Source organism: Pan troglodytes, chromosome 11 (genome assembly GCF_028858775.2).
Source record: "Pan troglodytes isolate AG18354 chromosome 11, NHGRI_mPanTro3-v2.0_pri, whole genome shotgun sequence".
Classification (NCBI taxonomy): domain Eukaryota; kingdom Metazoa; phylum Chordata; class Mammalia; order Primates; family Hominidae; genus Pan; species Pan troglodytes.
In genome coordinates, this window is record NC_072409.2 from 76,987,859 (window position 1) to 77,276,216 (window position 288,358).

At 39.1% G+C, this 288,358-nt stretch overlaps 1 protein-coding gene and 1 pseudogene across 15 annotated transcripts; one reads left to right on the top strand and one right to left on the bottom strand.

The window, feature by feature from the left end:
- Positions 1-1,058: 1,058 nt before the first annotated feature.
- On the top strand, positions 1,059-238,318 carry CNTNAP3 (contactin associated protein-like 3). 15 transcript variants are annotated; one of them, XM_054658840.2, is made up of 26 exons: positions 1,059-1,625; positions 25,828-25,938; positions 53,530-53,723; positions 114,178-114,325; positions 129,056-129,259; positions 129,913-130,097; positions 131,317-131,460; positions 135,803-136,064; positions 141,370-141,513; positions 157,483-157,654; positions 163,144-163,250; positions 166,890-167,009; positions 174,384-174,587; positions 189,240-189,396; positions 198,151-198,278; positions 200,822-200,944; positions 203,514-203,684; positions 204,712-204,930; positions 207,310-207,549; positions 218,791-219,015; positions 220,589-220,722; positions 221,621-221,708; positions 228,547-228,777; positions 229,013-229,084; positions 229,434-229,607; positions 233,770-235,014. In XM_054658840.2, the coding sequence occupies exons 1-25, from the start codon at positions 1,541-1,543 to the stop codon at positions 229,562-229,564; spliced, it is 3,999 nt and encodes a 1,332-aa protein (XP_054514815.1). In that variant the 5' UTR covers positions 1,059-1,540; the 3' UTR covers positions 229,565-229,607; positions 233,770-235,014. The 15 variants fall into 15 exon arrangements, with proteins under 15 accessions (XP_054514815.1, XP_063643911.1, XP_054514816.1 ...); XM_063787841.1 differs by having other exon boundaries at positions 189,240-189,258; XM_054658841.2 differs by having other exon boundaries at positions 174,387-174,587.
- On the bottom strand, positions 141,398-153,380 carry LOC129136037 (splicing factor 45-like; annotated as a pseudogene).
- Positions 238,319-288,358: the final 50,040 nt, after the last annotated feature.

The following is a 288,358-nucleotide window of genomic DNA, read 5'->3' on the forward strand; positions in this document are numbered from 1 at the left end:
ACTCCATCTGATGCCTGACAAATTGGTATAATAATAGATTGACATTTGTTGTTTTACTCTAGGTCCAATTTAGAAAATGATTTCCATTTTCTCTCTTTCTGTCTCACTGTAGGCAACTGATCTGTCAATCAAAACTTTAGATTTATAATTTTTTCTGTAATAAAAGACGTGCTATTTACAGAGTTCTTGTGCAAAAGTAGTTTCAGTGAACCCAATTAATAATTCAAGAATGACTTTGTAAGATTCTTCATCTATTAGTATTACATTTGAATTCATTTTAATGAAAAAGCCTTTCAAAGTTGTCTTTCCAAAGGGAAGATTAATACACTATTTCTTAGAGATACCATCTAAAAAAGTTACTATCTTTCTTTTTTCTTTTTTGGAAACTCGCGGTGGTGGTAATGTGAGTGAGTTTGTCAATCTTTGCCCCTACTGTGAATTTGAGAAGCAGAGGAAGAGAAAAAGAGAAAGACCCCCCCGCCCCCTGCCTCCCGCCTCCGCCCCTCCCTCTAGCACACAGCAGGCGCGCAAGGAGTGCAGTGTTAGCTGCTGCTGGACTGAGCTCCTCATCCTACACTTGCAGGGGTTGCTCTTTTGGACAGAAAGCTGGAATAAAACGTAAATTTTAGACTTCCGCCAAGGCCAGGACTAGGGTGAAGGGACTAACGCACTAGTCTCAGGAGCAACTGTTAAGTAACGCTAATCCTGAATGAATGAAATAGTTTTAAAATTGAATGTAATCGCAAAGAAAAAAAAAAACCCATGATAGACAAAATATTAAAACTTTAAATAAAGGCTTGCACTCGCACAACCCAGGCTCACCGGCCTCTCCCTGCTCCTGGCCCGGTTTCCCAGCTTGGTTCTCTACAAGTCAGAATTCCTAGCAAAATCAAAGTGTGCGCGCGTCTGCCCGAGTACACGCCGCAGAGTTATTTCTGCCCCATCTTCCCTATTTGAACTCAAACAGGACAGGATTTTCCTGGGTGCAGCCCCTGCGTTGGGTGAACAGCGGAGTGATAAAGCCTGGCGTTCTCCACCTGCAGGCGGAGGCTGACGGCGCGGTCTTTGGCGCGAGTCCGTGCACCGCGGCCGCCCCGCCCCGGTGGGAGGGAGGGACGGAGGAAGCTGCCGGTATAACGGGAGGAGAGCGCCAGGCGGAGCTGGGGCGTCCCTCCCGCTCGCTTCTTGACTCGCGTTGCTGCCGGCCGCCTCCCGCGCCTAGTGTCCGGGACGCGCCTGAACCTGCCGCCTCCGTGCCTGGGGCGGCGCCGCGCGGCCCCGAGCGCTCCAGAAAGCTGCGGCGCGAGTCCGCGGGGCCGACCTCGGAGACGCCGCTGGGGCCGGGGGCGGCTTGGCGGGAGGGTCTGCAGCGCCGAGGGAGGCTGCCAGTGCGTGAGGAAGAGAGCGAGAGACTGGACAGGGGAGACAGAGCAGCGTCGGAGCCGCGCAGGGGACGGGAGTGAGAGCGGGAGTGAGAGCAGGAGCGACGCAGAGCGGCCGTCGCCGTGCCCGGGTCTCAGGGCGCCTGGCTGAAGTGAGCATGGCTTCGGTGGCCTGGGCCGTCCTCAAGGTGCTGCTGCTTCTCCTCACTCAGACTTGGAGCCCCGTGGGAGCAGGAAATCCACGTAAGTACAGCAAATGGTTTAAAACTTGCGCTAGGCTGTCTGGAAAACTTTGTATTTTTTTATTATCGGTAATATTTGGAAGTGGAATTGCAGAACATGCTCCTGAACATGAAGAACCTTAAAAAAATATTTGGAATTGCAACCCGAAAAAGACGATTTTGTTTACAATAGACTTTCCTCTTGTGGGGGAGTCTAAGATATACCATGCATGTTTTGACTTTTTCATCGATGTACTTGAATATTCATTGAGAAAGTGGACGTTTCTGTAAAACCTGAAAAGAGCATCTTAATAAGAGATTAGCCTGCAAATGCTGTCATTTATTCCTTTTTAGGATTGTAATATTTTGTAGGAATTAAGTCTAACAGGGAAAAAACTGGCAGACATTACATCATACTGCATCAACTTAGATGTTAGCAGCTTACAGTTTTGCCGACCTTGGCAGCTTCAGAGTTAAAATGCTAATTAACTTCCATGCAGTGTAGGGACAGAGCGCCTGTAGGCGAAACTAAATTAATAACCTGCCGTAACTACTAAGGGAATAACACTTGAACACCCCTGTCGGGGGCTTCGTTTCTCATAGTAGAAAGTTCTTGCTTAAAGACAAAACTCAGCCAGTCATTTAGGTGATCTTGAAAATGATTCCTCTCTGGATGCTAATATTTTACATTATTTAATTTGCCATCGGGTTCCCTGTTTTTTATTTTCCTTAATTTGGTAAACACCTAGGAAGCCTTTATTTCTAGAATGGGCTATGATTCTAATGTAATGATGATATTCCAGACAGATGAGCAAAACATAATGTACCCATATTTTATCACACATAAAAATGTTTACACAACATTGCACTTTTTTTTCGGCTTGGAGTAAATCTCTATCAGAGAGTTGTCTTTCTTTCTTGATTAATCAAACCATGAGATTAGAATTTTTAAAATGTCTTCCTCTTCCTTCTCAAATCACTTTTATTTTTCTTTCAGTGGCATCTCCCCGCTGTCAGCCTCAGCCCTCTCCTACCAAAATCTCTTTCGAAATAAGTTCCAATAAACGCTAGTGGCCATGTTTGGAAATTTAGATTATTGCAGGATAACCAAGGGTAGCTTTCAGCAGTTCTCCTAAGCTGTCATGAAAAGTTTGCCGTAGCTCAGTGCTGTTCTGCCCGCGGGCTCAAGGGTGGGTTGGTTCTTCACACACAGGGCACGCACATGGGTTCATGAACTCACTGTGCATCGTGATTCAGTTGCGCCTCAGTTAATCCTACACTTGGTGTGCCCTTCCAAAAAACAAGCTCCGGATTCCTTTGGTCAGATGCTGTACCGTGTTTCAGATTCAACTTTAATCTGCTTTTGTGAGAAGGCTTTGTGAATAAAACGTTGTTACTTAAATCAAAATCCTTGGGTCTTGTAATGGAAACTGCTGTTTGGCTTAAACAAACACATAAATGAGTTACTTATAGAAAGGCATGCTAGAGTAATTGACCAATCAACTGGCAAAATACAACAACAAAATAAGTCACTAGAGGTCACTCTTACTATTGAATAAACAGGGCTTCAAAAAGACCTTCCTGGAGAAAAGCAAAGCAATGAAATCTGAGTGAGACCCTGCCACCACCTTTCCTGTTTTTGTTGCATAGTTGTGATTACTTTTTATTCTCAGGATTAGTTGTATTGATAGTTATTTTGCTTGGAATCCAGTGGAAGGATTACAAAGCCCATAGAAATTAAGCTCTTCTCGTTTATAGTGAACAATCTTTTTGGAGGAGGGGAGGGCAGGGACAGATATTCCAAATGGACTCAGCACCAGACGGGACTCTCGCGAGTTGCTGAGTGACACGTAAAATTTCAATACTACTACTGTGGGTGTTTTCAGTCTTCTTTCGTTGATGAAACTTAGTATCCTCATATCTAATAAATTTTACTAATTTTAAATTACCTTTTAGATCAAGTAATTCTTCCAGATAAAACTATGTAACTGTAATAATTATACCACCTTCAATACCAAGAAGAAAGTCAATATGGACATCTAAAAGTTTCCTTCTCATGTAGACACCATGAGTTGCTCACGTTATTCACAGCTGGTTTTCGAGAAGCACATTGGCCACCCACGAAGGCAGCCTGTTGATGATGGCATGAAATGGCTCTTCATGGGAAGAGCTCTATAGGCCGGGCACAGTGGCTCGCGTCTGTAATCCCAGCACTTTGGGAGGCCGAGGTGGGTGGATCACCTGAGGTCAGGAGGTCGAGACCAGCTTGGCCACCATGGTGAAACCCTGTCTCTACTAAAAATACAAAAATTAGCCGGGCGTGGTGGCAGGCATCTGTAATCCCAGCTGCTCGGGAGGCTGAGGCAGGAGAATCGCTTGAACCTGGGAGATGGAGGTTGCAGTGAGCCGAGATCCCACCATAGCACTCCAGCCTGGGCAACAAGAGCAAAACACAAAACTCCGTCTCAAAAAAAAAAAAAAAAAAAAAAGCTCTCTAAACATTTGGCATTTTGGGGATTATGTGCAGTTTATCTGAATGTTATTTGACCCGACAAATACATGGAAAGCTTTGTTAGGAAGATTCTGCATGAAGGGAAATATTTTCCTAACTTCAGTGCCCATAGACTTGCAGTGAGTGAAAGGTCACTTACTGCTCTCATTGAGTCCCTGAAAACAGCAGGAAGCATCAAGAGAAAGATTGAACTCTGGGCACTGATCCCAGGGATACACAAACAAATGGCTGGGCAGATTTTGCAGAAATTCCTGTAACTGGTAAAATGCTGAGTAATAGCCTTTGATGTAACTTTTCAGTGGGTTAATTTATTCATTACTTAGCCTAAAACACTTTTAATTTTAATTGCCTCAATTTTTTCCCCTAAATGGTTATGTTTTGCAAGTTCGCCAGCCAGCCTGGGGAAAGAAGGGTAAGCCTACTATAGAGTGTGTGTGGGTTAGTTAGGAAACTCACTTAGATGTGAAATGTGTCAGGAAAGAGATCTCACAGAGTGTAGGAATAATTATTTTTACAGATGTTTCATTTTGGACCTTTTAGTAATACCATTTAAAGAGAGATTCTGCAGATGAGTAACAGACTCTTAATTTTAGTGTCAAATGGTACTCTATAAAAAATGGAGTTCAGGCCGGGCGCGGTGGCTCACACCTGTAATCCCAGCACTTAGGGAGGGTGAGGTGGGTGGATCACTTGAGGTCGGGAGTTCGAAACCAGCCTGGACAACACGGTGCAACCCCGTCTCTACTAAAAATATGAAAAAATTTCAGGGCATGGTGGCAGGTGCCTGTGAGGAGGCAGTGAGCTGAGATCGTGCCACTGCACTCCAGCCTGGGTGACAGAGTGAGACTCTGTCTCAAAAAAATAACAAAAAAACCCCCCAAAAATGTAGTTCAGTTGCCTTTATTCATTTTCACCAAACTCTATACAAACAGTACGGAGCATAAGTAGCCCATGGAAATGATAATCAATTCCAAGACATGGGTTTGATCATGAAAAAAGAAAAATCAAATTACTTGGCATTCTTCTTCCTCTTCCTCTCCCCTTCTCTTTTTGAACAATTCAGTCCAAGGTCATTCAGTTCAGCTTAGGCATCCATGCTGGGTAGTGGGGAGGCCCAGGACCATGGCAGAGCATTCAGAAACCAGCAGGGTAAGGAAAGCATCCACAGTGTAGCAAGGGTGGGGACCTGGAGAGACAGGAGACAGCACTGGTGGTGACCTATAGCAAGTTGTCAGAGGTTGAGTGGAGTGAGGAAGGAGGCATTGGAATGATTGACAGAGGCTAAGAAAACAAGGCAACTAAATACTATTCTGCATTAAATGCTTATGTTATAAAGGACATGATTGGAAATTGGTGAAACTTGAACAAGATTGGGGATTAAATATTGGAACTTTATCCATGATGAGTGTGACGATCATATTATGGTTATATAGGAGAACATCTTTGTTGTAGAAAATGTACATTGAAGTATTCAGGGGTGATACAGCATATTAGCATAGTTCTTCCATGTTTTCTGTAAATTGGTTTCAAAATCAAATGGTTACTTTAAAAAACCATTCAAAATTGTGTTTAAAGGAAACATGGACCAATAGAAAAACTCAGAATAAGTAAATGTAGTTAAATTGATGCATTTTACCTAAGAGATGTAGATTAAAAATAAAGAGGCTGAAAAAAAAAACAATTATGAGAAATAACAGTTCGTTTATGTATGTCTCTAAATCAAATTAGCCTGGATTTCTGAATGACAAAGATGTAATTGGCACTGGGATTGTTCATCATTCTTTTTGGGAAGTTTATTGCCTAGGACATCTGTATCAGTCTTCGAAGTACTTTTTAAAGCTTGAATATCTGAATGAACCCGTCAGACTGACTGTTATCTGGTCTTCTGTAATGGGCTTCCGCACCTTTGACGAGACTCTTAGCTGAAAGGTTGCTTGTCTCTAGGCCCGGTTGCTCCACGTTGTAAGAGCATTTGCAAACGCTTGGTTGTACATGATTGTGCACATGTCAAGTCTGCTCTGTCACTGTAGAAAAAATATTCCTTTTCCACTTGACATATAAAGCATGGAATTGTTTGTTTTAAATGTCTTTTGTCAAGGATTTCATATATCTGCTTGACGTGTTGTGGTACTGTATAAAAGACAAGTGTGAAATTCATTGCTTACTATGATAGCCTTAACACGACTACAGTAAATCTAGTTTTCTAAAAAACGGAGTATATGCTTAGCTTGGTTAAAATTTTATAATGAAATGACTACTCTGGTAATAAATATTAAAAAATATCATAAAGTGGGGGCTAAAAAATGATACTGCATGTGTTCCAGTTAATGAACATTTTTGTTGTAATAATACGAAGAGTGATTGAAATCTAAAAACATTTGAGATTTTAAAATAGTTTTAACCTTGTAACTACAGGATTGTAATTTAAGTAGCATACCTACTTAATAAGGCAGCAATTAACATTATTGCTAAGAATTAAATTACCAAGAAGACATGGTCTAGTATGTATTGCCTGGGCTGTGGTTTGAATTACTTTTGATTAAGTATAATCACATTTTTTGAGAGTATAAAAACAGAGGATATTACTTGCTTCTAATTCACAGATGTGTTTATGAACCATTGGCAATTAAAGCATTTGCAATTGAGGTCCTAAGAAAATTTTAGGTTAAAATAACATGTTGAGTTATGCCTTATAACTCAGTATATGCTTATACTTTATATGCTTTACGGAGTTTTGAATATATAATATATATGTATAATAGTATATTTTTCCAGGATATATATAACTTGTAGTTCCTTGACTTATTTTGTAAGTAAATCCCATGGAAAAAAGTTTATTGAATGTCATTGTTTCTCAGGCAAATGTAGAGTTAGGAAAATGATATATATATACATATTGGGAATCTTTTAGAAGGCTTGGACTTGGTAGCTCAAATCTTCTACAACCTTGAGCTTCAACTTTCTGGCCGGTTCAAGAGATCTCTTCACTGTCCTTTTCATGTAAAGTCAATGTTTATGGAACACTAGACCAAAATGGAAGGATTCCTTTGGAAGCTGAACAAACAGTTGAATTAGTCTTTGACTTGATGGAGTGATTTGATCTAAAATATTACCTAACCGTTTTAGATATCTGTTCAATCAGAGCTGCCTCCATATACGCAAATGATAATTTGTCTTGGATTTTTAGATATCTTAGCCCTCAGACAAGCTAATAGAGTTTAAATTGAACCTGGTGTTTTAGGGACAGTTGAATTGTTGGGATGCCCAGGAAAACAGTCACATTTTTCTACAAGTATGTGTTTATTTGGCTGGAATGTGGGTGAGGAAGAAGTTATATGTGAATTAAAAGAAACATTGTCTCAATGTCACATGTTAAATTAAATTAAATTACAGGCAGAACTAAGCGAGTTTACGATTGCTGCCGCTGGGAGCAGAGACTATTTTCAGCTTACATTTATAACAGAAGGAGGGATTTAAAATATAGTATTATGCCTACCCTGATACAGCTAACCTCCTCCACCTGCCCCTCCACACACATACAGCTACATGCTTACCCTTGAACTATGAAAGAAGGGTGTCTCTCAGACATCCTATATTTAACCCAGCTTTGGACACGTCCCTGGAGTCTAGTCTTTTTGAACACAGCAGTGAAGATAAGGAATGGGGAGGGGGCTTTGATTTCAAGACCACTAGATATAGTAGATTCCTAATTTAATTTCAAAGACAAATCAATTATTAACACAAATACAAAGAGAACAGTATTGTAAGCAAAGCTTCTGTTGTGGCAGATAACCTTTTAAGGTGTCTCCCAGTTAGGTTTCTATTTTAGATGACTTTGAAGAATATATCTCTGTAATAGAAATATGTTTGATGATTCTCATCTTTAAGAACTTCACATTTGCTATAATTAAGATATTTATGAATTTATTGTAAGAAGATTGGTAGAAAAAGTAATGCAACATCAAATGGGAAAATAAATATATAATATTATATAGCTGTTCAAATATAGGGTTTATGATTCTTGAGCTAATTTGAACTGCTGTACAACACCAGGAGAAAAGTCCACAGCTGTGTTAAGAAAGCTCTTATAAGCTTATGAAATTTTATAGCACAGGCTGTCACAGAACCTACAATTTACAAACATTTGTAAAAGTTAGGAAAGTTTTGGGTTCCTCAATAGAAAATGATGTTGCTTAGCTTTAAGAAAGTAACTAATTTATCTCTTTTTATTCTTGTCCACTAACAAAGGAACCCAAATAAATGGTCTTTTAAAATTATAATAAAACTAAGCTAGTAAAATATCACATAGATTTTGAGATACTGTGAATAACCATAGAAAATAACAATTTGTTATTCTTCATGTATAAAAATAAGCTTAACATGCTTATCAATACATCTTGAACTATAAGAGATTTATTTCAGCAGTGTTGCCAAAGGGCAAGCAATGCCTGCTGCCCATAGAAAACTTTGAATTCCCTAAGCTCAGGGCTCCTCACTTGTCATGTAACCCACTGCGTGTGCACACATCCATCTGTGCCCATCCATATTCCCCCAGAGGACTTGGAGGCAAGGAAATTGATGCAAATATGCTGATGCTTATATTGTTTGCTATGCTGTAAGTAATACAGTCCTTTGCTTTGACCCAGGAGTCTTCTGCCGCAACCATGAAACAAACTGGCAGACTCATTTGTTAGCTTGCAAGTAGGGTAAAATCTCTCCTCACGGTTCTTCACAGTGTACTTGTCTGTGCAATGGTCATCTTCATGAATATAATTATAACATGATATAAGAAATAGTGAGATCTTACCTATAGATAAGCAAACATTGCAATATGAAAATAGCATATGTCATTTCATAAATCACAGTTGACACATTCTAGAGAAGAGATTGGGCAGCCTTCCTTTTTTGGATGTCACAGTTGATTCTACTGTCCTCATTTCTTCTTCTCTTTTCTGGGATATGAGGAAGAATTGCTGTGACAAAGCTCATCTCCTGGGTGGCCAGGGTTGATTGTCAATTTGTTTTGTTTTTGGCAGGCTAGGCAGATGTCCTCTACCTCCTTCTTTATGCCATGTGACATTCATCCCTTTGATTTTCCTATTGCATTTTATTTAGTATTTTAGAATACTGCCCACATTCCATTCTGGAAAGTCCACTCTCCCAGCCAGAGTTTTCTTAGACAGCTGAGCCTGTGATGGGCGTTTGTGCAGGTAGCCTCTTTTAGAAAGTGAGCTCATAAAAGAGGGAAGAATGGAATAGAGAAGAAAAATCCACCAAAAGGGGGTGTCATTGAGCTGGTCACTTCTGTGAGCAACTGGGGCATGAACTCCCTGGGAAGCTCTCAGGAAGCCGGTAGAATGTGTTTCACAGCTGTGCCTCTGAGAGACAGCAGGGGGAATGCATTTATCCCGAGTCCTGTCCAGGGATTCAGCACTGCCCTTGGGGCGCTAACTCCTGGCTCTAAGGAGAGGAATATGAATGAATGGGTTGCGACTGGGTTTCTGCAGGCATCGCAGAGGCCAAGAGACAGAGAACTCGAACACTGAACTTTTTAATTTATTATTATTATACTTTAAGTTATAGGGTACATGTGCACAACGTGCAGGTTTGTTACATATGTATACATGTGCCATGTTGGTGTGCTGCACCCATTAACTCGTCATTTAGCATTAGGTATATCTCCTAATGCTATCCCTCCCCTGTCCCCCCACCCCACGACAGTCCCCGTTGTGTAATGTTCCCCTTCCTGTGTCCATGTGTTCTCATTGTTCAGTTCCCACCTATGAGTGAGAACATGTGGTGTTTGGTTTTTTGTCCTTGCGATAGTTTGCTGAGAATGATGGTTTCCAGCTTCATCCATGTCCCTACAAAGGACATGAACTCATCATTTTTTATGGCTGCATAGTATTCCATGGTGTATATGTGCCACATTTTCTTAATCCAGTCCATCATTGATTGACATTTGGGTTGGTTCCAAGTCTTGCTATTGTGAATAGTGCAGCAATAAACATAACGTGTGCATGTGTCTTTATAGCAGCATGATTTATAATCCTTTGGGTATATACCCAGTAATGGGATGGCTGGGTCAAATGGTATTTCTAGTTCTAGATCCCTGAGGAATTGCCACACCGACTTCCACAATGGTTGTACTAGTTTACAGTCCCACCAACAGTGTAAAAGTGTTCCTATTTCTCCACATCCTCTCCAGCACCTGTTGTTTCCTGACTTTTTAATGATCGTCATTCTAACTGGTGTGAGATGGTATCTCATTGTGGTTTTTGATTTGCATTTGATTGCCAGTGGTGATGAGCATTTTTTGATGTGTTTTTTGGCTGCATAAATGTCTTCTTTTGAGAAGTGTCTGTTCATATCCTTTGCCCACTTTTTGATGGGATCGTTGGTTTTTTTCTTGTAAATTTGTTTGAGTTCATTGTAGATTCTGGATATTAGCCCTTTGTCAGATGAGTAGGTTGCAAAAATTTCCTCCCATTCTGTAGGTTGCCTGTTCACTCTGATTGTAGTTTCTTTTGCTCTGTAGAAGCTCTTTAGTTTAATTAGATCCCATTTGTCAATTTTGGCTTTTGTTGCCATTGCTTTTGGTGTTTTAGACATGAAGTCCTTGCCCATGACTGTGTCCTGAATGGTATTGCCTAGGTTTTCTTCTAGGGTTTTTATGGTTTTAGGTCTAATATTTAAGTCTTTAATCCATCTTGAATTAATTTTTGTATAAGGTGTAAGGAAGGAATCCAGTTTCAGCTTTCTACTTATGGCTAGCCAGTTTTCCCAGCAGCATTTATTAAATAGGGAATCCTTTCCCCATTGCTTATTTTTGTCAGGTTTCTCAAAGATCAGATAGTTGTAGATATGCGGCATTATTTCTGAGGGCTCTGTTCTGTTCTGTTGTTCTATATCTCTGTTTTGGTACCAGTACCATGCTGTTTTGGTTACTGTAGCCTTGTAGTATAGTTTGAAGTCAGGTAGTGTGATGCCTCCAGGTTTGTTCTTTTGGCTTAGGATTGACTTGGCAATGTGGGTTCTTTTTTGGTTCCATATGAACTTTAAAGTAGTTTTTTCCAATTCTGTGAAGAAAGTCATTGGTAGCTTGATGGGGATGGCATTGAGTCTATAAATTACCTTGGGCAGTATGGCCATTTTCATGATACTGATTCTTCCTACCCATGAGCATGGAATGTTCTTTCGTTTGTTTGTATCCTCTTTTATTTCCTTGAGCAGTGGTTTGTAGTTCTCCTTGAAGAGGTCCTTCACATCCCTTGTAAGTTGGATTCCTAGGTATTTTATCCTCTTTGAAGCAATTGTGAATGGGAGTTCACTCATGATTTGGCTCTCTGTTTGTCTGCTATTGGTGTATAAGAATGCTTGTGATTTTTGCACATTGATTTTGTATCAAATCAAGATACAAAATCTTGAATTTGAGACTTTGCTGAAGTTGCTTATCAGCTTAAGGAGATTTTGGGCTGAGACGATGGGGTTTTCTAGATATACAATCATGTCATCTGCAAACAGGGACAATTTGACTTCCTCTGTTCCTAATTGAATGCCCTTTATTTCCTTCTCCTGCCTTATTGCCCTGGCCAGAACTTCCAACACTATGTTGAATAGGAGTGGTGAGAGAGGGCATCCTGTCTTGTGCCAGTTTTCAAAGGGAATGCTTCCAGTTTTTCTCCATTCAGTATGATATTGGCTGTGGGTTTGTCATAGATAGCTCTTATTATTTTGAGATAGGTGCCATCAATACCTAATTTGTTGAGAGTTTTTAGCATGAAGCGTCTTTGAATTTTGTCAAAGGCCTTTTCTGCATCTATTGAGATAATCATGAGGTTTTTGTCTTTGGTTCTGTGTATATGCTGGATTACGTTTATTGATTTTCGTATGTTGAACCAGCCTTGCGTCCCAGGGCTGAAGCCCACTTGATCATGGTGGATAAGCTTTTTGATGTGTTGCTGCATTCGGTTTGCCAGTATTTTATTGAGGATTTTTGCATCAATGTTCATCAAGGATATTGGTCTAAAATTCTCTTTTTTGGTTTTGTCTCTGCCAGGCTTTGGTATCAGGATGATGCTGGCCTCATAAAATGAGTTAGGGAGGATTCCCTCTTTTTCTGTTGATTGGAATAGTTTCAGAAGGAATGGTACCAGTTCCTCCTTGTACCTCTGGTAGAATTGGGCTGTGAATCCATCTGGTCCTGGACTTTTTTTGGTTGGTAAGCTATTACTTATTGCCTCAATTTCAGAGCCTGTTATTGGTCTATTCAGAGATTCATCTTCTTCCTGGTTTAGTCTTGGGAGGATGTATGTGTCGAGGAATTTATCCATTTCTTCTAGATTTTCTAGTTTATTTGCGTAGAGGTGTTTATAGTATTCTCTGATGGTAGTTCGTATTTCTGTGGGATTGGTGGTGATATCCCCTTTGTCATTTTTTATTGCATCTATTCGATTCTTCTCTCTTTTCTTCTTTATTAGTCTTGCTAGGGGTCTATCAATTTTGTTGATCTTTTCAAAAAACCAGCTCTTGGATTGATTGATTTTTTGAAGGGTTTTTTTGTGTCTCTATTTCCTTCAGTTCTGCTCTGATCTTAGTTATTTCTTGCCTTCTGCTAGCTTTTGAATGCGTTTGCTCTTGCTTCTCTGGTTCTTTTAATTGTGATGTTAGGGTGTCAATTTTAGATCTTTCCTGCTTTCTCTTGTGGGCATTTAGTGCTATAAATTTCCCTCTCCACACTGCTTTAAATGTGTCCCAGAGATTCTGGTATGTTGTGTGTTTGTTCTCGTTGGTTTCAAAGAACATCTTTATTTCTGCCTTCAGTTCTCAATGTACCCAGTAGTCATTCAGGAGCAGGTTGTTCAGTTTCCGTGTAGTCGAGCGATTTTGAGTGAGTTTCTTAATCCTGAGTTCTAGTTTGATTGCACTGTGGTCTGAGAGACAGTTTGTTATAATTTCTGTTCTTTTACATTTGCCGAGGAGTGCTTTACTTCCAACTATGTGGTCAATTTTGGAGTAAGTGTGATGTGGTGCTGAGAAGAATATATATTCTGTTGATTTGGGGTGGAGAGTTCTGTAGATGTCTATTACGTCTGCTTGGTGCAGAGCTGAGTTCAATTCCTGGATATCCTTTTTAACTTTCTGTCTCGTTGATCTGTCTGTTGTTGACAGTGGTGTGTTAAAGTCTCCCATTATTATTGTGTGGAAGTCTAAGTCTGTTTGTACGTCTCTAAGGACTTGCTTTATGAGTCTGGGTGCTCCTGTACTGGGTGCGTATATATTTAGGATATTTAACTCTTCTTGTTGAATTGATCCCTTTACCATTATGTAATGGCCTTCTTTGTCTCTTTTGATCTTTGTTGGTTTAAAGTCTGTTTTATCAGAGACTAGGATTCCAACCCCTGCTTTTTTTTTGTTTTCCCTTTGCTTGGCAGACCTTCCTCCATACCTTTATTTTGAGCCTATGTGTGTCTCTGCAGGTGAGCGGGGTCTGCTGAATACAGCACACTGATGGGTCTTGACTCTTTATCCAATTTGCCACTCTGTGTCTTTTAATTGGAGGATTTAGCCTATTTACATTTAAGGTTAATATTGTTATGTGTGAATTTGATCCTGTCATTATGATGTTAGCTGGTTATTTTGCTCATTAGTTGATGCAGTTTCTTCCTAGCCTTGATAGTCTTTACAATTTGGCATGTTTTTGCAGTGGCTGGTACTGGTTGTTCCTTTCCATGTTTAGTGCTTCCTTCAGGAGCTCTTGTAAGGCAGGCCTGGTGGTGACAAAATCTCTCAGCATTTGCTTGTCTGTAAAGGATTTTATTTCTCCTTCAGTTATGAAGCTTAGTTTGGCTGGATATGAAACTGGGTTGAAAATTCTTTTCTTTAAGAATGTTGAATATTGGCCCCCACTCTCTTCTGGCTTGTAGAGTTTCTGCCAAGAGATCCGCTGTTAGTCTGATGGGCTTCCCTTTGTGAGTAACCCGACCTTTCTCTCTGGCTGCCCTTAACATTTTTTCCTTCATTTCAACTTTGGGGAATCTGACAATTATGTGTCTTGGAGTTGGTCTTCTCGAGGAGTATCTTTGTGGCATTCTCTGTATTTCCTGAATTTGAATGTTGGCCTGCCTTGCTAGGTTGGGGAAGTTCTCCTGGATAATATCCTGCAGAGTGTTTTCCAACTTGGTTCCTTTCTCCCTGTCACTTTCAGGTACACCAATCAGACGTAGATTTGGTCTTTTCACAGTCACATATTTCTTGGAGGCTTTTTTCGTTTCTTTTTACTCTTTTTTCTCTAAACTTCTTTTCTCGCTTCATTTCATTCATTTGATCTTCAATCACTGATACCCTTTCTTCCAGCTGATCGAATTGGCTACTGAAGCTTGTGCATGCGTCATGTAGTTCTCGTGGTTTTCAGCTCCATCAGGTCATTTAAGGTCTTCTCTACACTGTTTATTCTAGTTAGCCATTCGTCTAATCCTTTTTCAAGGTTTTTAGCTTCTTTGCGACGGGTTCGAACATCCTCCTTTAGCTCGGAGAAGTTTGTTATTACCGATCATCTGAAACCTTCTTCTCTCAACTCGTCAAAGTCATTCTCCATCCAGCTTTGTTCCGTTGCTGGCGAGGAGTTGCGTTCCTTTGGAGGAGAAGAGGCGCTCTGATGTTTAGAATTTTCAGCTTTTCTGCTCTGGTTTCTCCCCATCTTTGTGGTTTTATGTACCTTTGGTCTTTGATGGTGGTGACGTACAGATGGGGTTTTGTGTGGTTGTCCTTTCTGTTTGTTAGTTTTCCTTCTAAGAGTCAGGACCCTCAGCTGTAGGTCTGTTGGAGTTTGCTGGAGGTCCAGTCCAGACCCTGTTTGCCTGGGTATCACCAGCGGAGGCTGCAGAACAGCAAATATTGCAGAATGGCAAATGTTACTGTCTGATTCTTCCTCTGGAAGCTTCGTCTCAGAGGGGCACCTGGCTGTATGCGGTGTCAGTCAGCCCCTACTGGGAGGTGTCTCCCAGTTAGGCTACTCAGGGGTCAGGGACCCACTTAAGGAGGCAGTCTTTCCGTTCTCAGATCTCAAACTCCATGCTGGGAGAACCACTACTGTCACCAAAGCTCAGTCGGAAATTCAGAAATCACCTGTCTTCTGCGTCGTTCATGCTGGGAGCTGTAGACTGGAGCTGTTCCTATTCGACCATCTTGGATCCGGACCTGTCTATTTTCTTAGCCTTATGAGCTTTGTCAAAAGAGTGCAGCTTCTTCTGGTTTTTCTTACGAGTATACAAAAAATCTCTTTGATTGCGTTTAGCAATGTTTGAAAGTCTTAATGTGTTCTGGGCTTTAACTCACTTTGCTTTATATTGCCTCCTTTTAATGTTCCTTTTCATTGTAAGTATTTCTTTTTTTTTTTTTCCGATATGGAGTCTTGCTCTGTCACCTAGGCTGGAGAGCAGTGGCACAATCTTGGCTCACTGCAACCTCCGCCTCCCGGGTTCCAGTGATTCTCCTGCCTCAGCCTCCCGAGTAGCTGGGATTGCAAGTTCCTGCTACCATGCCCAGCTAATTTTTGTATTTTTACTAGAGATGGAGTTTCACCATGTTGGCCAGGCTCGTCTCAAACTCCTGACCTTGTGATCCACCCATCTTGGCCACTGCGCCCAGCCTCACTGTAAATATTCTTTCCTTGGTTACTTTGCCCATTTCTCTCTTCTTCAGTGGAACATGTTTTTTCTGGGTTTCATTTGGGTAGCTTTTCACATTTGATGAACGATGTTGTCCTCAATCATAACAACAGTGTCTCTTTGTATAGTGGTTGCTCGGAGGTCTACAAGGTAGTATTATGTAACATTTCCCATTGTGTTCTAAATACTCTTATCTTTTTAAGTTAAAAAATTGAAGTCAAAGCTGCCTCTAAAGTCACACACATAGCTTGAAATAATAGAGTTGAAATTTGGACATAAAACATATTGCCATGGGATAATGCCTGTTGTTTTCCTAAAGTTTTAAAATTGTCTTTTTGATATCTCAAATAAACATTTGTCTATTGACAGGGCTCCTTCCTTGGGCACAATAAATTCTAAGATGTTCTGGTTATTATTTTCTCAAGGATTCTGACACTGCCACCTTACTAATCATATTAGAGCCAAGTACGGAGTAGTGAACAAGTTCTGATAATTTGCAGGTTTATTACTTTGGGCTGAAAAAAATCTAGCTGATGTCATTGGTCTTGTTGGGATCTGTCTTCAGAATGCAATTGGAGTGCATCTCTTAACCCTTACTTAAGTATCACTGAAGTTCTCTTTCTTCAGCTCCCAGATGCTCCGTAGCCTGCTGTGGCCTGTGAGGTCATGAGGTCCCTTTAAGATGTTATAAGTTGAACACAGTCTTCTTTCCATCCCTCTGTAACATGTCTTGGGAAGAAGCCATATCCTTCTCATGCCTTATATTCTCATTCAGACCCTAATTCTGTCAACTCTCAGAGGTGCATAGAAAGAATTATTATTATTTTTAATTTTTTTAGTTTTTAATTTTGTGGTTACATAGTAGGTGTATATATCGATGGGCTACATGAGGTGTTTTGATACAGGCATGCAATGTGAAATAAGTGCATCAAGAAAATTGGAGTATCCATCCCCTCAAGCAATTATCCTTTGAGTTGCAAACAATCCAATTACACTCTTTAAGTTATTTTAAAATGTACAATTAAGTAATTATTGACTATAGTCACCTCTTGTGTTATCAAATACTGGGTGTTATTCATTTTTTCTATTTTTTTGTACCCGTGGAAAGATCATTTATTGCCCTTTATTAACAATTCATCTTTATCAGTTATATTCCCACAGCTGTGGATACATTCGTAATAACAATTATTAGTGATGACATCGCCACATGATTTTCTTTTTAAATTATATGCACCTGTGTTGTTGTATTTTTACCTGTGTCGTGTCTGATGTCTTTCTGCAGGACTTAATTTTGTTATTTGGTTGCCTCTCTTTCTACTCAGCAGTAAGTCTCAAAAAATAGGTTCGTCTTATTCTCATATTATATACTTTAGCCAAAAATCTATAGTTTAAAAACAGGTATTGAATTTATCACAGAAGTATAATTTAACTACATAGCAAGAAATTTAGAAATAAAAGGAAAGAGAACAAGATCATCTATCCAGCTTCCTCAGGGAAAAGGAGCTGATCTATGTTGAATCCCTTCTGTGTTTCCAGAGCTGTGTTTGTTGGATTTAACACCCATTATCTCATCTCAATCCAGCAGATCTCTTTGTCCATTATCTTCTCATATGCAGATTTTCCCATCCCATCTCCTTCATCTCTCCACATGTTTAAATAGTTCTTATATTTATTGTTGTAATGACTGTAGAGTAGATCATCAAATTAAGATGCTTAAATTTATGTAAACTTGACCGGGCATGGTGGCTCACGCCTGTAATCCCAGCACTTTGGGAGGCTGAGGCAGGCGAATCACGAGGTCAGGAGATCGATACCATCCTGGCTAACATGGTGAAACCCCGTGTCTACTAAAAATACAAAAAAAAAAAATTAGCCTGGGCGACAGGGCGAGGCTCCGTCTCACAAAAAAAAAAAAAAAAAAAAAAAAAACTATGTAAACTTTCCTCCAGGTCTTCATTTGTGTTGTGTCTTTTGTAGTTCTCATAGAATAAAGTCCTTGGTCCTGGTATGTTAAAATTGGTATGCTGTTGTTATAACTTTATATTTGTAGTGCCGTAAGTCATTTGAAAACACCAACGTCAGGAGGTATTCAATGTTCCTATGCTAGGTTTTCTTTAACAAGTCAAAATGTCATCTGGAAGGAGAGACAACGTGTAACCCCTATCTCCTACCCCCTGTAAATTCTAATTTATAGAATTTAAACCTGTTTCTATGTGTCTTCTTCCAAGCCTCATCTGTTCCCACAGGTAGACTGTAGGAATTGTCTGTCATGTCCCGGGAACCAGACACTCATCAGCTGGTCATGCCAGTCTCTCTTCCTCACCCCAGAATCATCAGTCAGCAGGCAAGGCTCCTTTCTCGGGAGTGAGGTTCTCCTGTTCCCTCTCATCCCCATCTGCCGCCGCACGTGGCTGCTGTGTGGCTCCCCGTGAGTGAGGTGCTGCTCCTTCTCCAGAGGTGTAATTCATTTTCCATGAGACAGACCTCAGTATTTCAGAAGAGTAAGCCTTACTGGGGCCTTCATGTGAGAAGACTTCAGAGCAGAGACAAAACTTGAGTTGAGCCCTGAAGATAATAAGTGATGGGAACTCTCAGACAGGAGGGGCTGCAATGTCATCGGGTGAGCGGTCAAGGAGCGTTGGTGCATGCATCCCACATTCAGGAAACAGTGAGAAGACCACTCCGATTAAAGGAGGAAGCGCATCTGAGAAATGTGTAGGGGATTCGGCTGTAGTGCAGAGAGTGACAGGAAACAGGTGATGGAAGGAATTGAATGCCAGGACCTGAAATTTGAATTTCAGGACAGGTGCGGTGGGGATCCATTGGAGCTGGTTGATATGGCTGTTTGTGTGACTTGCACTCAGCAGTAGTTTAAAACCGTTTCTGCTCTGGTGATATGTAAGGTGTGTGTGTGGCTGGGGACAGTCAATAAGGAAACATTGGCTGTAAGGATTAGTTAGGTCGTTAACATGAGGACCTACAGTGAGATGATGATCATGATAATGGAAAAGCTGCCATATACACACAAAAAGTACATAATCCTTGGCAATTTATTGGCTGTAGAGGGAAGATAAGGGTGGGGGCTCAGGACAGTGTACTTACTGAGCATTTTTCAGTTTCAGGTGACCAAAATCTAAGATCAAATAGGCTTGAACAATAAAGGGAACCAAAGTGTCTTGATTGAAGCCAGGCTGAATTTAGGTAATCAGATTCTTTCATCAGCAGTCTGCCTCTTTCCTTCTTGCAGTTTTATTTTCGTCTACAACTGGCCTCATTCTTGGGCAGCTCTGTCTATGCCGTAGCTTCAGGCATACCGTTTACCAGCTTAGAAGCGTGACTGTTTTCCTTTATTTCTGTTCTTAGCAATGTTGAGTTCTACAGATATTATGCCTTTATTTGTTTATTCTACTCAGTAGGATAAGCTTCACAGGAGCAGAGACTTTTTCTGTTGTTTATGGTTATATCCCCAGAACATAGGGGAACACCTGGCACAGTATAGATTTTCAACAAATATTTGTTGAATGAATGAATGGGTATTTCTCCCAAGAGTCCAAGCCGAAAGTACCAGGTTCTACTCTTATTCATTCGAAAGTCCCAGGTTCTGTTCCCATTCATTCAGCATGGGCTTCCTGACCATCTGGAACCAGTCCTTTCCAGTAGGACAGGCATGGCGTTCAGTTGCCAGGCCTGAGTTGTGTCTCCGTGCTGGCCCCAGGTGGTAGGGTGTGCCCCCTTCAGACCCCATGGAGTGAGATGTAGGGAAGACAGTGACTGAAGATAATCGAATGGAGATCAAGACCATGTAAAACAGAAGTTTTTATATGGAAAAAAGTAGATTTTTACATTGACCATCACTGCTTATGTTCACTATGAGTAAAATGTGCTTTTTCCGAAGCATTCCCTCTAGATAGCAATGCACAGATCAATTCAGATTCATAACAAGATGAACTTTCGGTACCTTCTAAATAAAAGCTTTATTTAACCTCTCATTAAGATAATGTTAAGGTACATTAAGAACTGAAAAGACAGGTGATGAAATGGGAAGAATGGAATAGCGCCGTATCCAGATGAACATCCAGACGTGGCCTGAAGAAGGTATGGGCACCCCCTTCCCTGTTTGTGATTCGATTCCTGAGGCCGTGCTCCCTACTGACTCAATATGTGGAACCAGAGAGAAGCCTGCTGTGTAGTTAGTGAATTTGGCCTAATCGAGACAGTCTGAGAAAGGACAGGAATCTTTTTTTTTCTTTTTTTTTAGAACAAAGAGGTTTTCTATACATCTGTGATAACACAGTAACCATCTGTTGAACTCTTTAATAGTAGGCTTTGTGTTTTTCTGATAATTCGAAGCTGGTTAAGGTGCCGTCCCCTCATATGAGCAGTTCGGTGGCCCCTTCCCCTCTCCTTCCATCCTCAGGTTCCGCCGACACAGTGGTTAGCTCCTTTCACAGTGAGGAGCAAGTGCAGCCGCAAGCATGGGGAGAGCCACAGCCTGGCAGAGTGGCTTAGCATCACGAAGCCCTTCTCAGAAGGAATTGAGTATCTGTGTGATTCAAAGGGATGTTAATCGTATTTTCAGTGGAACTCTCCTGCATTTCCCCTAAAATATCCAATATGTAATTCCATATAAACAGTGTGTTCATTTCCTATGGCCCTTGTGAGAAATGACCATAAACTGGCTGACTTAAAGCAAAAGAATTTATTCTGTCATAGTCTGGAGACCAGAAGTTCCGCATCAGTATCGCTAGTCCAAAATCAAGATGGGCCACACTCCCTACGGAGGCTCTAGGGGGACATCCATTCTTCGTTTCTTCCGGCTTCCTGTGGTTGCCCGTGTGCCTCACCTTGTGGGTGCTTCACTCCATTTTCACACCCTCTTCTCTTTTGTGTGGGGCTCTGTTCATCCTCACCTTTATCTCTCTTACAAGGGCAGTTCTGATGGTATTTAAGACCCAGCCAGATAATTCAAGATAATTTTCTCGTCTCAGGGTCTTTGATCACATCTGGAGAACCTTACCTTCTGAAGTAACCTTCACAGGGTCCCGGGATTGGGGCATAGACATATCTTTGGGAGCCACTGTCAGCCTGTCCTAACACATGTAAGATTCATCTCTGATAAAGGCATTCAACCACAAGTGCAGTGTGGTTTGGTCTTTTAATAAAATCCTTTAAGTAATACTGTAATGAATTCGGAGCTCCATCCAGAGATGCCAGGAGGTGTCCTCATTTGAATGTAAAGCTCCTCCCCATAGCATCAGTTGTCGCCCCTCCTTTTGGCTTTTCCCATTTCCTCTGCAGATACGGACAAAATCTGTCCGTGTATTATACATGCATTCTTTTTTTTTTTCATTCTTATTATCAGATCCCAGAATAATGAATTGCTGTTTGAAAATGCATGGTTTATGTTTATCTTTTCCAGAAGCACTTTTATACGCATCTCTCCCTAGTAGTGTTTGCTCTTTCAGAGGCTGGTTTTGTTCCTAAGCAATTAAGATGCTTCCCTGTGTTTTGGAATAAATAGTAGTATCTAAATATTTTGCTCTTCTGTTTATTTCCTATAACAGATATTTACACATCTCCCTCCCATGTTAGATTCTGGACTTCTTGAACCTAGAACCATGTCTCTCTTTATGCCCCATAATGCTTTGCACATGGTAGGTGCTCAATACACTTTTATTAAATAAGTGCAAGAATTAACATACTCAAATGAAATGCTGTTTTGAAAAGTATATCATCTCTGTCTTAGGTAAGGGCAATTCCTCAAATTGATTTTTTAATCATTTCATATTCATGTGGTAAAAATTGTCGTAAACTAGCACATCTGTGAATGCAATGTTGATTTGTATACAGGAAGCCCTTAGGCTAATTTTAATCTTCTGCTGTCTTTCATGAACATAATACTAAGAAATGGTTTCTGTCCCAAACCCTTCATAGGCACCATGCTGGGAATCACAAAGCATGCTGGGAATACTTGTCAAGGAGAAGTGGGAAGCTAAGAGTGATGCCAGGCAGGGGTCAGGGGACAAATCAAGACCCTAGAGTGGGGAGAGAGGAACCTAGGCAGAGCTAATCGCCGAGACTAAATCAACAAGCCTAGGGAAGTGCAGCAAGCCAAAAACCCTCTGGTCTAGCGTGCATCTTCAAAGTTGTCACTTGAGGTGGCTGCATGGAAGGTGGCAGGTGGGATCCCCTATGGGTTTATCTCTACTTCTCTCTCAACCATTGTTGAGCCTTCAGCTAAGTCACCAACCCATACTGTGTTTATTCTCTGCATTTTCCAAATACTTCTCTTCTTCAAACCTGCAAGTTTTAATATGAATCCAGCTGTTACCCAGTTCAGCACAGGTGATTTTTAAGGAAGTCCACCATTTTTGAACAGATATAAAATAACCCTGAATAAAACATTTTATATCATTTTCAACCATGATCTTCTAGGAGAACAATAATATAAAATACACCTATGTAGCAATGAATCTCTGCCTTTAGATGGTGAGAATAAATATGAAATAATCAATACTTGTAACATTAAGACCCTAGAACGCTCTATATTGAGCCAAGCACATGGAAATATAGTGAATCTTAACCAGATTTCCAAATAAGCTGAGGAAGAGGGAGATCCAGCCCCTGTAACACTTGTGGGGTGCCCACTGTATTTTCCCCTCTGACTCAGTAGTGTACAATTCTTTCTAGAAAGAAAGTGTTCACAGAATTCAAAATGATAGGGAAAAAACAATAAACTTAGGTACCAGATATGTTCTTATGTTCTTTTATTTTATAAAATTTAGTGCCTTTCTTTCTTTCTTTCTTTTGTTTTTTAAGACGGAGTCTTTCCCTGTCGCCCAGCCTGGAGTGTACTGGCACCATCTGGGCTCACTGCAACCTCCGCCTCCCAGGTTCAAGCGATTCTCCTGCTTCAGCCTCCTGGGTAGCTGGGACTACGGGCACGTGCCACCATGCCCAGCTAATTTTTTGTATTTTTAGTAGAGACGGGGTTTCACCGTATTAGCCAGGATGGTCTCGATCTCCTGACCTCATGATCCACCCGCCTTGGTCTCCCAAAGTGTTGGGATTACAGGTGTGAGCCACCGCACCTGAATTTATTGCCTTTCTGAAGGGCAAGATTTATTCAAGCCTGTGCCAGAAATTTTCTTCATTACAAGGTGACTCTTTGGCAGACAGATACTATTGACTCTTGAATTTTCCAAAGGCGAAATGGAAAATTTCAGCAATTTTGTTTCCAGCTGTCTTTACAGATTTATATTTGGACCTTAATCCTATTGGAAATCATGTGAAACTCGTGAAACACACAATTGGAAAGTTAATTAGGGAGAAACCAAGGGAAAGAATAACAATATTATCTATTACACCTATTTAGAACCTTCTCTTGAGATCTGGTTATTATTTTTATTAGAGATGTGAGTCTGATACCTCTAGGCCTCTTGTGTTTGAACTTTAATAAATTGTACTCTGCTAACTTAGGAAGACTAAGTTTAATTAAATGTATTGGTTAATGATAATTCTCTTTTACGTATTTAGTAAGTATTCAGTTGAAGTTTATTGAGCATGTGCTATCTTTCAGATTCTGCGCTAGGTATAGAGCACACGAAGTTGGGAAAGACTTTTATTGTGCCTTCAAGAGCTCATGATTCCACAGAGAGAGTTAGACATGTCAGCCAGGAATCCCAGGGACACGTGAAATGCCCAGTGCTGTTTCATGTATTGCATGATACTGCAGGAATCCAGGGACACGTGAAACGCCCAGTGCTGTTTTATGTATTGCATGATACTGCAGGACAGAGGCATCATGAGAACAGCTATCATGCTTTTCTAATGTAGGAAGAGATTTTATCCAAAAAATGTCAGTGCTACTTTAGATGTCCTTGGATTTGTTTTATTCTTTCCCAGAAAATAGAGAGAAAATAACATCAGGCAGACAGGCTTAGGAGGCACTATTACCTGGATGATGTCCTTCCTTCTTGGATCCTGCTGTGACCACTCGTGGGCCATGTGGGACTTGTCTATAGATGGAGCAGAGCCTTAGTTGCCTTCTTGTACTTTAGCTTCTTCACAGTTTTAAAATGCCTTTTTAGAAAATGTAAGTAAAGTTCGTAGCCAGTTGGATTCGTATTTATCTATTTTTCTTAGCCCACTCTGTAGCATATTTGCTGACATCTGAGAATCCTGACTGCACAGTGTTATCCAGAGAGCATGTGTGCTGGGGAAATCAAGAAAGCCTCTCTTGTGGCATAAACATTGAGGGGGACATTTAAGGAAAGCGTAGAGAAAGCAAACCTTTCTTAACAGCTCTGCACATTTCAATGGATTCTTGCTGTGTAAAAATATTGGGTGCTCTTCATGCTAAAGATGTTAAATGCAATTTCTTAGCTAGATTGTGCTGCTCTTTGTATGTAAAAAATCACAAATTCCAGTGTCTGACTCACCTGTATAAATGTGACATTGTCACTTATGGGGAATATATAGAAAAATGTTCCTATATCAAATACTCTGAATGTTTTACCAAGCAATGAGATACTGTTCTCCCTATTGTAGAATAGATGCTTCACAATGAGTTACTGAGTTTTTCTTTTGTCATGTCTTAAAGACATGTTGCTGTCTTAATGGCAATGCATGCTTTTAGAAAAGCAGATATAATTCCAGTATTTCTTTATGAAATGATATTCACTCAGGCAAATTATGTGCACTGAATTTTCTTTCTGTTGTTGCAGTATCATGTACTCAACCAAACAAATCAGGAGAGACCCTGAATTACCTCTTATCTATCTCACTGAACATAGTTGACATTTTGCTAAGTCGTAGCAATCTAGTTAATTCTGGTTGCCCTCTTTCTGTGACTTAACAAGTTGCTCACAAAGAAAAAAAGTGTATACAAAATATGCAGTTCAGAATCATCTAATGATATATTCAAGGTGTAACATTCCTCTTTCACAGAAATATCTTAATGTGTGACAGAAAACTTATGTCTGACATTATTAGATCAATAACCATGCTGGAAGAGGTACCCTTTTTATGAGAAAATATATGACATGCCTGAAAGTACGGTGATTACAGGATTGGACTGCGGGACTCAGAGGTAACCTCTGGGTTGCTTCTGTTACCCATGGCTACGCATAGGAAAAGAGCTACCCAAGGTGGGAATGGTCCCGGGGCTCCTCAAGTTTGACGGTGGGGAACACCAGGAGCAAGAAGGCTCTGAGGGTCCTTATGGTCTTAGGACAAATAAGATGATCTGGGTCAAACACTACTTAACCCCCAGCAATTCTTTTAGACCAGAGCTGAAGCAATAGAGAGTCACCCTGAGGTGAGGGTGACATGCAGGGGTCCTTGGGTTGGAAAGGCAGAGCAAGTTCCTGCAATGCTCAAGTTATCAGGCAAAAAGGAGGAGCCTCCATCTCCTGTAGGCAAGTAGCCCGCAGTGATTCCCTCTGGAGGGGTCTACAGAGTGGGCTTTTTCCAGTTGATCACTACAGGTGTTTCCTTTCATGGGTCCTGGCTTCACGCAGGTAACTCTGACCTGAACACCTGGTGCATTTCACTTTTCCCATCCCCCACAGGTTCTGTGCTGGGGCACTGTGAGAATTTCTAGCCGCTATTGAGGTTTGGGCACAGAATTCACACTACCTCTGTGTGTGTGTACCTAAAGAACCTAAGCATCAAATTGAGTTTAAAGTAGTGTTGGATGGGTGATGTACCCAGACATCTTGCAGAATTGAGAAAATGTGGGACATTAGGGAACTTTGAGGGCTAATGGACCTGTTTTATGTCTTCATTATGGTGGAGGTTACAAGGCTGAATGCATTTGTCAAAATGAATAGAGCTGTACACTTTAAAAACATCAAATAAATTCTCTGGAATTTTACTCTCTGTAAATTATACTGCAATGTAAATTTTAAAAATTGTAAAGAATTAAAAAAGGAGTGATGATTGCCATACATCCTAGAATATATTCATATATATTTTTGGACTATTATTTCTCCCAAGCTGCAATCTGAGTGTTAACCATATCACGGTATTTTTCCCGGCAGCTGACTGTGATGCCCCACTGGCCTCTGCCTTGCCTAGGTCATCCTTCAGCAGCTCCTCAGAGCTGTCCAGCAGCCACGGCCCGGGGTTTTCAAGGCTTAATCGAAGAGATGGTGAGTCTGCCTTTTTCCTTGTATTGCTCCTTGGTGACTCTCATTGGATTTTCATTTAACAAAATAATTATAATTGATTAATACGTTGCAGAAGGAAGTAAAATTCAGAATAAGCATATTTGTTCACATTTGAAACTCCAAGAATGTATTTGACAGGAATAAGTTGATCACTTCAGCTTTCTGGTCCTGCTGGGTTTCCCTTGGTACGATCTTTGTGTGCCTTGAACAAGTCACACCTGACTTTGACAGTGTTTGAACTCTTTGTATACCCCTTGCAATATCTGAGTATTATTTATCGAAGACCTTAGATTCTGTCATGTCCTTTTTTTTACCTTGGATTCTTTTGTTCTGCCACAGTATACATTTTGTTGTCCCAGATTATTTAATTATCCCTATTTGGATGAGAAAATTGGCAAAGTAAAGAAGCGTCTAAAAAGATTTTTATTATGTTTTAACTACAACTCTTAGTTTATTTCTTATTATGGCGAAATTCTCTCTTTAGCATCCACTGTAGAGAAATAACCATGTAAAATGGTTTATTCATGCTCCACTGTGACTATTCCATTTATATTTGTAAACATATCCCATGAGGAGTGTGTTTCTTTTACATATGCTTAAGCAGAAGTGTAGAAAATTGAATGTTGTCTTGCTGTGTAAATTAGAGGGAACTTTAAACACCAAATACATTGTGACAAGGAATCATCCTGGCATTTTCTGAGCACAAACTCAGATAGAACTTCTTTGAATAAATTCTCAGAGGAAATTAAATTTACACTATTAATAAAATGTATTTGCAGGCATATATTAAAAAGATTCAAAAGTGTCTACTATATTTTATATAATTATGCTTTCCTATTTTCTTATTGCCCTTGTTCTTTTTTTTTTTTTTTTTTTTTTTGAGACAGAGTCTCGCTCTGTCACCCAGGCTGGAGTGCGGTGGTGCAATCTCAGCTCACCGCAAGCTGTGCCTCCTGGGTTCACGCCATTCTCCTGCCTCAGCCTCCCAAGTAGCTGGGACTACAGGCACCCGCCACCAGGCCCGACTAATTTTTCGTATTTTTTTTTTTTTTTTTTTTTTAGTAGATACGGGGTTTCACCATGTTAGCCAAGGTGGTCTGGATCTCCTCACCTCCTGATCCATCCACCTCGGCCTCCTGAAGTGATAGGATTATAGGCGTGAGCCTGTAACCGCGCCCAGCCTTTTTTTTTTTTTAACTCCGTGTTGCATTTCTTGGTGTTTTCTGTATTTGAGCACATTTAATGCATTGCACATTGGACCAAATAAATATGTTCTGGCATTTGTTATAGGCAGTATGGCTATGAAACATGAACAACTCAACTTTTTATTTTTCTGTTTATTTTTCTTAAGTCTGTGATTTCATTTGTTGCAGAGATATGGGCTCTGTTTTGTTACTTTAGATTCTATTGCTGCGGAGCCTCAGTGGATGGTCATTATCACTGAAACAGTGACTAAGCCTGGGCACAGGGGGTAAAGGAAAACAAGAGCAATCTCAAGCCATAGCTCTTCTTGATGTCAAATCATATTTTGTACTAAAGTACATGATTATGAGGATTCTTTATCATAGGGATCATTTTTATTCTTAGTTCATGTTCCTGTAACTCCTCGTGCAAAAAAGCATGATATCAATCTTAATAAAATTTATTTTCATGTGAATGAAGTTAGAAAAACAGGCTTACTTTAGTTAGCTATCAACTGAGTTTATTACAAATTCATTGTTGTTGCTTTTTTTAATTGGTTTTGACTTTTTTCTTCTCCCTCATGGTAGCCTGGAGTATTCATCAAAGGAGTTCCAAATTAGGAGTGATTTATTGAAGGCTATAGATTATCTCTAGTGTTTTAATATCCTTTATTAGATTCAGAATGGTCTATGGAAGAGTGACTGAACAAATGTTCTGATCATAAATAATTAAACTAACAAATAATGACCCCCTGTCTCAGATATTAAAGCCTTTCTCCAGTGGAGTGTAAAGATCTCAGAGCTAAAAATTAACAGGCAGAAAACAAGTAGTTTCCCTGTTGTGCAGCCCAGTGCCTTGTACCCATGTGATGGGAAGACGCCATGGAAACAGCTGTGATAGTTACTCAAGCCTTAGCCTGAGGGGTGAGAGGGGAACAAGGTAGCTATGCATCCCGTCTGTCCCAGTGTAAAGAATCAAAATGGACTTTTTGGAGGTGTCTTTCTTCATGCCTCTTGGATACCACAAGTAAACTAGTTCTTCCATGCCACTAAATTATGAACCCATGGGCCAAACAAGCTAATGTACTTTTATAAGCAACTTATTTAATTCCCTTTAATGGGGAAGACTCAGTTTTTCCACCAAAGGTTTCATAAGTTATGAAGCATAATCCAGAATTACTTTCAACTTGTAAAAATTGTATTATCATGAATATTGCACAGATTGGATTATAACTAATTAAATATGTTTTTGCTTTCTACATCTTCATAGTTAGAATTTCAGTATAACCTCTAACATGGTATTGGCTAATTTGAGGATAAAGTGACCTGTTGTAAATTTATTTATTTATTTATTTATTTATTTATTTATTTATCGAGATGGAATCTTGCTGTGTTGCCAGGCTGGAGTGCAGTGGTGCAATCTCAGCTCACTGCAAGCTCCGCCTCCTGGGCTCAAGTGATTCACCTGCCTCAGCCTCCCGAGTAGCTGGGACTGCAGGTGCCCGCCACCACACCAGGCTAATTTTTGTATTTTTAGTAGAGAAGGGGTTTCACCATGCTGGCCCAGATGGTCTCAATCTCCTGACCTCGTGGTCTGCCCGCCTCGGCCTCCGAAAGGCGTGAGCCACCGCGCCTGGCCGACCTGTTGTAAATTTAAGAGGCTAAGGGTCAGTGTGCATTTCTACACCTTTCACATTGCATCACTTGAAGCTAAGAAGAACTCTGTGGTATATTACATGTAAAAATAAGACTGAAATAAGCTGACAAAGACTTAGGGCAAAAAAATAAGGTTTTAAGTAGAATTGAAGAAAACATTTTGATAATAATATCAAAGAAATTCCGAGATACCATTGAAACCATTTAATTATTTAAACATGTTTGTTATTCCTTTTTCTGTAACTTCTTCTGACACTAATTGAAAATTTCAGAAAATTAACCTATAGTTTAAAATGTTTAAAATATGAGAATTCAAACGATACACTGGCACATAGTAAATTCTTAACATTTCAAAATAAATAATGAATGATCTGTATTAGGAAATGAAATCTTTATATGATACACACATACAGTTGTAAAACTTGGTTTTATCCATAATCAATAATTGGCTTTCAGAGGCAAATTAATTATGCAATGGTTGTCCTTAGTTTTATTATACTTTATAATAAATGGATCGATGCTTTGTTTAGTTGACAAATACAGACATAGGTGAATTAATTTTACCTTTTTCCTTAGGCCTGTCTTCTCATGTGCTTATAGCTGTGTCTGTGTCAAATGAATTTGTGAAAATATAATCTCTTATTTTAGACAATTTCAACAATTAATACACACTGTGAAGTTGTTATTCCATGACTGTTTGAGATGGAAAACCAGCCATTTTGGGTATCATTCACATACTGGCTAAAGACATACATTTATTTATGCATTTGCTGCCCTGTGTCTCCTCTGCATTTATTATATTAGCAGTTTCAGTTTAAAGTTTATTTTTCTGTAATTCAGATTCCTTGCTTCTTATGCTGGTTGTCATATGAATATGCCTTTCTAAGATTAGGATAAAACACTCTTCTTGGTGTTTTCTTTCAGTCCTATCTTGAGTTATTTTTAATCAAAATGCTAGGCTGAGGTCAACTGATTGTAATTTGTTTATAAGGAAAAAATGGAAGGTGACCTGAAGAATTTTCTCTCCTCCCTTTACCCAAAAGTATTTATTCTTATTTTGAAATGAGAAATTCCTTCAGAATTTCCCAAGATCAAAGAGGGCTATCTCACTGACAGCTAAGACCCTGTTGTCTTCATCTGTAACTTGGCTAGTCTTGTCCAAAAGAGGCCTCTTCTGGGTTGGAATTGCATTTAGTTTTAAATAAACAATTATGCAGAAAGTGCTTCTTCCATCTTATTAAAATTTCAGAGTTAGAAGAAAAGGCATCTGAAGTTTCCAAGTAGAACTATAACAGACCTAGTGTTTTTAGTATCCCCATAAGTAAGCATTCTAGCATAAGGGAGGGTTTGCTGGTTGCTCACTGAATGTTGTCTTGGCCACTCACAGACCAACACATGATTAGTGTAAGATAAACTCTTTGGTCTAAAGAGAGAAAACATAAGAGTCTGCAGCTGTAACATGTCTGCTGACCCAAGCTGGAATGCTTTAGTGTATTGTGTCACTTAGTGAGTTTTAGGATTTCCCTCCCCACTTATGAGTTTTCCACCTCAGGTTAAAGGAATGTGGGATATTAAGGAGAATTATTAAGAGAGAAAGGGCAAGCATTTGGAAAGGCAAAACCTAGACAAGATGGAGATGATTTACTGGAGTCAGAGAGGAATTAATAGCATATTAATATCAACATCATTATGGCCCACACGCATCTATCATGCTCTCTAGTATTGTGTCCAAGGTCCATAGATGGTCACTGTCTTATTATATCCCTGATCATACTAGCTTCACCAGACTTTCAGGTCACCCAGGGGCTACATCTCTTAGACAGCAGAATATTAAGATAATGGAAAACAATAATAAGTTATGACAGTGTGTGAAAAACATGAAAAAGATTTTATATTCTCTCATGATAGATGTGATTCAGGATGCTACTGCAATAAATTAAACAATATATATGCCTTTTTGCAAGGATAACCCATGTGTTTTCATGGTCTAACGAAGTTAGACAGCATTGTTATTTGTGGCTTGACACCTCTGCAATTGCTCCTTTTTAAAGTCACAAAATGAATGTACAATAACTAACCATGCGTTAGACCGAAGGAGAGTTTGAGAATTTTTTCAAGGGGCCTTCACTAATGAAGCAAGCTGTCTTATTTGGGGATCTATAAGCAGCAAAGATAAACATTGCCTAAGACATTTCTGTTGAAATGGCGTAAAACACATGGATTACTTACTTCTTCAGGGATTTTAAATACTTGGAAACAATGCAGTGAACACAGATATTACTGTGAAGAACATTTCAGCAAATGAGTTTACAAAATGGATGAAACCGAAGAAGCGTCTTATGTTTATAGCTTCTCACCTGAAGAGATTAACTATATGGGTGGACCTCATCAACATTCGAAACTTTCTTTCCAAGAGGTTTTTCCTGTAGAATTTTAGGACTTTCTGGGAAGATGCATGACAGATGCATGCCATTGTTGATGGTGTGGGTCACTGTGGAAACTGCCCTAATGAGGCCATTATGCTGCCTATTTGTGATATTTGGTTATGAGTTGATGACAATATTGTAGAGAAAATAGACAAGCTGTTGAAAAATTTTACAGGTTGACATCAATTATCACTTAGAACTTTTTTTCTCAATTTTCTGAGTGAATGAGGATTGTGTTTAAAAAGATACTTTCTGCCTCATTTCTTCTCCAGTTATTTTGAAAAAGCTCAGGTACTGATTTCTTAGGAAAAGAGGAAAGCAGGGAAACTAGAGGCAGGAATTTGTGCTGCACGCAACCTAGCCACGACTCTGGGTGCACCAGCCCTTCGGATCTGGGCAGGTAAGCATTTGCCCAGGTATCAGGCTGCCTGTGTGGCTCCACAGAACAAAGATGGGGAAGCAGAGGCATCAGCTTTTCTTATAGCACAGCACACAGCCTTCCAGGAGTGGATACACACTTTCTTTCTATTATTAGCCCAAACAATTATCTCAACTCAATAGAAAAAATAGCAATCTGTACCTGATTGTCCTGAAAATGTTTCATTAATTTACTTGTATTCAGTGAATATAAAACCATAGTTGGTGGTTTTTCAGTAAGTACAGAAAACATATTTGGTGGGTTGTTTTCCATGCAGAGTGTAAATATTGTAGGGCCAAAGTCTTAGTTATCTGTTTTTTTTGCTGTTGGTTGTTTTTTTTTTTTTTTTTTTTTTTTTTTGAGACAAAGTCTCACTCTGTCACCCAGGCTGGAGTGCAGTGGCGCGATCTCTGCTCACTGCAAGCGCCACCTCCCAGGTTCACGCCATTCTCCTGCCTCAGCCTCCCAAGAAGCTGAGACTACAGGCACCCACCACCACGCCCGGCTAATTTTTTTTTTTTTTTTTGTATTTTTAGTAGAGACGGGGTTTCACCATGTTAGCCAGGATGGTCTCAATCTCCTGACCTCGTGATCCACCTTTCTCGGCCTCCCAGAGTGCTGGGATTACAGGCGTGAGCCACCACGCCCAGCCTAGTTATCTTTTTGATGGAATAAAACTACAGAGGATAGATTCCAGTGTCAGTAAGACAAAGAGTTTCTGCTTCTCTGAGGAAGTAAGTTTGCTATGTAGACACACACACAGAGAAAATGGTCAAAAGTTGCTTTTATAAACTCCAATAATCAATTTTTTTACATTAGCACCTTACTCCATGAAGATCACAGTATATGAATACAAAATAATATGTATGAACGTTGATTTGTGGAAAAAAATCTTAGAGTTATCACTCCCTCCTTTTTCCAAATTCTGTGTATTGTCTGTTGAAACAGTTCATTCTTATGATTCTAATACATCATTTCCATGGATCTCCCCCTCAGCTTAGTCTCTTCATGTCTCACTTGGATTATTTTGAAAGTCCCATGATCGAACTTCAACTTTTGAAGCTTTCCCTAATTAAATAAATGCTTAGCAAAGTCCTCAGTTAATGTTCTTTAAAGTGCTATTCTCTTCTTGTTCCATGCTCAGTTGATGAATCTCAGACACTAACCCCATAGAGCAGTTCTCAAATTCACAAGCCACCTAATGCCCACTGCCATACGTAAGAAGGTGGTCTAGTAAATTTTGGAGTAAAGGCAATATATATTTCACAAAATCAAAATGTAAGATCAATTACAATTCAGCTAATATTTAATTAGGATATAAGGCATCTCAGTGAATGCATTTTTAGTTTCTGAAGTATGTAATTTTTTTTTTTAAATTTGTACTTAGCTATTCTTACTAAATTTCGGAAAATTCCTGCTTTATGGAAATGAATCAGTGACTCTAAATGGTTCTTTGAGGTATAAAAACAAAGATAGTAACAAATACAAATTTCACAATCTGGACTAGAAAACATTACTAGTGACCACAACTCAAATACAAATATAAAAAGCATCTTTATTAATCTGGGGTAAAAGCTTCTCTGCGTGGGGCAATTTTACCCAGGCAACTGAACAGGCGGTGCGGGATGAATGTTTGAAAATTGGAACTAACTTGGACGCACTCATCCCCATTTTCCATGCCTGCTGTGCACTCCTGCCAGATGGGAACATGATGTCATATTTTCAGTCAGTTTTCAAACAAAACGGGGATAATCTAATATTTTCTGGAATAACCATAGAATAATGTTTTCCAATGTGAACTTGGTGAATTTTATGAATGAAAGAGAAGCAGATATTGGATCCACACAGCCATCATTGAAGGTGGTACACCTAACATCAAAAACTTCTGTGCGGGACCGGGCACGGTGGTTCACGCCTGTAATCCCAGCACTTTGGGAGGCTGAGGCGGTTGGATCACCTTGAGCCCAGGAGTTGGAGACCAGCCTGGGCAACATCAAAACCCTGTCTCTATTAAAAAAAAAAAAAAAAGAAAAAAAGTTTCATGCTGCTGTTACGGACTAGGAATGTCTAAAATCCATCACAAAGTTAGTATTTTGCTTGGAGGGGCAAGTAGAATGAGCTTTTGGAAAGTTTCTTTAACAATTCTTTGATCTAGTAATTCCTGAAAACCTTTGAGGCTGGTGAAAATACTTTTTCATGTAGGGATGAATCATTCTGTGAGTCCTGGCGTAAGTCAGCCAGAAACTCATGATGGGAGCTTTTGATGAGGGGATATGAGGTTTAAAAATGGAAATAAAAACTTTCTTCACGACATTGATAATTCCTATAAAGGCCATTTCTGTGTGGGATGACATGTACAATTAACATAAATGACCCTGCTTCCAAGCTCACTGAATTTTTTCGCCAGTGCCCTCAGACCTCCGTCTTTGCTCCTAACTCAGATTGTCTTGAGTCTTCTGTGTAGAGAAAAGGGGATCATTGCAGAGACTGTGAACCAAGGCATTAATCTTCACTTCTGAAGTCCAAAAGCATCTTTTGGTCTGAGGTAGAAAAAGTTTGAAAGGGAATTGAGCAGGCTAAAGGTGTTTTAATTTTTCTGCTATCTCGCAGACTAGGAACCCTCAGCAGGACTGCATGATAGGATGCATAGAGAGGTGGGGACTGCCCTGAAGCTCTGCTCTCAAGCAGAGCCTTGCCGGTGGTGGCTTAATGGAAGTCTTCACTGAAGTTCAGGGATCTGAGTGGGCACTCTCAAGTGTGTAGTGGAAAGGAGGACGCCAGTCTCCAAGAGCAGCCTGCACGGCATCCTCATTGTGCTGCGGCACATTCAGTGACAGGACTGGACGCCCTGCTGCAGCTCTGGTGGCCGGTGAGGACAGCCCCAGTTATCCAAGGACACCCTGAGGTACCAAAGGCAGGTGAGCAAGACCATGTTCCTGCCAGAGGTCTGGCAGAGGGAGGAGAAAGGGTCACCAAAACGTGGTGGAGAGCACTGTCCCAGCCTGGGATGGGAGGACTTGGCTCCATCGGCAGCAGGTCGCCATCCCTGAGGACAGTGCAGTTCTGACCTCTACTTGGGGCTTGAACACACTCCCCTCCCCGCTTTACCAAGGCAATTAGCAAAGCCAGAAGAGACCAGAGTTAACTCTGGGGATGAAGGGGAAGTAAAAGAACCCCTGAAGGAATTTTCAAGGATCTGCGACCAATACAGACACGAACTGACAGGCTTATCCCTTAACTGGACAGAGACACCTGCTGTGACTACTTCCAGTCTCTGTATCACCCAGAATTCCAGCTCCTACTAGAAAGCTTTCTGGGTTATGGAGAAATGAAGTTACATTTTCCCTCATGAGTTTGTGATTTAAAAATTTATACCTGCAGAATGATTCTGACGGATTTGCTCAAGTGGCTTTTGTCAGGGTTATAGTCAGTATCTTCTCTAGCCTCAAATTAATGTGATGTTGTTGAGGATAACTTAAAATTTTCTTTGAAAGTCTGAAACATGATGCAGAATGCTTGCACCAAAAGAGTTTTACATTTTCCCCACACTTGTACTTACTAGAGCCAAGTACATCAAAGGTGTGGATTAAAACCTGTGATGCAGGGAACTCTGACACTTGTGATAACATGGATGAACCTGGAGGACATTATGTTAAGTGAAATAAACCAGGCACAGAGAGACAAATACTGTATAGTCTCACATGTGGAATTTAAAGACAGTGCTCACAGAAATAGAGAGTAGAATGGTGGTTACCAGAGGCTAGAGGAGAGGGTGGATAGGGAAGGGGGAGATGTTGGTCAGTAGGTACATAGTTTTGGGTAGATAGAAATAATAATTTCTGTTGTTCTTTTGCACAGCATAGTGAATATAGGTAATAATAAGTGTTGTCTGTTTTGAAATATATGAGAGGATTTTAACTATTCTCACTGCTAAAAGAATGATGCATATTTGAGGTGACTGATATGCTGATTAGCCTGATTCGATCATTTTACAGTGTATGCATGTATCCAAACATCACATTGCACCTCATAAAAATGTACAATTATTATTCATCAATTAAAAATAAAATTTAAACATGGGAGTTAGCAAACTTTTGCTGTAAAGAGACAGATGGAAAATGATTTTGGTATTGTGGACCGTGTAAGGTCTCTGTTACATTTCTTTTTTTTCTTTTTTCTTTCTCTGTCTTCCCTCCCTCCCTCCCTTCCTCCTCCTTCTCCTTCCTTCCTTCCTTGCTTGTTTCCTTCCCTCTTTTTTTTTTTTCCCCTCTTCCCTCTTTCTCTTTCTTTTTTTGAAATACAGTCTTGCTCTGTTGCCCAGGTTTGGAGTGCAGTGGCAAGATCACAGCTTAGTGTAGCCTCAACGTCCGTGGGCTCAGGTGATCCTCCCACCTCAGCCTCCTGAGTAGCTGGGACCACAGTCACATGTCATAACACCCAGCGAACATTTATATTTTTTGTAAAGATGGGATCTCATTATGTTGCTCAGGCTGGTCTTGAATTCCTGGGCTCAAGCAGTCCAGCCACCTCAGCGTCCCAAAATGTTGGGATTACAGGCCTGAGCCACCATACCCAGCCCCCGCCCTCTTTGTTTTTTTTTAAACGCAACGCTTTACAAATGTAAAACTATTCTTAGTTCTCTGGCTGTATAAAGCAGGTCATAATCTAGATTTTGGCTGCCAGACCTAATCTAGATTTTTACTAAGCCTGCATGCTAAATATGTCTGGCACTTTCCCTTAAAAAGCTCTCAGCATTTATCACATGCCAGTGTGCTTACTAGGTGTTTGTATACTTTTCTTACGCTTTGTGCAATTCTAACTTCCTTGAAGGAAGGGTGCTATCTTATCCTTAGTGATTAGGGATAAGCTTGGAATCATCCAGGCTCTACCCCTTACTAGCTGTGTAACTTTGGACAAATTCCTTTATCTCCCTGAGTTTTTGTTTCCTCAGTTATAAAATGGGATTAGTAAAGTACCTGTAGTTAGGTTATGTTACACCAATGTTCAGAGCAGGTGTATCCACAAGAGCCAAAAGAGAAACAACCCAAATTTCCACTGATGGATAAATGGAGAAGCCTAGTGCAGTGTAGGAAGAAAATTCTGGCCTGTACTGTAACACAGATGAACTTTCAAGACATTATGCTAAGGAAAGTAAGCCAGACACAAAAGGACAACTACTACATTATTCCATTTATATGAGGTACCTAGAGTAGTCAAATTCATAGGGACAAGAAATAGAATAGTGGTTGCCAGGGGCTGGTAATGGAGGTTATTGTTAGTGGGTTCAGAGTTTTCATTTGGGAAGATGAAAGAGCTCTAGAGATGGATGGTAGTGATGGTTGCACAACGTGAATGTACTTAATGCTACTGAACTTTACATATAAAACAGTTCAAATGGTAAATTTCATGTGATGTGTATTACCATAATTAAAAAATTAGTATATGATCTGATCCAAAGTAGCTAAAATCTACTGAGTGCTGCTGAAGCAAAAATTATAATTAGTAGATTTTTTTTTTATTTGTTTTGTTTTGTTTTGGTTTTTGAGATGGAGCCTCGCCCTGTCACCCAGGCTGGAGTGCAGTGGCATGATCTCGGCTCACTGCAACCTCCGCTTCCTGGGTTCAAGCGATTCTCCTGCCTCAGCCTTCTGAGTAACTGGGATTACAGGTGCATGCCACCACGCCTGGCTAATTTTTTGTATTTTTAGTAGAGACGGGGTTTCACCATGTTGGCCAGGCTCAACTCCTGACCTCATGATCCGCCTCGGCCTCCCAAAGTGCTGGGATTACAGGCCTGAGCCACCGCGCCCAGCAATTAGTAGTATCAACAGTGGGAGTAAAAGTGGCAGTTAAGCACATTGTTTCACAACATCTAGCTCAGAGCCATGACAAAGCAAACATTAAATAATATGTATAGATGGAATTAAACTTAAGCTTCCGTAGTAGAATAATTCAGAATAAAACATGAAATAATGCCAGGTAATGTCAGTTGTTACCAAAGAAATGTCCAAACTCTGAAAGAGCTTGTTAAATTAGGTTATGGCAGCCCACGGTGCAGGGGAGGGGACCGTCAGGTGATGTTTAAGTAGTTTACATGGACTGAATGAATCCCCTATGGTTCCATTTAAATTGGCCACCGCACTGCCAGGCATATGACATCGGCAACTTAAACTCGACAGAGAAACCTCTAAGAATAAGATTAATGCATTTCTCATTCTCTCTGTCACAATTATTCAATTTAAAAAAACAGGAAAATATCAAAAATCTTTTTATGAAATGGCTGTACTAGTTTTACCTTCTATAGTATAAATGCAATATGGCTTTTGGTGCATTTAAATTAATTTTATAAGGAGTCCCAATCAGCTGATGAGTAATTTTAGAATTGTTCCTATAATTGTCAACCTGGAGAGCTCTTCACTATTTTATTCATACGTCACTGAAAATTAAAGTTCAATTTTATGCCTAATTTTATACATAACGTGTTGTAAAACATCACCATTTGGGTGATGTGTGTGTATGTGTATTTTCCTTCCAATAGGATATATATGTGTATTTTCTATTTATAACGAGCTGACACAGGACCATTCTCATAATCCCATTTGATTTTTTTATTTGTCAGTAGATATAACAATCTCCCTTTGGTTCAGATTGAAAAAATGGAAAATGATGATGATGATGATGATGATGATTGTTGACTGTGCTGATAATTTTGTATACCATTATTTTAGCTTTAAACTATTTTAAGTGTGGTCCAGTACAAAAGCTGCTTAAGTCAGATACCCCAGTCTCTATGATGTGATTATTATGTATTACATGCCTGTATCAAAATATCTCATGTACCCTATAAATACATACACCTACTACATACCCACAAAAATTAAAAATTAAAAAGGAAAATAAACCAGAAAAAAGTCAGATTTTTAAAAAATTTTACATTTCATTATATTTAGAAAACTTAGCTTTATGGTTTTTTAGAGAACATGGTTTTTCTTCCATGTACCTTCCTATTTATTTTTTATGATGCTCAAAGTTGCTAAGTTTCCACATATTTTAGTAAGAATTAGCAATGCCCTGAATTCCATAGCTTTCATAAAGAATTACCTGTGTACCATCTCATCACCACCTCTTTCCTATTACAGGAAAGCAATAAGAAGATATTCTGTAGTTAATTTAGATTGCTTGCCAAAATAGTTTTAAACTGATTTGTAATTTTTCCTAAACCAGAATGAGGAATTGTATAGTTTAAAGTATTAATATATATGAAATTGTCACACTATGTTTCAGATGCTTAGGAAATGTAGAGAAATTATTGTAAAATACATTTTAGAAAAGATGTTGCAACAAGACGAGGACAGAAGTCTGTGAAGTGTTGTGAGGAGGGCCCAGGGAAGCAGGAGGAAGGTGGGGAGACCACAGGATGACCTGGAGCCAAAGAAGAAGGGCCCAGGTCCCAGGGTCTCTACAGCACTGCCGGCCTTCCAGCCACAGTTTTTCTCAATCTTCCTGTCATATCCCTCAAGGAAGTAAGTGGACATTGTAAAGAGCGAGTAATTATAGCACAACAAAAATCAAAAGTCATGATTCTGGAAAGCATTATCAGTAAAAAATGGAGAAATAGTTGACATCTCTTCATGTTTCCTCTGGAAATTTCTGATTATGTATGTATACTCTTCCACTCTGATATCCAAACAACTCTCTTACTTCTTTATGCAAAGAAACATGAAAGAATGAAAAGGTTAATCACAAGTGTATGATTAATTTTATATATATAATTTTGCAAATTAATAGATTTTAATGTGTTCAATAAATGTACATAAATACACAACACATATGTATATATCTGTGTGTGTGTATGTACTATGTACTAAATATATACTATATGTGTGTGTGTATATATATATATATTTAGAGAAAGTCAGTGTGTACTTAATAGTCAAATCCAAATTTCAAGAACTTTATATTTTATATAATGGCACCAGTTTTCCTGAAGCTGAATGTATGTGTGTGTGTGTGTGTGTGTGTGTATGTATATTCAGTTGCAGGAATATATACATATATACGGTCAGTGTGAGTGTGTGTGTATATATATGTATATACACACACATATGTCAGTACATACATGGTCAGTGTGTGTGCATATAAACACATATATATGTCAGTACATACACACATATACATATATGTCAGTATATACTAACTGTATACTGATTATATATAGTCATAGTCATATATACTGACTATAGTCATAGTCATATACTGACTATATATGTCAGTATATACATACATATATATTTCAGTATATATATGTATGTATACTGACATATAGGTATAGTCAGATTGTGTATATTCAGCTGCAGGAAAATTGGTGCCATTATATAAAATATGAAATTCTTGAAATTTGGATTTGACTATTAAACCTGACTTTGTTGTCATTAAGTTTACATTGATATTTCCTGGAATTGCACATTGCTAAATTTTTCTGCAAAACCAAGATTTCTAAAATATGATGGGGCATTTGATACAAGAAAAGGCAAATAAAGAAAAAGTAGAGCTCCATTTGTCATTCTTCTTAAGTGTCTCCTTAAGAAAACTATGCGATCCAAAGTTATTTAGACAAAAGCTTAAGAAATAAAACACTTAGTAACTCATGCTAGTACTTGATTATTCTTTTGCTTATCAAGTTTTCTTCTTTTTATGATTATTATACCTTTAATTGCGAACATTCATTGGATTGGCTCAGTAGCATTTTATGTGAAACAACTTTCCATTTTAATAAGTACATGTTCTCCGTTAATGTGAAATAGAAGTGCAGGAGTAGGGATGAAATGGATAATTTTGCTAGAAGCAAATTGAAACTGGCTAGGCAAAAGCGTATATGTATTTTGCCCTCTTTTTCTGTTTTTAGAAAGTGCTTGCGTTAACTCTCATTCTCAGCCAGAAGCGTTAATGATTCAAACGGGCTTTATATATTGAAAACCATGAACTCTAATGTGCAGAGTACAATCAGGGAGCAAGCCCGTGGGTTTGAATGGAAATTAACGTTGGTGTATGGGAATGAATTTCATAGACAAGGATAATTTAGAAACCTGTGTGATAAACTGCAAACACAGAGCAAATGGAAACATACTGGATCTTTTCCCTCCCCTCCTCGAATTTCTCCACTATTCAGATGTCCTTCCATGTGATCATGCTTTCTTGGCACACTGACTAGGTTCAGTGATTAAGAGGCAGAGAAAATAATTACTGAATATTTTTAATACAAAATGAATAGCTCAGGATATTTGTAAGGGCTTTTCAATATCAAGATATTTATTTCCCACATTAGAAATTATAACTCCTAATGAAAACTTAGCACCATAGTTTAAAATCATATTAATAAATAAAAGCAAAATTCTTACATTGGGGAAATGACCCACAAATGGTTTGTTATAGTATGCGATCTTTAACTACTTGGAATTTCCGCTATTCTGCACAGTGCAATATCCCAAAACAGAATAGGATGTGAGATTTCATTGTTTTGTATGAGGAATCTAGAGGAAAGAAATTGATAAAAATGTATGCAATAATTTAAAAATATAAAGAGTATCAATCTCTGATAGAATAATGTAAATGTAGCAAATATTTAAGATAACTAATCTAATAAGAATTAAATTCCCCTACATTTTTCTTCTCCCCTCCCCTCCCTTTTCCCCTTCTTTCCCCTTCTTTCTCCTTTCCCCCTTTCACCCTTTTCCCCTTTTCCCCTTTTTCCCTTTCCCTTTCCCTGAATAGCTGGGATTACCCTTGTCCCAAGTAGCTGAGATTACAAGCACCCACCACCAGGCCTGGTTGATTTTTATATCTTCTGGTACAAATGGGGTTTCACCATGTTTACCAGGCTGGTCTCCAACTCCTGGCCTCAGGGGATTCGCCCACCTTGGCCTTCCAAAGTGCTGGGATTACAGGTGTGAGCCACCACACCTGGTCCTCATTTTTCATAAAATCAAAATTCTTGCATATTCCCCTCCTTAGTTTATAGGTCAGAAGCTACACTAAGCTTCCCAATGTGCCTAGGTGTTAGATGTGCCAATTTACATATACAACAAAGGACCTGAAAAGTAGAACATTAATACAACAGAAAATATTTTGCCTGAGGATATTGTTTACTAAATTTTTTATCTGTGCCTTTTAATAGTTCTTAGAACTAGTAAGTCCAATGGCATTCTATTTTTATGCTTTTTTCCCTTCAGATTTGTAGCATATGACAATGTGAATATGTTACAAATGTTGAATGATTTAGCTGACTACAGGCCAAACAAAATAGCATCAAGTTATCTATAACAAAATGTGTTTTGGTTGAAGAAATATGTAGATTTTAAAGAAATTAATCTTATTTACTTACGCAAAGAGTATGCTTCAGCAGCATATGTAACTTTAATTAAAATTCATCTAAAATAGGTTGTTAGTGCTATGACAGGAAGTGGCATTCAAACAAACAGAATATTCATAATGATGTTAATATAGATTAGACATGAGAACAAATATTTGGCTGGTCTGATTCTCTTGGGTCACTTTAAAAATTATTTTAAAAATTTTTGAAATCGAGGCATAACTTAAAATACAATTAAATGCATAAAGTGTGCCATTTGGTTAATATTTACAGATGTATATGCCTGTATTACCAGACCCCAGATCAAGTTACAGATAATTTCATCACCCCCTTACCATTTGTTAATACTTTTTATTGATTATCTAGGCACCTCCTACCTATCACTGTTCTACTTTCTGTCATATTATTTAGGTTGGCTTGTGCTTTTGAACTTACAAAAAGTCATACAGTACCAGAATCATACAGAAGCTTTTGTATCCAACTCCCTTTAGTGAGCATAAGGTTTCTGAGATCCATCCATGTTGTTGCGTGGATTTGTGGCACATTTCCTTCTATTGCTGAGTAGATTTCAATTGTGCTGTTTGTTTATCCATTCTTTTTAAAATGGACACTTGTGGCTTGTTTCCAGTATGGATCTATTATGAATAAATTTCTACAAACATTCTTTTACATCGCTTTTGGGAGTGGAATTTCAGTATGTGAAACTCTAAAGAAACTGTCAAACTATTTTCAAAAGCCCTTGAACATGTTATACTCCCATTGGCAATGTGTGTCAATTCCAGTTGCTTCTTATCCTGGTCAACATTTGGTATTAAAATCATTAACCATTGGAGAAATATAAGTTAATATCATAGAGAGATAATATGTTCTCTAGGATGGCTAAAATTAAAGAATGACAACACCTGTGAACTATATTACTCATGGCACCACAAACAACAACATGAGTTTCAGCATATTTGTATCTGTCTCCTTTGCCCCTGAGGCCCACAGGGGCAATGCAATAGGGCACGTATGAATATTACACTCATAGCAGACTTGTATTGCAGCTGAGAAATAATGAGCTTGGGGAATCTACTGCAGTTATAGCAAGTAGTAAGTGAGAAAGCTCTTTGTGTGGAAGAAAATGTAACCTCACCTCTCAAGGTTACCAGCTGCATAAACAACCATGAAAAAAGGGTCCATAAAAGAGTTTTTAGGCCTTTGTAGTCTTAGCAGACCTAACAAAACATGTAGGAGTGCAAGCTGCTTAAAGTGGACTGTCTCTCCATACATTATGGTGTATGGATAACATGATCCTATATGGAGATCTTCTAAGAAATCTAGAAATCTAAAAGACACCAACTAATAAGTGAATTTTAGCAAGTTAACAGGATACAAGGTTAATATAGAAAAATCAATTCTTTTTTATGTGGTAGTAACAATCTGATTATCAAATTAAGAAAAGAATTTCATTCACAATAGCATTAAAAAATAAAATACTTAAATGTAGATCTTACGAAAGGTGTGCAGGACCTGTTCATGGAACACTATAAAACATAGCTATTAGAAAATAAAGAAGACTCAAATAAATTGAGAGACACACTATGTTTATAGATTGGAAGAAACTGGAATTGTCCTAATTGTAATAATCCTAATTGTCATACTTTGTTGGTGGGAATGTAAATGGTGCCACCACCTTGGAGAATAGTTTGGCAGTTTCTTAAAAAGTAAAAGCATGTACTTACCATATAACCCAGCAATTCCACTCCAAAAAATGTATGTCCACTCTAAGACTTAAATGTTCATAGCGGCTGGGCACAGTGGCTCACACCTGTAATGCCGCCAGTTTGAGAGGGCGAGGCGGGTGGATTATTTGAGGTCAGGAGTTCAAGACCAGCCTGGCCAACATGGCGAAACCCCGTGTCCACTAAAAATATAAAAATTAGCTGGACGTGGTGGTGCACGCCAGGAATCCCAGCTACTCGGGTAGCTGAGGCAGGAGAATCGCTTGAACCTGGGAGGTGGAGGTTGCAGTGAGCTGAGATTGCATTGAATCTTGGCCTGGGCAACAGAGCGAGACTCCGCCTGTAGTAAAATGTAAAAAAAAAAAAAAGTAAAAAAAAAAAAGTAAATGCAAAAATGTAAAAAATGTAAAAAAAAAATTATATATATATATATATATATTCATAGCAACATTATTCATAGTAGATGATATGGTTTGGCTGTGTCCCCACTCAGATCTCATCTTGAATTGTAGCTCTCGTAATTCCTAGGTGTTGTGGGAGGGACCCAGTGGGAGATAACTGAATCATGGGGGCGGTTTCCCCCATACTGTTCTCGTAGTTGAGAATCAATCTCACAAGGTCTGATGGTTTTATAAGGGGGAACCCCTTTTGCTTGATAGTCATTCTGTCTTGTTTGCTGCCACGTAAAATATGCTTTTCGCCTTCTGCCATGATTGTGAGGCCTCCTCAGCCACATGGAAATGTGAATCCATTAAACCTTTTTTCTTTATGAATTACACAGTCTCAGATATGTCTTCATCAGCAGTGTGAAAATGGACTAATACAGTAGACAAAAACTGGAAACAACTCAAATGTCCATCAACCACTGAATGGATAACCACAATGTGGCATATTCATTGAACTGGTTGCTATTTAGTAATAAAATTAAAGCTACCGATAGGCCATGATTTCTTTATGTACTTAATTGTTCCTTAATGTTACCAATTACTCTTAATGAAGAATGCCGTCCCACTCCTCTCTAGGATTTTCGCATCACTCTCTTACAGTTTGCATTCTTCCTTCTAAAAATGTTGTCCTTTCACTTTTTTCCTGTTCAAAAAAATCCAGTGATACATGTGACAGCTCAACTGTCATGCAGTTCTTGGCAAGAAAGGTGAGGTTGAATAGGAAACTTCCTATTTACCAGAGGCAACTGGAATCACTCAAGAATAAAGGGACACTGTATTCACCATCATATTGCCAGCTTCTGCTCCGGAGAGATGAAGTACATGTCTTTAATATATTCTTCCTGATAAGTACATTTTAAAAGGCACTTTATATATAAAATAAACATAAGAATGAAAAAATGTAGGGAAGACAGACCATCTAGGAACCTGAGGAATTGAGGAAATTATAGAGATAGAAAACAAATTAGTGGTTGCTATGTATAACTGTAAAGGGTACCAATGAGGAGGATTGTTGTGGTAGTGAAGTCGTTCTCTTTCTTGATTGTGGTGGGGGTTACGGACCCTAAACGTGTCATACAACTACATAGACACATCGTTTCCTGGTTTTGATATTGTACTGTAATTTTATAAGATGTAACCATTGGTAGAAACTAAGTGAAGAGTACACATCACTTCTCTGTACTATCTTTGCCAATTGATGTGAAGCTATATTTCAAAATAATTTTTTTCTTAAATAACATTTAATTTCTGACTGGCAGTTTAATTTGTGCTTCAAAACTGATTCAAAAGGACTATGACCAATGATGAAAACGGTAAATTACAACAGTTGGTCCTATAACCAACTCTCCTACATTAGTTATTAAAGTCAGTGTTAAGGGAGGCATTCCAGAACTTCTGTAGGACATGGTGCAGATTCACCTATTTTCTTTCACATTAATTTTTGCCAACTGGATTTTTTTAGGTTGTCATATTTTTTCCAAAGAATTCAGTGGGACAAACTTTAGCAGAATTCTGATGCCCCACATTGTACCTGATGTGTGCTTGCCTCTAAAAAAATTTCTCTGTTAATAGCAACTTAAAATAAACATTATTGTAATGTTTAGAGGACATTCCTTTTGCATCATATTTTGATAGTGTCCTATTACATGCAATAATAAATGCATGTCTCTTTTCATACGAGGCTTTCACAGCAATTTCATAAACTATAATTAGTTTAACTACATAATAACCTTAGGAAAAATGTAAATATTACCATCTCTTTTTTTTTTAGGGGGTGGGCTAGGGGATTTTGGTTGACTGAGCAATCAATCACATACAGATGGATAATTTGGTATTCACTAAAATATTCACTTCTCAGCATTTCACTCTCGTGTTTCCTTGCATGATATCAATTGTCATTTAATAAGAAAGACAAATACACGTGTTTAATCACTCCCTGAAGAAAGTAAACACCCTATCTGTGGGAAATGGAACACAATGAGAGGCGTGCAGTCAGCCTCAGGGTGCCCTGACTCCATTCCAGCCCTCTCCTCATATGCCCCGTTTGCACATCACCCATCATATTTGCCTAATTGTTTCTACTCACCAAGTGAAGATAATGGCTTCTTTGCCTGCTCAAGTGATAATTTGAGATTATATGTCTCATCAGATAATTTATTGGATGTATGAAAAAATGCACAATGATGGTTTTATTGAATTATGCAGTTAGTTGCCAAGATGAATGGAACTACACCTACCCAAAAATCAAGATGTGGTGGAGATAACGGAGGTTATAGGTTGAGTCATTTAACTTTTAGGGCTCTTTCTGATATTTTCTGTGAGGGCCAAATAGAGTTCTCAGTGGAGTGCATGTGAGTTTCTGCCAATGGCCAGTGGAGCAAGTGCCTGCAAGAGGGAACACTCCCCCAACTTCTGGGGTGATAAAGGATTTCTCACTCTCCCACCAGCCTGCACAGTAGGGTTCACCATTTTGTTAACTATTCCAGCTGAACTTTTCTTACTGACCTCTGGTTTCATCTATCTAAGGTGAGATCCTGCTCACATCTCTCCCTGTGAGGTTCATATCTCTTTAGATTTTAGGCTAGGTGGTGGTTCTGCAAGCTCAACTCTCCAATGCATTTGTAAAAGGTCATGAACTTGAAGTTTGTTGTAAGGGTGGAAATGAGGCTCCTTATAGCTTTCTACTTCCTGGGGCAGAAGCCAGAAGTTCCAGCCCATAGATTTTGATAAGTTGTATTTTCATTTTCATTCAGCTTGAAATACTTGCTAATTTCCCTTTTAGTTTCTTCTTTGATTCATTGATTATGAAGTATGTGTTATTAGTTTCCTAATATTCCTGGATTTTTCAGAGAAGTTGCTATTGTTGATTTCTTATTTTAATCTATTGTATATCACAAAGATATACTTTACATGACTTAAATGATTTTAACTTTGTTGAAACTTGTTTAATGACTCATTTAATGGTCTATTTTGGTAAAAGTTCCAAATGAACTTGAAAAAGAATACATGTTCTTCTGTTAGGTGAAACATTCCATAAATATCAATGAATCATATAGGTTGATAGTGATAATTAATACTTCTGAATCCCTATTTTCTGTCTTCTTGTGCAATCAGTTACCGAGACGGGGTGCTAGAATCTCCTATTGTCATTGTGGATTTATCTGTTTCATTCAGTTTTACTAGGTTTCATTTCATGTATTTTGAAGCTCTGTTATTAAGTGTTTGCATGTTTAGGATTATGTCCTATGATGAAAGAACATCTTAATCATTACGAAATAATTTTCTTTACCTTTTATAATAATTTTTGCACTGAAATCTACTTTAATATAGCCAATCCAGCTTTTTAAAAAACTATTATTAGCATAATATATATTTTTCCATGTGTTTACACTTAGGCTATTTGAGCCTTTTTTATTTAAAGTGTGTTTCTTGTAGGCAACATATAGTTGGATCTTGCTTTCTCATCTAATCTGACCATCATTGCCATTTAATAGGAGTGTTTGTACTACTTGCCTTTAATATGATTATATGATTAATTTGAAGTCTAACATCTACTATTTCTTTTTTGTTTATTCTTTGTCCATTTTCAAAGCTACTAGGGAGTGTAGATGCATTTTGTAAGAGAATACATTTTATAAATTGTTATATACACTCTGAGATTTTAACCATAATTGCAGTACTTTTTTATGAACACATTTTTAGTAGGCTGAATATTCTTTCTGCTTCAACCTGCTAAGATTGAAGGAAATACTGCTGAAATAGAACATGTACACAAAGACAGATTCTGAGGGAGGGTTTCTGTATTTTTTACTTTAAAACAGCATAGTTGAAAAAGACTGTAGTACCTGATTCTATATCTGTGTAGTTAGCCCTTTTTTTTTTCTAAATGAAATTAGATCTCAGGTAAATGTTTAAATTACCCTCAGCAAAAAGGCAGACCTACTGACAAAAAGCATGGCTGTTTAAAGCCTATAAATCTCAGAAGTGGAATGAGGGAGTTTATTTAAAGCCAGCTTCACTCCTCTTCCCTATAAATTACATATAATCACACTGGAGTGTAGGAGCTGTGACAGTCCCTACCTCACATCTCACTTCCCACCTCCTGCTCACCCCAGGTAATACCTGAAATTTTTAATGTGAATTAAAATGCAATTAGATGAGGAAAGAAACAAACAAATATATCTGGATAAAATCACATTTGAAACAATTTGTTATCTTAGTGGGAAGTGTCTCGTGGGGACAAGGTTGACTTAACTGTGTGTTTGCTTGGTATATAGAAGTCCCTAATAGTGGCTGGCTTTGAACATTTACTTTGTTTACTTATATTTTGTGCCCTCAACATCAAATTTAGTTAAGGAAGGTATAAGATTATGGTGATATGATGATAATCGTAATGATGATGATGATGATTTACCTGTGCATTATTTCCCCTGTAAACAAAGTCAATACATACTCTGTGACAGTGCTGTCACTTATGACTAGATACTATAGTCATGGGAAGTTTTATTGTTGTTAGTCAGAAACAATTAAGGCTCCAGCTGTAGGGTTTCTGCTTTTCTTTCACAGAGCCCCCTGCCCCAGATAGTGAAATGTAACTTTGACCTGATGTAAATGCAGAATTATAACAAACAGATATAACTGTACAAAATAGAGACATAATCATGCCAGATTATTCATAACCAAAAAGTACTAAGTGATTGACAAATCATGTGAATATATTCATGGACAGGGATAAAAATGAAACATAAGCTGATTTTAAAAATAATATCTTTCCATGTGTTTTAATTAGTGATTTTATTTTCTCATCTGTAAGGTAGATACGATAAAGACAACCCACTGAATGCTTTTAGAAATAAAAAATGATAATATGCTTGAAAATATCTGGTCGAATTCTCAGCATACAATATATGCTTCAGAGTTTCTCACTTCCCCCTTTTCCCTTGTTTTCCATTACAAAATAAGTGGCAAAACTTTAATAATTTCCTCAGAACTTGAAAACTTAAAAGTGGATAAAATGGTACATAAGATAAATCCTATGTTGTGTGAACATTTAGGGACAAAACAGTTTGTGCAGCTCAGCATCTTCACTGTGGTACCAATATCAACCTTTATAAAAACGAATTACCTTTTAAAAAATAACATCTGCTATTCCTCAAGCCATATAAAGTGTAAGAGAAAGTTTCAGTTGCTCAGCATATTTTAATCTCATTCCAGTAATGGAACATGTGTTTCAGAACATATATTATGAATGGAGGGGATGAGTTTTCGTAATTCATAGGATCTGTGGGGTAGAATTGTGACACTTTATTTAACTCAGGTGCAATGTCTTGTCAGAGGCAGGGGGAGGAGGGTGAAGTGGAGAAGAAACATTTGTTATGGGGGAGAGGCTGAGCTTAGAGGACATAACTGCTTCCCCTGTTTTGTGTACAAAGTTTTGTTGACCATAGACTAGAAGGGACTATGAAAAGACACTTCCAGGTTGAAAAGTAGTCAGCACATGTATAATCTTGACTTAACAAATAGAAGACTTTCATTTGTTTTCATTTAAAGACAACAAAAATTGAGTATAACATCACATTTGAATAATAATTTAGTTACAAAGTGCTGTAGTTTCAGTTATCCCATTGTCTTCCTTTACAGTCTTGTGACGTGATTTATATGACTGTTAATCCCCCCACTCCCAACTTTTATGCTTTTCTTTTTTAAACAAAGGACAACATTTTTGTCTCAGAGAGGCTGAGTGACTGGACAATTACTACACTCTAGTTGGGGGTGGAGTCAGCCAACCTCCTTTCTCTTTCTGTTACCCATAGTGGCCTTCTATACCAACCATCAAAGCTGCCTTTAACAAAGGCACACAGACTAGTGCTATCCAGCAGTGCACAGGTCAGTCAAGCTGTGTTTCCCACCATTTCCACTCAGCGTTTAATTAAATTGTGTGCACAGCAGCTTACCCTTAAAACGCATCTGGGATTGCAGATTTCCTGAGGCTACAACATCCTGATGAAATTCTTTGGTAATGCCAGAATTTCATTACTTTATCAGTAATGGCTGAAAATATAGCTTATTTGCATTTGAGTACTACTTCATCAAAGGTAAAATGAAGTCACTGAAATGTGTCATCTGTTACCAGGAGTGCAACCATGAACACCAACAAACTAACAAACTGTGAGGGATGCCGAGAAGAGGGATGCCGAGAAGAGGGATGGCCAGCGGCTCCCTCTTCATCTGATGAAAACACACCACCCCAGGGTAGCACACCAGAGCCGTGTCAACTCATTTTCCTCCTTGTGCTTCTCCACATGTGTTCTCATAGTAATTACTTTTCTAAACCTGGAATGAGAGGGAGTGAAAACACCAAAGAAAGGTTATGAAATACAAGCTGAAGGGGATGCCCTTAACCAAGATGAGGGGAAGAATCAAAAATATTGAATAGTTCCTCAGAAGTTTCAGCTCTGTGTATAAAATTCCCAATGTACAACATCCAGCCTAAGATGATGGGTTGGCTGTTAGCATCTCCTTCACCTTCTCCCAACTCTTTTAAAACAGCCATAAAATAGGCTGGGCCCAGTGGCTCATGCCTGTAATCCCAGCACTTTGGGAGGCCGAGATGGGCAAATCACTAGGTCAGGAGACCGAGACCATCCTGGCCAACATGGTGAAACCCCGTCTCTACTAAAAATACAAAAATTAGCTGGGCGTGGTGGCACGTACCTGTAATCCCGGCTACTTGGGTGGCTGAGGCAGGAGAATTGCTTGAACCAGGGAGTTGGAGGTTGCAGTGAGCAGAGATCTCGCCACTGCACTCCAGGCTGGTGACAGAGTGAGACTCCATCTCAAAAAAAACAAAAACAAAACAAAACAAAAAAAACCCCATAAAATAGTAATAAGAAAAAACAGAAAAGGATACACAGTTTCAGTAGTGTTGTACCTAGGACTATTGGTTGCTAGTTAGACCAACCCCAAAAGGATCTCCCACCAGTTAAAGTTTACATAGGCTTAGGAGAGAAGAGTAGATCTGGTGGAGTCAACAGGAAGGGCCAGTAGAGAAAACCCCATTGGCACTGCACTCTCAGCTTTCCGAAACCCAGGCCTTGCCTGACCAGGAGTAGGAGAGGTTGCCCTGCTGCATGGGGGCTGCTGCCTTAGGTAGCCAGACCTGCTCACTCCCAAACGTCTTTACATCTTTGTTACATTTATTTGAGAAACACCACATCCCATGATTATCATCAAAATAATATAATAGAAATATTTAATTGCACAGGTTCTGGATCCAAAGCTCGTGGGCCCCTTGCTAGATGCGTAAACATAGGTGAGCTGCCCACCATCCATATGGAGGGTAGTAATGAGGCCTTGTCTTTTAAAGGTATGTTAGGAATTAAATGCAAAATTTATTTCAAGGGAACTCTTTGCCTGACCTAGAGTTCTCAAATGCTCGATAAGTGTTCATTGTTAAATTGAGTGATTATGGAAGTGGGTAGGTGGAATTCTGTTACATCCTGAAAAGTTAAGTTGGAAGGAGGAATGAGCAGAGAGAAGAAACTGTGGAAGTAGTTCTTACTGAGGGCTAAAGAAATCTGTGCACTGTCTCTGGCAGGGGCTCACATAAATATTGCTGTAAATCATCCAAGAATAAATCTTGCCCGATCTAGGAAACCATGTTGCATGAGTGGAGGATGCCCCTGGTCTATAGCAGAACATTTAACTTTGAACAAGAGCTGTGTCCACCTCCTAGCTGTCTGGATTAAGAAAATAAATGGAGTATTTTAGTGTCAATCAGATGCACAGTGTTGGTTACCAATAATTTTCCATCTTGTCTACTAGATCAAATTCCTGACTCTTCAATTCAAAACATGGAACAATAAAAAGCAAAACAAACAAAAATTATATATATGTCTGTGTACATACTATATATATAATATAAACTTTAGAGGTGCTTATTGTACATTCAGAGGAAAAAAATTTTTGAACAAAGATTCACTACAAAAATATCTTAGAATCTGACTTCTAAGAATCTGTAAACTTGGGAATCATAAGGAAACAGTAGTTAAGTGTGGTCATCAATTCAAATAGGTGCCTAATATTTATATTTATTATTTAAATATGAATTGTTATTATTTAAATATAAATATTTATATTTCTCAACACTTCCCCATAATAACTTATATTAAAGTATAATGTCCTCACTTATTCGTTTTTACACCTAGCTATATTCTAATAATATCAAACTTTTTTGGACATGTAGTGAAGTACTAAAGACTTTACAAATGAGGACATAATGATAAACCCCTAATAATAAAATACACAGTATAAGTCAATGAATAATAATGAACTGTCTAGAACTTCAGACTTTCTATCAGAGCCTTCAGGTAAGTGGCAGCACCAGGGAATAATAAAAGCGTTCTGACTCCTCGGCTTGGGAATTGTTTATAGAGTACTCTCTTTTTCTAGACATTGATTATTAAAGAAGCTGTGGTTTTCGAGTGTCCCCTAATTCTATTAGACTAGAAAAATAACAAACATCAATAAAACATCAGCGGACATGCCTATGTTTTTGTTTCAGATTTGGCATTGGTCAGAGCAAAAAGCAAATTTTCTGCTCTGCACGCATCTTCTTCAATACCCGACAGTCTCCTTTTCCTTGTCCAAGGTGGATGAGCACTGTGTGAGACTTGCCCCAGTTTCCCTGCAGTACTGCCAGAGAGAGCAGAGTGCACCAGAACCTGCTTAAGACTCACCTTGACCATTTGCTACTCCATACCTTTTTGTATTTTTTTACCAATATCTCCTCCACACCCCAGTTCCTCGTAACCATCACTCTCCTCTGTACTTCTGTGAATTCAACTTTTTAGAATTCCACATGTAAGTGGGATTGCCTCACAAAGCACTCTATGTTTTAACTCTTCTTTTACATCCATTTCTCCTATGAGACTGTAAGCACTTTGAGTGCAAGGTCAATATATTAACCGTCTTTGTTTTATCAGTGCTTAATGCTGTACTTCCTACTACTGGAATTTAGTCTCTTATGTTGGCAAAGGGCAAATCTTGCACAAGGGCTATGAAATAACACTAGTTCCAAAAGTTGACAGGAATGCTCTAGTGGCCACCTGCATTAAACAAACACTTTCTGCAGTCAGTAGGACACCTGCCTTCTAGAATGTCAGGGGTCATCTAGCTAAATGTGAACACAATTTAGGGTTCATCCAGTCACATGTAATTCTTCTATTTTTTCTATTGTAAATCGATGATTTTCTTAATATATATTCATAATTTTATAGTTTTCTAATCTAGTAACAGCTATGTTAAATAACTTCCTCCTCTACCATTTTTATACTTTTTCTGTTTCAATAAAGGAGCTGGTGGCTGGACTCCACTTGTGTCAAATAAATACCAATGGCTGCAAATTGACCTTGGAGAGAGAATGGAGGTCACTGCTGTCGCCACCCAAGGAGGATATGGGAGCTCTGACTGGGTGACCAGCTACCTCCTGATGTTCAGTGATGGTGGGAGAAACTGGAAGCAGTATCGCCGAGAAGAAAGCATCTGGGTATGTTTCTAATAATAATAATTGCTACCTATTGCTGCAAACCTATTAGAAAAACAGAATTTTAAGAATTACTTTGAAAAAAATGTTCTAAGTGAAAGTAAGATACCTATTTCATTGAAAGCATTGAAAGACAATCTTATATTATACCATTAAATAGTGTGGAAGTTAAAAAATAATACAAATCATATATAATTTATTTTTTCTTGGTTTGCTTAATAAAGTAATTTAACATTGCCTCTGCATTATTTTAGAGTGGTAGATTGAATTCATTTATTTTCTCTGATTTGATCTGACGTTTTTGAAAGACACTGAAATTTCAAAATGTAATAAATGAGCAGTTTCTGTGTGTATGACAAGTACAGGAACACAGACTTTGAACTTGAAGAATTGTGTGTCCTTTATTAAGCAGCCAGATTTAGTTTTTCTTGTTTTTTTTTGTTTTTTTTTTTTTTTAGAGACAGAGTTTCGCTGTTATCACCCAGGCTAGAGTGCAGTGGCACGATCTTGGCTCACTGCAGCCTCTGCCTCCCAGGTTCAAGCAATTCTTCTGCGTCAGCCTCCTTAGTAGCTGGGACTACAGGCTTGTGCCACCACACTTCCTAATTTTTTTTTTTTTTTGTATTTTTAGTAGAGACAGGGTTTCGCCATTTTGGCCAGGCTGGTCTCGAACTCCTCACCTCAGGTCATCCACCCATCTTGGCCTCCCAAAGTGCTGGGATTACAGGAGTGAGCCACCGCGCCTGGCCAGATCTAGTTTTTCATAGACTACAGATCTCTGTGACATTCTCTGAATCTGTAAATATCCTCATAACAGTGACATTATTTCTGTTTCTGATTATATGTCAATGCCTCTTTGCCGGGGTAATCACTTTTTGTTTGACTTTTGCAGCTACTTGGGAGGCTGAGGTAGGAGAATCACTTGAACCCGGGAGGCAGAGATTGCAGTGAGCGGAGATCGCACCATTGCACTCCAGCCTGGGCAAAAAAGAGAGAAACTCTGTCTCAATAATAATAATAATAATAATAATAATAATAAGTATTTATTACATAGTGTTTGAAAGTAACCTGTATCTGTTTAAAATCTTGCTCTGCATTGATTAATAATGTTTAAAATGTTGTGGACAGTTTCCCTATAAAAGAGATGCTGTAAGAGAAGACTCATATAGAGTCTGCATCGTATTTGTAATTTGGCTCTTTCTTCCTCCTAAAAAAAAATACATCAATGACAGAGGTACCGTCAGCATTTTTGTTATCAAGTTAAGCAGTTCAGAGGGAAACCATAGCCAAGGCAATGCCATTTGCCAATTTTGCTTACTCTGAAAGGTTACTAGCCTGCAGGGAAAGAGCGTAAAGGTTAAGGTTCTTACTAATCCAGAACACTTAAAATGACAGATGTCAACTCTCATGATCTTACCTCGTGTAGGAACGTGTTGAGCTTCACTGGAACAAGTGATTTACTTTCCTGGTGCCCGCTCACAGTGTGAGCTTCCTTTCAGTCACTGTGCCTGCCTTTCATCCCTGCATCTCTATTCTGGGTTGACTTGTGGTTTCCCAAAAACATATGTTGGAATCCTAACTCCCAGTACCTCAGAATGTGACCTTAATTGGATATAAGGTTTTTACAGAGTTAATCAAGTTAAAATGTAGTCAGGAGGGTTGACCCTAATCTGATATGACTGGTGTCCTCATCAAGAAGGACCTTTGGACCCAGAGACAGTTGTACACACAGGGAACACAGTGCAAGGACACATAGGGAAGCAGCCCTGTGAGGAGGGAGGGTTGGGATAATGCATGGACAAGCCACAGAACACTGGAGGCACCAGCAGCTAGGAGATGGGCATGGAACAGATCCCTCCCTAGAGCCTCCGGAGGCAGCATGGCCGGCAGACACCTTGATCTTGGACGTATGGCCTCCATCACTTTAGCTACCTAGTTTGTGGCACTTTGTTACAGCAGTTCTGGAAAACTAACTCAGCCTCTAAAGCCTAACTGTGCCTAACAGGACTAGGACATCAGGAAATGTTTCCTGAATGAATGAGGGAAATTCATCCTCTCCCAGGATGCCTTTTTTGAACAACCACACTGAAAATGATCCTTCCTGGCTCTGCAGGTCTCTAGGACTTGTTTTGGACTAAAACAATGAAATGTAGTGCTATGAGGGTTCAGGACTCAGCCTTCCAGCGTTTTGAGCTAAAAGGTTTTCGGGGATAGGGCTTTATCTTTGCATCTCCTTCATCCTCCATCACTGTGACTGGCAAATTGTAACCATTTAATAGCTTCATTTCCTACTCTATGACCAACTATACAGAATTTGCATGGTGAAAAAAATGTTAATGCTACTGAAGAGAGAACCCACAAAACAAACCAGAGATGGTTCTTGTGAGTGTTCAGTTATAAGACACAGACTCGAAGAGACTTGAGAATGGCAGGCCTTGGAGAAAGCGTTACCTCGTGGGTTGTTGGAAAACAATTCAGGAGGATATTTCAGAAAGCAAAAGTAATGCAAACAAAACCATGGATAATGGATGAGATACACAAAAAACAGTGAGCTGTAAGATGTGAAATGGCTGTTCAGACTGAGATGGAGAGAATATGGGGAATTTGCTGGAAGTTGTAAAATTGCAAAGAGAGAGGCTGTCAAGTTTGGATTATAAAATACCTATGTAGATATTTGAGTTTCTTTTTTTAAAAAAAACTTTTAACTTTTTGTGAGTGCATAGCAGGTGTACACATTTATGGGATTCATGAGATACTTTGATACAGGCATGCAGTGCCTAATAATCACATCATATAAAATGGGATATCCATCCCAAGTATTTATCCTTTGTGTTACAGACAATCCAATTATACACTTTTAGTTACTTTAAAATGTACAATTAAATTATTATTGACTATAGTCACCTTGTTGTGCTATCAAATACTAGGTCTTATTCATTCTTACTATTTTTTTGTGCCCAATAACTATCCCCATCTCCTCCCCAGCCCCCCACGCCCCTTCCCTGCCACTGGTAACCATCTTGATTCGCGTTTCTTGAACTGCTACATCAACATCTCAGGGACATATTCTCCATTTGTTTATTCATTAATCCATTCTTTTAGTAAATAAGCAAATAATTATGGTAAAGGTTAGTAATATACTCTTGGGAAATGTGAGCTGAGTCATAATTATCATATTCTTCACTAGGCATGTCCCTTGTGTCTAGTATTTTTCCTATCAAAGCTACTTCTGTAGAAATAAAGTTCACTGACTGTCTCCTATTTATCATTTTCTTAAAAAGATGGGCTGATATTGGCTGTCCTCCAGTCTTATCATTGCTGCCTTAACAATAAATTACATCTCTTATTAGAGTTTCTGCCCTTTACCAAGGCATTAATTTTAGATATGAATGGATGATATTAAAATAACTTAAGATTTATTTTTGGTACCTAAAATATTAACACTCTTGATTAATGAAAATTATGTTTTTATAGGCTTATTATCTTTCCGAGCACATTATTATCTTTATTATTATCTTTTCCTGACCACAGCTACATCCCCTGCCCTCAGGGTCATCGTATTAACCTTCCTGTACCAGGAGAACAGAATGCATTTCCAGCTCTTTCCTAGGGATCCTGCTGCCTCTACTTTTATGTTAAGGACACATTAAAAATGCATTCTCCAGTCTTATATATTTCTTGTATGCCCTCCCTCTGTCTTTTTATGGCTTTGTTTTTTTTGGTCTGGTTTTACCCATTACCTATGCTAATGTTTTCTATTATTAAAGATCCACAGTTGCTTATCTGCAATTTTTAATTCTAAAAGCAGAATTATTAAAATGGTGAACCCTAAGCAGACCCAAATTTATTTAGCAGCAAAATCTGAATGTACTGACTTTGGGGCTGTTTGCATTTTTTAGTTACTCTGCTTAATGTGAATATTCATATTTTATTGCAAAAATAGTAACATATGTGATTACCACCTAGTCACTCATATTTGGTGTATACAAAGTGTGACCTTTCTAATATATGAAATGAATCTGAATCTAAAGCAAATCTGATACCAAGGCTTTAGATAAGAGATTGTACAGCTGTCATATCAATCACTGACATTTGATTATCTGAATGGATTAATATATCAATCCACATTCTTACTAATTACATGCTTCACATTGACGCTTCAAGGGCTAGACTGAGTTTGTGTTGAGAAATACCCAAGAAAACTAGATGTAACTGCCAGATTTATGGAATCTTCAGAGTAGTAAAAGCTCTGTTCAAAAGAGAGAATCCCTGTTACTTACAACAGGAATACATGAATCTTTTCTGAGTAACAGAACAAGCTTCATTATGTATTATACTTTCAGTTAACAAAATGTGTTTCAGGACACAGACTCAATTGAGGTGAATAATCTCTTCATCTGCTACATCATTTTAAAAGGTGCCATTACTCAAACAAGGTCAAAAGAATAAACAACAGAAGAGGGAAGATAAAAGATAATTTTCTGGGAGAACCATATGTGTGTGTGTGTATATATATATATAGTAGTAGTAATAGGAATGGCCTTAAAAAACCACCTGGCCTAATAAGAACAAATGTTCTGAATCAGAAAGAGAGAAAAGATATTTAGAAATCCACCTAACCATGTCCTGGAATCATGCTGAGAGATTATACCATAACATTATATTATCTATTAACCATAGTCCCAGATTAGCAATCACTGACAAGCCATTTTCCCTCATGTCTATTTTTCACTTATTTCTGAAAGAATAAAGAATTAAATCTGCAAGGAAATACAGAACTTTTTAATTCATTGTGAAATTTTCTTCTGGTTGGGATTAGATATATTCAGGTTATTATCCATCCCTGACATATGTTTCAAGTTCCCCTCTGAGCACCAGACTCCATTTCCTTTCGGATGTCAAATAGTCACATCCAAAACTAAGTTTATTATCTCCATATCCTTCCCATCACCAAACCTATTACCCCTGGGCTTCCACCTCTCAGTAAATATCACAGCATTTACCAATTGTTGGCTTGAGCCAATATGCGTGGAGTTACCAATGACTTCCATTCCTTCACACTCCACGATCAATCCATAGGCATATCCTGTCAACTCAGTCGTTAGATCATGTCAGTCACAGCTTCAGAGTATATGTGGAGTCTGACAACTTTTCCTCACCTCTGTTATTACCATGACAGCCCAGTTGCCCACCATCTCTTACCTGGACCATTGCCACAGCTTCACATCCCATCTTGCTTCTGCCTTTGCAACTGGCTTCCAATTTAAATCTATAGAACTTTATTTTCTTTAATTCTTGCTGTAAATTGCCACATATTTTATGCACCATATGAATGTAGTCATTTTCAATAAAGAACTGACCTTATTTAGATAAAAAGAAATAAGCAACTTCGACCGTATTCTCTGCTTATCTGTGGCTTCAAATATTTTGTGCTATGTTGTTCTTCTAGCTGCTCTTTATTTTTATTTATTTATTTATTTATTTATTTATTTTATTTTATTTTTTTTTTTTTTTGAGACGGAGTCTCGCTCTGTCGCCCAGGCTGGAGTGCAGTGGCGCGATCTCGGCTCACTGCAAGCTCCGCCTCCCGGGTTCACACCATTCTCCTGCCTCAGCCTCCCGAGTAGCTGGGACTACAGGCGCCCGCTACCACGCCCGGCTAATTTTTTGTATTTTTAGTAGAGACGGGGTTTCACCGTGTTAGCCAGGATGGTCTCGATCTCCTGACCTCGTGATCCGCCCGCCTCGGCCTCCCAAAGTGCTGGGATTACAGGCGTGAGCCACCGCGCCCGGCTCTAGCTGCTCTTTAAAAATGTCAAGCAAGATCCATCCTTTGTACTAGCTATTCAGTATCTCTGAAATTTTCCCCTATAGCATAGATAGCTTCCTCAGTTCGTTTCTTGGGTAAATTATCTCTTCCTGATAGAATTCTTCTAGATAACCTAACCCCTAATGTGCACAGAACACACACACGCAGACACGCACTCACACAGCTCCCACTGCCCTCCCCACCCCACCCGCCTCCAGCCTGTCTTCCCTGGTTTTATGTTTCCTTATGGAAGTCATTATTTCTTGTTCCCATGTATGGAATTTTGTTTTTTCCCTGTCTGTCTCTTCTCACTAAGAAGATTTTATGCAAAGAAAGAAAATGTTCTCTGAATAATATTGTTGGACTTTGTTTTTTAAAACTTTCTGACAAAGAGCATACAATTTGCTATAACTGAATTCTTGTTTCACTGGTCTTTATCAGTGTTGAGAATTTTTGAGATCCAAAATGTAGAACCGTTCTAACTGGGAAATCTAAAAAAGTGTCCACCAGCTGTCATGGGACGTTTTTGGGGCAGTGGACAAAGTGCATTAGTAGATCTTCCATGGCCTGTGTGTATTTGTTCCTAATTGTTATCTTTATTTTCCGGGCCTGACTGGAGCAAATGTGAGTGGAACTAACGGAGGAGGCAGAAGGAAGGTCAGAGGTTGGAGATCTGCCGATCAGCACTGAGCCCAGAGGCAGCAGCTGTCTGGACTGACTCGGTACCTGCTATGAGAGAGCAGGAAAGGATGGCAGACACTGCAGTTAGCACAGAGACAGAAACATTCTCAGTCTGAGTGTGTGTTACATGCCAGACACACTGTTGGTCGACAGTAGGGAAAAGGGAGGCTGAGGGTGTGGCTGGGTAGCTACCAAGCCATGAGCCAGTGATGGGCAGCGACACAGTGAGTCAGAGGAAGAGCAGGTCTGCAGGACACGTCAGCCCTGCTGCCAGGTGTGGTGTCAGCCCAAACAGCTGCACCTGTGGGTCCAGAGGTGGTCAGCGGATATCTAGTTTCAGTCGGCCTTCATTCTGCCTCTGGCTGTCATGGCCACTGGGTTACTGAAATCATGGCTTGTTTCCTTCTGTATCTCTCCATCTTCATGTACAGCTTCCCTTTATCCAACACGAAGTCAGGCAGATTGTCCTTGTAAGGCAAACTAAACATTAGCAGAGGCAAGTACACACACACAACACTCAGGAAGTTAGAGAACATTCTTTAGTTGCTTGAAGCAAAAGGGCTTTTCCTGGCTAGGAAGCAAAAAGAAAACATTGTTTCTAAACTTGAAGCTAATGCCATCTACCATTTATGAAGAGCTCTTTGTGCATAAGGCTGTGTGCTCTGGGTTTCCAGCACTCCCACATTTAATTTTTGCACAATTCCTGTAAGGGTTACAGTTTCCAAGAAGGTAAAGAAACAGTCTCTGGCTGTGAAAGGGCTCTTTTTCACCTTGTTTCCTAACTCCATTTCTACAATAGCAAAGGAATGAGAGACTTAGTGGTGTATTTGTCCTTATGAAACATTCTCACTTAATTCTAATATATATATATATATATATATATATATATATATATATACACACACACACACACACACACACACAAATGATCCTCCTGCAAAGCAAAATATATGTATATATGTATACACATAATATAGATAAAGATGTATAGATAAAAATCCATCTGAAAAGCAAAGTGTAGAGAAAAAAGAAGAACACAAAATCCTGCTAGGATGTGGTGCCAATTGAATAGGAGACATTTCTTCATGTGGACTTAGAGTTGAGCAGAGTAGCCCAAGCTTTAGAAGTTTGTTTGAGATGGATCTGTGCTAGCAAGGAATGTCACATCAAGTGACACCTCTACAAACGGATCTTTCTAATACTTGTGGGCCTTCTTCACAAATTAAGGGTCAGCATGGTGTGTTGCCAACTTCACAAATTATTCAGAAGATTTGAGTTTCAGCTGTAGGATGAAACGAGTTCAGGGGCTGGATGCAGGTGGTGGTTGAACAACAATGTGAATATATTTAATGCCACTGAACTGTACACTTAAAATGGTTAAAATGGTAGATTTTATGGGATATATATTTTACCACAATAAAAATTATTTTAAAAGGCATCCTATGAGTTAAATAGTCAATGGGCTATATTAGTAGTGCATGAGCTACACAGCCTTGTGTTACTTTTTTTCTCTCTGATTTTAATTGGGTCTGATTATTGGTAATATTGGTAATATTTGGTAATATTTGAGCAACTTGCTTCTAACTGTAGGGTTTTGAAAAAAACCATTTTTTGTGGATTCTTAAATATTGTAGTAAATGGAAATGCCCTTTTTATGGGAGCCTGTGCTGGGGCTTCACAGTCACACAGAGTTGCCTTTGAGAACAAGAATCAGTTATAAACTGTGTAAAGTTGGGTAATCTAACTTCTCAAAGTTCTAGCTTTCTCATTTGTAAAATTTTAATTGGGTCTGAGTTTTAATAATAAAACCTTTATTCTGAAGGTTTTATTATATTTTTCAGAATAATAAGACTCCTAAGGTTAATGTTTTTAGTCTGATGTTATTGATTCAGTCCCATTAGTGTGAGGGAGAAGCCTTCTGTGGTATGATGCCACTAGGAACACAGAGGTACCACCTGTCAAGAAGGATTTAAGCCATTGTTGCGGTGACTGAGTGAGATGCCAGTACTCTAAGTTCCATGGGCAAACACATGACCTTGAGAAATAGCAGAAAAGATTTTAACACATATTTATGTTAGATTAAATGGGTAACTGCCTGGGAATTTTATGGAGTATCCAAAATAGCAACTGTGGGTGAGTGTTATCAAATGATTAAGCATGGAAGTGAAGTACGATAACCATACTCTTTAAGGAGAAGCCCTTCCAGCTCTCTTCCCCACTTTGTGCCCTAATCTGGTGACAACATCTTAGAAAGCACTTGTGATGATATGAAGAATAATGGGGCTGATCCAGAATCTAACTGATTTATTCCACAGTAATGGTTCTGTTTTGTCAGGGATTCTGTCGTTTTGTCAAATTTAAAATCAATATAGCACTTCAGTATCATTTTGTTGTTGTAATAGTGAAAATCCTCAGTGATTTCTTTAAGCTGCTCTGTCTTTTAAGAGAACCTCTACCACAGCCCCAAAGGGGACCCTGTCAGTGAAAGTCTGGTTTACCAGCCAAATCCTCAGATATCTCTCTAGTTCCCCATTGGCTGTGAGTCATTTGACCTTCTGAAACAGCTGCCCTAGAATTGTACAGATATCTTAAAAGGTATTAACTTTCATTTTTAAATCAGTGACATTGACAAATCAGAGAAGTGTGCTGGTCTAAGCAGTTTTGTTTCAAGCAGTATCCTCTGTTTTACTTCTATCCCAGATACTGATGAGCAGGGGTGTTTTTCTACACTGAAACTTTGGCTATAGTGATAAATTATCTCAATAGGAAGTATAACCCTCTATATAATTAGTGAAAGTTTTACTTAAACAAAAGTGAATATTCTAGTTTCTGATGAACATTCACTAGATAATGGTTTTCTTGTTTAGAGAGTGTATCTTTGTATGCCTCTGTAGAAAATTCCTGTGAGCTGCTTTTTTTTCCTCTTTCATTGTGATCAGTTTTTTTAACAGGTTATTCTATTTTAGGTAATATTTGAGCAACTTTCTTTTAACTGTAGGCTTTTGAAAAATCAGTTTTTGTGGATTTTTAAATATTACAGTAAATGGAAATGCCCTTTTTTTGGGAGCCTGTGCTGGGGCTTCACAGTCACGCAGAGTTGCCTTTGAGAACAAGAATCAGTTATAAACTATGTAAAGTTGGGTGATTTAACTTCTCAAAGTTCTAGCTTTCTCATTTATAAAATGAGCATAATTGTGTGAGGAAAAATAAGATTATCCACTTAATGAGCTTAACTCTGCACCTGGCAGATAATAAGCTCCCATAAGACCTTTGTTGTTATATTTTTCTTCTTATCTCTGTTGCAGCACTTTGCTATTATTTAAAACTTTTTCTAACAAGCAGTATGGTCTGTTATTCTTTCATATAGTTTTGTTCACTTATAGCATACTATGTCAATTTTCGTAAACAAGATTGTATCTATATAGATACATGTAATAGAACATGAATATGTGTATCAAACACTGTAAAATTTAAATTTATACATATATAAGGATGCTTATAAAATGACTCATATTGACTATATTTCTTCAAATTGATGAGTTTCTAGAAGGCAAAATAAAAATAACTAGTAGGGAAAGCAAATAGAAAATTTTGTTTGACTCCGTCTTAGGAGTTCAAGGAGAGAGGCCTGACTAAAATTTCTATTCAGAGATACAAAAATGTTTTAATACTTACACGTTACAGTATATTATCAATGCAACACCTCATAATCTCTTTTCCTCTTTCCCTCTTAATGGTGCTATGATATTCTCAAATTCTATGTATGACTTTTTTTATAATTTGGTCTCAGAGAGTCTGAGTTTAGAGTTTCCTTTATTTTGTGGCAATAAAGATTTATTTATTCCTTCATTCCTGTAACCCTGAAAAAGAATTTTAGGCCCTTCTCACTAGGGTCTATCCTTATTTTCCTATGATACAAAGAGTATTTCAATTAGAGAAGAGACTAAACAAGAGGCATAAAAAATAGGAACCAAGTAAAAATTATTATTATTTGATCCTTGAAAACGCACATAAGAAAATCACCTAGGCCGGCGTGGTGCCTCATGCCTGTAATCCCAGCACTTTGGGAGGTTGATCACCTTGATGTCAGGAGTTCGAGACCAGCCTGGCCAACATGCTGAAACCCCATCTCTACTAAAAATACAAAAAAATTAGCCAGATGTGGTGGCGGGCGCCTGTAATCCCAGCTACTCGGAAGGCTGAGTCAGGAGAATCACTTGAACCCGGGAGGCAGAGGTTGTGGTGAGCCGAGATCATGCCACTGCTCTCTAGCCTGGGCAACAAGAGTGAAACTCTGTCTCAAAAAAAAAAAAAAAAAAAAAAAAGGATTCAACAGCTCACAGTTTTTAATACTTTTTTTTGGAAATTAATTTAATAATCAGAAATACCTCCCTTTGTATAAGTTATCAGTTAAAATGAAAAGAAGCAAATACTGTTTATAATAGATTTATAAGGCATAAAATACCACTGGCAGGCAGGAGAGAGGTAAGAAATGTACAAGCTACACGGGAAAAGAAAAGGTTAAAACATTACTATGAGGTATATAAAGAGATCTGCGTAAATTCTCATTTATGGATATGAAGACTCAGTAATGTAAAGATGTTAATCCTCTGTAATTTAACCCATAATAAAATGATGTAATTCAAAATTTTACTTTGAAGAATGTTCATTCAAGAATAAACAAGGCAAGTGTACAGATGCCAGAAAGATGGTGAAATAGGACATTCGTCTGCAGAATCATCTATTTGAACCACTGTTGACATCTGAAAATACCACCGAAAGAGCTAAGTGAACTTAAAGAAAATAGAAAAATAATTCAAAATAGCCAGAGCAATCCAAAGCAAAAAGAACAAAGCCAGAGGTATCACATTACCCAACTTCAAACTAAAAGGTTACAGTAACCTCAACATTCTGGTACTGGTATTAAAACAGACACATAGAACAATGGAACAGAATAGAGAACCCAGAAATAAAGCTGCATACCTACAGCCATCTAATCTTTGACAAAGTCAACAAACATAAGCAATGGGGAAAGGACTATCTATTCAATAAATAGTGTTAAGATCACTGGTGAGCCATATGCAGAAGAATGAAGCTAGAACCCTACATTTTACCATATATGAAACTGAACTCAAGGTGGATCAAATATTTAAATGTAAGACCTCAAACTGTAAGAATCCTAGAAGAAAACCTATGGAACACCATTCTGGACATTGGCCTTGGGAAAGGATTTATAAGTCCTAAAAGCAATTGCAGCAAAAACAAAAATTGACAAGTGGGATCCGGTTAGACTAAAAAGCCTTCTGCACAGCAAAAGAAACTATCAACAAAGTAAACAGACAGCGTACAGAAAGGGAGAAAATATTTGCAAACTATGCATCCAACAAAGGTTTAATATTCAAAATTTATGAGGAACTTAAGCAATTAGGCTAGCAAAAAGCAAACAACCCCACTTAAAAATGTACAAAATATATGAACAAACATTTCTCAAAAGAAGGCATAAACATGGCCAATAAACATATGCAAAAGTGTTCCACATCACTTATCATCAGATCAATGCAAATTAAACCCACAGTAAGATACCATCTCATACCAGTCAGAATGGCTATTACTAAAAAGTCAAAAAACAACAAATGCTGGTGAGGCTGTGGAGAAAAGGGAACACTTACGTACTGTTGGTGGGAATGTAAATTAGTTCAGCAGCTGTGGAAAAAAATTTGGAGATTTCTCAAAGAACTTAAAAGAGAACTACCATTCAACCTAGCAATCCCATTACTGGGTAGATATCCAAAAGAAATCTAATCATTCTACCAAAAAGACACATGCACTTGTGTGTTCATCATGGCAGTATTCACAATAGCAAAGACATGGAATCAACCTTGGTGCTTATCAGTAGTGGATTGAATAAAGAAAATATGGTATATATATACACACACCATGGAATACTATGCAGCCATAAAAAATAATGAAATCATGTCCTTTGTAGCACCATGGATGCAGTTGGAGGCCATTATCCCAAGTGAATTAACACAGGAACAGAAAATCAAATACTGCATGTTTGCACTTGTAAGTAGAAGCCAAACATTGATAACTCATGGATATAAGGATGGCAACAATAGACACTAGAGACTGCTGGAGGGGAAAAGGAGGGAGTGGGACAGTGGTTGAAAAACTAACTGCTTGGTTAGTACCTGGGTGAAGGGATCATTCATACCCCAAACCTCAGCATTACACAATATACCGAGGTAACAAACCTGCGTCTGTACCTCCTGAATCTAAAATAAATGTTGGAAAAAACTAGAGATCTGGAACTGGGACTGCTCTGGTTTGAATGTGTCCCTCAAAATTTATGTTATGAGGGAGTGGGTTTCTTATAAAAGGACCCTACTTTTGCCTCTCTGTCACCCATGTGATGCCTTCTGCCTTGTTATGACACAGCAATAAGGCCTTCACAGATGCCACCACCTTGATCTTGAGCATCCCAGTCTCCAGAACTGTTACAAATAAATTTCTGTTTATCTAAAAAAGGAAAAATAATTCAAAAATTAGTAAGTCATTAAATGAATAAAATGAGAAAATTAAAGATTGAAATTATACAAAATAACAAATTCTGGAGCTGAGAAATGCATGAATGAAATGAAAATTGCAATGGAGAATGTCAACAGCAGAATCAATGAAGCAGAAGAAAGGCTATGAACTCAAAGACAGTTTAGTGAAATTATACAATTGGAGAAAAAAGAATATAAAGTAATGAAGAACGCTTATGGAACTTACAGGAAAGCATCAAAAGAACAAAACTTAAAAGTATGGACACTGAAAAAGGAGAATAGAGGGACAAAGGTCTAGAAAGTTTAGTTAAAGAATCAATAGGCTGGGTGTCGTGGCTCATACCTATAATGTCAGCGCTTTGGGAGGCCGAGGTGGGAGAGTCGCTTGAGCCCAGGAGTTTGAGGTTGCAGTGAGCTATGATCATGCTATTGCACTCCAGCCTGGCTAATAGAGCAAGTTTTTATTGTAAAGAAAGATATAGAGAGATAGAGAGAGAGAGAGAGGAAACAGTAGCAGAAACAAGGAAGGAGGGAGGGAGCAAAGAAGAAAGGAAGACAGGAAGGAAGGAAAAAAGGCAGGCAGGAAGGCAGGCAGAAAAAGTTTTATCAATCTGGGGGAAAATTTACATTTTCATACACAGGAAGGTCAAAGGTCTCTAATCAGATTGAATCCAAGCAAGACTACACCAAGACATATTATTATCAAACTTTGAAAATTCAAGGACAAAAAGAGTATTCTGCAGCAAAAGAGCATCAAGACAAAAGAAGCATGTCACATATAAGGGAATTCCATTAATACTAGAAGCAGATATCACAGCAGAAACCTTACAGGCCAGGGGAGAGCGGGATGATATATTCAAGTGCTGAAAGGAAAAAAACAAAACATAACAAAAACTGTCAACCAAGAATACACAGCAAAGCTCTTCTACAGAAAGAAAAGAGAAAAGGACTTTTGCAGAGACACACACACACAAAGTCAAGAGTTCATTACTCTCAGAAGTGTCTTACAAGAAATGCTAAAGGAAGTTCTTCGGGCTGAAAGAAAAGGATGTTAATTAGTAACACAGAAATATAAGAAAGTTTGAAACTCACTAGTAAAAGTAAGTACAAAAAGTTTAAGTCAAAAGTAAGTACAAAAGTAAGTCAAATTTTAAAACTGTGGTGGTAGTGTTTAAGTAACATTTATTACAGTGGTTAAAACAAACTATTAAAAATAGTTAAAGCTGCAATAATTCATTAAGGGTTACACAATATAAAAAGCATCAAAAACAAAGTGTGGGTGGGTAAAAATGTTGAATTTTTGTGTGTGATCACGGTTAAGTTGTATTCAAGTTAAAAAAACTTGCTGCAACTATAAGATATTTTATGTCAGCCTCCTGGTAACCACAAAGCAAAAACCTGTACTAGATATACAGAAGATACAAAGTAAGGAATCAAAGCATGCCACTATAGAAAATTGCCTAATCACAAAGGAAGACGGAAAGAGAAGGAAGGAACAAAGGAAAACAAAGCTAGAAAGAATGAACTAAAGGGCTGTAGTCAGGAAACAAAGCCAGAAAAGAATGAACTAAATGACTGTAGTCAGTTTTTACCTGGCAACAATTACCTTAAATGTAAATAAATTAAACTATTCTATCAGAAGACATAGTGTGACTTAAGGGATTATAAAAACCAGACCCAGCTCTGTGCTACACACAGGGAACTCACTTCACTTATAAGGACACACATAGACTGAAAGCAAAGGGATGGAAAAAAGATACTCCATGCAAAGGAAACCAATAAAGAGCAGAAGTAGCTGTACTTATACCAGATAAAATAGATTTTAAGTCCAAAATTGCCACAAGAGACAAAGTCAGTATGTAATGCTAAAGGGGGCTGGGCGCAGTGGCTCACACCTGTAATCCCAGCACTTTGAGAGGCCGAGGTGGGTGGATCATGAGGTCAGGAGTTCAAGACCAGCCTGACCAACATGGTGAAACCCCATCTCTACTAAAAAAATACAAAAAAATTAGTTGGGCATGGTGGCACGCACCTGTAATCCCAGCTACTCAGGAGGCTGAGTCAAGAGAATCACTTGAACCCAGGAGGTGGAGGTTGCAGTGAGCTGAGATTGCACCACTGCACTCCAGCCTGGGCCACAGAGCAAGACTCCGTCTCATAAAAAAAAAAAAAAAAAAAAAAAAGAAGGATAACGGGGTCAGTTAACCCAGAGAATGTAACAGTTGTAAATATGTGTGCACCAAATGATGGAATATCTGAATATATAAGGCAAATACTAACAGATCCGAAGGGAGGGGGACTTAATAGGAGGGAAATTCTATATCCTATTTTCAGCAATAGACAGCTCATCCAGACAGAAAATCAGTAAGGAAAAATTAGATTTAAACTATATGTTAGACCAAATGGACCTACCAGACATAAACTGAACATTGCATCCAACAGCAGCAGAAGACACCTTTTTCAAAAGCACACAGAGAACATTCTCCAGGATAGATCATATGTTAGGCCACAAAACAAGTCTTAATAAATTTAAGGAGATTGAAATCGTATCAGTTATACTTTCTGACCACAATGTATGATTCTAGAAATCAGTAACTGATGGAATTTCAGAAAATTTGGCTGGGCGCGGTGGCTCACGCCTGTAATCCCAGCACTTTGGGAGGCCAAGGTGGGCAGATCACGAGATCAGGAGATCGAGACCATTCTGGACAACATGATGAAACCCCATCTCTTCTAAAATACAAAAATTAGCTGGATGTGGTGCATGCCTGCAGTCCCAGCTACTTGGGAGGCTGAGGTAGGGGAATTGCTTGAGCCCAGGAGGTAGAGATTGCAGTGAGCCAAGCTTGTGCCACTGCACTGCAGCCTGGTGACAGAGCGAGAATGTCTCAAAAAAAAAAAAAAAAAAAAAAATTCAGAAATACATGGAAATGAAACAACATGCTCCTGAACAACCAGTGGGTCAAAGAAGAAATTTAAAGGGAAATTTTAAAATGTCTTTAGACAAACAAAAATTGACCCATGCCATATCAAGACACATGGGATACAGCAAAAGCAATTCTAAGTTTATAGCAATAATGGCCTACATCAGCAAGGAAGAATGATATCAAATAAACAACCAAACATTACACCCCAAGGAACTAGAATAACAAGAACAAACGAAGCTCAAAGTTAAAGAAGGAAAGAAATAATAAAGATCAGAGCAGAAACAAATAAAATACAGACTAGAAAAACAATAAAAAAAATCCATAAAACTAAAAGTCAGGTTTTAAAAAAATATAAATATATATATAAATATAACATATAAACAAAATAGACAAATCTTTAAGAAAAAAGAAGTCTCAAAATCAGAAATGAAAGAGGCAACATTACAACCAATATTACAGAAATACAAAGGATCTTAACAGACTACTATGAATAAGTATACCTCAACAAATTGGACAACCTAAAAGTGGATAAATTTCTGGACATATACAACCTGCCAAAACTGAACCATAAAAAAAAAGAAAATCTGAGCAAACCAATAATAAGCAATAAAATTGAATCAGTAGTAAAAAGCTCTAATTAAATAAAGACCCTAGGCCCTGATGGCTTCACTGCTGAATTTTACCAGGCATTTAAAGAACTAATACTAATTATTCTCAAACACTTCCAAAAAATGGAAGAGAAGGGAATACTTTCAAACTCATTTTATAAAACCAGCATTACCCTGATACCAAACTCAGAAAGTACACTACAAAAAAAGACAATTATAGGCCAATATCCTCATGAGCATAAATGCAAAAACTCTATGAAATTTTAGCAAACCAAATTCAACAGCATATTAGAAAGATCATTCATGATAATCAAGTGAGATTATCTGTGGGATGAATTAATGGTCCAATATAGGCAAATCTATAAATGTAACGTATCATGTTAATAGAACAAAGGACAAAAAACATATGATTATCTCAATGGACACAGCAGAAGCATTTGACAAAATCTCTAACAACCTTTTATTCTAAAATCTCTCAACATATTGGGTGTAAAGAGGACAATATAGCTCGACAAAATAAAGGTCACATATGACAAACCCTCAGCTAACATCTTATTCAGTGGTGAAAAGTTGAAAACTCTTCCTCTGAGATCCAAACAAGACAAGGATGCCCACTATCACCACTTCTTTCAACACAGTACTGAAAGTTCTATCCAGAGCAATTAGACAAGAAAAAGAAGGAAAAAACATCCAAATTTGAAGAAAACAGAAGTTAAATTGTCCCTCTTTGCAGATGACATGATCTTATATATAGAAAGCCCTAAAGACTTCAACAAAAAATTATTAGAACTAATGAATAAATTTCAGGCCAGGCATGATGGCTTATGCTTGTAATCTCAGCACTTTGGGAGGCCAAAGTAGGAAGATCACTTGACTCCAGTCGTTTGAGACCTGGACAACATGGCAAGACCCCCATTTCTACAAAAAAATAAACAACGAGCTGGGCATGGTGGCATGTGCCTGTGGTCCCAGATACTCAGGAGGCTGAGGTGGGAGGATCACTTGAGCCCAGGAGGTTCAGGCGGCAGTGAGCTGTGATAGTGCCACTGCACTCCAGCCTGGATGACAGAACAAGACTCTCAAAAGAAAATAACCCCAAATAACTAATAAATAAATTCAATAAAGTTACAGTACAACATCAACAGAAAAATCAGTTATGTGTCTATATACTAATAATGAAGTGTCTGAAAAAGAAACCAAGAAAATAATCCAATAAGATACTTATGAATAAATTTAACCAAGGTGGTGAAAGAGTTGTACACTGAGGTTTACAGAATTTTATAGTAGACTATAAAATATTGATGAAAGAACTTAAAGATGACAGGAATCGAAAGATATCCCCATGTTCATGGATTGGAAGAATTAATATTAAAATATTCATAATACCTAAGGTGATCTACAGATTCAGTGCATTACCTATGAGAATTCTAATGACATTTTCCACATAAATAGAGAAAATGATCCTAAAGTTTGTGTGTAACCACAAAAGACCTCCAATAACCAAAGCAATCTTGAGCGTAAAGAACGAAGCTGGAGGTGTCACACTATCTGACATCAAAATGTACTACAAAGCTGTAGCAATCAAAACAGCATGGTACTGACATAAAAACAGACATACATAGACCAATGGAACACAATAGAGAGCCCAGAACTAAATCCAGGCATTTATTGTCCGTTGATTTTTGACAGAGGTGCTAAGAATACACAATGAAGAAAGTTTAGTTTCTTCAATAAATGGTATTGGGTAAATGGGATATGCAAGCACAACAGAATGAAATTAGACCCTTATCTCACACTATATGCAAAAATCAACACAAAATGGATTAAAGAGTTAAACTTATGACCCATAACTGTGAAACTACTAAGAGAAAACACAGGGGAAAAGCTCCATGATATTGGTCTAGGAAATCATTTTCTGGATACAACCCCAAAAGCATTGGCAATAAAAGCAAAATTAGACAGATGAGGTTATTTCAAACTAATTTTCTGCACCACATAGGAAACAATCAGCAGAGTAAAAAGACAACCTATGGGATCGGAGGAAATATTTTCAAACAATACATCTGATAAGGGGTTAATATTTAAAATACATAGGCAACTCAAACATCTCAATAGCAAGAAAACAAATAACTGTGCTTTTTAAAAATGGGCAAAAGACCTGAAAGACATTTCTCAAGAAAGATATATGCGTGGCCAACAGGTATATGAAAAAATGCTCAATATCACAAATCATCAGGGAAATGCAAGTTAGAACCACAATGAGATATCACCTCGTACTTGTTAGAATGGTTATTATCAAAAAGACAAAGATAACAAGTGTTGATGAAGATGTGAAGAAAAGAGGATCCCTGTATACTGTTGGTGGCAATGTAAATTTGTATATCCATTATGGAAAGCAGTAGGGAGGTTCCTCAAAAAATCGAAAATAGAATTACCAAATGATTCAGCAATCCCACTATTGTGTATGTATCCAAAGGAAATTAAATCAGTATGTCTTTTAGATATCTGTACAACCATGTTCATTGCAGTATTATTCATAATAGCCAAGATTTGGAATCAACTGAAGTGTCCATCTGTGGATGAATGGATAAAGAAAATGTGGTGTACATACACAATGGAATGCTATTTGGCCATAAAATAAAAGAAATCCTATTTATTTGTGAGAACATAGATGAACCTGGAGGACATTATGTTCAGTGTAATAAGTCAGGCACAGAAAGACCAATACTACAGGATCCAGCTTATATGTGGAGTCTAAAAATGTTGAGCCCATAGAAGCAGAAGGTGGAATAGTTGTTACCAGGGACTAGCAGGACAACAAAATGTCATGGGTCATCAGTCCTTGACCATCACGTGATGTGGTGCAGACAGCACCCGGCTAAGAGTAACTAACTGAGTGCTGTTTCTAAAATAGCCCCTAACAAACACCTGGCCAAGTACAAGGTGCTCAACACCTGTGAGCTTCCTCCCTTCGATTACAAAATGCAGGGTGGATGTGGAATCCAGTCACGCACTATAAGGCTGAACCCTGTGAATGTGCTGATATCTAAGTATCTTGACCTACAAAAACAGCAATTTCGTATGATCAAGCTAATAAATATGCTTTGACTTTCAGGTTTAAAATCACCCATTTCTGCAGCAAAACTGTAAAGGGAGGGCAACACCAGTTTTCCACAGGGGCAGCTGCAGTTGAGACTAACAAGTTCCTATCTAAGCTCTCCTCATTTTTAAATTCACATGGTGTAACTATTTCTCATGCTAAGATTTCATGAGTGTGTGCAAACACACACACACACACGCACAGAAGTGCTGCAACAAGCTACAATGAAGAAATCCCAAAGTAGACGGAACAATGGGTAATCTACAATAAGGAAGCAGAATGATGTAAAGCTTAATATTTTATTGTGCTCTAAAGTAGTATTGAAGTTCAAAGTAAGTTAGCTTTGCTCAGTCCTCCACTTTCTCATCAACCTTTGTGTTGATAGACTCCCAGAGTTCTCACAGGGGATCCATTTGGAAGGGGAAAATGCATCAATACAAGTCTGCCATGGTTTGGGTGGGTGTGCTGGGTAAACCTTGTGAAGAAAGGCAGCGCATCGCTGTCTCAAAATATATGGCTTTGCTGTTGGAGCAGCCCGCTCTGTCTGCGACTTTAACCCGGCTTTCTTCTAGAATGGCTTCCTTTTTGCATTTCAGCTGCTGACTCGGTTTCTAAGTTGCTGCTACTAGTCAGTCACTAGAGTTTTGCATCTTTACTCTCATGACCATTTCTCCAGTTCTTGCTTTCCTTTGGTGTCAGGTATCACCCCCAAACGTTTGTCATCTCATCACCTCTGAATTAGGTCCTTTGACCAAGAGTAAAGCCATGTTTGCCAACTGGTCTCCACCTCAGAAATATTTACTAATTTCTCTTCTGTCATGTAAACGACTTCTGAGATGGCCCCATTTCCAGATGTCTTTCTGAATTACCATGAGCTGCAATGGCTTGCCTACTCTTTGCCTGCCAGTATTTAAAACTCAGTTATTTTCCATTCTATCTTACAATTATTCTATGCTGGCCTTTCCCCCAAATTATACGTATGACATCAATTCATGACAAATCTAATTTTATATGCCACTGGCTAAAACATGTCATTTAGGCTATCTTTACATTCAGAATATTACTGCTCATTTCAGATTGTGAATTCCTAATATATGAGTCCCTTTATCAGAAGCGTTTGAACCATCTTGCATAGGGGCTGGGAATACTGAGACTGAGACCTGTTGGGCTCCATTCCTAGGAGGTTAAGGTATTCTTAGTCACAGGATGAGACAGGAGATCGGCACAAGATACAGGTCACAAATACCTTGCTGATAAAACAGGATACGGTAAAGAAGCTGGCCAAATCCCACCAAAACCAAGAAGGCTATGAGAGTGACCTCTGGTCATCCTTATTGCTCAGTATAAGTTAATTATGATTCATTAGCATGCTAGAAGACACTTCCACCAGCGCCATGACAGTTTACAAGCGCCATGACAGTTTACAAATGCCATGGCAACGTCCAGAAGTTATGCTATGTGGTCTAAAGTGGGGAGGAACCCTCAGTTCTGGGAATTGCCTGCCCCTTTCTTGGAACACTCATGAATAATCCACCCCTTGTTTAGCATATAATAAAGAAATAACTATATTTATTTGAGCAGCCCATGCTGCTGCTCTGCCTCTGGAGTAGCCATTCTTTCATTCCTTTACTTTCTTAATAAACTTGCTTTCACTTTCTGGACTTGTCCCAATTTGTTTCTTGCACAAGGTCCAAGAACCCTTTTTTGGGATCTGAATCGGGACCCCTTTCAGGTAACACTTTGTTTTATTTCCTCATATGGATAGATTCTTAAATCATCTCCACAATGAATATTTTCCTAATACTTTAAAAAATAATATGGATAAGAATAAATATTAATAATGCTATATTCTTAATGACTCTCTTTTTGATTAAAACGTAATATTATATCTCGTTCCGTCACTGCTGGATTACCTTACAGAGGTTTCTGCTTATAAAGAGACACGCGTTTCTCAAGGAAAACTCACCCTCATAAATAGCAGGACCTGAACAACATGGCTTCTCTCCCATCCCCGTTTCCATTTCCTGTCTAAATAGGCTTTGCATAAAATCCTTTGTTTATTGCGTTAGAAACATATTCTTCCTTTCGCAGATGTCCTTGTGGAATAACCTTTGGTTCTGTGGAAAAGATTCAAGTGTCAAGACACTAGTTCTGAAGTAGCCGATTGGTGTCAAGCATGAGAATAAAAGATGGGCATTAAAAACATTAGCACTTAACCTCAGTCAGGATTTTGTCTGTGAAACAGAAAAAATAGAAGAGAAGTCAGATTTGATCTGCATTCTGAAAATGAGAATTTTTTTTATATTTAAACTCCTCTTATTTTGTATTCCTTAATGTCCTTGTTAATCATTCATATCAAATGGCTTGTCTTTCTTTCAGAGCCTTGAACATTTTAAAGACACCATGTCATTCTTTTTACAAGAGAGAGAAAAAATTACGCAGTTGAAAGAGTTCCCAAGGGAGCTATTGTGCTACACTCTGGCAAAAGTTTTATTAGCTAAACTTCTGACTGAAAGGAAAAATAAATTCAGGTTTAGGAACGGCTTCTATTTATTGTAAGGAAGTTTGCAAAAATTACTGAAAAATATCCCAAGAACACAATGTAAATTTACTCTGGTGGTATTTTTTCCATCCTTGCTTCTCCAAAATAATAAAAAAAGTTAAACGGCCAATAAATTTACATTAACAGTCAATTGTCTACCCTTAAATCAGAATGAATTCATTACTTCGGTAATTAATTAAGCAAGCTCAAATGAAAACTAGGTTCTCCTGAAGAGCTTGCATGTCAGTATTGTCAAGTCACGGTTAAAACATCTCTAAACAGAGAAATTAGCCCTATCACATCTCATTAATTTGTACTATGGGTTTCTTTTATTGTTCTATTTAGAATCTTAATACTAAGATTTTTTTTCTTCATCGGAGCTAAATTCCTTAAGCTATGACACAAAATCTTTTGCGAAAATTATTTCTGAAAGGAAACTGCATTTGTGTGCTGTGACCGGGCAGAGTAAGCTGTAGCTACCACTGAGTTCAGGTTCAGGAATATGCATTTCTTATCCTTCCCAAATCTTTTTTCATGTTACCTGCTTTGGGCATTGTTTGGAGCTTCTGGTTGCCAGAGGTCCTGTAGGATCACATCTTAGATCAAGGCAGGCCTACCTTCCAGAGCTGCAGAACACTGGGTACTGAGCTGGTCATCCTCACCCTTTCTCCTCTTCTCTTCTCTTCTCTTCTCTTCTCTTCTCTTCTCTTCTCTTCTCTCCTTTCCTCTCCTTCCTCTCATCTTCTCTATCCCTTCCCCTCTGTGGATCCTTACCCTCCAGCTCCTTGGGTTGTGGCACCAAAAACGTGGCTGGATCTGGTACCCAAGCTAATGTGGTAGAGGAAAATAATTAGTGAAAACCATCAGCACACTCCCTCTGTTCTGGCTTCTTTGTGCATTTTAACAGTGGAGTCTGGAAATAATAGTCCCACTTCAGCTATTTAACCCAAGACTGACTTGAATGCTAGGAATGTCAAATCAGGTAGGGCAGAGTTTTGTCATCAGAGCAAGCAAATGTCAGGTGAACTGGAAGACAAAGCAGGACGTAGGTAAGAATGCAGATTCTGAGTCAAATCAGTTGGGTTCAAATACTGGGTTCACTATTTGCTAGCTGTATGAACTTGGGCTAGCTGATTAACCACTTTGTACCTTGTTTCTTCATCTATATAATAGGTGTTATTATAGAACATATGTTATAGGATTATTGTGAAAATGAAAACAAAATAATCTATAAATTAGTGATAGATCCGAGGTCTTCAGTAAATTGATGAATGGATAAGAGTAGATGCCTGATTGCAGAGCACTGAGGAGAGGAAATGAGTTAATCAAAAGGAGAGAGCAAATGATGAATACTTTCTGTAGAAGTCGGGATGCTTAGAAAAAGAGAGTGGGACAGCAGTAGCAAGAGGGACATACACGGGCAGGAGACAGTGTGAAGTGGAAGCTAGAGCGACTAGAGCCTGGTCACTGCCAGGGATGCTGGTGGAACTCCCATGCCCATCAACAGCTTGGAGACAGAAGAAACTCACAGAGTAGCTGAGGGGCAACGTCCCAGAGGGATGGCAGGGAAAAGGATCCAGAACACAGAAGACACTGAAAAACAATGATGTTTTCTGAAACAGGAGGAAAATAGCTAATTATATACGCTTTATTTTAAATTTCTGAAAGGGAGTTTATGGCTGTTTCTTATCTACTTGATGTTCAGAAGATTCAAGCTCTGTGATATGAGTGATGAAGGATCAGGTGCTGTGGCTCATACCTGTAATCCCAACACTTTGGTAGGCTGAGCCAGGCAGATCCCTTGAGTGCAGGAGTCTGAGACCAGCCTGGGCAACACAGTGAGACCCCTGTCTCTACAAAAAAATACAAAAATTACCTAGTTGTAGTGGTGTGTGCCTGTAGTCCCAACTACTCGGAAAACTAAGGAAGATTGCTTGAGTCTGGAAGATCGAGGCTGCAATGAGCTGTGATCGAGCCAGTGCACTCCAGCCTGGGTGACAAAGCAAGAGCCTGTCTCAAAAACAAACAAACAAACAAACAAAAAAGTGATAAGGGAAAAGTGGAATTAAGGTAGGAAATGTTTATGTGTGTGTAGTAGAGGATGTGGAATGGAAAAAGATTTTGACAGGGAACAACAAGAGTCCCTAGTAATAGTACATTTCTACACTGGAAACACCTGCCCAGACCACTGCCCAGACCACTTAAATCCGAACCTCAAGAGAGTAGGAACTAAGCAGTATGTTAAAGAATCCACCTGATGATTCCCATATTCATTCAAGGTTAAGGACCATTGTCCTCGTAGCATAGAGACCCCAGGATGGATACCATGAATAGGGACCCCACCCGCACAGCTGGGGGGTTTTCCCCAGCAATAGTCAGCTGTTTGCAGAACCTGAGAAGGCAACTGAGAAGACTGACCTAGAATTAGCATCTGCAGGTATGATGACATTGAGGATTTGGCTACATAAATGCTAACACATTGGCAAAAGAGTCTGGAAAAAAAGGTACCATGCTGTTTGGGCAGTGTGGAGAGGACAATTAGATCAAGAGAGGCTGATAACGAAAATCAGAAAGAGTCAGCATGTCAAAGAAGCTATAGTGTGGGAGTGAGAGATCTGGGACTATCTAGAGGTATACAGTCAACACAGAGTTTAAATAAGATTTCAAAGATGGTGCCCCCGTCCCAGGTGGTGATGAGGTTGGCCGTGGGAATGAGGCTGAAGTGAAGCAGCTGGAGCTCATTTGCATCAGGGAACTTGAAGTCAAAGGATCTTATTGGTATTCCTCAAGGATGTTCATATTGTGGCTTTGGGATAGAGGAGATGGTGATAAGTGTAAGGGAATGACTCGGAGTTTAGAAAATGAATTACAATGGCCAGGAAGGGTAGAGGGAGCTATAGTCAAATGATATTTAAGAGAAGACATAACTTTCTCATTGTGTTAGTTCAGTTACTTTTGTGAGGAAGTGCAATGTTATGAAATCAAAGGAGATTGGTGAAAATGTGTCCAGACCCCACCACAAATAAGATGAGGGGAAATGAGGAAACTGCATTCCTGAGTGTTACAAGGGCAGGGGTGTCCAAAAGAAAGACCTGAGTTTTAATCAAGGTGTAGATCAGTGTCTGACACCCAATATCACTGAGTATTTATTGTGTACCAGGTGAGATTTTTAGAATTTTAGCTGCATTCTATTATTTACTTTTTCATCATTAACTTGGGATGAAGAAATACAACTTTAGAGAGGCTCAGTAATGAGCTCATGTCACACAAGCAGAGCCTGTACCAGAAACCTTGGGCTGCCCACCTGGGGAGCCAGTCTCAATTTCTAGGCTACACCAGAATATTCTCAGATAAGATTAAAGTAGTCTTTTTTCTTCCTTCTTTCCTCCCCTCAACCTCATCCCCCTTCCCTCTCTTCTTTTTCCCTTCCCTCTCTTCCCTTCCCCTCCCCTCCTTTTCCCTTCCCTTCTTTATGAGGGTCAAAGAGTGCACAGAAAAAAAACTGTGGGGAAGGAAGAAGAGTAGTGGGGAGTGCATGGGCGGATGGGAGTGTAGAGAGCCCGGAAAAGGACAGATTGACCTGAGGATCAACGGCATAGGATTTGAGGACATGTCCGGGGATGATAGGGATGAGAGGCCTGGGGGAATGGCTGCTCTCGGGTCTCTGATTGGAATTCTGGAGTGATGTGGTTTTGCTGCCATCCCAGCCCAGAACGTGTCTCTCTTCAGGGTTCCACACAGAAACATTAATCCCAAACTGTTTGGCATGCTGTGGATTCTATGGATTCTGTCTCCCTGGTGGGAGTGAGGGCGATGATCAGGCGCAGCTGTTCCCCCTCAGGTTTGGAATTTATCAGTGAGGACGAGTTTAGTGCTGGGCAAAATGCATTTCCTGCCTTTTAAAGGAATATGGATTTGCTCAGCTGAGGACTCCAGGGCACTTTCATGCAGAAGGGGCAGGAGACTTAGTTCCAGGCCGAAGTTCTTCTCCCTCTGAGTCATAGGAACCCCCTGCTCCTTTCTAGTCCCTCTGTCATTTTGTCCTCTAAAGAAATCTGAACCCAAGTGGTTGGTCCTAAAACACTATCACAAACAGAGAACCAACCGAGAGAGGGAGAAAGGATGAAAAGGAGATGCAGGCGAGAGGGGCGAGGGGCAGGGTGCTGGTGCAGTTCACACCAGAAGGAAGGAAGGAAGGGAGGAAGGGGCAGAAGGGGGGAGGGGGGAAGGGGGAGGGAGAAGGGAGGAGTAGGAGAGGGGAGTGGGGGAGGGAGGGAGGGAAGGAAGGAAGTCTGAATGTTTTCATCTCACCCCACCCTTCTCCAGGCTGGAGGCTGCAGAACTCGACTAGACTCATTTCTTTCTATTTGTAATTTGCTATGTCATTTTAAAATTTAATTTTTAATTTATTTTCCCATTTAAACTTGCTTTGGGATTGAATTTGCTTTGGTTTTGCTTTCTGCTTTTTTCCTCCTGATTTTAGCTTTAGTAACCACTTACTTCTTATTATTGACATTTTACTTTGTATGCTGAAGGCTAATTTTCTACCTTCATTCAAAGTCTGAACCCTGCAGTGATGCCAAATAATACAGAGAAGTCTGATTGTCCTTTATAAAAACAGCAAAATTTTATAAGTTAAATCACATTCACCTTGAAAGAAATCATGTGCTCAATAAACCCTGAGAACTGCGGCCCCAGGGACTCACCGTGCCCACATTTTAGTTGTACTTTCACATGCAGATTAATGAATGTGACTAACATCTCATAACTCGTATTTTAAAATGTAATACAGTATTTAATATACATTGCACAATAAAATATCAGGAAGACTGAACCGTGGCTTACGTTGATGAGTACTGTGAGAAGCAAATTCTACATTGGGGTGAAAATGAATAAAATTAGAAGCTGGGACTGAGAAGTACTGCAAGCTGCTGTGAGCAAGTGAACAGGAAACTGACCCTCTGCAGACTTGAGTAGGACCAGACACAACTCTTCTAGAAAGACAGAGTAGGAAAACATCTTCCGTTTTCACAGTGTATGTAGTTAGAGCCTCCCACCCAATGCGTTTTCTTCCATTATTACCTATTTTTTAATATGCTATTTTTCAATCTAATTTCCCTTTTCCAGAGTGGAAAAACAACATTTAACTCTGGGAGAGTTTTAGTGTAATTTTGAAATCTGTTAAGCTTGCTGAAAGTTAAAAAGAAAGGAACATATTTTAAAATTTACATTTTGCTGTGTGGTTTCTGTGGTATGTGTAGGCCTGTTGGCTATGAAACACCCAGCTGCTATCACCTTTCAAACTCCTTTGTGAATTTATTAGAGCAAGACCCAAGAAACAAAAACAAAACCTTGTCTTCCTTATTTTCTTTCAACCTTGCTTCATCCCAAAGTGTACTTGAAGTGGAAATCATTTGAATTTTCCACAGTGCATTATGTTTACTGATATCTATACATCTTCCCTCAGATAAGATCCTAGGAGTAATCACCATTACCTCCATTTTGCAAATGAAGATGGGAAATTCAAGGGGGATGAGTGATTTACATCATACTTGGAATTGTGACAGGTCTTGAACTCTGGTTTATTTAGATCTTCCAAGTTAAAAACCCTTCCCCCCAACCCTGCCTCACCACAGAATCCAGCACTGCCTCCCTCAGTTTATAAGTAGGTGACATGTGGACAGAAAGATTCTGGAAAGTCCTGGTTTCTCAGGGTGGCAGCATTTTCTACTGGAAGTTTCTCACAGGCCGGTCCTTGTGTGGTTTGCAAAGTGAGCCCACAGCACTGACTGTGGGGAGGAAGACGGGGACAACAGCTCTGTGGGAAATGAAAGCAGCAGAGAATTCTGACTGTCCTCCATCTACCCCATGGCTGTCCTGCAGCTGCAGGACTCTGTTGGACAGTTCCAGTGGCCCCTGTTGTTCTCCCAGTTGCTCCAACTTGGAAGACGGAATCCCAGAGGACAGGTTGCTATTGGGCCTCTAAGCTCCTCACAGCACTGAGGACCTACAGAAAGTTCAGTGACAGGAAAGTCTGAGCCCCACCGAGATGATATTAAAGATGCAGATTGCTATTCTGTGTTTAACTGAATCTTCAAGGTGTGAATGTCAAGCTGAAAATGACATGCCAATATTAAGACATTAGACCAACTCAGTTTGTGATTTTAAAAATTATACCATATTTTGTTTATCCATTCCACCCATCAGTGGACATTTGGGTTATTTCCACATCTTGGCTGTTGTGGATAATGCTGCAGTGAACATAGGAGAGCCAATATTTCTTTAACATCTTCATTTTATATTGGGGGGTGTATATACCCGAAAGTAAGATTGCTGGATCATATGATAGTTCTATTTTTAATCTTTTGAGGATTTGCCATAATGTGTTCCATTGCAGCTGCACCATTTACAAGGGAATCACCAATGGTGCAAAAGGGGTTCCTTTTTTTCACATCCTTGCCAACACTTGCTATCTCTTTTGGCATAAATTTCAGTTAAGCAAGTTCTAGCGATCTGCTGTACAAAACTGTGCCTATAGTTAATGGTACTGTATTGTTTAAGATGATAGATTTCATGTTAAGTTTCTTACCACAATAAAAATAACTATGCCATAAAATATGCATAAGACTTTTTCAATGAATGTAATACTCAAAATCTGCAACGGAAATGCTTCTGAGCAACAAGGGACCAATAGGAGGATTATATCCTTTCATTCTTCAGCTATACTTAAAGTGAGTATTTAGAGTTGAAAAATAATCAGTGTATTTTCACTGTTTTTATTTGGAGTCACTACACAAACAGCTATAAAATTTTGAAGAAAAATAGGCTTATGCAGAAGTATAGAGAGGAAAGATTACATACACCCACAGACCTGACTCCTAGCAAGCGCAACTTGTATGAAACAGCTCATATGTTACGAGTGTAATTATAAATTGGCAAAATGTCCTTTTTATCACACTCCAGTACACTTTTATTGCTTTCAGCTTGCTCAAGGTTTTTTATTGCTCAGGATTTTTCTCTGAAATGTACTTGGAGGAGAGAGCTATACATTGTAAAGCCATACACTATCTTAGAAACCCTTACCTCCTGAACCACTTCTTCTGGCACAGGCTTTATCCTTTTCCTTTTCTTGTTAAGTCCACAGAACCATCTCAGGGCAAAATGGTGAAGTGGGCCGATGTAGTCTTTTCTAGTTCTCTGTGTGGTTCACCCGTTCACCGATCTGAATTTCTTCGGACCCCGTCTGAGTCGGTTGTCCTCAGGAGTTGTGTAAACTCTCTGGGCCCCAGCCTGTGCGCTCCTTGTTTCCTAGTCCAGGGAGTGCCGGTGTTCTGGTTTAATAAACATCCTGGACAAATGAATGAAAAAGGCACTAACTGATAAGAATCCCCATAAAAGGCTATTTAAACTTTAATAATGAACTTTAAAAGGCTTGTAGGCCCAAAACAATGAGTATTTTGATGGTGACACCTCAGATGTGAGAAATGGAGGTGATACTTTGAGAGAAAGTGACTGCAGTAGTCCCCAAATCCCTGGTGGATGCCAGAAACTGCAAACAGTGCTGAACCCTATATGTACTGTGTTTTTTCTTATACATACACACCTGTGATGAAGTTGCTTTTATAAATGAGGCACAGAGATTAACAGCAAGAACCACTAATAAAATAGAAAATTGTAGCAATATGCCAGCTTCACTACTTGTGCACTTTGGAACCGTTATTGATTGAAATAAGAGTGAATTGAACACAAGCACTGTGATACCACCACAACCCACCTGATAACCCAGAGGGCTACTTAAGTGACTAATAGGTGGGTAGCTTATAGGGCGTGGATATGCTGGACAAAGGGATGATTGACGTCCCATGTAGGACAGAGCAGAGTGACATGCGTTTTCATCACATTACTCAGGATAGTGAGCAATTTAAAACTTATGAATTGCTTATTTCTGAAATTTTCTATTTAATATTTTCAGGCTGTGATTAACCACGGGTAATTGAAACTATGGAAAGCGAGCGAAACTGCAGATAAGGGGAGATGACTGTATTTCTGATGTACTTCAAATTATACTTTAAAATTTGTCTATAGAAAATTGTTTGTGTTTATTCTTACAGACCTGTGGAACCAATTTTAAAATCTCCTAGGCAGGCTAAAATAATTGCTTTTGCTATCTCATTTTTTATAAACATTTATTTGTGAGATAAATCTTTACTTTTATCTTACAAATAAAAAAGATAAAGAGATAAAGAATATAATAAAATATATTTGTACTTCTAAAATTTGTATTATTAAGCTTTAAATAAAATACAGGAAAATAGTTCTACTATACTAAACTAAGGAATTTTCTTCTAAAGCCTCAAATCTAAAAATCTATAAACTAATCTGAAAGAAAAGTAATGAAAATCAGGGCCAGGTGCAGTGGCTCATGCCTGTAATCGCAGCACTTTGGGAGGCCAAGGCGGGTGGATCATCTGAACTTAGTAGTTCTAGACCAGCCTGGCCAACATGGTGAAACCCAGTCTCTACTAAAAATACAAAAATTAGCTGGGCGTGGTGGCAGGCATCTATAATCCCAGCTACTCGGGAGGCTAAGGCAGGAGAATCTCTTGAACCCAGGAGGCGGAGGTTGCAGTGAGCTGAGATCCCACCACTGCACTCCAACCTGGGCAAAGAGCGAGACTGTCTCAAAAAAAGAAAAAAAGAAAAAAAAGAAAATATCAATATTTCTATATAAACTTGGGAATCAGTCGTGCATTTCAGACAAATTTGGGTGAAGGTGATTATGGTTGTCATGACAATGAAATACTGACCATCTCTGAGCAAAGGGCTTAAGGAAGTATGTGGGAAGTGCTCAAAAACATAAGCTATGATGATGATGATGATGATTTGAATTTGAGAATATAATCCCATTTCCTTTGGGCTATTCAAAAACTAGCAAAAAGTCAATTAGTTAAAAAAAATTCATTTCAGAAATTAGTTTCTGTGGCCTAGAGGAAAAATACACTGTGTATTCTCATCAATCACTGATTTGAATGGACACTTAAAATACACCTCCATGTGCAGGTAAAAAGAAGTTACTCAATGGTGAGCAACCTTGTGGACTAGAAATACAGTCATCCCTGGATATCTGCGGGAGATTCATTCCAGGAGCCCCCCACCTGCAAAGATACCAACATTCATGGATGCCCAAGTCCCTTATATAAAATGGTGTAGTTTTGTATGGAACCTTTGTACAGCCTCCTGTATACTTAAATCATCTCCAGATTACTAATAATACGATGCAAATGCTGTAAAAATAGTCGTTATACTATATTGTTTAAAGAATAATGACAAGAAAAAAATGGTTGTGCATGTTCAACAAAGTCACAGCCATCCATTTTTTCCCCACTATTTTTAATCACAGTTGGATTCATGAGTGCAGAACCCATGGATATGGAGGGCTGCTGAGTGTACTATATCCCTAGAAAGTTATTCTGAAATAGACATAAATAAGCGTAAATCTTACTCATATTTACTGGGTTGCAGCATTGTTTATAAGAGTGAAGATTGACAACTCTCTAATATCTAGAGGTTTATCTATCTAGAACAGGAAGATCATGTTAAATATATACCATCCAAAACTATGCAGATCTTTTTTTTTTATATACTTTAAGTTCTAGGGTACATGTGTACAACGTGCAGGTTTGTTACATATGTATACATGTGCCATGTTGGTGTGCTGCACCCATTAACTCCTCATTTACATCAGGTATATCTCCTAATGCTATCCCTCCTCCCACCACCCCACGACAGGCCCCAGTGTGTGATGTTCCCCATCCTGTGTCCAAGTGTTCTCATTGTTCAATTCCCACCTGTGAGTGCGAACATGTGGTGTTTGGTTTTCTGTCCTTGTGTTAGTTTGCTCAGAATGATGGTTTCCAGCTTCATCCATGTCCCTACAAAGGACATGAACTCATCATTTTTTATGGCTGCATTGTATTCCATGGTGTATATGTGCCACATTTTCTTAATCCATTCTGTCATTGATGGACATTTGGGTTGGTTCCAAGTCTTTGCTATTGCGAATAGTGTCGCAGTAAACACACGTGCATGTGTCTTTATAGCAGCATGATTTATAATCCTCTGGGTATATACCCAGTAATGGGATGACTGGGTCAAATGGTATTTCTGGTTCTAGATCCTTGAGGAATCGCCACACTGTCTTCCACAATGGTTGAACTAGTTTACAGTCCCACCAACAGTGTAAAAGTGGTCCTATTTCTCCACATCCTCTCCAGCACCTGTTGTTTCCTGACTTTTTAATGATCACCATTCTAACTGGCGTGAGATGGTATCTCATTGTGGTTTTGATTTGCATTTCTCTGATGGCCAGTGATGATGGGCATTTTTTCATGTGTCTGTTGGCTGCATAAATGTCTTCTTTTGAGAAGTGTCTGTTCATATCCTTTGCGCACTTTCTGATGGGGTTGTTTGATTCTTTCTTGTAAATTTGTTTAAATTCTTTGTGGATTCTGGATATTAGCCCTTTGTCAGATGGGTAGATTGCAAAAATTTTCTCCCATTCTGTAGGTTGCCTGTTCACTCTGATGGTAGTTTCTTTCACTATGCAGAAGTTCTTTAGTTTAATTAGATCCCATTTCTCAATTTTGGCTTTAGTTGCCATTGCTTTTGGTGTTTTAGACATGAAGTCCTTGCCCACGCCTATGTCCTGAGTGGTATTGCCTAGGTTTTCTTCTAAGGTTTTTATGGTTTTAGGTCTAACATTTAAGTCTTTAATCCATCTTGCATTAATTTTTATATAAGATATAAAGGAAGGGATCCAGTTTCAGCTTTCTACATATGGCTAGCCAGTTTTCCCAGCACCATTTATTAAATAGGGAATCCTTTCCCCATTTCTTGTTTTTGTCAGGTATGTCAAAGATCAGATGGTTGTAGATATGCGGCATTATTTCTGAGGGCTCTGTTCTGTTCCATTGGTCTATATCTCTGTTTTGGTACCAGTACCATGCTGTTTTGGTTACTGTAGCCTTGTAGTATAGTTTGAAGTCAGGTAGCGTGATGCCTCCAGCTTTGTTCTTTTGGCTTAGTATTGTCTTATCAGTGCGGGCTCTTTTTTGGTTCCAGATGAACTTTAAAGTAGTTTTTTCCAATTCTGTGAAGAAAGTCATTGGTAGCTTGGTGGGGATGGCATTGAATCTGTAAATTACCTTGGGCAGTATGGCCATTTTCACGATATTGATTCTTCTTATCCATGAGCATGGAATGTTCTTCCATTTGTTTGTGTCCTCTTTTATTTGGTTGAGCAGTGGTTTGTAGTTCTCCTTGAAGAGGTCCTTCACATCCCTTGTAAGTTGGATTCCTAGGTATTTTATTCTCTTTGAAGCAATTGTGAATGGGAGTTCACTCATGATTTGGCTCTCTGTTTGTCTGTTATTGGTGTATAAGAATGCTTGTGATTTTTGTACATTGATTTTGTATCCTGAGACTTTGCTGAAGTTGTTTATCAGCTTAAGGAGATTTTGGGCTGAGACAATGGGGTTTTCTAAATATACAATCATGTCATCTGCAAACAGGGACAATTTGACTTCCTCTTTTCCTAACTGAATACTCTTTATTTCTTTCTCCTGCCTGATTGCCCTAGCCAGAACTTCCAACACTATGTTGAATAGGAGTGGTGAGAGAGGGCATCCCTGTCTTATGCCAGTTTTCAAAGGGAATGCTTCCAGTTTTTGCCCATCCAGTATGATATTGGCTGTGTGTTTGTCATAAATAGCTCTTATTATTTTGAGATAGGTCCCATCAATACGTAATTTATTGAGAGTTTTTAGCATGACGGTTGTTGAATTTTGTCAAAGGCCTTTTCTGCATCTATTGAGAGAATCATGAGGTTTTTGTCATTGGTTCTGTTTATATGCTGGATTACGTTTATTGATTTGTGTATGTTGAATCAGCCTTGCATCCCAGGGATGAGGCCCACTTGATCATGGTGTATAAGCTTTTTGATGTGTTGCTGGATTTGGTTTGCCAGTATTTTATTGAGGCTATTTGCAGCGATGTTCATCACGGTTATTGGTCTAAAATTCGCTTTTTTTGTTGTGTCTCTGCCAGGCTTTGGTATCAGGATGATGCTGGCCTCATAAAATGAGTTAGGGAGGATTCCCTCTTTTTCTATTGATTGGAATAGTTTCAGAAGGAATGGTATCAGCTCCTCCTTGTACCTCTGGAAGAATTTGGCTGTGAATCCGTCTGGTCCTGGACTTGTTTTGGTTGGTAGGCTATTAATTATTGCCTCCATTTTAGAGCCTGTTATTGGTCTATTCAGGGATTCAACTTCTTCCTGGTTTAGTCTTGGGAGGATGTATGTGTTGAGGAATTTATCCATTTCTTCTAGATTTTCTAGTTTATTTGCATAGAGGTGTTTATACTATTCTCTGATGGTAGTTTGTATCTCTGTGGGATTGGCGGTGATACCCCCTTTATCATTTTTATTGCATCTATTTGATTCTTCTCTCTTTTCTTCTTTATTAGTTTTGCTACCGGTCTGTCAGTTTTGTTGATCTTTTCAAAAAACCAGCTCTTGGATTCATTGATTTTTTGAAGGATTTTTTTGTGTCTCCATCTCCTTCAGTTCTGCTCTGATCTTAGTTATTTCTTGCCTTCTGCTAGCTTTTGAATGTGTTTGCTCTTGCTTCTCTGGTTGTTTCAATTGTGATGTTAGGGTGTCAATTTTAGATCTTTCCTGCTTCCTTTTGTGGGCATTTAGTGCTATAAATTTCCCTCTCCACACTGCTTTAAATGTGTCCCAGAGATTCTGGCATTTTGTGTCTTTGTTCTCATTGGTGTCAAAGAACATCTTTATTTCTGCCTTCATTTCTCAATGTACCCAGTAGTCATTCAGGAGCAGGTTGTTCAGTTTCCATGCAGTTGAGCGGTTTTCAGTGAGTTTCTTAATCCTGAGTTCTAGTTTGATTGCACTGTGGTCTGAGAGACAGTTTGTTATAATTTCTGTTATTTTACATTTGCTGAGGAGTACTTTACTTCAAACTATCTGGTCAGTTTTGGAATAAGTGCGATGTGGTGCTGAGAACAATATATTCTATTGATTTGGGGTGGAGAGTTCTGTAGATGTCTATTAGGTCTGCTTGGTGCAGAGCTGAGTTCAATTCCTGGATATCCTTTTTAACTTTCTGTCTCGTTGATCTGTCTAATGTTGACAGTGGTGTGTTAAAGTCTCCCATTATTATTGTGTGGGAGTCTAAGTCTCTGTAAGTCTCTAAGGACTTGCTTTATGAATCTGGGTGCTCCTGTATTGGGTGCATATATGTTTAGGATAGTTAGCTGTTCTTGTTGAATTGATCCCTTTACCGTTATGTAATGGCCTTCTTTGTCTCTTTTGATCTTTGTTGGTTTAAAGTCTGTTTTATCCGAGACTAGGATTGCAACCTCTGCTTTTTTTTTTATTTTCCATTGCTTGGCAGATCTTCCTCCATCCCTTTATTTTGAGCCTATGTGTGTCTCTGCAGGTGAGATGGGTTTCCTGAATACAGCACACTGATGGGTCTTGACTCTTTATCCAATTTGCCAGTCTGTGTCTTTTAATTGGAGCATTTAGCCCATTTACATTTAAGGTTAATATTGTTATGTGTGAATTTGATCCTGTCATTATGATGTTAGCTGGTGATTTTGCTCGTTAGTTGATGCAGTTTCTTCCTGGCATCAATGGTCTTAAAAATTTGGCATATTTTTGCAGTGGCTGGTACTGGTTGTTCCTTTCCATGTTTAGTGCTTCCTTCAGGAGCTCTTGTAAGGCAGATCTGGTGGTGACAAAATCTCTCAGCATTTGCTTGTCTGTAAAGGATTTTATTTCTCCCTCACTTATGAAGCTTAGTTTGGCTGGTTATGAAATTCTGGGTTGAAAATTCTTTTCTTTAAGAATGTTGGATATTGGCCCCCACCTCTTCTGGCTTGCAGAGTTTCTGCCGAGAGATCCGCTGTTAGTCTGATGGGCTTCCCTTTGTGAGTAACCCGACCTTTCTCTCTGGCTGCCCTTAATATTTTTTCCTTCATTTCAACTGTGGGGAATCTGACAATTACGTGTCTTGGAGTTGGTCTTCTCGAGGAGTATCTTTGTGGCATTCTCTGTATTTCCTGAATTTGAATGTTGGCCTGCCTTGCTAGGTTGGGGAAGTTCTCCTGGATAATATCCTGCAGAGTGTTTTCCAACTTGGTTCCTTTCTCCCCGTCACTTTCAAGTACACCAATCAGATGTAGATTTGGTCTTTTCACATAGTCCCATATTTCTTGGAGGCTTTGTTCATTTCTTTTTACTCTTTTTTTCTCTAAACTTCTCTTCTCGCTTCATTTCATTCATTTGATCTTCAGTCACTGATACCCTTTCTTCCAGTTGATCAAATCAGCTACTGAAGCTCGTACATGCGTCACGTAGTTCTTTTGCCATGGTTTCAGCTCCATCAGGTCATTTAAGGACTTCTCTACACTGTTTATTCTAGTTAGCCATTCGTGTAATCTTTTTTCAAGGTTTTTAGCTTCTTTGCGGTGGGTTCGAACATCCTCCTTTAGCTCAGAGAAGTTTGTTATTATCGATCGTCTGAAGCCTTCTTTTTTCTTTTCTTTTTTTTTATTATACTTTAAGTTTTAGGGTACATGTGCACAGATCGTCTGAAACTTTCTTCTCTCAACTCATCAAAGTCATTCTCCGTCCCGCTTTGTTCCGTTGCTGACGAGCAGCTGCATTCCTTCGAAGGAGAAGAGGTGCTCTGATTTTTAGAATTTTCAGCCTTTCTGTTCTGGTTTCTCCCCATCTTTGTGGTTTTATCTACCTTTGGTCTTTGATGATGGTGACGTACAGATGGGGTTTTGGTGTGGATGTCCTTTCTGTTTGTTAGTTTTTCTTCTAACAGTCAGGACCCTCAGATGCAGGTCTATTGGAGTTTGCTGGAGGTCCAGTCCAGACCCTGTTTGCCTGGGTATCACCAGCAGAGGCTGCACAACAGCAAATGTTGCAGAACAGCAGATGTTGCTGCCTGGTCGTTCCTTTGGAAGCTTCGTCTCAGAGGGGCACCCTGCCGTATGAGGTGTCAGTCTGCCCCTACTTGGAGGTGCCTCCCACTTAGGCTACTCGGGGGTCAGGGACCCACTTGTGGAGGCAGTCTGTCCATTCTCAGATCACAAATTCCGTGCTGGGAGAACCACTACTCTCTTCAAAGCTGTGAGACAGGGACGTTTAAGTCTGTAGAAGTTTCTGCTGCCTTTTATTCAGCTATGCCCTGCCCCCAGAGGTGGAGTCTACAGAGGCAGGCAGGCCTCCTTGAGCTGTGGTGGGCTCTACCCAGTTTGAGCTTCCTGGCCGCTTTGTTTACCTACTCAAGCCTCAGCAATGGCGGGCGCTCCTCCCCTAGTCTCGCTGCTGCCTTGCGGTTCGATCTTAAAAGTATCAGTGAGACCCAAATTCATAGAAAGACTTCCATGACATATATCATTTAAGTGAAAAAAGAAGTTGGAGAAAACGTGCACTGTGCAAAAATAAAATACGTGTGAATATAATGTTAAAGAACTCAAAGTGCATTCACTGATCTGGTTATTCTAGGGAGGAGGACAGATTGGCAAAAGATGACTTACTCATTTTATTCCATATATTTAGATATTTGAATTTTTACAAGGATGCATTCATGTACATAAATACATAGGCTGTTAGGATTGCTCATGCCTGTAGTCCCATGCTTTCAGAAACCAAAATGGGAGGAGTGCTTGAGGTCAGGAGTTTCATTTGTTTTGTTTTTTGAGACGGAGTCTCCCTGTGATGCCCAGGCTGGAGTGCAGTGGTGCGATCTTGGCTCACCGCAACCTCTGCCTCCCGGGTTCAAGCGATTCTCCTGCCTCAGCCTCCCGAGTAGCTGGGACTACAGGCATGCGCCACCACGCCCAGCTAATTTTTGTATTTTTAGTAGAGATGTGGTTTCACTATATTGGCCAGGCTGGTCTCGAACTCCGAGGTCAGGAGTTTTAGACCAACCAGGGCAACATAGCAAGACCTCATCTCAAGAACAACAACAAAAAATTAAAATTAGCTGGGCATAGTGGCACGCACCTGTAGTCCCAGCTGCTCAGGAGGCTAATGCGGAAGGATAGCTTAAGCCCAGGAGTTCAAAGCTGCACTGAGGTATGATTGTGTTGCTGCATTCCAGCCTGGGTGATAGAATTAAACCCTGTCTCTAAAACAATAAAAAATATGTAAGTAATTAAAAATAATGATAATAAACACTTTGTGTGTACTATGTGTCAGGCACTGTTCCTCACACCATCACTGAAATATATACTATTTTCATAATTTTATGGATGAGGAAACTGAGGCACTGAAGGATTTTTGTCCAAAGTCCCACCTTTAGTGAGTGGTTCCAGAGTCTTTATTATTAACCCCCAGGATCTTCTGAGTGATTTTATCTTAAAATAGTTAGGAACCTGAGGTTAGGCAGATCTGGGTGAGAATCCAGCTCTGTCATTGACAGGCTGCTCAACTCTGAGCAGGCCATACTGAAAGGTGGCGTCTGATCTGAAAATTGAATCATAGGAGAAGTCAGCCTGGTGGAACCTTGGTGAGCTCACTTGCTAATCTGTAAAATGGTAAAGAATAACTGCCTTATGGGATTACTGTGGTGGGAGGAGCTAGCCCGGAGGAGCCTTGGGTAAAGAGGTCCCAAGAACGCTTTGATTCCAAAATCCCAGAATTCCGATTTTTACATCTATTTAGAAACTCAAAAATGTACTCCAGAGTTATAAATAGGACCATGTAAGCATTCTGAGGTATAGGGGAGAAATGTTTAGAAGAGTAAGTTCTGAATCATCCACACACCATCTAGAATTCCAGTTAGATATTCACTGGGTTTACTAAGTAAGCACATCTGGAGACGAAGGTGGAAGATAGCAGCTACAATTTTACGAACCTTAGTTTAATTATATCTTATAACCCACAAGGTACCAGGCATTGTGCTAGGCACTGGGGGTTCAGAGCATACCATGAGAGAAGATAATGGTGAGAGATGGTCCATAAACAACTATTCAACAATTGCAACAGCAATTATAAAAGGAGTCATGATGTAGAGTGAATGGATGGGGGCTTGAAGGGACAGTAATCCTAGGGGGACGGAACAGAGAAGGTCAAACTGAAGAAGTGATACTCAGTCTGAAAATTGAGTGGTAGAAGGAGCCAAACAGAGAAGATCTGGGGGAGGAACATTATGACACAAGAGACAGGAAGAGGAAAGCCTTGGAAACAGGGACCAGCTTGAGAGATTTAGGGGAATAAAAAGGTTCATTGTGACTGGAAGTCAGCAAACACGTGGGAAGGGTGTGGGAGATGGAACCAGAGAGGGAGTGCTCGGAGTTTTGGGGTCTTGTAAACCAAGGGCAGTGGAGACTGAGAACTGAGGAAAAGGGGTCAGGCTTGTTGGAGTGATATTGGTGATCACTGCAACATCAGTATCAGAATTGTGAGGAAAAAAGTCAAATCGTAAAAGGTTTAAAGTTAGTGAGTGTGGGAAAAGCAGAAGCAGTGGCTTTATATTTCTCTTTCCTGGGGAGAGGTGCTGAAGGCATTCAGGAGTACAGGAAAGAAGGGTTGGAAGTTCCACATGGTTCACTCTAAGAAGGAGAGTTATTATGTATAGATGAGAGATAGATAGATAAATACATCTATACATACATACATATAGATAAATAGGTAGATTATGTATACATAGAAAGATAGACAATATATAGAAATAGAAGAAAAAATGCAGGCCAGCTGTTTATGGTTATGTTTCTAACAAATAATAAGATCAGTAGAAATAATCAACCTGCACCATTTTCTGACATGTGTTAGAAAGTTGATATGTGGTGTCACATAACTGAGACCGGCACTGTAGCCAGTTCTTCGGCATTTCATTAAAAACATTATCTCTACCAGGTATCATTGTATATTGGTATTTTTCCATGTATCTATAATTTTTTAAACTACCCCAAAGTAGAGACAGCATCATTTTAGAAGTAAATTTAAAACCTCTTTGCTAGGCATGCTGCTTGGAAAATCGAACATGGTAGGTTAGTCAGCCATGCCGTGGCTGTGATTCAGGCAGCCTGATCATATTTGCAGTGCTGCTCAAACAGGCAGCACTCTCATCCTTCATTTCATGGTGATTCAGACTAAAATTACTCACAACTTATGAGGATCATTGTTAAATGGCTACTGAAGATTCTGATATTTGAAAATAATATCAACTAAAAGATAATATTTCTCAGAACAATTTGGAATTCTTTGTGTAGACTTGAGGATTTAGTAGGTTTTTTCCTAATTTTGATGAGAAGTACATCATAGTGTATACAAATATAAAACACAATTAGCCTCTGTGAAAGTCATGATTGGAGTGAAAATACAGAGTCATGATAGACATGTAATACATATATGTATTTTTCTGGCACATATGTACCAGTAAAATACGTAGGTACCACTTTGATCAGCAAGAGACAGTTTATATTACTTTTCAATTTGTATAAGCTAAATTAGCTTTTCACTTATATTTGTTTGCTTCTAGTTTATTGCTCAAAGATGGATGAGATTTTATCTCAAAATTGCCTTCAGTAAGTCAAATTGGGTAAGATTAGTTTTCAAGAGTATTAACCAACAGTAATGACCATTATTAATGGGAAGGTGATTCTTTTGTAAAGCCTAACTTCAGAAAGTTTGCACTGAGAAACAGATTTTGATATTTGTTTTTATAGACACAGTACTTAGTTTTTGTCTTTTTTGATATTTTTCTCAGAAAAGTCATTCACATGGAGTGCTGTATGGACAGAATTCTGTTCCTCCAGAATTTATATGTTGAAGCCTTAACCCTGAATGTGACTATATCTGAAGACAGGGCCTTTCAGGAAGTAATTAAGGTTAAATAAGGTCATAAGAGTAGGGCCCTAATCCTGTAGGATGGTGGTCTTATAGGAAGAGAGGGGGAGAGAGAGAGAGAGAGCACTGCCATGTGAGGACACAGTGAGAAGGTGGTCGTCCACAAGCCAGGAAGAAAGCCCTCATCTGGCACCCTGGTCTTGGCCTTCCCAGCCTCCAGAGCTGTGCGAGAATAAGTGTCTATTATTTAAACCTCCCAGTCTGCAGTATTTTGTTATGGCAGCCTCAGCAGACTAAGGCGGAGTGCCTGACACCTAGCCAGACAAGTCCACTGTTTTCCACGTTCTTTTGTGCCATATTAATGATTAATAAGCCTCAACACGTAACTTCAAAATAAATATTTGCAGAAAATAGATTCCTTTTGAAATTAATCCACATATGTACCCATAAATTATTCTCTGAACAAAATTTGCTACATTATCTGTATAAACGATTCACCCAAATGCTTCTCTTTGTCTACCATTATCCCCTCCATGTGAGGCCATTTGTTTCTAAACAGTAATATTTCATGTACCTCAGCCATTATCATGGGGAGCTACATTCTCTCTGTGAATTTTAAGTGAAGATGGAACAGAATGCAATCATTAGCTTTTAGAAGGAGCCAGTGTAGGCCGTGGGTTTCAGTCTTAGACCTGCGAGTTCAAAGCTTAAGATACTGAAATAACATATATTTTGGATAAGTGATACAAATAATTATTTTAAAGCTATAGTGTTAAATGGCAGAAAGGTAAACTGTGAAGGCCATAAAATCCCTTTGGAAAGGTGTGTAAGGGGGAATAAATCTACTAAGAGATTTGTAACCAGAAAAAAAGGCGTCATGCAGGCGGGGCTCCTGGGAGATACTAATAAAGGTGGAGCATTTGGGCAGGCCCCGTTCGCACAAACTCACCATCCATCCGACACGGCCGCCTCCGCCTGCTCTCAGACAAGCTTCAGATCCACCTGCAGCTTCCAGACATGATTCTGTTGCTTTACCTAAAATGGCAAAGGAAAATTTTTCTTCAAATTGTATTTGAGTTCAGTGACATTATAGCTCCAAGTCCCATTTTCTGAAAATAATCTTCATCCAGCCAGACTTGGAATGGAAAGAGAATTCACACAGAAAAGGAGAAAAAAGAGAGGAAACGTACTGAGTAAATGCTTACATGTGAAGCACTGTCTGAAATGTTTTACATTTATCACATTTTATTTTCATGAAGACATATGGGAAAATGGAGGCATAGTAGGCAACGTGTGTAAACGTCACTGTTTACTCATACTGACATGGGCTAAATAAAGATAGAATTAATGCCTCTGAGAGTTATTTATGTATATATAAGAGCTAATTACGTATTTTATCCCAAACATACAGCAGCCAGCCACACATTTTGGACTCTGTGGAAGTCACAGTTTTAAAAATTCAGCGCTGTCTTGTTCCATATTTTCATCTTATCATCAAACCCTCTGTCTCAAATTTAGAACAGTAAATTTGGACACAGCTCCTGGCCAAACCTTCTTTTGGCATCTGTGAATGAAAGTGCAGTTATACAGCAAATATCACCGTCAGTGGGAGATCCAGAATTAATGTGGATTGAAGCTGAGTCGAGACGCAGTGGCTTTAATTCAGAACTGCTGCTAATCCAGTGTCCACGGACACTCTCGTAGAGAAAAGAATGCAAAGTACAGGGTGCAGGAGATGATATTAAACAGTCTCCGAATGTAGGTAATGCAAGAAAAGAAGGTGGAGGCAGTTTATAGAGGTGATTTAAAAGTTTTCATATAGTAGAAGCACATCCTGAACCAATCAGGAAGAGTTGGTTTAAAAAAAATCATGAAAAGGATATTTTGGTGATTCTGTACTGAAAGGGGAGAAGATGAGAGAAAAATCGATCAGAAGATTCAAACCTAGAGATAAAGAGACTCAAACCTGGAGAGAGAATTTTGCAAATGAAAGATTGAAGGTAGAGTGAAGAAGTGTCTTCTGAGGGATCCTTGGGCCTTGAAAGAGGCTGAGAACCCTATGTGGTCCCCTTGGTCAGTCCTAATACAGAGCCTAAATCATAGCACACCTCTCTCTCTCTCTCTCTCTCTCTCTCTCTCTCTGTATCTCTGTATCTCTGTATCTCTCTATCTCTCTGTATCTCTTTCTCACTCCCTTCTCCGGGCAGGAGAGACAGCTGCAGGTGGGGGAAGGGTGGTGTCCAGTGAGGGGCCCAGGCCAGCTTTCTCAGGAGTCGCACTGGGCTGGTGAGGATCTTTGCAGCCTGAGGGCACCAACACTGGATGGGATAAGGGCAGACCAGATGGAAGGAACCTGGCACAAGCCATTTAATTAAATGCCCCTGCCCCTCACCCTTAAGTTGGAGAGAACCAGTCTGCAAGCTTCAGATTCCAGAGTAGGAACCCAGGTAAGGAGGGAGGAAGTGCCAGGAGCACACACAGACCCAGAGCCAAAGGGGAAGGTCTGTACAAAGCTGCCCCCATCCTCGGCATCGCTGGTGTGCCTGAGTGTCATGGGAGACAGCGACCACACAACACCCTTGGGGAAATGGGTGAGAGAGCAACACAGCGTGGCTAAAGATGAGCAGGCTATTCTAAAAGAAAATACGGACTAAGAAAAGATGATCACAATTTTCATCTTTTCTTCAAGAGTGGTTACTTTTGGGGTTCAGTGAAAGAGTGGCTATCATTTTTTAGCTTAACTTTTATTTCAGTCTTCTTTTTTTTTCTTTTTCTTTTTTTTTTTGGAGACAGAGTCTCGCTCTGTCGCCCAGGCTGGAGTGCAGTGGCGCAATCTTAGCTCACTGCAAGCTCCGCCTCCCGGGTTCACGCCATTCTCCTGTCTCAGCCTCCCCAGTAGCTGGGACTACAGGCGCCCACCACCACACCCGGCTGATTTTTTGTATTTTTTTAGTAGAGACGGGGTTTCACTGTGTTAGCCAGGATGGTCTTGATCTCCTCGTGACCTCGTGATCCACCCGCCTCAGCCTCCCAAAGGGCTGGGATTACAGGCGTGAGCCACTGCACCTGGCCTTATTTCAATTTTCTAACCAAGAATGTTTATGTGCCTGGTGCGGTGGCTCACACCTGTAATCCCAGAACTTTGGGAGGCCAAGGCGGGCAGATCACGAGGTCAGGAGTTCAAGACCAGCCTGGCCAACATGGTAAAACCGTGTCTCTACTAAAAATACAATAATTAGCTGGGCATAGTGGCACGTGCCTGTAGTCCTAGCTACTCAGGAGGCTGAAGCAGGAGAATCTTTTGAACCCAGGAGGCAGAGGTTGTGGTGAGCCGAGATTGCACCACTGCACTCCAGCCTGGGCAACAGAGCAAGACTCCATCTGAAAAAAAAAAAAAAAAAGAATGTGTATGTGATCATACTTTGTTGGTTTATTAATACATTTATTTTGTATGTCAACAAGGGTTATCTGACTGGTAAGACTGTGAACCATATTTTGTTTTTTGTTGTTCTCTGCTAAAAACAAACAATAAAAGGAAATAAACAGAAGGTCCTCAAAATGTGGACTTATAATTGTGCACTGATGGAAACAAATGAAAAAGCAACATATTTATCTCCGTATAATAAAACACAAACTGACATATTAAAAATGGGAACTTTTTTGTTTAATTACTTAGTCAGGTACATTTTATTTCTATCCCTTTGGGAGTCAGCTGAGCATCTTTCAGGGAATTGACCTCCTGCAGAAAATTAGTCACCCTGAGGTCTCAGCTTTCTGGATTCCTGAGGATGTGCCCTACACCTGACAGGGCAGAAACAAGGACAGAATGCCTCATGCTTACTTCAGTTTGCTTTTCAGATATATATTTATTTTTCTTTTCTCTCCAGCTCAACATTTAACTTTTCATGCATAGTAAGCATTCGTCTTGAATTTATTGTTAATTACGTAGCTCTCGTCATTTTGGTTTAGCAATATTGCCGACTCATTTAAATGCCAAAAAAATTTTTAATTTATTTACTAAAACTTCTAAAAAAGCTTGAAAACAATTTGGTGGAGGTTAGCCATTTGATTTCAACAAATTTCAGATGTATATGGCTGGATTCTATTTAAATTAATTTTTTTTCTGAATGCAAAATTGATATTTCTTGTAAATGCTAAGCATTATTTTATGTAAAAATGCCAAACTTCTGTGATAATCGACATATTTCCCTGATTAACGTAGTCTAAAATATATTTTAAAATTCTAATTTGATGAGAAAATTTTGAATGGGGATGGTTATCATTCACTCTTTCTGGATTGTTTCTCAGCATTGAAATGGACAGTCATCCTCTTAGGAAAAACCCAAACTGAAGTTCTCAAAACTAGGTTTGGGGAGAATAATAACTGATTTGAAATTTGGTTGATAAATGCATCATTCCTGATTGGGAAATGATTAAATTTTCAGCAATTGGCATTTGGGCCAAGTTAAAGTGATTCGAGATAGATTGTTACTGCAGTAATATTACTGGGGAAATGGAGTATTTGCTCAAGACAGGTCTTGTTCTTTTAACCAATTTTCCTTTTTTCTTGTGATCTGAACTTATTTCAAATTAATTAGATGAGACATGGCATATGCTATTCAACCAAAATTTAATGGTCAATGAAGATGTTAACACATTTCCTCGTTCACATTTTTAAGCACATATTAATATTTTCAATCTCAAAAACATTTACAGTCATCTCCCTGCAAGGGATTGGTTCCAGGACCCCCTCGGGTACCAGAATCTGCTCATACTTAAGTCCCACAGTCAGCCTTGTAGAGACTTCCGATACAGAAGGCCAACCATATTTATTGAAAAAAAGGTGACACATTGATTATAATGCGAAAGTGTAAATATGAAGGAAACCGTCTTCCTTTAGTACAAAAGGCATATTTGTGCCAGGTGAAATGACTGAATATAAGAACAATATTTAAAATAAGTTCTGTAGAACACGCATATTACCTAACCTCGTTAAATATGGCTTATTTGCCTCTGGTGTTTCTATTTTTTAGTCCAAGGCATTTTCCCTTTTTTTCTCTCTGATTACTTATCTTTCTTATTTGTCATCAATATTCACAGTATTGAAGCATCCCTTTAATTTCTTAATCTATTTGATTTCCTCTAAAATGTCATTAGCATACTCTTTACATACTCAGACACACGGTACTAATTGATTAAATAAATTCCAAGAAAGACATACAATTAAGCAAATTATTACATTCAGAACGAATGAGAGACATTTAAAGTCAAAAACCCCCACCAAACTTTAAATTTTCAGCAAATAGAAGCTCTGTATGAATATGATTTTGATTAACAGTCACTTCATTTTAAATAATCACATCACTTACAGAGGTATGATGTTAAGAGGCATGGTTTTTGCATAATCGCTGTGGGAAGGTGAGCGCTCACATGAAAAGCACACCCAGCTGAACCCGGAGGATTCATGCAGTGGGGAAACTGAACTTGCGTTCAATGTAGCCTTGCTGAGGAATATTGAAAGACGTGACTAATCATAGGTACTAATGCCCTATTGGGACAACCATAGATCCTGATAAAGAATTCTGAGGAACTTAACATCAGAGCAAGCCTGATACAGAAGTATGTAAAACAGAACATCAGAGTAAGCTCACTGTAATTACTGGTGCAAATTGAACATCTGCTATTTTCTAAAGATAGGATGATGTGTAACAACTGCAACATTAATTTCATATAAATGGAGCTGAATATTCATTACAGCTTTGTAGCCACTTTCTGCCTGTCCACATACATTCAGGTTATTTGTTTTGCCCGATAATAAAATAAACTAATTCTGTATTTGTGAATTGGCATGTTTCTTTGGGTATTGATTTTCCCCCCAACAATTTGGTGATGAAGATGGGATTTCTTGAGTGAGTGCTTCTATTTGTTAATTTGTGGGAAGATTTGTGTCCACCTTCTTAAAAAGTCATTTTATTGTGATAAAACACACTTAACATAAAATGTGGCCTCTTGGATTAGGTAAGAGACCCCGACTGTTTGCTTAAAAGTCTCCCATTATCTACTTTGGCTCAGCAGGATTGGGTTCCTGGGGAAAATTTCAAACCCTTACTACAAATTTGGAGTTATTATTGAGCAAAATGTGTAATACAGGCTCACAGGTCCTATATGATTCAGCATAGGTTTTAATGGCAGAAAAATATGGGAAGTCCAGAATGTTGCTGGCAGGTCTTTCTCTTAGAAGGGTTATTTCACTCTATTATGTTTAGAATGGGTAAACTTCTGAAAATTCTGCTTTGCAATGGCCAGAGAAAGGCTTTTTTTTTTTTTTTTCCCTGAGACGGAGGCTCACTCTGTTGCCCAGGCTGGAGTGCCGTGCCGTGGAGCCATCTGGGCTCACTGCAAGCTCCGCCTCCCGGCTTCATGTCATTCTCCTGCCTCGGCCTCCTGAGTAGCTGGGACTGCAGGTGCCTGCCACCATGCCCTGCGAATTTTTATGTACTTTTAGTAGAGACAGGGTTTCACCGTGTTAGCCAGGATGGTCTCGATCGTGATCTGCCCGCCTCTGCCTCCCAAAGTGCTGGGATTACAGGCATGAGCCACCGTGCCCGGCCGAGAAAGGCTCTTTTGAGGTAGACAAATTAGTGTATGCACGGAGATTTTAAGGAAAAAAAAAATCCCAAATAAACAGATAATTTATATTCCTGAGATGAAGTAGTCAGGAATAAACAAAAGAAAAACCAAAAAGAGTGAATTAAGAAATTGGAAGAATAGAGTAAGAATCTGAAAGCTCTTTTTCTTCCTCCAGCTTCTGATTTCTTCTCTGCTGTCATTCCTTTTGTTTCCTCAGCTTCTCCTCACCCTTCTTTGCTCAATCTGGGATCTCAGAGGAGGGAGGTAATGGTCTCTTGGATGAATTGGAAACCTGGGATGAATTCCCTTTAGAAGGAGCAAATTGTTAGCTTTATTAGAATATCCTGATATTGGATGCCCTAGTTCTGATCCCATCTCTGTGATTCCCTCTAAACTGAATATGCAAAACACAACTAAACATCTATAAATTACTCAGAAGAAAGATCAAAGAGTCAGTGAGAATTTGGGTAAGAGATTGTATCCTAGAATAAAGGTTTTGGGTTGCTGAATGGTTGATTGCCTTAACAACTTAGAAGAAATGGAGGGAGTCAAATTACTATGGCATAACAGGGACTGAAACTACAGTGCCATACAAACCAACTTATTTTTCATTTCTTGATGAAAATCAGCCCTATCCCTTTGCAACTGCAGTGACACAAATGCCAGAATCCATATTGCCTTCCCCCAAGTTGATATACTTCTCTTAAGAGATTTTTTTCTATTGCTCTGGGAAGATTCACACAAATTTGCAGAAGTGCTCTGCAGCATTTTTTCAACGTATAGCTACACACATGAGGATATAAACTGGCTGCTGTGTGATGTGTTGCCTCTGGCTGACTTGCTCAACTAGTGGAACAGGTGTGATAGAGGCCAAATTATAACTCCCTCATCAGGGAGTGCCATGTCAGGAAACCAGCCGTCCACGTCTTTCCGTAACTCAGTGTGAGGGATGGCTGATGGCAGTCCTTGGAGCCTCTCTGCATATGGTGACCTCTAGCAGTGCTACAATAACGCACTCAAGAGGCAGGTGTGTCCCTGTTGCTTTTCATCAGCAGTGCACTGAAGCAGTTTATAAATTTTTGGGGCTCAATCCAAGGGAAGATCAGAATATATCCTTGGTCCTCTACCTTTTAAGCAGGCTTTTTGCCAGGAATTTCCCTGCCAGCAATTGTCAGGAGAAAAAGTAGTTCGATGGCAAGGGCGGACAGTTGGTGCCAGCAATCCATTTTGGGAAAATGTGGGGAAGAACTTAAGACTGCAGTGTTAGCTGCCCAGTTAGAATTATTCACAGATAGGACAGACTTTATTGTGAGCCAACAACAAACAAAAAGGAATGCTCTAATGGAAAGTTGATGTATCACTGATGTAAGAAACCAGGATATTCAGAAAGGGGATGCTGAAGAAATTAAGGAAGACGCAAAGGATTCAACCTGAGTCTGAAGCTTTATTATCTTCTCTAGGAGATTTTTCTCCTGAGAAACTGGATGAGAAATAATTGGCAAACGGTACAAACTAGTGTGCAAAATTGACATAATGCACACTTTGAGTTGGGAAGCAGAGAGCTTTATATGTCTGTTTCTTTTCCTCATCTTAATCTTCTCGTGTTTTTTTGTTTGTTTGTTTGTTTTTGTGTTTTTTTTTTTTTGTGAACCCTGGAGCCATGTATTCTGTAATTTCTTCCGACCTTTTTTTTGTTTTAATGTTTTGGATATCTCCGGACAACCTTCTGTCTGTTCTTGCGGCTCTGAAATTATTCTGCAAATAGATCTCTTGTAAAAGAAACATGCTTTTATCTAGTCTCCTGATGCACCTAACTATTTGTTGGAAAGGGACTCGCTGTGTAAACTAATGCCTCCCACCCATTCTGTATTCTGGGTGAAATGATTTTGGAGCCCTGGGAGTCAAGGCACCTGATGATAAGGTAAAGATTTGCCTTCTGAAACCAATGGGGGCAGTGGTGAGTGGCAATCTCACCTTGCACTGGAATAGATCAATTGACAAGAAGTAGATCCATTTTTCTGAATCCCAGGAACAAATATTTTAGTAAAATGTATCAATCCTATAATTATAGCTTACAACATGGAATAGCCCAATTGTAAGAAATATAATCTATACATTTTTTAATTAGGAAAATGAGCTGTAATAAAGGGCATTCAGTTTGTAATACTTCTACATTACCTGTGAAAAAGGAAGGAAAATATGACAGGGAAGATGGACCTGTTTATAGATTTGTACAGGATCTTATAGAAATAAGTATGTTTCTGATTCTTCTGGTACCTGTGCTTGTGCTACCTGACCTGGCTACTATTTTAATTACAATACCTATGCCAACTAAGTATTTTTCTGCATTAGACTTTTGTTCAGGTTTTTTTCTGTACTTTTACATGAGAAATCAAGGTTCATCCTTACATTTACCTGTGGCAGCTTTCAATATTTGTGGCAATGGGTTCCTCAGGATTTAGAGATTCACCTACTATATTCTCTAGACATTTACTGTTCAAGAGAACTTAAAGTCATTTTCCTCACCTTAGAGTTTCATGCTGATTCAATATGCAGATGAATCATTGATAGCTGCTGACACCTTACAAGTGATAAGAAGAAAATGTAACTTTCTACAAATTTTTAGCTTCCTAAGCATATAAAACAGCCCTAGATAAATAGCAATAGTGTCAAACTGAACTCAAGTATTTGCGACATTTGTGACTGGCCAATAAAAAATAGTCCCATCCTAGAGTCAGCCTATTTTACAAATTAAGCTTGCTTAATTAAAAAAAAACAAGTTTGCCAGTTTTGGGGATTGGTTGGGAATTGCAGTCAGGGGATCCCTGCCTGTTCTGAAAAGGCGAAGCCTCTCACTGAGCTGTTACATCAGACGTCACCAGCACCTTTACTGGGGTCATGTTAGCAGTGGAAGAATCTGTACAGGTCTGCAGCAACCTCAGTTCTTGCTACCTCAGAAGAAGGAATTCAGCCGAGGAGCTTAAGGCAGAGGAAGAGACTGAGGCAGAGACTCGGAGCAGGAGTGAATGTTTATTAAAAAGTTTTAGAGCAGGAACCAAAGAAAGTGAAGTACATTTGGAAGAGGGGCAAGCCGGCAGCCTGAGAGATTCAAGTGCACGGTTTGACCTTTAACTTGGGGTTTTATACACTGGCGTTCCACATGCACAGTGGCCTGTCAGCACTTGGGAGGGGTCATAGGCATAATGTGTTCACTGGAGTTGTATGCATGTTCCTAGAAGAAGGTCATGTACCAGTTAAACTCCACCATTTTGCCTCTTAGTGCGCATGCTTGAGGCCACTCACCCAGCTCCTGAGATCATATTGGGAAGCTTCTGATCACCAGTTACAGGTGTTTCTATCTATTGCGAGACTGCCTTTCCCTGGCACTTGCTACAACCAATTATTTTAGAGAGACAGTGTAACAACTGCCTGACCATCACCTGATGATTGCCTGACATTCCTGGGGTCGGGGGGTCCTCTCCTGTTCTGCTCATGTCTGACTAACTACTATCACAGTCAGAAGAAGCTGAAAAGCCTTTCAAACCCTTTAAGGACCTATTGTCTCCCCACGTGTATTCATAACTCTGGTAAACTATTCTACTTTTTCCATCTGGAGAATAAAGGAGTTGCTAGTGGTGTGCTTACTCAGAACCTAGGCCCTGACTATAGACCTATTGGTTACTTTCCTGTCTTGTTGGATTCTGTTGTTCTGGGTATGCCAGGCTTTCTACAAGCCACAGTAGCTCTTCTGATTGTGTCACTGCCCGATGGGTTCTTCCTGCTCGCTGCAAAAAAACAAAACAAAAAACATGGTATTTGCTCTAAAGAGTTTAAATTAACTCAAGGTCGGCCACACCACATTAGAGATGAAGTTATTGTTCAAGTCAGTCTCATCGAAGGCTCATAGGTTAGGGATTTTTCAAAGGTAGTTTAGGGGAAGGACTGGGAGTGGCTAGGCAACGGGTGCTTGCCGCTGATTGGTTGGGGGTGTAATCATAGGGGTGTGGGAAATGATTCTTCTGCATGCTGAGTTACTTATGGGTGGAGCTACGGGAGCTGTTGGCAGGTCCAGTGGAGCCATCGGTAGTCAAACATGCAAAAAACCTGGATATCTCAAAAGGCTAATCTTAGATTCTACAATACTGATGTTACCTGCTGGAATTCATGAGGAAGTTGCATATCTCATGACCTCTGGACAAATGGCTAGCAATCATTTATGTCTGTATTTTAGCAGAATTTAGGCTCCTCTATTCTCCTAGCCTGGTAGTCTCTCATTAGCTTTAGTTTTGGGGAAGGGCTATTATCATGTAAACTATAAACTAGATGTCTCTCACGGTTGGCTTGCCTAAGCCCAGTAATGATTAAGGGCAACTTGAAGGTCAAGGGCAAGAAGGGGGTTAACTAGATCAGGTCTCCCCATTGCCATAATTTTGTCACTGTTAGAATTTGTGCAAAGGCGGTTTCAGAGCTCAGCTTTGACCCTAGGACATTGAACTTCCATGTGCCTCAAGTTGTTGCTGCTGTTTTACACATTCATAGACAGAAAATTTCTAGCACACTGCCGGATAAGCCACGAGCAAGTCTTATTATCTCATACTAATATTATTCTAGGCAGGTGGCACCTTTTGAGTCTAGTTACTCTGTTTGTAGATCCTAACCAAATAGGAGGATGTGACTGCCTCATAGTCACAGAAAATACTCAACCTAGGCCTGATTCATTCAGTATTCTTATTCCCAATGCTGGCAATATTGTTCATTGATGGATCTGTGTGAGAGACACACAGGAATATACAATTGCATCTTATGCAGTATTTTATAGGTAGAGATGGCTTTTTCTTAGAACATATTATACATGATTACAAGTGTAAAAATATGGTGAAATAATTTTGTTTGCTTTTCAAATGATTTTTTGCTAAAAACTAAAATTAAAAATAGGGAACAAGTATCCTAAATGTTTTTGAAACTATTATCATAGCAATTCTCAGACTATCAAGACTATGAACTATTTTCCATGATAGCACACTAATAGCAATCATAACCATTTGTATGTGCATATCCAATATCTAATATTCAGGGATAAGGTCATATGGATCACCCAGTTTAATGCTCACAGATTCTTATGTGAAAAAATACATATTTGGTCATAGTTAAAATGGACAAAATAAGTGAATCTATCTGATGGTCAGATAGTAAATATGTCTCAAACAAATGATTACAATTTTCAGTTAGAATAACAAAAGCACTTAGATCACTGATTTAATAATAGTGATTCCCTAGCTAATTTTTTCATCTGTGCAGGTTGATTATCAGGGATGAAAAAGTGTGAAAACATTCCAATTAAGTAAATTGCTCTGCAGTTGGTGGGAAGTACTAAGTAATTACTTGTGGTGAGTCCAGAGATGAAGATGGACTGGGCATCTCTGAGTCACCCAGGCAAAGGAAGACAGGTGCTGCTCCTCACAGCAGAACAAGGAGCTGGGTTTAGAGAGACTGGATAGAATATAGGATTAGGAAGATTATCTCTAACAATCAAGTCAATGCACCAGCATTTGCCTGGGACCAACTGTGTGTTAAACACTGGTAAATACTGGGAGGGTTAAAGGTGCAGATCTTGGGGAACCTAGCATAAAATTCAACACAGCAGACATTTATTCTCCTTGAAGAATTCCTGATTTTGCAACAATGCCTATCATGTCCCAGAACGAGGCTGGTTGTTGAAAGTCTCTGAGAAACCAGAGATGGCACCAGCATAATACCCTGAACTTTTATAAAGCACAAAGGTTTATAATTATAATAAGGAAATCTGAGAGCAAGAAGACATGCTGATCGATCTCACACAGGAAATTTGTCCCAGATCCAAGTCAAATGACAAGTTAGATGAATTGCCTGCTTTCTAAAAAGGTATTTTAACATTTAACTAATGTGATCATTTCAAGTCAATAGCAATATCTCAGAAAGAACGCCTGTTAAGTTGTGATATATTTAGTTATATGCACTATACACAGAGAGCTAAGTGGCTAGTTCTGCTCTCTTCATTATCTGAATTATTTTAAAAATTACATTTAAGTTAATCTTGATTCGTATTTTGGATTGCTTTATGTTTCTGAATTATCATTTCCTCAAAGTTATCAGTAGTGAGCAAACACAAGGAAACATTTATTTGTCTTTTTTAAACCTGCACTACACTTTGTTTTTCTCTTTTTGACTTATTCAAATATGGTAAATTAATTCATTTTTATTAAAAAAATGATAGGATGCTCAAGTATCAAACATACAAATGTATTTGCAGTGTTTCATTTTTCAATGATTATGTATATTTAATTAATTAAAGATATGTATAAGTGCATATACACATACATTTTTTTCAATAAGGTACTCTTGCTGTCATTGATTATTCATTTATTTTCTAACATTTCTTTCTTTCTTGACCCGAATATTAACTAACTATTTCAGGCCATGCTCTTTTAGTGCTAGAGAAAACTTTAGATTCCATAGTACTCTTTTTTTTTTTTTTTTTTTTTTGAGATAGAGTCTCCCTCTGTCACCAAGGCTGGAGTGCAGTGGTGCAATCTCGGCTCACTGCAACCTCCACCTCCCAGGTTCAAGTGATTCTCCTGCCTCAGCCTCCTGAGTAGCTGGGACTACAGGGGCACGCCACCATGCTAGGCTAATTTTTTTTTTTTTTGAAGTAGAGATGGGGTTTCACCATATTGGTCAGGCTGGTCTCAAATTCCTGACCTCAGGTGATCCACCTGCCTCAGCCTCCCAAAGTGCTGAGATTACAGGCGTGAGCCACTGTGCCTGGCCCCGTAGTACTTTGTAGCATGCTTTCCAGCTAAACTGAAGCCTCAGGTGACATACCATGGCTCTCACAGCTAATTAATGAAAAAGCTGGAACCATCACCCACATTTCTTAATTCCTACTTCAGTTCATTTAATAATGCTAGAATAAGGCAAAGTCACACTTTTCTCATTTTGTGTTGATAAACATTGTATTCTAATGGTTAGTAAAATATTAATAATGCATTCATGAGCACTTTAAAATAATTAAGTACAACTGTTCACATAGGCAGTTATCGATACTAATTTAAATAAGAAACAGTTTTGCATGTTACACCATTATCTGTAATCTTCTGAAAATAACAGGGACAAAAGCAGTATCATCCTTGCCTAATGTCATCTGCTAGTGAGGGGATGCAGACCTAAGTGATTAAGTTGATTCTGGCTGAGAATCCATAGATTCATCCTTGCTTTCAAAGAGTAGCATTGTGAGAATGAGTAAGAGGAAATATCACTTAGTATTAACAGATGATAATAAGCAGTGTTTCCTACTAATTGATTATTTACCGTATGTTAGTCCTATGCTAAGAGCTTTAGAGATAGTGAGAGTCTTGTGAGTCTGGATCATCATTCTCCCCAGTGTTCAGAGGGGAAGGCTCTGCATGGTTGAGTGTCTTGCCCATAGTCACAGAACCAGTATATGTTGGGACTTGGCCTCAGACCCAGGTCTCTCCAGCTTCGCAGCCTGTGTTCATCATATGATGTATCACTTACAGGAAACTCCAAAACTGAGCTGAAGTCTTTGACAGTCGCAGGAGCCAGCATCCTGCTGGAGCCGTGGCCTCACAGTCCTGTCTGTGTCCTTGGGAGGGCTCTGTGGCAGCCCCAGGTCCCACTTGCCAGGAGTCCCTTCTTCACCCATGGGCATCCTGAGAACAGAGGAGTCCGAGGGGGCAGCAGCAGAGGGTTAACAGCTCTTCAGCAGGCACTGGGTCCACATGCTGGAGCCCTTTTTTGTTGATTTATTGTGTTTAGACATCAGATGCCGAGGTTTCCATGAGTCACCTTCCTCAGTGAGGAATCATGAAGGAATGATCGGTCTGGTCTGCATAAGGCCCTACTCTTGCCTTGGTGTTCATTCATTCATTAATCATATTTTTTTATACATGATTCATATTTCCCCAGTCCAATACATTTTATTTGTACATATTCTTTTAAAAATCATAATTCTTTTGTTCACACATATTTACACTTACATATAATATTGTTTTATATCTTTCATTTTGCTTTTTACTGATTAACTGCATAAATATAATTGTACTAGTCATACTAAGGTGGTAAAGATAATATGCTAATTTTTAATAATCTATAGAAACATTTTAATTGCTTCATAAAATCATCAAGGTATATGTCATGGTAATTTTATTAATGCTATATACTTAGAATTAATACAATTTCTTCATATAACACTTATAATTAACAAAGTGTCTTCATCAAATAATCTTGTTAACAGGCATTACAGGGAGCAGCTTAACAATATCTTTCATTTGTATAGTTCCTTAGAATTTTCAAGTCACCTACAGAAACATCTTCCAACAAGCTATAATTGGGCAGAGCAGTTAGTATTATTCCCATGTTACTCATAAAGAAGCTGAGATTACAAGCACTAAAATTTGTATCCAATATCAGCATAGTCTGGCAATTAAGGAAACAGAATTAGAACTCAGGGACTCACGGGCACTTTCTTACCCCACACACAGACAGCTTAAAATAATAACAGCATATTAAAATAAGAATCTCTCATAGTACATTTCAGTGTTTGGGAAACTAATAATAAACTGAAGCTGCTGAAGAATCTATTTCTTTTAGACAAGCTTTTCTAACATCTTTGTGAGGACTAACTGAATTGATGTGTGAAATTGCATAGGACACTGGTGGCCCTATGCATAGTAGAGATTTAATGCTTATTTTAAAATTCAGAGACTCATTTCAGTATCTCGTAATTTAAATAAAGATTTGATGATAAAAACCCACTAAAACAGAAATGACAAAATGACAAATTTGGAAAAATAACAAATTTCTAACAGTCTTCTTAAAAATAGTTGTTGATGAGTCTTACCCTGACAGATTTTTTTCTGCTTATGGCTGTCAATCTGGGTATTTCATCATACTCAACCACAACTATCCATGCGCTTAACATTTTGCAGACCAGGATATCACATGAGCACCATCACTGACTGTGACTGTTAGATTTAACTAATGTGACCGCTAAAAATCAAAGTAGAGTGTTGGAAATTTTTCAGTAATGTCATTAATTCTTAAATTATTTATGAAACATATTTCCAGCATGTGAGTGGACTCCAAGCCACAGATTTCACTCACTTTCATGTATACCTAAGGAACATGTTATGGAAACTGATCATTTTATCTGAAAATACTCATTTTTGATTACTTAATATAATACTTAGCTAGAATGCCCTCAAAGACAGAGAATCCACATCAAACTTAAGTGACTGTCTTTCAATAAGATGGAGCTTTTATACATGAACACACCACACACACAAATTGCAGAGGAATGCTGTAAAAAATAAATGATTTATAATCTTACAAATACATTATATATATTAACTTGTTTAATTCTTACCAAGATTGCCAGATAGATATAATTTTTTTACTTTACAAAGAAAGATGATGATTTCTCCCAAGGTCACATGCCTGCTAAGACAGAAAAGAATTTGAAGGACTATGGCTTCCGAAAACTATTCTGTATACCCTCACTCTCCACAGAGCTGTGACTTTTGCTATTTATGTCTAAAATGAAGACGTAAGCCTCTGCAGAATTGTTGAAGGCTGCATATTTCTATAAAAGCTGGCTTATCCTTCTAGAAGGTTCGTTTTTCCACCTTAATAAAACAAAGCAGGAATAGGTCTTTGTGTTCGCCATTCTTTTGTCCATAGTGGTCATGTGCTCACGTATGAACTCATGTCTGCTCTGCAAGCTCTCGAAGCAAACTTTGAATATAATGAATAAGAGACTACACTGCATATTTTTAAGACACACATTATTTTACTGTTATAGATAAGGTTATTTCAGTAATAAGCCCTGAATGTTATGACAGTGAAATGCTAGTATAAATCTTTCCTGCCCAAAATGTGTTTTCTTTAATATCTATATCTTTGAAGAACAATGGTTCATTTGGTTGGTATCCCATGAAGCTGGTTATAATTCTATATAAGACAATAATGTGATTTCTGAAATTTCAAATGAATTAATGTGATTATATATATAAACTTTTAAATATATTTTAGTCATATGTAATAAATGTTTGATTTTTTAGTGATATCTCTGAAGTTGCAAAGAGTATGTTTCTCATCTGCCTTATTCACAAACTATTAGGTAATGTCTATTTAAAGTTTCTTAAATGTTAATCTATTTAATTAAGCAAAAATTGACATTACATTTTATTTTGCGACATGATCCTATTATCACATCACTCAGAAGTATATTTTCCAGAGTTTACACTTTGAAACAAATTGAGAAAGAAGTAACATTTGGCAGATAAAGGTGAAAAAATTCTGTTTTGATAGGGTTCCTTTGAAAGGTTTTTTATTGTATTGTTTTTACTGAGGTTTACAAAGTTTATTCAGCTACAAAAAAATATGATTTTAATTCTGCAACTGAATTTTAACATTGGAGTCAAAATGCTCAGAGGATCTGATGTTCCTGTATTAGCTTGGCTGTATGTCTTAGATATTAAACCCAAATTAGAACCAAAATAAAAGGATGGATCAACCATCTCTACCAACCATGCCAACAATGACCAACCTGGGTCACAATCACAGCAGCCACCTCCACGCAGGTGGTGGGCTGATTGATTTCCAGGTGTTATCTCAATTAGTACTCTGGCCCTTCAAGATCAGTTTCACAGATGAAGAAACTGCAGAGAGAGTGGTGGAGCTGGGATATGGCTTCTTTTATATAGGTCAGCCTGGGCTGTCCAGACAGAAGGTTGTGAGTGCAGAGGTTGTGCAAATATTTACCTGAAGTTGGTATAGCGATTGTTAACTCAAAAAATGTCGATGTACATGACCCTTTAGTTGGAACAAGAGTGAAATGATTATCTCTGGCTGGGCATGGTGGCTTAATGACTGTAATCCTAGCATTTTGGGAGGCCCAGGTGGGCAAATTACTTGAGGCTGGGAGTTCGAAACCAGCCTGGCCAACATGGCAAAACCCCGTCTCTACTAAAAATACAAAAATTAGCCAGGTGTGGTGGCATGCTCCTGGAATGCTAGCTACTGGGCAGGCTGAGGCAGGAGAATTGCTTAAATCTGGGAGGCAGAGGTTGCAGTGAGTCTAGATCGCACCACTGCATTCCAGCCTGGAAGACAAAGTGAGACCCTGTCTCAGGAAAAAAAAAAAAAAAAAAAAAAAAAGATGAAATGATTATCTTGGAATTGGCATGAATTAGCAATAGACGAACTGTTACCAAGTCTGACATCAACACTAGCATTTAAAATTGACCACATTCACTAAGGCATTTCCTATATTTTTATTTCCATGTGTTTATACCCAGGGACACCCATTGGTGGTTGGATACGAGGCAGGCTGATCTTTATTCTCTTTGTTTTGTTGTTAAGCCTGGTACATTCTTTTTTTTTTTTTTTTTTTTTTGTGACGGAGTCTACCTCTGTCGCCCAGGCTGGAGTGCAGTGACACGATCTCTGCTCACTGCAAGCTCCACCTCCCGGGTTCACACCATTCTCCTGCCTCAGCCTCCTGAGTAGCTGGGACTACAGGGGCCCACCACCATGCCTGGCTAATTTTTTTGTATTTTTAGTAGAGACGGGGTTTCACCGTGTTAGCCAGGATGATCTGGATCTCCTGAACTCGTGATCTGTCCGACTTGGCCTCCCAAAGTGCTGGGATTATAGGCGTGAGCCAACGCGCTGGCCCTAAGCCTGGTACGTTCTTTAGTAAAGCAAAATAATTAGGCAGGAAACATTTTTCATTCTTGGTTGAACTAACTGCTGGCCTGTTCCATACATAGATATTAACTATGTGCCCCAGTCATGTTAGGTGATAGCACTTCTAGTGCAAAAGAGCATTAACCCTTTCCTTGTTCTCATACATGCAATATTCTTAAAAATCTGAAAACAATGAAAAAATATCTAAAACAACTTTGTTTGCTTTGCACTCTGATCCTTCCCAATGTTCAGATAGCAAGATGGAGTGAAGAGTGAAAGCCCCTTTGCCCTGGAGCAGATAGTGGCAGTGTGCTCCTCTTGACACCCCCGGAAGCAGGCCACAGGTGCATGGAGCTGTGTTCACTGTGAAGTGGATTCAGCCTGATAACATGGAATCAATGATGCCATTGAAATAAAAGCCAGATGTAATCCTGCCCACACTCTATGATAGCTGTCCTACCTCCAGAGTGTCCTTTCTTCTTCCTAGACTGTAGTTTCTCGTTTATAAATTAAGGGTGTGGGGCTGGAATCATGTCTAGGTCCCTTCCAACTCTCTAATTGCAGATTCCAGGATTCTCACTGCAGATCCTTTGCATGTTACCGTGGTGCTTGATTGCCCTGCCATGTGATGTGGCTTTTTGTGAGCATCTTTACCACTTGATTAGGGAGGAATCTGTGGGATAGCATTTTAGAAAAGTGAACTTCATAGAGGTTGCCATGTTTATAGTCATTTTAATGATGTGGATGAAATTTAAACTACCTTGTAAATAAAGAAAACGTAGACAATGGTGACGAATTCAGGGACTGGAGAGGTTGTCACATCCTTGTTAACCATTAGCAGTGTTTCCTTTAAAACAGCAGCTTTTTGCATATTAGCAAAGCGAGCATACATTGCTCATTGCCATGAGAGGTGACGACATGAAGATGGTGCGTCCTGCAGATACATTGATCCCTTTCTCTGTTTTCTCCTAGGGTTTTCCAGGAAACACAAATGCTGACAGTGTGGTGCACTACAGACTCCAGCCTCCCTTTGAAGCCAGGTTCCTGCGCTTTCTCCCTTTAGCCTGGAACCCCAGGGGCAGGATTGGGATGCGGATCGAAGTGTACGGATGTGCATATAGTAAGTGGCCTTTATTCCCTGTGTGAAATCAAGGTCAGCATGAGATTCTGTCAAAGCCAAACTGTAAAAGCCAATGTCGGCATGAAATGTTGAACTTGACTTTTTCTGTCTTTTTATATAGCTGGGCAAGCAGAACTGGTTTTTATTGAAACACTCTAGTGTCTCCCCATGACAATATGGACTTTAGTTACTGTCTTTTATAGTTGAATTTAGTGGTGGACCTGAACTGAAACTTACCTGTCTTTAGATTCCCAGAGTTTAGCAAAGTACTTGCAATATGGTAGGCATCTGATGAAACGAATACAATTCAAACTAACAACAGATGATGCTGTTTTTCTGAAGCTGAGATGACACGCTGTCTGGGAAAACAGGAGCGGTACTGGGGGCAGGGTGTGATTTCTCGCAATCTCTTGGTTCTCTGTGTTTTTCTCTGCTAACGTCCTCTTTTGCACACCGTGCTGTCGCTTCACTTGATCTTCACTTGGTGGGAACCTGTGTTTAGTCAGCCTCTTTTCTCACCTATTCTTTGTTATAAAAGTGGAAAGGATGGGGCCGACATGAATATAACACAAACAAAAAGCCGGCCGTGAAATTATTTGGTGGTACTCAGTGACACAGTTGCCACTTGATGATCTAGAACATACTTGTATTCTTTCTTTACATTATCATAAAAATGTTTTAAATTACTCTCAAAATGGAATAAAATTTAAAAATACTCCTATATAAAACTGGAGAACCAGTCAAAGAGCAGCCTGGATGGAAATGTCTTAAGTGGCTTCAATTTGTGTCCGGCCGGATGTTCATATCACACTATTTACACACAGTCACTCCCATTCTCTGCCTACTCACAGCTTTAGCCCTGCAGAATATTAATTTTCTAAAGCATGATAACAACGTCTGTCATTCATGCAGCATTTAATGTCTCAGATACTATTATTTCCATTTTATTACTTAACCCCTGTGCAACCCAGTTCATTTCCTAACTCTGCTTGTTTTTTAGTGTTTACATTTCTACAGGGCTAAATATAATGATGTTGCTTTACCAACAGTCTTTTTTCTTCCTGTTATTGTTCATCTCCTTCCATCCCTGTGTTTTCTGGGACCTATAACTGTGCTCTCTGTTTCAGTGGCTAAGATGTCTGATATTTAGAATCTCTCTTTGATGCTGTGAAGTTACCTTCTCCTCTCATTACTCTGAAACAACTTCGGGTTTACTGACTTCAAAGTGGAACATGCTCTTTGATGGCGATTTGCCATTAGCTTGATGTTGCTTCATGAAGAAGAGATATTACTCCAGTTCCTTGGGCTGGAGGTTGGTACCAGGAAGATCAAAGCCCCGTGCCTGATTCCAGGAAGGGCCGGTGGGCAGTGCAGCTGCCATGCAATCTGCTGGCACCGTTAACTTCTGTAAACACATGCTGTTGGCTGTAAGGGACGACTAGTGAAAAAACCCAAACATGCAGACAGATAATATGTGACCAGTGCTAACTAGCTAAAAGTAATTCTTTAGAACAAGTGGACATCTACATTGTCTTTTTTTCCTTAGAAGAATAATTGTTCAAGTATGGTGATTTTATTTTTGTTGTTGACAGTAATACAATCCCTTATGACTTATGTTAATAATGGTAGTTTCAGTATTTTCCTTTGTATTTCCACTGCCCTGCTTGTTTTCTAGAACGTTGCTTATAATGACTTATAATATCCCTGCCACGCAGCATCTCTTCCCATTTATTTATTTATGTATTTATCAATTTATCTTTTTTTATTTTAAGAGGCAAGTTCTCATTATGTTGCCCAGGCTGGAGTGCAGTGGCTACAGGCACAATCCCACTGCTGGTCAGCACGGGAGTCTTGACCTGCTTCATTTGGGAGCTGGGCTAGTTCACTCTTCCTTAAGCAACCTGATGGTCCTCCGCTCGGAGAGATCACCATTCGATGCTAAAATTTGTTCAGACACCTGATCATCATAGTGCACCCCTGGGCTCCATCGATCCTCTACCTCAGCCTCCTGAGTAGCTGGGACTGCCCAGCCCTAGTGTTATTAGCTTTTCTACACTTCATTTACAGTAATAGATTCATTATTCCTTTAAACTGTGTGTGTTTTCACAGACTCCTGGCTTACTCTATGCGTTTATTTCTATTTCCACTTCTAGCCTGGGGATAGGTTGTAGGTTCTCCCAGAGTTGCTGCTCAACTGCAGAATAAAGCCATGAGCACAGATGGCCTCGGGCCCTTCTTGACAGCTGTATTCTCCTGGTTTTCCATGCACCTTTGCATGCTACTCTTCTTGCCACTCCTTAAAGGCTAGCATTGTCCACAGATTGGTTCTAGGTCTTTTATCCTGCTCCCAAGCTCTCTCTGAGCCTTTTATCCACTTCATGAGTTTCCAGTAGCATTTACACACTGTGGCCGATAACTTCCAAATACGTATCCACAACCTACTCTGAGGAGTTCCAACCTCTGGTACCAACCTCTCTTCACTGGCCCTGTGAGCACTTAAAACTCAGTTGTCTATCTGCTCATTTTCCTTTGTTTTCCATCTTATAAAACGATACCAACAGCCACCTATTGACTGAAACCTGATTCTATCTCCTAAATGTTTTGAATTTCTTTCTCTCCCTCCGGTTTAGCCTAAATGAGCACCAGCCTCCTAAATCAGCTATTTGTCTTTGGTCTTGATCTTTCCAGTTTTTAGTCCACACAATAATCAGGATGATTCCTGGAAAAACATGCACATTCGATTGTTCAAACTCGATTGTTGAAACATGCTTAAAGCCACACCCAAGACACTAGGATTGTTTCCCAGAGGCCTTAGACAGAAAAATAAATTCCCTATGCTCTACTGCCTGTCCAGGCCTTCGAGGGCATCTCTCAAGAACAAAGGGGAACTCCCAGAATCTTAGGCCAGAACCCTATGAGTCCTTGACGCATCTATCTCTCTTGCCCTCCATGTCCAGTGAGTCACGAAATTCTGTATTCTTCCCTCCAAATTACACCTTGCATGATTTCAGCTCTCTTTAGCTCTACTACCGACTTAATCTAAACTTGGTGTCCCACAGATTATGGAAATTGCCTTCCAAGTTTAGGTCATTCTGTCTCTGTTCATAGCTGACTACATTATATTCTCCACACTGCAACTCAAGTTACCTTTTAAAAATGCAGAACTGATATAATTACGTCCCTGTTTAATACCATCAGTGGCTTTCCATTGTTCCTAAAATAACAGCCAGACTCCCAGCAAGGCCTGAAGGAGCTTGTCCCTGAATAACTCTCCAGTGCCACCTCTTGCTGCCGTCACCTGCTACCTGTCCACTGTCAATTGTGTCCAGCTTTTTACTGACTCAAAGCCTTTACGCCTGCGGTCTCCCCTGCTTGAAATGCTCCTTCCCCATGTTCTCAACTGGCTATTTACTCTTCCTCTTTTGGATCTTAGTTTAAATGATGCTTCCTAGGCCCTCACTCTACATTTGTTTCCTCATTATAAGTTCCCAGGAAGCCTATAGTATGACTTCATGTGCTATAGTCACTTTTTATAATGTATCTGTATCTGTCTTATTAGAGGCCTAATTTCCTTTTTCCTCATTAGACTTCAGGCTACAATAGGGTAAGGTACATTCATTGCTGTAACATCAGCACCTAATACAGATCCAGGAACATACTAAGTGCACCATAGCTTTGCATTGAGTGAATGAATGAATGAAGCAATTCAGAAAAAAAGTCTGACAGATGATAGTAAAATCTGAATAATGAATCTAAATTTCAGATTATTTCTCTCTTATACTAGCCATCCAGGTAAGGCAGGTATCTTGGAGATTATATTGTTATAAAGTATAGTATTAAAAATTGTAATAACTCTAGTAAAAATAGCAAATATAAGATTTTACAGTTATGTTTCCATTCTTCCATCTGATATTTGATGCATCTTTATGTAGTAGAAAGGCAGTTATTAACACCCAGATGTTCCAAGTGCGCAATCTGAGAAGCCACACCAAGGGCCGGCAGTGCAGGAGCTACAAATAGTCACCAGAGACAGGGAGAGGACTCCAGTCCTCTGACTACCAATTCCATGTTCTTGATGGATAATAACTGCTGAGGTTTCATAAAGGATCATTATATTGATACTTGTTTTGATATATTGCTATATTGATTGATGGCAGCAGCTTCTTTTCTACTTTCAGAGAGACAGCATCAAGCTGCATTGTATTGTATATAAACATTTAGTTTTTGATTCTGTGCCTTCCTCCTTTTTATCATGCCAGCTTTAATTATCCTCAATTTCAGAGTTCTTTAAATCACTCCACTTTCTTTGATATTAATGCAAAAAATAGAACAGTCCTCTTCTTGTTGTTTTCTCAAGTGGTTAGTATCCTTTCCATCTCTTTAATTCCCAGTCCGCTAGTGCAGATTTTAAGGGCTTACATTCCACTCCATGCTAGTGTTTTAGTATTTTCATTAGATAACACTCAAACATGGCTTTTGTCTGATTCATGTTTCTGTTAAACTGAGATTGGGCTTCTATTCCTTTGTAAGTCACGGGCAATAATTCATGAAGGAAAAAGAAAATGGTTAGTATTCAAGGTTGACTTCATAAATAACCAAGAAGAGCTTGGTTCGCCACTTTTTTGGTCCCTTAATGGTGGAAAATTTGGTGGGGGAGGGGGTCTGGGAGTGGTGGATTCTTTTTTAAAATTTTAATACTTGGAGCACAGCCCAGATAATTAACAGAATTCTAAAATGTTCTTTTCACGAAGATTTCTTTTATAATGTCCCAAGTGAAAATCATTTTTTATTACTCACAGGTAATTCTTTATTCATGCATTTTCTGTTACATTTTCTTGTAACTTAGTCTTCAAATAGTTTTATGTGTCATTCAGACTCTGTCTTACATAGCTATGCTATTACCAATCAGTCCTTTTCTTATTCATCATTCTAGCTTCACTTATAATTGGTTGAACCATATATTTGCCAGTTTTGTAGATCAAATACAGTTGAATATTAGCAGCTTCATCTGGATTAACTGAGTGCTTTACTGTTTTCCGTAGGAACAACAGACGGCAAGTGGAGGTTTCCGGTAAAACAAAACAAATAGAACAAATAGTGACTGGACAAAAGCAAATTTTATTTTCTCCCTTCCAAAATTTTACCTGTCCTTGATTAGAATTTGAGACATGGGAAATTTTCATAACTCCTGAGATGGTCCAAGTTTGTATTTCTTCATTGGTGTTCTAATGAAGTTAGAACTACCTACCTCTGTAAAGTTCCTTTAATTGTTTTATCACTTTTATATATACACGCTGTGCTAGTTTGCATCACTGGCACCAATTCTGCACCTGTTCCTTGCCAGTGCCTGTGAGTGGTGTATGCTTCCCTGCCCCCTGATTTTTGAGCCAGCCAGTGACTTCCTTTGGCTAATGGTAGGCAGAGTCAACTCTACAGTGTACCTACTGTCCTCCTTTGTGTCTGCCATTAATAAGCATGCCTGAAATATGAATTCCAGTAAAATGAAAAGAGATACATGCTTTACATATTTTGAAGCTGTTTCATTAAATGCATATAGATTGGGAATTGTTTTATCTTCCTTAAAGTTGATTTTTTGTAATTATGAAATATCCTTGTTTATTTCTAATAGTGCCTCCTGCCTGTAAGTCTGCATTCTCTGATGATAGTACTGTATAGCTATGCCGGATTTCTTCTGGTTAGTGTTTTCATGGAATAACTTTTTCCATTCTTTACTTTCAAACTTTTTGTCTTCATATGTAAGGACTCTTTCTTTATTATTTAAACCAAATCTGGAAATCATTGAGTTTTAGTTGGTATATTTAGTCCACTTATATTAAATGTAATTACTGACATATGTGAAATTGTAGCTGACATGTTACTCTCTGTTTTATATTTGGTTCACTTGTTTTATACTCCTTTTTCTCTCCTCTTCTTTTGGGTTAATCAAGTTTAATTTTTCCAGTTTTTCCACTATTGTTTGCTGTTCTAATTTTGTTCTCCTAGGTACTTGAGCTACTACTTTTATCACTTTCCAAACAATACTAGGATTTAAGTACAACTTATGTTAGTTTAGTTAAACTCCTCCCACCATGTGTGCTATGTTGACACATTTTAGTTTCATACATACATGTGTATATGTGTACATATATTTTTAATCACAAAATTTAATATAATTTTTTTTTGCAATTAGTATTCACTTGAATTTACTCACATATTTACTTTCTCTGCATTTTCATGCTCTTTCTGAATCAAATTCTTTCAGCTAGAAAGACTCCTTTTAATATTTGTCTTAGCCCAGTTCTACTGGTAATAAATTGTCATATAGCTTTTGTTTGCTTGAAAATTGTCTTTATTTTATATGAACTTCTGAAGGCTGTTTCAGCTTGCTGGAGAACACGGTCTGTAGTTATTTTCTTTCGGCCTTTTAAAGATGGCATTCTATTGTTTTCATGATGTTTATTAAGAAATCAATAGGTAATTGATTTTTATCCTATAAGGGAAATGTGTATTTTTCTTCTGGTTACTTTTGAGAATTTATTCTTTGTCTTTGATTTTCAGCAGTTTTGCCTTGATGTGGCTATTTTAGTTTTCATTGAATTTGTCCTGTTTGGATTTCACTAAATTTCTTTTTTCTATGCATTGATTATTAGATTGGGTAATTCTTCACTGTTACTTCTTCAAAATATTGCCTCTGTCTCTCATTTCCTTTTCTCCTTTCTGAGACTCCAATTACATCTGTCTGAGATGTTTGTATCTTATTTTCTTTCTTTGTCTCTCTCTTTCTCCCTCCTCCTGCTTCTCTCTCTCCCTCTCCTCTTTCATCTTTTCTTTCTATTTATGCTGCAGTCTAGACATTGTGTACTGCTTTATCTTCTATACTACTAATCAGATCTCCTGCTGTGACCAATCTGTTGTTGAATATGCCAGTGAGCTATTAATTTTAGTTATTGCGATTTTCAGTTTGGGAATTTCTGTTCATGTATCCTAGTGAAACTCCTTATCTTGCTGCCTATTTTCCTGGAAATATTAATTACAGTTATTTTAAAGATTTTTCGTTAACTTCAATATCTGGATTATCTCTTGATCTTTTCCATTGTCTGGTTTTTGTTTCCGTTTTGATGTGTGATAATTTTGGCTGAATTCTGGACATGTTGGACAGAAATTTGTAGAGGCTAGAGAAGACAAAGTGATCCCCCAGTGAATCCCCACCACAGCCTCTGATAGGCTTCTAGATTAGGCACAGATGTTAATTCAAATAAGCATTTAACTGACTCAGTGCAGCGTCTCAGTCCCCATGAGGCCTAGTTGATATCTTATATCTGGAGTACAATGCTTCACTAGTCCCAACTGAGATTTGAAGGCCTTTGCCAAAACATTTTTTTGAAAATCTCTGAATTCTGCCATCTGACTCCTAATTATGATGAGTCTACAGAGACCCCTGCTTCGTGACCCAGCCTCATAGCTGTCCTGTCACTTTCTGCTTGGCCACCTTGTCTCTTGCCCATTGCTCCTTGGGAGTTGACCAGTGCTTCAAGGGTAAAAGCAGAAAGAGTGTTCTGAGCTTGTCTTCTAAGATCTTTACATTCTTGAGTCCTGGCAGTCGTAGTAGATCTTTAAAACTTTCAAGAAGATTATTTAAACTTTACTTGGTACAAATTTTCTACTTGTCCTTGGTAGGAAGTGTAGTCTTCTGAATGTTTGCTTGTCATAACGGAAAATATAACTAACTGCATTTCTTTTAATGCCATGGGAAATGTGTTGAAGAAAACAAAGTGTATATAATTTTTTCATATAATAATGTGTTTATAATACAATCTACTTAATATTTTGGAAAATTATTTTTCTGTAAAACACTGAAGTGCTAATTAAATTTCAACAAATTTTTTAAAAAATAAATAAAGCCGGTCACAGTGGCTCATGCCTGTAATCCCAGGACTTTAGGAGGCCAAGGCAGGCAGATTACTTGATTGCCCAGCCTGGGCAACACAGCAAAACTCCATCTCTACAAAAAATACAAAAATTATCTGGACATGGTGGTGTGTGCCTGTGGTCCCAGCTTCTCAGTAGGCTGAGGTGTGAGGATCGCTTGATCCCAGTGAGGTCAAGGCTGCAGTGAGCCAAGATCATGCCACTGCACTCCAGCCTGAGTGGCAGAGTGAGACCCTGTCTCAAAAAGAAAAAAAAATTTTGTAATAAAAAAGTAAAATGAATAGAAACTCAAAATAAGATGAAAAAGTAAATCCATGTCCATCAGAAATAAGTAAGTTGAAGAATTGGAATGTGAACCTACTCACAGAGGATTCCAGACTCTGTGCAATCAACTATCTTTACCAGGAAATGGGAGAAGGAGAAAAGAGAGAGGAAAGAAAAGAAATAGAGAGGAAAGATCATGCATGAAAATTAAAGAGAGAAATCAAGGCCTTTACTGAGAATGCAGAACCAAGGCCTGTTTTCCCTAAGTTACTCTTATTATGCCCAGAAGGAAAGAAAATATGTGAGTGAATAAAGGCAAATATTTCCTAGGAAAGCTTTGTGTATTCATCGATTGCAGGATTCAGTATTCTTATCATCCTCCCCGAATTGATCTACAGAATCCCAATACATCTATTCTAACTTATTATTATAATAAAATGAATCGTCACTAGTCTTTAGAGAAATAAAATCACAATGAGAAACCACTATACACCTAGCAGAAAGGCTAAAATTAAAAAGGGTGGAAACACCAAGTGTTTGGCAAAGATATGGAATTCTCATACATTGCTGGTGGGAAATGTGAAAATGATACTATCACTTTGGAAAACAATTTGGCATTCTTCTAAGCTAAATATACACTTAATATATAGCTCAGCAATTCTACTCCCATGTATTTACCCAGCAGAAATGAATGCATATGTCAACATAAAGATGTATGTGTGAATGTTCCTAGCAGCTTTATTTATAAGAGTTTAAACCTGGAAACAGTTCAAATGTCTATCAGCAGGTAAATGGATAAACAAGTTGTCAAACAGTTGAATACCCCAAGCAATAAGAAAGAACAGACTGTTGATATATGCAACAGCATGCGTGTATCTCAAAAACGTTACACTTAACAAGGAACGCAGACACGAAAGAACACATACACGATACAATTTTATGAAATTTTGGAACTGACAGAACTAATCTGTAGTTACGGAATGTAGATCATTGGTTTCCTGGGTCTGGGTCTGGGTGACAGTGTTGGGGGTTTGATGCAAATGGCAATTAGTGAGTTGATATGAAATTGCCTACACCTTGATTTTTTGGCAATAACGTAGGTATATATATTTGTTAAAACTCATTGAACTATAACCTTAAATTTATTGAATATAAATTATAACTCTATGAAAATGATATTCATGTTTCCATATTGGAATTGTGGGTTTTGTTGTTGTTTTTTTGAGAGAGAGTCTCTCTCTGTTGCCCAGGCTGGAGTGCAGTGGAGCAATCCTGGCTCACTGCAACCTCTGCCTCCTGGGTTCAAGCTATTCTCCCACCTCAGCCTCCTGAGTAGCTGAGATCACAGGCATGCACCACTACACCCAGCTGATTTTTTTGTATTTTTAGTAGAAATTTTACCATGTTGCCCAGGCTGGTCTTGAACTCCTGACCTCAAATGATCCACCTGCCTTTGCCTCCTAAAGTGCTAGGATTACAGTGTGAGCCACTGTGCCTCACCCCATATTGGAATTAATATTCAATTTATTTAGAGAGTAAACCTCTGTAATTTGCCCATTATCCCTGATAAATCATCCTGAAGCCTTCGTGTCATCACAGCTACCTAGTTAGCTTATTAAATATGCAAACCCCTGGGTCTCAACCACAGAAATCCTGATTCCTGGTCTGGTTGAGGCTCACCTTCTAAAGTCTCCAAGTGATCACTCCTAGTCAATCTGAGTGAAGGTGGTTGATAGAACACTTTAAGAAAATTTCTGTGGAATCGTGTTTTTTTTTTTTCTTTTGTAAGACATCAGTGTTTGCACCCTATGGAATCTTGCTGTTTTCAAGCAATGTTGATGTTTCCCCTGAAAAGGCAGTACAAGGTAGGATGGGGATGAGACATGCCTGTGCTTAGAATGACAGTGAGAAGCAGAAAAGTAGTAATGAGAAGCCAGAGTTAAGAGTACATTCTGGGTGTGAAAAATGTGAAAGTAGGCCAGGCGGGGTGGCTTATGCCTGTAATCCCAGCACTTTGTGAAGCTGTGGCGGGCAGATTGCTTGAGCCCAGGAATTCAAGACCAGCCTTGGCATCATAGTGAGACCCCCCAACTCTAGAAAAAAAGTAAAAAATTAGCCAGGCATTGTAGTGCATGCCTATAATCCCAGCTACTTGGGAGGCTGAGGCTGGAGGATCACTCTAGCCCAGGAGTTCAAGGCTGCAGTGAGCTGTGAAGATACCACTGCACTACAGCATGGGCAACGGAGTGAGTCTCTGTTTCTAATAAAAGTAAAATGTGAAAGTAAAATATGGCTTAAGGAAATAAAGGAAATAGCAACTCAAAATTACTTATGTCTTAGCTTTTCAGAGACGTCATACTTTGCAGGAGTCTAAAGCAGGTAGACTCCTTCCTTATCCTTTCTTAGAAGTCATTCTGGACCAGATGCCTGTTTACAGAAGCATCACTGTGAATGTGGCAGAAATAATCATATTTCAGGATTATATGACCTCTTTTCCATACTGTGGGATCCTTAAAAGTAATTCATTGTCTTCTGCATTTTTATCTTTCACCTGCATATGGAAGGCTTTCAGTGAATATTAGCTGTATGAATGAGGACATAACACATTTTAGCAAAATTACTTCTGACACAGTTCTTCCTTGTATGACAAAGTTCTTTATCTACAAGAATTCGTATTTGGGAACTTTGTGAACACATCTGTCCTTAGCTTTTCCGGTATTCTTTGAGGAAGTGTGACAAAAACATTATAATTGCACCAATAATCTTCAAGTATCATTTAAAAACTCTCGTGGTCCTCTAACACAAGAAAATGAGATAGGTATATTAATACTTCCGAGTAAGATTTAGGTTACCAGTGATTGAAGTGAGTCAGCCCAGGAACAAGCTGGCTGGCAGAGAAGGAGCTGTGTAAGTGTGGATGAATGATTGTAAATCTCTTTTTCCTGGTGGAAACTGAAGATTTCCTAGGTCCTTCAAAAATTAAATCTGCTATCATTTTAAGCTGTCTACTTTCCTATATATCCCCTATGTGCTATTTTAAACTCATTTCCACCTCTTTTTCTGCCCAGTGCCCTGACAATAATAATGAAGCAGTTGTTCACTGAAGGTACCCCATGTACCCAGCACTGTTGTAAAAGTACAAATACTAACTCATTTAACCCTCACAACGACCTTGTGAGAGAGGAGTGTATGTGTTCTCACTTCACTTATGAGTAGACTGAGGCAGAGAGAGGCTATGTAACTTATCCAGGATGGAGTCAGGATTCAAGCCCACGCAGTATATACTCTAGTGTACTAGAAAATGTAGCTCCTGATCTAATGGTGACACACTAACGTGTCAGGGGTCCACATTGCTAATACTGATCGAGATTCAGCAATCAAAACTATAATCTTAATAAAGCTAATAATTATAAACTAAATTCATATAAAATTAGAAAAGCACTTCCTGCTTTAAACCACAAGCTAAGTTTTCTTTATTCATTTTGGATAGCAAGGCTTTCATTCTGAAAACTTTGAGGAACGTTGGATTTTATCGTAAACATAATAAGTGACATTAATTTTCCAGTATCCCACTACATTTCCTATTTATATAATTGAATTTCATACAAAGGATTTTTTCCAACAGGTTTCTGAGAAAAGATTATATTAAATGTGTTACTGGAATTATTTTATTTTAGTGTATTATTCAAATATATATTGTAGGGGAATATTTGCATTGATTATGGCTAGGTAGAACAGTTTTTTTCTTGAAATGGGGTCTTGCTGTGTTGCCCAGGCTGGGGTGCAGTGACACAAGCACTGCTCACTGCAGCCTCCACCTCCCGAGCTCAAACGATCCTCCCACTTCCCCCTTCCAAGTAGCTGGGAATATAAGCAAGTGCGACCAGTCTTGCCATGCTGCCCAGGCCGGTCTCGAACTCTTGGGCCCAAGTGATCTGCCCGCGTCAGCCTCCCAAAGGGCTGGGATTACAAGCATGAGCCACTGCACCTGACCAGCTGGGAGAACTTTTCTTTGCTCTTGCAAGTGTTTTAAAATGCTAAAAGTATGACTTTTGTGGACAAGTGGGAAGAGAGTTTACCTTTTAGCATTACTTCTAAAGACCAAGACTTGAAATTTTGCTTCTCCAGTGGGAGGATCTTATTCAAGAGGGACTACATGGGAGTTGTCCCTCTCCAGTGCTGATCTTGGTGGGCTCATTACTGTTGACTTATTGAACTCAATGCTTTCCATCCCAAACATCATTTTTTGTTTCATATTTTTATGTATTGACTTCATAAATCATAGAATGTTTTATGATTTTTAGAAAGTTTGGATTTGCAATTCATTAATCTGCTTTTATTTTAAAATATGCATAATGAGCTATAAGTATATTCTTAAATTTCTAGATACAAGCACTAGCGATTACAATAAAGAAAAAAGGTATTAGCTAAAGAACAAAAGAGTTTCAAGGTCATTGCTTTATGTCTCTTTTACTTGATAAGTTTTTTACTATTCTATTTGCCTGAGGGAAACATTCCAGGAACTGTACTTCACATGCCTTAGAAGATCAATACTGCTGTTGGAGAGTAATAGTAAACATAGAATGAGAAAAAGAAATGTATAGGTTGCAATAATCCAGAAAAAACCTTTTCGGGAAGAAAACTTTGTTAGTCAACTAAAAAAAAAAAGCTCAAATATTAGCATTTTCTTTAAGCAACAAATAAAGACATGATTATAAGTATTAGGGCAGTGCTAAAAATGTGAAAGTCTGTAGTCAATCTTTTTCAAGTTTCCCTTAGTTCATGGCCAGGGAATAATAATCTTAGATGTCTTCATTTACATTTGACAGAGAGTTTTGTTTTTATCATGAACATATAATAAGTTATGTAACAAGGAATAATTGTTTAATTTACACATATTTTACTCAGAATGTGTTTATTCATCATGCACTTGATACATTAATTCCATGTAAGTACATTAACCCAGTGTGAGAAAATCAAACTTCTAAATTTTAAAATGATACATAAAATGGAGAACTTTTGAAGTGCAGTTTATTATATGTATTTCAGATAATGTGAATGAAATGGATAGCCATGCAAAAAGTACTAGTAATATTTTTGTGAAATTAAATATAATTAAACAATGCCATCTTATTGGCTTGAATGACATCAGCTAGTCAGCTTCAAATAGTTTCATATTTCACTAGGCTTTCATGCATCTTCATTTATTAAATAAATATACTTTTCAAAGGACAATTGCTTATTTTTCTTTTTACTTTTAAAAAGAAGAGATTTTCTGGGTAATATTAATTTCTTCATGTGATTTTGACAAATATTATCAAATATTATTTTATATTACTGATAAAATGAAACAACTTGTTTTTTGATGAGCCGAACATATGTGACATTTATAGTGAATTTATAAGACCCTGACAGAGTGCTGAGAGAGTGTGGCAGCATTGGAGTTCTGACAAGCTACAGCAGGAAGAACCAAAACAGAGGTGTTACGGCCATGCTCTCTCAACAAAACATCCAAGAAAACAAAACCTCTGTGCCTTTGTCAGTCAGGGCTCTCCAGAGAAACAGAACCAATAGGATGTCTGTGTGCCTGTGTGTGTGTGTGTGTGTGTGTGTGTGTATAGAGAGTTTTAAGGAATTGGCTTACCTGATTGTAAGGACTGCCAAGTCCTAGGTAAGAGGTGATATTGCAGCTGGAGTCCAGAGGTTGTCTGGAGGCAAAATTCCTTCTTTCCTAGAGAACTTCAGTTTTCTTTCTTTCTCTTACAGCCTTCAACTGATTGGATGAGGCCCACCCACGTTATAGAGTTTAACCTGCTTTACTCAATGTTTACTGATTTAATATTGATTACCTCTAAAAAATACCTGCACTGCAACATCAAGACTAGTGTTTGACCAAAAGCTGTTTACCATGGCCTAGCCAAGTTGACAGATTGCAGTGCCCATTAGCAGTACCATTAGCCGAGGGTTGAGAAAAATATTACCTGTCAGCTCATTTAAAATCTATTTATTACATGTCTAAAGCAGTATTTAATAAGTATGATACGTGTTTCTGTATCTTTACAGACAAAATCTTTAGTAAAGTAGGTACATGTGTAAGAATCAAGAGAAGCCAAAGCTACTGGGAATGAACAAAGGTATTTAAATTGAGTGACACTGATATTTAATATAAGAATGACCTTAAAATAAATAATTTATGTAGTGAAATACAACTTCTTTCCTGATTGTTTTTAATCAAACAGAATGAGAAGAAATGGGCTGCTCTAAAGATAAGAGCCATTGGGAGTAGATTAATAAAAGCATTTCTAGATGATGAAGTTTGAGAAAATGTTAGAAAAATCTAACAGTGGGTATTACATATATCAACTCATGATGCCACCAGAAAATATATTACTGTCAGTTGTTTCCTTCAATGAATGGCTTAGAAATACAATGTGTGTCTATGTGTGTGTGTTGTGGCATATTGATGCACACATTTTCAATGTGCTACTGTATGGCATATTTATATTTAGGATTGCTTTTTAATATCTTCTTTCCTAGAATCTGAGGTGGTTTATTTTGATGGACAAAGTGCTCTGCTGTATACACTTGATAAAAAACCTTTAAAACCAATAAGAGACGTTATTTCTTTGAAATTTAAAGCCATGCAGAGCAATGGAATTCTACTTCACAGAGAAGGACAACATGGAAATCACATTACTCTGGAATTAATTAAAGGAAAGCTTGTCTTTTTTCTTAATTCAGGTAAAAAAATACTTGAACTTTTATACCAGTAGTTAAAAAAAATCTGTTTACATTTGTTGGTACTCAGTCTTTTCACAGTTAGATAAAATGACCATATAATTCATCATCTAAACCAGAACACCTTTAAGAAATAAAAAATACACAAGTGATAGTTACTCTGGGACCAGTAAGTGCAAAGTAGAACTGCAATGAACAAATGTGTAAATGAAAGTTTAAGAGCATTACTACCAGATGCATGCAATACATATCCTAAGTATGATTTCTGTAAACAGCATATATTTTGACAAACTGTGCAAGATCACCATATGTGTGTATAATATATATGTAATATATGATTATCCATATCATAAAGACAATACATCATTATAAAATTATGAGATAATGCTGATAATGAGGTTCTAAGAAAGAAAATATTTGCAATGTAAATACAAATGTCATGAGTAATAGAAAAACTACTAAGAAAAATTTCAACAAAGTGTAGAATTGAACTTAAAAAAATACAAACAGGGTAAGGTTATTGTGTTCAAGATAGGGAGAAAGTGAGAAAACAACTCTGTAAGATGGAAAGTTGGATGCAAACTGTGATGCTCAACTAAAAAAGGGAAGCCGTGAGTTTGAACAGAAATAATTGTTTTTTTTCCTTCTCCTTTAAGGCAATGCTAAGCTGCCTTCCACTATTGCTCCTGTGACCCTCACCCTGGGCAGCCTGCTGGACGACCAGCACTGGCATTCCGTCCTCATCGAGCTCCTCGACACGCAGGTCAACTTCACCGTGGACAAACACACTCATCATTTCCAAGCGAAGGGAGATTCCAGTTACTTGGATCTTAATTTTGAGGTTATTATAGATATATAGTTTAAATTAAATATAACCTGAAAAATAAGGTAGCTGCATAGAGAAATGCCATTTTATAGTAATTCATAACTAAGTTGACTAATAGTAATAGGTATGTCTGTCCCGGTACTATGAAACTGTTTATGCCTTCTAATAGGTCAGTTTATTATAATAGATCATCTTTTCCACCTTGAAAAGAAGTAAACAGTCAGTGTTAGGTTTAGGAAATCCACAAATGCAGAAATACCAAGGTAGCAAGCATTGTTATTAAATGTACTCATTTGAATATATTTCATTTGAAATTTCATCTGGTATATTATACTTGTTGTTTGACTATGCAGATTCCTGGGGGATTTTTTTTCTTGTCTTGGTGCAATCCTAACCAACATAGCATTATTTAGGATCACTTTGAGAAGTTAACAAGATATACACCAATAGATTTATTAAATAACAAGAAAGTCAGATGCTCACATATAAATAATATCCTGATATTTTTTAAGTCATTAATGTTTTTTGCAACCCATTGCCCATATGTATCTAAGCTACACTGTTAAATAGCATCTATTCTTCCAGTCCTTCACAGGACACCTTAAAGTGTATGAAGGATCATAACAAACCAGAAAAACTGTGATATTTACTGGCGTAAGTGGCTTTGGCATATAATATTAAACTGAAGATCCTAGTCCTATACTGGATTATTCAGTTTTATTACTTTAATTTAACCATGTAATAGCAAAAGATAATATCTAATGCAGAGGTTGGCAAACTATGGGCATCAGGCCAAGTTTGGACATTTTTTAATTAAAAAAATACAAAGCCTGTTTTTGTTCAAAAGAGAAGGTTTTATTGGAACATGTTCTCTTTCTTTATGTATTGTCCGTGGCCACATTGGTACTTCGTGTCAGAGTTGAGTGCTGCAGAAGAGATCATATGAGCCACAAAGGGTAAATTTACTACGTGGCTGAAAATTTCAACGTGGCAGAAAATGTGTGTTGACTTCTTCCTTTTAAGTTTGTTCAAAACTGTGTGGTGCCAGAAATAAAGGTATTAACAGCTGCCATTATGATAGAACACTTCATTTGGAATAAGCAAGCATGCAAATATAAGATAATGGGAATGGATTTGTGACAATTAGTACTAGACCTATTAATTATAAATGCTTTAAACACGTACCATCAGAAAATCACTAAACAATGTTATTTATGTCATTTTTCTTTCTAAGATCAGCTTTGGGGGAATTCCGACACCCGGAAGATCACGGGCATTCACACGTAAAAGCTTTCATGGGTGTTTAGAAAATCTTTATTACAATGGAGTGGATGTTACCGAATTAGCCAAGAAACACAAACCACAGATCCTCATGATGGTAAGGAAGCCTAATGGGAAGGAAAGAAAAAAGGACATTTTATTTTTTGCATTTAAAAATTATTCATGTGAAGTCTCCATTTCATCTAATATTTTAAGAATCAGTTCTTACTTTAACAGCTGCCCATGTAATATAGTAATTTAGTTTTATTTATTTATTTTTTTTTGAGACAGAGTCTCCCTCTTGTCTCCCAGGTTGGAGTGCAGCGGCGCAATCTCAGCTCACTGCAGCTTACACCTCCCAGGTTCAAGCAATTCTCCTGCCTCAGCCTCCTGAGTAGCTGGGATTACAGGTGCCCGCCACCATGCCCAGCTAATTTTTGTACTTTTAGTAGAGACGGGGTTTCGCCATGTTGGCCAGGCTAGTCTCGAATTCCTGACCTCAGGTGATCTGCCTGCCTCGGCCTCCCAAAGTGCTGGGATTACAGGTGTGAGCCACTGGGCCTGGGCCAATTTTTTTTTTTTTTTTTTTTTTTTTGAGACGGAGTCTCACTCTGTCGCCCAGACTGGAGTGCAGTGGCACGATCTTGGCTCACTGCAAGCTCTGCCTCCTGGGTTCACGCCATTCTCCCGCCTCAGCCTCCCGAGTACCTGGGACTACAGGTGCCCACCACCATGCCCGGCTAATTTTTTGTATTTTTAGTAGAGACGGGGTTTCACCATGTTAGCCAGGATGGTCTCGATCTCCCAACCTCATGATCTGCCCACCTCGGCCTCCCAAAGTGCTAGGACCACAGGCGCACTTTTTTTGTTTTTGTTTTTGTTTTTGTTTTGAGATGCAGTCTTGCTTTGTTGCCCAGGCTGGAGTGCAGCGGTACAGTCTTGGCTCACTGCAACCTCTGCCTCCTGGGTTCAAGCCATTCTCCTGCCTCAGCCTTCCAAGTAGCTGGGACTACAGGTGTGTGCCACCACACCCGGCTAATTTTTTTTAGTACAGACAGGGTTTTGCCACATTGGCCAGGCTGGTCTCAAACTCTTGACCTCAGACGATACACTCGCCTCGGCCTCCCAAAATGCTAGGATTACAGGCATGAGCCACCTTACCCAGCCGAATATAGTAATTTTTATTATGCATAAAAAGTTATAAAGTAAATATGCCTCATGGGACATCGTTGTTTCATTTTTATATGAAATAAAATAACTTTCTATTTTTACATGGAAATCAGAATTCATATGTCTCACGTGTTTTTGGTGTTGTTATCCACAGGAGACCAATCATTTTGCAATGGCAATCCCTAATGATCTATTCCCTAATCAACTGGAAATACTTCCAAATCAGTTAATAAACTTCTTTCAATGTTTAAAGTTTGAAATATCCAAGTTGGGGTTAAAGGGAAAGCTCATGTTTAGTTGTCAGTGTATCTCAGCAGCACATCATGGGAATATTTATTTGTATTGTTGGGAACATGTTTTCTTTCCTGTTATGTGCTGGAGGAGTTGGCTCATGGGTTGCAGGACCAAAACCTGAAAATATCTCTGACTGTGTGTCACCAGACCACACAATGAATACATCACTTAGGTTAGCATGAGAAAAAGGGAAAAACAGCTGTGAAGCCCATGAACTTTCCAAGAAGGTAAAGGAGAAAAAAAAAAAAAAGATGGGTTTGAAGTCTAAGTTTTTCTATGAACAGCACCCTGCTGAGATCATAAAAATGAAAAATACCATCAAGATACATGAAAAAGGAAACACCAAAGGGAAGAGTGATAACAAGGCTCCACAGAGTGCAGTTTCCTTTGACAAGATGAAAAAGAAATGAAAAGAGGAAGGAGATAAATGGAACAGCCCTCTACCTAAAGTTTCTGTCCATGGAGAAACTGACATTTAAGTGCTGCTCAACAGGAAAAAGAAAAAAGACCTGGTTATTGAAGTTGGCTTTGTTGGAGATGCGTTACTCAGATACAGATACAAAGATGGGTTTGGCCAATGGGCATCCGTGTCAAGAAGCCTGACCTAACACGTTCTGAATATTAAGCTACCTTTTATCTGCCAGTCCTTGGTGTTCAGAAGAATCCCTCCTCCTCACCCTAACTTCTATGGGGCTGTTTACAAAGACACTGTCATTAAAGTGAGGAAGAGTGAGTTGGGCCTTATGACACAAAGAGACAAGACTATTTGAGGACAATAGACACAGGTTTTCATATACATTCCATGTTATTCTGAATTACTGATGGGTTCACTGATGGAATTATTGAGTATAGCCAATAAGGAGAACCACAATTAAGCTGGTATCTCTGGGTTCTGGATATCATCCTCAAGAAAACTATTTACTAATTACATTGAATGAGGTTATTAAAATGTGTAAGTTTCACACAAAAACAAAAAGACAATTCATTCCAAATTGTGCATATGGATATATAATGTTAATTATGGGAATTCCATTTTAAGAATTACTACAATTCTATGTGTTCTGTATAAAAACAGGAAAATAGTTGTTCCAATATATAAAAGGAAAACATTTAAAAATGTATTTTGTTGGGAAAATCAGTTGCCAGAATTCATTCAGTCAACTAACAAGCACTCCTCTGTGGCAAGAAGCCCTGCCTCTCTGTTGTAGCAGGCAGCTACCCACCTAAATGATGAGGTCAAGAAATATACAGCTGATAAAAAGATAAAAAATATGTAATAGTCCAGTGATTACATGTGTACTATGGATCAGCGCCAATTACTTGTAAGCTTTTGGTATTTAGTTTGTTACAGCAAATGTTTTCTTTTTTAAATTTTCTTCTGCAAATGTTTTCTTGTCATGAAAACTGTTTCCCATTTGGCAGAATTACAAAAATAGTCAAGAAGAAATGTTCTGATTGATGTATACAGTTAGAATGTGTATTAAAGATTATTATAAAATGATAACTGAATTATATCCATTTCTAAAGTATGTTGGGACAGAATTTTTTAAAAATGTGATTCTGTTTTGAAAATTGTTTTACCACTGGATCAGTGTGGTTCTTAAACTTGGCTTTATCTTGGAGTCACCAGAGGAGATTCAAAAGATACCATTACCTGGCTCTACCTTCAGAGATTGGGATTTTAATTGGTCTGTATCTGGATTTTAAGAGACCTTCTGGTGATTCGACTGTTTAGCTAGGTTTGAGAGCCACTACCCTAGATTATCTGTCCTGCTCCAGTAACATTCTTTTTCTAAAATCATTTATAGTATATTAGAAATAAATCTATGGAAATTCCAAGTAAAATCAGAATTACTGGGGTTTTTCTCTGGAACTGAAATTCCTATGTGTGAATAATGCCCAAGAATTGCTTATTCCTTTCACCAGCCAAACAAAGCAAAACAAACAAACAAACAAAAACCATTTAAAAACCTAGTAAGATGTTGACTTACCAGATATTAAAGCATACTAAAAGCTTCTATACTAGAATCAGTATGGTAGTGGATAGGAACAGAGAAGTCAGTAGAACAGTCAAGATCTCAGAAAGATCCCAGTTTATGTGCAAAGTTGTTAGTAACAAGGAATGTGGCTCAATTCAGTGGAACAGGGATGAATTATTTCTGAAATTCTGCCGGAACAAACAAGTGTCCATAAGGCAGAAAATAAGCATGATCACTATCTTATACACACTAAGAATATGTAAATTAAAGAGGATGAGAAACAAACAACAATCTTAAAGAAAATCTATGAGATTGTATGTAGGACCTAGGGTAGTATGAAACTTTCTTAACAAAGATTGGGAACTCAGAAGCTGTAAAATACAATATAGACATAATTGACTATATAAAAACATCAATGTTTTCATGCTAAAAATACTATATGCAGACATTGCATATAACTATTAGATCTGAAAACCATTTGAAAGGCTGTCAAATATAACTTTCCAACAGCTAAAAATATGACCCATACAAATATCAAATAAGCATGTGTCAAAGATTTAGTCAATTCATTAATGAGGGAACCAGTAAAATAGTAAGCTGGTTCAAAAGAGATTTTGAGGATTGTGTAGAGAAGACCAAATGTTGCTCAGGAGAAAGACTGAGTATGAAAATGTCCTGTTATTTGCTGTATCCTCAGGGCTAGCACAGGGCCTGGAAAATAGCTGGCATAGATTAAACTCCTGTTGAACTAAAATTATATTGAGACTCCTTTACTAATGCTGAGAAGTAGAGAAGTGGAGAATTTCTCACACACACACAGAAAGCCACATGGATGTCTGCCCAATTATAATAATACTTATGTTGAAAGAGAAGATAAATGTCATAGATTTCAGCTTTAGCAGGCAGACTAATCCTGGATTGATAAAAAGCCTTGTACGTCTTCGTAAAATCTGGCTTTAATTAGATAGAAGCACCACCTATAAGGCTGCTCAATGTGCTCTTTTGTTTTATTTATAGGGAAATGTGTCCTTCTCATGTCCACAGCCACAGACTGTCCCTGTGACTTTTCTGAGCTCCAGGAGTTATCTGGCTCTGCCAGGCAACTCTGGCGAGGACAAAGTGTCTGTCACTTTTCAATTTCGAACGTGGAACAGAGCAGGACATTTGCTTTTCGGTGAACTTCGACGTGGTTCAGGGAGTTTCGTCCTCTTTCTTAAGGATGGCAAGCTCAAACTGAGTCTCTTCCAGCCGGGACAGTCACCAAGGAATGTCACAGCAGGTAAGAGTTGTATTCCCATAAACCTGACATATCCACACGGAAATCATTTGGTAATTAGTGAGTGAGTGAGGCAGTGAGATGCTCCATGCCCCCACTAGAGGAACAGATTGCTGTTTCCTTTTAGACTGTTCTGTGTGGTACACCCCGCTGCCACTAAAGTGTTCTTTTGACCAAAATGACTATATATGAGAAATATGAAATGCATATTTCTGCAGACATACCTTCCCATATACAAGGAATACCCTTGAGCTCCATTTCCTGACAAACATATACCAGCCTCTATCCCAAAGAACTAGGGTCAGGACCTCATGGAACAGACAATACCTAGAGGCACATTCCTCTCCTGTCCTCCTTCTCCTTTCCCTTCTCCGCCCCGCCGCTCAGGGTCTGTGCACAAATATTCTATACACAGTAGGCAATTGATAACTATCACTTTACAGGGAAAGATGCCCGGCAAATACCAAGAGTTCTTATTCTTTCGTTGATGGCTGATTCGTTTTCTGGGATAGCCGGGCACCCTGGAAGAATCTCAGCTCCTCCACTTACTGCCCTTCTGAAATGTAAATCACGAAGCCTCCTAAGCCTCAGCTGTTTTCACTTGTGAAGTGGTAAACCTCAGATCTCCTTTGCAGGGAGAACAATAGGAAGTCTGATTTTATTAGCACAATGCCCACCCCACACACAGGCCCTCACATCCCCACTCCCCATCGGGGCCTGTTTTTGTTGGGCAAATGCTAGGTTAGGGGCTCAAATCCCATGAAGCCAGACTGAGTTACAATAGATGGGAACTAATCTCACATGCAGTCAGATGTGGGCAAGTTTGTTAACTACAGAGCTGCTGGATTTTGATGATTGGATTTGCAGATGGGAGGAGCACTGGGTCCTAAATTGACATTGTGCCTAAATTGGCATCGGAACTAAATGGGGGCTTTAAAAAAAAAAAAAAAGCGTAATCTGAAAAAGAAAAAGGCACAGACGAAGAGGCTGACTTCTGCTTGAGACCAGGGGGTTATCATACTCAAAAAAAGATTCCTTTTGGCTGTAAGAGGCACACGTGACTATACTGCTATTAAATGTTGTGGTATAAAAGCACGATTTCAAGACTCGTGAAGAAATTCGGAGGGCGGGGCCTTATCTCAGTACTTCTGGAACAATCAGGCAAGTCCTGGGTGTTAGAATCTGTGTCCACCTCACACAGGTGTTTCAGGGGAGATAAAACAGATATTCAGAGGGGACGTATATTTTTTATCTTTTAGAAATGCAAACCTAGTTTCCATTTCCTCACGAATAAGATTTTTTCCAAGAAAGGTTAAAATCGTGACCTACACACAGATACAGAATGAACACATGTCAGAGATTTTCTTTAACTCATTGATGGGAGAACCAGTGTTAGGGAAATAAGTAAAGATAAAATGGCCCACCAACATAGTGAATCAGTTTCACAAGGTAGAAATGAAATAGTCTTATTATGGAATAAGTATTAAGCCAGACTGTGATGTACATTTCAGGCAATCGCTAATGTGATTGCAAAGATAAAGAAATTTCATCCATTTATATAGCCAGGCAGATACAACCCATTACATACATGTTCTAAAGATAAAGGACAGCTTGTCCTCAAGTAAGAGGACTTGACAGCGCCGTTTGCTACACAGCCCATCTTACATTCACCTGGTGATTGGGGAGGCACACTCCTTTATGCAAAGGAAAACTAAACTCCATGTCTCTTTGACAAGTGGGTAGTTGCAACTTGGAGCCAGGCACCTACGTTAAACTCCCACGGAGACAAGGAGATAGGAGCACTGCCTTTCTTGATGTTTACATTTCAAAGAAATGTCTCCAAGGTCCTCAAGAAAAACACTCCTGGAAACAAGAAAGAGGCTAAATAAGATTTTGTTTGTTTGTTTGTTTGTTTTAAGATTTTAAAGATGTACAATTACAAGTTTTCTGAAAGAAATGCTCTAAGGAAAAAAAGTGAATGAAAGTGTGTATCCCTTTTAGCACTAAGAAAGCTTTTGTTTGTTTTGGTTTGTGTTTACCCTTACACCAGTAAGGCCTGTTTAAATAAGTACCACACATTTCTAGTCAGAAAAGAGATGCCGACTAGCTAAATTTGTCAATATCCAAAGGGAAAGGCAAATCCCTTCCCTGTACACACTTTGCATCTCTATGGACAAGCATTATTTGCATTATTATCAATGTTCTGCAAGTTAACTTCTGTCACTACACAGCTGTAAAGTAACCTAGTCCAAGATGATGGTTTACAATCCCGTAATATCAGCTAATCTTTCCATTGAAAAGATATCCAGTAATCTCCTTTGCCCATTTCAAAGACTGCCCTCAATTTTTTTCCTACAGTAGTTTGGTTCAGTTTTACTGCTGATGAGTTGCATATATTCTGGATTCAATGAAGTGCTGAACAAGCACTTCATCCAGTTCTGGGTTGCACAATAACTAGAATTAAATATAATTAAAGTTCTTAAATCTCATCAGGATTTTGCTTTAGCTCATGGCTTTGTGAGTGTGATATTTTGCCTCTGTAGTTAAAATGTTGTAGTTGTTAACAAGAGATCATCTTCATATCAAATGTGTTTAAAATAACATCTATGTTGTGGGCAATTAATTTAGTAACTTCTCATTGAAATATTTATAGCTTCTACTGTATCTGATTTTCTTGTGCATAAACTATGGCCAAAGGCCAAATACAACCTAATAGAAAACAAAAAGAAAACAAATGTGGATGATAGACATGAAAACAATTATACAAAGATCTGCTTTTATTTGTCAAAAGATATTCTTAAAGAGGGCACTTTTTGCAGTTATAAAAAGAACATGTCAAAGATTTTGTTTAACTCATTAGTTTATGAGGGAATCAGTAAGATGTTACTGCTGCAATGATTTTGTGTATAATGTAAAACTGGCTTATTCCATGGGATGGGGTAGAGGAACCAGGAAGAAGTTCAATTGTATTCCTGCCAGACAAAATTCATTTGCATGTCTATGGACAATAATCATTTGCCTGCTTTCAATTTTCTACAATTCACAGGGTGGTAAAAGAATTCAAAGAAGGGGCCAGGTGTGGTGGCTCACGCCTCCCAGCAATTTGGGAGGCCAAGGCATGCAGATCACGAGGTCAGGAGATTGAGACCATCCTGGCTAACACGGTGAAACCCCATCTCTACTAAAAATACAAAAAAATTAGCCAGGCCTGGTGGCGGGTGCCTGTAGTCCTAGCTACTCAGGAGGCTGAGGCAGGAGAATGGCTTGAACCCGGAAGGCGGAGCTTGCAGTGAACCAAGATGGCACCACTACACTCCAGCCTGGGTGACAGAGCGAGACTCCATCTCAAAAAAAAAAAAAAAAAAAAGAAAAATTCAAAGAAGGTAAAAGGCACAGAAACCTGCAGAATCATATAATCCTCCAGATTGTGTTTAGACAATGCCTAGTTTTACATTGAAGACATCCAGAATCTTGGTTGATTTTAAAGAATAATTTATTTCCTTACACTTTATTACTACTTCTGTTTCTGTTTCATACATCACTGAAGGTTAAAAGGAAAAGCTAAAATATTAATGTTAATGTTTAATTTTTAAGAAGTACTACATTTGAAATGGTAATAATATACTAACTTCACATAAATGCATGTTAGGAAGAAAAATAAATGAAGCATAGAGTCATTTTAATAATTTACAGGTTTCCCAAGACTATCAAGTAAAATGTTAACTTTATAGGAAAATTTCTATTAGTCTAAAGTTTATTATGATATATGTAACTTCTGAAATAGTTTCAATCTTGGCCTAATTTTAAACTTCAGTGCAAAGTTAATTTAATAGGCCTCATGAAGCTAATCTTATTTTTAGCCCATTTATTGGCATGTATCTTTGACGTATTATCAGGTAAAAGAAAGCACGGAATACCTCTAGTGATTTTAAATACCTTAACATTTAAATTTACCATCAAAGACAATTCATTTTGTTACCAAATTATTTGACAGGATTAATTTCATAATTACTACTGAGAATCATAAAATAATGTGGATGTGAGTGTAAATATATAAAAATATTGCACATATATAAAGTACAACTCCAGTTCTTTCCTAAGCATTTTTTATCAAATATTAAATAATAGCTTTTATTTTATTTTATTTTATCTTTTTGAGACAGCGTCTCACTCTGTCACCCACACTGGAGTACAGTGGTGTGATCTCAGCACACTGCAACCTCCACCTCCCAGGTTCAAGTGATTCTTGTGCCTCAGCCTCCGAAGTGACTGGGACTATAGGCTAGTGCCACCATGCCCAGCTAATTTTTTGTTTTTTAGTAGAAATGTGGTTTCACCATGTTATCCAGGCTGGTCTCGAACTCCCGACCTCAGGTGATCTGCCCGCCTCAGCATCCCAAACTGCTGGGATTACAGGCATGAGCCACCATGCCCAGCGAATAATAACTTTTAAAAGACAGTATAATTATATCTATAATCATAATTTGTTAATTCAGAAACACACAAATATATGTTAAAGATTTTAACTAATCTATGAAGAAACCAGTAAGATGTTACAATCAGTTCGGAGGATAATTCAAAGTACTACACATACAGGCAGATAAGAAATGCCAAAATGAATTACAGACAGATATGAAATGGTTCAGTAAGCAACTGCACCTCGCCAGGCACAAGTCATTTGTATTTCTATGGGTACAAGTCATTTTGCATTACTATCAGTTTTCTACAATTTACAGGGCTGTAAAATAGCTCAGACAGTGAAAGCAGGGTTTACCTTAATTAATAGGTACAGTAAGCCAGACATCCAGTGATCTTCCATTTCAAATCCTGTCACACCCCATAAGTATGTGCAATTATGTGTCAACTTTTTCTAAAAAAAACTTTTCACAATCATTCTTGACATATTTTTTATCAACTCACTTTCTTGATTCTTGTAAAATGTTTTTGTTAGATTCAGTAAAGCAAGTAAGTTTTGCATTTGAAGATTAAACCAAACTGTGTTGTTTTTATCCCATTGTAAAGGCTCCTACTGTATATATTTGATAATTAAATTCTAGTTACTTTAAGCAAATTACCAGAATTTGTTACAGTGATTCTTCAGAAAGAGTAATATTTTTATTCATGTGTTATTTTCGTAATAAATGAAATTTTTAAATTAAAGATAGGTGGTTAATTTTTTTTTCAGTGATACATGAACATGTAAATACCACTCTTCTCTGACGTATTCAGTGATCTGAATCAAATTGTTTTCAAGTGTTTACAGAGCTCATAATTTAGAGTTGTCTCTGACTGACTGTATTTCCTCCAGGTGCTGGATTAAACGATGGGCAGTGGCACTCTGTGTCCTTCTCTGCCAAGTGGAGCCATATGAATGTGGTGGTGGACGATGACACAGCTGTTCAGCCCCTGGTGGCTGTGCTCATTGATTCAGGTGACACCTATTATTTTGGAGGTAAGAGAAGGCAACTGAATGACACTGGCAGTGGAACCACTTTTTATCTTTATTGCTTTGCATTTTGAGTCTCTAGTCAAATTTAAACCAAGTTGATACTAAGAAATAATTTATCTCTAGCCATGAAATTAATACCTTTTGAGTTTATAAAAAACATGAAACATTTAATCAGTTTTTCTTCCCAATACAAAAATAAGCATCTGCAGAAAGTTTACTTGCTGTTTAAATAACTTCATATTTTCATTTAACATTAAAAGAAAAATATATTTGAGCTACATGTAGTAAATAAGTGGAAACTTTCAAACAATATCATAGTCATATCTCTACAACAGATAAATCCATTTATACTTCTAACAGTTAGCTCATAAAAACAAAACAAATCGTACTGTCTGAAGTCATTGGCTTACATAAAATATTACTTATATATTTAAGTCTACATCTAAATCTATACTATTGAATCATTATTAGTACACAGCTCAGTTTATAGATAGATGGATAAATATTTTTTACATGGCGAAGGCGTAATAGGAAATATCATACTGATTATGAAGTACTTTCAAAACATTGACAATGTAAACAAATATTAATTAATAGGAGACAAACATATTAAATGAATCCAGTATAATTGGTGTTACACTGGTGCAAAGTATTGAATGTTTGCTTCCCCACCCCAGATTCATATGTTGAAATCCTGACCCCACAGTCATGGTGTCAGGAGGCTTTGGAGGGTAATTAAGTCAGGAGGGTGGAGCCCTAATGAATGGAATTAGTGCCCTTATAAAAGAGGCCCAAGAGAACTCCCTTGCCTTTCCTGCCATGTGAAGTTATAAGGCGAACACTGTGGTCTGTGAAGCAGACACTGCATCTGCTTTGCCTCAAACTCAGACTTAGACTTTCCAGCATCCAGACTGAGAGAAATAACTGTTTGTTGTGTAAGCCACTCTGTTCATGGGATTCTGTTAATAGCAGCCCAAACTGACTATGAGAACTCATACAGCTAAAGAAATGGAAACAAGTGGATCTTTTGATTATAAAGGAAGTTTGGATTTTTTTAAATTAAAAGAACCACTAGGAATAACAGCAAAACCCTGCTATGTATTCTAGAATGCTCCTGTGGATCCAAAGATTAAGCTTTTATATCTGGAAACCACAGTTAAGAGAAACAATCATGTGAGAAAACATCACATGGGGGCATGGATGCCTGTACATTACAACATTCTGTTATCATCCCATATCACCACATATATGATAAGAAAACTCACTCTCAAGTAAGAAAGTTTTCAACTAGGTATGAAATTCCATGCTGGACACAGATACAGAGAGCCACTTGCACTGTACCTAAACACTGAAGTATTACTGAGGTAACTTAATTACTTGTAATTCTTACTGGAAAGGTAAATATATTCAGCCTTTCTTAGTAATAAAAATTGTATGTAAACAGAAGTATAGATCTAGTAATAGAAGACTTGTTATATACATGCAGTCCTATACATTGCATTTTACCTCATCAGTATTTGTGGTATTTCGCAAAGAATATATACTTTTCCAAATATACAGCCACAGACATTCAAAGACTTCACTGAGCTGTCCTCTGGCACACAGGTGTATTTAAATTGTTAAAGAAAATTAAAATGGCCTGAGGTATCTCTGACCAGACAAAGCCTTTTAAGTGGCCTTAACTTTGCTTGATTTACCAATATAAGCAAAACTTAACTTGAGCTATTTCTTGTAAATGTCTTTAAAAATAGAAAAAGTCAAACTTAAGGCTAACCAATCAGAAGCCAATTAACTTATATAACTAGAGACTTTCCAGCAGGATCAACCAAATAAGGCAATTGTATAAGTACAACCAGTGAAAAATTTGCTACTATATTTACCTTACAGAAGCTGTCCCTTTTTGTTCCCTTGAAAGGGTCCCTGAACCAGTTCCCATTTGAAGCTGCTTCAACAGTGATTCATGAATCACTGTTAGCTCAAATAAACTTTTGTGCCTCCATTTACCTTTTATTAATGGATACATTTATATCTGTAGTTGGATGCTTTTTTCCTCTAAGCAGACACAAAGTAAACCTGAAGAGCTTAAGATTTTTATTTATTTATTTATTTTTATTTTTTGAGGCGGAGTCTCGCTGTGTCCCCCAGCCTGGAGTGCAGTGGCGCGATCTCGGCTCACTGCAAGCTCTGCCCCCCAGGTTCACGCCATTCTCCTGCCTCAGCCTCCTGAGTAGCTGGGACTACAGGCACCCACCATCACATCTAGCTAATTTTTTGTATTTTTAGTAGAGACAGGGTTTTCACCATATTTACCAGGATGGTCTCGATCTCCTGACCTTGTGATTCGACCGCCTCGGCCTCCCAAAGTTCTGGGATTACAGGCATGAGCCACTGTGCCAGGCCAAGATTTTTAAAATTAGTTAATGCCTTCGTGTATCTTGAGTGGATGATAACATAGGAGTCCTCAGAAAAATGCAGACATGCCCGCCAACCTTTTCAGAAGAGTGAAGTTGGCTTAAGGAATCATCATCGGTCCAAGATTGTTAGTGATCTGAGAAATTTCATGTGCTGAGGATGATGCCAAATTAAGGGTTTCCAAGTATGAGTACCAGGATACCTCCTATACCTGCTGTCAGCCATATGTGGTATCGACAATTGCCTCTAACAAAATTTTTCCAAACCAAGTAGAAAAAAACAGTAAACAGAACAGAGATTTTTTTTTATTAGGATGGGACTGAAATCTGTCCCTCCTTCAGGATGAGGGCTGTAATCTGTGTGACAGAAACAGATGACAGAGTTTGATCCACACTACTTTGTTTTCAGAGCTGCTAGCCCAGATGGAATAGGTCCAGAAAGAAACTAATGAAATAAGCAATAGAAAATCTCAAACATTATAGTCTTTGACAATGTATATTCATATATAATTACTATTTCCTTCAGAAAATACGTGTTGCTTCTCTTTTTTTTTTAAACTTATTTTAGGTTCAGAGGTATACATGTGCAGGTTTGTTATATAGGTAAATTGCATGTAATGGGGGCTTGGGGTACAGATTATTCCATCACCCAGGTAATGAGCATAGTACCTAGTAGGTAGTTTTTTGATCTTCACCCTCCTCCCACCCTCCACCCTCAAGTAGGCTGTGGTGTCTATTGTTCCCTTCTTTGTGTCCATGGGTACTCAATACTAAGCTCCCACTCCTAAGTCAGAATACATGGTATTTGGTTTTCTGTTCCTGTGTTAGTTCACTTTGGATAATGGCCTCCAGCTCCATCCATGTTGCTAGAAAGGACATTATCTCATCTTTTTTTATGGCTACATAGTATTCCATGGTATATATGTACATTTTCTTTACGCTACTGTTGATGGGTATTTAGGTTGATTCTATGTCATTGCTATTGTGAATGAACATGCACGTCTGTGTGTCTTTATGGTAGAAGGATTATTATTCCTTTGGGTGTGTACTCAATGGGGTTGCTGGGTTGAGTGGCAGCTCTGCTTTAAGTTCTTTGAGAAATCACGAAACTGCTTGCTGCAATGGCTGAACTAATGTATAATTCCCCCAGCAGTGTATAAGCACTCCCTTTTCTCCACAGCTTTACCAGCTACCTGTTATTTTTCGCCTTTTAAATAATAGCAATTCTGACTGGTGTGAGATGGTATCTCATTGTGGTTGCGATTTGCATTTATCTCATGACTAGTGATGCCGAGGAGTTTTTCATATGCTTGTTGGCCACATGTATGTCTTCTTTTGAAAAGTGTCTGTTCATGTCCTTTGCCCGTTTTTTAATGGGGTAGGTTTTTTTTCCTTTCTTGTTAAGTTCCTTATAGATTCCAGACATTAGACCTTTGTCAGATGCATAATTTGTGAATATTTTCTTCCAGTAGGTTGTCTGTTTACTCTGTGGATAGTTTCTTTTGCTGTGCAGAAACCCTTTAGTTTAATTAGGCCCCATTTGTCAACTTTTGTTTTTGTTGCAATGTTTTTGGTGTCTTTGTCATGAAATTTTTGCCATGTCCTGTGTCCAAAATGGCATTTCCTATATTTCCTAGGTTATCTTCCAGGATTTTTGTAGTTATAGGCTTTACTTTTTTTTTTTTTTTTTTTGAGACTTTAGAGTCAGTCTCACCTGTTGCCCAGGCTGGAGTGCAATGACACGATACAGCCTCAACCTCCCAGGCTTAAGAGGTTCCCCCGCCTCAGCCTCCTGATTAGCCTGGACTACAGGCACGTGCCACCACATCCAGCTAATTTATTATTATTATTATTATTATTATTATTATTATTATTATTATTGTTTGTAGAGACGAGGTCTCGCTATGTTGCCCAGGCTTGTCTCAAACTCCGAGGCTCAAGCTATCCTCCCACCTCACCCTCCCAAAGTGTTGGGATTATAGGCGTGAGCCACTGCACCTGACACGTTTTACATTTTATTCTTTAATCCATCTTGAGTTGATTTTTGTATATGGTGTAAGGAAGGGGTCTAGGAACTGCTTATGGTTAGCCAGTTATCCCAGCACCATTTATTGAATAGGGAGTCCTTTCCCTACTGCATGTTTTTGTCAACTTTGTTGAAGATCAAATGGTTGTAAGTGTGTGGCATTATTTCTGGGCGCTCTATTCTGTTCCATTGGTCTGTGTGTCTGTTTTTGTACCAGTACTATGCTATTTTGGTTACTATAGCCTTGTAGTAGAGGTTGAAGTTGGCTAACGAAATGCCTCCGGATTTGTTCTTTTTGCCTTGGATTCCCTTGGCTATTCAGGCTCTTTTTTGGTTCTATATTAATTTTAAAGTAGTTTTTACTGGTTCTTTGAAGAATGCCATTGGTGATTTGATAGGAATAGCATTGAATCTATAAATTGCTTTGGGCAGTATGGCCCAATATGGTTAAAAACCATATTTATTATTCCTATCCGTGATTATGGAATGTTTTTCCATTTGTATGTTATCTATGATTTCTTTGAGCAGTGTTTTGTAATTCTTCTTGTAGAGATCATTCATCTCCCTCGTTAGCTGTATTCCTAGGTAGTTTATTCTTTTTGTGGTCATTGTGAATAGGATTGCATTCTTGATTTGGCTCTCAGCTTGCATGTTGTTGGTATATAGGAATGCTACTAATTTTTGTACATTAATTTTGTATCCTGAAACTTTGCTGAGATTATCAGATCGAGAAGCTTTTGGGCAGAGACGATGGGGTTTTGTAGGTACAGAATCATATCATCTGCAAACAGAGGCAGTTTGACCTCTTTTTCTCCTATTTTAGATGCCTTTTATTTCTCTCTCTTGCCTGATTGCTCGGGCGAGGACATCCAGTACTATGTTGGGTAGGAATAATGAGAGAGGGTATCCCTGTCTTGTCCCAGTTTTCAAGGGGAATGCTTCACATCTTTTGCCCATTCAGTATGATGCTGGCTGTGGGTTTGTCATAGGTGGCTCTTACTATGTTGAACTATGTTCCTCCAATGCCTCATTTGTTGAGGGTTTTTAACATGAAGGGATGTTGAGAAAATACCTGATGCTTCTCTAGAGACAAATATATGAAAGCAAACAACATTTCATGAAGGAATGAGGAATATTTTGTGGCAGCAAGAATGAGAATGACTCTCCAAGATGCCCTGGAAACTGAATATGTTACATCACAGAAGGGATTTTGCAGATGTAATTAAGGTTGCAGACCTTAGGAGACGATCGTGATTCATGCAGTGGGCTCCATGTAATCACATGAGCACTTAAGAGATTTAACTCTGGTTGGAGGCAGAAGAGACACAGAAGAGAGGTGTGGGTGAGGGGAAGCCAGAGAAACTAGAAGCAGGAGAATGTCTCTCTGCACCATTGCTGGTTTAGAAAATGAACTGGGCACTATGAAGAGCAATGCAGGCAGCCTGACATTGCTGAGAGGCCCCAACTACCAGCCAGTGATGAATTGGGACCTCACTCCTACAACTACAAGAAGTTGAATTCTGCTCTAACCTGTATGTGCTTGGACACACATTCTGCCCTAGGGCCTTCATAAGGAGCCCAAGAGCACCTTGATTTTGTCCTTGTAAGACTATAAGCAGAGTCATCAGTCCAGCCCTCCCACACTTCTAAAGTGAGAGATAATAAAGAGAATGTTTTAGTGATTTGTTACAGTGATGATTAAAAGCTGATACACATTCCAACCTCCATCAGATCCATTTACAGACATTCCCATTCAGTTCTAAACCCTTGGACAATGGCCAAAAAAAAAAAAAAAAAAAAAAAAAGCTTTCCTCAAACACACCCTGAGAATATACTGAAAAAGATTACATATATATATATATATATCTATATATATCTCCAGGCGTGGTGGCCCACGCCTGTAATCCCAGCACTCTGGGAGGCTGAGGCCGGCGGATCACCTGAGATCAGGAATTGAAGATGAGCCTGGCTAACATGGTGAAACCCTGTATCTACAAAAATACACACACAAAAAAAATTTAGCCGGGCATGATGGCAGGTGCCTGTAATCCCAGCTACTTGGGAGGCTGAGGCAGGATAATCACTTGAATTATATATATATATATATATATATATATATAATGTTTTTAAAATATATATATATAATATTTTTTAAATATATATATGACCAAAGAGAATAGTTTCAACAGAAAGTCAAAATAGCCAACACAGTTTCTGTGTTTTGTTTTGTTTGGATTGTGTATGGCCTTCGAGTGAAGTAACATACATGATCATGAACCATATAGGGACACAGCGACAGAAATGGGAAGGCTGATCCCATGATCATACATGCATACATAGATACACTATGGATTCCAAAGTCCCCTTTGACCTGAAAGTGTGAGAAGAGCCCATAACCCGTTTGAAACAGATAACGCAGCAACCACAACCCAAATTGTATATGCATAAGTAAAGTTGTCCTTATTTCAGAGATGATATTATGGATTGAATTGTTTTCCCTCAAATTCATATGAACTCCAGAATGTGACCTTGTTTGGAGATAAGATCTTTGCAGAGGTAATCAAGTTAAAATGAGGTCATTAAGGTGAGCTCCAATCCAATATGACCAGTGTCCTTATGAAAAATGGAAATGGAGGTGCAGAGACACACAGAGAGGGAAGACGCTGGGACAACATGCAGGAACAACGCCTCAGGAAGACAGAGGCCTAGAGTGTTACACCTGCAAGGCCAGAGCTGTTTACTGGGTTCCTCCCTGACGCCACCTCCCACCTGGGGCTGAACCCGACCCAGACCTTACCACCCACTGCTGCTACACTGCCATAAATCCCTTTTTAAAAAAATTAAAATATTTATTTGACAAATAAAAATTCTGTATATTTAAGGTATACTATGTGACGATTTGATATAGGTATACACTGTGTTCTGATTACCACAGTCAAGTTGATTAACACATCCATCACATCACACATAGTTACCATGTTGATGGCAGAGGGGAGTGAAGTCATTACAAATCTGCTCTCTTACCAAATTCCAGGTAAATAACACAGTATCATTATGTATCACCATGCTGGATCATCATGCTGGATCCCTTTTGTTTCATGGGGTTGTATCACCATGAAACAGTATCACCATGCTGGATCCCTTTTGTTTCATGGGGTTGTTGAAAAAAGACTACAAATTAAGGACTGAAATGCATGTCTTCCAGATAGGCCTAAATAAAAGATCACACTCAGGAACCGATTTTAAATAGACCACCCTTTATGGAGCTTCCCTTCATCATTCTGCCCAACGGAATTGTAACAGTGCGAAATGAGTGCCGTTACCTTTTCCACTGCTTTATGTGCTGGTTTTATTGCACCATACAGGTATCCCCAGAGACTCGGCTCCTCTGGAGCATCTTATTGATTTCCCACTGCGGCATGAAGAAAGGCCATGCTTTGCCCAAAGTGCCTAATAGTTTTACTCAGTCGGTTATTTCAACTTATTTTTATTGCCCAGTAATGATGCAGTGAAACATTTTACCAAGTCAGGGAGCGCATCAGCCTTTCCTAGACAATAATAAACAGAATATTTGCCAGCTCAGTCAATGATTGAGTACAGCCAAGAGACACTGCAGCCTAAGAGAGGGCAGTCAGAGTGGGGAGGTCACAGAAGGGTGCAATAAATCTTCTGCCCAGGGATGTTTACTCAGAAAGTCCTTGGTCATTAGAAATGTCATTTAACTCTGTAAATAATAAGATACATTTGCTAATCAATGCTTGAGGTGCTTCTTGAGAGTATTAGTATAGTTTTGCATTTTACTATTTTTTTTTCCACAATCCTTTTAAAATTATGTTGGAGACAGCACAATATGAAAGTAAAATTCGGCCAGGCACAGTGGCTCACGCCTGTAATCCCAGCACTTTGGGAGGCCTAGGCGGGTGGATCACAAGGTCAGGAGATCGAGACCATCGTGGCTAACATGGTGAAACCCCGTCTCTACTAAAAATACAAAAAAAAAAAAAAATTAGCTGGGCATGGTGGTGGGCGCCTGTAGTCCCAGCTTCTCAGGAGGCTGAGGCAGGAGAATGGCATGAACCTGGGAGGCAGAGCTTATACAGTGAGCTGAGACTGCGCCACTGCACTCCAGCCTGGGTGACAAAGTGAGACTCCGTCTCAAAAAAAAAAGTAAAATTCATCCCTAAAATTGGCTGTCAGCATGGAAATTATAAAACTCATTTTCTAAACTCTAACGGTCCTTCAGACAAACTTTCCACAGAGCAACTGTGAAAACAGACAATGTCAATCTGCAAAGTTTCTGATTGTTTTCTTTCCTCATATTCCGAGGTGTGCATATGTGCCTCAAATTGTATTAAAACATTTGCTATAGATGACAGATTTTATAACAAAAAACAAATAAGCCAATATATCCAAGACCTATCATTTCAAAAGTAAAATATTTAGGAAGCACTAAAAGGGATAAGAATGAAAGTACTATTCATTTTTTTAAGTGATACTAAATAAAGTTGATTACAGAAAATGATTTGTCAAAGTATAAATATAGTATCACCTTTAGGGTTTAAATTCTACAGGTGAGATTTTATAACGTCCTGTTATTCAAGAGCCCATTTCCATAAATATATACATGCTAATGTGAGAAATGCTTTTGTGTTATTTTTATGCATATCATAATTTTATTCATTTTTACTGTGAAATAGATCATATATGTACAGTTTAAAATATTGCTAATTTTTCAAAAGAATGTATATATTGTTACATGAATATACCACATTTTATCAGTTCTACTGTCCCATTTTGCTATTGTTAGGCAATTTTCATTTTTGCTTTTAGATTTGCTTTATAAAATTTAGGGGGGTGGTGTTGCGTTGTTTTGCTTTTTTTTAGACAGGGAGTCACTCTGTTGCCCAGGCTGGAGTGCAATGAAGCAATCACAGCTCACTGCAGCCTCTGCCTCTCCAAGCTCAAGCACTTCTTCCACCTCAGCCTCTGGAGTAGCTGGGACTGCAGGCCTGCACCACCACACCCAGCTAATTTTTGTTGTTGTTGTTTTTCTTCGTATTTTGTAGAGACAGAGTTTTGCCATGTTGTTCAGGTTGGTCTGAGGTGATCCACCCACCTCAGCCTCCCAAAGTGCCAGGATTACAGGCATGAGCCACCATGCCCAGCCTAAAATTTAGTTTTTAAAATATTCTTAACATACCTAGTTTTTCCAGTGAATTTTGCATTCCTTGTGTGTGCTTTTGTAACTTTATTTACCCATCTGTATAGTAAACTTCGGGAAACACCAGCTCTAACCACCATGTTTAACAGCATAAGCTGGTTGTTAAATTTTACTGATGTATATAAACCCAAAATAGATCATTTCTTCACATAGAAACAGCCTTTGGTTCCGCTAGTATTCATTACTCGTTTTAGTAATTTAAAGACCACATGACCCAAATTCTTCTTGAATGCTGTGCAGTGCACTGAAAGAGACTAATAAGCCCTTTTCTGTTTTCTAAGCAAATTTACTTCTTGGGATATTTCTGTTCATATGGTTTCCTATGACACATAGCATCACTAAGAGTCAAATAAGTGAAACTGAAAACATTAAAATTAATCCTGTAATCCAGTTTTAATAATGAGTTCGTTTCATTATGTTTCTTTTTCCTTTCCATTTGTTTTATACTGGCCTGAAGAAAACAGGCTTGATGGATAAAATCCACAGTATTTTCTTCCTAACTAGCTTATATATTTAGAATGGCCTGAATATGTACAGCTGCAGACACTAACTTCATTCCTACAGTATAATATCTACCAATGATTGAAACTAGTCAGCTGCACATTTTATTTATTTATTAAAAAGGATTTGGATTTTTATACAATATTTAAAAACCACAAAATGAAAAGGGATCAATCAACGTATACCTTGGAGGTCCTTCCAAGAGTCTCAGTATCTAACAGCCATGGAGGCTGTGACCTTTTTCCTTCTTTTCTCAGCCTGCTGGTCATTTAAGGGTCACCAGAGATGACTCATGCTCTAGTTCTTAAAATCAAACTTCTTCCACCAAATCCAAGATGCTGAATTTGTACAAATGTAAAAACATCCTCTTGCCACCAAAATACCTTCTATTCAAGTGAACAACAGCTTTAATTGCTGACTCAACTCTCAAATTCTAAAAAGGTCTGTACTGCTTCATCATCAGGGACACCAAGAATTTCACATATCACACGTTTTCCAACTTTGCCATATTTTTCATGGCAAAATTGGGAAATACCATGGACTTTATCCATCAAGCCTGTTTTCTCTGAGCCAATATAAATTGACAATGGAAAAGAAAAAGAAACATAACAGAATGAACTCATTATGAAAGCTAGATTAACTATACTCTTTTCAGTTTCACTTATTTTATCCTTAATGATGCTATGTCTCATAGGAAACCATATCAACTGAAAAATATGTCATCACACATTCTTCTCTGGTTTCAACTTCCAAGTCTTCTTCCACCTCCCCTTCACCAACCATGTTCCTTAGTAGGACCACCTTAGTAGGACTCAAGTATTTCAGTCAGTGGATTTGTACCTGATCTTTCAATGCATCTTTCTCTGCGGCGTCGCCCACGATGATCTTGCCGCCTGATTTGCTAGTCTTCCCCACCGGAAAGGCATCTCGCAGCCCCTGCAGGTGCTCCCCGAGGCCCCGGCCTTCCCAGAAGCCGCGCTTCTGCATGATGTTGTGCGCCACCTTTCCCACCACGTTAGCGAGGAAGGAGCTGCTAGGCCGGTTTGGAGATCTCAGTCTGTCCTGTTCCTCCTTCACTGGGGGAGGAATGGCTACTTTGGAAGACCATGACTGAGGTCTTGAATCCTCTTCATAAGGAAAATCTCGGGGTGACTCTTGGTCTTTCTCTACCAGAGAAGTGGGAAGGGCAATGGCAGCTCCACCCTACTACTTTTCCTCCTCTCTCCCTCCTAATCTTCCCCTTCATCAGAATCTGGATTTGGTCGCCTTGATCAGAACTCCCCTAACTTCTTGCCTGTCTTCAGGCCTCTTTTCCCTTTCTTCTATTTCCTTTCATATTTCTAGCTCCTGCTGTGTCTGTCGTTCCTCTCTGTGGCACTTCACTACTTTCTCATAATCATAAGGAAACATAGGATCATATTCGTCAGCTAAGGGAATCAGAACGTCCCCTGCAAAAACCCACTGGGAGCAGGATCCTTCAGCCCAGCTGCTGCATGCCGTGGTGTGTCCCCAATTTGCAGGTCATCTGAGGAGCCGCCTGGCCTTAGGTCAATGACTGGCAAGAGCTGCACTGTTTCTAACTTTGGCTCTTTCCCTGAGTGAGAGCTGCCTTCCTCACCTGAAGCTGAGACTGCAGAAGTTTGACGTTTTGGAACCAGCCTTCTGCTTTTGAGTCACTGGTCTCCACTCTCAGGCCATCGTATGGGGGCATCTTATTTTTTTTTCTATTTAATGTTGCCCTGCTGACTCTACCCATGGGTAGCCAGGTTAATATGAAGAAATGAAGAAGAAGAAAAACCCACCAATTTCCTGATGCCAGATAAATGGAAAATGTTATTTGCACCAAAGAAACCTTGAGAGACTTGGAACAAATCACTGGTGGATGTGGATTTCTGGATCTCACTAGATTTATTTTAATAGAAAGTTTAGGCCAGACGTGGTGGCTCTCACCTGTAATCCCAGCACTTTGAGAGGCTGAGGGGGGTGGATCATCTGAGGTTAGTAATTCAAGACCAGCCTGGCCAACATGGTGCAACCTTGTCTCTACTAAAAATACAAAGATTAGCTGGGCATGGTGGCGGGAGCCTGTAGTCCCAGCTACTGGGTAGGCTGAGGCAGGAGAATTGCTTGAACCTGGAAGGCAAAGGTTGCAGTGAACCGAGATGGTGCCACTGCACTCCAGCCTGGCAACAGAGCGAGACTCTGTCAAGAAAGAGAGAGAGAAAGAGAAAGTCTAATTCGCAGATGCAGACTTATCTTCTGTACTGTCATTTGTCCATTCTTTTTTTTCTGGTCTGTGATTTCATCTTTTTGAAGTGTTTTTCAAGCAGCACTCTGTACGGTTGCAGGTTGTGCATATAGCCTGCATTTTTTTGCATTCATGCCTGAAATAGAGATTGACTGAAGGTCAAATTCTTTTAAACTTACCTTTATGGAATCTTTCTGCTGTTCAATGCCATGCCTCCTTCCATGATATTGAGAATACAAAATTGACTGTTGTGTCGCCAGTCCTCACATCCTTCTTGTAGGAAGCTGCTAGACTGAGAACTTGTGGCAACACTGCATTGAAGTCTGTCACTGCAATAACACACAGTGACAATTTTCTTGCCAACCTCATATGCTTACACAAGTTAAAATAACCGGGCTAAAATTTTCATGGGTCTTAATATCTTTATTTGTTTGATTTCATATCCATGCAGTACTTTATGATTAGAATTTGTCCTGAAAGTTTCATAACTTTTTGCGGGACACCTGGATTTATTTTAGTTTTTTTTTTCTAACAGAGTTATTGAATTCATTTTCTTTTAAGAATAACCTGGCTGGGCGCTGTGGCTTACGCCTGTAATCCCAGCACTTTGGGAGGCCGAGGCAGGTGGATCACGAGGTCAGGAGATCAAGACCATCCTGGCTAATATGGTGAAACCCCGTCTCTACTGAAAAAAAAATACAAAAAAAAAAAAATTAGCAGGGTGTGGTGGCGCGTGCCTGTAGTCCCAGCCACTCGGGAGGCTGAGGCAGGAGAATGCTGTGAACCTGGGTGGTGGAGCTTGCAGTGAGCAGAGATCACACCACTGCACTGCAGCCTAGGCGACAGCACGAGACTCAGGTCTCAAAAAAAAAAGATAACCTAAGTTATGTGTCAGGAAACACCACATGGTGAAAGAAAGATTAGCAGAACTGTTGATATTCCTATAATTCATTACAGGAAATTATTTATTGAATTAATAATCCTCTTAGTTCTTAATGTGTTTATTTCTTAATGATTAGTGAGATGCAGTAGAATTATACAAAGTTCACTCTCTATCCCATTCTTCAGAAGGTTCTGCTGTACCATTTAAACTTATATTTCTTTTGTAAATATAAAAATATAAAAGATTTTAGTCTTCAAACTTTTAAACAAATATGGTGTTAAATGTTAAACTTCCAAGTGTCTGTAAGGTTATGTATAGTTTCGATAAGCTAAAAAGAAGCCATAAATATGAGGGAGGCTTTTACTTTAGGAATCTAAAGCAGAAAATATTAAAGTTAAAGATATAAAGCTTCAGTTATTAAAATAGAAATCTAAACACAACATTTATTTTTTATGGAACTTTCAGGGAAGAAATAAGAGTACAGGCATTGAGAGGTGCTTCATTTATTCCAGTAAGAGGAATCTTCATTGACTATTTTTTGAAATTGTGCTAGTGATTAACAATATAAGGTCAAAGAGAGGTCAATGAAAAACACATAAGTACAAATTCTATACTTCATTTTTTTCATTTTAATGAACACTGTAAAGAAAACTCAATCCTCTAGTGATAAATATTGATGTATATTTACTATAATCTTTGGAGAAAAGGGTATTTGCATGGACTCAAAGTGTCATGCCAAATATTAGGTTTAATACCTAATATTTGAATGATTGGGAAAAGAAAATAAGAAATTATATCTCACAAGTTTGAAAGAGACAATACTTACAGAATCAACATAAGCAGGCCTCTTTTTTAAAATAAGGCAAAGGATAAAATTTTTAAAAGCTATATAATTTCATAATATACAATTAAATTAATTATTAATTCAATTTCTCTTGTCATTGGCATTACACCATTATGAAATGAGGTGCCTCTTTCATATTTGTATGTTAAAATTAAGTATTCATTTAGATCAGAGGTAGACAAATCACGGTCCATGGCATATTATATAAGCCCAAATGAATAATTGCTTTGTATTTTTATTTTTATTTTTATTTTATTTGAGAAGAAGTCTCGCTCTGTTGCCCAGGCTGGAGTGCAGTGGCGCCATCTCAGCTCACTGCAAGCTCCACCTGCTGGGTTCACGCCATTCTCCTGCCTCAGTTTCCCGAGTAACTGGGACTACAGGCACCCGCCACCACGCCCAGCTAATTTTTTTTTTGTATTTTTAGTAGAGATGGGGTTTCACCGAATTAGCCAGGATGGTCTCGATCTCCTGACCTCATGATCCGCCCGCCTTGGCCTCCCAAAGTGCTGGGTTTACAGGCGTGAGCCACCGCGCCCAGCCCTGCTTTGTATTTTTAAAGGATTATAACAAGAAGGACATGCAAAAGAAACCAGGTGTGACCCACAAAACCAAAAGTGTTTACTATCTGCGTTTTACAGAAAACCTTTGCAGACTCCTGACTTAGACAAATGCCTTATGATTTTATTCTGAATTAATATGACTCTTTCTACAAACAGTTGTCTTTAAATAAAAAGATTTTACAGTTATTGTGTTTTCTTTAACTAGAGTGTGTACTTTCATCCTTTTCCTTACTTTTCAAACTTAGAGTTCCATTATTAGGTTATATATTGTAACTCAGAGGGTGGGAGTAAGTTCAAGACACTACTTTCCTATATGCTTGGACTGGTGTGGAGTAATACTGCTTACGTCAAAGTCAGGCACTCACCACTGCTTCTTATAAGTACTGTTCTTATTTCACAAAACAAGCCCACATAGTAAAGGGAAGTGATGTCATAAGCATTGCCATTTGTAATTTAGGTGAAATTAGCTGACGGTTGTAGTGAAACTTTTAATATTTAACTTCTAATATTGGAAATAATCAAATGTCTATTTTATCTCTTTCTATTCATAGAACATTCTGGACTGCAAATTTTTATCCTTATATACCCTAACAGTGTGTTAGGTCCTGTTACTTTTTGTGTTGTTGTTAACATTAGAATTTAATCTTTAGTTATATATTTGACTTAAGTACCTAATACCAAAGAAAGTGTTACTAGAAAAGCAAATCTAGGTATTTCCACCCAGTCAGTATAAAAAAATATGTTTTTAAATACTCCCAAATATACATACATCGCAACACACAAAAACACCTATAGGGTAGATATTTAACATATTTTAGATAAATGGTAGTACACAATTATATTTTCAGGTAGCATTTTTCACATTTCACAGCATATCCTAAATAAAATTTGGGCTATGATTTCATTTATTTTAATTTAACCTCCACTTTAATTTTTTTCACTTATACTACATAATGCTAAAATGCATGATTATTTCTTAGATGAGATTTCACAAAAGAAGCCAAACCTCTTTTCACTTGGTTGGGAAATAATTCCTGTTACAGGAATTTTAGATCTGAATTTTCCCCCATAATTTCTTATTCTGAATTCCAGGTATTATCTTAAATTTGATCAGTTCTAACCTTGCCCCTTCTCACCTCTCTAATGAATGGTGAAGCTCATCACATCATACCGATGTCCATAAACAAGCGGGAGCAGCAGTCTTCATATAGTAAATACTGTGGAATAGTTTTGTCATAGTTGTTGCTTTTGTCCTATTTTTGTCTTCATATTTAGGCTGCCTGGACAACAGCTCTGGCTCTGGATGTAAAAGCCCCCTGGGAGGGTTTCAGGGCTGCCTAAGGCTCATCACCATTGGTGACAAAGCGGTGGATCACATCTTAGTACAGCAGGGGGCGCTGGGGAGTTTCAGGGACCTCCAGATAGACTCCTGCGGCATCACAGACAGGTAAGGGCCATCCTAGGTCACTTTAGCTTGCCTGTTTTCAAAGTTGAAGAAAGCAAATGTAGACAGCTGGAAAAAGGCATTCCGTTCTCTTTTTTGTTGTTGTTATCTTTCGAGAGGGAATGAAATAGTCATAATTACTATGAGGATTAGAAAACTTCATCTTGGCCGGGCGCGGTGGCTCACACTTGTAATGCGGCTGAGGCGGGCGGATCACGAGATCAGGAGATCAACTTCATCCTGGCTAACATGGTGAAACCCCGTCTCTACTAAAAATACAAAAAAAAAAAAAAAAAAAAAAAAATTAGCCAGGCGTGGTGGCGGCCACCTGTAGTCCCAGCTACTGGGGAGGCTGAGGCAGGAGAATGGCGTGAACTCGGGAGGTGGAGCTTGCAGTGAGCAGAGATCGCGCCACTGCACTCCAGCCTGGGCGACAGAGCGAGACTGCGTCTCAAAAAAAAAACAAAAACAAAAACTGCATCTCTAATGGAATAAATAGCATTTTTTAAATGATAGTATTTTATTAGAAGACATACACCTTATGAATTTTACCTTAATATGATCCCAAGTTGCTCAGCTAATAGTTATCAAACTCGCTTTTGCAACCACACACCCATCAGGTGGATGATGTTTTTCCAGGCAGAGGAATTTGCCAGGTTACTATTCATCAGCCACCCAACCCCACATGTTCTGCAGAGAAAATAAAAAGCAATTTCTGCTAGAAAAGTTTGAATCATAAAGATGGATGAAGATGTGTGCAGAAGGACATACTCAATGAAATATGGAGGTTAGACAAGAAAAACATTTAATTCAAATAAGTATTACAACCACAGTTATGCTAGTTGTGCCATAATTTTACAAAGATTTTGGCTGAGAAGAATCATAGGGTCACACCTGGAAAAATAATATTTTTACATACAATTTGCCCTAGTACATTTGGTATTTACTTTAAGTGAATAAATAAATGCTACAGATTTAAAAATTAAAAAGTGATAATCTGGCCCGGCGCCGTGGCTCACGCCTGTAATCCCAGCACTTTGGGAGGCCGAGGCGGGCAGATCACGAGGTCAGGTGATCGAGACCATCCTGGCTAACATGGTGAAACCCCGTCTCTACTAAAAATGCAAAAAATTAGCCAGGCATGGTGGCGGGCGCCTGTAGTTCCAGCTACTCGGCAGGCTGAGGCAGGAGAATGGCGTGAACCCGGGAGGCGGAGCTTGCAGTGAATGAGATCGTGCCACTGCACTCCAACCTGGGTGACAGAGCCAGACTCTTCTCAAAAAAAAAAAAAAAAAAAAAAAGTTATATCTGCATCTGGTAGAACTTTCAAAACCTGCCTTCTTCATGGAGTAAATTCAGTTAGTCAATTCTGTTTTAAACATTAACTGCAAAATTATCCTCTCTGGCTAAACAGGTTTTAATTTATAACTCATAGTTATTGACATACTAAAAAAACGTAATTACTACTAAATGAAAAGTTCATTCATATGGACTGTATTTATTCAGCATGGAATAATTTCCCCCTGTGAACATTCTGTTGATTTGTAGGAAAAATGAATTAATTCAAAGATGAGGAGTATATGAAGTGCAAGAATTTGTCAAGTACCTCTCATTCTTGACCTTGAGATTTGAATTCTTGGCACACAGCTGGGACTGCATTTACATCTCAACACCAGCTCCAGAACCCCACTCTGTAGTCGTGGGAAGGGTAGTTGGGAAGGTTTCTGGCCATTTGCTCACTTAATATAATCCCAAGTTGCTCAGCTAACTAGCCAGGGAGCTCAGCTCTCTCTGAGTTAAGGGGTAATGTCCCATGGGCCCACACTGTGAGTGACAAGAGCTGTCAGCTCAACTGTGATGCAAGTGTGATTTTCTTCACTTGTATGACATTATTTTGATACCTTGTTAATTACTCACAAAATATGATCCATTTGCAGTGTTTCTGTTATGAGATATATATCGTGAGGCTGCCTCTTTTCAGAGATGATCCATGTTGCCTGCTTTGTGTATGTAGCTCCCAAAGTACAAAACTATTGTTTTTACTGTTATAGGCTGTTTTGTTTTAACCTTAAAGTCCCAAGAGTTACATTGGTGCCTAACTTGGTCTCTAAGATCCCACATTTTAAAAAGGCCTCCAAATTGTACCCCAAAGTTACTTGTAAACATGCTCAACTAAGCATGTATGTGTGAGCCACACTTAAACTTCAGTCATGATGTGTACAATAATCATTGCAGATAAGGGTTTTAAGAAAGCACTTTTAAATTATTTTCAAATAGGGCTACAAATAAAGGCTATTTACTATTTCATTCCCAAAGTCAGTAACGTAGAAGACTAGCTCCTCTGAGATTATTTTGAAAACCTGAATTTTATAAAGCAATAAAATTAGAAAACTTTGGGGACACAAAATGACATTCTACAGAGTTAAAATTAAAGACCTTTGCTGTTCCCTTTACATTAAGTTTTGAAAACCTGAAAATACTGAAAATTCACTTTTAAGTATCCTGAAAACAGGCCTGTAAGCATCTGTCAGCCTTTCTTTGTTGTTGTTAAACAAACAAACAAACAAACAAAAATCTAATTGTATTAGTCTGTTCTCATGCTGCTAATAAAGATATACCCAAGACTGGGTAATTTATAAAGAAAAAAGGCTTAATGGATTCACAGTTCCACATGGCTGGGGAGGCCTCACAATGATAGCAGAAGGTGAAGGAGAATCAAGACACGTCTTACATGGCAGCACGCAAGAGAACCTGTGCAGGGAAACTCCCCTTTATAAAACCATCAGCTCTCGTGAGACTTATTCACTATCATGAGAACAGCATGAGAAAGATCTGCCCGCATGATTCAGTTACCTCCCACAGGTTCCCTCCCATGACACGGTGGGAATTATGAGAACTACAATTCAAGATGAGATTTGGGTGGAGACACAGCCAGACCGTATCACTAATTCACAAAGTAGAAATGTATGTTACTCAAATACCAGACCTAAAAATCCTACTTAGGGACAGATAAGGGGTATGAAGTTATCTTTTTTAGTCAAAATTTTAAGCTACACAAAAAATAGCAATGGGCACTTTGGATGACAGAGTCACAAATAATGGATGTTTATGTTTGGATAGGTGTTTGTTTGTTTGCTTGTTTGTTTTTTTGAGACGGAGTCTCGCTCTGTCGCCCAGGCTGGAGTGCAGTGGCACGATCTTGGCTCACTGCAAGCTCCGCCTCCTGGGTTCATGCCATTCTCGTGCCTCAGCCTCCCGAGTAGCTGGAACTACAGGCGCCCGCCACCACACCTGGCTAATTTTTTGTATTTTTAGTAAAGACGGGGTTTCACCGTGTTAGCCAGGATGGTCTCGATCTCCTGACCTCGTGATCCACCTGCGTCAGCTTCCCAAAGTGCTGGGATTACAGGCGTGAGCCACCACACCTGGCCAGGATAGGTTTTAACTTCTTAATCACCTCTTACATCAGACTGCTGTACTCTTTTAAGGTTTGCCCTGTATACCACATGGCAGAGCTTCCAATGGAGTCCTGTGCTGCATTCCAACTGGGGCTCCCTGAGCAGGGAGGCCTCCGTCACCTCCTCACCTGGCTGTGCTGACCAGGCTGCTGACCCCACTCCTGCCCTCCCTCTGCCATCTTCCCCTCTGTTGGTCTTCTGCATGCTAGCTACTTCCTCTATTATTTGTACTACATGTAAATTTTTCACAATTGATGTTGTGTTTAGTTGAAGAAAAATAGTGTATACTTGTTGGTAGTCTCTAGATCACTTAAATAGTTCTTATTTCCAAGTATTTTGAACTAAAATTATTCTCTCCCTGTTGATATCAAACAGCAGTGGTTTTTAATGTTTTTTAAAATTTGTGGAATCTTCAAGTCAGGTATGATCTTAAGATGCTCCATTATATTAAGAAGGAAGGGGAGGAGGGGGAGAAGGATGTGGGGGAAGAGGAACAGCTGCTCTTTTAAAAATGGTATGAGGGTGGGCCCCCACCCCAGCCACCCTTGCCTGTCACTCCAGCTCCCCCTCTTCTGATCAGTTCACACAGGCTTTTCCATGCCTTGGCCTTTGAAATACTTGAAAAGTTGTGATTCTCATGGCCCCTAACTCTTCTCTGAATGCAGACTAAATGCTCATTAACACTATGTAATTATGGAAGTCTTGGCCCTGAGCTGGTGGTGCAGTGCTGGAGAGCCAGGATAGGGGGCTGGGGGCATGGGGAGAGTAGGGAATGCTGCGGATTCTTCCCAGCCCCTCAGGTTCCCCTCAAAGGATCTCTCCAGAGGCCAAATACAGGCCCCTGGGGCTTTCTGTCAACTTCATACCCCAGTTTTCTGCTGGTCGTCCTTCCACCACAGCCAGGAGGCCTGTCACAACCTCCCAGCCCCTCTTCTGTTACTTCTCTGGGTCCCATGGTGAGGGGCACTTGGGTGCTCCCCGCCTCTGCCGCTCCAGCATGGACTATGATGTCCCTCACGGCCTGAAAGGTCAGTGTCCTTTAGAATCTTCACTCTTTACCAGGTCCTTAGCTGTGTACTCAGCAGTGGGAGACAGCGGCCAGAGGCTGAGATCCAACCCTGCTCAAGGCAGAGGTGGGTCATGGTATTCAGGCCAGGCCTCCAGAAGGTCACACTACCTCTTGGTGACACTCTGTGTCAGGTGCTGGTCAGTTTCCATAGTGTACCCTGCTCCCTGTTCCCCTAACAATCCTGAGAGGCAGGCATGCTAGGCCCCCAATATTATAGTGGGCGGCAGCAGATTCCAAGAATTCTGAAAGTGTGAGACCTCCAACTGTTCTTTTTCAAGATTGTTTTGGCTAGTTCAGGGTCCCTTGAGGTTCCCTATGAATTTTAGGATGGATTTTTGTTTTCTGCAAAAAAAGGCATTGGGATTTTAATAAGAATTGTATTGAATTTGTGGATTGCTTTGGGTCATATTGACATATTACCAGTGTTAAGATTGCTTAAAAAGCAATAACCAACTGCTTATTGCAAATCTAAAAGGTGACAAGATGACCTAAATTAAATGTTCTTCAAAATTTCTGAACCTCTGTCACTATGTGACTGAAGCTGTTCCTGTTTCTTTCTTCTCCCCTCTGTATCTTCCTCCCTGTTTCCCCTTCTTTCTTTTAAAAATGACCACAATATAGTAACGGAGCATGCCATATTTCATAGTTTTATGTATGTAATTGGTTTTGCTAGCCACATGTCAAGTTATTGTGTCACTTGGGACAAAGAAAAAAAGAAATGTGTTGAAAATTCAGCTGTCACAGAAACCTAATAATCAGCTGCATGCTAATGGATATATTTATCTAAAGTTTGTCAATATAATTAGAGAACCTTGATGGCAGACCCAGTAATCACATCATGTGGGGTTATCTTGCATATGCTGCTCTTTCACATTAACCTGTTTTTGGTTAACCTGTTTTTGGTAAGACACTTATTTTTTGATGATTGAAAAAGGGAAACAGCAGTTGTATCTGTTTTCTTTTAGGTGCTTGCCCAGCTACTGTGAGCATGGGGGCGAGTGTTCCCAGTCGTGGGACACCTTCTCCTGTGACTGTCTGGGCACAGGCTATACGGGCGAGACCTGCCATTCCTGTAAGCCTCACGCCTCCCTCTCGTTTCTGTCAGCATCTCTTTGTCATTTCATTTTGATTAGTTGTTTATATGTATCTGCATATTTGCAATCATGCAAACACATCAGAAGAGATATTTCAGCACTCAATTTCTAGTTTACTTTTAATCCACCTTATTTAATACAAGGGTGTTGAGACAGTGCACAGAAATACGTGGTACGCATAGGATTGAAAAAAAGAAACTGGCAAGCAATGGGGAAATAAGTCTAGGAGAATCAGATATAGTAAAAGGTAGAAACTAAATTAAATTAAAAATGCATGATGTAACAGCTTGTTCCATTACTTGAGTTGGACCATACTTTTAATTCTGAGAATCTTCTCAGTCAAAGAAAGGTGGAAAAACAACCCCTTGCCAGGCTGTCAATGTTACATTTAAGGTATTTAAAGATTTTTTAACAATCACTGGGATGATGCAGTCACGGGATTGTACACGGTAAAATTTTTGAAGAGGTAATGGGATATCAGCTAGAAACTAGAGGACCTTTAAGATCTCTTACAATGACTGTGATTTTCTTTGGTGGTGGTGATGATGATTGTAAAGTGAATAAGTGTAAAAGTATTAATGTATTGAGTACTTACGTCAGCCCTCTGCTATTGCTTTGCATATATTAACTCATTTAATCCTAAAGAAGCTCCAGGAAGAAAGTACTCTTATTATCTTCATTGCAGAGTTGAGGACAGAAAGAGGTTAAGTAACTTGGCCCCCAGCTAGTTTGTGGGAAGATGAGGAGTTGAGCTAAGGAGGTTGGCTCCACAGCCTTGGCTCCAGGATGCCTGATTGGTGGTCCATGCACCAGCAGCACCCACAGCCCCTGGGAACCTGTTGCAAGTAAAGACTCTTAGGCCTTACCCAAACCTACTAAATCAGAATCGCTGGAGATGGGGCCCCGAGTCTCTTGTAACCAACCTTCCTCATGCTTCTGGTAGACATTTAAGTGTAAGAACAATGTCTAAGGGATGGCATATTCTAACACTTCTCAACTGCCTCTGCCATATTAAAAATCATCTGTCTTTACTGAAGAATCACCCTCTGTGAATTTCAAAGGCCATGCCATTTTATTGACCTCTAACCTGTTATAATTAGAACGTCACAGAATCTGAAAAGCCTTTTTTTTCCTATTTGTTTTTAACTTTTAAAGTTTTCTTTCTGTATATCTCTACTGACGTTTCTGAGCAACTTCTCCTCAGGAATATTTCGCCCATCCCTGGGTCTTCAAGGAAACAGAGATGCAAAGTCCTCAGTTCCACTTGCTCATCCTGAGTTCCTAATTGAAACTTTTAAGAACTCTTCCGTGAGACATTTGATTTTCACAAAAACCACAGGAGAAAGGCAGGCTGTGGAGTGTTAAAACCACAGTTCATACATGCAATGAGAATTCTGCGCTCCCAGTCCTGAGGTTCTGTAAAGGATCTGGGCAAAAGAGGAGACAGTCCAGGAGTGACTCTCACAGATTGAAGCATGAAGTATGATTTTTGTACTAGAAGGGTCCCTGTTTATAAAGCCGTGACACATTTTCTTTTTTTTTCTTTTTTTTTTTTGAGACGGAGTCTTGCTCTGTCGCCCAGGCTGGAGCCCAGTGGCATGATCTCAGCTCACTGCAAGTTCTGCCTCCCGGGTTCACGCCATTCTCCTGCCTCAGCCTCCCGAGTAGCTGGGACTACAGGAGCCCACCACCACACCTGGCTAATTTTTTGTATTTTTAGTAGAGACGGGGTTTTGCCATGTTAGCCAGGATGGTCTCGATCTCCTGACCTTGTGATCCACCCGCCTTGGACTCCCAAAGTGCTGGGATTACAGGCATGAGCCACCTTGCCCAGCCGCTGTGACACATTTTCTAGGAGTTGAGTGGCCTCTCACACCAGAGGTTGAATGTCTTGATAAGGTCATAGAGTTGGTGCAGGGACCACATCTTTTACTTCTGTGTATCTTTCATCCTCCAGGCATAGTATCTTACCTAAAAGCAGAAGCCTAATCTTGTGTGTTACCTGGCAAATTTATATCCACCACCACACTCAGCATCATCTGATTGCATTTAATGTTGCAATTAATCAATGAGTGATATTAGTCCATGGTTATTCACTGCAATCAAAATATAACTCCAAAAACTTCTGAGGGAAAATATCAGGAGATTGAAAAAGTATTTCAAGTGTCAGTCTCATCTAATAATTGACGGCTATAGGTAGAAATTTGCCAAGCCCACAGTCATTCACTGTGAGACTAGACTGCCACACCTAGTTGAATAGGTTATTGTGTATTTCTAATTGTATAACATGTATCAATTATGTGCAACTAATTAATTGTATATAATTATTAATTGTATATAACTCATTGTATATAATTAATTATACAATTAAAATCAATTGTATTCAATTAATATATACTATACATTAATACATGTGTACATTATCATTTAAAAAGCCAAAAAATTCACGTAAAGCACAAGTTCTAGTCACTTTCCTCAATATTTGTCTCCATTCCAAACCTAGTCTGTGCCCTATATTTAAGTATTGTTATTAATTTGAGTGAATCCTACCAGACATATACAAATATATGTATCTATTTAAATCAATATGCCATAAGTGGCAAAAAAATAAAGATTAGCAATGTCCATCTCCTGCAGATATTAATTCCATACCTTGTAGTTGGTAAAACATTTGCTTGCACAAATGAAAATATTCAATTATGCTAGAGTAAATTTACATTATATAGGGATATCTTTCAAAAAAGTTTCTCTCCTGTTTTGAATTTCAGCTGTCTTGAATTGTCACTTGCAAAATACTTAGGGAAGTTTCTTTTTTAAATCAGCTTTAATTATTTTTTAATGATGAGAAGTTGATAGCTTATAAATTCTATTTATCTCTTTAAAATGCTCATTCATATTGTTTTAAAGGAAGCAAAGGGTATAACTGCCGCATAGCTTAAGAAAAACTTTACAGAATGCTTATGGGAAAATACCAGATTATTTAGGCAGTTTAATGTGCTCAGGTATTCAGTTATTACAGGGTGAATGAGGGTTTCTTCCGTAATTATAGAGTTTAATTCTGAGGTATAGTTGCCATGAGTTTGAAAAGAACCATGTTTCAATAGCACGCAGAATTCAGATTCACAAAGTTTTCCTCTCATATCTCTTCAAGTGTTTTACACTGTGCTTCAGAGTTTGCATGCTTTCTTGCCTAAAAGCAAAAGAAAACATTTATGTAGAGAAAGTACAGTCTCTAGACATTGCCAAAAGATTGTCTATTGAAGATAGTATCGCATTCCCACTGTAAGCACATCTTCATGTTTGAACACCAACACAATCTTTCCTTCTTCCTCAAAATAGAAATACACTGTGACCGAATATTTATTCAGCATCTAACAACATCCAACATTTGAATGTATTTTGACTAGGTAATTTTTTTCTCCTTTGTTAATAAAAATAGATTTAATTTTTTAAATGTCATTTTTCTTGCATCTCATCAAATATACTGTCATACACTATAAAAATGATGTTGGGTCATATGTATCACATGTCTGTAATTCAGAAATGCAAACCTTTGGACACTGACTCAACATCTGGAGATATTTTTTCTGGTTCTTATGGCTGGTGTTCTCCTACAGCTCTCTACGAGCAGTCTTGTGAAGCCCACAAGCACCGAGGGAACCCGTCCGGGCTTTACTATATTGATGCAGATGGAAGTGGCCCCCTGGGACCATTTCTTGTGTACTGCAATATGACAGGTATGTTGATAATCGTTAGATGCATAGATCAGAATAGACCAAGGAGAAATTTACCTAGTTGGCAGCATTATTAAAACATGCAGTTTGATAGTGTGTACTTGCTAAGTAGAAGCATTAAATATATATTTATTAATTTTGTTGTCAACAAAATTTTCTTGTATTTCTTGTTTGCCTGGGTTGGATTATAGGCAAGATTCAATGCTCTGCCAAGGCATCTCTCTAGCTCCTACACTCCTCATAATACATCTGTTCATGTGCATCATGATAAAATACAAACCTCTGATTGGGTGATTTACATGCTTTCTGTATTTAGAAAAAACAGAGGTCTTTAAAAGTGCTAAGAAATAACATAGATATGTTAATGTTCTATGTGCATCTTAAATAATTTAGTGATTTTTATGGCATATAATTTTTTCATAACCAAAGAAACTTGATTATTTCTCGTGCTTTAGATATTAGAAATGAACACTGCTTGGGCTGGGCATGGTGGCTCACGCCTGTAATCTCAGCACTTTGGGAAGCCAAAGCGGGCAGATCACGAGATCGAGAGATCGAGACCATCCTGGCCACTGTGGTGAAACCCCATCTCTACTAAAAATACAAAAATTAGCTGGGCATGGTGGCACCCGCGCCTGTAGTCCCAGCTACTTGGGAGGCTGAGGCAGGAGAATCCCTTGAACCAGGGAGGCAGAGGTTGCAGTGAGCCAAGGTTGCGCCATTGCACTCCAGCCTGGCGACAGAGCAAGACTGCATCTCAAAAAAAAAAAGGAAAAAAAGAAATGAACACAGCTTGATTATAGAAGATTTCACTAGAATGCCTTTTAAATAGTTACATTTTTACAGAAATTTGTTGTCACCTAGCTCTTCCAACTCTCTGCAAAGTGGAAATCTGGAATAAACTGTTCTCATTTATTGTGCTGACAAAAGGTTTCAAAAGTTTCATAAATTTGGACAATAACCAAATGGGTCAGCAAGCGTCAAGGAAAAAGAAACAAATAACTGAAATTACATGGGCATTTAAAGTGCCTTAGCAAAGATTGCCAAAAAATAGTAAAACTTTACAGGGGACGTTCAGAAGATTCAGAGCCACCTGCACAGCAATGTGCTGAAGATAAAGAAACACAGGCGTTCTGCCATAAGATACCAATTACCTCCAAAATCCCCTGAATCAAACAATGAAAGCAAAGTGAGAAATCCCGTAAAAATGGTCTTGGTGGATATCAAAAGACTCAACCACAGTCACAACCAGGAAGGACCTTGGTTGTCATCATTTTAAGATGAGGAAACCAAGGCTCAGAAAAGTTGGTTAGGGAAGTATCTACTGACAAAATCTAGCTAATGATAGGGGAATCACTAAACTCTGGTCTCTTTTCTCCCCTAGAAAATGTCACCTTCTCTTTAGATGCCCCATTGCTCTATAGCCAGTAATAAATTCTCTGGTTGTACAAATCAAGCAATAATGATTATAAAATGTGCAATTTCAAACTACTCTAATAGCTTGAAATGTATATATGGTAATAACCTTCAAAAAGCAGTTGCTTCAGAGCTTGGAAGTCAGCACTCTGTCTTAAGAACAAGTAAAAAGCCAGGCAAACTGAAAAATCAACCAATTTTTTTAGATCCAGCAGAGAAGTGAGGTCACAGAACAAACCAGTGCCCCTCAAAATTGGAGAGACAGGCAGGCTTATATACAGAATGACAATTTTCTTCCACAAGCACTAACCTTTGGGGAAACCATTGTCAAAGTAGGAAAACCTAAACTTAATTGACGAATTGTTGGATGTTCGATGTGGACACATCTGAGAGTTAAAAACTCCAGGAAGACCCAGACAGAGAAGGGTCCCCACACTTCTGTGAGTTTGACACCTAGCTTGACCAGGTTCTCACAGTGAATGTTGGAGAAAAATCTCCTCATGCTTCCAGAAAGGGAAGGTGAAAAGGAACCGTCTTGAAGTACACCAGAGCTTTCTGTTCTTCTTAACAAGGTCTTTCCTCAAGGGCAAGTATTTCACCTAAGCTACTGGTGTTTTGTTTTCTTTTGTTTTGTTTTGTTTTGTTTTGTTTTTTGTTTTCAGAGCCTAACCTGCCTGGAGGAAGGAAATTACCCACCTCTGGCCATCCTGTCCCATGTAAGGGTGGTGATGGGAGGGAGGGCTGAGAAGCTCTTATGAAGGTCACAGCCCAGAGGCACAGGCTCCCTAAAGGACTCAGACCTAATCACAGGACTACAGAACCTTTCGCCTTCCCACACATGTTGCTTATAGTACTGCAGGCCTCTTTACAGCAGTTACAGTTACTTTTACCTGGTACATCACATCTGGTTATCAAGAAAAAATTTCAGCTGGACCTATAATCCTATTACTTTGAGAAGCTGAGGAGGGAAGATAGCCTGAGACCAGTTTTGAGACCAGTCTGGGCAACACAGTGAGACCCCCACCTCTACAACAACAACAACAACAACAAAACAGCATGGTGACAACAACAACAACAACAACAAAACAGCATGGTGACATGTATCTGTAGTCCCAGCTACTTGGGAGGCTGAGGTGGGAGGATCGCTTGAGCCTGGGAGTTGGAGACTGCAGTGAGCCATGGTCACACCACTGCACTCTAGCCTGGGCAACAGAGAAAGACCTTGTCTCCAAAAAAAGAAAAAAAAAAATTCAAGGCAAAAAACACACTTTGAAGAGACAGAGCAAGCATTAAAAACAGACGGTGGTTCACGCCTGTAATCCCAGCACTGTGGGAGGCCGAGGCAGGCGGATCACGAGGTCAGGAGATCGAGACCATCCTGGCTAACACGGTGAAACCCTGTCTCTACTAAAAATACAAAAAAAATTAGCCAGGCGTAGTGGCGGGTGCCTGTAGTCCCAGCTACTCGGGAGGTCGAGGCAGAAGAATGGCATGAATCCGGGAGGCAGAGCTTGCAGTGAGCTGAGATCGTGCCACTGAACTCCAGCCTGGGTGACAGAGCGAGATTTTGTCTCAAAAAAACCAAAAAACAAAACAAAAACCAGAGTCAGATATGGCAGGGACATTGGAATTATCAGACCAGGACTTTAAACAACTATAATTAATATGGAAAAAGCTGTAATGGATAAAGTAGATAGCATGCAAGACCAGATGAACAATGTAAGCAGCAAGATGGAAATTCTAAGAAGCAAAAAGGAGTGCTAGAGATCAAAAACAGCATAACAGAAATGAAGAATGCCTTTGATGGGCTTATTAGTAGACCAGGCACAGCTTTGGAAAGAATCCCTAAGTTTAGAGATACCTCAATAGAAACTTGCAAAACTGAAAAGCAAAGAGAAAAAAAGACTGAACCCCAGCCCCTGTAAAAAGAAAACCCAGAACATAGTATCTGAGTACAGTGGCACAACTACAAAAGGTGTAACATACGTGTAAAGAGAATTCTAGGAGAAGAAAGAAAGAAAGGAACAGAAGCATATTTGAAGAAATAATGACTGAGAATTCCCACAAATTAGTATCAGACACCAAACCACAGATCCAGGAAGTTTAGAGAACACCAAAGAAGGAGAAATGCCCCCAAAACTCTACCAGGCATATATTTTCAAACTATAGAATTCAAAGATAAAAGTAAACTCCTTTTTTTGAGATGGAGTTTTACTCTCATTGCCCAGGCTGGAGTGCAATGGTACGATCTTGGCTCACCACAACTCCGCCTACTGGGTTCAGGTGATTCTCCTGCCTCAGCCTCCTGAGTAGCTGGGATTATGGGCATGTGACACCATGGCTGGCTAATTTTTGTATTTTTAGTACAGACAGGGTTTCTCCATGTTGGTCAGGCTGGTCTTGAACTCCCGAACTCAGGTGATCCACCCACCTCAGCCTCCCAAAGTGCTGGGATTACAGGCATGAGCCACCGTGCCCAGGCCAGGTAAAAGTAAATTCTTAAAAATAATCAGAGGAAGAAAGCACCTTACCTACATAGGAGATAAGTATTACAGCGACTTCTCTTCAGAAATCATGCCAGCAAGAATGGAGTGAGATACTTAAAGTGTGAAAGAGAGAAAACAAAACAAAACAAATCCTTCTCCTTGAAAAGTGAAGAAATAAAGATTTTCTCAGACAAATGAAAGGGTCAGTTCTCTAAAAGAGATAACCTTAATATGTATGCTCCTGACAACAGAACACAGTGGATCTTATTTTCTTTTTTCTTCTGGGACATACAGGAATGGGTATACCAGATGCTGGGGATTTCATATGATATACTGAGTAAATTTTACGTGCAGACAATCCCTGTTTACAATGGTTCTACTTACAATATTGCGACTTCCCTATGTGAAACCATATGCATCCCTATTTCAAGTACCCATACAACTATTATTTTATTATTATTATTATTATTATTATTATTATTTTGAGACAGAGGCTTGCTCTGTCACCCAGGCTGGAGTACAGTGGCACGATCTCGGCTCACTGCAACCTCCACCTCCCGGGTTCAAGCGATTGTTCTGCCTCGGCCTCCCCGGTAGCTGGGACTACAGGCACGTGCCACCACGCCCGGCTAATTTTTTGTATTTCTAGTAGAGATAGGATTTTACCATTGTTAGCCAGGATGGTCTCGATCTCCTGACCTCGTAATCCGCCTGCCTCGGCCTCCCAAAGTGCTGGGATTACAGGCGTGAGCCACCACGCCTGGCCACAACCATTATTATTATTATTTTTTTACTCTCAGTACAGTAGTTAATAAATGACATGAGATATTCAACACTTTATTATAAAATAGGCATTGTGTTAGATGATTTTGCCCAACTGTAGGCTGATTTAAGTGTTCTGAGCACATTTAAGTTAGGCTGGGTTGAGCTAGGTTCAGTAGGTCACATGTATTAAAATGCATTTTTAATTTATAATAAGTTCATCCAGATGCAACTTCATCATAAATTGAGGAACATCTGTACTGTTAATTCCAATCAAAATCATGAAGTTAAATTAGCTTAATTTTCAAAGTCGGATATTATTTGAGCAACAGGAGTGGAACAGGGATCAACGTGTTACAGTTACCCTCTTTCTGGGCTAGTGAGACAGCCTCCAGTGTGTTCTGACTCAGCCACACCTCTGAACCCCTTTCCACATTTAGCCACTGTTATAATTAATCTACTCAGGTCCAATTCACTTGAGCCCAGGAGGTCGAGGCTGCAGTAAACTATGAATGTGCCACTGCACTCCAAGCTGGGCAACAGAGGGAGACCCTATCTCTAATAAAAAAGAAAAAGAAAAATATAAGGGTTATATTAGATGCTCTTTAAGATCCTTTCCAGTTCCAATATGCTTATAATCAATTGAAATAAATTATGAGCAATTAGGGAAACCACAATGGTCTATGTCCTTCTTTGGGTCTTTTACTACTGATATTATAAGGAGAAGCGAGTCAAGTGGAATTTTATAAACACAAATGCATGTCCTATAATGTCCCTGGTTACTATTCTACTCTTCAGAAAAACAAGTTTTACAGATGTATTCTCAACAGTTCCCTTCTCAGTACTGAGGGCATTTCTGTGATCACATCTTAACCATGGGTGACTGCAAATCTATCATACTGCCCACCAGCCTATGTGAACTACTCCGGACCATCATTTCTCTCCCATTGTACAACAAATCATGAACACATGGCCAAAAATGGCATGTGGTTGAGCATCTTCAATGCCCAACTTAGTGTTCCATAGGCTTTTCTATATTTGATTTAGTTGATAGGAAAGCTCTGAAGGTGAGAGTAGGTGATGTGCACAGAGTAACACCAGGTTGTAAAAATTCTAAAATGAGGCCAGGCGTGGTGGCTCACACCTGTAATCCCAGCACTTTGGGAGGCCAAGGCGGGTGGATCACCTGAGGTCGGGAGTTGAAGACCAGCCTGGCCAACATGGTGAAACCCCCGTCTCTACTAAAAAAATACAAAAATTAGCCAGGTGTGGTGGTGTGTGCCTGTAGTCCCAGCTACTTGGGAGGCTGAGACAGGAGAACTGCTTGAACCCAGGAGGCAGAGGCTGCAGTGAGCTGAGATAGCACCACTGCACTCTAGTCTGGGCAACAGAGCGAGACTCTTATCTCAAAAATAAATAAATTAAATAAAAAATCTAAAATAAAAAAATAGAGCAATATTAAAGGAAGAACCCATGGAATTGAAATTACCATAGGCACACTTAGAGCCTCCTTTGGTGAGTACAGTGAGTGGAGTGGTAATTTAATTTAAAATTGCATTCGTTATTTAAATTTGCAGATTTTTTTCTGTACTTGTGGCTCATTTGTGGATATCACACCTTTGCTCTCCATGGGTTCTGTGACTAAAGAGATATTTCAGTAGCATGGCTGGTTTTCTTTTCCTTCTTTCCTCTGATCTCTGTTGTTAGGCGTGTGTAAGTAACAGTAAGGCTGTGAAATTTGTCTTAGGCACAGTTAGCAGCCAAGCCATTAAAAATCCTGAGATGTGAAGGGCTGGGAGGGTGATTTCTCAAGGTAAAATGTATCACATTGTTTTGTTTCGTAGTTCTTAAAAAATCCCCATACGAATGTTTCTTCGTTTCTCCAGTTCGGAAAATTTTTATGTAAAATGTCCATTATTCTAAATACATCTTATTAGAGGTTAAAGGACCAGACAGCACCAGCATAGTAGAATTAAAGTGACTTCAAGTCTGGTGGGAGGTCCATTGTTGGGAACACTAAAGAACTCAAGATGCACTTCTTCCCTTTTGAGATTGTGGAGTCATTTTGTTTTTATTTCATCAAAACAATATAAGTAATCAAGTGACAGAGATACATCAGAAATGATGTCAGCAGGCAGTCAGATGCTCAGGGTCACCGCCTGGAAAGTGCTGTTAGAAGCTCAAGGCCTCTGATTCCTCTGGGCTTGGTCACTGATAGAGAAGCTGACATAATTAAACCACTTTATTTTAATAGAGCTGCTTCCTATCATACCTGTGAGTATGTGCGTCACATCGTCCCAATATGTATCTTTTATAAATTTATTCGATAATGAAAGAAATAGAGGCACATACAGATGAGGAAAATGCAGATGAGTTTAAAAAGATAAAGGTCCAGGTAGTAACAGTTTGGCCCCATGCTTGTGTTGATATAAAAAAATGGTTTTAACAACTAAAAAGTCATTGCTTACATGATACATTTTTAGGCGTGACGTCACAAAAGTTTGGTCATCAGTTCTTCCAATATGCTTTCTCTTAGAGGCTGAGTTCTGGCTCAGTACATTGTTACACAGGTCCAACTCCTCAAATCGCGGCAAACATGCAGTAATGTAAATTTCAATTAAACGTTAATTCACATAAAAGACCGGTCTGCTTTGCCTCTTGCTGCTGGCCTCTGCCGCCCAGTGATGCCTCTCCTTTGCCCGTTTCTGCTCAGCAGACGACGCGTGGACGGTGGTGCGGCACGGTGGCCCCGACGCGGTGACCCTGCGAGGTGCCCCCAGCGGGCACCCGCGCTCGGCTGTGTCCTTCGCGTACGCAGCGGACGCGGGGCAGCTGCGGGCCTCGGTGAACCTGGCGGAGCGCTGCGAGCAGCGGCTGGCTCTGCGCTGCGGGACGGCGCGGCGCCCGGACTCACGAGGTAAGCGCCACTGCTGGAGGCTACAGGGGCTCACGGGGCCGGGGCGCGGCCCTCGGGCTGCGAGATGCATTTGAGGGAGAAAAGGCCAGGGTCCCTCCCGTGGCTCTTAGTTCAAAGCCCTGACCGCTCTCTCCTTCTCTTCCCGCTCTTGGTTGGACCAAAGAGCATTCGAGAGCGCCTTCCTGACCGTTGAGCGACGTTCAGCGCGTTCATATGCAGGACTAGTGACTTGTCCTTTCTTAATCAAGGGAAATTTTGCTAATAACTTATGCCTTAGCTTTCCGTTCACACTGAGGAGATAATGGCTGTAGGGCAGGCTGGGTCTAACAGTTCTTCATGAAGACCAGCGGGAACCGGTAACTCCTTACTCTTCTCAAAGTCCTCCTCTAAATCTACCTGGAACGTTTGTTTCCTCCCTTCAGATTAACTGAATATGCCCTTCCTCAGCCCCGCCACTTTCACTGTGGTCTGAGATGAAATAATGACTAGGGTTATTAAAACCTTTTGTCAGTGGGTGTCTCATTTTTTTGAAATTATATCTTGAGAAATGTATAACTTAATCTTCATATATGGAAGTAATGTTTTGGAAACTCTGCCTGCATCAAAACCGTCTTCTCCTAAGTTAAAGACCAACTTCCCCCTCCTTTCCGGAATCCCCACAGTCCCCTGCAGGACTCACCGCTGCTCTCCAACAGTTTCCATATAGTTTCTTGAAAGCACTTTATTGCTAATTATAGTTAAATACTGAAATTTGCCTTTCTTTTTTTAGTTTTAGCAATCCCAAATAGTATATAGGCGGGAGGATCACTGGAGCCCAGGAAGTCCAGGCTGCAGTGAGCTGTGATTGCTTCACTGCCTCCAGCTTGGGCAGCAGAGCAACACCTTGTCTTAAAAAAACAAGAACAGTATATGTCGGTAGCATAATAAAGCCACTTAAATTAAATTTCACTCTTAAATTTTCAATACAAAATCTTTAAGTTGGAAAGTGGTGTATGACTGTCATCTGAAGGTGGTTTGCGCTGATCCACTAACCCATACCTGCATTGCCTTCCCTAATCCGTCTGGCCAATCAGCCCCTGGAATATGCCAGACCATTTCCTCTGCCTGGATTGGCCTCTCTGTCACCCAGGCTGGAGTGCAGTGGCACGATCTTTGCTCACTGCAACCCCCTCCCCTCCCGGATTCAAGCGATTCTCCTGCCTCAGCCTCCCGAATAGCTGAGAATACAGGCGGGTGCCGCCATGCCCGGCTAATTTTTGTATTTTTAGTAGAGACGGGGTTTCACCATGTTGGTCAGGCTGTTCTTGAACTCCTGACCTCAGGTGATCCGCCCGCCTCAGCCTCCCAAAGTGTTGGGATTACAGGCGTTAGCCACCGCGCCCGGCCCTCACACTCTTAAATCTTACCCACTGTGCTAGACCTGTGCAGTCCGCATCTGGGTCCCTTCCCAGGGTGATCCCTCTCTCCCCTGGATGCCTGCCAGCCAATTTGGTCTAGTAGAAAGAGCAAAGGTCTGGTTGCATTCAAAGTTTGAAGTTCAAGTGCTAAGTCTGTCACTTAGCAGCTGTGGAAATTTAGGCCATTCCTTAATCTTTCTCAGACTTTGTTTCCTCTTTGATGAAATGGACCCTGTAGTACTGATCTCATGGGGTTTCTTTTATAAATGAGATAGCTTACGTAAGTTCAGTAAGTAAGAAACTCTCCTTCCCAGTTCTCCAGTTTTTTAAAGTTGGCATTACAAAACTTAATTATTTGTTAGTTCATTGCTGTTGAATGAAGTGTAGCCTTGGCTTTGGAATTGTTTTAAAAAAAAATCCCCAGGTGATCTTTTGGAAACTACTGGGCTAGGGGCTAAAATAACACAAGAAATGGAATATTCTACTCCCATCAGTGAGAATTTCCCTATTTCTCCTCTTTTGAAAAGATAATTTTAAAAAAAAATTTGAGATAATTGTAGATTTACATACACTTGTGAGAAGTAACAGAGAGAACCCGAGTAGCCGTTAAGCAGTTCCCCCACCCCAAGGTGACATCTTGTAGAAGTATAGTGCAATATCACAGCCGGAATCTTGACATCCATACAGTCAAGATACACAGTATTTCCATCAGCACAAGAATTCCTCCTATTGGCCGGGCACGGTGGCTCATGCCTGTAATCCCAACACTTCGGGAGGCCGAGGCAGGCAGATCACGAGGTCAGGAAATCAGACCATCCTGGCTAACACGATGAAACACTGTCTCTACTAAAAATACAAAAAAGTAGCCAGGCGTGGTGGCGGGTGCCTGTAGTCCTAGCTACTTGGGAGGCTGAGGCAGGAGAATGGCGTGAACCCGGGAGGTGGAGCTTGCAGTGAGCCGAGATGGCGCCACTGCACTCCAGCCTGGGCGACAGAGCAAGACTCCGTTCAGTCTCAAAAAAAAAAAAAAAAAAAGAATTCCTCCTATTGCTCTATTGCTCGTTAATAACCACTAGTATGTTCTCCATTTCTATGGGTTTTTTTAAATTTCAAGAATGTTATGTAAATGAAATTATATAGTATGTACTCTTTGTGGTTGAGTTTTTTTCACTCTGTGTAATCCTCTCTAGGTTCATTTGCATAATTGTGTATATCAGTAATTTGTTCCTTTTCATTGCTGATTAGCAATCGGTGGCATGGATATACCAGAGTTTATTCACTCATTGAAGGGCATCTGGGTTGTTTGTTTACAGTTTGGGGCAATTATGAATAAAGCTTTTATGAACATTGTGTACAGGTTTTGTGTGAACATCAGTTTTCATTTCTCTGGAATTAATGCCCCAAAGTGCAATTGGTGGGTCATATATGGTAATTGCATACTTAGTTTTATAAAAAGCTGCCAAATTGTTTTCTAGAATGGTTGTACCATTCCCACCAACAGTGTATGATTTCATTTCCTCCACATGCTCATCAGCATTTGGTGTTGCGACTATTTTTTATTTTAGCTATTCTGATAACTGTGTAGTAATATCTTTATTGTGGTTTTAATTTGTGTCTCCCTGATGTCTAATAATATTGAGCATGTTTTATATGCTTATTTGCCATCTGTATATCGTTTTCAGTGAGATAGATGTCTGTGAATGTGTTTTTGTTGTTCATTTTCTAATTGGATTGTTTGGATTTTTTTTGTTATTGTTGAATTTTCAGTTCCTTATATATTCTAGATACTAGCCCTTTGTTGGATATGTGATTTGCGAATATTTTTTCCCACTCTGTTGCTTGCCTATTCATCGACTCTTAACTGGAATTTTTTAGAGCAAAAGTTTTAATTTTGATGAGATTCAGTTTATCATATTTTCCTTTTATGGGTTGTACACATCGTGTCAATTCTAAAAATTCTTTACCTAACCCTAAATTCCAATTCCAAAGATTTTTGAATTTTTTTCCTAAAAGTTTTATAGTTTTACCTTTTACTTTTAATTCCATGCCCTATTTTGGGACACATTTTATATAAGATGTGAGAGTTGATTCTCTCTCACTCTGACTATGAATGTTCAGTTGCTCCAGAACCATTTGTTGAAAAGGCTATCCTTCCTGCATTGAATTGCATTTTAAATAGTGTTAAAAATTGGTTGAACTTACTTGTGTGGTGGGTCTGTTTCTGCATTCTTTATCTGTTTCATTAATTTATATGCCTCCACCAATATCACACTGTCTTGAACATGGTAGCTGTATAGCAGGGTTGAGTTATTCCTCCTGCTTTATTCTTCTTTTTCAAGATTGTTTAAGTAAGTCTGTAGCTTGCCTCATTCTGTATAAATTTTGTAATAAATTTGTTTATGTCTACAAACATCTTGCTAGAATTTTTATGGGAATGACATTAAACATAATAGCTCAATGAAGGGAAAATTTGTGTTTTACTGTTTTGAGTCTTCCAATCCATGAACATGAACATGAGATATCTTTCCATTTATTTGGATCTTTGATTTCTTGCCTCAGCATTTTGTAATTCTTAGCATCCAGAGATTATATGTTTTATAAGTATGCTTAGGCATTTAGTTAGTTTCTTGATTGATTGTAAGTGCTGTTGTGCTTTAAATTTTTGTTTACATATGTTTCTTGTTAGAATATGAAATATGATTGTTTCATACTAATAAGCTCTTTTTTGAACTTAATTTTTTTTTAGATTCCTTGGGATTTTCTATATGGAAAATCATGTCATCTGCAAGTAGAGTCAGCTTTATTTCTTCCTCGTCAATCTGTAGGGAGTTAATTTATTTTTCTTGCTTTATTGCAGTAGCTAGACTTTCAATACTAGGTTGAACTAGAGTGGTGAGGGCAGACATCCTTGCCTTGTTTCCTGTCTTAGGGGAAAAGCATTCATTCTTGTTTCCTATGTTATGTGGAGGTAGTTCCCTTTTATTCCTGGTTGGCTGACAGTTTTTATTTTGAAAGGACATTGGATTTTTTCAAATGTCTTTTCTGTGTCAATTGGTATTAAAATATTATATTTCTTCTTTTGTCTGTTGATATGTTGAATCAGCTTTGCATAACTAGGGCAACTCCCATTTCGCCATAATGTATAATTTAAAAAATACATTTCTAATGTGCTTGATTTATTAATATTTTATTGAATATTTTTGCATTCAAATTCATAAGAGATATTGATATGTAGTTTTCTTTTTTCATGTTGTCTTTATCTGGTTTCAGTATCAGGACAGTACTGCCTACATAAAATGAATTTGGTAGCATTCTCTAGTCTCCTGTTTTCTGGAAGAGATTATGTAAAATTGACTTTAATTTTTATTTAAACATTTGGTAGAATTCTCCAGTAAGGCCCGGCAGGGTGGCTCACGCCTGTGATCCCAGCACTTTGGGAGGCTGAGGCAGATGGATCACTTGAGGTCAGGAGTTCGAGACCTGCCTGGCCAACATGGTGAAACCCCGTCTCCACTAAAAATACAAAAATTAGTTGGGCGTGGTGGCGCACACCTATAATCCCAGCTACTCAGGAGGCTGAGGCAGGAGAATCGCTTGAACTTGGGAGGCAGAGGTTGCAGTGAGCCAAGATCACACCACTGCACTCCAGCCTGGGCAACAGAACGAGATTTCATCTCAAAAATAAAAATCAAAAACAAAACAAAACAAAAAGAATTCTCCAGTAAAACCATCTGGGCCAAGAGATTTTTTTTTCAGTAATTTTAAATTATGAATTCAATTTTCTTAATAGTTACAGTTACTTAAATTACCTATTTCATGTTAGGTGAATTGTGGTAGTTTGTACTTTTTGAGAAATTTGTCCATTAATCTGAATTGTCAAGTTGATTTGTGTAGAATTATTTATAGTATTTTCTTATTATTCGTTTGATGTCTCCAGCATCTGTAGTGATATCCACTTAAATTTCTCATATTCATAGTTTGTCTCATCTTTTTTTGTCTCTGTCAGTCTTGATAGAAGTTTTTCAATCTTACTGTTTTTTAGAACTAGATTTTCGTTTCATGATTTTCTCTATTATTTTTGTTTCAAATTCTATTGAAATCTCTTCTCTTTGTTATCTCCTTCCTGCAGCTTGTATGAGTTAATTTTTTTTTCTAGTTTCTAGAGGTAAGAACTTACATTATTGGCTTTAGGGCTTTCTTCTTTCCTAATATAGGCATTTAGTGCCACGTTTTCCCTATCAACACAGTTTTACCTACATTTCACATATTTTGATATGTTGTATTCTCACTTTCATTTAGTTTTTCATGTAGTTTCATTTTCATTTAAGTATTTTAATAAATTTCTTTGAAGCATATTCTTTGACCTATAGCTTATTTAGAAGTGTATTTTTAAAAATTTCTAAGTGTTTAGAGATTTTCTTTTTCTCTTTCTGGTATTGATTTCCAGTTTGATTCCATTATGCTTAGAGAATATACTTTGTGTGATTTTAGTTCTTTTAAATATGTTGAGGTTTGTTTGGCTCCCCGGGATATGGTCTGTCTTGTAAATGTTTCATGGGCATTTGAAAAAAAAATGTATATTCTGCTATTCTTAAGTGGAGTATTCTGTATGTATTTCAATGAGATCCTGTTGGTTGATTATGTTGTTCAGATCTTGTATATCCTTGCTGACTTCTTGTCCAGTAGTTCTGTCAGTTGCTAAGAGAGACATTTTGAAATCTGTACTATAATTGTGGATCTGTTTATTTTTCCATTCTGCTCCATCAGTTTTCTTATATTAATAGGCTTTATATTTTTAGCAATTTTAAGTTTACATAAAAATTGAGCAGAAAGTACTGAAAGCATATGATTTTTATTCTTTAGCTTGTTGATCTGATAGACTATATTAATTAATTTTCAAATGTTAAAGGCATATCTAGAGTAAATCCCACTTGGTTGTGGTGTTTATTTTTAAAAATTGTTTGGTTCAATTTGCTAATATTTTTTAAGGATTGCTTCATCCATGTTCAAGAGAGATATTTGTTTGCAGTTTACTTTTTTGTAAGGTTTTGCTGGTTTGGGTATTAGGGTAATGCTGGCCCATGGAATGAGTTAAGAAATAGTCACTCTGCTTCTATTTTCTGCAACAGATTGTGGAAAATTGGTATCATTTATTTCTCCAATGTTGATAGAACTCACCAGTGAATCATCTGGGCTTGGTACCTTCTGTTTGGGAAGGTTATTAATTACTGGCTTAGTTAAAAAATTTTGTTTCTCTCGAGACTTTCTCTTTCACCATGTTTTATTATTTAGAAATGTGTTTTTAAATTTTTTGGTATTTGAGGATATTTCAGCTCTCTTTCTGCTATTATTAGTTTAATTCCATTCTGATTCAAGAACATGCCTTTTGTGATTTCTATTCTTTTAAATTTGGTAAAGTGTTCTGTGGCCTAGAATGTGGTTTAACTTAATGAATTGTGCATTTGTATTTGAGAAGAATGTGTATTCTGCAGTGTCTAGATAAAATATTCTATGACGCTAATTGAATTCTAAAGTATTCAGTTAGATCCAGTTGATTGATGGTGCTGTTCAGTTCAAATCTATCCTTAATGATTTTCTTCCTGCTGAGTCTGTCACTTACTCATAGAGGGGTGTTGAAGTCTCCAGTGGTAATAATGGATGTGTCTCTCTGTCCTTGCAGTTCTATCAGTTTCCCCCTCATATATTTTGACTCTTCTGTTGCTAGGTATATACACATTAAGCATCATTGTATCTTCTTGTTATATTGACCCCTTTATTATTGTGTAATGCCCTTTTTCATCTCTGATAATTTTCCTTGCTTTGCAGTTGGCTTTGTCTAAAATTAATTTAGATACTCTGGCTTTCTTTTTGGTTAGTGTTACCATGGTATATCTTTCTCTAGCTCTTCAAATCTACCTGCTATTTTATATTTAAAGAGGATTTCAGTAGACAACATGTAGGTGGATCATAGGTTTTGTTGTTGTTGTTCACTCTGACAGTCTCAGTCTTTTATTTTATTATTATCATACCTTAATTTCTAGGGTACATGTGCACAACATGCAGGTTTGTTACATATGTATCCATGTGCCATGTTGGTGTGCTGCACCCATTAACTCATCATTTACGTTGGCTATATCTCCTAATGCTATTCCTCCCCTCTCCCCCCACCCCATGACAGGCCCCGGTGTGTGATGTTCCCCTTCCTGTGTCCAAGTGTTCTCATTGTTCAATTCCCACCTATGAGTGAGAACATGCAGTGTTTGGTTTTTCGTCCTTGTGATAGTTTGCTGAGAATGATGGTTTTCAGCTTCATCCATGGCCCTACAAAGGACATGAACTCATCCTTTTTCATGGCTGCATAGTATTCCATGGTATATATGTGCCACATTTTCTTAATCCAGTCTGTCATTGATGGACATTTGGGTTGGTTCCAAGTCTTTGCTATTGTGAATACTGCCTCAGTAAACATATGTGTGCATGTGTCTTTATAGCAGCATGATTTATAATCCTTTGGGTATATACCCAGTAATGGGATGGCTGGGTCAAATGGTATTTCTAGTTCTAGATCCATGAGGAATCGCAACACTGTCTTCCACAATGGTTGAACTAGTTTACAGTCCCACCAACAGTGTAAAAGTGTTCCTATTTCTCCACATCCTCTCCTGCACCTGTTGTTTCCTGACTTTTTAATGATCATCATTCTAACTGGTGTGAGATGGTGTCTCACTGTAGTTTTGATTTGCATTTCTCTGATGGCCAGTGATGATGAGCATTTTTTCATGTGTCTGTTGGCTGCATAAATGTCTTCTTTTGAGAAGTGTCTGTTCATATACTTCGCCCACTTTTTGATGAGGTTGATTTTTTCTTGTAAATTTCTTTAAGTTCTGTGTAGATTCTGGATATTAGCCCTTTGTCAGATGGGTAGATTGCAAAAATGTTCTCCCATTCTATAGGTTGCCTGTTCACTCTGATGGTAGTTTCTTTTGCTGTGCAGAACCTCTTTTGTTTAATTAGATCCTATTTGTCAATTTTGGCTTTTGTTGCCATTGCTTTCTTAATTGGTATATTTAGAGTGTTTATATTTAAAGTGATTATTGATACTTGGATTAATATTTGCCATATTGTAACTCTTTTTTATTTGTTGCCCTTGTTTCTTCTTTTTTTCCTGAATTCCCCTCTCACATTTTTTGTCTTAATTGAGCATTTTATATGATTCCATATCCTCACTTCTCCTAGAATATTAATTACATTTCTTGGTAATTATTTTAGTGGTAGCCTTTGAGTATGAAATATACACTATAACAATCTACTTTCAGATAACACTATTCCACTTCATTAATGGTGCTGGTACTTTATAACACAGCATTTCCAATCCTTCTGTCTTATTTTGTATTACATTATTATCATTCATTTTACTTATTCATAAGCCATAATCACCCAATACATTGTTAGTATTATTTAGAGCTGTTACCTATTACATCAATTAAGAAGAAGACACTAGATTTTATTTTAAATTTTTTCTTCTCTAATGCTCCTACCTTTCTTTATGTATTTCTGTGTTTTTGACCTATATTGTTTTTCTTTTCTCTGAGGAACTTCTATTAACATGGCTTGCAAGGTAGGTCTACTGGAGAAAGATTTCCTCAATTCTGTTTATCTAAGTCTTTATTTCTACTTTACTATTTAGGATAATTTTACTGGATATAGAATTTTATATTAGTGTGTGTTTTCTCTCAACAGTTTAAATATTTCACTTCACTTTCTTCTTGCTTGCATGGTTCCTTAAGGGAAATCTGGCATAATTCTCATTCTTGCTCCTATGTAGGTAAGCTGTTTTATTTTACTCTGGTTTATTTCGAGATTTTATTTTTAAAAGATTTTATTTTAATTTTAAGAAAGTCTTCAATTTTTTGCAATTTGAATATGAGATGCCTAGGTGTGGATTTTTTTGTATTTAACCTGCTTGGTGTTTGCTGAGATTCCTGAACCTATGGTTTCATGTCTGTCATTAATTTTGAAACATTCTCAACTGTCATTATTTTAAATATTTCTTCTGGTTCTCACTCTCTTCCTTCTACTTCTGGTATTCCGATTATGGGTTACACAGGTTACACCGTTTGAAATTGTCCAACAGGGCCGGGCGCGGTGACTCACTTGCCTGTAATTCCAGCACTTTCGGAGGCCGAGGCGGGCGGATCACAAGTTCAGGAGATCCAGACCATCCTGGCTACCACGGGGAAACCACGTCTCTACTAAAAATACAAAAAATTAGCCGGGCGTGGTGGCGGGCGCCTGTAGTCCCAGCTACTCGGGAGGCTGAGGCAGGAGAATGGTGTGAACCCAGGAGGCGGAGCTTGCAGTGAGCCGAGATTGCACCACTGCACTCCAGCCTGGGCGACAGAGAGAGACTCCGTCTCAAAAAAAAAAAAAAAAAAAAAAAAAAAAATTATTGTCCAACAATTTGGATATTATGTTTCATTTTTCATTCTTTTTCTCTTTGTGTTTAATGGAAAATTTTTATTGACATATCTTCAAACTCACTGATTCTTTCCTCAGCACTTCCCAGTCTTCCCAGACTTTGATGAGGCCATCAAAGACACTCTACAATTTTTACTTTTAATCTCTGTATTTCCTTCTGATTCTTTGAGATTTCATATCTTTGTTTATAGTACCTATCTCTTCTTGCATGTTGCCCACTTTTTCAACATAGAGCCCTTAGCATATTGATTATTATTTCAAATTCCTTATCTGATATTTCCAAATCTGTCATATCTGCATGTTTGCTTGATTCGTCTCATAAGACTGTATTGTTTGGCTTTAGCCAAACAATACCTTGCAATTTTCTGTTGAAAGCCAGACATGTTGTATTGGCAAAGGAACTGAGGTAAGGAAGCCTTTAATATAAGGTTTTATGTTTATCTGGTTAGTAGTTAGGCTGAATTTGCTCTTTGCATAACTGTGGTGTCAGAGGCCAAAATTTCCTCTAAGGTTATTTTATTTTTCTTTCTTCCGTTTTGAGTTTTCCTAGAGACTCTGTCTTAAATAGGGTCTAAAATTGACAGCTCTTTCATTTTTAATCTCCTGTTACTATACAGGTAATGTACTGATGTGATTGATGATAAGGTGCGGGGAGAGGAGAAGCATCCTATACTCTTTTTTTTTAAATGTTTTTATTTTATTTTAATTTTTTTGAGAGAGTCTCGCTCTGTAGCCCAGGCTGGAGTGCAGTGGCGCCATCTCAGCTCACTGCAAGCTCCGCCTCCTGGGTTCACGCCATTCTCCCGCCTCAGCCTCCCGAGTAGCTGGAACTACAGGCGCCCGCCACCACGCCCGGCTAATTTTTTTCTATTTTTAGTAGATACGGGATGTTAGCCAGGATGGTCTCGATCTCATGACCTCATGATCTGCCCGCCTCGGCCTCCCAAAGTGCTGGGATTACAGGCGTGAGCCACCGCGCCCGGCCAGAAGCATCCTGTACTCTTAGGATTAGGTCAGTCTTTTAGAGAACCTGTCTTCCTGGACTGTGACCTTCAGAGTGCTTCTCAGCTTCCTTCCCCTTCCCTTGGGTAAGAAAAGAAGGGTAGAGGGGGCTGGTGCTGGGTATTTCCATTCCCCTAGGTGGTTTAGGCTCTAGTAAACTAGCTTTTTGGGGGATTAGAATGTTGTTAAGGAGAACATAATGTTCTGCGCTTATTTCAAAAATGTTTTCTCCTTCCCTCCCCCTGCTGGAGACAGAAGAACATTTTTTTCCTATCTTTATTCTGAGAACTTGATGGGGCTCTTCCTGGAGATAAAACTCTTGAAGGTGTGTTGACCCTCTAAGGCGTATCCCCCACTCTAGGAGTTTTCAATCTCTGTAGCTTGTCCTTGCCAGTATCCATCAATTAGTCAGTTACATTGTAAGTGCTTTTACCAGACTCCACCATCTGCTTTGGCTCCATTAGCTGTGATGCTGTTTTCACTTGTCTCTGCAGCTTTAGGAGTAATGTTTGCCCTATGACTTTAACTGTGTAAGAAGAACTGTTTATTTTTAGTTAGTGCAGCTTTTTTCTTGTTGTGAGAATGGGAGTGATGACTTCCAGACTCTTAACGTCATATCAGATTGGAAACCAGAAGTCTCAATTTTTGCCTCATTTTTTTTAGGGTGTATTGTTTCTTGCATATATACATTTATGTCTTCCTGGTGATTTTTTAAAAAATCATTATGTAATGTCCCTGCTCTAGTATTTTTGTTCTGAAGTCTATTTTATGAGATAGCCATTCTGCTTTCTTTCAAATTTAATTTTTGCAGTGTATTTTTTCCATCCTTTTACTTTTAACCTGCCTATGTTTATTTTGAAGTGAGTTTCTTATAAATTTCTCGTTGTGTTATTTTTTTTTTTCAGTTGATTCTGCCAACGTCTAACTTTTGTTATATTTTAACCATTTAAATTTAAGGTAATTTTTATAATTTTCTTACTCGTTGCTTGGTGTTATAGTGTACATATGTGACTTACCACAGTCAACTTAAATATCTTCACTCTCATAATGAAATATGGAATCCTTATGTCTATTTGGGTCCTTTATCTACCCCACTTCTAAATATCATTGTCTTGAGTATCATATGGTATTACAATTTTTGTGACAATTATCATATGTCATTTCAAAAATTGATAAGAATAGTCTATTATATTTATCCATATTTCTTCTCTTTTCATTTTTTCCTGATGTTCCAAGAATCCTTCGTTATAATTTCCTTTCTTTTTGAAAAACCTCCTTTAGCCATTCTTTAGGGAATGTCTGCTAGCGACAAATTATTTTAGTTTTCTTTTGTGTTAAAAAGGTTTTTTTTTGTTGTTGTTATTGTTTTGGAGATGGAGTCTCACTCTGTCGCCCAGGTTGGAGTGCAGTGGCACAATCTCGGCTCACTGCAAGCTCCGCCTCCCGGGTTCACGCCATTCTCCTGCCTCAGCCTCCTGAGTAGCTGGGACTACAGGCTCCCGCCACTACGCTCGTCTATTTTTTGTATTTTTAGTAGAGACGGGGTTTCACCGTGTTAGCCAGGATGGTCTCAATCTGACCTCGTGATCCGCCCACCTCGGCCTCCGAAAGTGCTGGGATTACAGGCGTGAGCCACCGCACCCGGCCTAAAAAGGTTTTATTTCCATTTTATTCTTGAAGGATAGTTTCTCTGGATATATAATTTATAGTTGACAATTCTTTTCTATAAGCCCTGAAAAAAAATATGCCATTCCTTCTGGTTCTGTAATTTCAGATGAGTAATCTACTATCATTCAAATTAGGGTTCTTTTACAGGCAGGTAATGTGTTATTCTCTCAGGCTGCTTTCAAGATTTCTGTTTTGTTTCCAAAAAGTTCAATTATGATGGATCTTGGTGTCGATATTTTTGGGTTTATCCTTTTTTGGACTTAAACTTAACTTCCTAAATCTGTGGGTTTGTGGCTTTCACCACATGTGGGAAGTTTACAGCCAGTATTTTTTCAGTACTCTTTCAGCACACTTTCTTCTCTCTTTTTGAGATTCGGATGATATTGTCTGATAGGACCCTATGGCTCAGTTCTTTTTATATTCAGTCTGTTTTCTCTTTTTTGGTCAGGTTAGATAAAGCCTATTGATGGGTCCTCAAGTTCAGTGATTCTGTCCTCTGTCTTTTCACTCTATTCTTGAGCCCATTCAGAGTTTTTTAAAATGTTATGTTATTGTATCTTCCAGTCCTGGGGTCCTAAGCTTCCTCTTTCTACCTTTCAGAATTCTCTTCGGTTGTCTTCTGTATTATTTCCAGAATCTATCATTATACTTGGTGGAAATAGCAGGGATAGACAAGTCTACAAGATCTTTTATCAGTCTAGAAGTTCACCCACTTACATCTTTTTGTTACTGTTTCTAAAAAAATACATTTTTACTACTTTATGGGGAATATGGGAGATTTAGATGTAAATTTACACTTGTATATTAGGATATAATGAGTGTTTTGCTCTTTAATCTGCGACAGTTTAATGGTGAAGTCGGTAACTTTTAAAGTGGCATTCCGAGAAGAGTGTATTAATTTTTAAAAATACTTTTACGTTGTAGTGACAAGCTTTTAGCACATTTTTAAAAGATTCCTGGTACTAATTCCTCTTTAAATTTTCCCAGATTGCTTTTTTTTTTTTTTTTTTTTGGCAGAGGGGCAGGTGATGGATAGTGATGGTGGTAATGAATGCAGAGATCTTATCTATGAATGAGTTATAATTGAGTTGTAATAAGCAGTAAGGTAGAAGCTAAGTTCCAGATCTCGATTCATATTCCAATGGTAACAACCTATTGAAATTTGAAAAACAGCACCACATGATCAAGCATGTTTAAAAAACTGGTTGAGTTAATCCAATTTCATTTTCCTCATGGCCTAATCTGTGATGACTGCAACTTGTGGCTCCTGACCCCCTTCCTTTTTTAAGATAGGTGGCCTGACACCTGCTTTTTAAATTATCCTAACTTTACTGTGATGTGCAGTCAGTCCATCACCCCAATCTTCACTCCCAACCCCTGGCAGCATCCCTTGTCCTAATATGCAGTTCTATAGATCTGAGTTAGTGTCTGACTCTATCATTTAATCATTGTCAGTGCTGAGAAGGAGGCGCACTCGTCAGAGCTGTAGTTGACCCAGGGCACTTTGTTTCTTCGCATGAGAAATCTCTAACCTCAGAGATGAGAAAAGCCTATCAATGTCATTCCTTAACCTCCAAATAAAGAGTCAGGACATCCAATGCAATAAAAACAAATACCTCCAAAAATTAGTAAGTACTGACAGAGAGTACCATATCTTTCCAAATGTGTAATATACAGGTAGTTAGCAAAAAGATGGGATGAGATAAATCAATGTCTTTGTATAATATTAAACTTTCTCAATGAACATTTCATAATTTCAAATCAATTTTATCTTTAGTTTGCAAATTACTCTGGTATTTATTTTAATGGTGAATTTTTTGAATGTTATTTCTATAGAAAGTATGTATCACATGCAACTGACTGATTCCTAATAGAAGAAAAATAGATGGAATCATTTAAGCCTAGATATTGAAATATTGGGGGAAAAACATTGGTTAGGCTTAAAGAAACGTTTCAGAGGTAAAATACAAGTGTTTAAGTATAGTTTCATTTTCTCTCTCTCTGCCTCTCACACACACACTTTACACCTGGGAGTAAAGGGCGCTATATGGGGAGGGTGGTAGTGAGGGACAAAGTAGATGTCATCTTTCTTATACTTGTCTTTCAGATGGAACCCCACTGAGCTGGTGGGTTGGAAGAACCAATGAAACACACACTTACTGGGGAGGTTCTCTGCCTGATGCTCAAAAGTGTACTTGTGGATTAGAGGGGAACTGCATTGATTCTCAGTATTACTGCAACTGTGATGCTGGCCGGAATGAATGGTGATTTCCACATGATTTCCCTGCACAAAAATGTGGTTTTTATTCTTTAATTATGCATAGTTAATTAAATGTCAGACAAGCTGGTACAATAAGGTAACTAGATTAAAGTATGTTCAAGCAAGCTGAAATACAAGTTTTGATGAAATATGATCAGTTAATCTAAGGATTAAATTTTATGACCAAAGATTTACTAGTTCATTGTGAGTACTATATAATGTGTTTTTTATTTTTCGTAAAAGAGAAACAGCTGTTAAGTTTTCCACTCACTGGAAATCAAATATCATTCTCTGCGAAGTTTAATTAATTAATTAACGTAGGATTCCTGTGGCAATTCAAAAAGCAAATTCCTCCAAATCTTTGTCTTAAATTGATTTGGGATATAATGCTGCATATTCTATCTTTCTTTTAGAAATTAACATTAAAACAAGAAACTCTGAGAGGTCCTGCATAAAAGGACTGTGTTTATTTTGTAGAAGCAACAATTTCCCACACTCATTGAAATCTTCAGTGCAATAGCAAAGCTTCAAGCACCAACTGTTCTGTAGACCATACTTTGAAACAACTAACATAGAATTTCCGGAATTTGAAAATTATTTTGTAAGCTTTCCTTTGAGCAGAAACAATTTTCTCATGTAGATTGCAATGCCTCTTTTTCAGAAGTTCTTTTTGAGGTTATTCTTGAAATGCATATTGGTTTTCTTTTTTTTTTATTTGTAATATGTAAATGTTTTCAACCTTTGGGTTCATGTCAGCAACTTAAAAAGCATTGTCATAAAACAACTAGATCATGTAGAGTACGTGCTTTAAAAAAAAACTTAGGCCAGACACTGTGGCTCACGCCTGTAATCACAGCACTTTGGGAGGCTAAGGCAGGTGGATCACCTGAGGTCAGAAGGTTGAGACCAGCCTGGCCAATGTGGCAAAACCCCGTCTCCACTGAAAATACAAAAATTAGCCAGGTGTGGCTGTGTGTGCCTGTAGTCCCAGCTGCTCAGGAGGGTGAGACAGGAGAATTGCTTAACCCAGGAGGTAAAGATTGCAGTGAGCCGAGATCGCGCCACTGCACTCCAGCCTGGGCGACAGAGCAAGACTCCACCTCAAAAAAATAATAATAATAATAATTAATAAATAAAAAACATAATGGTCAATCCAGGTGTCAGTATAATTGATTTGGACATAAAATAGCTAATCTAAGCAGTAATTTGATTCCTAAAAATTGAGTTGTTTGGCCTGCATGGTAGTCCACTTATTTATTTGGCATAAAAAGTCTACTTTGCATCACTTTAAAAAATATTGTGAAGTTGGGAAAACTCACTTGAATCTACTGGAGCTTTCTATAGAATACATACTATACATTTACATAGATATTATTTTTAATCTTCCTCAAGTTCAAAATTACAAAATGATCATACAGATTTATGAGACACTCTTTTTGAATATTTTGATATGCAATCTTAATACAACTTTCTCTTACTTAAAAATGAATGCAGTTTTAGTGCAGTGAGTAACAGGAACAGATCAGATCCATAGTTTCAAATCTGGCCACCAGTAAGTTTCAGGTCTGAAGTAATTTCCCATCAGTTAAAATGGTTTTGTACAATATTTTGTATGATGTACATTTTAAAGTGTCTGGTATGATAATGTAATGATGTGTGTTAGCTTTGGGCTCTAATGAGACAAACAGCGACCTTTAAATCTTTTGACAGACATCTTTAACAATCCTAGAGGTTTTCATTTCCTCCATTCCACAAGGGGCTCCTGCCTGTGAGGGCTCCAGCCCTCCAGCTGCTGGCTGTTCAGAAGACCTCCAGCTCATTGGTCTGTCCCCACCCCCATTCTCTACAGGTCAGAGAGGAGAGCATTGGCAGGTTATTACAAGAAAGCCAGAATGGCATATATGCTAGTGGCTTTATAACTTAGTTCGAAGAATGTTAACCGTTTTGTTTTGTTTTTGTTTTGAGACAGAGTCTCTCTCTGTCGCCCAGGCTGGAATGCAGTGGTGCGATCTCAGCTCACTGCAACCTGCGCCTCCCGGATTCAAGCGATTCTCCTGCCTCAGCCTCCTGAGTAACTGGGATTACAGCCGAGTGCCACACCCGGCTAATTTTTGTATTTTTAGTAGAGACTGGGTTTCACTATTGGCCAGGCTGGTCAACTGTTTTTTTGTTACAGAACCTTCTGTTAGTATTAAGTGCATACTTTATTGTAGACTTCACATATGCTTAGGGCAGTAACCAGAGGAACGTATCACTTGGAGCCACCTGTTTTGAGTGACCCTCCCATGAACTGAGTTTGAGGAGGGGAATGGGAGGAACTGAGGTGGGTGCAGGTCCTCTGACACCCTTAGCCATGTCACTTCAGCACCGTCAAGGACTGCACTGGTGTGACAGAAGCCCTGGGCTTTCATTTGGAAAAAAATTTAGGAGAGAAGCAGGTTTTAAAAATTAACTCCCCTCCTACATTCAGAAGGGAGCATTGTGGAGTCATTTGCTTTTTAACCTTATTTTATTTACTTTGCAGCTTCCAGTAGACAGGTCTATCCAACAGTAAGACCATAAGCATTCTGAAATCCTATCCCAACTCTTGTAGATTGTTTTGTAAATGTGGGGGTGGGGGGGTGGGAAATTATAATTTCTATTTTAATTTTTCAAATAAAATTGATTTTTCAGTTTATAAAAATGGAATTTACCAGTCTCATGAAATGAAAAGATTTATAATTGTAATAATTTAGATTAAGGTGTAGACATAAGAACATAAATCTTAGTCTTTATTACTTATTTTCTATTACTGAGGTGTGCCTAGTAAGGTTTTCCTGGTGGAGAGTTTATAATAAAAATAGTATTTGGGAATGAAAGTAAAGTGAAAGCTATTTTAAGTCTTTTCAGGCATATGTCCGTTAATGGGGCAGGCAGTATTGTTAATATAAACCATCGCCATTTTTCCGTAAGTTGTCCCTGTAATCAGCAACTCGTCTAAAGCATATTACTTTAAAAAAAGTTTATGATCAGACAGTTCCTCAGGCACAGTAAGAATATTCTATCAAATAACTATAACATGCCAAAGATTTATTATAAAAACAAATATATTTAAAAGGCACTATAATGATTTAAAATATTGAACTATGCTGCAAGTCAATATATGTGTATAAATGTATAGTGGACTATGTTCAAATAGACCAATATATTCTCTAAAATATACATATAACATATAATTCAGCTGTCTGCAAAAATCCACAAGTTGTTTTGCTAATATAATGATGACACATGTAACTGTAATATTATTTTACTTAAGAATTTAAATAGGACTTTTGTGTGATTATCTTAGAGTCTTTAAAAGTAACCACAAATAAAAAGCATAAAATAAGATGGTTTAAATGCATACAAGTGTACAAATAATCATAATAAATACGAGTAAACTCTGTTCATTTAAAAACCAGACATTAGATTGTATCATATTGTATTTTTAAAGAAGCTATAGCTTGTTTACAAAAGATAAAATATAAGCACTCAGTGAAGTTGAAACTAAAAGAATAGAAAATATACCGAGTAAATACAAATCAAAAGAAAGCATATATAGCTGTATTATGTCAGACAAAGATGAAAAGCATTGTTAGGGATAAACTTGAACTCTATCTAATGCTGAGATAAACTCACTAGAAAGATCTCACTACACTTGTGTGTATCATCAGATTGTTTAAAATATATAAAGAAGTGGCAGGGCGCCGTGGCTTACGCCTGTAATCCCAGCACTTTGGGAGGCCGAGGCGGGCAGATCACGAGGTCAGAAGATCGAGACCATCCTGGCTAACACAGGTGAAACCCCGTCTCTACTAAAAATACAAAAAATATTAGCCAGGCATGGTGGTGGGTGCCTGTAGTCCCAGCTACTCGGGAGGCTGAGGCAGGAGAATAGCATGAACCTGGAAGGCGGAGCTTACAGTGAGCCAAGATCACACCACTGCACTCCAGCCTGGGCGACAGACCAAGACTCTGTCTCAAAAAAAAAAAAAAAAAAAAAAAATATGTGTGTGTATATATATATATATGTGTGTGTATATATATATGTGTGTGTGTATATATATAGAGAGAGAGAATTAACAAATATGCAAAGGCAAATTGACACCCAAAACAGTGGAATAATTAACATAACATTTTTGGGAATGAGTAAGTGAAGCAGGTAAGAATATTTTAATATTATAATTAACAAACTTGATATAGCAGCCATATATCGTTTAGTAAGGAAAAATTATTTCTTTATAGAATGTATTATACATTATTGTTGAATAAGTATAAAAAATTTTGTAAATGGATGGAATCTTAACAAATTTTATGGAATTATGATGGAAACTATATTCTTAACTGTAATCAATAATATATAATTTTTAAAAGCTCATGCGTGTGTCAGTTAAAGACACAAGAGGAAATAAAATAGATGTAAGTGATAAAAAGTTTGGAAAAGAAACAAACCTGGCAGATATTGTAGATAATATGATTGCCTACATAGAAAATCGAAAATAATATAAAGAAATATCAGGAAAAATGAGAGTTCAGTAAGTTTGCTGAATTTATGGTCAGTCAGTATCTCAATACTGACTGATTTCTATAAAATCATAAAATAATTACCATTACACCCCTAGAAAAATTTTATTTGCAATATTAACAAAAATGTAAAGTTCTGTGGAATAACTGCAGTACTTTTATGGAAAAAATTACAAAACTTATTCAAGAGAATTAAGGACAGCCAAATAAATGGATTGACTCACTACTGTCGTGGATAGTATGACTCAGTATCTTAAAGCAGCAGTTCTCAGTCTGGGGTGATTTCGACTCTTGGGACATTTGGCATTGTCTGAAGACATTTTTGTCATCACACAGAGAGGAAGGTTGTTTATATTAGTGTCTATTAATTAGAAATCAGGGTGCTGCTAAGCATCCCACACTGCACAGGACAGCCCCCCCATAACAAAAAAAAATTAGCCCCAAATATCAGTAATGCTGCTGTTGAGATACCCTCTTTTAAAGTTGACATTCTCCTCAAATTAGTCTGTAATTTTAACAAAATTCCAAAAAATGCCAAGTGTTTTTACTTGTGTGGATTGCAGCAACCTGGTTTTAAAATTCATATGGAAATTAAGGATGAAAGGATAAGCAAGATAATTTTTAAGATGAAAAATAAAGTGAAGAAACTAGTTCTGTTAGCTGTCAAGACATACTGTATTGCTGTAGTAATTAATGCAGGTTGAATTGGCCAGAAGATAGGCAATTAAACAGAAACTGAGAATCTAGAAATTTTTAAAGTGGGTTAGATGTGGATCATAATGATTTTATTATTGCTGACCTACTCCCCCAAAATAATCATGAACAGTTGGGCTGGGTGCGGTGGCTCACACCTGTTATCCCAGCACTTTGGGAGGCCAAGGCGGGCAGATCATGAAGTCAGAAGTTCGAGACCAGCCTGACCAACATGGTGAAACCCCGTCTATACTAAAAATACAAAAATTAGCTGAGCGTAGTGGCGCACGCCTGTAATCCCAGCTACTCTGGAGGCTGAGGCAGGAGAATTGCTTGAATCCTGGGGGTGGAGGTTGCAGTGAGCAGAGATCACACCATTGCACTCCAGCCTGGGCGACAAGAGTGAGATTCTGTCTCAAAGAAAAAAAAAAAAAAAATTAAAAAGTTGACTCAACATTTCTCCCTTTTAGCTTTCTTTGCAACCTCCCAAACTTATGGCTCTACTTTGCCTTAAATAAAGTTCCCTGGCAAGTAATAAGTAGTAGCTTTTAGAAGTTTTCACACTTCCTAGGAAAGTACAATTTCCAGAACCGTAGGAATTTCTAATAAATAAAAATTTTAATAAAATATAAAATAAAAGCAAAAAGTCTTTGAAAGTTCTCTTACTGAATTTTTAATACTGCTGCAAGAGATTATGGTACCTATGAAAGCACTATTTCCAAGTGTAGACTATAGTATAAGCTTTAGAAAATAATAGGGAGAAAAGAAAAATGAGATGTCCCTATTAATTAGGAAGTTTTGAGGAAGTCTGATAACTATGACAAATCCTGAGTATTCTATTTTGATCTCCAAAGGTTGGGAATCTGCCTGTAACATTAAGAAACTGGTGAAAAACACTGGCTATCTTTATGCTCAGAATGAAAACACCAGACTTTCCAAAACAACTGAAAAAACAAGATTTTATTATAGTATCTGCCCTAATTAAACTGAAATGTGGATTTCATTTACACATTCTCAATATTTTGCACAGTCAGTATTGAAAATGGAATGAAACTTGGAGCTCCCGTGAAATAGATCTTTTAAAATACAAGCATCCTCCATAAATAATTAAATTGCATTTTCTCTACTAGACTATCTTGCTAAAATGATGATCACAGAAGTTGAAATGGCAATTTTTAATGGCTACCACATTAATAAAAAATTTCCTAGACCTACCTCATTCAGCAGGAGACATATTTCTAGCTTGTCTACCATCAGTCCACTCTAAAGCTGAATGGTGATGCCTTTAGATAATCCATATTCTGTTCTTTGCATAAAAATGAATAACAGAATCTTAACTAGGTAAAGCAACAGGGTTTTAGTCTGAATTTTAGAAATAAGCTTTCTTTACCATTAAGTGTATTTTTTCAGGGAATAATCTTAAATAATATAGCCATTTTATTTTAGTTTTATATATTCCAATTTGAAAGTTTGATACCTAAAGTCTTTCATAAAAGAAGTTGATTAATGGGTACAAAAGTCGAGTTAAGTAAAAGCAATTCTAGTATTTGATAGAACTAGAGAAATTATAGTTAACAGTAATTTATTGGGTATTTCAAAATAGCCAGAAGAGAATTGTAATGTTCCCACCACAGAGGATAACTGCTCAAAGTGATGGATATCCCAGTTACCCTGATTTGATCATTAAGCATTGTATTCTAGTATCAAAATAGCACATGTGCCCCCAGTATATGTACAACTCTGACATGCCAATTTAATTTTTTTTAATTCAGAAAGCCTTATTTTGAAAATACAAAAGTGTTGCAATGATGAAATATCAATTATTGTGATCTTTTGCCACAAATGCATACAAAAGAAGGTTTGAGAACTGGGCAGTTTAAAAAATACAGTATTTACTAGATACTGTGGAGTTTCTAACCATAACTGGACTAAGAGTGTTTTGTCTGTAAATCAGAATATACATGCAGTTGAGACATATATGTAATAAAATATAACCAAAAGTATATAAATATAAGCATTTTATTATATATGCATATATGCAGTATTTATTATTGGCCAAATATTTATTACATATACAGTTACATACACATATATAATAAAATACTTTTGCAGCAGAGTAGACAAATGCCTTTATTTTGGCCAGAGACAAAATTAGTGGCATAGCTAAGACCAGGACCCCAGGTTCCCCTAGGGGATCCTCCAGGTCTCTTTGTATTGGACCCAGACGTGTGCATTTATTTTCCCAGTCACATAATTAATACTCATGGTATTCAATAGGCTGTGTGCTTTCAGAAGGCGGAGACTAAAATATATTTTTTACTCTGTGTCCTCAATTCCCAGGACAATGTCTGTTCGACAAAAGGTGAGCGCTGAGTGTGTGGGGTTTTTTGTTTGTTTTTTTGTATTTTTTGAGACAGGGTCTCACTTTGCCACCCAGGCTGGAGTGCAGTGGTGCACACATGGCTCACTACAGCCTCTACCTCCCAGGCTCAAGGGATCCTCCCACCTCAGCCTCCCATGTAGCTGGGACTACAGGTGTGCACCATCACACCCAGCTAATTTTTGTATTTTTTGTAAAGACGGGGCCTCACTATGTTGCCCAGGCTGGTTTCGAACTCCAGAGCTCAAGCAATCTGCCCACCCCAGTCTCCTAAAGTGTTGGGATTACAGGCATGAGCCACTGTGCCCGGACTGTGTTTGTTGCCTGAACTACTGGGAGCGGTGTTTCACAGACCACTTTCACACTCATTAGTCTATGTATTACTTATAAGGGTGTAGTATGTATTTGGTTTTGAATCTGTGGGACTCATTTTGCATTTACAAAGTTAACAAGCAAAGAAATACCCAGTAATCATAAAAGGACTTTAAAAAATAATGATAAATTAATATTCTGAAAAATGAATATCTAAATCCAGTGTTACTATTTTTATTTGTAACGAATAATCACTTAGATATTATTCTAAGACAATTTTAGAAGGGAAGTTACCTTCTTGATTTTTCCCCTTTCTTCTCTGTAATCATTTAGATCAGGAATTGGCAAACGGGTCAGGAATTGATAACCTCTTGCTTTGGGTGAAATCCAGACCACTAGTCTTGTTTTTGCATGGCAGTGAGCTAAGAATGTTTTCTTTACATTTTTAAAAGGTTGAAAAATGAAAAGAATATTTCATGTCATGTAAAACTTGTATGAAATTCAGATTTCATATCCATAAATTTTTATTGCAACCCAGCCATGCGTGTGTCTGTGGCTGCTTTCACACTTTGGTGGCAGAGTTGAGTAGTTGCTGTGAGAAGCTGCATGGCCTGCTGAGCTAAGATAGCTTACTGTATCGTCCTTTACACAAAATGTTTGCCCATCCCTGATTTAGACTCATGGTAGTCTCTGTGCTCTCAAAATATTGAAAATGTTAAGTATTCTGTTAAGCTCTATGATGTTGGTTTCAAATTGAGATAAGACATCAGAGTTAATTTTGCCCGTATGTTAATCAGAATAATTTTAATGGTTTCGGTTGTTGTTCTTTAGGACTAGTGACACAATAGTCCTTTCCCAAAAGGAGCACCTGCCAGTCACTCAGATTGTGATGACAGACGCAGGCCGACCACGTTCCGAAGCAGCTTATACACTGGGGCCACTGCTCTGCCACGGAGATAGTAAGTAGTGTCAAGAAAAAGCTTTATTTTCATAATAACTTTTTTTGGTTATAAAGGAGTAGACAGATGCCCTTGTTCTTGCCAGGAAGAGAATAGTGACAGTACTAGGACTCGGGCGAATATCAGGAAAACACACATACCATAAAGGTACAGTCAGTACTGAAGATCTGTGTTTCCTTACTGAAGCATTAGTTTATAGAAAATGAATCATCTTTGTTTTAACTTATTACTTGCTTGGCTGGATTTATTATCAATTTATTGTATTTTTTCCAGAACAATCATGAGATGAACTATTTTCTGAATGCTAAGGGATATTTATTCATTGCCCTTATACTCTTCAGACAACTATAGTGGTAGGAAATTACTGGACACTCTCTATTTTCTGACCTCTGTACATACTGTTTTACATTACATGGCACCGAATGTGTATTAATCTCTTTCCTGCAGCATTTTCGTTCATGGGTGGCTTTCATGGTCAAGTCCTCGCTCCCCCACCTCAGTGGCACTATAAGCCCAGGGTTCTTTGAGGATCTACGTACTGCGTAGCACGGGAACCACAACTAAGCTAGTAAAAATCTTCTTTCCCTGAGAAAAATTGTAATAGTGTTTCTTATCCACTAGCATCATACATTGCCGTGGAGGAGTCTGAGACTAAATGTATTTTTATTTCCTGTTCTACCTCAATGTGTGGAGGCTACTTCTGAGAGGGGTGGTTCACCAAGGAGCCTGAGCCTCTCTGTACATTCTTGCCGAGTGTGCCAGATGGCGTGGCATCTCCATGCCCTAATACCAAGCAGTTTCTGTAGCCAGTCGTGTAGGCAGCTAAGTAGTTCAAAGAGAACACAACATCACTATCGATGCGTACTCACTCCCCAGAGGTGGGGGGACCGGCTTGTCTCCTGCTTGATGAAGGAGTCCCGGACCCTTGTCTGGGGGCTCCTCATCTGAGATGCAGACCTACCCACTGTGTGTGTAGCATCCACCTGGGCTGATGGATTGTGTTGCCCTGTGAAATTTGGGGATAGGGGGAACCAATGCAAATATTCTGACACTCATGCTGCATGCTGTGCTGTGAGCAGTAAAGTTCTTTAACTCTGACCCGGAAATTTTGTGTTTTCTATCAGCATCCATTAATCTGTGGCAAGCTAAATTGTTAGCTTGCAAGTAGGGTGAAATCTCAGACTCTTCACAGCTCTTGACAGATATGTTATCCTTCAATTTCAAAAACTTATCCAGAATATGCCTTAGCGTTAATTATTCTGTTAATTTTTTCTAAAATGAAATATGCTTATTTTGACCGAAATATTCTGTTCTCTTTTAAGAAAAAATGGTTTTTATTATGCTTTGAATACTTGGTTTCATTTGTTGGATTCTCTGCATCTAGGACTGTTGACTTGTTTCCTTTGCCCCCCATACATTTTTTCTGTTTCTTCCAATGGCTTTAGTCTCTTTGTCCTTCTCCTATGCATTCAATATGATTATTCTAAGCTTTTCCCAATGTCAGTAATTTGTTATCAGCTGTGTTCTCCATTTCCAGATATTTCCAATTTCTCTGTTACCTCTGTGATTTTGTTTAGGTCTTTGATTTTTTTTCCTTAAAAATCATCTTTTCTGTTTATCTCATATTTTAGCTCTTATTTTACTGAATTGGTTTTTATATTATTCCCATAGTGTGAAACTCTTATGAAATTTTTCTTTCCTTGTGTTCTCTGTTAATTTCCTTCCTCCATCCCATTCAGATGGCTCCTTCCTTCCTTCCTCCCTCCCTCCCTCCCTCCCTCTTTCTCTCCCTCCCTTCCTCCCTCCCATTCAGTCTGGCTTTTATACTCCTTCCTTCCTTCCTTCCTTCCTTCCTTCCCTACTCCTTCCCTCCCTCTCTTCTTTCTTTCTCTCTCTTTCTTTTCTTTCTTTCTTTCCTGTCTTCTTTTTTTCTTTCTCAGTATGTTTGCACTGTTTCTGTGCTTTTTGAAACATTGTTTATACTTGTAGTGTAAGTCTACACCACAGGTCTGTCTGGCAGGTCTGTCCAGACATTTAATTCATTTATATGGAATGGAGTTGAATTCTTCTCGACATTCATCTCTTCACAATCAGACACATACTTCTTGTCCCTTCTGAACTGCAATAGCAGGACTAGAGTTGGTCATCCTATCAATATTTTTTCCCATAATCTAAGAGCTCAAGGGAGGGATCTGTTGAATTGTATCTGATTTACTGGCCATTCTCTGTGCTGTTTTATCTTCAAGAATTATTAAATGTCCTGTGCCAGGCATCACACTGAAGCATGGAGGGTATATCTGCAGGCTTCAGATGCCTCCCACAGTTCAGTAATAACCCCTGGAAATTTGTAGCTTTTTCCCCTGCCTACTGATACTCTGACATCAAACACTGGTTTCTAGGTACTCTGTACTTCTCAAAAACATTTTCTAGATTATTTTCTCTCTGGAAATTTACCTCAGCCCTTCATTTCTCTCCAAATGTGGCTGTATTTGTGAGACTTTTCAGGATATGTCATTCACCTTCAGTTTATATCCTACTTTCAGCAAGACTTCTGAAAGTATGGAGAAGAGAAAGTGTGATATTTGAAATATTCCCTCCTCTTTTTGGGAGACGGAGATGGGAGGATGGCTTGAGCCTAGGAGTTCAACACAAGCCCGGACAAGATGGTAAGACCCTGTCTCTTACAAAAAAACTAAAAATTAGCTGGGCATGGTGGCCTGTAGTCCCAGCAACTAGGAAGGCTTAGGTGAGATGATCTCTTGAGCCCAGGAATGTGAGGTGGCAGTGAACTATGATCATGCCACTGCACTCCAGCCTGGGTGACAAAGTGAGACCTCATCTCTAAAATAAATAAATAAATTGATTAATGAAGAAAGAAAGAAAAATAAAATATTCTCTTCTGTAAAACTTGTAGCTTCCTCTTCGTTTCTCTTTTCCTTTCCTTATCTTCATCTCTGTTTTCTTTAACATAACACTTATTGATTCTTTTCCCTTCTTTTGGGGCAGCTGGGACTAGGGGATCTGCAGGGATAGGGTCAAGGAATGACCACTGGGTTAGAAGCTTGGTTCCACACTGGGGAATGAGCAAATATGTAAATACAGTGAGGAGAGTAGGAGTGACCTCACTGAGGAAAGAGTTATACATGTGGGAAGGAGGAAGACTGTAATGAACCCTGTGGTGCTGGGTTAAAAACGGAGGTATCCACATGAACTCATGGATTTTAATATACATAATAGATAACTGTAGAATACACATAGAAGAGAGAGACTGTGTGTGTGTATGTGTGTGTGAGAGAGAGAGAGAGAGATACAAATACACATATTTCCTAGCTGACTACTGAGAGGGCTAGAAGCAATGACACCCTAGTAAATAGCCTGCAGATCTGGGCTTCTAAACACCATTTTCTGTCATTCTCTGCTAAAAAAGAAACCACGACTCCTTGAAGAAATGGCTGATTCCAGAAATGTGGCAGAGAAAATTTAAGATGAGCCTGGATCATTTTGTTATGACAAAGGGGAAAAAAAAAGCTGAAAAAGGCATGGGTGTCAGCTTAAAGGAGCTGCCACATTTGAGACAACTTAAGCATCAAAATAAGTTATAGAGTATAAACCATTGAATAGAATACAAATTCAAGAGTGACGTGAATAAACCAATGGATAAATACACAAATAAATTAGTAAAAGATCAAGAGAAAAGCTATTTCTTGGTTTGTTTGTTTGTTTTTGAGATGGAATCTCGCTCTGTTGCGCAGGCTGGAGTGCAGTGGCACGATCTCGGCTCACTGCGAGCTCCGCCTCCCGGGTTCACGCCATTCTCCTGCCTCAGCCTCCTGACTAGCTGGGACTACAGGCACCCACCACCATGCCTGGCTAATTTTTTGTATTTTTAGTAGAGACGGGGTTTCACCGTGTTAGCCAGGATGGTCTGGATCTCCTGACCTCATGATCCGCCCGCCTTGGCCTCCCAAAGTGCTGGGATTACAGGCGTGAGCCACTGTGCCTAGCCGAGAAAAGCTATTTCTAACGGAGGCATGTCAACCAATTAATGTGGAAGGAATGACAGAGCTTAGAAAATCACCATTGGCAGCCATCAGAATAAAAATTCAATCAGGAGCCATCAATATATTGTAAAACCATTGGATGAAAAAATTTTAAACTGGGTAAAATTGTGTTTCTGTAACCTTAAAGTGTCAAAAATACATGAATTACAAAGAGAAAAATAATAACTTCATGTTGGAGAAACTGGACAAATGCCACTTTACAAGGCAGTTGAAACTAACAGGACCAGTGATGGGCTGATCAGCATTGCTGCCTGCTGCTGCGACACACTGAGGAGAACACAGCAGCCCTTCTGTGGTATTTTTGACAAAAATGCACAACATGAATCCAATCATGAGTATGTCAGACAAATCCAAGTTGAGGAACATTCTGCAAGTCAACTGAAAAATACCAAAAAGTCAAAAGTACACAAAAGATAAGAAAAGACTCACACACTGTACCAGAATGAAGGACACTAAAGAGGCCTGAGTAATACATGTGATGTGCAGTCCTGTGATGGGTTTTGGACAGAAGGGAACAAATAAGCTTCTTCTTGTTCTTGATTGTTCTTGCCATGAAAGGAATTAAGACAGTGTGTGTGTGTGTGTGTGTGTGTGTGTGTGTGTGTGTGTGTGTGTGTGTGTGTGTAGGAAGGAAAGCAAGAGTCTGTGTTCTGGCTTCTGGAGTCATTTATCCAACTACCTCCTTCAAATCTCCACTTGGATGCCTAATAGATATCTCAAATGAAACATGTCCCAAACTGAGCTGCTGCTCGAACCTGCTTCTTTAGAATTATTTCCCCTCCCAGTTAGACCAAAAACCCCAAAGTCACCTCAGACTCCACCCTTCTTCTCACATCTTACCGAGTTCTTCAGTAAGTTCTGTTGGTCGTACCTTTGAGGTGATTCTGAACTTGACCCTGTCCCTACTGTGTTGCTGCGCGATCCCGACTGGTCTCATTGCTTTTGCTTCGCTTTTGTTTGGCCTTCTCTGAACACAGAATTCCAATCCTCAACGTAATCACCATTTAGCTCTTGATGTCATCAGTATATGACATGGATGCTCAGAACCCCCAGTGAAAGCTCATATACATTCTATTAATGTATTTAGCAGTCATAATCCTGTAAGTATCAAATGCAGCTGTTATTTTTGTTTCATGACTTTTTTTCCTTTTGTCGTTTTCTCTATTGTAAACAGAGTCATTTTGGAATTCAGCTTCCTTCAACACTGAGACTTCATACCTTCATTTCCCTGCTTTCCACGGAGAACTCACTGCTGACGTGTGCTTCTTTTTTAAGACCACAGTTTCCTCCGGGGTGTTTATGGAGAACCTGGGGATCACAGACTTCATCAGGATTGAGCTGCGGGGTAAGCTGGCCACTCTGGACAAGTCACAGGGTACCCATTATTTAGCAATAAAAGCTTTAATTCAACAAAATGTTAGTATTTCATTCTTACTTTGTGATTCTATTTCATTATAAAACACTAAACTTCTATGATTTTAGGTAATTTTTTGTTTTTGAGAGAGGGAGAGAGGATTTTGCTGTGTCACTCATGCTGGAGTGCAGTGGCATTATCTTGGCTCACTGCAACCTCAGCCTCCTGGGTTCAAGCAATTCTCCTGCCTCAGTCTCCTGAGTAGCTGGGACTATAGGCACGCACCACCATGCCCAGCTAATTTTTGTATTTTTGGTAGAGGTGGGGTTTTGCCATGTTGACCAGGCTGGTCTTCAACTCCTGGCCTCAAGTGATCCGCCTGCCTCGGGTTCCCAAAGTGCTGGGATTACAGGTGTGAACTGCCACACCCAGCCAGTAATCATTTTTAAGAGAAAATAAAACAATGAAGCATGAAGCACGTAATAATCCATTAAAATGTCATGCCTTCCCTAGAGTACAGAACAGCAGAGCCAGAGCTTTAAACCAAACTCATCACATTGTTTACTGAATTCCAAAAATATTTGACCAGACATATTGTTTTTTACGTACCCAAAGCTTAATTTATGACTGTCAAAATTTACATTCAGTGTTTATAGAATTAGATGAGACTTTGAGCCGTTTGTAAATAAAATTACTGAAACCTCAAAAACAAATACTATTTGGTATTCTAGCTATGGGTACATAGCTATGGGTAGTCCAGCTATGGGTACATATCTCTACTATTTAGGACTTAACAAGGTTGAATTGTGAACTCTGAGGATAAATATGTTAAAATCCATTCTGTTTTCCTCCAGGATACAGATTTATTCTGCCCCCACCCCAACTCACAGTCTCGTTTTTCTGCATCGCTGTCATTATCTCCTTCCATCCTGAGCATGCCTTCATGTTTTCCTGTGTCTGCACAAGACTCAATTTTCTGTGAATTTGCTTGAGCAATATTCATATCTAATATTTCTAGCTCCCACAGAAGTGACCTTTTCCTTCGATGTGGGGAATGGACCTTGTGAGGTCACGGTGCAGTCACCCACTCCCTTTAATGACAATCAGTGGCACCACGTGAGGGCAGAGAGAAATGTTAAAGGAGCGTCTCTTCAAGTTGATCAGCTTCCTCAGAAGATGCAGCCTGCCCCTGCTGATGGGCACGTTCGTTTACAGCTCAACAGCCAGCTCTTCATCGGTGAGTGCTGGTGGTTTATAACTGAATTTAGTGTGAGTCCAGAGAGGGACCAAAAGAAAATAAGAACTGTGATGTACTGAGAGCAACAGTTGCCAACAACAACAACTACTGCTTATTGGTACTATTTGCTGATAACCTGGTAGGTTCCAGGAGCTTGCTGTGTGCTTCTTATTTGACATTTCTTTTTTTGTTTGTTTGTGTTTTTGTTTTTGTTTTTGTTTTCAGACAGAGTCTCACTGTGTCGCCCAGGCTGGAGTGCAGTGGTGCAATCTCAGCCCACTGAAACCTCCACCTGCCGGGTTCAAGCGATTCTCCTGCCTCAGCCTCCTGAGTAGCTGGGATTACAGGCGCAGGTGCCACCACGCCTGGCTAATTTTTGTATTTTTAATAGAGACACGGTTTTACCATGTTGGCCAGGATGGTCGTGATCTCTTGACCTGGTGATCCACCCACCTCAGCCTCTCAAAGTGCTGGGATTACAGGTGCGAGCTACCGGGCCCTGCAGTATCTCAGTGTTTAGGTATCAATGTTTAGGTATTGTCATCTGTTTACAGATGAGATAGCCAAACCTCAGAGAGGTGGAATAACCAGCTAGTGAGAGGGATCCCAGGATAGCCGACCCCCAAACTTGAACCATTCACATTGCAGAGGTTTGGCATATGTGACAGCTATATTTTATCAACACATTAGTGAGATCATTAGACATTTTTATCCATTCCTTCAGTTTCACTTCTCGGTGGAGTTAGAGAGCTTGTAATTGGGACAGAAGTCCTCCAGGGTCCACTCAAAACCAGATCGCAGGATACCCGCTGATTGGAAGCAGCACTGCGCACCTCCCCCGGGGCCAGGCTTCCAGGAGCCCACTCCCGGTTTTCCTCGCTGGTGTTCTCACTTCTGGGGCTCTCTCATCATAGGCTCCTTGTTTATAACCCGGTCTGGCTCATCTGTTCTTGCACTGCATTTATTTAAAGGTGATAGCTCTGGAAGTCTTTCCTTTAGTTTGCTTACTTACTGTTTTATCACTGTTGTTTATTTTTCCCCTTGGGAAAAATATATTTTGCTATATTGCTTTTGAAACTATTCTAACTTAGGAGCTACACAGATTAAAGCTCTCACTTGTTCATTTCTTAAGTGTTTTAAAGCGAATAAGGATGCAATCTAATTAAAACTGGACTAAATCACAAATTATCATCCAACCTAATTTACAGGGAAGGGTAGATACAACTTCCAGGTACTAAATGCTACACGTGAACCCACGTATGTATGTGGATGTGGATGGGGTGTTATACCATGACTTCTAAAACCTAGCTTCAGGCGTGGTTAGCTCTTCTATTAAGGTGCAGTGAGGCTTTTTCAAAGGACATGAAACCATCAAACTACTGGAAAGGAGGACTACACGGAGGGGTCAAACCAAGAACTTGATTTTCTCACTTGTAATCTTGGAGATTATTTAAGGGAATGCCTAGAAATACAATTAGCATAAAATTCACCTAGAATCAGCATTCATTGCGGTGGATGAATCACTGGCTTCAGAATCACCCACAAAGCTGATTGATAGTTCAGATTTGGGGCCCCCACCTTAGGCCCACTGAATTGGAATCTCTGGGAGGAGGCTAAAAACTCTGCATTTTCCAGAAACTCTAGGTAATTTCCATGCTCCTAACATTGAGAATTGTCGCCTTCATAATGGTGTTTGTCACTACACAGGTGTTGTAAACCTCTCTAAATGGTTTCTTCAGCATTCAAGTTTGACATGACAAAATGTACATGCATGCAGTATTCAATTACTGTTTAGCACTGTGCCCTCTGAGAGGAGGAGATCCTGGGGTACGGTGTCACCCCTTCCAACTTCCCCTCCTTTGCTTCTCCATTTCCTTTCACACTTTATTTTTAGAGTCCATCCAAGTAAGAAATTTATCCATATATATTTTTATTATTGTGAAAAATTTGGAAGTTCATACCTAACCATTATAATGCACATTCTTATCCATAAAGAAATTAAAATAATGTTTGATGAATGCATATTCTTATTCATAAAGAAAGTAAAATAGTGTTTGATATGGTTTATATTATGTATTTTGTTCTTTGTAAAGGAACCAAAGTGAAATTCTTTCTTACCTGAAGTTAAGGAAATGTTTTTAGAAGGACTATTTGCCAGACTCACCATGTTTGAAAGTTATGTAAATAAATGTTTTATTCAATGTCATTTAAAGCTTCATATCTCATAACAGTTACATTTTCAAAATTGTGTATGTTCACAAAATTTTTTGACACATTGTGATTATTGCCACTCTCCATAAGGCCTGAGTTTGACATGGACATAAAATCCTGAATAAAATACCAAGGAACACATTTCTATTTGCAGTGTTTCCGTTGTAGGTGGAACGGCCACCAGACAGAGAGGCTTTCTAGGATGCATTCGGTCTCTGCAGTTGAACGGGGTGGCCCTGGATCTGGAAGAAAGAGCCACAGTGACGCCAGGAGTGGAGCCAGGGTGTGCAGGACACTGCAGCACCTATGGACACTTGTGTCGCAATGGAGGGAGATGCAGAGAGAAACGCAGGGGGGTCACCTGTGACTGTGCCTTCTCAGCCTATGATGGGCCGTTCTGCTCCAACGGTAAGTGTGACCAAGGAGCAGGTTATAGGGAAAGTACATGAAAGTTAAATATGAAGAATGCTTCTGGCATTTGATATTATAAAGAGAGGATAAGATTGAATTATTTGAAATGGAATAATTTCTGTACCAAATTTCTCTATTGAATTTAGAAGGGATATGACTGTTTTTGAAAACTTAAGGCTGTCAGTCCTCTCTGGGTTTCTTATTTAGAAGATCTCTGGGTTACCCCTAGCATCTGTTCAATGCTAATCCTCTCGAAATAATTTGGTTTTCAAAACTCTGTCCTTGTACTGTTCTAATTTTAACATCAGTAAAGCATCATTCTTATTTTTGTTTTTAATTTTTAGAGACAACGTATTGCTATTCAAGCCTCTCTGTTGCCCAGGCCGGACTTGAACTCCTAGGCTTGAGCAATCGTCTTACCCATTGTCCCTTGTGACAGTGACTTTAAGTGATTCAAAAGGCCTTTATAGAAATGTCTTTTCTTATAAAACAAGCATAATAACTAGAAGGGGAAAATAATATTTAAATATTGACAGTCATTAACAGGATCACTCAAACACTTTGCTCTATGATGTTTGACTCTTCTTAGAGGAGTGCAGTGGGGTATCACACAGCTTCTGCTCAGGTACAATCATGTTTTCAAAAGAAAAGGGCTGGGCGTGGTGGCTCATGCCTGTAATCCCAGCTCTTTGGGAGGCCAAGGCAGGCGGATCACGAGGTCAGGAATTCAAGACCAGCCTGGCCAACATGGTGAAACCTCATCTTTACTAAAAATACAAAAATTAGCCGGGCATCCCAGCTACTCGGGAGGCTGAGGCAGGAGAATTGCTTGAACCCAGGAGGCAGAGGTTGCAGTGAGTCGAGATCGCACCACTGCACTCACTCCTGGGCGACAGAGTGAGACTCCGTCTTGGGGGAAAAAAAAAAGAAAAGGAAAAAGGGACTGATTTTAGTGTTAATACTCTGTACTGACTTATTTAATATATTTATAATACTTTTATGAAACCTCTTACAATATTGAATCATCAGAGCTAAAATGTAATTGTGTTTTTAAGTGTCTCTGGGCTGTTATACTTACTATTTTTAGCAGCAAAACAGGCTTTAATCACTATAAAATTGTGTGACTTTCAAAAGAATTTTGAGGATTCATTATCTAGAAGTCATTTAAATTTTCAAAAGGTCTTGCATATGTCTTTTATTAGTCCTGAAGATCTCTGTGCTAACAAATCTCATAGCTCTGGTGCAAATACAGAGCCCTTTTTATATCTCAAGCCAACATCAGAAGTAACCACTCCTTCATGAGCACAAGTGCTGATTTCTAAATCATTCCCAATCCACATTTGCTAAGTGCAATTTGAATGTTATTTTATAACCCAAAATTTTCTTAAGGATAGACATTATATGGTAAGTAAATGGAAAATGGTCCTCCAGTGGCTGGGGCATATGTTATAGATAGATTACATAATCTAATAAGAATGATCTGGATTTTCAGTAAATTCTTTATATTTTATGGAAATGGAAAGAGTGGAGTAGTATTCCAAGACAGTGATCATCACCCAACATTTTCTTTTTATTTACAGATATATTTGGGGGTGTGTGTATGTGTATGTGTGTACTAAACACATTTTTGGAATTAACTTGATATAAAATTAAAATATCAACCTTTCATAAAGTGTTTTAAGAGAAGCTGAAAGCCCTTCAACTTTTCTCTCTCAGAATACTGTAGATACCACTTTGGATTAGCCTTTCTATCCAGACAGTAAATTTGAGAAACATCTTTGGCATAAAAGAACATTTCTAAATTCTGACCTTGAAGGAGGGTTGGTCTTCAAATCACCTTTTCTGTAGTTACTTCAGGAGCTCTGTTTCATGCTTCCTGCAAAGCAAATAGATTTTTAAAGAGGTAACATTCAAATAAAAAACCTGGTACTCTGGCATTTCCAGGCTGGCCACATAAGGAGCTCTGTAAACCCTCTCTCATACGAAACAGGCATAACTAGTAAAAATTATTATTTTAAAAAACAACTATTGAAAGTCTTTAGAAAATGTCCTAAGGAAACACATCAAATGAAGAAACATTTATTAATCAGTAATAACAGTGAGAGTTTGAGGCATTTAAGCCAAGACCCTCTCCCTGCACCTCCCCATCCCTAGCTCAGTATGACGGAAGCTCCACTCTATATGGATATAGCCAAGAAGCCAAAGGTTTCCTCTCTACCCAGGTCCTACTCCAGAGATACTGCATTACCCCAAGATTGGGTGCCAGCATTTCTTGTCATCCCCAGTTTTGTAGGACAGAAGCTCTGTCCACGCAGAAACAGCTGAGAAGTCTGGGGTTTCCTTCCTACACCAACTCCTCATTCCAGGACATAAGGTCTTCAGGTGTGGCAGCTGGAAAATCCTGTGTCCCAATTGCCCTCACTCCAGCTTACTTGTAAGGAACAGTTTCTCCACCAGGAGAGGCAAGGCAAGAAGTTACCTTTCCCACCCTGTGCCCTACTTGTAAGCAGAGGTTTTACTACAAAGGAGCAGGCCACTCTCACTCTCCACAGCTTCAGAGCAGTGAGGCACATTTAACCAAGAGGTAGAGGGAGGCCATGAAAATACACAGCTTGGTAGCCCTCCCCAAGTGAACTGATCTCTATTTGGAACAGAGCATGGATAAGTTTAAGCATAGTGGTATGAAGATATTGGCAGTAAGCAATTAAGAGAATGTTGATAACTCCAAGAGAGTAATGAATTAAGCCAGGGAAGTTTAACAGAGAAAAGAAAAAAGAATCAGCAAACTTGAAGCAAGATCAATAGAGATTATGTATCCTGAAGAATACAGAGAAATAATAATGAAAAAAAAGATCATCAGAGAAATATCAGACATAACTAAGCACACCAACATAAACGTAATTGAAAATACCAGAAGAGAGAGGAAGGATCAGAAAAAAATATTTGAAAAATAATGGTTGAAGACATCCCCAAATTAATAAAAATCATTAATCTAAGATACAGAAGCTCAGTGAAATACAGATGACACAAAGAAGTTTATATCCAGACACATCTTATTAAAAACTTTGAAAGCCAAAGTCAAGAAGGAAATTTTAAAAGCAGTAAGAGAAAAATCATATATACAAGGAAACGCCAGGATCAACAGCTAACTTCTAATCTGAAAGAATGGAGGCCAAAGGACAGTGAGATAACATATTCAAAGAGATGAAAGAAAACCATTGTCATGAAGAAACTTACACCCAGCACAACCATCTTTCATGTTCAGTAGCACAGGATGACTGTAGTTAACAATAATTTATTGTATATTTCAAAATAACTAGAAGAGTGGAACTGGAATGTTCCTAACAAAAAGAAATGATAAATGTTTAAGGTGATGGATATCTCAGTTACCCTGATTTGATCATTACACATTGTTTGGTTGTATCAAAATATTACCTCTACCCCATAAATACGTACAACTATTAGGTATTCATAAAAACTAAAAATTAAAAAAGATAGTAAATATATCCCTACTTACAAAAAGCAGAGAATTCACTGCTATTAGCCTGCATTAGAGGAAATAACAAAGAACGTTCCTTCAGGTTGAAGGGATATAACCCAGACAATAATCTGAATCTATACACAAAAAACAAATAGCACTAATAAAGGTAAGTGTGCAGGTAATTATAAAAGAAAGTATAATGTCATATTTCTTACCCCTTTCAGTGCTTAACTATTTTAAAAAGCAATGTATAAAACTATAATAGAGAATATACAAATATATAATGTATATATTTTCATTGTTGGGCCTATAGAAATATATTACAAAAAAACAGCACAGAGGAGACAGATGGCAGCAAGGCTGTACTGAAATAAGGAATAACACCAAATGGTAACATGAGTCAGAGGAACAAAGAAAGAGAACTAGAAATGGTAAATAAGAGAGTTTATAGACAAAGTCTATAAATATTTACTTGATCTTTTTTCTTTTCTCAGATTTTTTAAAAAGAGAACAAATTATATAAAATAATAATGGGTTTGGTATGCATAAAAATAGTTCCAAAAGAGAAGAAATAGAGCTATGTAGAAATAACTTTTCTAAATCTCACTTGTATTAAGTTAGTGTAAACCTGAAGCAGATTTTTGACAAGATATATATAATGCAAGCTTAGAGCAATCACTAAAGAAAATAAAACATTGTCGTGAAGTATATTAAAAGGCCTATATACCAAAACCTAGTAGGATTTATCCCAGGATTTCAGGAGTGGTTCAACAAATGAAAATCAGTCAACGTATTACACAAGATTAATAGAATGAGAGGGGAAAAAAACATGATTATCCTAATTGTTGCTGAAAAAAAAAATTTAACAAACTCCATTAACCTTTCATGATTGAAAAACAAAAACACTCAATAAACTAGGAATAGAAGAGAACTTTCTCAATATGATAAAGGCCATATATGAAAAACCTGCAACTAACATCATACTCAATGGTGAAAGCTTCTTCCGTAAAATAAGAAACACAACAAGTATGCCCAGTTTTACCACCTCTATTTATCATAGTACTGGAAGTTCCAGCTAAAGTCATTAAGCAAGAAGAAGAAACAAAAGGCATCCAAATTTCAACAGAAGGGCTTATCTCTCTCTCAGATTACCTTATCTTATATGTAGAAAACTCTTCAGAAAATAAAAGCTAAGAGAAAATAAATAAATTCAGCAAAGTTGCAGGATACAAAATTAACACCAAAAATTTGGTTGTATTTCTCTACACTATCAATGAAAAATCTGAAAGTGAGATTAAGGAAACAATTCCATTTGCAATATCATCAAAAAGAATAAAAAACTTAGGAATAAACTTAACCGAGAAGGTGAAAGACTTAGACATTGAAAACTATAAAACGTTGTTGAAAGAGATTAAAGAAAGAACTAAATAGATGGAAAGACATTCCATATTCATGAATTGGAAAACTTGAGATTATTAAAATGACAATACAACCCCAGCAGATTCAATCTAATTCTTATTAGAATCCCCAAAGCGCTTTTTATACAAATGAAAAAGCCCCTATCAATATTTAAATAAAATTTGAAAAAGCCCAGAATAAGCAAAACAATTTTACAAAAGAACAAAGTTGGAGGATTCACCCTTCTTGACTTCAAAACTTACTATAAACTACATTATTCGAAACAATGTGGCACTGAATGAGGATAAACCTATAAATCAATGGAATAGAGCTGAGAGGCCAGAAATAAACCTACATACATACAGTCAATTGATGTTTAAGATAGTCTTTGTCAAGATCATTCAGTAGGGAAGTAACAGTCTATTCAACATAAAGGTAGGAAAAGTGGATGTTCACATGCAAAGATTGAAGTTAGACCCTTACCAAAATTAACTCAAAATGAATCAAAGTTTTAAATCTAAAAGCTAAAACTATAAAATTTTTAGAAGACATATAGGCAGATCTTCATGATCTTGGATTTGGCAGTGGTTTTTTAAAAATCACCCCAAAAGCACGGGCAACAACAACAACAAAAATAGATTATTTGGACTTTATCAAAATTAACAACTTCTGTGTATCAAAGAACACTATCAAGAGAGTAAAAAGACAATCCACAGAATGTGATAAAATATTTACAAATTATGTATCTGATGGAGGTTCACTATCTAGAATATGTTAATAATTTCCACAACTTAACAACAAAAAGTCTAATTGGACAAAGGACTTGATGAGACATTTCTCCAAAAAGATATACAAAGAGTCAATAATCACATGGAAAGATGATACTCAACATCATTAGTTATTAAAGAAATGCAAACGAAAAGTATAATGAGCTGCCTCTTCAAACCTACTAGATTGACTATAAAAATAAATAAATAAAAAAACAGAAAATAACAAGTTTTGGCAAGAACCTAGAGAAATTGGAACTCTCTTTTGTTACTGGTGGGAAAGTAAATGCCACAGCCACTGTAGAAATTGATTTAGAGTTAACTCAAAATAGTTAAACATAGAATTACCTTCGAACCCAGCAATTCCACTTCTACATATATAACCAAAACAATTGAAAACAAGAACTCAAGCAGATACTTGTATACAAATGTTCATAGTAGCACTAATCACAATAGTGGAAATAATACAAGTGTCCGTCAACACATGAATTGATTAAAAAATGTAGTGTACACATATAATGGTATATTGTTCAGCCATTAAAAGGAATGAGTTTCTGATACATGATACAACATTAATTAACATAGAAGACATTATGCTAAGTGAAATAAGCCAGACCCAAGAGGGCAGATATTATATAACTCCATGTTTACTAGATATCAGTAGACAAATTTGTAGAGACAAAGTAGATTCAAGGATACCAGCAGCTGAGATGAGGGGGCAATGGAGAGTTATTGCTTAATGAATACAGTTTAATTTTGGGATGATGAAAAATTTTGGATATCAAAAGAGGTGATAATTGCACAACATTGTGAATTTAATTAATGCTACTGAATTTCATATTTTAAATGGTTAAGTGGCAAATTATATATTATATATATTTTACCCCAAAGTATAGTGAAATCAAGAAAGAAATTAAAATGTTACACTCCAAAATATCCACCAACACAAAATAATAAGTCAGAAGGAAAGTGAAAAGAAAACAAATGAAACACATAGAAAAAGAAAAAGAAAATGGCAGATGTAAATCTAACTGTATCAATAATATTAAGTTCATCGATTGAGCAATCCAATCAAAAGACAAATATTGTCAGAATGGATAACAAAAGAAATCTTAACTATATGCTGTCTAAGGACATACAATTTAGATTGAAAGGGGTAATTTAGTTGAAAATAAAAGAAGGGAAAACATGTACCGTGCAAAGAGTAACCCTAGAGAGCCAAAGGGACTATACTAATACCAGAAAAAATAAACTCTAAAACAAAAGGTGCTACTAGAAATAGGGAAACTTTTATAATGATAAAAAGTTAATTCCCTCAAAAAGATATAACAATTACAAACTTATATGCAGTTAATAATATAGCCCCAAATTACATAAAGAATACCTGGCAGAACTGAAAAGAGAAATAGAAAACCCAGGAATAAAACCTGGAGGATTCAATACTTCACTTTCAATAAAGGATAGAATAATTACTCAGAAGATTACCAAGAAAATAGAGTTGAAAAAAATAAAAACGCAATCATTCTAACACACATCTGTAGAACACACCACTTAACAATAGCAGAATGTATATTCTTCTCAAGTGTTCATGGAACATATTCTAGGTTAGACAACATGCTACCTGTAAATCAAGCCTCAACACATTTAAAAGGATTGAAATCATATGAAGGGTCTTTTTAAAACACAATGAGATGAAATTAATAACATAAAGAAATTGTGGAATATCACAAATATGTGGAAATTAAACTATACACTCCAAAATCAAAAGGGAAATTAGAAAAGGTTTTGAGATAAATGAAAGCAAAAATACAACATTACTAAAACATATAGTAACACAGCTAAAGCAGGGCTTAGAGGGAACTTTAAAGCTGTAAACATCAATATTTAAAAAGGAAAATGGTTCCCAAATAAAAAACCTGACCTGTCACCTTAAGACACTGAAAAAAGAAGAGCAAACTAAATCTAATGTAAGGAGAAACAGGAAATAATAAATAAAACAGGAGAAATTTCTCAAATGGATAATATAAAAGTGACAGAAAAAATTAACCAAACCAAAAGTCAGTCCTTTAAAATTGTTAACAAAATTGGCAAACCTTTAGTACAACTGACCAAGAATAAAAGAGATGATTCAAATTACTAGAATGACATATGAAAGAGTGATATTACTACCAACCTTACAGAAATAACATGGATTGCAAGAGAATATAAACAACTGTATGTTGAAAAAAATTATGTAACTTAGATAAAATGGACGAATTCCTAGGATGACACTAACTACAAAATTAACACAAACTACTACTTCTGTTTCAAGAAGGAGGAGAAAATATAAATTGGCATATAACAATAAAAGGAATGTCTTAATAATATTAAAATACCACACAAAGTAAAGCCCAGGTCCAGATGGTTTCAAACAATTGATGCTATCAACTATCAGAATATATCAACTATTTAAAAATGTATCAACTATTTAAATAAGAAGTATTAATTCTTCAAAACTCTTCCAAAAAATAAAAGAGAAAGGAGCATTTTTCAACTTATTCTGTAAGGTCAGTATTTCCCTAATACCAAAGCCAGACATAGATATACCAGTATATATATTTTAAATCTACAGACCAATATCATTTAACTAGATAGATGTGAAAACCCTGAACAGAGTATTACCAAAGCAAATCCAGTCACATATAAAAATGACTATACATCAAGACAAAGTGGAAATGATTCCAGAAATGGAAAGTTGTTTTAACAGCTGAAAATCAATTAATATAATATACTATATCTTAGAATAAAGGACAGAAACACGATAGTCTCTACTGATGCAGAAAAGTCATTTGATAAAATCCAACATCCTTTCATGAATTTTTGTTTAAATTCAGTAAACTAATTATAGACGATAACTTCCTCAGTCTAACAAATGGTATTTTTGAAAAACTCATAGCTAAAATTATATTTAATTTTAAAGACTGAATGTTTTTTTCCTAAGATCAAGAAGGAGACAAGAATGTATACTCTCACTAGTTCTATTCAGCATTGTACTAGAGGTTCAGGCCAGACTGATTAGGCAAGAAAATGAAAAAAAAAAAAAAAGAAAAACATCCAAATTAGAAAGGAAATAAAACTATCTCTATTTGAGGATGACATGATTTTTTATATAAAAAAATCCCAAAGAATCTACTTAGAACTATTAAAACTAAAACCAAGTTCAGCAAAAATGCAGAATACAAAAACAATATACAAAATCAATTGTATTTCTACACATTAGCTGTGAACCATCTGAAAATAAAACCAATAAAACAATTTTATTTACAGTAGCATCAAAAAGAATAACATACATAGCAATACATTTAACAAAAGAAATGGAAAACACACTGAAAACTATAAAGCATTGAAAGAAATTAAAGGTAAATAAATGGAGAGATATGTCATGGGTTGAATAATTAATATAAATAAAATACCAGTGTTCTCTAAAGTAATATACAGATTCAGTACAGTTTCAATCAATATCCCACCTGGCTTCTTTCCTGAAATTGACAAGCTGATTTCATATGAAAATTTAAATCATGCAGAATAGCCAAAACAATCTTTAAGAAGAAGAAATTTGATAGATTCACACTGCCCAATTTCTAAACTTACTGTAAAGCAGTATATAACTGGCCTAAGACTAAACAGATAGCTCATTGGGATAAAATCGAAAGTCCAGATAGATACCTCGCCATTTATGGTCAATGGATTTTACAAGAGTGCCAGGACAACCCAATGGGAAGAAGTAGTCTCTGAGACAACTGAGTATACATGCACATGCAAATGAATGAAATTAGACCTCTATCTCACACATACATAAAAATGTACCAAACAGACCTCGATGTAAGAACTAAAACTATAAAACTCTTAAAACATGGGAGAACAAAAGAGAAGATAACCCACAGAATGGAAGAAATTATTGCAAATCATGTCTCTTATAAGGGTCTAGTATTCAAATTATTTAAAGAGCTTTTACAACTGAATAAGATGCCGTTGGCTCACACCTGTAATCCCAGCATTTTGGGAGGCCAAGGTGGGCAGATCACGAGGTCAGGAGTTCGAGACCATCCTGGCTAACACAGTGAAACCCCATCTCTACTAAAAATACAAAAAATTAGCCAGGCGTGGTGGCGGGCGCCTGTAGTCCCAGCTACTCGGGAGGCCGAGGCAGGAGAATGGTGTGAACCCAGGAGGCAGAGCTTGCAGTGAGCGGAGATCACGCCACTGCACTCCAGCCTGGGCAACAGAGCAAGACTCTGTCTCAAAAAAACAAAAATAAAAACAAAAAACCAACAACTGAATAAGAAAAAGAAATTTAACCCAATTAAATAATAGGTAAAGCTTATAAATAGATATTTCTTCAGCAAATATGTGTGAATGTCCAATAAAATCATGAAAAAATAGTTGGCAACATTAGCCAGTAGGCAATCAAAGTCACAGTGAAATACCTCTTCACACAGACAAGTATAGCTGTAATTTAAAAGAAAGATAATAATAAATGTTGGTGAGGATGTGGAGATATTAAAACCCTCATAATTGCTGTTTGGAATGTAAAATGGTATAGCTATTTTGGAAAAAATATGGCAGCTCCTCAAAATTTTAAAGTTGGTGTTATCATAAGATTGAACAATTTTACTCCTAGGTATATATTCCTAAGAAAAATTAAAACGTGTCCATAGAAAAACTTACACGTGAATTTTCATGGAAGCATTATTTATAATAGTCAAAAAGTAGAAACAACCCAAATGTCTATCAACTGTTAAATAGATCCGCAAAATGTGGCACATCCATTACTATTTACATCCAATGAAATATTATTCAATAAAACGCATAAAATACTGATACATGCTACAAGATGGATGAACCTTGAAAATACCATGCTAAGTGAAAGAGGCCAGATTGAAAAGACCACACGTTATATGATTCCACTGATATGAAATCTCTTGAATAGGAACCTCTGCAGAGACAGAAAGTAAATTAGTAGTTGCCTAGGCTGGGGTGTTGGGGAGAAACAGAGAATGACTGCTAGAGGATATGGAGGTTTTTGTAGGAGGGAATAAGAAGGTGCATGGGGGAGGGGAGTGAAAATACTCTAAAATGGATCATGGCAATGTTTGCACATGCCTGCAAATATACTAAAAGACATAGAATTTTACACTGTAATTGGGTCTATTACATGGCATATGGATTATATCTGAATAAAGATGTTTAAAAATTAATTATTTGGGAAAAAATTGGAAACCAAAGATGAGATAAGTCACCTATAAATTATACATTTATACTGAAGAATTAGTTATATGTAAATATAAGATGAGGATGATTTGGAGAATTAAAATCTCTATTAAGTGTTAGTCAATTCTGGGTTATGAGTATATTGGAGTTTGCTACTTTTTCTTCAAGTTGTAGTTTTTAAAAAACTTTAAAAAGTGAAAAATAAAAAAAACAGGAAAGGATTTTACTGTTACTTTATCTCCCAGGATATTTAAGGTTTGGTCTCATTCTCTAAATGTACTTAAAACAAGACCGTTGGACTTACATTTTGTCAACATAACAAAAATGTATTTATCATTTCAGAGATTTCCGCATATTTTGCAACTGGCTCCTCAATGACATACCATTTTCAAGAACATTACACTTTAAGTGAAAACTCCAGCTCTCTCGTTTCTTCATTACACAGAGATGTAACATTGACCAGAGAAATGATCACACTGAGCTTCCGAACCACACGAACTCCGAGCTTATTGCTGTATGTGAGCTCCTTCTATGAGGAATACCTTTCAGTTATCCTCGCCAACAATGGTGAATATCTTTTGTGTAAAGAAAAAGAGAACCCTGAATTAGAAAAATAGGACTGTAATGACATGGGTCTTTTCAGCAGTTAAACTACAAATGATGAGAGAAAACTGTATGCCCTCCAATGTGTTTGGTTTTTCAGTGCCTTCCTTAATGGTTATTATAAAAGCTAGCATTTCAAGATTAAATTAAGATGCTTTTCTCCCATTACATGTTTGATAATTTTACGGAGTTGATATGCAGTTATATTTCTTATTATTGATAGGATGACTTTAATAGTACATGATGACTCAAATTGGTTTTGCAGTTCATTTTGAAATAAGATATCTAGATACATGACATACATTCCCTCCTCATTCTAAGCAAAATAGAGGAGCATTTGTGTGGATGTTATAGTACAACTATATAAAAGCCAATTCCTATAAGCAACAGATAAGTACAGCTGTTCTTTATCTCATCAGTGGCTGAAAAACTAGTTATATCACTTTTATAGAAGAAAAGTGTAATGACAGCCTCTCAAACAGTGGTAATTGGGGCATTGCAAAGTTTTTACAGTTGAACAAGAAGACCAAGCTTTAAGTTTGTTAGGTACACAGCACAAAAATTTCATGTCTAGAAAAAAATCTACAAAATCTCTGATTAGGCTGGACGTGGTGGCTCACGCCTATAATCCCAGCACTTTGGGAGGCCAAGGCGGGTGGATCACGAGGTCAGGAAATCGAGACCATCCTGGCTAACACGGTGAAACCCCATCTCTACTAAAAATACAAAAAATGAGCCGGGCATGGTGATGGGCACCTGTAGTCCCAGCTAGTCAGGAGACTGAGGCAGGAGAATGGCGTGAACCCAGGAGGTGGAGCTTGCAGTGAGCCCAGATCGCGCCACTGCACTCCAGCCTGGGTGACAGAGTGAGACTCCACCTCAAAAAAATAAAAAAAAAGAAAAAATCTCCGATTAACAGGATCTTAGTATAAGCTAAAAGAGAATTACAGATAATGAGGGTACATCTGTGTAGGAGAGGGGTATGTATATCAGAAGATGTAGATACTATGGAGACCTTGTCTCCTGACAAAACCTTTTCTTGTCCTCATTTTTGGATTATGGCAGAAGACTTAAAATAATCTGGCTATAAAAAAATCTTTATGCACATATCAGTAATACATTAAAATGAGCCTTATTAGAAGTTATAATTACAGGAACTGAATGTTGATACAATATTGCATAGAGTTTCATCATTTCATAAATATCAAAGTCATAATGAATTTAGATCTGAGTTCTGAGCTCATATGCATAATTTAAACCTTTTCATTTTTAAATGAAAAGGTTTGGGGAGACTGCTTATTAACAACACATTTAGTCTTGACTTTTAAAATAGCATCATTGGATTCAGAGTCTGGCACAGGAATAGCACTTAAGTAATCACTGTTCCAGGAAAGATAACTATTGGGTGCATCTAAATTGATGCTAAATAGATTCAAAAGTGCTATAAGTAAATAATAATAAAAGTGCTCTAGAATCTGTATCAAGAGTTTTATAAAATACCACTTTAATTTTAAATGCCATTTATTTTTCTTTTTAGGAAGTTTGCAGATTAGGTACAAGCTAGATAGACATCAAAATCCTGATGCATTTACCTTTGATTTTAAAAACATGGCTGATGGGCAGCTTCACCAAGTGAAGATTAACAGAGAAGAAGCTGTGGTCATGGTAGAGGTAATCCCACAAATGCAAAAGTCAAACTAACTAATATTATTATTTTGAGAACAAATAATCTAATGAAAAAATTTGATAATAAATATTAATAGAAGAGCAACCCATTCAGTGCTGCTCTTCCATAAGTCAAGAAGAAGCCAAATATGGCCGGGATCTGGGAGAGAGGAGGTGGTTGTTTATTCTGTATTGCTTTGTTTTGTTTGTTTAGCAATGCAATTCTGTAAAAGGTATTATTAATATTTTACTATTTAAAATATCAAAATATCTTTATTTGTTTTACTTTACTCAATAGGGGAATGTTCTCTAGTTTATCATAGTGACTACTGGTGGAATCTATTCATTGATATTGCAGTGGGAACTTGTCTTATTCTGATTATGAAAGAACAAATACTTTAGCAACTTAAAAACATGGTTTAAAAGCACACAACATAGTTATTAAAATGGGAATAAGTAAGAAAATAGACCTGAGTCACCACAGAGGAAGTAAATTACACATTGTCATCGGCATTGGAAGGAAAATATACTGTATAGAGAACAACAATGCTTGGTTTTATGTTTCAGATTTTCTCCACAGAATGAGTACGTATTTAAGTTTAAAACAGCCAATTCCATCTTTTTCATGGATTCTGCCAATTATAGATCCTTCCATTATGAAGAAGAGTAAAGCCAGCAAGTGGGTACATCGTGGATAGAGTGGTAGCTGATGGCATCATAGGAATTGCTTATAAAATAGCTTCCCCTTCTAAATGATTAATTATTTGAAGGTGGCTTCTTGAGCTTTTGTAGTGGTACTTAAAAGTGATTTATTTTCATCTTTCCTTTCCTCATCTTCCTTTGCTTCCTTATCATTAAAATTGTACTTTCTGTTGATGTTTGCTTCTCATGGGACATCTAATAGGTTCACCAGAGCGCGAAGAAACAAGTCATCTTGTCCTCAGGGACAGAATTCAACGCCGTCAAATCTCTCATATTGGGAAAGGTTTTAGGTAAGTAGGAGAAAGAGCTTTTTCCCAAAAAATCTAAGTGTCATGTCACAAACTCTGGAAGCATTCATCATGCTGAAAGAAGCTCCTTGTCTTACTTGAATAATAATTTCACAGTGAGTGACAATCAAGGTGCAAACTGTACTCTTGCCTGAGTGTACATATAATCATGAGTAAGTGCTGCCTGTGAGATGTGCAAGGGCGTTCCTGGAAAAATACCTCCACACTTAACCTCTCACTTGGCAATCATGCATAATGGATCACGGTATTTTTCTAACCCTTCTTGAAACGTGAAATGTTATCAAAGCTGACACGAAGTTCACAGATTATGTATGTATTAATCAACATCAACACCGGAGACCATCATTCAATGATAAAACTACGTTTGAGTTGAACACGAGAAAAAACTGGTAATCTTATTACAGCAGATGAATACAGTTTTATTTCTCTCTCAAGCCCTGCTTTGCCTGTTGTTTCCATCCTTTTTGACTTTAGTATCTAACAGGAATGGGGAGGCATATTCATAAATATCTATTACGCAAAGTAGAAAGTTACAGTAATTGTCTATCATATTGTCTATCATAACCTGTTGTAAAAGCACAGTTAGCTTTACATTTAATAAAGGAACTGAGGAAAGTAATCTTTTTTTAAAAAAAAACTCATCTTATGTAACTCAATTAAGAAAATGAACTATACTTTAATATTAGGATCAAAAAGTTGAATAATATTTATTATATACATCTTTGTTTCCTTCCAAATAAAGGAGAACATGGAATTGAAGGTGTTAATGTTTTCATTCAAGGATGGTATATTCAAAGGCATGTAACTTACGGTATAAAAATCTACATTGAAATTCAGCAATGAAGTATATACTCAGAAGCAATTGATCTCAGAAAATTATAAATATTCATTTTGCCTGTCCTTGGAGGTAGAGATAATCATCAAACATTAATAAAACACTTCATACTTTGAACAACTGTATTTTAGGATTGGTTCTGCTATACATTTTTTGCCACTCTCACATCATTTAGCAATTATACCAAAACTACAATTTTATCTTTAAATTTGGAATTGTATAGAAAGTGCTTTCCTTAACTTATAGTAAAATAGACCAACAAGTTGGCTAATAGAGAAGCCACTAATTTTACAAAGAAAGTTACCCAAAACACTCTGTTCTAAGTTACCAATATATTTCTCTTGAGTCCCTGTAAATCTTTGATTCATCCCTTCATTTAAAAATATTTGGTGAGCGGCCGGGCGTGGTGGCTTACGCCTGTAATCCCAGCACTTTGGGAGGCCGAGGCGGGTGGATCACGAGGTCAGGAGATCCAGACCATCCTGGCTAACACGGTGAAACCCCGTCTCTACTAAAAATACAAAAAAAATTAGCCGGGTATGGTGGCGAGCGCCTGTAGTCCCAGCTACTCAGGAGGCTGAGGCAGGAGAATGGCGTGAACCCAGGAGGCGGAGCTTGCAGTGAGCAGAGATCCTGCACTCCAGCCTGGATGACAGAGCGAGACTCTTGTCTCAAAAAAAAAAAAAAAAAAAAAAAAAAAAAAACTTGGTGAGCATATGCTATGAATGGTTTATTAAGCACTGAGAAAGCCTCTGAATGAGAGAAACACTATACCTACCCACCCTCACTACACTCACATGTTAATAGGTACATAGGCTAATATATGAGCAATTCTAATAAAATAATACTCATATCCAGCCTAATTTATTATTATGCACCCTAACAATGCCTTAGAAAAAAATGGCCCAAAATCCATCATAATTAAGATGCTGTTTCTGAGCACCTCAATATGATTTTGCCATTTCTGAGTAGTCTTAGTGAATGAAGACCATTCAGATTGACTATCACAAGATCAATTCAGAGTAAACCAATTTAAATATAAGCTTTTTAGATTTTGAATTTTCTATATAGCTTTGAATTTTATCCAAGAGGTAGCTCTAAAGAATGCAAACACCTAAAATACTTTATAATTCAGTAAAGATGATCCATCATAAATTAAGATTTGTTTTTAGATACTTTGGTATTATTGGTATTTTTTCTGTTTTGCTTTGTGTGTGTGCATGTGCACATGTATTTAAACACTTTTGAGATGAGTAGCACTCTGTCGCCCAGGCTGGAGTGCAGTGGCGCAATCTCGGCTCACTGCAACATCTGCCTCCCAGGTTCACACGATTTTCCTGCCTCAGCCTCCTGAGTAGCTGGGACTACAGGCTTGTACCACCACGCCTGGCTAATTTTTGTATTTTTAGTAGAGACGGGGTTTCATCATGTTGGTCAGGCTGGTCTCGAATTCCTGACCTCGTGATCCACCCGCCTCAGTGTCCCAAAGTGCTGGGATTACAGGTGTGAGCCACCGCGCCAGGCCCCTTAAACACTATCTTAAAAATTACATATATATATATATCAAAAAAACAGAGTGCAAAAATGGAAGATGCCTTTTTGTCTGCTCCCAAAAAGTAAAAAAAATTAGCCTGTAAACAGTTGCATATGAATACAGCTGAGCTTATATACCTTAGGAGGTATACATTCTAGGCTGAAGAAAAGAAAACCCACTGAAGGACTATATTTCAAATAGAGCTCTAGATATGTAAGAATGCCAAATAGTTTTGGTAATTAAATATTTCTGGAAATTGCCTTTTGAGTTTTGTAAGGAGATGTCACATAAGACATACAGTTTTAACATTTAAAATTCATCAACCTATGTATTTTATATTACTTCTGTGCTATGGTGTTTGTCTCATTTAGAAGAAATGGTTTATGTTGGGTCTGGGATTTGATTTTACCTGATTTACGAGCTAGGAAGTTAACAGCTTTTAACTGTTTTGTGGATGCTGTCCTGGTACAGAGACAAAGGACCCTATTACTCATGGCACGGCAAGCCTCGTGAGCAGCAGTTCATTTGCATTGTTTTCCCTTGGCCCTGAAGCCTTATGGGGCAGTGATGGGTGCAGATGAAGGCTGCACCTGTGGCCAGGTTTGCACTGCAGCAGAGGAACACTGAGTTTGGGGAATCCACCGATTTTGTAACAAGCACTAAGCAAGTATTCTTTGTCCTGGAGGGGGTCATGACCTTATCCCTCAATGTTGCTTGCTTCAATTATAGCCTTGAGAAGTGGCCTGAGTAAAGTGCTGTCAGCATCTTGCACTTCTTGGCAAACCCAGCAAAGCATGAGGAGACACTCAGAGCCAATGGTGGATTGCCTCTTTCAACATTACAGAACAAAAACACCCAAAAACCCTATAAAAAGTCAAGAAGATAGGAAATTTTGTGGGGTTTTTTTTTCCAAGAAAGAGCAATGATTATATCAGTTAGTCCTTTATTGGTAAAATGAGGAGGCTGCACTAAGTTATCTTCAAGATTCTCTTCGATAGAAAATTCTAAGATTGTTCTAACTTGGCCCATTAACCAGGATTCAGTGGGCATCACAGATGTCTTGAGGTCTTTGAAAGTATAAGTCAACAAAACTGATGCTGTCCAATAGAACTTTCTGTGATGATGAAAACGTGTAAAGTCTGTGCTGTCCTATGTGGTAGTCCCCAGACACACTTGAGATAAATGAGTTTTTAAGCACTAGAAATGTGGCTAGTATAACTGAGGGACTAAATTTTACATTTTATTTAATTTTAATTGATTTGAGTTTCTTTTTTTTTTTTTTTTTTTGAGATCGAGTCTCACTCTGTCATCCAGGCTGGAGTACAGTGGCGTGAACTCGGCTCACTGCAAGCTCTGCCTCCCGGGTTCACGCCATTCTCCTGCCTCAGCCTCCCAAGTAGCTGAGACTACAGGCACCCACCACCATGCCCGGCTAATTTTTTTTTTTTTTTTTTTTTTTTTGTATTTTTAGTAAAGACGGGGTTTCACCGTGTTAGCCAGGATGGTCTTGATCTCCTGACCTCATGATCCGCCCGCCTCGGCCTCCCAAAGTGCTGGGATTACAGGCATGAGCCACCGTGCCTGGCCTGATTTGAATCTCAATGGTCACATGTGGCTAGTGTCTACCATATTGCACAGTGTAGAAGACTGTCCACTTATCTAGTCGTTTTTTCCTTTAGTTCAACCAAGTGGCACCCTTTTGTAAGGATAGACATCTGTCTATTTGGCATGACTTCAATGGGCTGGGAAGACAACCCTATCTCAAATATTTTTTTTCCCACAACGTCAAGTGCCAATATTTCAAATTCTGTATTAGAGATCCATTCTTTTGACTCTTCTGCCAAAATACACATGCCCCTGAAAGTGTTATCAAAAGCCATGACCAGGAATTTGTGCAAACATGAATTTACTCGGGAGCAGGCTTTGATGGAACAGAATAGAGAATTGGAAGGGGGCTGGGTGCAGGACCCCGAAGTTGAGAAAGCCCAGAAAGGGAGGCAGACAGGTCACCATACATTTTTGATTAGAGCTATTCAGCTAAGAGAAGCAAAAGTGAAGGGTTTTGACCATGTTGCCATGTCAAGGTAATAGGAAACTGTATCTACATGTCACCACAGTTAAGAGTTGAGTTCTACTGTTGGTTAACTGATAAACAATAAATAGTAGTGCTGGCTAAAACCTGGGAGTACAGAATCACGAGTTTCTTCCTGGATTGTGGTGCGATTGCCAGGTACACTTCAGAGTGGGCAAAGGAACTCCTTTCTTTCAGATTTTCCAGCTTAAAGTATATATGGTGATCATTTTCTAATTAAGTCATTTATTAAAGATGTAAGAAGGTTCTACTCTGTTTCATCAGCTCCAAATTAAACAATTGCTCAAGGTTTTTATTCAGGGTTTTAAAGAGAAGTCTGGCCGGGCGCAGTGGCTCATGCCTGTAATCCTGACACTTTGGGAGGCCGAGGTGGGCAGATCACAAGGTCAAGAGATCGAGACCGTCCTGGCCAACATGGTGAAATCCCGTCTCTACTAAAAATACACACAAAAAATTAGCTGGGTGTGGTGGTGCATGCCTGTAGTCCCAACTACTTGGGAGGCTGAGGCAGGAGAATCACTTGTACCCAGGAGGCGGAGGTTGCAGTGAGCCGAGATCGCGCCACTGCACTCCAGCCTGGGGACAGAGTGAGACTCCATCTCAAAAAAAAAAAAAAAAAAAAAAAGGTCTGCCCTAAAATTATGTGATTCTTCTCTAAACTACAATTATTTAATGTAAAACCATCTTGTATCATGCCAAAAGATAAAAATACTCTTGTTAAGATCGTGTGGCAGACTTTATTCAGGACTATGGCAATAGGTATAGGAATTACTGGAATGGGGCTTTGCAGTTGAGGAAAGAGACTGAGCTCAACTTCAAATACAACAAGGAGAAGTGTGGATTCATAGCCAAAGAGCAGAGTGGCTGGGGTGGGGTGTCTGAGTGGAAAACTACAAAATGGGAGAGTAATTCTTGCTAAACTGACTCACCAGGTTTCCTGGTGATGCCAGGCCAGGGTTGTCAGACATCACCTGCGGGTTGGTGAGAGGGATGAGAAAGGTGATTAGATATTGAGAGTGATCAGATATTGAGGGTGGGAGATTTGGGTTAAAACCAAATTGGCAGGATTCTTGCTAAGCTGGACGATGAAAGACCAAAGGTCAGGCTGGTTGAGCAGAGAGCTTAGAGTAGCCTGACCAACATCTGGTCATGGGGAGAATCTTTGTCCATCCTGTCAAAGTTCTTTCTTGGAAAAAATAAATTATGTAAAGATCCTTGAACTGGAAACATCATAGAAAAATAGAAATGTAAGAGAAATTGTCATTCTGGTCAGGATCTAAATGTACTAGAGTAAAACCAAAGAAGAGTAAAGAGGGAAAAGTGAGAGAAGAAAAAGAAAAATTTCCCAAGCCTCTCATTTAGGGAGGAACTGTTGTGGGGAACCCCGCGGTGGTGTGGGAGGGAGGGTGGGGAGAAAGAACCATGCAATCGCTCATCTCACTGTTGGGAATGGGGGAAAGTTGGAAAAAGAGGATCTGGTTTTCATATAACAGTGTGAAGGAATGATTTTGATTGTGAGGGCTAGGGAAGTTGAGCTCTCAAACTCACAAAAGGGAAAGCAGGAAATAAGAAGGAAATTGATTAAACCAGCAAAATAAAAGGAAAAAAATAATGTGAAATAAATAGTGTAAGATAAAAAAGAATAAAATCAGATATAGTGGTTATTCCTCTAAAGACAAATGGACTAAATTCTCTCAAACTAGCTTTAAAATTAACAGTTAAATGCTCTTACAATATTGAAAATGAAGGGGCATGCCAAGAACTAGCAGGCAACAGCTGATAAATTTAAGAAATGCAGCACTACTTTCAGATAAGATTGAATTTAAGATTGGAATATAATCGAATCTTAGATAAAGAGGGATATTATCTGATGACAAAAGATACAGTTTATTAAGATAATATGAAAGTCATCATACAAAATAGCAACTATAGTATGAAGGATTTCCAGAGCTCTGCCCTCATCTCCAAGAGTCGCTTTTCTGTAATCCTCCGGATTATTGGCTGTGAGCGCCATTAAAATTTTATTTTAATGCTATATTTTAAAAATTAAATGGCAGAGGATTTCTTAAATTTATGCCATGTAACCGCTTTCCTATGAAGCTCTGTTACTTGCAGAGAGCCAGCCATCTGCACTTGAACGAATCTGTTAAAAACCTGCCTTTCATAACCCTGACAATGGAAATAGTTGCCAGACAGGTAAAGATTCACGGTGACCTCTCCTGGAGTGAAGGAACGAGGGGTTCGGAGGGACCTCTCCTGGAGTGAAGGAACGAGGGTCGCTGTCTTGCAGATGCGGGGCGTCCCTGCGCCCCCATCTCCGCCGCTGCGCCCTAACTGTGTGTTCCCCTTCTGTCCTCAGAGGCTGCCGGCGCGGACCCGGACACAAGGCGGGCGGCGACTAGTGGCTTCACTGGCTGCCTCTCGGCGGTGCGCTTCGGCCGCGCTGCTCCCCTGAAGGCGGCGCTGCGCCCCAGCGGCACCTCCCGGGTCACCGTCCGCGGCCACGTGGCCCCTATGGCCCGCTGCGCGGCGGGGGCGGCGTCCGGCTCCCCGGCGCGGGAACTGGCTCCCCGACTCGCGGGGGGCGCAGGTGTGTGGCCCTCCACCCCTGCGCACCTGAAACTGCGCTTCTCTCAAATGTTTGTGAATTTCTCAAAAGCCTTCTTTTCTCGGTCTCTGTCATCCTTCTTTTTTTCCTTTTTTAAAATACATTTTTGTGATGTTCTTATTTTAATTCACTTTTAATTGACAAAAGTTTGCTATGTGTAAATTGTGGCGTGATTAAATCAAGCTAATAAACATCATTCTCCCTTTCCCTGTTGTAGGTCGTTCTGGACCAGCGGATGAGGGAGAGCCCTTGGTTAATGCAGACAGAAGAGACTCTGCTGTCATCGGAGGTAACAAGGCCCTGAATGACCTGGTGCTTGTCATTATCGCTTTAGATAATGATACCATTACTTAGCACAATGGGAAATATATGTAAGAATCAACACTCAGTGGTGAGGTCAGAGGGGTGCTATGTATTGCGGTTGGTGGTGGTTTTTTGTTTTTTGTTCTTTGTTTTTTTTTTCTATTTTGAGACAAGAGCCTCACGCTGTCACCCAGGCTGGAGTGCAGTGGTGAGATCTCCACTCACTGCAACCTCTGCCTCCCGGGTTCAAGCGATTCTCCTGCCTCAGCCTCCTGAATAGTTAGGGTTATAAGAGTGTGCCACTATGCCTGGCTAATTTGTTGTGTTTTTGGTAGACACAGGGTTTCTCCGTATTGGCCGTGCTGGTTTCGAACTCCTGGCCTCAAGTGATCTGCCCGCCTCAGCCTCCCAAAGTGCTGAGATCACAGGCGTGAGCCACCATGCCCGGCCTTCGTTGATTTTCTGAGGCAGTATTTGCTGATTTCAGCTTCCCTGGGGGTGCTCAGCATGTAAGAATTCTGCTGAAACAATTTTTTTTGAAGAACAGTTACAAAGCTAATAATGAAAAGTTATTAATTTGAAAATAGCTGTATTCCCTAGGACATGTGGGATATTTGTCACGGTAGTGACAACTGTTGGACGGACCTGAAGTAATTATGTTCAAAGCAATGGAAACCTCAGCTAATTATCAGAGCATACACTTTATGGTACTTTTCTTCAATGACAAATAGTATGATTTAGATACTCCCATGACAGTGTTTCACTTATTTAAGAAGTTTTTTGTTTGTTTGTTTGTTTGTTTTTTGAGACGGAGTCTCGCTGTGTCGCCCAGGCTGGAGTGCAGTGAAGCAATCTCGACTTACTGCAAGCTCCGCCTCCCGAGTTCACGCCATTCTCCTGCCGCAGCCTCCTGAGTAGCTGAAACTACAGGCGCCCGCCACCACGCCCGGCTATTTTTTGTATTTTTAGTAGGAGCGGGGTTTCACCCTGTTAGCCAGGATGGTCTGGATCTCCTGACTTCGTGATCCACCCGCCTCGGCCTCCCAAAGTGCTGGGATTACAGGCGTGATTATTTAAGAAGTTTTAAAGGCACACATTATTTAAAGTGTATTGTTATTTTAAAGTGTAAAATTCCCTGTCATTAAGGACATTTACAATGTTGTGCAGCAGTAGCCATTGTATGTTTCACTTTTTTTTTTTTTTTTTTTTTTTTTTGAGACGGAGTCTCGCTCTGTCGCCCAGGCTGGAGTGCAGTGGCACGATCTCGGCTCACTGCAAGCTCCGCCTCCCGGGTTCACGCCATTCTCCTGCCTCAGCCTCCCGAGTAGCTGGGACTACAGGCGCCCGCTACCACGCCCGGCTAATTTTTTGTATTTTTAGTAGAGACGGGGTTTCACCGTGTTAGCCAGGATGGTCTCGATTTCCTGACCTCGTGATCCGCCCGCCTCGGCCTCCCAAAGTGCTGGGATTACAGGCGTGAGCCACCGCGCCCGGCCTGTATGTTTCACTTTTAATCATACTTTGGAAAGAACTAATCTAATAGGCTAAGAATGTTTTGTGGTTATTTTTAATTGAAGAAAAGTGAAGTTAAGCATAGCTTAAAAATATGTTTTGGCAATGAAAACTTTTTTTCTAAAATATAATTTATTTAGAGCTGGTGCAAAAAATAAGCATTCACCTTTCCTTGTTAATTAATGAGTGAATTATTGAAATCTTTGTTTGTTTGTTTGAGACGGAGTCTCGCTCGTCGCAAAGGCTGGAGTGCAGTGGCGCCATCTTGGCTCACTGCAAGCTCCGCCTCCCATTCTCCTGCCTCAGCCGCCCAAGTAGCTGGGGATACAGGTGCCCACCACCACGCACGGCTAATTTTTTATATTTTTAGTAGAGACGGGGTTTCACCATGTTAGCCAGAATGGTCTCGATCTCCTGACCTCATGATCCACCTACCTTGGCCTCCCAAAGTGCTAGGATTACAGGCATGAGCCACCATGCCCGGCCGAATTATTGAAATCTTAATTGTATTCTTATTCTGCAGACTCTCCATAGCACATGCAAGAGTAAACTAGTTGTGTTTGTTTCCTTCAAAATGACAAAACAATTTCGACATAATAAAGTTCTGACTAAATTTCAGTTGAGGATATTCACATTTCCATCACTATCTCAATTCTTTTTCTCTTAGAAATCAGTAAGGTGTAAATTAAAAATACATGACCTGATGAACAAAAACTGTTTTAAACAGTTTCCAGTGGGAATGTGGTCAATAATGCATATCTAAAAGGTATACTTTCGTGTTCAATTTTAAATCAAATCCAATCCTAAATCAATCATGCCTTTTTAGGAGATTTTTTTCATTGCAATGTAAAAGCAATTTCAACATGCCGAACATTTTCACGCTAGGTTTCCAAGTCCTACAGACGTTTACACAATGTCAGGGTTAGTACCCAGCTTTTGGTGAGAAGGAAATGGGCAAGTTGATCATAGAACCAGCTCTTATCTTTGGAATTGTATTATATTGCTGGTGGTCAAATATCACTGGCAAGATTGACGGAGTAAACGTAAGGAGACATCTTAGCAGTGTTCTCTTCCGCTGAGAAATTCTTAGCCTGAACGAGGGGATGAAAAGGAGTCTGTGGAAGGCTTCCCCTGGGCTTTCCCAAAGGCAGTTTGCATTTTCTAATAGGGACTGGCTGAAGATATAAATTAATATTTGTGTGAAGTACTTTAAATGTACGATGTAGGCAGTAAAAGCGTGGGGGAGGAAATATAATTTCTCCTCATCATTCCTAACTTTGTAGTTGGGACAGACCTCTGATTAACAAGAGAAAAACAAGCAAGTTTACTAAGGCATGCAGCCCACAGCACGTGGGAGAAACCTCAGTGAAACTCAAAGCGCAGTGGCTTAGAAGTCTGGTTCATCTTCAACAATACATTTGTGGAGAAATGACAGGACAATGGAAAGCAATTTTAGGTGTCCGAAGGCGAGAAACCGTGGGAAGATAAATATATGGGAAGAAACTAGTGGAGTACGTGTGTTTGTACATTCTTCTGCTGACATCCCTGAGCTGGTAAGAATGGTCTCCGGTAAAAGGGAATTTACATCCTGTCTTTAGATGAAAAGAGGGGAGGATCTAGAGAGCTCTTCCTCCATTGGCTGCTTCTTAATTGCCTTTACTTCAAAATATTTGTCAAAAAGGCATATTTGGGGGTGACATATTCTGATTACCTTCAGAAGCTTGTCTTTATACACATTTATTTCTTTTAGGGTAGATTTTACTTTCATTTGTCACTAATATGATTGCTTCAGTACACAGCATTCTGTGGCATGGCTTCATGCTTTAGCACTCTGGCTCTGAATTAAAGCCTGAAACAATTTATAAAGATACTGGTATCCAGGCCTTCCATTCATTTATTCTGATTTACTGACTTAGTGTGCAGCTAGAGTCGAGAATCATGGACACTGCTAATGGTTTCAATATTTTAAAACATTTTGCCCAGGTCTTTCAAATAATCCACATTCCAGGTAAAAAAAAAATGAATAAATATGCCTGCAATATTTTTGGTAATAGGGATTGATTACATATATGCGACACTACTGCGTTTGAAAAGTATATTATCGGCCGGGCGCGGTGGCTCACGCCTGTAATCCCAACACTTAGGGAGGCCGAGGCGGACGGATCATGAGGTCAGGAGATCGAGACCATCCTAGCTAACACGGTGAAACCCCGTCTCTACTAAAAATGCAAAAAGTTAGCCGGGCGCGGTGGCGGGCGCCTGTAGTCCCAGCTACTCAGGAGCCTGAGGCAGGAGAATGGCGTGAACTTGGGAGGCGGAGCTTGCAGTGAGCCGAGATCGCGCCACGGCACTCCAGACTGGGCGACAGAGCAAGACTCCGTCTCAGAAAAAAAAGAAAAGTGTATTATCATAAAAGTATTTGAAAAAATTTCATTAAAATGTACCCATTTCATTGTACTAACAATAACATGTAATGATCTATGATGATGCAAACACTCTATACTTGTAAAATGATTTAAAATTTACCACTTGTTAACTGAAGGATGTACGCGGTCTTAGAGACATGTATGTCTCTATTCTTTTAAATCTGAAAGCATTATCTAAAACCCAATCATCATATACCTGTAGGGAAAAAGCCTAACACAGCCATATCCAAAAGTCATAGTCCGTCAGAAGTATGTTAAATGTTATAAAATTACTTGACCTCAGCATTTCTGAGTTTTGGTGTTTTCAATTTATAATATAATAGGTGGTTGGTTTACTTTAACCAAACTTAAAAAGCAATGATGTCTGCAAAGCCTCTGATTGGACCAAAAGTCACCATTTATACTCTGACATTGAGGCCAGGCACGGTAACTCACACCTGTAATCCCAACAATTTGGGAGGCCAAGGTGAGAGGATCACTTTAGCCCAGGAGTTCGAGACCAGCCTGGGCAACATAGCAACACCCCATCTCTACAAAGAATAATTGTAAAAAGAAAAAAATAAAATAAGCTGAACGGTGGAGTGGGCCTATAGTCTCAGCTACTTGGGAGGATCAAGGCTACAGTTAGCTGTGATCATGCCACTGCACTCCAGCGTGGGCGACAGAGTGAGACCCTCTCTCTAAAAAGAAAAAAGAAAAAAAATTATGATGTTTTATTCTTTTCTCTCCCTAGGTGTGATAGCAGTGGTGATATTTATTTTGCTTTGCATCACTGCCATAGCCATACGCATCTATCAACAGAGAAAGTTACGCAAAGAAAATGAGTCAAAAGTCTCAAAAAAAGAAGAGTGCTAGGACAGCTCTAAACAGTGAGCTCAATGTGCAAAACGCAGTCCATGAAAACCAGAAAGAGCGAGTCTTCTGATTGGCAGCTGTGGCTGTCTCTATCACCGTGACTGTGGACTTGCCTGCTGTTGCCATCAGGGTGCACACAGCAGGTGCAGTGCTGTCACCTGGCTGAAGACCTGCAGCCTCGGAGCCTCTGGGAGGTCCCTTTCTCCCTCGGTGAAACACAGTCCTCCACATCAATTTCCAAACAATGAATTAGGTATGGCCATTCATCACTGTTCAGTAGTTTCCCCGTCCAAAGGCTCTCTTCCAAAACTGCAGTTTGATCTGTGTTAATAATTGTGGGGTTTTAGATGAGAAAATGACTATAAAGCTGTGGCCCTACTTTATTTTTTAAAAATGACAGAACTTTTGTTCAGATGTAAAAGACAAAATTGCACTTTAATGTTTTTTGTTACTTGAAAACATATCTGGGATCCCTTTTTTTGGTCCTCTGCTGATATTTATAAAACAGGAACTGCTTCTTAGACTACCTTCACTGGCATTTCCATAGTCCTGGAGTCCAGAGCCAAGTGGCCTATCTAAAATTCACAGCCCTTTTATTCTCCTGTGTGGTGGTTAATACAACGCAGGTGAAGCCTGGAAATACTACCATTATTTTTGGTGTATTGCTTTTTCTAATTGACTGTTTTTAATGATTTTGATACATTTTAATGTTGAAATTAATATTGAATGTTAGCTATGAAATTTTAGTATTGAATTTTATAATGGAACAGAACATTGGTAGGTAACAAGATGCAAGAGGATGTCAATACAAGATTGTCTGCCTGTTTTTCTTTGTAATTTGTAATTGTGATCTTTTGTAACTTGTGATTATGTTTTTAACTAAATTTACAACCAGATACAAACACTACTTCTTACACAGAGTTATCCTTTATTTATATCATTAATACGTGAATGAAACATCATCCTAACTTACTTCCCCAAGATATTGAGAGGTCATATCTGTTTTTCTTTATCATTCATTTCTTTTTCTAAAAGTTGTTACTGATATGCTTTTGATTTCCTATGACTCTATTATGTTGTACAGAACATCTTTTCAATTTATTAAAAAAATAGCTTAACTGAAGATCACTAATTCCTTTTCTAAATTTTGAACTGCTCTAGGCATAAATATCATTGTGTATTATCCTTTCATCTAATCACTTTTGGAATGTAAACTGAAGGCTGTTCACTCCAAGTTAAGTTAGCATTTACATGATGTTTATTAAATCTGCCAGTCTGATCACAGGTTTATGACCATGGGGCCAAATTCCCATAGATTACCCAAAATTGAATATGTGCTATTAACTGGAACATGTCTCATTAAGGTTTACGTACACACTAAGACAGCAAAGGATTGGAATTAACTTTATGGAGACAGTTCCAGGGACTAATATTGAAGCAGTGGTTATTTGATAATGCATGGAACCACCATTTGGATTTAATAAACCAATTATATAAAAGCAATGATGCTACACTCTTCATATTCCAGATACCAACTGCCTACCGAGGACTAATGAGATGGTATATTTCTTCCACATCAGGGCAAGCTGAAAATATATTGATTCAGCGTTACTGTTACATAAATGAATTTCCATCTTCTCATATGTGTTATTTTTGAAAGAATGAATACACTCTCTATCTTAAATCCGCTCTTAACAAATGATCTCTTCTCAGAATACTACATCTGTATTGAGAGTACAGACAGCCCATTGGTCACTGCACCTTTTGCAAGACAGCGAAACGGATGCATCAAATTGCATTGATACATCATCACCATCAATCTTTTGCACTGATTTTTAGACTTAATCTTCTTATTTGAAAATAAACTCATTTTTAAATAAAATAAAAAATATTTTAGGGAAAGCTCTATAAAATTAAAATTACAGAATTATATGCTTTTTAAAATTTATGCAAAAATGTGCAGACAAATGTATTCTGTATTGGTTTATGTATCACTTTGCCCTTGTATATTTTGAGATTATTAAGATTTGTTGACTTTTTTGGTTTGATATTTATCATCTGTTAAATTTTTCCTTTTAAATTATTAAATGCAAAGTGCAAGAAAAAGAGATAAATATTTACTGATTGCTAGATGTAAAAATATCTATGAATATATATATTTAAACTTCTGCCAGAGAGCAACCATCTAACAGTCAACTTACTAAAATCTAAATTGAGTACTTTTTACTGTTGCAGAGAATTAAGTCACTAAACGTTATTTAGATATATAGATGCTAGTTGCAAGTAACACCCTTTTGTAATATAAAAGTAAAAGCATAATAATTTCCCAACTTTTGTCTTCAAATTAAAAAAGAAAATAGCATATAATTACCATTCTTCATTTGAGAAAGCTGAAGATTCTGATGCTTAAAAACTTCAGAATTCTAATATTAAAAATAGAGTGGTTCATGTGATATTGAAGGCTTATCTCTGTAAAATAGTGACACTGGTGAGTGGTATTATCTCAATATTTTTGTCCAAATTCACCTTAGGAAATCACTGTAAATCTTCATTGTTTCCTAAAAGTCATTATTACGGCATAAACTTAACATACTTTGATAGTAGTTAGTACTGATACGTGACATATTCTACCCCGTGTCTCTATTACTCTGTCTCTATTACTGTGAAAAGTCACAGTAAATTTAACATTTTCTTCCAGACTGTGTATGATCTTTCATTGTAATAGAGACATGGAGTAGGATAAGTCATGTATTAACATATAAGATTTTTTTAACCTGCTCCCTCAGTTTTATAGATGAGACAAAGATAAGGTTGTAAGAGCTAATCTCTTCAAGTAGGCAGTACTAGTAAGTTGTCATGCGTGGACTGAACTCCTGACACTTCTGTCTCTTAACTTCAATCCATAGAGAAGCCCACCTTCCTGCCTTCCCAGTATTATTTAGCGGAGGAGAAAATCATATTAGGCTGTTTGATACTCTGTTTGCCTAGACTGACCAATAATTCTGGATCTTTGTTCACATCTTCTCTGAAAGAATATTTGATGGGAAATCTTTTTTATTTTTTAATTTTTGTGTACATACTAGGTGTATATATTTATGGAGTACATGAAATGTTTTGATACAGGCATGCACTGTGAAATAAGCACATCATGGAGAATGGGTTATCCATCCCCTCAACATTTATCCTTTGTGTTACAAACAACTTAATTACACTCTGTATTTTAAAATATGCAGTTAAGGTTTTTATTGACTATAGTCACCCTATTGTGCTATCATATAGTAAGTTTTACTCATTCTTTCTACTTTTTTTGTACCCATTAACCTATCTCCACCTCTGCCCCACCATTATCTCAGCTGTCTACTACTTTTTTCAGCCTTTACTAACCATCCTTCTACTCTATATCCATGAGTTCCATTGTTTTGATTTTTAGATCCCACAAATAAATGAGAACATGCAATGTTTGTCTTTCTATGCCTGGCCTATTTCACTTAACATAATGACCTCCAGTTCCATCCATGCTGTTGCAAGTGACAGGATCTCATTCTCTTTTATGGCTGAAGAGTACTCCATTTTGTATGTGAACCACATTTTCTTCATTCATCTGTTGATGAACACTTAGGGTGTTTCCAAATCTTAGCTGTTATAAACAGTATTGCAACAAATAAAAGAGTGCAGATGGAAAATTGATTTTGATGGCTTTTTTCTTTAATAAAACATTAATTTCTTCATGTATAACTGGAAGGCAAACAAATGATCCATTTGCTTAGTTTATTCTTGAATCCATAATATAAGTGACAGAAATGGATTACTAAAATATACTTGAAGTTGGGGAAGAATGATATGGACACATTTTAAATCAAAACATGATGAATTGGCTGTTTAACCTGCTACCTCATTGGCCAATCTGGGGCAAGATGAAAGTATTTGTAAACACTGTTTTGGCAATTATGTGTAAAGAGAGAACCAATTTTTTAATTAAAAAATTGAATTCTAAGAATTATAGAGCTTTTCTATTGGTAAAGACATTAAATATCATAGAGTCCAACGCTTTTCTCTTCCTTCACATCACTCCCAATGGATGTAGCTCAGGCTAAGTTCATTGCTGATGCGTTGTCAGAACAGCCACTCACAGTTTAAGTGGGTATACTTAAGTGCAAATGTGAATAATGTTTTAAGAAGGTTACATAAAGTTGCCATTACTAGGAGTAGTAGCAGAATTTATTATGGATTAATCATATCGTCGGGAAAATGTACTGAAGCACTACTTCCTGTGGTATTTTTTTTACAAAATGATAACAGTTTATTGCCTATAGGTTGATTATGACCTAAAATTATATTTTTGCATTTTATTGTGCCATTATATATTTTAAAATGTGAGGTTCACATTGTTGCATTTGCTCTGTGAATAAAAATGTCTAAAATCATAAGATGAACTTTTAGATTTTGCGATATGAAAATTTCTAACTTAGCTAGCTTGTGATGGTACCTAAAAATTTAAGAAAGCCCTTAAAATAGAACCTCTGTGACTGCATGAGCACTTTGTATGACTCATATCACATTTTAACTCCTTAAGCAAGCCAATGAGGTAAAACATATAATTATCCCCATTTTTGCAAAATTCACAAAGGCCTTCACTGCTTTGAGAAAACGTTACACAGATAATTACTGACAAAAATGGGTTAGAATGCAGGTCCTGAGATGTCTAGTTCCTGACCAATCCTACAGGTTGCCTTGCTCCCATAATATGCTCCAATCTACAATGTTCATCTTAATCTGCAGTGAGTAAACATAATTGATAGCTAAATTTACTTCTTGTTCCAAATCTTTAGGATATGATTCATGTGTGTTATATACATACATACATATATATGTGTATGTGTGTTTATACTTACGTATTTTTTTTTTCTTATTTTACTTCTGGCTAAGATGGAGTAACAGGGAGCATATTTACCCTCTAACCCTCCTGCATGAAACAACCTCAAAGCAGACAAAATATATGAAACAATGGTTTTCAGTACACTGGACAGGAGGCACGGAATGTAATCCCTGAAAGATAGGAAACATAAGATGTGTGCTGTGAGTATCCCAGCTTACGACTTGAGAGAATTTGAGACAGCAGTGCGACAATGGAGATAGATAGCTTAAGGAAGCCTAGCAAGTCTCTGAATGGAGTAGCTGTTGCTGAGAGTTCAGGTACACGAAGGTGGCTAGAGATTGCAGGATAGAGTACCGGCGAGGAAAGAGCTGCATTGGAGAAAACTTTGCAAATCTGGAGAGGGTCGCCCTTCAGTGTGTAACAAAGTGCATGAAACTACCTGAGGCAAGGGAAAGAAACACTCAAAAGAATTACAGCAGCATTTATCAACCTTTAAAAAATTATTGACCTCAAGGAATCTTTTTAAACATCTTTTCTAGTCACCTCTCTATGAATTTTTTTATTTTTATGTTTTTATTTGTTTTTTTTTTTTTTTTTTGAGACGGAGTCTCGCTCTGTCGCTCAGGCTGGAGTGCAGTGGCGCGATCCTGGCTCACTGCAAGCTCCGCCTCCAGGGTTCATGCCATTCTCCTGCCTCAGCCTCCCGAGTAGCTGGGACTACAGGCACAAGCCAACACGCCCAGCTAATTTATTTTTTATTTTTATTTTTTTTGTATTTTTAGTGGAGGCAAGGTTTCACCGTGTTAGCCAGGATGGTCTCGATCTCTGGATCTCATGATCTGCCCACCTCAGCCTCCTAAAGCGCTGGTATTACAGGCGTAAGCCACTGCGCCCGGCCTGAAATTTTAATATCGCACATGCACTGCATATCTCTTTAGTACTATATGTATATCTGGGCTTTACACAAAAAGAATATTTTTCTTCCCTTCACTTCTCCCATCCCCCCCAAAAAAACTAATTTCTGTCGTTTTGGGGACAATATCTCTCTCACTGAGAGTGCATGTTCACACACAACCATGAATAGAGGTGGTTGCCATGGGCTATACCAGAAATCCCTGTAATTAATAGGGCATTAGGTAGAATATTCATAGGGGTCTTGCCTCAGTCCTGGCAAGTCCTAGACCATGTATTACTATGGCGGCCCCACTAAACAAATCTTCAAAGATTTGGAAAAAAAGATCAAACCGTTTCCAATAACTAATTGGCATCTCTGAGCAAAGTTCACATGTACTTCCAGTAACATAAAACTATCCAACACCAGGCCGGGCACGGTGGCTCATGCCTGTAATCCCAGCACTTTGGGAGGTCGAGGCAGGCAGATCACGAGGTCGGGAGATGGAGACCATCCTGCTAACAAGGTGAAACCCCGTCTCTACTAAACATACAAAAATTAGCCGGGCGTGGTGGTGGGCGCCTGAAGTCCCAGCTACTCGGGAGGCTGGGGCAGGAGAATGGCGTGAACCCAGGAGGCGGAGTTTGCAGTGGGCCGAGATTGCACCATTGCACTCCAGCCTGGGCAACACAGCCAGACTCCATCAAAAAAAAAAAAAAAAAAAAAAAAAAATCCAACACCCAACGAGGTAAAATCACAATATCTGGTATACAATAAAAAATTACCAAGTGTGTGAAGAGGCAGAAAAATAGGACCTATAATGAGGATAAAAATCAATCTAAAATGACCCAGCACATACACAGATGTTAGAATTACTAATGAAAAATATTATGACTATATTCCATATTTTCAAAGATTAGGATGTGACAAGAAAAGGCTTAAACTTCGAGAGATGACAATGTTAATGTATGAGATTTAAAAATGCAATGGATGTAATTAATGGCAGATGAGAGTTTTCAGAAGAAAATATTAATAAACTTGAATATATATAGCAGTAGAAAGCATCCAAAATGAAACAGAGACAGAAAAAAAACAAAGAATAATCAGAGTATCGGTGATCTGTGGGACAACTTCAGTTGCCTAATCTGTGTGTATTTGGAGTTCTCAAAGGAGAAAAGAGAGTGGATGGATAGAAAAAAATATTTTTAAAAATTAATAATATTTTTATTATTAAAAAATAAAAATTTAAAAATATAAAAATAAAAAAATTTAAATGCAAGGCTCTGAATGCTGTTTTTCCATACCATTTCTCTAGGTTGTATTTCTAGCAGCAACCTTGAGAGGTGAAAAAATGTTTCCCTTTGGAACGTTAAGCAGACTTGTCTACTGCTTAATGTAAAAGCAGTACATCCCCCAAGCTCAGTGTTTCTTTGCTGCAATACAAATTTATTATAGCATGTTCACCGTTGACTTGGATTCCTCTGTTTTATCCTTGTGAGATTTGGGGGACAAAGTACACTGATACAACATGACACTCACGCTAGCAATGCCGTGAGTAATGAAATGTTTGTCTCTGATCCAGGACTGTTGTGTCTTCCCCCTATTCATGAAACAGTAACAGACTAACTTATTAGCTTATAAATGGGGTAAAATCTCAGACACTACATTTCCTCGTTAATATAGATGACTATTATTTGTGTCTACCAACTATTGAAACTTTAATCATGCACTTTTGGGACTAATGTTCCTCTACAGAACCTTGATGTAATATTAATGTGATCCAGGTATATATTTTACAGTATAGGCTATAATTTTTGGATATCTGTTATAGAATCTGCCTTTTTACCAATGCTTAGTTCTTCTCAAATGGTTAAACTGATAGGTCTAGTGTAAGCATACAACCCTGCTATAGCTTTAAGGCTTAGCTACCACAAGATATTCCTCTGAGACTTTTTATGAATCTAACAAGCTATGATAACAAAGGAGTTCTCTAATTTCGTTGGGTACTTCAATCAAACACTGAAAATGATTAATGACTTTGAGGGCAACACAATATTCAAAATGAATCTTGGTTATTAAAATTATAGGCTATAATTTAGTTGATATATTAAAAACCACAGAGAACTTTCTAGATGACTACTGTATAAAAGTAGAAGCCCTTATTGGTTTTTCCACCAACTGGTAAAACCAATTGCTCAAACTGATTTTATTAATCCAAAATACTTATTCAAATTTCAAGAAAATCACAAAGAAAATTTCTTGGAAATAACTTATTAGTACTTAGCATAACCAAGGATCAGTTACCAAAGTGTAAAGTTTTAAAAGTCATTTACCAAAGAAGAAACTTTTCATTTTAATTAAAGCTTTCATTTGAGCTAAAGTTCTACTCCTAGATAAAATGTTAATGTGATCTTGTCCCAAAATGCTCATAAACTCTCATTTTGTAAATGTTACAAGAAGGTATGTGACTCTTGGCTTGAATCCTGCTCTGACAGATTCCATATCATTGAATTTGTATCCTGTCAAGTATTTACAAAATTAATATATGTGCAGAGTCATGTACACAATTAAAACAAAATGTATTTCCAAGAGGGATATGATTGGACGTATCCCTCCAAGATAATGAGTTTATTGGAAGAAACACACTTAGCATTAGAACTATGCTATAAAAAGCCATTTTGATTATTTTTTTAATCACAAAGAATCTGTTTAAGCTCTATGAAAAACACTAGAGAAGACATGGTTCTAAGGATAAAAGTGTTTAGGGTCCTATAATCTGGACATCCAGACCCATGTTAAATCTGACCTAGAGGCCTATTAAAAAGCCTCCAGAAGCAGACAACTTCCAGTAGACATATTCCTTCAAGAGTCTACAGATCAGGAAGATGACATTAAAAGTATATTCAGTTATATGAAGCTTTCACTCAAGATATTTCAGGTAAAACTTCATGATCAGAAAAACATGCCCTCATTTTGATTCTATTTTATCACTTGGGTACCCCTCTTTTTCTCACTTTTTTCATTTTGTCTTAGTTCAAGGTATTAGGCTATGAAAATTGAAATCCCAGTCATTTTTCTCATTTTCTTGACTAATTTCATTCTGATAAACCCTGTGAACTCATTGCAACTTTCCAGAATATTACTAATGCTAAAGCATCTAGACGTTATGGCTAAAATGCAGGTCCTCAAAATTAGCTGCAGTTGCTGATATTTTTTAGAGCCTCATGAGAAAGATAATGGCATATGGAATTAATGATAAATTATGACCAATTATTTTCTCATAAAGCTACACAGAAATCATTGCATGCTTTTTCTAAACTCTGGGATTTTATTCTGAATACAAAAATTAATTAAATTCAGGTGACATTTGATAAATAAGTGACTATGAAAAACATACTTGTGTCTCCACAAGATATACTCTTGGAATTATTATTATTATGAAGAAATCATGATTTTCTATAATCATATTCAAACATAAACATTGTTTTGGACATCGTGTTCTGGCCTTTCCATTTACTGAAACAAACCATTCAGTTGCTCATGTTTTATTGAAACAATGTGGTAGTTTATAAAGAGGGACTCAAGAATTTATCATATATATGTACATGTATACATATACGCTTCATTTTGTGTATGTGTGTGCTTGTGTGTGTAGGTGTGAGTGTGTTTGTGTGGTGTTGAGAGGTGACAGCGTGCTGGCAGTCCTCAGAGCCCTCGCTTGCTCTCGGCACCTCCCCTGCCTGGGCTCCCACTTTGGCGGCATTTGAGGAGCCCTTCAGCCCCCACTGCACTGTGGGAGCCCCTTTCTGGGCTGGCCAAGGCCGGAGCCCACTCCTTCAGCTTGCAGGGACGTGTGGAGGGAGAGGCGCGAGCGGGAACCGGGGCTGCATGCGGCACTTGCGGGCCAGCTGGAGTTCCGGGTGGGCATGGGCTTGGCGGGCCCCACATTGGGAGCAGCCAGCCAGCCCTGCTGGCCCCGGGCAATGAGGGACTTAGCACCCGGGCCAGCGGCCGCGGAGGGTGTACTGGGTCCCCCAGCAGTGCCGGCCCACTGGTGCTGCGCTCGATTTCTCGCCGGGCCTTAGCTGCCTTCCCACGGGGCAGGGCTCGGGACCTGCAGCCCGCCATGCCTGAGCCTCCCACCCACTCCATGGGCTCCTGTGCGGCCCGAGCCTCCCCAACGAGCACCGCCCCCTGCTCCACGGCGCCCGGTCCCATCGACCACCCAAGGGCTGAGGAGTGCAAGCGCACGGTGTGGGACTGGCAGGCAGCTCCACTTGCAGCCCCGGTGCGGGATCCACTAGGTGAAGCCAGCTGGGCTCCTGAGTCTTTATGTCTAGCTCAGGGATTGTAAATACACCAATCAGCACCCTGTGTTTAGCTCAAGGTTTGTGAGTGCACCAATCGACACTCTGTATCTAGCTGCTCTGGTGAGGACGTGGAGAGTCTTTATATCTAGCTCAGGGATTGTAAATACACCAATCAGCACCCTGTGTTTAGCTCAAGGTTTGTGAGTGCACCAATCGACACTCTGTATCTAGCTGCTCTGGTGAGGACGTGGAGAACCTTTATGTCTAGCTCAAGGATTGTAAATACACCAATTGGCACTCTGTGTCTAGCTCAAGGTTTGTAAACACACCAATCAGCACCCTGTGTTTAGCTCAAGGTTTGTGAATGCACCAATGGACACTCTGTATCTAGCTGCTCTGGTGGGGACTTGGAGAACCTGTGTGTGGAAACTGTATCTAACTAATCTGATGGGGACATGGAGAACCTTTGTATCTAGCTCAGGGATTGTAAACGCACCAATCAGCGCCCTGTTAAAACAGGCCACTCGGCTCTACCAATCAGCAGTATGTGGGTGGGGCCAGATAAGAGAATAAAAGCAGGCTGCCGGAGCCAACATTGGCAACCCGCTCTGGTCCCCTTCCACGTTGTGGAAGGTGTGTTCTTTCGCTCTTTGCAATAAATCTTGCTACTGCTCACGCTTTGGGTCCACGCTGCTTTTATGAGCTGTAACACTCACTGTGAATATCTGCAGCTTCACTCCTGAGCCCAATGAGACCACCAGCCCACCGGGAGGAACGAACGACGCGCCACCTTAAGAGCTGTAACACTCACCGCGAAGGTCTGTAGCTTCACTCCTGAGCCAGCGAGACCACGAACCCACCAGAAGGAAGAAACTCTGAACACACCTGAACATCAGAAGGGACAGACTCCAGATGCACCACCTTAAAAGATGTAACACTCACCGAGAGGGTCCGCGGCTTCATTCTTGAAGTCAGTGAGACCAAGAACCCACCAATTCTGGACACAGTGTCTGTGTGTGTATGTGTGTAGGTGTGCGTGTATGTGTGAGTATGTTTGTGTGTGTAGGTGTTTCTACCTTATCCAAGTTGTTTCCCAACTAACATACGTGATCCATAATTTATCCTTGACTATGGACTCCGCAGTAAACAAAGCACCTCAGGTTTTAGAAACTCAACAGAATAGCAGCAACGTGTTGACTATGATAGTCCTAAATAATAGATAATTGGCAATTTAATGTCCTTCCAAGAGAAAATCTTTACCATACCTGAAATATCTGGAACCTGAATAAACATTAGGTAAGTAAAATTGATTTAATCGATCTTAGGAGTTATTTTTCTCGTTAAGCTAAACCCAAGAAAAACTTAGATGTTAAGTGAGCTCCAAATATTTCTTAAAATACTTGGGATTATTCCCAAACTTTTTATCTTTTTTAACCTTCCCATTATCTTGTTTTTTTGTTTTTTTTTTTGTTTTTTTTTTTGAGATGGAGTCTCACTCTGTCGCCCCAGGCTGGAGTGCAGTGACGCCATCTCGGCTCACTGCAAGCTCCGCCTCCCGGGTTCACGCCATTCTCCTGCCTCAGCCTCCCGAGTAGCTGGGACTATAGGCGCCTGCCCCCGCGCCCAGCTAATTTTTTTGTATTTTTAGTAGAGACGGGGTTTCACAGTGTTAGCCAGGATGGTCTGGATCTCCCGACCTCGTGATCCGCCTGCCTCCGCCTCCCAAAGTGCTGGGATTACAGGCGTGAGTCACCGCGCCCAGCGTATCTTGATTCTTATATCTTGCTTCACAGCCATAACCCTGACCTGACATTCAACTCATAATACAGTGTTGAAGAAAAAAATAAAACCTCTATAGGAAAAATCTGTTCATCTAGGAGCTGGATTTTAACCAAAGAAAACAGGGATATAAGATATATTTTAAAGGGATATGATGCAGTCTGATTTAATTGTGTGCAGAGTGGCAATAGAAGGAGAGTGGCACGTAATGCCTGGACACAGTTTGTCCCAGCGGGGAACTGTCGAGCCTTTTCAGGTAATCTAGAAATAACTGAAAATTTTCTCTGTTGACTATCCCAGAGACTGATCCCTTAGTGTCCCTCTTGTCAGTCAGTATACTCGGGATAAAGAAAACTAAACTCATTTTTCAGACTTTTTTTTTTAAATGCCTCTGCCCTTTTGTTTTATAAATCCAATTTTTATCTCTGATGATAACAATCTATTGATCTCCCACATATATTAAAATTGCTTGTTGATAACTAAACTGACATGGAGTTATTTTTGACAACACAAAAATGTAGAGTACAATACAGTTGCATTTAAAATCAATAAGACAAGTGTAGTCTATTATTATTTAGGGACAAATGTCTGGTTTGTTTGATAAAAGTAATATTAGACTCCTACCTCCCGCAATTTAGATATATAAATTGCAGGTAAATTTTTATAATTTTACATATATTTGTCAGAAGAAAACAGAAAAATATAATAAAGTTCAAATACAAATTATAAATCTTTATGCCATCTGTCCCGCCAATTAGAAAAAAGTCATAAAATTAAATGAGATGTTGAGTGGAGGACTGCCTCAATACTTTCTGCTGAAGATGTGTGTCTAAGACAAAATGGTAGCTAAAGATAGAGACAAAAAGGGTTACTGTGCATATAATGAAGGACAACTTACAGCATTTAATAATAGATTTAACCTGCAGAAAACACATCAAAGTTAATATTTATATTCACAAACGATGATTGAAGGTATTGTGAATTTCACACTATTTGAATATAATGGCAGAGTTAAGAGATTATAAACCAGTCTGAAATATTACTTAAATGTGACTGTGTCTCATCTGCATGCAAATAGCAGTTATTTTTTACATTCCTCTTTTTTATTTTTCTAAGGCCAGAAATTAAATATTTATACATGTAAGAACTTGCTTTTTTCCCTTAACTCTCCAAGAGTATTCTTATCTGGTTTTATTAGAATAATACGGCCTCTGGGAGCAAAGATACCGCCTAGCACTCAGCACTGGAAGTCAAGGTGGAGAATATTTCCAAGGCAACCATGACCTTCCCTTTGGTGCTATGTTACACAGTTTGGAAGGTAATTCAAACAGTACATAACATCAGCGTGCTGAACATCAAGAACTTGGCTTCATTGAAGGTGTCAGGCAGGCTCCTGGCCAGGAAAGCCAAGATGAAGCTCCCCAGTGCCAAAAAGGTCAAGAATCCCAGAACAGAGTGGAAAGCAAAGAATACCTCATCATTGAGAGTCCTGATGGCACTCTTTGATCCCATGCCAAATTCCAGAGAGTTACTTGGATAAGGAAACAGATGAAAATAACTGTGCTAAATACTCCCGGTCCCCAAAACCACTTTGGCTTTCTCTCTGATGCTGTAGCCTTACAGGCTATAAGCACAGTGATAGTTTTAGCTAACACAGTTGAAACAACCACAGTAAAAATGATTCCAAATGTTGTCTGTCAGAGGATACAAGTGACTGTGTTTGTACAGCCAGTGAAGAGCAAGGAGCAGAAGAAAACAGACAGAGATGTCGCTGAGAGTCTTGACTATGAGTATGTGTATGTGCTTCACAAAGATCATAAGAACCATGGCTGTATTAGTCCATTTTCACACTGCTGATAAAGATATATCAGAGACTGGGTAATTTATAATGGAAGAGAGCCTTAATGGACACACAGTTCCACGTGGCTGGGGAGGCCTCACAATCACGGCTGAAGGTGAAAGGTACGTCTTACCATGGCAGCCTGCAAGGGAGCACGAGAGCCAAGTGAAAGGGGAAACCTTTTAATAAAATTATCAGATCTTGTGAGACTTAGAACAGTATGGGAGCAACTGCGCCCATGATTCAATTATCTCCCACCAGCTCCCTCTCACAACACGTGGGAATTATGGGAGCTATAATTCAAGATGAGATTAGGGTGGGGACACAGCGAAACCATATCAATGGCAGTGAGGACAGAGAAACAGAGAGCTATGCTGGCCAGTGCTGTCCCCAGTGCATCTTCAAAGTCCAGAAAGGTCACAACTCTGTAAGGCAGTGATCTCTCTCACTGAATACTGGTTGTCTGGGCATTTTGCACATTCACTGGAGTCTGATTTTAAAAAGTCAAAAGCTTATTGTCTCAAGTTCTGAAATGCTTCCTTTTTTCACAGGACTAAACAATGATAACATTAGTCATCTTAAAGCACATTGTCCACCTATTCTCCATACTTCATGAAATTATAAGATGCTACAAATTAACTCATTCCAGTTTAGCAGTATTTATCCCCCTTGTCATTTATATGAAGAAAGATGTTTTTTAATCTTTTACATAGATGTGCATCCTATTTTTTATCTGATGATGAGACCATTACAATCTTTAAGACATTCCAAATATCTATTTGGCAGGCTAAGCCTTAAATTTATTCATTTATACAAGAAATTTATTCGTTTACACAAGAAAGCTTTAACTGGCGAGCCAGACCCTTAGTTGAATTCTAGAAATACTGCAATGACCAAGGCATACTGCTTTTTTCAAAATTAAAAAAAAACACACCCTCAAACTCCCATTAGATTGACCATGAGACATTAAGTTGCACTGGTCCAGAATCTGGGCATTACTCATGATTTTTTACTTCACAAAAAAAACACAACTAATACATCAGTGAATCCTCTTGACTCTCCCATCAAAATACTTCCTAATTCTAATCACTTCTTGTCACTTCCACTTGGCCATCCTGATCTAAGACAATGTAATCTCTACCTAGATTATTGTAATAAACCCCAGTGGCCTGCCTACTTCCAATTCCCTGAGTCAACTTCAGTCTATTTTGCACAAAGCAGGCAGTTACTCTTTAACAATCAAATCATTTAACTGCCATGCTCAAAGCTTTCCAATGGCTCTTAATTACACTTTAAATCAAAATTTTTATCATGTTTCTAAATCTCAGACCTCACCTCCTACCACAATTTCTTTTTGCTGTATTTTCCAACCATCCACATTAGCTGCCTTGATTTACTTTCAAGTTTACAAACTCCTGCCCCAAGGCCTTTGAACTTCTAGTTCGTCTTGAATGTTCTTTCCTCAGAATGTAACAAGACTCATTTACCTACTAATAGTTTTGATATTCGTCCCCTTCAAATCTCATATTGAAATGTGATCCCCAATGTTTAAGGCAGGGGCTAATGGGAGGTGTCTGGGTCATAAGGGTGGGTCCCTCCTGGATGGCTTGGTGCCTTCCCTCCAGTAAGGAGTGAGTTCTTGCTCCATTAGTTCATGAGAAAGCTGGCAATGTTCTACTGATTAGAACATTAAAATGTATCACATGAATGATAAATGAGGGAAAGAATGGCACTTTTTAGGTCTAACCCAAATCCTAATCAATTTTTGTATTAACGGGGATGCTGAAGAACGGCTAGAAACAAATTGTTTGTTGACCTATCTTATTGGAAATCTCACCCTCTAGGTGCTGAGTTCAAACAACATACAGCTTTTCCTTCCTGTGGGGATTTTCTAAATTCTGACCTGTAGCTGTGGCTGCACACAGAGTAGAGAGCCTGAAGAAAAGAAACTGGGGGTCGGTGTTCTCATATATTTAGAATAGATGAATTATAAAATTCCAAAATTAATAATATTGTATTAATTTAAATATTATAATGATGTGTAATACCTTTTAGAACTATCTGAAACATGCATACTAGAAAATAAAAATTAAGTAGAAACAAAAGCAATGTTTTTGATAAAGGTAAAATAAAGTCGCTGGGGGCGGTGGCTCACGCCTGTAATCCCAGCACTTTGGGAGGCAGAGGCAGGCGGATCACGAGGTCAGGATATTGAGACCATCCTGGCTAACACGGTGAAACCCCGTCTCTACTAAAAATACAAAAAATTAGCTGGGCGCGGTGGCAGGCGCCTGTAGTCCCAGCTACCCGGGAGGCTGAGGTAGGAGAATGGCATGAATCCGGGAGGTGGAGCTTGCAGTGAGCTGATATGGGGCCACTGCACTCCAGCCTGGGCGACAGAGCGAGACTCCGTCTCAATAAATAAATGAATAAATAAAGTCACATTTTTGCATTAAAGGCAAATATCCAAATAATCTAAATTATGTCCACACAAAATGGATAAGCAAGGTGATTGAAAGCCGTATATTGATTAATTGTCCAAAGTATGTATAATGATGCTATCTCTAGTATAATAATAACATTGATACACATATCTACGCACTCAAGACATTTTATTTTAAAAACTAGCCTAGACTTCTCCTACTGGTGATAATTAGATCAGATATGCAGAATGCAAAACAATTAGAATTGGTAGATAAATACAACAAAAGCTTACAAACCTAGCCTAGCTCCAATAATGTATGAGAAACCTCAAGGAAAAAAATAAAAAAGGAACAGAAACCCAGAACGGGAAAGCTGATCGGCAAGCAAAAGCTATCCTCACAATGTTTGCTAATTAAGATGATCAAGGTCACTTGGGTTTTAATGACCAAAACCGAGGGGACAGGAGACAAGACCTTAGGCTTGAGACAATCCATAGAGCTACAACTATTGAAGGCCCACTTTTTCTTTTCTTTTTTTTTTTTTTCAAGATGGAGTCTCGCTCTGTCGCCCAGGCTGGAGTGCAGTGGTGCAATCTTGGCTCACTGCAAGCTCTGCCTCCTGGGTTCACACCATTCTCCTGCCTCAGCCTCCCGAGTAGCTGGGACTACAGGTGCACGCCACCACGCCCGGCTAATTTTTTGTATTTTTTTAGTAGAGACGGGGTTTCACCGTGTTAGCCATGATGGTCTCGATCTCCTGACCTCATGATCCACCTGCCTCGGCCTCCCAAAGTGCTGGAATTACAGGCGTGAGCCACTGTGCCCAGCATGAAGGCCTACTTTCATGGGGAAATGATCTAGGAAAAAGGAAACAAAAAAATCTTCTTGCCAGTGAAAGGAGAGAAGTTCTCAGCCTCAGTTTGGAGTCTGGGTGGCAAAAGAGAAAAATGTCTCTTCTGAGAAATTTTTATTCAAAAACTTGTCTTCATACTGGTTTGGGATTTAATTTTAAATGTATTTGTATAGTCAAGGAAAACTTTAAGTGCATAAATTAAATGTCTTCTGATTATTAACAACTCAGGTGCTTGGATGAAACACAGGCAATCCTGTAGGAGGGACTGACCCTCGAAATATTTATTACTCACCATGAAGTTATACAGACACTAAGACCAAATGAACATGTAAACCACACAATGAAGAGTCAACATAAACAACAAACAACAAAATGCAACCAGAAGGCATTTTAGACCTTATAATTTTCAGATATAGGATCAAAATATGTATAGGCTTAAACTCTTCAAGGAAACAAATAGGGTGTCAAATTGTGAGCAGGAATTGGGAGATGAACAAAATCAATCAGCAAGATTCTTAAAAAAATATATAAATATAAACATTAGAATTATGGGATGAGCTAATATGCATGTTAATAGCCATAGCAATGCTATCAAACAAAGCCACTTCTTCCAAAAATGGGGTCTTTACTTGTTCGGTGCTGCAAAGGCAATACACAAAACTGAAGGTGAGCACCAAGCAGTGCAAGCTTTACTTGATGGCCGTGGACTTGAGAAGCAGAAGCATGGCTCACAAATCACTTCTCGACTAATGAGAGGTGAGGAGGTTAAAATAAAATACAGGGTTTCTCTAATGAAGGGACTGGACATTAAAAGCAAGGGGAAGAATATTCATGCATTTTCCAGGAATGAGCAGCAACTTCACAGAACTCCTAGTGCCACCTTCCTTTTTTGAACTTTTATGACTTCTGGTCAGCGTCATGATGATTGTCAAGTGTCATGACACCAGTGGAAGTGTCTTTTTTTCTTTTCTTTCCTTTTTTTCTTGGCAATGGTGAGTCTCACTCTGTCACCAAGGTTGGAGTGCAGTGGCACGACCTGGGCTCACTGCAACCTCCGCTTCCCGGGTTCAAGCAATTCTCCTGCCTCAGCCTCCCAAGTAGCTGGGACTACAGGCGCATGCTGCCACGCCTGGCTATATTTTTTGTATTTTTAGTAGAGATGTGGTTTCACTGTGTTACCCAGGCTGGTCTCGAACTCCTGAACTCAGGCAATCTGCCCGCCTCGGCCTTCCAAAGTGCTAGGATTTCTTTTCTATTTTAAGAGATGGGGCCTTGCTCTGTTGCCCAGGCTTGAGTGCAGTGGTGCAATCATGGCTCACTGCAGCCTTGAACTCCCAGGCCTAAGTGATCCACCCCCTTTAGCCTTCTGAGTAGCTGAGGCTATAGGTGTGTGACACCACACTTGGGTAATTTTAAATTTGTGTGTGTGTGTGTGTGTGTGTAGACCAGGTCTTATTCTGTTGACCAGGCTGGTCTCAAATTCTTGTGCTCAAGCAATCCTCCTACATTGGCCTCCCAAAGGGCTCGGATTACAGGGATGTACAACCATGCCTGGCCAGGAGTGCCATTTAGCATGGAAATGAGATTATAATGAAGCCTGAGGCTTTAGCTATCTTGGTTCTAACAAATGTCAGTGGGTCTGGTTACAAAGCGAACTTCCTAGAACAAGTGTCCTGTTTTTTAAAGATAAGCAGAGTTAAGGCAGTGTAGAAATTCAGCTATGTCATGTCAGCATGCTACCACTTAACAGTAATATCTGAAAAATTAGTAACATGGAAATTTTTTGTACATTTTAGACAGATCATATAAAAATACAAAGAAATAATATATGTGATAAATATCAAGTTACATATAAAGTAGAATAAAAATGGCTAAATTATATTGGTTACTTTTCATTTCATGAGTTGAACTCAACAGGATATAAGGATTGAGCATCTGCCTTTATATGCATATAGTCCAATTCAAACACAAACTGTGCAGTGGAATAACAAGGAGAAATTGACAAATTTGACAAATCTATCCGTGATGGTAGATATCAATGTATCTCCCTCATGAATAAAGAGTTTAATTAGACATAATGTAAAGAAGAATACAAGTAATTTAAGGAACATAATGAACAAGCCTGATACAATAAACATGCACAGAACTCTGAACCTCCAAGTCAGTGACTACTCATTTTTCACAAGTACACATGGACAGTTCATTAAAATTGACCATTCACTGGCTAAAGAGCAAGACTCTTGTCTACAATACAATTAAATTAGTAATCAATCAAAAAATCAAAATCCTAATTTTTTTACATTTTAAATATATTTATAAATAACAAATGGATCAAGAAATAAAAAATTTAAACACAAAACCTATAACTTAGAACTTATACATCAGCTGAAGAAGAAATACAAAGTTAAAATAAACAATATGTATTAGTCCATTTTCACACCGCTATAAAGAACTAGTTGAGGCCAGGCGTGGTGTCTCACGCCTGTAATCCCAGCACTTTGGGAGGCCAAGGCGGGCGGATCACAAGGTCAGGAGATCAAGACCATCATGGCTAACATGGTGAAACCTCATCTCTACTAAAAATACAAAAAATTAGCCGGGCGTGGTGTCGGGCACCTGTAGTCCCAGCTACTCGGGAGGCTGAGGCAGGAGAATGACGTGAACCCAGGAGGTGGAGTTTGCAGTGAGCCGAGATCACACCACTGCACTGCAGCCTGGGTGACAGAGCGAGACCCCGTCTCAAAAGAAAAAAAAAAAACAAAAAAAACAAAAAAAACTACTTGAGAGTGGATAACTTACAAAAAAAAAAAAAGAGATTTAATTAACTCACACTTCCACAGGCTTAACAGGAAGCATGACAGGGAGGCCTCAGGAAACTTACAATCATGGCAGAAGGTGAAGGGGAAGCAAGGATCTTCTTCACGTGGTGGCAGGAGAGAGAGAGCGAACAGGGAAGTGCCACACACGTTTAAACCATGAGATCTCATAAGAACTCCCCCACTCTCACAGAACAGCAAGGGGGAAATCCACCCCCATGATCCAATTACCTCCCACCAGACCCCTCCTCCAATTCCACCTGAGATTTGGGCAGGGACACAAATCCAACCCATATCACAATAATAATTTAAAATAGAGTTAGTTGTTAAAAATAGAGCCACAAGATACACACCAGAGCTATGTGATCTTATACCCAAATAACAGTGTTCAAGAAATAGTAAATTTTCATCTTTTAATAAATTAGAAAAAGACTCCTCGATTTGAGAAGCTAGCATACCATTGATAACAAAACAAATTGTAGAATGGTAAAGTAAAATTAGAGAACATTTCCAGTTAGGAATATGGATATAAATACCCTAATTGTGTACCACAAAATATTAAAGAAAGCATCCTGGTGGAGAAGGAAGGAGGGGTGGATAGGTGGAGCATAGGGGACTCTGAAGGCAGCCATAATATTTTGTCTGATACTGCAATAGTGGATACATGACATTATAAATTTGTCAACACCCATAAAATTCTATAACACAGACTGAACCCTAATGTAAAGTATGGATTTCAGTTAATAATAGTGTATCAATGTTGGTTCATCAATTGTAACACATGCATCACCCTAACGCAAAGTGTTATAGAAAATACGAATTATAGAGAAACGGGGAAGAAGGGAGGTATATATACTCTTTGTACTTTCTCTTCAAATTTTTTAAAACGTGAAACTACTCTAAAAAATAATGTCTATTAAAAAATTATGATCAATTTCAGTTTATCCTAGGAAAGCAAGGATAAGTTAATAAGTATACATATATACATACATAAATTTAATAATCTATACTAACAAATCATTACAGAAAATCATACGCATTTTAGTAGACACCAGACTAACTTGTAATTCATAAAAGAATGTCTGAGTAACCTGTGGCCGGGAGTGGTGGCTCACGTCTGTAATCCCAGCACTTTGGGAGGCTGAGGTGAGCGGATCACGAGGTCAGGAGATCGAGACCATCCTGGCTAACACGGTGAAACCCCGTCTCTACTAAAAATACAAAAAAAAATTAGCAGGGCATGGTGGTGGGCACCTGTAACCCCAGCTACTCGGGAGGGTGAGGCAGGAGAATGGCATGAACCTGGGAGGCAGAGCTTGCAGTGAGCTGAGATGGCATCACTGGACTCCAGCCTGGGCGACAGAGCGAGACTCCGTTCCATCTCAAAAAAAAAAAAAAGAATGTCTGAGTAACCTAACAGTACAAGTAAAGTTATTACCAGAAATATACAGAAAGCATCAAGGTAAAATATAAGAATTATTCCATTTGAAAGGGGTATGATATGCACAAAGATGAAAACTGAGCTCCTATAAAATAACATAAGGATTTGAAATAAAGACACAAAACTTACTGTTTAGAGTTAGTATCATTGACTATAAAAACCAAGACAATCTTAATTATAACAATTAGGAAGATAACAGAAATTCAGAACATCAAAAATATTTTTATGTAGAAATAAAAACAAAACATTTAATTTTAGAAATATGTTATTTACTGCATTTTTGTTACATGTGTAGTGATAAAATAATAAAATAAATTTAGAAAGAAATATATTATTTAATAAGATATAAAAATCTGAGGACCAATACATTACTGTGGTTAAAACCATGGATTTTGACAGGAACTCCTTTGGTTAAAATTGTGACTCATCACTAAGAGTATAATGGTGAATAAGTTACTTAACGTTCCTTTGCACCCCTTTTCTTATCTAAAACAAATATGAAAGGGATCTGACTCATAGCAGCGTTCTGAGTAATATAACAGACATACATAAAACCACTAAAACAATGCTTGGCACATAGTTAATGATTATTCACTACCATTATTACCATCGTTGTCATTTTATTATGCAATTTAATGTTTGTTCTTTGGTAAGCAATGAATAAGAAATATTAAAAGGTAGAAGCGTGTATAGGTGGGATACATATCAACATACATATGTATAGGCGTGTGTACATATCAACTACGTAGAGGGTTCAAATCAGGTGAAATTACCTGCATGAATCAACTCTATTCTGGCATCCATATTCAGTAAAAAGCTATCTTTGAAATTGTGACTAACCTCTGAAAACAACAATGGCCCATTTGATCCTTTCCTCGTGTATGGTAAAATCTTGACCACGTGGAAAACACATTCTCCTAGCTTCCCTTGATGTTGGAGACCATCAGGCAAATTACAATAATTCAGAATATCATACTATGCAACAGAGTTCCTATTCTAATCTGGGTACCTGATCATCAGCACTGGTCATAAATTCCGTGGTCCTTAAGAGAGTAAAGCTAAAAGGGATGCATCAGGGAGTAATAAAAAAAAAAAAATGCATTATGCTATGAAACGTTAACTGAAGCATTGTTCCTCCCTGATCCTTGAAGACTAAAAGCTCAAATTCAACTTTATACTTTGATGAAAATAAAGACAATTGTGGTTTCGATTTCTTTTTTTTCTTTTTTTTTTTGAGATGGAGTCTCATTCTGTTGCCCAGGCTGGAGTGTAGTGGCGCGATCTTGGCTTACTGCAACCTCTGCCTCCTGGGTTCAAGCGATTCTCCTGTCTCAGCCTCCCATGTAGCTGGGACTATAGGCACCCGCCACCACACCCAGCTAATTTTTGTATTTTTAGTAGAGACAGGGTTTCACCATATTGGTCAGGCTGGTCTCAAACTCCTGACCTCAGGTGATCAGCCCCCCTCAGCCTCCCAAAGTGTTGGGATTACAGGCGTGAGCCACTGCACCCGGCCGCTTTCAAATTTTTGATGATCCATTTACAGGCAGTGTGTAAGAATTTTACCGAGTGTCTCTGAATATGAGTTTTTCCTCATACATAAAAATAGAAATAGCAATTCATATCTCTTAATGTTATTTTGAATTAAAAGAAAAAATATAATCACCATTTATGCTGAACACAAAGTAAGGGCTCAAAACTAATTTCTTTTCCCCAGTCATTTCTAGACAGTTAATATCATAGATCAAAAAATTTAAATCAGATTGAAAATGAGTATTGGAAATATGGGACAAACATTTAATCTTAGAACAAATATGACAAAGTTTCTTCTAGCCAGAGATATCTATATGACGATCGTTTACACACACACATATCAAAACTGAAAACTCTCCGGACTATATATGGTTTCTCATTGTAAAAGCAAGTAGACATATTCATTTTCAGAATTTATATTCAGAATGTAAAATTTCAATGTGTTTTGCCTGAGTTATTATGCAGGATTTGAGAAAATCTCATTTATGACTATGTTTCAAGAATCGATGGGCTCCAGGGCCAACAATGCCCTAGCGGAAATCATTACCTGCCAGGGATGAAACAGCACTGCATCTGCATTTTCCTCATATCCCACTGTATTTCTAAAAGCAGCACTTAGCATAGGGCATTGGCTGCACACGCAGCATCATAGATGGTCTTAATGAAATCAGATGCAATCCAGTCAAAGCAACGCAAAGGCACAGGACCCAAGAAAGCATTTCGTGGGCATCCTCCTAGGGTTTCACAGCCAGAATCAGAAAGGAAGCAATCCAAGGAAAAAAGCCACGGTTTATTATGGAAAATGTGTTCTGGGTGTATGGAAGGGCTAACTGTCTGAACAAAATGCTGGAAGCCAGGCATCTCACTGTTCTGCTTTGAAAAAGTGAGAGTCCCATGGAATGGATTAAGTATGAAACTTCCCCCATGTGTGATAAAGTCCCACTGGGAGGTGGTAACACATGCTTTCCACGTTTTCAAAGTATTCCATCCCAGAACATCAGGAGGATTAGGGATTCTGTGTCACCACAGACAGCAGTCACATTTGTTCATGGATCTTCAGTCTTGGCCAGTGTTATCCTGCCTGCTCATGGCAGAACACCCTCCAAGACAGTTTCTTTGTAAAGCCTGAATAGATACCTTCCCTGGCCACTTCTCTCAGTTCCTAGAAAAAATGCCCACCTTTTTTTTTTTTTTTTTTGAGACGGAGTCTAGCTCTGTCACCCAGGCTGGAGTGCAGTGGTGCAATCTCGGCTCACAGCAACCTCTGCCTCCCGGGTTAAAGCGATTCTCCCGCCTCAGCCTCCTGAGTAGCTGGGATTACAGGCATGCACCACCATATCCGGCTAATTTTTCTATTTTTAGTAGAGACGGGGTTTCTCCATGTTGGTCAGGCTGGTCTTGAACTCCCGACTTCAGGTGATCCACCCGCCTTGGCCTTCCAAAGAGCTGGGATTACAGGCGTGAGCCACCGTGCCTGGCCGAAAATGCCCACCTTTTATGTCATCCGAGACAAGCAGCCCTACCAGGTCTAGCTAAAATGCTGCAACAGCTTCACCATGCCAAGAGGCAAAGATGATTCCTTGGGACCATCTGATACAGAGATGGAAACTGTCCTTCATCACTAGGCAAAGGATCAAATGGACATAACTAATCTTAGAGGAAAAGGAAAAACAATATCCATTTATATTCAGAAGTGATTTGAGGGAGAAGGGCACAATCAAACACAATACATCAGGCACTTCACTTTCTACTCCTAGAAGAAATTCAAAGCTAGCAAGTAAATTACTAGAGAAATTGATGAACGTGTGTAAAGGCAAAATGCTCAGAGTTTTTCTTAACAAGAGTTAAAATTGTACTCAACTTATTCATGAGAAAACCATCTTGAAGACAAAAGTCCTGATTTGTAGACCATTTGAAGAGCAAGGTTTCATATAGCCACTGGCAAACAGGTAAGCTATAATAAAATTTCTAAGAAACATACAAAACTGGTTAATATTATGTAGGGTAATAAAATTGTAAACAAAGTTTCTTCTCTGCCAGCCTCCCTTCCCCTCCCCAAAATCTCAGTTTACCAAATTTCCCTATAAGCTAATCTGTGGGTTTACAGGGCTATAAAAATTCCAATTTTGACTATTAGTCAAGGATATGATTCTGGAGAGAGTCAGAGGATGGTCAAAAATTCTTCGCAAAGCCGGGTGCAGTGGCTCACGCCTGTGATCCCAGCACTTCGGGAGGCTGAGGTGGGCGGACCACCCGAGGTTGGGAGTTCGAGACCAGCCTGACCAACATGAAGAAACCCCGTCTCTACTAAAAATACAAAAATTACCCAGGCGTGGTGGCTCATGCCTGTAATCCCAGATACTCGGGAGGCTAGGGAAAGAGAATCACTTGAACCCGGGAGGCAGAGGTTGCTGTGAGCCGAGATCGCACCATCGCACTCCAGCCTGGGCAACAAGAGCGAAACTCTGTCTCGAAAAAAAAGAAATTCTTCGGAGATATAGCAGTTAGATAATAACAGCATGATAGTAAAGAATAAAGCAATTATTATTTCACCATTTTGAAGCTGAAGATACTACATTCTCTTTTGGAAAGGGGAAGATTTACTTGTTGATTTTTTTTAATGTATCATCTTCCCTCTGGGAAAAATTAATCTGGAAAGTAAGTGTTCAGATATAGAGTTCCCAGAGCTGGCCTGGCTGTGCCAGCCAGGGATGCCTCACTGCTGCCCATCTCATTCTGCCTCCTTCTTACCCTAAATAAACACTGGCAGTGCAAGGACTTTCTGTCACCTTTGGGGGCATCAAAGACTGTTCTGAGCCACCTTTTGTTGACATGCCTTGTAATAACAGCAAAGGACATTCAATGTCATCTCTGACCCACCCCATCCTGTCTCACCTGTGGTAGTTTGTAGATTTCCATCAACATCTCCAACTGAAAAACAAATGCTGATATAGTTCCTTCAATCGCTGCTGTGGATTTGCTCTGCCTCTCACATGTATAATTGGGAAGGTTCTCAGCCCCTCCTGACAGCCAAAACAGAGGGCCCTCCAAAGTCCTCTGATTACTGTGGTAGGCATTGTAGACGTGATACCCCAAAGACATGTTGAGTAAGAGCAGCGGGCCCCTGTTGATGTCCTCGATGGCAAAAACGAACACGAAAAGAGTCAAAATGCATGTTTAGAGGACAAACTCTCACACCTCCCACTCAAGGCCTCACAAAAGCCATCTCTACCCTGACCTGAGCATGTGAAAATGAGGTACACAAGACTCAGAGAGCCGTGAATTAGCTGAGTACCAGAGGATAAATCAGTATGCAAAGAGAGTACAATTTAAGACGCTGCAATTTAATGGTGAGTTGGGTTTCCAAAGGAGTCAGTAAGTGGCAGGACTTCAAGGGCTTTTATTCACTTTGTTTACCAAGAAACTAACGAGTGGCTGAAATTGAAACTGAAGTAGACAGTGGGCGTGGGATAAGAAAGGATATTGAGGATAAAAGATCAGGGTCCACATAAGAGGCCAGGCTGGACAAGGAATCAGAGAGGGCAGGTAAGAAAGGAGAATGTATTTTGGAGGAAATGGCCTCACACATTGGCTGGGTTGCGGATGCTTAAACATCATTTGGTTGTGCCTCTTGGGTCAGAAAAAATAAATCCAGGCTTTAGAGTCCTTAGAAAAGAGTGGGGAAGCATGGCATTGTAATGATTCTGGGAGAAGCATAAAGAGGCCAACAATGACTAATCACAAGCAAAGAAAATTCTAAAAGCATTGTGGCCTTTAAAAAAAAATTTATATCACCCAAATACCTCAAGCAATGCTGGCAAGAGCTAAATTCAATTTTCCTTCACTCTTTTTCTGACTTACAAGCAGCCTCATTTCATGTTGAAATGCCTCCCTTCCCCAAAGTTGCAGGATAAGCACAATCCCAACAAATGACCCAATAGAACAAGGACTGCCTTCAGCTATGTTGTTCTTTCTAATTTTCAGTGGAAAAAGCAAATTCTTAAAGGTCTTCAAGAGGTAGAAGGGCTGTAGGAGGCATTCGGGTATTATAATAATTGCAGATTCTATGGTAGCCTACGTATAATATTTTGTGTGATATTCTCAAGCCCACTGCTAAGTACGCATAAATATCCACACTTCATATGTGGTAATATTTCCTGAAATAGGATAAATGCAAGATAAATTCTAAGCCCAAATTTAAATGCACTTCTGACTTTAAAACTTGTTATTTCTTATATATCCTTTGACCTCCTTAGAAATGACATTTAACTCCCTAAAAAAATACTAGAGCTTGTTAGTCAGGCAAACTACATTTACTAGACTTACTAGTACTCTCATTGAAGAAACAGTGAGTATATTAGTCCATTCTCACATTGCTATCCAGACACACCCAAGTCTGGGTAATTTATTATTTATTTATTTATCTGAGGCAGAGTCTTGCTCTGTTACCCAAGCTGGAGCGCAGTGGCGCGATCTCGGCTCACTGCAAGTTCCGCCTCCCAGGTTCAAGTGATTCTCCTGCCTCAGCCTTCCAAGTAGCTGGGATTACAGGTGTGCACCACCACGCCTGGCTAATTCCATGCCTGGCTCTCTTACTGTAAATGAGAATAAGAAAGAATATAGTCTGCTCAAAGTCTTAGTATAATAGCATGTCTCAAAATAGAAAATTGGGCAGAGTGTTCATAGGGTTTCAGAGACTCAGCTGGATGTTAAAATCACCCAGGGTCTAGGCTGGGTGCGATGGCTCATGCCTGTAATCCCAGCACTTTGGGAGGCCGAGGCGGGCGGATCACAAGGTCAGGAGATGAAGACCATCCTGGCTAACCGTGAAACCCCATCTCTACTAAAAATACAAAAAATTAGCCGGGTGTGGTGGCAGGCGCCTGTAGTCTCAGCTACTCGGGAGGCTGAGGCAGGAGAATGGTGTGAACCCGGGAGGCGGAGCTTGCAATGAGCCAAGATCACACCACTGCACTCCAGCCTGGGTGACACAGTGACACTGTCTCAAAAAAAAAAAAAAAATTCACCCAGGGTCTTACAAGGCGCAGAACAAGTTGGGACTAATCAGAGTTTCTGATATAACAGCTGTGGACTTCAGGAGCTAGCTAAGTCTTAAAGCAAACCTTAATAAATCAGCTCTTAGTCCAATAAGTAAGTTGTTGAATTGGTTCAGCTTTTTCTTTCCAGGAGCAGTTATTCCCTGCAACAAGCAGTTTTTTTTTTGACTTGTTCTCGGTGTTGTTCATCAAAAATAGGACAGTGTGCTTAATCTCAAGACTGTTTAGCACAGAGAGGGATAGAGTATGTTCGCCTCAAAAACTGTTGAACATTATGACAGGAAACTATGCAGGTTTGTAGCATTATTGAACACAAGAACAATACATTATTTCCATATTTTTGGATTGACAATTGTTAAGGTCAGAAATGTTTGTTTACCCGTGGAATAGATCATTAGGACAGTGGCAAATGTTCATAGGCCATAGGACATGACAGACATTAGCCTAAACCTAAAAGAAACTAAACAAACTAAACTCTAACCAGTGAAAGATTTCCATTTAAAAACAAAGAAACTATTTTCATTTTAGTTCTCAAAAAATACTTAGAAAAGTAAAAATTACTGGAGTTTAGATGACAATATATTGAAGCTCAAAACAAAAATAAAATTTAACTCCTAACATGCGTACACACGCACGCACGCACATAAAAAACTCACATGTGTGGCCGGGCACGGTGACTCACGCCTGTAATTCCAGCACTTTGGGAAGCTGAGGTGGGCGGATCATGAGGTCAAGAGATCGAGACCATCCTCGTCAACATGGTGAAACCGTGTCTCTACTAAAAATACAAAAATTAGCTGGGCGTGGTGGCACATGCCTATAGTCCCAGCTACTCGGAAGGCTGAGGCAGGAGAATCATTTGAACCTGGGAGGTGGAGGTTGCAGTGAGCTGAGATTGCGCCACTGCACTCCAGCCTGGCGACAGAGCCAGACTCTGTAAAAACAAACAAACAAACAAAAAAAAACACCTCATGTGCACATGCAAATGCACACAAGTATAGATGGAGGCATCTATCAGTAAATACACGTATTACTCAGACCTGGTGGGTTATCTCCACGACCTGTCCAAAATCCTGGGGGATTATAATCCTATCCACCAAATTCTTCCTCTGTGTTGATTTAGATTTTCTAAAAAGAGAATGATACTTAAATTGATAACTATAATTTGGACAGATTAACATAGCAAAGTAAAATATTTTGAAAAATAATTGCTTAACCATAATCATTTTTTTAGTAATTTTATTTTGAAATTCTTATGGACTCCTAAGTTTTCTCCACTGTCATCTTCTACATGACTGTAGACAAGGTAGAGGTGTTTGAGACATGGTAGGCCTTTCATTTTGTTTTTATTTTTGCTTTTTAGCAATTATGGTTATAAACTGCCTTGAATCCTTGGGCTGAAAAGCAAAATGTTTTGAGATGCTTAGAGTTTTAAGGAATTAGATCTGAATTTGAAGAAGGCATTTTAGTTTATACCAACGCTCACTGATATGGTTTGAATCTGTGCCTCTGCCCAAATCTCATGTCAAATTGTAATCCCCAGTACTGGAGGTGGGGCCTGGTGGGAGGTGACTGGATCATAGGGGCGGTTTCTCATGAATGGTTTAGAACCATCCCCTTGGTAATCTTCTAGTGATAGTGAGTTCTAAGGAGATCTGATTGTTGAAAAGTGTGTGGCACCTCCCTCCACATTGGTCCTGCTCCTGCCATGAGAGACATCTGGCTACTGCTTTGCCTTCTGCCGTGATTGTAAATTTCCTGAAGCCTCTGCAGAAACTGAACAGATGCCAGCATCATGCTTCCTGTACAGTCTGTGGAACCATGAGCCAATCACACCTCTTTTCTTTACAAATTACCCAGTCTCAGCGGGGTGCACTGGCTCACACCTGTAATTCCAACATTTTGGGAGGCAGTGGCATTCCTCACTTGAGGTCAGGAGTCCAAGACCAGCCTGGCCAACATGGTGAAACCCCACCTCTACTAAAAATACAAGAATTAGCCTGGCATGAAGGTGCACACCTGTAATCCCAGCTACTCAGGAGGCTGAGGCAGAAGAATTGGTTGAACCTGGGAGGCAGAGGTTGTAGTGAGCCAAGATCATGCCACTGCACTCCAGCCTGGGCAACAGAGCAAGTCTTAAATAAATAAATAAATAAATAAATAAATTTATAAAATAAATTACCCAGTCTCAGGTATTTCTTGATAGCAATGAGAGAATGAACTAATATACTCACTCACTATTTCTTCAGTGAGAGTACTAATCTTTGTGCTGGTAAGGAAAATAAAATATTTTCAAGCCAAAAGCATGAGATTTGGGAGAAATATAAATTTATACCAGAAATGTACAGTAAATTTTTCTTACAAATTGATATTTAATGAAATTTGCATAGATTTTTATCTCCTACGTGTCAAATTTCATAAAGCATATATATATATATATATATATATATATATATTTTTTTTTTTTTTTTTGAGACAGCCTCACTCTGTGGTCCAGGCTGGAGTGCAGTGGCGCGATCTCGGCTCACTGTGCGCTCTGCTTCCCGGGTTCACGCCATTCTCCTGCCTCAGCCTCCAGAGTAGCTGGGATTACAGGTGCCCGCCACCACACCCAGCTAATTTTTCTATTTTTAGTAGAGACGGGGTTTCACCATGTTAGCCAAGATGGTCTCGATCTCCTGACCTCATGATCCGCCTGCCTCGGCCTCCCAAAGTGCTGGGATTACAGGCGGGAGCCACCGTGCCAGGCCCATAAAGCATATTTAAAAAATAAGTGATTTTAATTAAAATAAGAAACTTGAATTCAGACCAGTATTTAAATCCAATCCCAGAAATGAACATTAGTTACCGAGAGGCAAAAATATTTAAGGAATCAAATGGGCCTAGAAATATTTAGTGTTTTGCCTTGGATAACTGCATTATTTGCAATGAACCTTCAAAAATCATGTAGTAGGTAATCCCGGTTAACCTAAATTAAATTGTACCCAGATTGATTGATAGCACCTGCCCATTTCCTAGATAATGGCAGCCATCCACTGAGGAGAGGAACTGCCTACCGTGACTGGGAAGGGTGAATGAGAACTTTATTGTAAAAACTCAAAGTACCCAGTGAAGTTTGAGATAATATTTGAGTCATTCATTCATTCATTCATTCTTTTAACACACATCCAGTGTCTTGTATGCGCCCAGGCACACAATATTCTAGCAAGAAGTTTTATAAAAGTGAGTAAGATAGATTAAAAAATCCTGCTCTAGTTTTATTTGCAATGCATTTAGGGGAAACATTTTTTTAAAGTAAGGCACAGGTGAAAAATTCTGGGGAGACGGGCTGGGCATGGTGGCTCATGCCTGTAATCCCAGCACTTTGGGAGGCTGAGGAGGGCGGATCACAAGGTCAGGAAATCGAGACCATCCTGGCTAACACGGTGAAACCCTGTCTCTACTAAAAATATTTAAAAAGTTAGCTGGGCGTGGTGGCGGGCGCCTGTAGTCCCAGCTACTGGGGAGGCTGAGGCAGGAGAATGGCATGAACCTGGGAGGCGGAGCTTGCAGTGAGTCGAGATTGCGTCACTGCACTCCAGCCTGGGCGACAGTGTGAGACTTTGTCTCAAAAAAAAAAAAAAAAAAAAAAAAGAGTGATGTGATTGGATCAGTTAGTGTGAGTGGAGGATGTAGAGACAGGAGGGTGAGAGGGGAACCTGTAGAAAGAGGACTCCTCTCCTCACTCCCGTCTGTGGCCAGAGCATCCCTGCCCCCACTCTGAGCGCACTCCCCCGCCTCTGCTTTGCTTCAGTCGCTTGCATGGTTAGAAACCCCATTTTACGCCGACCGCGGTGACTCACGTCTGTAATCCCAGCACTTTGGGAGGCCGAGGTGGGCGGATCACGAGGTCAGGAGATCGAGACCATCCTGGCTAACACGGTGAAACCCGGTCTCTACTAAAATACAAAAAATTAGCCGGGCGTCCTGGCAGGCGCTTGTAGTCCCAGCTACTCGGGAGGCTGAGGCAAGAGAATGGCGTAAACCCGGGAGGCGGAGTTTGCAGTGAGCCGAGATCACGCCACTGCACTCCAGCCTGGGCGACAGAGCGAGACTCCATCTCAAAAAAAAAAAAAAAGGGTACTTCAATAATATAAAATAAATAAATCATAAATTAATCAATTCACCAAGCTAAATGTACTTGGGCATTCACTACCACATTACTTGTAATAGCCAAAAGGTGCAGATAACTCAGGTGTTGGCAAATATGGACCTAGTAGAATAAACATGATGTATCTATTGAATGAAATATTAGGCAGTCAGTTAAAAGAATGGCAACTAGGAGGGTACACGTAAACATCAAGCAGAGTAGTGTCTCTCAAGTGTAGCATGCATCAAATCACCCAGAGCGCTTGTTAAAAACACGGATTGCTGGGCCCCATCCCTAGAATGTCTCACTCAGTACGTTTATGATGGGACCCAGGAATTTGCATTCCCAATAAGTACCCAGGTGATACTGATGCTGTGGGTCCAGGGAGCACATTTTGAGAACCACTGCGTTAGAGAAATTCCTACTGGGTGTTACTTCCCCAGAATAGGCTCATAAAGCCTTCCTCCTCTCTCACTCCCTCTTCTTCCTCCTCATTATCCCATTCATCATCATCATCAACATCATCACTGCCATCACCACCATCACTATAGAGCAGGTGCAGGGAGAAGGCTTGTGCATACTAGCTGTGGCTCATGCACACACTCCTCTAATGGGAAGCCTTATCTGTCTCTTTCACAATCCCAAATGACTTTGTTGCTAACTAAGCTCTGAAATTACCTGTCTGTGCACAGCTTCCCTTTTGCATTGTAAATATCTTGAGTGTATGAATCTATTCTTTGTAACCATAGACCTGTGACAAGTACAGAGTCAACTGCCCTTTCTAGGAGACCTGCGCCCCAGCCAGTTGCCTGACAACCTGCCAGTCACTCCTTCCTGTGCCTAGGATGCAAGACCCACAGCTCTAACCTGACCAACAGGACCCTTCAGGGAGGGGCAGCCCCCTTAACAGCTTCTCCACTGGACTCAATTTGAGCTGCTCACCACACCCATCTCCTCTCAGAGCTTCCAGGGCTGCACGTTCTCATCTCCCCTTGGACAGTAATAACTGCCAGGCAGGGACCCTCCTTCCTGCCCTAGTCCTTTACTTTCATGTCTTAGCTTTAGACTTCAACTCCTCCAGGAGGCCTCCCATGATTGAGCCTCACTGTCCCACATACGCACATGCTAGTCCCCCTCTTGCAAAAAGGTCTCATCGTATCACTTGACACACTAAATGTTACTTCAATTTGTGTGTCTGTCTGTCTGTCTTTCCCACTAAAACATAAACTCCATGAGGGCAAAGATCCCATCTTTTAGCTCACCATGGTATCCCAAGAGCTCAGTACTGATGTTCCACAGCCCTTTCTTTAAAAATAAGATGAAATAAATGTTTCCTCTTTTTTTTGAGATGGGATCTCACTCTGTTGCCGAAGCTGGAGTACAGTGGTGTGACCACAGCTCACTGCAGCCTCAACCTCCCAGTTTCTCAAGTGATCCTCCCACCTCAGCTTCCCAAGTGGCTGGAACTACAGGTGCATGCCATTGTACCTGACTAATTTTTGTATTTTATTATTATTATTATTATTATTTTTCTAGAGCTGGAGTCTCACTATGTTGTCCAGGCTGGTCTCGAACTCCTGGGCTGAAGTGACCCACCCACCTCAACCTCCCAAAGTGCTGGGATTACAGGCGTGAGCCATGGCACCCAGCCAATAAATATTTCAAGAAGAAAAATCTGGCAATGAAATAAAAAACACATTAAAATCTTCAAATCGTGCCTAAGGATTCCTGATTAAGAGCCTACTTTCTACCTCTCCTGTAATCTTGATTCACAAATTTGATAGAGTATTTTTACAGACCAAAAGTTCCGGTCTTTTGATTATTGATTAACGTTAAAGAGGCTTTGGCTGGTCAGTGTTGCAGGCTTTCACAGGCATCACAATAAAGTATAAGTCTTTTTCATTATCCCACAATGTATTTCAGACCCCTGGACAGTAGGACTGAGGAGATTCAATCTGGAATTTCCACGCCTTTGCTTTCACTCCCGTCTCTTTGGTGCTTGAGCATCACGTGGGGCCACCAAGCTCCTGCAGTCTGTGCACCTTGGATTCCTTCCTCTTCAGACCTCTGGTTTTAGATCAGAGGAACTAGAATCCCCCAAAACACTGCAGCAACTTACAAGGTCATACCACAAAGGAGGAACAGAGCAGATCAACTGCAGCCGTAGTCATCTGAATGGCAGGTTCTCTGCAACGCGTTCCCTGTTTCCTACCTTCCAGTGAAAATTTCTGAAAAAAGAAAATATCTAATTTGATATGTTCTGTATTACATTTCCATTTTCCTTTCATACAATGCAATTTACTTTCCTTTGGTTTTTAATGCCAATGTTTAATTCTTATAAATTCATTCTAATGGGTTTTTTTCCCCACTAAATGATTAACAGCTGTGAGCTCTAGAGGGCTACACTGTACGTAGGCACCACATTTTGTTTATCCATTCAGCCATATAGAGTTGGAGACTTGAGTGGCTTCCACCTTTTGGTTATTGTGAATAGTGCTGCTATGAACGTGGGTCAAAGTATTGTTTTTAAACTGCTGATTTCCACCAAGGCAGGTAAGAGCCAATGCGCATCCATTTCAGTTGGAGATTTCAAGACAAGAGAAACACCTGATTGCCAAAGACTGCATTTTAGATGGAAAAGACTTCAAAAGGTTTCTCTCTTCCCATGACTCCCTTTAGATGGCTCCACCCTTCCTCCTATTCCAGCCTCATGCATACACCCCAATAACTGTGGGTTCCACCTTTTCCTCTGGCTCCCTCACACCTTCTATCAGAACTGTTCATTCAGGAATCTGTATTTCTGAAACCTAGACAGCCTCAGCTCCAGAGGGGCCTGAGGTGATGTAAGCAGTGGGGACGGCAGTGCCCAGAAGCTTTCAGACACAGCTGAGCAGCCACAGCTCCTGTGACTGCTGACACAGCCCAGGGCTCCTGTGTCATCTGTCCCTGCCTCTCTCCTGACACTTACTTCCAGTTAACTCCAACTAACTGATGACATCCAGTATCCAGTGACTAGGAATAACCTGAGCTATGGATTGGAAGCCAAGCAAAGGCTGTGTTTGTGTGGGGAGAAAGTGGTTGCCTGGAGAGGAAAAGCTATTGGGTGGCTTTTCTTAAATTTCTTCTATTTTAGGAATAGAAAGATTAAAGGAAATAAATCATGACCTTCACAAAATCCTTCCTTATTATGTTGACATCCTATAATCCTATTACAAATTACAAACGAGGTGTTTGGGTGCAGAGCAGGCCTGGGCCCAGATCTGTGGATGGCGGTGCTCAGCTGCATCCCGTGGTACAGCCAGAGAGCAGCTTGTGTCCAGCCTCCTGGCCTTTTCCCTCTTGTTTCTTGATGCCTTGACTCCAGAGTGTAGGGCAAAGAGACCTTCAGATACAAGAAATGTTTGGATGCAACTGTCCTGGAAATCTTTCCTCAAATGCGCTGATGAAAGGAAAAAAATATATCTCATACTGCAATGGCTGTGGGAACATGTCCTGGAGCCGCCATGTCAGCTGAAGAACAGAGATCATGGGGCTAGTGGGGGCCATGTGCAATTGTAAAACTGGATTGCAGCATGCTCATCAGTGTTCCTCTGAACTGAAGAAAATGTGTAATTTTTTTCTATCTCATTGATAAATATTTCTAACACTTTCAACGTTAAATAGAATTGACAAGTGATGAGTGGAGTATGCGCTTCCATTAGTTTTAATATTTTTTTGAAAGTAAGTTTTATGCCTATGTGAATTGCTGCTAATATATTTATTTTAGGTTGTGAACTTCAGTTGTAAAAAAATAATAAAAATTGTTATTTTCCAAGCTTCTGTTTATGATGAATTTGTCATTTATAGAAGACCCACTGGGCAACTGTAAGAGATATTTTATTTAGATTTTTGTGGAGGTATTACATATTCTTAAAATATTTTGGTCCTCAATCATTTTCAGGCTCAATAATTTTTTTAAAGCCAGCAAGAAAAGAAATGCAAAGATGCTGAAGGAAAAATCAGCAATACTATGGCCCAAAAGCTCCAGCAGAAATCCCCCATCTGGGCCTCAGATATGGTCATTGATATGGATGGGAGCTGGGGCTGGAAAGTCACCCTCTTCCAAGGCCCGGGGGCTGGACACTGTCCCTTGTATAGGGAGGGTCCCAGTGCAGCCTGGGGAAGCTGTTCCATGAAAGACAGTCTCATCCAAGCTCAGGATCTGAAAGGTTTATGGGTTTAAAAATAAAAATGAGAAACTGAATAGACAATATTATGTCATTATTTTCAAACGGATATAAACTATAAAGAAGAGAATATTGCCTAGAGGCATTTAGGGGAAAAAGAGGAGTTTTTATTTCATGGGAGAAACATTTGTTCCCAAATGGGGTTTTTTTCCTGTGGGCCAGGCTAATATTGTGATTAAATTGTAATTTTTTAAAAAAACAGGCAAAACGGCTGGGCGCAGTGGCTCCCACCTGTAATCCCAGCACTTTGGGAGGCCGAGGCGGGCGGATCATGAGGTCAGGAGATCGAGACCATCCTGACTAACAAGGTGAAACCCCGTCTCTACTAAAAATACAAAAATTAGCCGGGCGTCGTGGTGGGCGCCTGTAGTCCCAGCTACTCAGGAGGCTGAGGCCGGAGAATGGCGTGAACCCGGGAGGTAGAGCGTGCAGTGGGCTGAGATCGCACCACTGCACTCCAGCCTGGGTGACAGAGCAAGACTCCATCTCAGAAAAACAAAAAACAAAACAAAACAAAAACACAAAACAAAACAAAAAACAGGCAAAACAATCTTAATAGCAGATTCCTGTTTGGTTGTAATACACTTTCAAATAAGAGATACTTTCTTGTCATCTGTTACATGTCACAGCCCCTGGCAATGCTATTTTTCCGACGAAACTAGCCCTTTAAAACATTTGCATTAGGCCGGGCGCGGTTGCTCACGCCTGTAATCCTAGCACTTTGGGAGGCTGAGGAGGGCAGATCACAATATCAAAAGATTGAGACCATCTTGGCCAACGTGTGAAACCCCCTCTCTACTAAAAATATAAAAGATTAGCTGGGCGTGGTGGTGGGTGCCTGTAGGCCCAGCTACTTGGGAGGCTGAGGCAGGAGAATCGCTGGAACCCGGGAGGCAGAGGTTGCAGTGAGCCGAGATTGCGCCACTGCACTACAGCCTGAGCGACAGAGCGAGACTCTGTCTCAAAAAAATAAAACAAAACAAAAAAACACTTGCATTAAACATTTTGTTAAACCATGATTTTTGGAGTTGAAATCACACAGAAGGAAGAAAAGAAGGAAGGGAGGGAGAAGAAGGAAGGAAGGAAGGAAGGAAGGAAGGGAGGAAGGGAGGGAGGAAGGGAGGTCTCCGACTATAAGCTTTAAAATTATTCCTGCAGGGTTTATTAAGGCTTACATTGTGACCAGCCAGTTTCCCTGGTAGTTTATCTTTTAAGCTCTAAATAAACAAATGAGATTTAACTGAGCAACACTATTAACACTATCGGGCTCCAAGACCATAAGATTGTAGCCTCTAAGATCTCGTGGCAATTTAGAGATGATGGCCAGGAGGCAGCAAGGAGCTGGGCGCGGCTATTCTTGGTCACAGCATCACTGACTGGGTCCTCGAAGATGCCAGCAGGAGCGGGCCCTGTGTCCTTGGGCAGTTTCTAGTCTGCCCAGCCCACATCACCAGCCAGGACCATGAGCAACGTATGTCGGGGAAATGAGAGAGGGAGGTCGTGAGCCTTTCTGGAGTAGGACACAGAGATGTGTTGGTCCCAGAACTAATGTCTGTGTCCTCAGGAGCTGTGGGGTCTGTGTGCATGGAGGCTGAAGCCACAGGGATGGTGACTCTAGAGGTGTGTGTAGTTCCCTGCACCATTTCCAGGCTGGCTGCATAGCACCTGTGCTCCAAGGAACTCCCTGGGATTGTCTATCATTATCTGACAAACTCATGCCATGGCCATTATTTTATTATTTGCCCATTCAACCAACATTTACAGAGCACCTGCTAAGTAGTCAATAAAACAAAGTCCTTACCCATGTGGAGCCTTCACTAGTGAATGCATTCATTTTATTTTTGAAGTCATTACCATCATGATTATTACTGACACTCCCTAACCTGAGGATGCCGGTGTAAATTCTACACCTGAGTGAGGCGCTTGTGTGTCACTCACTGTTAAGTCAGAGGACCAGGAGCTCACGCACCCCTCCTAAGCAGGGCCAAGCCTCCACAGACAGCGGCTGTTTCCTCCATACCCACGTTACTTCCCGTTTCCCGTCTGTAAACCAGAGAGAAGGTGCTGGTCAGGGAGGCGCACAAGTTTCCCTCTGGTTTGGGGGGTAGAGTTTTCCGACAGGGCTGTAGTGAGAGAGAAGCTCGGGCTACACATCCAGCTTCTGTGGTCCAGCGTACTCCAGGGCAGGATGACCGCAGAGGATCATTTGGTACTGTCTTCCGTGAAGCTAGGGGAAATGTGTCACACTTCAGGCACAAACCCCAAATGTGAAGAGCCAGCATAGAATTCATGAGGATTCAAAACACGAGGATCAGCATTGGCCAATACACCCGTGATAGAAGTTCATTAATTCCTCCCCTTTGTGAGGCAGCCCTGGAGAAGGCAGACCCCTCACAGTGCTGAGTAAGCCAGCCAGAGAGGAGTACAGATTCACAGCATCAGAAGCAAGGTTGGGACTTCCCTATTCCGGCTTTGGTAAGAGCTGAGAACCAACAGGCGGCCCCCTGGCTGAGATGAGGCCTTTCTGCCAGGCGGCTGGTCAGCAGGACCACTCCTGCCCGCCGCCCTTTCATCTTGGGTAGGACCAGCAGTGCTGGCCCTCGGGAGAGAAGGCGGGACCTTTAAATAGAGCATGTTGCAAAATACTGCGTCCCCTGCTCCTATAGACATTACCCAAAGCTTCTCCTACTGGGGTGGTCCATGGGGTTGCAGCCTGCTGAACCTGTGATTCACTAGCTCCTGAGGCTGTACTGCCCTCAAATACAGCAAAGTCGGAGCACAACAAAGCTCCGCACAGCGGAGAAGGCATTCTCTGTAGCCCGTTTTTCCCCCACAGCAAGAAGCAGCCCGAGTTCAGGCATAGCAGAGATCGCGGTTTTGCACTAAGAAATGTGTGAACAAACCCCAAGGCTTCCAGCCCTCAGCAAGATCCAGGACTGGGATTGATGGGCCCCAAAAGACCTGAAATCAGCAACCCTGCTAACAGCTGCTGCAGACCCCAGGGCGGCCGGGACAACTCTCTAAGCAATCTGCCTCTGCTCCGCTGGCTGGGTGCAGAGGGTATAAATCAGCACAATCTTTCACAAGCAGTTTCAAGTGCGTATCAAGCACTATCGCGCTTCTCAAAAGCCCAAGAATGATACAATGGACTCTGGGGACTCGAGAGGAGGAGTAGGAGCGGGTTAAGGGATAAAAGACTGCAAATATGGCGCAGTGTATACTGCTTAGGTGATATGTGCACCAAAATCTCACAAATCGCCACTAAAGAATTTACTCATGTGACCAGATACCACCAGTACCCCAATAACTTATGGAAAAATTAAAAAATAATAAAAATTTAATTTTTTTTTTTTGAGATGGAGTCTCACTCTGTCACCCAGGCTGGAGTGCAGTGGCACGATCTCGGCTCACTGCAAGCTCCGCTTCCCGGGTTCGTGTCATCCTCCTGCCTCAGTCTCCTGAGTAGCTGGGACTACAGAAGCCCGGCTAATTTTCTGTATTTTTACACGTCATTCTCCCGCCTCAGCCTCCCGAGTAGCTGGGACTACAGGCGCCCGCCACCATGCCCGGCTAAATTTTTGTATTTTTAGTAGAGACAGGGTTTCACTGTGTTAGCTAGGCTGGTCTCAATCTCCTGACCTCGTGATCTGCCCACCTCAGCCTCCCAAAGTGCTGGGATTACAGGCGTGAGCCACCGCACCCGGCCAAAATTTTTTAAACATTTTTTTATTATACTTTAAATTCTGGGATACATGTGCAGAATTTGCAAGTTTGTTACATAGGTATACACATGCCATGGTCGTTTGCTGCACACATCAACCCATCATCTACATTAGGTATTTCTCCTAGTGCTATCCCTCCCCTAGCTCCCACCCCCTGACAAGCCCTAGTGTGTGATATTCCCCTCCCTGTGTCCATGTGCTCTCATTGTTCAACTCCCACTTATGAGTGAGAACATGAGGTGTTTGGTTTTCTGTTCTTGTGTCAGTTTGCTGAGAATGATGGTTTCCAGCTTCATCTATGCTCCTGCAAAGGACATGAACTCATCCTTTTTTATGGCTGCATAGTATTCCATAATTTTTTTTTAAAGGGCTATCTTGCTTCTGTGCCCCTCAGCCCAGTGACCCCACTGGAGGGATGGTGAGGATGGTGGAGTGTGCTGCTGAGTGTGCAGTGACCATCCTTCCCCGGTTCTTACCATGAGTCATGACTTACATACACCCAGCCACTAGCTTGCTTCTCACTCAGGACCTTGTATGTAAAGCTTTATTTAATTGAAATTATGGCTTTTTGCATTGCTTAGTTTAGCCTAAATTAAGTGTTCCTGGGCAGTGGGTCTCATCAGGGGATGCCCTTTAGAATCACCAGGGAAGCTTTTAAAATATTTCTTTTCCTGGAACCCATTCTCCTAGAGATGATCATTCAATTTGTCTGGGGATGGGACCCAGGAATGTGAATTTTAAAAGCTGCCCAAGTATTCTGCGTAGCCAGGACTGAGTCCTTGTTTCATCTACAGTCAAGCAGCTGTGCTAATTGGGGTCAGATCCAAGGAATGAAGCTCTGTGAGGCAAGCATCAATTTTCTCAACTATGAAGGGGAAAGAAATGGAAATGGTGGCATGCAGATCCAGATCTTAGGGTCATTGTGAGAGTGACATTAAATAATGCCTGTGCATTGCTGAGCTCAGTGCCCATCTTATAGGAAGTGTTCAGTAAAGGCTTGACAAATAATTACAATTTCTACTTAGGAACATGAGTCATTTCTTTAGGGATAAGTTTAATAAGGATATTTCTATTCATAGAAATATTATCAGGACTAACTTAAGGTAAGGTTGTTTGACCTTCCCAGGGGCAGACGGTTCCTGAATGTGAACTGTTCTTTCTCAGAGCTGCCCACTGTGGATGGCCAAGTGATTGCAGTTGCTCTCTCTTTAAAATATGGTTGTTTTCTGTCAAGGCTACACACTGGAATCACCTTGAGTGTCTTTAAAAAAATAATAATAAAGTGGGGACTGCCCAAACAGTGGAGTCAGGAGCTCATCAAATCCTCTCCCCAAAAAACAATAATGAAACTTGACAAAATTGTCAAAAAAGTATCATTTGAGGAGCCTGAAAATCAGCCAACATCGATCAAATTGAGAAGCATTTATTCAAGAAAAATTACTAAATTTAAGGAACGGACAGTGGGAATCTGTGATCTTCCGCAGCTCTACCCACGCAGAGCGTTTGGTGGAAACCAGCAACTTTGCTGCCAGAGGGCACTGCCTTGATTTCAAGTGGAGCTCAGAAAATTCAAAACAGAAGCAATCTTGGTTTCAAATTAGCAGGGAAGACCAACAGTACAACTAGACTGAGATTGCAGCTGTGGGAGGGGCAAACAAAAGAATGGCAAACTAAGAAGAAATTAACAGTGAGATCCAGGAATGGGCCAGCCATAGGGGACTTTGGTGAGCTCAGACAGTCCCTGATGGTCTGGAGGCATGCACATAGCTGGGTCCCTGAGCAGGAAACCAGAAAGAATACTAGCTGTCCACTTATCCATGGCTCACGCTGAGGCCATGTGGATACCCAAAAGAGACATGAGAAATGTGGCAAAAATCAAAAGCTGGAGAACATTTGTGGACTGCTTGAATTTTGAATGCATTCTTCAACCACACACAGAGCCATCAACAAACAGTGGAAGACTTACTGGCTCAAGATGTTTGAGCACCGGCCGGGCGCGGTGGCTCACGCCTGTAATCCCAGCACTTTGGGAGGCCGAGGCGGGCGGATCACGAGGTCAGGAGATCGAGACCATCCTGGCTAACACGGTGAAACCCCGTCTCTACTAAAAATACAAAAAATTAGCCGGGCGTGGTAGCGGGCGCCTGTAGTCCCAGCTACTCGGGAGGCTGAGGCAGGAGAATGGCGTGAACCCGGGAGGCGGAGCTTGCAGTGAGCCGAGATCGCGCCACTGCACTCCAGCCTGGGCGACAGAGCGAGACTCCGTCTCAAAAAAAATAAATAAATAAAAATAAAGATGTTTGAGCACAAACCATGACCTATCATTGGTTGCCCACGAAGCTGAGCAGACAGAAGGGCAACCCCTATAAAGCCAGGCTTAAAAATAAAAGCAAGAATGAAAATTAAAAACTGAGCCTAGGCATTAGCAGTCACACACCATAAGAAAGAAAGACTCCACAAATTAGCCCAAGCTAGTTACTAAACAAACAAGAACACGGTTTCAGCCAGGTGGGGTGTGGTGGCTCACACCTGTTAATTCCAGCACTTTGGGAGGCTGAGCGGGGAGGATTGCTTGAGACCAAGAGTTTGAGACCAGCCTGGGCAATGTATCGAGACCTCATCTCTACAAAAAAAAAAAAAAATTAGTTTAAAAAAATTGGCCAGGGGGCCGGCTGCCGTGGCTCACGCCTGTAATCCCAGCGCTTTGGGAGGCCCAGGCGGGCGGATCACGAGGTCAGGACATTGAGACCAACCTGGCTAACACGGTGAAACCCCGTCTCTACTAAAAATACAAAACATTAGCCAGGCGTGGTGGTGGGTGCTTGTAGTCCCAGCTACTCGGGAGGCTGAGGCAGGACAATGGCGTGACCCAGGAGGCGGAGCTTGAAGTGAGCCAAGAACACGCCACTGCACTGCAGCCTGGGCGACAGAGCGAGACTCCGTCTCCAAAAAAAAAAAAAAAAAAAAATTAGCCTGCCGTGGTGATAAGCCCCTGTAGTCCTAGCTACTTGGGAGGCTGAGGTGAAAGAATCACTTGAGCCCAGTAGGTAGAGGCTGCAGTGAGCTATGATTGTGCCACTGCACACCAGCCTGGGCAACTGAGTGAGACCCTGTCTCTAAAAATAAATAATTTTTTTTTAATTTTTTTTTTTTTAGACGGAGTCTCCCTCTGTCACCCAGGCTGGAGCACAGTGGCATGATATCGGCTCACTGCAACTTCCCCCTCCTGGATTTAAGCGATTGTCCTGCCTCAGCCTCCAGAGGCAGGAGATTACAGGCTTGGATTACAGGCACTGGCCACCACGCCCGTCTGATTTTTGTATTTTTAGTAGAGACAGGGTTTCACCATGTTGGCCAGGCTGGTCTTGAACTCCTGACCTCAAGTGATCCGCCTGCCTCGGCCTCCCAAAGTGCTGGGATTACAGGCATGAGCCACCACGCCTGGCCTAAAAATAAATAAATTTTAACTAAAGAACACAATTTTATAACTCCCCATGTTAATGTTGGGGACAGATCCTGCATCCTCAGAACCCAGCACAGTGCCCAGCACAATGCAGGTCTACAGAGAAAACGTTTGTTTAATAAAAATGAAATCACAAATACTTCATCCCCGATGTCCACTCTACTAGGCAGCAGTTCCAGTTAAGACTTGACCACCTCCCCTCTTCCCCAAGACCAGACCTGAGACCGCCTTCTTTTTTTTCTTCAGCATCTCTCCCTCCCACAAACACTCTTCTTTCAAATCCAGATAATTTATGGTTTTCATTTCCCTGCTTCTATTCAATTTTCCCTTAGAGTATGTCACCTCTGATTAATAATCCCTATTTGTCATCATTATTACCCATCTTACAAGATCCATTTCTCAACCATCACTTCTCATCCTCTTCATCTTGTCCTGCTTGAGAACACTTCCCTGATTTAAAAGCCATTTATTTACAAGATTTCATTTACAATTTTCTTCAGGTAGGGCAATGGATATGCACACTCTGAGGATCTACATGTCCAGAAGTATGCATCTTTTGCCTTGACGGGCATAGGATTTCTGGATCCTGGTTCATTTCCCTCAGTGAGCTAAAAAGTCTAGCCAGATTTCTTTTCTCTTCTAAGTAACCTGTTCTTTCTCTTCAGAATCTTAGCCATTTTTTTCCTTTGTTCTTATAATTCAGAAATTTCACCAGGATATTTCCAGGTGAGTTTCTTTGATTTTGTTTTTCATTAATTCTGCCCTGGGGATCAGTGGTTTTATTCAATCTAAATCAAGATTTTCTTAGGTTAGAAAAAGTTGCTCCTGGCCAGGCGCGGTGGCTCACGCCTATAATCCCAGCACTTTGGGAGGCCAAGGCAGGTGGATCACGAGGTCAGGAGATCGAGACCATACATGGTGAAACCCCGTCTCAACTAAAAATACAAAAAATTAGCCGGGCGTGGTGGTGGGCGCCTGTAGTCCCAGCTACTCGGGAGGCTGAGGCAGGAGAATGGCGTGAACCCAGGAGGCGGAGCTTGCAGTGAGCGGAGATGGCGCCATTGCACTCTAGCCTGGGGGACGGAGCGAGACTGTGTCTCAAGAAAAAAAGGGAAAAAGAAAAAAGAAGATGTTGCTCCTAATATATGCTGAACAATCACTTTTCTTCCATCTGTTCCTTTTTCACCTTCTGACTCTCCCACTACTCACATGGTATCATAGGATCTAAATTTTCACTCACGCTTTCCTTCTTATCATGACTCAGTTTCATCCTCCAGAATAGCTCTTTGGACCTCCTCAGTTACCACGCTCTTTTTTTGGTTTGTATACTAATTTCTTTATGATTCCAGAAATCATGCTTTGTAAATGCCAGATGTTTTCTGCAGCTGTGTCTGCTTGAGCGGTCTTGTTACTCTTTTGCACAGAGTCTCCTCAGACTCTGGTAGCTGGCCACCTGTCCCATGGACAGGCGGCTTCACTATGTCTGTGTCAGAATTGACTAGCAGCAGCTGTAGTTAGAAAGGAATGGTTGGGATTTGCATTTAAAACGCATTTTCACAACAAGCACACAGCTCTTACCTAGCTTGGAAGCTGGGGGCGATAACAGCAGCGGGCTGAAGTTGGGACAACCTTTGGCAGGGTCGCTGAATGGGCTTGCTCAGCTTGATCTTCCTCCCACAAGCTGCTGAGTCCATTTGAATAGGCTATTACTTCATTTGGTGGACTAGTCCTCCGCCTCTACAAACACCAGGTTATTTGTGCCCCAGAATGTAGCAGACCAACGCTGCCTTCTAGTGGCTTCATGGCCCCAGGAACCACGCGTTTATCCAACCCTGACAACCTCCCTTACCCCAGCATCACTGACGTCCTGCCAGTCCTTGGGTTGATGGGGTCCACTCACCTGGGAATATCTCATTTGCCCCTATTTTTTCTTACATGCTTTCAGGGATATGAAATATAACTGAAAATTGTACACTATCATCTCTCTAAAAATCCTTCATTGACTTATATGTTCACAGCCTGATGTGGTAGCATTTTTCATTTATTTATTTATTTATTTTGAGACGGAGTCTCGCTCTGTCGCCCAGGCTGGAGTGCAGTGGCGCGATCTCGGCTCACTTCAAGTTCCGCCTCCCGCGTTCACGCCATTCTCCTGCCTCAGCCTCCGGAGCCGCTGGGACTACAGGCGCCCGCCACCACGCCCGGCTGATGTTTTTGTATTTTTAGTTAGAGACGGGGTTTCACCGTGTTAGCCAGGATCATTTATTTCTTTCTAGGGTCAAAGCTATGGACTTTTTTCTCTCTTTCTCTTTATTGTTTTTCCAATCACAAAAGCAATATATGCGTAACAAAAGACAAAGCAATACACTTTTTTACAAAGAAAATATTAAAATTCTCCTATTTGCCCATACCTTTGAGATAATCATCATTAACAAACTTGGAATAGAAACATTAACTTTGGCCAGGTGCGGTGGCTCACGCCTGTAATCCCAGCACTTTGGGAGGCTGAGGCAGGAGGATCACAAGGTCAGGAGATTGAGACCATCCTAGCTAACACGGTGAAACCCCGTCTCTACTAAAAATACAAAAAATTAGCCTGGCGTGGTGGTGGCCGCCGGTAGTCCCAGCTACTCAGGAGGCTGAGGCAGGAGAATGGCTTGAACTCGGGAGGCGGAGCTTGCATTGAGCCGAGATCGCACCACTGCACTCCAGCCTGGGCAACAGAGCAAGACTCTGCCTCAAAAAAAAAAAAAAAAAAAGAAACATTAACTTTCAATTTTTATACACATATACACATTTCATATATACGTATATAATGTATATATATCATTCATACTGATGTGCATATATTTTCATTTTACCAAAGCAAGTTCATTCAACTCATATACACATGAATATTCCATGACTTGTTTTATTTTTAGTTAAGAAGTAATAATTGTACATATTTATGGGATGTAGAGTGATATTACACATGTATACAATGTGTAATGATCAAATCAGGGCAATTAGCATATCTAGCACCTTGAATATTTATCACTTCTTTGTGTTGTGAACATTCAAAATCCCCCCCAAAATAAGATGTTTTATTTGGTAATCTCTAAGCCTCTTCTAGTCCTAATGTAATAATTCTATCATGGTGTTGCCCTAAAGTCTGTGTAAGGGTGATGGGAATAAGTAAGGTAATAGGAATAATAAGCCAAATGGTTCTTACTCACAGAAGGGGCTGATCCTGTGTCTTTCCAGCCCTAGAGCTGAGCCAAACCACTGGGAGGGTCTGGGTGCCAAATAGAACACTCAAGTTGATACTATGAAATCTGTTTTCTATCACCCTCTTCCTAGGTCTCATCTGTTAGGGAAAGGTGAAAGTCAGTGCCAGTGAGACTCAGAGGCAGCTGGGAGTTGTGGAGCTACAAGCATTAAGCTTTGAACTGTTTTATGGCCTTAAACATACCCCTTAGTGGCCGGGCACGGTGGCTCACGCCTGTAATCCCAGCACTTTGGCAGGCAGATCACGAGGTCAGGAGATGAAGACCATCCTGGCTAACACGGTGAAACCCCATCTCTACTGAAAATACAGAAAAATTAGCCAGGCGTGGTGGTGGGTGCCTGTAGTCCCAGCTACTCGGGAGGCTGAGGCAGGACAATGGCGTGAACCTGGGAGGCGGAGCTTGCGGTGAGCACAGATCATGCCACTGCACTCCAGGCTGGGCAACAGAGCAAGACTCCGTCTCAAAAAAAAAAAAAAAAAAAACCCTTAGCTACAGGCCCACTTGACAAGTCTGATCTTTCTATATCAACACACTGTAAGTCTGCATAATTCCTTTCACCAATGTCCTGTCATTAGACATCGGTCGGTTTGCAGTTCTTTGCTGTGATGGACAATGCTGTCCTGACCACCCTTAGACCTGTAACCATATCCACTTACTGATCAGTTCTGTAGGATCAATTGCTGGCGATGAGACTCTAATGTTAACTTGCTATGTAAAATATGGATACATATTGCCAAGTTACCCTCTGAAAAATAGTTTCTTTAATTACAAAAGAGTGAAAGAATAATGGGCTATGGCCTTTCTGGAGGGCCATCTGATGTCATTGCCCAAAATGTGAGGGGCCACTCTCATTGACGCAGCAATTCCACTTTGGGGAGTTGGTCCTACAGAAATGATTGCACCAGAAACTGTTTACTAAGGAACTACTGACACTGAAGCTTTGGGACCACTCACTTGTATGAACCTGTTAAAAGAAAAAACTTTAGACAAATTAAATTTAATACAGTTTAATTGAGCAAAGAATGATTCACAGATGGCGCAGCTCCCCCACCACTCCCTACAAGTCCCTCCGAACCAGAATAGGCTCAGAGCAGTTGCGGTGCTGCGCGTGGTCAAAGAGGATTTATGGATGGAAAGCGGAAGTGAAGCACAGAAACAGCTGGATTGGTTACAGCTTGGTGTTTGCCTTATTTGAACACGGTTTGAACAGTTGGCCGTCTGTGATTTGCTGAAACAAAGTGATTGGTACAAGAGTAGTTCACAATCGGTTGACACTCCCAGTTAGTAAACAGGTCACTGTATACGAAGAAATATTTAGGTCCAATTTAAAATAAGTAAGGAGACAGCTTTAGACTCAACTTATTTTAACATATCACAGCTACTTTATATTTTTTATTACCAAAAGAATGATGCTCTCATATATGCCACAACATGAATGAACCTTGAAAATATTCTGCTAAGCAAAAGAAGCCAGAAACTAAAGGTCACATATTTTATGATTCCATATATATGAAATATCCAGAACAGGTAAATCCACAGAGACGGAAGGCAGATTAGTGATTGCCGGGGACTGGGGGGAGAAGGGAATGGGGACTGACTGTTTAATGGGTGCAGGGCTTCCTTTGGGGATGATGGAAATGTTGGGGAATCATACAGGGATGATAGTTACACAACATTGTGAATGTACCAAACACCACTGAATTGTACACTTTAAAATGGATAAAATGGTGAATTTTATGTTATGCATATCTTGTCACAGTAAAAGTAATTGATTAATTAATTTTTTTGAGATGGAGTCTCATTCTGTCTCCAGGCTGGAGTGCAATGGCTCGATCTCTGCTCACTGCAACCTCCACCTCACGGGTTCAAGCAATTCTCCTGCCTCAACCTCCCGAGTACCTGGGATTACAGGCATGTGCCACCACGCCCAGCTAATTTTTGTATTTTTAGTAGGGACAGGGTTTCACCATGTTGGACAGGATGGTCTTGATCTTTTGACCTCGTGATCTGCCCGCCTCGGCCTCCCAAAGTGCTGGGATAACAGGCGTGAGCCACTGCACCTGGATGATTAATTCATATTTTAAAAAGGGCAGTGGGCCAGATTTGGCCTGAGGGCCACAGTTGCTGCTCCCAGGTCTGTAGCCACACTGCTGATCTGTGTGACGGCAGGTTCCTTAGTCTCGCTGTGCCTCAGAAGGTTGTGTGAGGATAACAGTTAATACTTACAAAGGGCTTAAAGTAGCGTTTGGAACATAGGACGTATGCCAGAGATGCTCGGTGTTATCATTACTGTTGTTGTTAATAGTAAACCTCTTAGAGTCATGGAGCCCTTTGAGGATTTAAGGAAAGTTATGAACCCTCTAAGAAAAAACAATGCGCCTATGCATGCATGAGAAAGTTCCACAAGGTTACAAGCCCAGGCAGAGCCAGGGGCCTAACTTCGAACGCCTAGATATCTGTGTCACCCAGCTGACACCATCAACAGGATTTAGTGGCTGAGAGAGAAAAGAGGCCCCAGGAGTCTCCACCTGGGAAGGCACAGCCATCAGGAGGAGGCCAGAGGAAACAGAAATGAAGGTTGAGGGGGTGCCTGAGAAGAGGACAGGAGGGTCTCAGAGTCAGACTCTGCCCAGGTGGTGGTTTATCTAGACACTGCTATGGCCGGGTTCCCCTGACCATTCACAGTGGCCAGCTGCACCCAGGACACAGCAGGCTGGGGGGCAGGGCTGCTGGCACCCTAGCATGCAGAGCTAGCATGACAGTGAGGTGACACCGATATGGAAATGCCATCCAGGAGGGCCTTCCAGCAGTTATCCAGACCGCATCAACTCTAATGTCTTATTTTCCATATTCTGTATGCACTGACATTTGGAGCCCTGATCCTGGAGAACCTGCCCCTCCAGGGCAAGCTAATTCCTGGAGATAGCACGTGTCTCCCTGCAAGCACCCCTGTGATATGCAAGTCAACCAGTCCAGAGCCCACACCCCACTATCTCCTTCCCCAAACTCTCCACACCAAGCCAGTATTTCCTTTAAGCCACCCAGGACCAGGATCTAGGCAATAAAGACCACCCTATGGCCCAGAGCCCACCAAAGTTATTCAAACTTGTCAATCCTAAGGTCACCATACCCATCCCTTCCTGCAAAAACCCCAAAAAAGGCTCTGGCCCACACTGTCCCCTCTCGCCTCTCTCTGCCTCCTGACCAACCCTGGTGCTTGCCGCATGCCCCTGCATGGCACGATGGCTGTACCTCTTCTTCCTAGGGATTTGTAAATACGAACTTCTTCCCTCATGACAGTCATTTCTGCATCTGCATGTCTTACTACACTTGATTAAAACAAATCCCAGGTACAGATTTTAATACACATACCTCACAGCTATACTGGAACTGGTCATCACACACACAAAGGAATTGGACCTCAGACTAGCTCCATGATGATGGGAATAAAGGACTGGATGGTCAAGTGCTATCCACATATCACACGTGTCCAGGCCATGGCCAATAAGCCACTGGTATTATATCTTGCAATGCAAGATGTGAAAACAGGAAGTTTGGAATGAAACATCCAGCAAGAGACCTCCAATTCTCTATTTACTGGTTCCTGTTCCTTCCCTCCCCACACAGGCCTGTAGGTACATCATTGTCACCCCCTTCTCACCCCACCAGACCCTCTACTTCCAGAAGGAATCTTCCTGGGGCTCATCTGTGAATGTAGATTGGAACTTGAAATTCCCAGGGCTCTGTACTCAGGAGAAGGGTTAGGTTTCTAGTTTACAGCAGTGCCTATCACTGGGGAGGCTTTCCTTGGCCTGTTTGGCAGATAAAGTTTTTAAATAAATATAGACCTGATTGTCTTCTACAAGATATTTTGTCCGTCTGTGCTGTTTCTTTTTTTCTCTCCTTTACATCTCTTCTTTTGGGTCCCAGAGTCCAGTTGGTATGTACACCTCTACTAAGTGTACAAGATGCTCAGTAACCCCTGGGGCTCCCCTTCTCTTTTGGGTGGCAACATCAGGAAGGAAAAAAAATAAAATTCAAAAAGTGAAGTGGCATAAATTCCCTGTTTCAAAATAAGGAGAAAGAAGAAATGCTCGGGGTAGTAATAACTGTATTGATGATAATGGTAATAATAGCTTCCATTGAGTAAGTGTGCTTTTGTCCTAAAAGCTATGCGCGGGGGCATCCCTGCTTAAATTCTTGAAACCAGCTCCCCTTACTGGGTTCCCCGCTCTGCTCCTCCACCCACTGGGACCCTGGGCCACGGGCAGCTCTTGCAGCCTCTGCTCCTCCTTCCAGAAGTAGGGTCTTGCAGGGGCTCTGACCTGAACACATGTTCTATTGTCTCTTCCTCTTTCAGATAAACTCCTTGTATTGGTAGGGGAATGAATAGTGGAAGTGCTTGGGGCTTGGGCAGAGACATGTGCTGAACATCTCACTTTAGTAAGAGCTTGAGTCGGACAGCCTGGGTTCAAATCCTAATTCTGCCACTTTCTAGCCATGCGGCCTCTGTCTTCCCAATCAAATCAAAGATAAAGTCAAGATCAAAATGTGGACATCCCTATACTTATAGATTAAAACCTTATTTGAACTAGGAAGAGCATAAATGCTCATTCCTTAAAGTGGAACAAATTGTTAATAGTGCAAGATTCTATATTAGTAGATTAAGTAAGTGTTTACAGAATTGCTGTAAGCCAAGTGGAGTAACACCACATAAGAAATAGTTTGATAACCTTTCTCTTGGAGTCTTGCTAATGGCTTCAATAAAGGCTGAGGCATCACATGTAGCCAAAATAACTTTCATAGGAGAGAAAGAAAAGGAGGAAAGAGGGAGGGAGGGAGGGAGGTAAATAAGGAGGAAGGAAGGGAGGGAGGGAGGGAGGGACGGAGGAAGGGAGGGAGGGAGGAAGGGAGGGACGAAGGGAGGGAAACTAACACCTAGTGATCTGTTAGCTGCTAATTATTCAAGTTTCTCTATATTTTCTTAAGTGGAAATATACAAATATGTATATAACTTCACTTCTATGATTTCAGTATACTCCTTAGAAACATTTTTGTTGAGTTTTTCTCTTTAAATAGTTGATTTTATATAGGTGGGACCCTGCATGACAGTTTCAGAATTAACTCCTCTCTTTCCTTACCAAAAAAAAAAAATTTCATCTCTAAAATTTGGTTCTGCTATTAAATAAGGCATCCAGCTTAATGTAAAGGGGCTTATTAAAACACTTTCACAGACTCAACATTAAATATCACTTCAGCAGGATAACATCTGAACATCAATATTAGATGAACTTGACATGTATAATGTAAATTATAAATTTATACTCCACTGAACCAAGTAATGGGTGTGCAATTAGTAGCATAGTTAAAGGATTTGATAAAAAGCAAAGCTATTTTTGTTATCAGATGAGTGAGGATTCTAAATGTTTTTCCTAAGGACAAAATGTGCTCCTCCATCATGGGATAAGAGCCACTCTAAAATGAGAAGTCGATCTCACTTGGATGCATTTTATTGGAAAACACTCACCGCGGTCAATTCCTGCTCCAACTGGTAGAGAACTCAGCAGACCATGATATGTCATCACCAGATTCCATTCAAGGATTAATGGCTCCAAAGAACCAGATGCCTCTCTAAGTCTTCCTGTAATGTTACACCCAAGTGTAACTCGTCCCACCATTCCAGTCCCCTTTACACACCAAGGTGCAGAGACTGGCTTTTCACAAGTCACAGGGGAATAGGGCACATGGATAATCCAGCCTATGCTCTAAATCATCTCTCTTGGTTCAGGCCAAGTCATAGTACTCGTGAGACCTGCCAAAACAGAAGCTCGCCTTCTCTGGGGAGGGTGGGGTAGTACGAGATGGGATTTGTTTAGAGCCATCTCTCACCACGAGGGAAGGCTACAATGTCCCTGGAAAGATATTGTCTGGTTCTGGTACTAATTTGGCTCAAATGACCTTGAAAGGTTAAGGGATTTCTGTAACTCCTCCACTCCATATATAGGGGCTGCAACAATGTGATTTCAGGACAGCATCTGTGGCCTTCCTGAGCTGGACCTGAGGAATCAAGAGCAGGCCCGGGAGTCTTGCCCTCCTTTGCACCCTAGCCGGGTATCAGTCCACCTGCAAATTCATCTTTAAGGTACAGTACGTTGAGCTTGTGTTGTCAAGTGTGGGAACATCTTGCAACTTGGGCTGAAAATTGAAACAGACATCACCCCTTATATGTGTGTCCTTTACTGACCACTTGAATTCATTTTCTCTTCACCTTGAACACCTACACTGTACCAGTTGGGAATAACAGATGGGCCAGTAGATTTTTTTTTCCATCTCTGATGTTTTTCCATCTTTTCCTAAATGTCAATGATGCAGAAATTTCATGTTAAAGAGTGTGGAAAAAGCAAGAAATTTGGGTAAATCTCACAGAGCAAGGCTCTTTGGAGATTAACCAAAATAAAGATATGTCTCATGTTGATTGATGGATAATTTAGTCCCAAGGAAATGTTCATTGTAGATGCTGGATCATGGAAGCTTCTCAGGAAGCTGATGGTGGGGTGATTAATCATGAATTTGGGGTTTTTACTTGACTAACCTGAGACCTGGGAAATTCAACTGTAGAATTCCCTTTCGTCTGAGTTGATACAGTTGACTCTTCCCTAGCCCCTCATCAGATAGACTCAAGTGCATAAGCCTCACACAAAGTCAAGCTTCAATAAATGTTATTTGATTAAATTGATATTTAATTTAAATTTTATTATAAAAGTGAGTTCTAGCACTCTTTAAGTGTAAGTTAATCAGAAAAGTAAACTTAAGAACTGCTGTTGGAATTATGACTTTTCCAAATTGGTAACATTTTACTGAAAATAGAACTAATCCTCTCAAGAGATGTACACTGTAGAAAAAACTACTTTTGCTGGGGTTGGGGGGGGATGCAGAGAAACAGAATTGCTTATTTATCGAAGAACAGTCTCCATTTGCTAAAGCCTAATTATTGATATTTGCCCTTCACATATGTGCAAAGCAACTAGATACCCTCATTTGAAGGTGAAAAAACTGAAACACAAAGCCCCTGTAATTTTGAAGATACAGATTATTCCCTTGAACTTGAGGCTGATGATTTTTTCCTGACTATTAGAGCCAGATGGACCTCAATGAACCTGTAGATCAAACACCTCAACTCACAGATGAGAAGACTTACGTATCTTTTCCAAACTCTTAAAAAAAAATAACTTTTCAAAAAAGTGAATGAAATTCATAAAATAAAAAACATCAAACATGTATTTTAGAAATAACTGTATGTTAGTATTAATATGGTAACTCTAAGCCAAATAGCATTCAAAGCAAATAGGAGAAACAAATTTTAATTGACCATTTAAAATAACTATCTACAGTTAGGACTTTGAACATTTTTTTTTTTTTTTACTTATCTCAAACTATGTATATGTCCTATTAGCATAAGAATGCAATGAAACTGATTAATGTTTATGTTTATTTAAATTATAATTATTTTTTATTTTTGATGCAAAATTGAACTGAGAAATGTATTGGTTACTTCTCTATGGGCCCTGCCATGACTCATCAATTCATTAATTCAGCACGTATTTTTTTGAGTTAGAAAAGCCAATTGTTTTCCAGGGTCTGTCTTAAGGTGGTCCATTCAGATATGTTCTCCTGAGTCCAAGACCTAAACCTGTGCTTGTCTTTTCATTAAGAGGTGAATACATTGACAGCCCATACTGTTATGTCATTGAGACTGGAAGGACCTCTACAGAAGAGGTTCTGCTAAGTCCACAAACATTCCAACACTTCCGTGACAGCAGAAGGTAATATGGAATTAT

What these genes read in the sequence shown, in the direction of transcription:
- CNTNAP3 (XM_054658840.2), top strand. Translation starts at nt 1,541, where the DNA reads ATGGCTTCGGTGGCCTGGGCCGTCCTCAAGGTGCTGCTGCTTCTCCTC. An exon ending in CGTGGGAGCAGGAAATCCAC is followed by an intron (nt 1,626 to 25,827) that starts GTAAGTACAGCA and finishes TTTTCCCGGCAG; the next exon opens with CTGACTGTGATGCCCCACTG. An exon ending in GATGCTGGCCGGAATGAATG is followed by an intron (nt 189,397 to 198,150) that starts GTGATTTCCACA and finishes GTTGTTCTTTAG; the next exon opens with GACTAGTGACACAATAGTCC.